The sequence below is a fragment of the Typopeltis vanoorti genome, chromosome 10 (assembly GCF_054136105.1).
Source record: "Typopeltis vanoorti isolate ZY-2024b chromosome 10, IOZ_Tvanoo_1.0, whole genome shotgun sequence".
Classification (NCBI taxonomy): domain Eukaryota; kingdom Metazoa; phylum Arthropoda; class Arachnida; order Uropygi; family Thelyphonidae; genus Typopeltis; species Typopeltis vanoorti.
Genome location: NC_143558.1, coordinates 1,339,823 through 1,628,180, shown reverse-complemented (window position 1 = coordinate 1,628,180; position 288,358 = coordinate 1,339,823). Strand labels below are relative to the sequence as shown.

At 35.9% G+C, this 288,358-nt stretch overlaps 1 protein-coding gene across 1 annotated transcript; it reads right to left on the bottom strand.

Moving 5' to 3' along the window:
• Positions 1-55,057: 55,057 nt before the first annotated feature.
• On the bottom strand, positions 55,058-278,943 carry eEF1gamma (elongation factor 1-gamma). Its single transcript, XM_090399438.1, has 10 exons — positions 278,848-278,943; positions 278,567-278,713; positions 230,420-230,483; positions 190,863-191,005; positions 168,543-168,686; positions 137,861-137,990; positions 125,908-126,118; positions 99,804-99,973; positions 78,304-78,428; positions 55,058-55,353 (listed from the first exon to the last, which is right to left on the bottom strand). Exons 1-10 carry the CDS (start codon positions 278,857-278,859, stop codon positions 55,201-55,203), a joined length of 1,299 nt encoding a protein of 432 aa, XP_090255564.1. The 5' UTR covers positions 278,860-278,943; the 3' UTR covers positions 55,058-55,200.
• Between the last annotated feature and the right edge of the window lie 9,415 nt (positions 278,944-288,358).

The following is a 288,358-nucleotide window of genomic DNA, read 5'->3' as shown; positions in this document are numbered from 1 at the left end:
TCTCAATTGAGAACCATTCCATTGATTGGGACAACAGCTCCATGCCATACATTGAAGAAGATTTCAGATGTAGAAACTTTAAAGAAACTGCAGTGGCACTCCAGACAACCTCAAGAGAAATCAAGGCATGATATTAAAAGACATTTGGAAAACCTTAATAAATTCATTATGCTTAGCAGAACTCAATTACGCGAAAAACTATAAAATGTGATCATATATTGGTCTATAGACACTTTATGCTCTTAATGTCACGTGTCCTTTTCAATTTGTTTGACTGATTTAAGGTCGTTACTGCATTCTTCTGTTTTATCATTTAATGTTAGTATAACCTTTCTCGTCCTGAAGAAGCCAGACAGACCCTAGCTGGCGAAACATGTCGACGATTATTATGTATATATGTTTATCAAAATCATGGCCCAATAAAAATTCAAATATAATGCATCATATTTAGTAAAAAAAAAGGACCAAATCTTAACAGTCAAAATGAGTATAGTTTAGTCAGTAGTATGTCATGTTCAATTGTATCAAATGCTTTGGTTAAGTCAAGCAGTATAAAGGACAGCGTACTTGTTTTATCGTGGGCTTTGTTTATGGCGTTGGCAATGTCTTCTAGTTAGGTGAAGATGCTTTTCGTTTTCTGAGAGCCGTATTGGTTCTGTGAGATAATGTTGCACTGCTGTAAACAGATCTGTAGTCTGGTGTGTGTGTGTGTGTGTGTGTGTGTGTGTGTGTGTGTGTGTGTGTGTGTGTGTGTGTGTGTGTGTGTGTGTGTGTGTGTGTGTGTGTGTGTGTGTGTGTGTGTGTGTGTGTGTGTTATCTTTTGAAGAATTTTGGAGATGACCGGCAGGTTAGTTATTGGTCTGTAGTTCTGTGTATAATTTCTTTTGCCGTGTTTGTAAATTGGCGTGATTATCGCAGTTTTTAGTTGTAGAATAATACCAGTGTCGAATATAATGTTCACGAGTCTCAAAAGTATTGGATTTATTTAAATTAAGGGGGATATTAAATCCCACATTATTTTAAAACCGAATAAGAAACTCAAAGATTAGAATCAGAGCGTTTCATGCCGAATATAGTATAAAAAACTATAAAAGTATCGGCGATTACCAGCGTGAGCTAAATGCAAGTAGTCCTAGACGTAGTACAAACACGTAGTACTTACCCTGGACTTCACCACCTTTGCTGCGAGTTGTCCGAGATTGTACTACGTACTTGAACTACGTGCTTTAGCTTACTAGTAGTCGCCGATACTTTTATTTATAGTTTACTATATTCGGCATGAAACTCTCTGATTCCAATCTTTGAGTTTCTTATTCGGTTTTAAAACAATGTGGGATTTAATATCCCCTTAATTTGAATGATGTTTATAACGCCGAAATGAAACCTATTGGCTCTTTATATTTAAGTATTGGATTTATTTGTTCAAAGTGTGTTAAAATGTTTGAGTCCTATTTTGTCTATTCCTGGAGTCGTCTTTGATTTTACTTGCAAGAGTGCTTCCTTCAGTTCCTATTTTGTTACGGGTGGAAAATTGGTTTACTGTTGACTTTGCAATGGCAATTTTTTGTTCATCGTTGGTAGATGATATTTTTGAGTTGTGTGATATTGTTTGTGAAAGAGGGTCGAACGGGTCTGCTAGTTCCTCTTATTTCATATCCTGACCGAAACTTTGTGCTGAAATTTTCTTTTTTCGAGTTAGTAATTCGTTAAGTACAGCCCATGTTTGCTTCATATTGTTCAGTATATTCCTAAATTTTTTAAGTAGCGTCTTTTTGCCCCATGTATTTTTGTTGTTAGTTGATTTTCTGTGTTTTTGTGTGTTTGTAGATGAGGATTACTGGGTGACGTTTTTAGTCTTTTCCATAGATTTTCCTTTACAATAATACTATTTTGAATGTCGTCATCCATATATTACTGTGGGTTTGTTGCAGATGAGGTATATGTCTGGATGGAAGCCCGTATGTTGATATGGTCAATGCATGATTGCGTTAGTAAATTGTAAGTATTTCTCTTGTTGTGGGTTTATGTTGTACTGGCTGGGTATATCAAGGTATGTGTTAGTCACGTGGTCAAGAGTATTTATGTGAATGTCTCCTATTAGGATGAGCCTATGTGTTGTACCGGGTTCGATGCCGCTTAGCCATGTTTCTAACTCGTGAAGAAAACTGAGTGGATGATTATCTGGGGGTCTGTATATTGTGTTTATTGTGTATTTGATACTATTGCGGTTATTTGTGAGTTCCAAAATTAGTGCTTCCGCATGTTCGAAGTGAGTTTATTTTTCTGTCACATTGTATTTTTCTTTGATAAATGCCACGATGCCACCTCCTCTTTTGTTTGATCTACATAAATTGTAGCTTTGATAATCATTTTTGTTGTATGCTTAAATTTCTGTGTTATGTATTGCAACTCCGGTCAGTATTAGCACATCTATGTTTATCATGGTATAATTGAGCTGTGTTATCAATGTAAGCCAGTGTTTTTTTATACTTCTTATGTTTGTGTGTATGATAGTGAAGTCGGTATTGGTGGAAATGTTGTCTGGACATTTCTTCAAAGAGTTAAAGAAAGACCTTGAAGTTTATATTGTCTGAATGGATATTGTTCGTCCAGATTTAAGATCTCCATGATATAGTTTTTATAATAATTTTAAGCTTGTTCTTAAGGATGGGAGAGTTAATGTATTAAATTGGTAGACTGCTTAGAAAGGATTGTCTTGCAATTATATAAACTGGAGTGTTTTCATTCTTTCTCATAAATATCTGTGAATCCTTAGTCCACAGGAACTTGTAGTTTTTCTCTGTTTTTGTTTTCCTTGCCTGGTATAAAAGATTTTTAAAGTATGGAGTGCAATGTTCATATTTTCTGCTAGTAAATAATAATAATAATTATTATTTTTTTAAACATTTTATTATTTCTCAGATAAATTACATACATTATAGGAACACAATTACGCATAGCAAATACTTTCTCGTACATAAAGTTTTTTCTTAAAATAATAATAATAACAATAACTGTTTACAACGTACATTATTATAATATTCATAATGATGATTATTACAGATATTTCTTGCAATTTTACACTCTATATATACAATATCAATGGATATAATCACTCTATATTGCATACTTTTGTTTCAGTTATTACATACCTTACTTACATTTGTTTACATATGATACATTACTTAATTTTGTTTACTTATGATACATACATTACATACTTTGTTTTACATGCAATACATCTTGGATGAGAACTAATTTCTCTGCTTTCATCCTCGAAGCTTCTATGTAAGCTTATCTGAGGATGACACCAGTTGGTTATTATTTATTGGTTTTTTTTTGCTTTTTCAGGCTATTGTAATTTTTAAGGTTTCTGTATTCAAAAGGTAATTTGTATATCATGTCTGGGATGTAGAAGTTTCGCGTGGCCTTTCCGTAGTGATTATTGTATTTATATGTGATATAATTAGTAGTCAGAGGTCTTGTTATACTGTATGTATTTCTAACTGTCCTGTAGTTGGCATCGAAATAATGTTTTAGCAAAGCTGCATAGTGACATAAATGTTTTGCTGTCAGTATTTTGTGTTCTGACATTGCAATGTATATAAGGTCGTTATTTTCTCTTTGTTCCAAAAAAAAAAGATCAGTTTTATCATTTTGTACTGTAGCGACATTAATCTATTTAATTTGTAGGGTGCACAGAAAGTATACGTTGTTATAGCGTATCTTAGTATATTTTGGCATAGTGCTTTGTACATTAGTGTTTTTAGGCGTATGGGAACTATGTCTTTTAACCTGTAGAGTTTGCCACTCATTGTTCGGAGTTTGTTGTGTAGATGGTTTATGTGGCTATTCCAATTCATATCTGCATCGAAGTAAATTCCAAGGTATCGTATCGTTTCAACCTGAGTGATTGTAGTGGTTTTGCTGTTCTGTGTGTTTTTTATGTTGGAGAGTGGATGTTGGATGATTATATATTTGTTATCAACTGGTCGAGTCAGCGCATTTCTGAATATCATTAATTTTGTCTTTCCTGAGTTTAGGTGTATGGAGTTTTTCGTGAGCCAGTCTATGATCAGATTTATGTCATGTTGCATATTTGTTTGGGCTATGCTTGCGTTATTATGGATGGATATTGTTGCTGTATCGTCTGCGAATTGAAATATCTTACCTTTGAGTGGTAGCTGATTAATATCGTGCGTGTAAATGTTGAATAGAGTTGGGGAGAGTACAGCTCCCTGTGGTACTCCACAACTGTGGAGTACCACAGGGAGCTGGTTGCTCTCTGCTTCGGTTTGATCCGATCCGTGTGATATGCTTTCTATTTTGAAGGTAGTTTGTAAACCACCTGTGAAGAGGCCGTCTATTCCAACATACCTCAGCTTTTCTAGCAAAGTTTGATGTGTAAGTGTATCGAATGCTTTAGTTATATCAATAAAGACTACCATGGCAATTTTGTTTTTGTCTAAGGCGGTATTAATTACGTCTGTAAAGTCTTCCAAGAGAGATGCTGTTTCCTTATTTTTCTGAAAATCATATTGTGTTTTAGGGTTAATATGAAAAATCTCAGTGTGAGTATGCTGTGAGTTTCTTCAGTATGATCCGCTCCATAATTTGATTGATAATTGGTAATGTTGCTATTGGTCTGTAATTGCTAATTAAATTTCTTTTTCCATGTTTGTATATCGGTGTGATTATGGCGGTCTTTAGCATACTTGATATCTGTCCTGTTTTAAATATTTTATTTATTAATTTTAATAGGTAATTTTAGTTTAGTAAATTGATTGACTTTGTAGTTTATAATAACCTAAAAATAATGAATTCCTTCTATAAACATAAAGACATACATAAATATACTTGGGCAGCAAGAAGATGGAAATCAATATTAGATTACTTCATATTAAATGAAAAGACATCAAAATTTTCACTAGATGTTAGAGTTCACAGAGGATATGAAATAAGCAGTGACCACTTCCTTGTTAAAATAAAATTAAGATTACCACCTAAATGGCTACAAGTAACAAGAACAGAAAGAAAAATTGAAACATTTGTTTATAAAACTAGACTTTTGAATGACATAAATGTACAATGGCTATATGAACAAAGAATTAACCAGTATCTAGATAAAATAAAACAAAATGAAGAAATAGAAATAGAATGGCTTAATATAAAAACGATACTAAATGCAGCAGCAAATGGGAAAGACCAAAAAATTCAATAAAAGAAAAAAACTGAAGATCTGGGATGATACAATCAAAGAAATAATCAAAAAGAAAAAAGAAGCCTATCACAAATGGTTAAGCAGTAAAAGATTAGAAGACGAAATAGAATATAAAAGAATAAGAGCTATAGCTAAAAGAGAAGTCAGAAAAAGACATAGAGAATCATGGAATAAATTTGTTTCTAATTTAGAACATGATTTATATAAAATAAGACCCAATGTATATAAGATTTTGAAACACCTAAATGCAGATACCAAAGAAAACATAAAATTAAACACTGAATTGAAACTAGAAGAATTTCTAAATTACTACACAGAACTGTGGAAAGACAAATATTTTAAAAAAGACAACTGGCAAACAATTAACGAAAATGAAAAGGAAATAATTATTTTTAAATAAAATTTACTCAACTGGTATCCCCCCAATAGAATGGAAAAAAGCAATCGTGATTCCTATCTTTAAGAAACGTAATAGAGATGACCCTAAAAACTATAGAGGTATCAGTATACTAAATTCCTGTTACAAAATATATAGCAGAATCTTAAATAACAAACTAATGAAATATTCCGAAAACTTTATTCTAGAGGTACAAAATGGATTTAGAAAAGGACGATCATGTATAGACCCAGCCTTCTGCCTAAAATTAATAATAGAGAAAAGAAGAGAATATAATTTACAAACACATATTGCATTTATTGACTTTGAAAAACCATTTGACAAAGTTAAAAGAAACATATTATTTAACATATTAAAAAAAAGGCAAATACCAAATAATATCCTAAAAGCTGTTACAAGTATATATGAAAATAATCAAATACAAATAAGATTAAATCATGAGCTATCATATACAAGAGAGATAAACCAAGGGGTCCGACAGGGATGTCCCCTCTCAGCAACTCTTTTTAATATCTACTTAAATGAAATAATAATAAAATGGAGTAAAAATTTACATCAAGGAATTAAACTGTCACCTACAGTTAACTTAAACACTCTCCTCTTTGCCGACGACCAAATAATAATTACAAATTCTGAATATAACTTACAGAAAGCTATTTTAGATCTAAATGAGATATCCAAAGATTATGGTATGATAATATCAACGGAAAAATCAAAAACTATGGCCTTTAAAGGACAAGATCCAGAAAGAACTAAAATAGTATTAGATAACAAGATCTTAGAACAGGTGAATTCATTTAACTACCTAGGATGTATGATCACTTATGAAAATGAAAAAGATATAAACATAAAAATTGCAAAATATTTAAAAATAACAGGAGTAATTAATTCTATATTTAAACCAAACCTAGTTCAAAAACAAACCAGGTTAAAAGTATACAATACATTAGCCCTACCGGTCTTAATGTATGGAAGCGAAATCTGGACAATAAAACAAAAAGACAAACAAAGATTAACAACAGCAAAAATGAAGTTTATGAGAAAACCTGCAAAGTATACCCTATTTGATCACAAAAGAAACGAAGATATTATGAAAGAATTAAACCAAGAACCAGTAATTGAAAAAATTAAAAAATATAAAGATAGATGGATGGAACACTTTCAAAGAATGAAAACAGAAAGATTACCAAAACAAGCCTTAAAGTACAAGCCATCAGGAAAAAGAAAACCAGGACGCCCTCTTAAACGATTCAACGATGACTTCTAAGGCCGGAACAGGCCATACTAGGCCTAAATCCTTGATACCTATGATGATGATGATGAATTTTAGTAGGATAGGACTTAAACTAGTTGCATGTTGCTTTATATCTTTAGTTCTGATACCATCAATTCCTGGGCCTTTGTTTGGTTTGATTTGATGTATTACAGAGAGAAGTTCTGCTTCTTTTATGGTTGGGAACCATAATGTCTGTTTTGATTGTGGTCCAAGTGGAGGGTCTCGTTTTGTGATTAGAGGAATATTTTTGTGCAGTTCTTGGATGGAGTCTGCAATGTATTGGTTAAAGCCATTTGCTAATTTTTGGATAGGTTTTGAGTCTTTCATGAAGCCGTGTTTTATGGTTTCGGAGGCGGTGGTGTTGGGAACAAAATCTAGCATCTCATTGATCAGATGCCAGGTTTGTTTCATGTTGTGTTGTGCAGAGATTAGTTTGTCTCTGTAGTAACTTCTTTTTACATTTCTGATTTGTGTTGTAAGGCGATTCCTTGTTATCTTATATTGTTTTTAAAGCTGTGTTATTTGGATATCGCTTTAATTCTTTCCATAAAGCGTCCTTTCTGTATATTTCTAGGATTAAGTTTTGTGTTATCCAAGGATTTTGTGTTGTTTTTGAACGAATTCTGACTTTCTTTGTAGCTTTCTTATATATGTATTTCCTCCAGTGTGAGTTTAATGTTGTTGTATAAGATATCTGCCAGGTGTTCCCAATCTGTTTTTCTTATTTCGTGGTTGACTATTTCTTCGTCTATTATTGTTTTCTGTCGCTTTTCTTCTGTCGCTTTTCTTCTGTGGGACATTGCATGGATATTGTCTTGGTGTGCAGGTTTAGAACGGTGAAGTAATGGTCTGCTGCTTTGCACTTTATGACTGATGCAGTGTAACTGTTTGGTGGTGCTCGGACGTTTATATGATCTAGACAGGAGGCAGTGATAGTATTTCCGAATATTTCTTCTCTAGTACATGATGTTATTGTTGGTATTAGATTATACATGGATAGCGTGTCTAGGGTATTGTACAGTGTTGTTCTGGTTTTCGCTTGCAGTATTTATGTTTATGTCGCCAATTATCATTAGGTATTCGGTTGAGCATATTTCTTGGCCTGAAAGCCAACAATTGAGTTCGTGCAAGAATTTTATCATGTTTAGGTTTGGTGGCCTGTAAATAGCATTTAGTATTATGGGATGCTGTCTATTGGTGGTATTAGTGATTTCGAGGCAAAGGGTTTCAGCATGCTCAAACTGATAGGCCGTTTCTTTTGCTATTAATTTTTGTTTGATAAATATTAATATTCCACCCCCCTCTTTTTGTTTGGCGGCATGGTCTATGTTGTTGGAAGCCTGGAATTTGGAAATCAGTCGCTTCGTCATTAGTTATGGATACTTCTGTAAGAATCATTATATCAATAATATCAGTGTAATTCCTCAGATAAGCCTGTAGCAATAACCGATGTTTTCGGATGCTTCTGATGTTAATATGCAAGATTGAGAGACCTCTCGCTTGTACTGTGTGTTGTTTCCATGCATCAAGCGATTCGAAAGTACAATTACTGATGTATTCTGGTGTAATTACATCTATCTGATGGTTCACATTTATTTTTGTTGTGTTGAGATCTTCTTATTGAACTAATTTGGAGTCTTTTGTTTCACTCTGGCAACCTGTCTCTATCTTCCGAGCTTTTTATTTGTATACACTTTGAAGTCTATGACTTTCTCAAGAATATTTTGCCGTCTTTGATCCATAAAAATTAATACTTTTTTTTGTTTTTTCTTTTCTTGCTTGGTTCAAAAGATTCTGATTGAAAGGTGTTAAATACTCAGATAGAAAGATTGGCATATTGTCTTGCGATGCATTTAAATCCTTGACTACTGGTTTTTTAAGTCTGCTGGCTTTTATGAGACTGTCTCTCGTAGCCTTGCTTGTCAGACGAACTATGACTGGTGCGGTTCGTGGCTAGCCTTGTTTTTTGTTCTTCCTGGGAAACCGATTTATGGTCTGAATATCATTTTGCTGTGGGGGGATGTCAATTGCGTGGCCTAACTTTAAAACTACGTCTCTGAGATTTTCTGTGGATTCAGTTTCTGGAAGACCGTTTATGACAAGGTCTTTGTTATGTTGTTGTTGGTTTAAAACTTCGTATTGTAGTTTCAGGGAATTAAATTCTTGACGGAGTTCCGATGTGTTTTTTATCAATTTGTGCTACCTGTCAGTTAATGCGTTAATGCTGGTTTTAGTGTCTTTTACCGTTTGTAAGACTTCTTCGACCTTTTGAATTATTAAATTTAACAAACTCTTCATATGCGCTAATTTTTTTTGTTATTTCTTTATTCTGTTTATGAAATAGTTCTTGGACAAGATCTACCAAGCTGGCTTTTATATTTTCTAAACCTTTTTCTAGTAATAAATTTATGGAAGTCAAATTATAAGACTCACGGGTGTTTTGTTGTCTTTTCAGTTCATCGTCCGATTCTGCCTCCGGCGTAATCAGTTGCGTCGTGGGTGGTGGCGTTTCTTTGTTCTCTCTACAGTTTAGGCACTTCCATTCTTCTCGGTTGGCATTGGATTTGCGTTGCCATGTTATTTCTGAAAGTCCAAAATATGTAAAGAGAAGATTCTTATGGCATTTCCTGCAGGTTATATGACATCCGTCGGACGGTAATTCCTTCAGGCACTTGTTGCACTTCACCTTTCTTCCTTTGGACAGCTGCAAAGATGGCGACGTCCTTTGTTCTATACTCGTTAGCAACCGCGGTGTATGCTTCAATTTTTAGCACACTCAGATTTTGGATTCCATTTGGCCGATTTCGATGAATTATATGTCACTGTCTTCAGCGTGACAAGTAGAGTTACCTTATGACATTTTTAAATTAGAAACAGGAGTAGAACCACATTAAAACTATAAAAAAACGGGACCAGCGATACAACCATGCAACCGTTCGTATGCCTACCAATAATAATAATAATAAAAATTTTTGATTAAAATTTATGATTACATATTTAAATTACATGTGATACATACATTGCGTACATACATACATTTGATTACATATGATACATACATTACGTGCGTTTGATTTCATATGATTCGTACATTACTTTACATTACATGCATTTAATTACATATGATACATACAGTGATTACATTTTTATCCCTAAATTCAATCCTTTTTTATTATTAAAATTCTAATTACATATTGCCTGTGTAGCTCAGTGGATGTGGCGTTTGCATACCACGGCGCTTGGCCGCACGAAGGAAGACTTGGTTTCGAGTCTAGTCGGCGACTTAGGGGAAATTTTTCTAAGCTTTTTTCGATCGGTTCCCGAATTAGTCGATCTCTGGCACGGGAAAGCGGGTTTTTCTCATGGAAACTCGGGTTTTTCGTCCCGTAAACTCAAGAAAATCGACCGTAGAACCCACATTATTTCAGACATTAAATATATTGTGTTAGGGTTAGGGACCACGAGATGGCGGCAGATTTGAGCCGTCTCTCTTCACTGCATGCCGCTTAATTAGTGATAGCCTTGGGCCAGCTTTCTCTGATTGGGTACCAGTGGAGATTGAACTGCCCACTCAGTCTCCAAAAGTTAGATAGGGCTAAATGGCCTCGCCTACTCCCTATATAAGGGAATAAAAAGGCGTTAGCTGATTTTTTTTTGATTACATATTTACAACAGGTTTAATTCTTTTTTTTTTTTTTTTTGTAACAACGAAATTCGTACAGATTTTCTTTCTTTTCTTTTTTTTCTGTATAATGTATTAATTTCTTTCTTTGGGAGGCAATTCTAATTTCTTCCTCGAAGCTTATGAGAGCTTATCTGAGGAAGATTATAGATGACAGATGATGGTAGTTTCATGGTTATGTTTCTATACTGGTCGCAAGCCAGGTGTTGATTTTACTATTTGTAGGTACGTGCTTGGAAGGCTTCAACTTCTATTACAGTTTAACTTTTTTTGCAAATAGGGTTGGATTTGGACATGGGTTTTTGTTTCTTTGTGTTCTTGTAGTGATGGTTTTTGAGAGGGGTTCGTCATAGTGTTTGTGTGTGGGGGGGCTGTATTATTATTATTATTATTATTATTATGAATAATAATAATAATAATTAATTATTTTTTAAAAATAATAATAATATTTTTATCATCTTACAGAGCTTTTACATATTTACATATAATTACATATTACATATATATATTTTTACAGTGAATTTCATGCAAATTTTTCCGTTTTTTGTATTCTAATAATATTTTTTTTATTGCTAAAATATTTATACATACAATAAACATCTTGTGTGACATTGCAACTTATAATTTTACAGAATTCAGCAATTACAGTGTTGCAATTCCTACATTGGATTTCAATTAAAATTTTTAATAATACCTTTTTGCCTTTATATTATGTATTTACAACACATGTTCTTCTAATATTAACAATGAAGATTAAACAGAATATTTTGTATAATTTATTATTATTATTATTATTTTTAAGTTTGAGAAAGAGTAATAAAACATACAAATTTCTGCATTTGCTTATAAGGATTACTTGTAGATGAGTGAGGCAAGTTAATCCCACCTACGTCGAAGCTTGGGTTAGCTTTCATGAAGAGAGTGGGACTTAGCTTTCACTATTTGTGTGATCTGTGATGTGTATATTAGTGTTAATGATTTCTTAACTTTCTTGGTATATTTTGCACAGTTCGCTTTTTTGTGTTCTGTAGTTATCTACGTGTTTTAACTTTCTTGGTAGGTTGTTGAGTTGCGTGGGTATCTGATGTGATCTCACAAAAGAACCGTATGAGTTGTTGAAGGGTGTGGGGATGTAGAGAGTTGTTGTTGGGCGTGTTATACGATACGTGTCTCTGTTGTTTCGATAGATGATGTTGAAGTAATTCCTTGTTAATGTCATGTAGTGTTTCAGGTTTTTAATGCTCAGAATTCTGTGTATCGCTATGTACTTGTCGGATATTGGTTGTTGCGTGTAAGGTGTCCAGATTACTGTTGACACGATTTTCTTGTGTAATGTTTCTAATTTTGTTAGGTGGCTGTTTGATGTATTTGCATAGACTGTTATTCCGTATCTGAGTAGGGATTCGCAGATACCGTGATATAGGAGTTTTTTTATGTTGGGTGGAATAATGTCTCTAACTTGGAAGAGTTTTATCGCGATGATCCGGAGTTTGGTGTTTAGGTATTCTATATGGTGTTTAGGTAATCTATATAGAGACCGAGGTATTTTGCGTGTGATACAGGTTTGATTTCGGAACATTGGCAGGTATTTTTGTTGTTAATGCAGCGGTATGTGTGACAATGTATCGATAGTGATGCAGGGCGTATGATTCTTGGGTTGTGCATTATCAACATCTGTGTTTTGGTGCCGTTGATTAGAATTGCGTTTTGATGAAAGTATGTTGTGATTTCGTTTTGGTCTTCTTGTTGTGCTTTGCAGAGAGCCGTGTTGATGTCTGTGTGGATTGCTAGTAGTGCAGTGTCATCTGCGTATTGAAATATTTGACTTCTTATGGATATGTTATGAACATCGTTAATGTATATGTTGAATAGAGTGAGTGATAATATGCCACCTTGAGGTACACCGTATTTTACTTGTATACTCCGACTGTGACATGTACCTATTTTTGTTACTTGTGTCCTGTTTGAGAGGTAGTTCTTGAACCATGTATGCAGTGTTCCTCTTATACCTATTGAGTATAGTTTGGTGAGTAGTATGTCATGTTCAAGTGTGTCAAATGCTTTGGTTAGGTCCAGCAGTATAAGGACGGCGTACTTGTTTTTGTCGAGAGCTTTGTTTATTGTGTCGGCGATGTCTTCTAATAAAGTAATGGTGCTTTTTGTTTTCTGAAAGCCGTATTGGTTTTGTGAGATGATGTTGTACTTCTGTAAATAGTTCTGTAGTCTGGTGTGTGTTATTTTTTCTAGAATTTTTGAGATGACTAGTAGTGTAGCTATTGGTCTGTAGTTTTGAGTATCGTTTCTTTTGCCGTGTTTGTATAATGGCGTAATTACTGCTGTTTTTAGTTGTTGGGGAATAATGCCTGGGTCGAATATTATGTTCACGAGTTTCAAAGGTATTGGATTTATTTGTTCAAAGTGTGTTATAAGGTGTGTGAGTCTTATTTTGTCTATTCTTGGAGTGGTCTTTGGTTTTAGTTGTAGGGGTTGCTTCTTTCAGTTCCTGTTTTGTTACGGGTGGAAAATACATCGTTTGTTGTTGACTTTGTGTCGGTAATTTTTTGTTGATCGTTGGTGGTTTGTCTTTTTTGAGTTGTGTGATGTTGTTTGTGAAAGCATGGTTCAATGAGTCTGCTAGTTCCTCTTGGTTTATGTCCTGACCGAAGCTGTTTGCAATAAAATCTTGTGCTGAAGTTTTCTTTTTTCGAGTTACTAGTTCGTGGAGTGTAGCCCATGTTTGCTTAATGTTGTCGTTATATTCCATGAATTCTTGGAAGTAGTAGCGTCTTTTTGCCCTACGTATTTCTGTTGTTAGTTGATTTCTTGTGTTTTTGTATAAGGTTTGTAAATGTGTGTTACTGGGCGACTTTTTAAGTTTTTCCCATAGATTTTCTTTTACAGTAATAGTATTTAGTATGTCGTCATTTATCTATGGGTTGTTGTCTGCTTGTCGCATCGTTTGTGTAGATTTTGTTGCTTTTTTGTATATTTCTGTGAAGTTAAGTTGAAAATTCTCGTATCATGTTACAGGATGGTTTATTTTAAGTAGGGAATTCCAGTCTGTATTTTTTACTTGGTTATCGACAATGCCCTTAATTATGATAGAGTTTTGTCCACTTTTGTGATGGTGGGTGGGGGGGTAGGAAACGTAATAGAACAAAGTTGAGACAAAGTAGTGATCGGCAATTTTTACGTTAATTATTGATGATGTATATGTATGGATGGGAGCCCGTATGTTGATATGATCAATGCATGATTGTGTTAGTGAGTAATTGAGTATTTCTTCTCTTGTTGGGGAGTTAATGGTAGGGTTTATGTGTACTGACTTAGTATATCAAGATATGTGTTAGTGGTTGAAGAAGCGTGGTCAAGAGTATTTATGTTAATATCTCCTATTAGGATGAGCCTGTGTGTTGTATGCGGTTCGATGCCGCTTAGCCATGTTTCTAACTCGTGAAGAAAACTGAGTGGATTATTATCTGGGGGTCTGTATATTGTGTTTATTGTATATTTGATACTATTGTAGCTATTTATGAGTTCCAAAATTAATGTTTCCGCATGTTCGAAGTGAGTTTGTTTTTCTGTCACGTTGTATTTTTCTTTGATAAATGCCACCTCCTCTTTTGTTTGGTCTACATAAGTTGTGGGTTTGATAATTATTTATGTTGTATGCGTAAATTTCTGTGTCGTTTATTGCAACTTCGGTCAGTATTAGAGCATCTATGTTTAGCATGGTATAATTGAGCTGTGTTATCAATGCAAGCCAGTGTTTTTTTATACTTCTTATGTTTGTGTGTATGATAGTGAAGTTGGTGTTGGTAGATATGTTGTCTGACCATTTCTTCAAAGAGTCAAAGACCTTGAAGTTTATGTTGTCTGACTGGATATGTTCGCCTATGTTTGAGATCTCCATTATATAGTTTTTAAATGAGTTCTAATCTTATTCTTAAGAATGTGAAAAGTCAGTGTTTTATATTGGTAGGATGTGTAAGTCGGATTCACTTGTAATTATGTATACTCGAGTGTTCATTCTTTCTCAAAAATATCTGGGAATTCTTTTTCCACAGGAACTTGTAGTTTTTCTCTGTTTTTGTCTTCGTTGCTTGGTATAGAAGATTTGTGAAGTATGGAGTCCAGTGTTCCGTTATTTAGATTGGTGTTGGGAGTTTCTTATCAGTTAGGATCGTTGTTGTCGGCCTTGTTTTCTTGCTTGCTGTAAGAATGGAGTCTCTCAGATTTCTGTTGGTAAAACGAGCGATGACTGGTGGCGGTCTCTCTTTATTTTTTTGTGGGCCTCGGTTGACATAGGTGATATCTGTGGTTGCGATTTGAATTCCAATTTTGCTGTCGATCAGTTGCATTATGTTTCTTAAGTCTTCTGTATTTTCTTTCGTTATTCCCTCAATTTGAAGTTCTTTTTTCCTTTCTTTTTGTAGCATATGGTCCATTTGACACTTGAGTGTGTTTACTTCTTTCCGCAATTCTTGATTTTCGCGCTGGAGTGTTTCTATCGCTACCGTTAATTTCGTTTTTATTTCTCGCACGGTTCCTAACATTTTTTCAGAGGTCTCGTTATTGAACTGTATGTAATGTTCATACTCCTCGAATTTTTTGTTAATTTGTCCCATGTATGCATTTAATAAGTCTTTCACCATGAGTTTAAATGAATCAAAGTTATCTGTAATTTTAGGATCCATAAGCGGCTTACTTTGATGTGCGTCGTTACTTTTCTTTGGTGTTTGGTCTTTGTTCTTCGTTTTCTCACGGCACTGTTGACAACGTCATTCTGTCCGTTTCACGGCTCCTTTTGCTTTCCACGTACTTTCTGAGATCCCTAAACAGTGGAAGTGTTGTTTTTTGTTACATCCGGAACAATGCGACCCGTCCCCTTCATCGCTTAATGGCTTATTGCATTTGTTACAGCTCATTTTGCTTGAACTTCGCTGTCTCGGTGAGAATTAGCCTTTCTTCCCGTTAGCGACTATAGTGCGACTTTTAAAATGGCGACATCCTTTGTTCTTCGTTGGCTGGTGACTGCAGTACACTCTATGAACTTCCAACACTGAAAATTTGCATCTTACTTATACGATTTTGGTAATTTGAACGTCTCTGTCTTCAGTGTGACTAGTAGAATGAAATAGTAGCACTTTCAAGTTAGAAACATGAGTTAATTAACACTTTAAACCTATAAAACCAGGAGAAGCGATACAACGAACGTGTATCCGTCTGCCTACACAGCGCCCTCTGTATATATAATAATAATAATAATAATAATAATAATAAAAATCAGCTAACGCCTTTTTATTCCCTTATATAGGGAGTAGGCGAGGCCATTTAGCCGTATCTAACTTTTGGAGACTGAGTGGGCAGTTCAATCTCCACTGGTACCAATCAGAGATAGATGGCCCAAGGCAATCACTAATTAAGCAGTAAACAGTGAAGAGAGACGGCTCAAAATGCCACCATTTCGTGGTCCCTAACCCTAACACAGTATATTTAATGTCTGAAATAATGTGGGTCCTACGGTCGATTTTCTTGAGTTTACGGGACGAAAAACCCGCTTGCCTGTGCCAGAGATCGACTAACTCGGGAACCGGTCGAAAAAAGGATTAGAAAAATTTCCTCTAGTCGCCGACTAGACTCGAAACCAAGTCTTCCTTCTTGCGGCCAAGCGCCGTGGTGTGTAAACTTTGTTAGTTTGTCCGAAATAAGGGATATTGCAATCGTACCAAAATACCATATTTCGGACAAACTAACAAATCTGTTGAGCAACATATAGAAGAGCCTAAAAGAGACATCTCTTACAAAAGATCTCATGCAACTGCGTTATCCAGCCATGTTCTTTTTTCAAATAATCCTAATGATGATCAACAAAGCCACTCCGTTTGCTGGGATAGATCAGAAAATATTTTTCGCTCTGATGATGAATTTGAGAGAAAAATTATAGAATCAAGGGAAATCCTTCTGAATCCTGTCCACTTAAACAACAATTTGAGTTATAACATCCCAGATAGCCATGCTGCAGTTACTCAATATTAGCGTTCACGTGAGTCTGCACGCATACTTGCAATAAATAATGGCACGCCTGTTAGAACAACTTGAAAAAATACAACGTTTTTTATGTATCAATTATGTGTGGCGATATTTTACCTGTATTTTCAAGTTTTTAGATATTTCAATGTTTATTACTATTCTCTTCCTTTAAGAATACCTGATGAAGGCTATTCTTCATCAGGTATGCCGAAACTAGTTGTATTAATCTTGTTAAATCTTTATAAGTAATCTCGGTTTTTAAGTCATTAAATCTATTTAAAAAAAAATATATATATATATATATATTATGCTTTTTTCTGGTTAACGTGTAGAGGTGAGTTCTGCTGAGACCTTCCATGGATTTTATTTGGATTGGCTCTGCATCTTGCGTCATTTTAAGGAATATCTTGCTGTCTCTTATCCATATAAACTGGTAGGTTTTCTGTTTTTACTTTCCTTGTATGGTAGAATACTTTCTTATAATGGTGTTAAGTATTCGGACAGGTAGATTGGGGAATTGTCGTGAGTTCCATTCAGATCCTTGGCTACTAGTTTTTTTAATCCTGCTAGCTTTTATGAGGTTATCTTTGTCCGGCTGTTAGTGAGTCTCAACACGACAGGGGAAGGTCAGGGAAAAGCTTCTCTTTTCCTTTTTTGAAGTAATCGATGAACCGACTGGATATCTTTTGGTTCTATGCGAGCGCCAATTTTCTGGCTTAGTTGAATTACTGTCTTTTAAAGGTTGCAATTTCGGAGTAGTAGTAGTAGTAGTAGAGTAATTACTGAGTAGTTGACGCAGTAGCAATTTCTGAGAGACTGTCTATGAGATCATTTTATGCTGTTTAGGAGTTCACAATGTTGTTTTAAAGAATTTAGTTCTTGTCGTTGTTCCGTCTTCTCTTTAAGTTATGCTGTCTCTCTCTTCGTTAACACTTTAATTTCTCTAACGGTCTGCAATACGTCTACAGAACTGTTACTAAATTTAATAAATTCTTCATATTGGGTGAATTTTTCAGTAATTTTTGCAGTATGTTGCATATTTCAATGGCAGTTGCCGCATGTTTTGTGGTTTTCTTTTAAGTCTTCCTGGTATTTATAGCACTTCATCTTTCTGGGTTTGGCGATCCTGGTATGACTGCTAAAATGGCGGCTTCCTTTGTTTTTCTGTAGCGTGGTTGATCACCGTGTGCTTCAATCTTTGAAAACTTATAACTCACTTATTTCTGAACAGATACAGCAGAGGCGTAGCTAGAGGGGGGGGGTGGAAGAGGAGGTCAGCCCCGGACGGCACTTTGAACATTTTTGAACTTTTGCAGTTAATTCTAAAATACAGTCTCGAGCACTCAGTTCCAAATCTTGTAATATCCTCACAATTGCTGTAAGTGTTACTACTTGTCAGAGGAGTTTTCTAAATAAAATTGATTAAGAATTACCTACATTACTATGAAATAGACTTCGACGATTTTGCTAACAGGAAAGCAAGAAAAATAACAGTTTAGAATGTTGAAATTAAAGTTTTACTTCAAAAATAAACATAGTGTTTTAATTTATTTCCCTTTATGTCGTTTTGACTTTTTGTAGTATTTTTGGGTGTATTGAGAGGGGCGGCAAACTCAGAGATACACCACTGACTTACAGTCTTTACATCAATATGTTTGGCTTGATGAATGGAATTCATTGAAAAACTTTGAATTATAATCCAAAAGTAAAAAACCAATTTATGACTTAAAATATAGGAGCATCAAAATAATATCATGCTTGGTATTACTTGCTGCTAAAGCGTGGTCTAATAATAATAATAATAATTTTTTTATATATATATATTTTTTTTATTGTTCTCTCAAATATTTACATATGTACAATTATCATCTATTCAGTACATTATTTTACAAGGTTCAGCACTTTGTGCTACATATAATGAGATTTAAATAGTAATGATGATAACAGTTTTTTTTTATATAACAATCATAATAATAATTTACAATTATATTGTTCAGAGTTACATAAGTTGTATAATATTACATGTTGTAGTTTACTATTTTTTTTTTCAAAGTTTGAAAAGGTGTGATTATACAACAGATTTACACATGCATAAATACATACATACATCTTCAAGGCCCACTCTTCCTAATTGGGCTGTGGGGGCAACAGCTGCAAGAGGAACTTCCAATGGTCACGATTCTCTGCCACCAAGCTCAGGTGTTCTGTAGGATTCCCAAACGTGTCTAACCAAGGTTTTGGATATAATCAATCCAGCGAGTCCTTGGCCTTCCGTGTCCTCCCACCCTCTGGCTTGGCAAAGAGGGCCTGCTGAGGAAGCCTCTCTTGTGGCATTCTGACCAGGTGCCCGTACCAACGTAACTGTGATCTCTCAACACGGAGAAGCAGCGGTTAAGTATTGAGGGTTTCCCGAATTGCAGAGCTTCTGACTCTGTCGAGTCTTGTCAGCCCCGCAACCCCTCGAAGGAACCTCATTTCAGCCGCTTGGATTGGTGTCCGCATTCTTTCGGTCATTACTTAACTCTCGCGACCATAGGTGAGGATGGAGACATAGACTGTATTGAAGACAGGCAGCTTTGCCTTCTGGCTTAACTCCCGCTTCGATTCTACCGAACGGCCAAGCTCCCGCAATATTGAGCTTGCTAAGCCAATTCGAGTATCTAGCTCTACGTCCCATTTTCCATCATTCGTGAATATGGACCAAAGGTATTTAAACTTCTCCACCTGCTTCATTGGGACTTCACTTGCATTTAGAGTGCACAGGCATGGTTGTCTTGAGACCACAAATGTTTTGGTTTTCGTCACACTGATCTCCATTCCGGCGCCTGCACAAACAGCTACAAACCTATCCAGGGTCCGCTGGAGGTCATCTGTGGATGAGCTAAGCGGAACTAGGTCATCTGCAAAAAGCAGACATCCAATGCTACAGCTTCCAATTCTGACACACTCACTGCCTCGGCTGTGCTTATCGATCCAGTCCATAAATATTATGAAAAGGAGGGGTGACAGAACACACCCTTGGCGGAGGCCAACGGAGACTGTGAAAGGTTCGGACTTTGTGCTGTTTACCCTGACACAAAACTCTGGGCATTCATACAGGGACTTGATGGCAGCTAATAGTTGACAATCCACTCCATACTGTTGTACTACTTGCCAAAGCTTATCCCGAGGAACCCGGTCATATTCCTTCTCCAAGTCCACAAAACATGTGTAGACATTCTTGGCATATTCCCAAGATTTCTCAAAGACTTGCCTTAAAGTGAAGATTTGGTTAGTCGTGCTTCTACCAGAACGAAAGACACATTGTTCTTCCTGGAACTTTGACTCAACTATGCTGCTGCACCGTCTTTCCAAGCACTTAGCATACACTTTCCCAGGCAGGCTGAGCAGAGAGAGAGATGCCACGATAGTTACTGCAATCCTTCTGGTCTCCCTTCTTAAAGACTGGTATTATTATGCCTGTCTGCCATTGCTTTGGTGCTCGCCCAGATATCCAAGCAGCCTGACACACTCGTGTCAGCCAGAGAACACCGTCTAGATTTAAGGCTTTTAGCATTTCGGGCTGAATTTCATCATCGCCAACAGCCTTGCCCGATTTTAGCGATTTTATTGCTAAATGGACCTCTTCTGCTGTGAGACTAGTCATTGCCCCGATCTGCACCTCTTGGATGTCCACAACTGCTGGGCCACCCGGATTAAGAAGGCTCTCAAAGTATTCCATCCATCTGTGGAGGATATCCTTCTCGGTTGTTAAAAGTGCACCATCAGAGGCCTTAATTGCCCTTGCTATGCACGATTTCCTCCCTCAAAGGCGGCGGATGGTCTGCCAGAATATTTTGTTTGCATTTGCATAGGATGAGTCTAATCTTTCTCCAAAGGATTCCCAACCCTTCTGCTTTGCTGTCTTTACTGCCTTAGCAGCAGCTTTTCGTGCCTCAGCATACCGCAAACGCATCTCAGGTGACCTGATTCTAAGCCATGTTAGGTAGGACTCCTTTTTTGCCCGGACAGTTTTTCGGACTTCTTGGTTCCACCAAGGTGTCCTTTTCTCACTTCCCATTGCCACGCCGAGCCGCTTTCTGCCACACCATGAGAGTGCAGAGTCAGTGACAGCTGTCCTGAACGGCTTCCATTCCTACTCAACATCTGCAGTATGCTTGGGAATCTCTTTGAACCTGGAGGAAATGTCATCTGCAAAATTCTTCCTCACAGTCTCATTTTCCAATATCTCCCATTTCACGCGGTATAGCTGCTTAAGCCTACCAGCGTTGATGGTAGCATCTGGTTTCTGAAGCAGTAGAGTGCACACAACAAGGTGGTGGTCAGTTGACAGTTCTGCCCCTCTTCTCACACGAACGTCCAATACTGAGGAAAATAGGTCTGCTGAGACTATAAAGAAGTCAATCAGAGACCTTTGTTCTAGTGTATCCCTGTACCAGGTATACTTATGGACTTCTCGGTGCTGGAAGAAGGTATTCATTATGGACAAGCTGTTAGTACAGCAGAAGTCCAATAATTTCAACCCATTCGCGTTAAGGTCAGGGACACTGTTCCTCCCAACCACACCCCTCCATGTCTGGTCATCTGTTCCAACATGTGCATTGAAGTCACCCATTAGCAGGACTGATTCCATGTATGCCACACTGTCAAAAGCAGCATCCACTTCCTCTAGGAAGGCAGAGTATTCTGACTCCAGATTACGTGCATAGGGTTGCACCACAGCCAAATCATGGTTTTTCATCTGAAGCCTTAGCACTCATACCCATCCTCCTAATGGGATCCACTCAGCAACACAGACTAATAGCTGGGGACTTGTAAGTATCCCCACACCCGCCTGAGCAGATTTTGTCGGGCTCACACCAGAGTGTAGAGCTTCCACCGCTTATCCAGGTCGAGAGTTCCAGAGCCTCTCCTCTTGGTTGAAGAAAGCCCGACTAAGTCTGGCCGGTAGCGCTTGGCTTCCTCAACCAGTTCCAACTCCTTCCCTGTCAGAGAGAAGATGTTCCAGTTGCCTAAAGCCATAGTCTGGTGCCGTTGTCGTTGCCATTTCCGTCCTTTTGCAGAACCATTTCTTTGCGCTGCCCCTAAACACCTCCCCAAAGTTTCTTCTAGCAGAGTGCGAGGAGTGGTGTCTAAGGGAGACTGTAACATATTTTTCGAACGGGTCCCTCTACCTAAAACCTGAACGCGTCCCTTGGTAACCCGCTCGACGGACGATGCCGTATGAACATTTTTCGATGGCCTTATCATGTTACAGTGTTTGATAATGTCCTGTTAGCACAAGATGAAAGGACACAGCAAAATAGGAAAGATTCCCCTCGAATACCCTAATAGCATTCGGGGGAAGGAGCAAGAAGAGAAGAAAGAAAGAAGGAAGGGAGGAAGAGGAGGGAGAAGTCTACAGATAATATAACAGATGTATATTACATGAAGTAAGGCATGGTCCAGCGTCAGGTAACTCGGATTTGCCACACCCGTACTCACTAAAGTGAGTCCCTGAAGATTTACACATATGCAATCAAAATATTATATTTCCTAATTCTCACAAACATACAGTGTAAACTCATCATTTACAATTTTTTATTACATTACATACATTTGTTAAAATTACTCCATACTTGATATACATTTGATTACATATGATACAATATTATTTACATTTGTTTACATATGATACTGATATTGTATCATATGTAATCAAATGTATATCTAGCAGAGTGCGAGGAGTGGTGTCTAAGGGAGACTGTAACATATTTTTCGAACTGGTCCCTCTGCCTAAAACCTGAACGCGTCCCTTGGTAACCCGCGCGACGGGTTACCAAGGGACGCGTTCAGGTAATGTATGTATTATATGTAATGTATGTATTATATGTAATGTATGTATTATATATAATACATATATTTATTACATAATATATATGTATTATATATAATACATACATTACATGCATATGATACATGATGACATATGATACATACTTTTTAAATTTTTATTTTATTTTATTTTTATTATATGTAAGCTTATCTGAAGATGAGACCAGTTGGTTATTATTTATTGGTTTGTATTGGGATGCTATGAAATCTATGATTGAGAAATTCGCGTCCCCCCCCCCACACACAATCACTTGGAATGTATTGATGCGTCGCTGAACTGGAAGCCTGAAGGAATATATTGTGTTTCATTAAGTTTGTATGGTATTTTGGGTGCCTGTTTCTTGTTCATAGTATGAACTCTTGTTCGTAGTATGTCCTTAGAGCTCTTTTCAGGCTATTGTAGTTTGTAAGGTTTCTGTATTCAAAAGGTAATTTGTTTATCATGTCTGGGATGTAGAAGTTTCGCGTGGCCTTTCCGTAGTGATTATATGTGATATAATTAGTAGTCTGAGGTCTTGTTATACGGTATGTATTTCTAACTGTCCTGTAGTTGGCATCGAAATAATGTTTTAGCAAAGCTGCATAGTGACATAAATATTTTGCTGTCAGTATTTTGTGTTCTGACATTGCAATGTATACAAGGTCGTGATTTTCTCTTTGTTCCCAAAAGTTCAGTTTTGTCATTTTGTACTGTAGCGACATTAATCTATTTAATTTGTAGGGTGCACAGAAAGCATACGTTGTTATAGCGTATCATAGTATATATTAGCATAGTGCTTTGTATATTATTGTTTTTAGGCGTATGGGAACTATGTCTTTTAATCTTTGTAGATTTTGTCACTTATTCGGAGTTTGTTGTGTAGATGGTTTATATGGCTATTCCAGTTCATATCTGCATCGAGGTAAATTCCAAGGTATCGTTTTGTTTCAACCTGAGTGATTGTAGTGGTTTTGCTGTTCTGTGTGTTTTTTATGTTGGAAAGTGGATTTGGACGGTTATATATTTGTTATCAACTGGTCGAGTCAGTGGATTTCTGAATAGCATTAATTTTGTCTTTTCTGAGTTTAGGTGTATGGAGTTTTCGTGAGCCAGTCTATGATCAGATTTATGTCATGTTGCACATTTGTTTGGGCTATGCTAGCGTTATTATGGATGGATATTATCGCTGTGTCGTCTACGTATTGGAATATCTTACCTCTGAATGGTAGCTGATTAATATCCTGTGTGTGTAAATGTTGAATAGAGTTGGGGAGAGTACAGCTCCCTGTGGTACTCCACAGGTTACTGTTAGCTCTCTGCTTCGGTTTGACACGTCTTTTCAACATGCCTCAGCTTTTCTAACACGGTTTGATGTGTGTGTGTGTGTGTATCGAATGCTTTAGTTAGATCAATAAAAACTACCATGATAATTTTGTTTTTGTCTATGGCGGTATTAATTACATCTGTAAAGTCTTCCAAGAGAGATGTTGTTCCCTTTTTTTTCTGAAAAATTTTTCTGAAAATATGTTGTTCCCATATTGTGTTTTGGGAATAATATGAAAGATCTCAGTGTATGCTGTGAGTTTCTTCAGTATGATCCGCTCCATAATTTCATTGATAATTGGTAATGTTGCTATGGGTCTGTAATTGCTGATTAATTTCTTTTTCCATGTTTGTATGGGTGTGATTATGGCGGTCTTTAGCACACTTGGTATCCGTCCTGTTTTAAATATTTTATTTATTAATTTTAGTAGGATAGGACTTAAGCTAGTTGCATGTTGCTTTATATCCTTAGGTCTTATACCATCAATTCCTGGGCCTTTGTTTGGTTTGACTTGATGTATTACAGTAATATTACACATAATAATAATAATAATAATAATAATAATAATAATAATAATTTTTTTTTAAACATTTTATTATGTCTCAGTATAAATTACATACAATTTTAATATTTACAATAAGGTTTATACAGAATTTTTGAATTTAGAATATAATAATAATAATAATAATAATAATAATTTTTTTTTTTTTTTTTATAAACGATTTATTTGTTTTTGTTTTTACAATGAAAATGATAAGGTTTACTATCACACAGAGTATCTGCAAACACACAATGAAAAACATATTATCTTTTCTGTACAGTACGAAAATTCGATATACAAAATGCAGAGTACATTTTATAAATATGAATATACATTTTTTTAAACTAGCTAAATATGGATTGGCACCAATGTGCACACAATTCACGATACAATGCAGTAATGCAGCATACTCACACAATTCAATAATAATAATAATATTTTTTTTTTTTTTTTTACATTTTATTATGTCTCAGTATAAGTTACATACAATAATAATATTTACAGTATTTACAATAGGATATACACATATGCAATCTGAATATTATGTGTTCTTATTTTCACAAACATATGGTGTAAACTCATGATTTACTTTTAAAATATTTTTTTTTTTACATTGCATATTTACAATAAGGATATACAGAATTTTTTTTTTTTTTTTATGACTCGGATGAATTGCATACATAGTTGCTGTAGTAATTATTATATGTATATAATATTTATAACGCATTACAAGTGTGTATAACAGATACTTGCAAGTTAGTAATTTTCTTCCTCGAAGCTCAGCAGAGCTTATCTGAGGAAGATAATAGATGACAGAGGGTGGTGGTTTCATGGTTGTGTTCCTATAGTGGTCACAAGCCAGGTGTTGATTTTACTGTTTGTTGGTACGTGCTTGAAAGACTTCGACTGCTATTACAGTTTAACTTTTTTTTTTTGTGTGAAAATAGGGTTGGATTTAGACATGGTGTGTTTGTTTCTTTGTGTTCTTGTTGTGGTAGTTTTTTGAGAGGGGGGGGTTGTCTTAGGTGTGTGTGTGTGTGTATGTGTGGTGGGGGAGAGAGAAACAGGAATTGCTCTAATTTTCATAGGAGGATGAATGTTTGATATTGAGATATTTAATAATAATAATAATAATAATAATAATATTTTTTATTGTTCTTTCAAATATTTACATATGTACAATGATCATCTATTCAGTATATTATTTTACAATGTTCAGGACTTTGTGCTACATATAATGAGATTTAAATAGTAATGATGATAACAGTTTTTTTTATATAACAATCATAATAATAATTTACAATTATATTGTTCAGAGTTACATAAATTGTATAATATGACATGTTGTGGTTTACTATTTTTTTTCCAAGTTTGAAAAGGTGTGATTATATAACAGTGTGATTATATAACATTTACACATATGCAATCTGAATATTATGTGTTCTTATTTTCACAAACATATGGTGTAAACTCATGATTTACTTTTAAAATATTTTTTTTTTTACATTGCATACATTTGTTACAATTGTTATATACATTACATTCATTTGTTTACATATGATACATTAATTACATTTGTTTACATGTGATATTTACAATACGTACATTGGTTTACATATAATACATACATTGGTTTTCTTATGATACGTACATTACATGCATTTGGTTACATATGATACATCTTGGATGAGAACTATATTTTTTTTCCTTTCATCCTCGAAGCTTAAATGTAAGCTTATCTGAGGATGACACCAGTTGGTTATTATGTAGTTTTTTTTTTTTGCTGTGTTAGGATGCTACGGAATCTATGATTGAGAAATTTGCGCGCGCGCACTCACACGCACACGCACGCACACTCACACACATGCGCGCCCACATCCCCCCACACAATAAATTGGAATGTTCTGATGCGTCGCTGAACTGGAAGCCTGAGCGAATATATTGTGTTTCATAATAATAATAATAATAATAATAATAATAATAATATTTTTTTATATATATAACACTCATAATAATAATTTACAATTATATTGTTCAGAGTTACATAAGTTGTATAATATGACATTTTGTGGTTTACTATTTTTTTTTTCTTCACGTTTGAAAAGGTGTGATTATACAACAGTATTTACACATGTGCAATCTAAATATTATGTTTCCTTATTCTCAAAAACATACAGTGTAAACTCATGATTTACTTTTAAAAGAATTTTTTCTTTTTTTTTACATTGTATACATTTGTTACAGTTATTATATACATTACATACATTTGTTTACATAAGATATTTACATTACGTGCATTGGTTTACATATAATACATACATTACATACATTTGTTTTTCATGTGATATGTACATTACATGCATTTGGTTACATATGATACATCTTGGATGAGAACTAATTTCTTTGCTTTCATCCTCGAAGCTTATAGGTAAGCTTATCTGAGGATGACACCAGTTGGTTATTAGGTATTTGTTTTTTTTTTGCTGTGTTGAGAAGCTACGAAATCTATGAGTGAGAAATTCGCGCGCGCGCATGCACGCACGCACACACAATAACTTGAAATGTATTGATGCGTCGCTGAACTGGAAGCATGAGCGAATATATTGTGTTTTCATTATGGTATTTTGGGTGCGTGTTTCTTGTTCATAGTATGTCCTTACAACTCTTTTCAGGCTATTGTAGTTTGTAAGGTTTCTGTATTTAAAAGGTAATTTGTTTATCATGTCTGGGATGTAGAAGTTTCGCGTGGCCTTTCCGTAGTGATTATTGTATTTATATGTGATATAATTAGTAGTCTGAGATCTTGTTATACGGTATGTATTTCTAACTGTCCTGTAGTTGACATCGAAATAATGTTTTAGCAAAGCTGCATAGTGACATAAATATTTTGCTGTCAGTATTTTGTGTTCTGCCATTGCAATGTTTATAAAGTCGTTATTTTCTCTTTGTTCCCAAAAGATCAGTTTTGTCATTTTGTACTGTAGCGACATTAATCTATTTAATTTGTAGGGTCCACAGAAAGCATACGTTGTTATAGCGTATCTTAGTATGTTTTGACATAGTGCTTTGTATATTAGTGTTTTTAGGCGTGTGGGAACTATGTCTTTTAACCTGTAGAGTTTGCCACTTATTGTTCGGAGTTTGTTGTGTAGATGGTTTATGTGGCTATTCCAGTTCATATCTGCAAATGTATATATATACTATAAATAATAATAATAATAATAATAATAATAATAATAATAATAATGGCATCAGGAGTCTTGAAAAATTATTAATTGATATGAGACCTAAAACAGATAGGGAAAAAACTGAATTATGATGGGAGGAATTGTTGGAATTTGTGTGTAAGAGCGATAATGTTAGGTAACTGTGTTAATGATTGGAATGGTTGTTATAGAGATACCACCCCCTGTAATCGCACGCCTCACCAGTAAAAGTTTGAGAGCTCGCATTCTAGCTGCAAGCAAGAAGGTAAAGCCATCAACGTCAGTTCTCAATAACAGGCAACCCTCAACTCCAATCTACATAACAGAACGCTGGACCGCATATAACAAATACCTATTGTAACAAGCAAGGAGAACGAAAATAGAAAAAACTGTAAGTTCCTATGGACTAAGAATTCCCAGGTCTTTATGGGAAAGGACGGAAATATTCGCATTCAGGTAATCTCATGTGACTCCGATCTGACCAGTCTCCCAATGTAGTAATTAACCTCCCACCCATCTGGTTACAGCAAATCTGGTTACAATAACTCCTGCCAAACATATTCAACATTAAAATGTTAACTGTGCTGTATTTGACAATATCGACGTTCTAATCTTGACTGAAGTTTCAGTGGGTGATACAGAATCACCTGCGTATAACATTAAGAATTACCAACGTTACACATTATGTAAACCACCAAAAAGAGACGGCGGCATAATCGCATTTGTAAAAGAAAATCAGAGTGTAACCCAACCTATAACTACTTTCGAACAAAAACATTACATTTAGAAATCATGACTAACTACACGATGAACGCCATATACAGCCCCCCAGATAAAAACTCTCTCAGCGTCCTACAAGAATTACAAAAAAGGCTAAATGACATCAATACTTACACAACAGATAAACTTAATCTAATAAGAGGGTCATTCATAGACCCTATAAGCATACGGGCTCCTATTAACTAAATTATGTCACCAGTAATCATTCTGACCAGTACTTCATCGCACCCCCTTCTGCAAGACCACTGTTACATTCCCTATATCAGGCATGTCAAGCACGAGGACCGCACGAGGCCCACCTACAAGTAACATGCGGCGCGCCAAACTTTGTAACCAATATGGTTATTTAACTATTGACAACACCGAATTAAATAAACATATTTAAAAAATTAACATTTCCACTTAAGATTATTTATACGCCAAACTACTTCAATTTCTAAAGGAAATATGATGTTCTATTTTTCATTTCAAAAATCTTGTTCGGGAATGTGTTATTAAAGCAGTTGAAGTGTTGTGTCCTGATCAATTAAAGAAATTTAAAAATATAAGCTTATCTCGAAATACCACAGCTAGCAGAATTGATGATGATATAGCCGAGAATTTAAGGAATCGACTAAAATCAATAATTCCAACATTTCACACCTATTCCTTTGCAATTGACGAAAGTACAGATGTACAGGATATCGCTGAGCTGACTGTTTTTATTCGTGGATGTGATGTGAACTTAAAAGTAAGTGAAGAACTTCTAGAAATTATTCCTATGCACGAACAACCACTGGAGTTGATATTTTTGACGCCCTTGTGGAAGTTTTGAAAGAATACGATTTACCCTTAAAAAAGCTAGTTTGTCTTGCAACTGATGGTGCTCCTGTCATGACTGGTGTTGTTGTTAAAGGAGTTGTTACAAATTTAAAAGAAAAATGCAAAGATCAAGGTAATAATAATTTTCAACATTTTCATTGCATGCATTTCATTGCAAAACTCTCGGAGAAATACTTGTATATTGGTAAAGGTGAAGTTGATTGTAAAATACCGATAAAATCCATGATTTGAAAAAATTTCCTTATTTATTATAATATTAAGTATCTTTGGGAATACAACACAGGTTGAAAACAGGTGAAAAAAAGTTAGTATGCCAAAGTTTAGATCAAAGTTACAGACGAGATAAGCGGATTAAGAACATGTCCGGAGGCAGTCACAAAAGTCTAAAAGGCGCGCGGGAGTTTCCATGGACACGCAAGGAGGAGCGACGGCATGGAGTGCAGAAGAATTAGGTGCGGGGTAAAAACAATGACGTAGTGGGGAGAATATCACAGCAGTGAATATATAGAGCTTGGCAACGCCAACTCGGGGCCTTTTTCCATCTTGTTCCTGTCGATCCCGGAGGTGCGTTCGAGAAGGACGATGTCCATAGGCAGCTATGCGGTCAGACAGAGATCCAGTGCTAGCGTAGGCCTCGGCATAGCGGTATAATCAGTATAGACCGAGGTGATATGCGGAACCACGTGGACCGATCCGCCCAGACCAGCTTCGCCTACATCGAAGGAAGTGAATCGTGAACGTGTTCGCTAGTCAGTCCTTTCAGAAAGCAGAAAAACCGGAGGAAGAAACATCGAGCCGTAAAAATATAACAGATGATCGAAAGAGAAAGCCAGAGTGATCCTAATGCCTCGGTAATGTAAGAACTTTTTAAATCTTTTGTATATACAGGAATGTTAGATTGTAACGAAGATAGGAAGTGATAAGGTATTGGATTTTCGAAGTGTAATAGGACTTTAGCATCTGATCCACATATAGAATTATAGCTCTGTGTATGAGGACTTCCAAAGTGTTGTGATTGAATATATAGTTCTGTTATAGTCAGCTAGTTCCCGAGACCAAGATTTGGTAAATGATTACCTCTGAATGTTCAGTATTTAGAAGGAATTCATAATGTGTTTAGTATTAGATATTGCTTCATGGTGAGACAGATTAAGAATGACCAGGTAATTATCAGTAATTGTACCGTATTTTGTAATGAATAAATCCTTTCTTGTCAACCTAACAACTTGCCTGATCTGTGTTCTCAATGGACCACTCATAAAGTAGAACCTGTGCGAATCAGAATTTGGGGGATAGCCACGACTGCAGTGAAATTAAGACACACAAGTTTTTGGTGAACTTGGAATAGTAATTGTGTGAATATTGAATATTGTGCCATTCTGAGTGTTTCTCCCAGACGACGAAGCTTCTCTAGTCTAATAATTTTGGATGGCACAGTATTAACAAATAGATTTATCCAAAATTAGAAACGGTTTTAATACCAGAATTATAACAAAGGGATTCGCTCTAGCCTGAAGCAGTGTCTTTGTTAACAGTGCGGTGCACCATCATTCAATGCGTTTATAGCGGCCAGCAGATAGAGAAATAATAAGACTTGTATGAGTAACTAATTAATGAGGCTTAAAAGAGAATTAAGAGAGACGAATGAGTAAATAAGGGAGATAGGTAAGGGTATATATCAACATAACGTCATTTTACAAAAGGCACAGGCAGTAGGATAATTGAAGATTTAATTGGAAATTTAGTAAGATCTGATACTGATAAATACAAATATAAGAAAAAAGCTAAAAGTACGAAAATAACATATTTTAACACAATTTAGTAACTTTCTAGAAGATATAGAAAGTGAATATAGAGATCTACCTTATTATACAGAAATTATATGTTTTAACCACGCTATCGGCCAAGATGTCAAAGTTATCATGGATGCGAAGTGCATATTAAAATTATAATACCATTGATATTACATTGAAATATATGATGGACACGAAGCATATGAGGATGCGTATTTGATCCATAACGGCCAGTGAGGTCGAGCGATTCTTCGAATTGCTGGACGAAATTACCATTTTTTTAGAATCGAAAAATTATGAATGTGAAATATTTAAAAAAATGATCAATGGATAAAGGACCTGGCTTTTTCAGTTGATATTACAAGTCACCTTAGACAACTTAATCTTTAGCTACAAGGCAAACATCAAGTAGTTACTATGTTATTAAACAATTTTCAAACAGAAATTATTACTTTGGCAAAAACAAATTCAAAAAGAAATTTATCCCATTTTGAATGTTGTCAATCATTATTACAAAAATCACCGAAACTGAAATGTTTAGAATAAGCCAATCAAATTAAGTTATAAGAAAACGAATACGAACGAAGATTTTTAGATCTCAAGAAATATGAAAATCTTTTTACTTCTCCGCTATCAATTGATGTTGAAACTGTCGATGAATTTACAGTTGGAATTAATCGAAATTCAGTGCGATTCCCTATTTAAACAAAAATATATGGATGTTGGAATTCCAAAGTTATGGAATTATTTATCAGTCGATCGATATCCAAATAAGTTATGTGCACTTCGGCGTATTTTATCTATGTTCGGTAGCACATATTTATGCGAACAACTATTTTCAACTTTAGAAAATAATAAAACTGAGGAAAGATCAAGATTAACAGACCAGCATGTGCAAGCAATATTGAAAATAACTACAGCTCAGCAAATTCAACTAAATTTTGAAGATTTCGCTAATGAAAAACGTCAAGATTCTTCAAAAAAATGACATGTATAATTTTATTTAAATACGTAAACTTTATATTTTATGTATGAAAGTTTATATATACAAACAAGAGTATGCAAAAGAACATGCAAGTAGATTCGTTCAAGGTACCAAGTAATTTTTTATTAACTTGGTTTTTAATCCTATTACCCAAGTAAGCAAACAGTCAAGTATGTGTCAAGTTTGCGCCTGCACGTAATGCAAGACTGAGGCAACTCCTGCAAATGGCGCAGGACCGAGGCAACTCGTGGTAAAGGTGGATTAAGTTCCGATCACTTTCCTTAGTATTTCTTACCTAATGCAAAGCACGTCCCCTTGCGGAGATCTATGATGCTATGCGTTAAAGGCAATGGTGACTACCCAGACCGGTTTCGACCTTTGTATAGGTGAAGTGGGCTCTAAAAATAAGACGATTCAGAAAGATCGCCCAACTCAGCGTTATTCCATTCAGTGGCAGGCTCACCCCCATCACCGAGAAGAACTTCTCAGCATTGGCTCCACCCAGTGGCAGGCTCACCCCACCACCACCACCAAGAAGAGCCATAATATCAGTGGTGGCCCCACTCAGAGACAGGCAAACACCTACCCCCAAGCAGAGCCTCTCAAATCAGAGCCAGAGCCGCACCGGTTTCGACTTTTTTTTGAGGTCTCGTCAGTAGAAGCCAGACCTGAAATACGAAGGTTGAAGTAATGCAGAGCTTATATGAATTTTACCTGAACAATTTGCCACTAGGTGATTTGACCTTATTAAATAAAATCTCAAGATGAGAGAGAGAGAGAGAGAGAGAGAGATGTAGAAAGTAGTGACCATTGCCTTTAATACAAAGCATCATACATCTCTGCAAGGGGATGTGCTTTGCATTAGGGGAAAATACTAAGGAAAGTGATCGGATCTTAATCCACCTTTACCACGAGTTGCCTCGGTCCTGCACTATTTGCAGGAGTTGCCTCAGTCTTGCACTACGTGCAGGTGCAAACTTGACACATACTTGTCTGTTTGCTTACATGGGAAATAGGATTAAAAACTAAGTTTATATAAAATTACTTGGTATCTTGAATGCATAATAAACCCAAGTTAAAAACCTTACTACATTTATCTCTCATCCTGAGATTTTATTTAAGGTCAAAGCACTTGGCGGCAACTTGTTCAGGTAAAATTCATATAGTTTTACTGCATTACTTCAACCTTCGTATGAGTGGAGCGCGAAGAAAAATGGCACCTATCATGAAGAGAGTTTACGTGTACTTGTTACTAAAGTTACTAATCTTGCGTTTTGATTAATGTGATATTTTTTGGGGGATTCCGAATGATTTTTAGAGGTTAGCGTCTTCATTTTGTGACTATTTTTGCACTTATATTGTCTTGCTGGTAGACTATTGCGTTAGCCAAAACATGACATTGCTGGCAGTTCTCTACGGCTGCGGGTTTCTCTACAGAAATTTTGCTGCAAAAAAAAAGATAAATTAGCTTCTATTTCACCCGGTGATCAAACCGTTTGGAAACTGTTAAGAAATATCAAAAATAAAACTCTTCCTCCTCTCAAATCGGATTTAGGCATAGTTCACTCAGGTACTGAAAAAGCCGAAACTATAGTCAAAAACTTAGAAAAGCAGTGCAGCCCTTCATATGATAACCTGAACTTCAATCATATTCATAAAATCCACCGCCACGTCAGATACGTACTAAAACAGTGTGTTACCTGTACCAGCCAACTCACACCTACTTCTCCAGCCGAAATCTACGACATCACACAAAATTTAAAAAATAAAAAAGCTCCTGGACCTGACGGCATCCTTAATAAAGTTATGAAACTGCTACGCCAAAAGGCCATCGTATATCTCACAACAATAATAATGCCATGCTTAGATTCAAATACTTTCCCTATGCTTGGAAGTTGGCAGATGTGGTCCCTATTTATAAGCCTGGTAAGGATCCACAACTGCCACAAAGTTATCGCCCCATCAATCTGATTTCCAATTTGGGCAAAATCGCTGAAAAAGTCATCCTCTCCAAAATTCAAGTTTCTGTAAACAAGCTAAATATCCTACCTTTAGAGCAGTTTGGTTTTCGCAAACTCCACAGCACTACTCAACAGATCCATAGACTAGTTGAATACATTACCACTAGCTTCAACTGGCATCAATAACTGGAGCAGTCATTCTTGACTTAGAAAAGGCCTTTTACAAATTATGGCACTTTGGACTCCTATACAATCTGATTTTAGCGGGCATTCCATTGGATCTGATCCACCTCATTAAGTCCTTTCTTTCTGGAAGACACATGCAAGTTAAACTAAATGGGCGGTATCTACCCAGCGGTGGAACTTGGCTGGAGTGCCATAAGGATCCCGCTTGGCGACGATACTTTTCTCGATTTACATGGCAGACATCCCACATAACCCGATGTTATCTATCATTGCTCTCTATTCCGACGATACAGCAATACTGGTCAGATCTCTTAAACTGCATCTTGTTACAAAGAAACTACAAGATAACCTCCTGAAACTGGAACACTGGTTCTCCATTTGGAGACTGCAAGTAAACCCTCAAAAAAGAAGTGCTCTTCTGTTCACAAAAAATTCAACATCTCCCAAGGTGATGTTGAATTTTTTGTGAACATCATTCTATTTAACATCAGGATGATTCCCTGGAAAACAGAAGCCAAATATCTCGGCGTACTGCTAGACAGAAAACTTACCTTCAGCCCACATACAAAATCCTTATGTACAAAGGCATCAAAAGTTATTGCTCAGCTGTATCCGCTTATCAATAGGAACAGCAAACTTGATAGTAAAATCAAATTGCTCCTCTACCAGTTGATGATTCGTCCCATTATCACTTATGCGTCCCCCGCCTGGAACCATACCTCAAGATCAAATATCCTTAAACTGCAAAGACTGCAAAACAAATGCTTACGCATGATCTTAAATGCTCCATGGTACATCAGAAATGTTCAACTTCATCGAGACACAAATGTCCCTTATATCTACTCTTTGCTGTAATCCCTCGCAGTAAAGTACTTCTCAAAGGCGTCCTCACATCCAAATGAATTAGTCTAACAAGCAGCAAATTATGATGAATCGGAATTATGCAAATATAGACGACCTAAGACCATTTTAGTTCCCTTTCAAGATTTATAACTTGCCCAATTCGGGCTGAGCACGTAGCTCAAATTTTTCCCTGCACAGTAACCTTATCAGATAGTAGGGATTAAAAGCATTATGCTTCACCCTTATAGACAGTAACGTTCTGAGTTCTACAACCTTCGTATTTCAGGCCTGGCTACCAATGCAAGTATATTATTATGTCTGTACACGAATGCTAGGAGTGTCAGAAACAAAGGGGTAGAGTTTGTTGCCTTGGTCAATATGTTGCGACCTCACATTGTAGGAATTAGTAAGACCTGACTATCAGAATCAGGCCTGCTAACTGGTATCGAGTGTCATGAGTACAGTATTTTTAGGAAGGATAGAGTGGACAGGAGAGGAGGGGGCGTGCTGCTAATGATATTGGATGACTTAAATCCAGTTAGATTTGAGACCTACGAATGTAGTAATACTACTAACAATATTTCATGTAGCAGTGAGTTTGAAGCCATCTGGTGTAAGGTGGAATCTAACATGACAAATTACATAGTTGGGTGTTGTTACAGACCTGGTGGATGGGTTGCTGGTGATGAAGAAATGCATCACCAAATAGAAAAGATAAGCTCGAAAAGAGTAATCATAATGGGAAACTTTAATTATCCAAATTTTGATTGAATAGCAGTAGAATCTCATGAGAGGTGAAAATGTTTTTATTGAGCTGTTGCGGGACAATTTCCTTACAGGTGACAGAAGGAACTCGAGGTCAAAGAGTGTTAGATTTGATTCTAGTGTCAGAGTTTCAGTTAAAGACGTAACTATTCTTCCTCCTGTTGATGACATGCGGTACTCACTTGGTAAGTGACTAAGTTTATGAATGTTCCATTCAGAAAAGGTTACATGCTAAACTATAAAGCAGGAAATTATGACCAACTGAGGAGTACACTGAGTTCAGTGGAATGGGATCGGTTGCTAGATGGAAAGAATACTGACAGTGCATGGGAAGCATTTAAACAATACTTAAATGATGCGATATCAGAATGTGTTGCGGAGTACGAATAATAAATAGAGTAGGAGTCAAATGGATGTCTAATCTTATTAGGCAAGAGATTCGTAAGAAAAGGCGATGTGATAGGAATACCGTTTGCATAAGGATGACGTCCGTTATGAACGTTATGAGCAGCAGGCTAGTCACAAGTGTTGTACGGAAAGCAAAGGAATGAAAAGAAACTGGCTCTGCGTCCTAAAGACAATCCACAAGAATTCTATCGATATGCTGCAAGTAAAAAAGAATGAATATGAAAGAATAACACGAGTAATTCTGTAAAGGAGTGCTGTATGGGGATTCGCTATTAAGAGGTGTGATAGTTGAGATTTTGATGAAATCGTACCAGCCCGGTGCGAACATAAAAGACGTCAGCGAATCTGACGTCCAAATTGAAAGAACACAAAATAGAAATGATAGATGATGTGAGGGAATTACTTGAGGTAGCAAAAGAGAAGAGTGAGAGAGTTAAGATGGTGAGTATTTTACCACGGTATGACAGCGAAGTGTTTAGAATGAGGGCCATAATTGCCAATGACTTTATGCGTGGGTTATGCATGGAGAGTGGTGTGGAATTTGTGGATGTGTGGAGCGAGTTCGATGGGCGAAAGGATTTATATAAGATGGATGGGTTGCATCTGAAAGGAGTTGGTGTACGGAGGCTTGAAAAAGTGTTGATGAATGATGTGGAAGTGGATGTACAGACTCAGGGAAACTAGATTTATTAAGGGGGGGAGTAGATATGCAGACTTTAGGGAGGCAGTTGAGTGTATGAATGAGTATAATATGCCCGCGCGAGTACGAAGAACAACAAATCAGAATGGCATAGTTAGTATAAGGCATCAAAGTAGGGATGGGACTAATGGGCTTCTGCAATTCATGCACACTAATGCCAGGAGTATTAGGAACAGGAAGGAAGAGTTTTTGGCCTTGGTTGGCACTTCCAGGCCACAGGTTGTTGGTATTAGTGAAACATGGCTGACAGAAGATGATAAAGCTAGTGGGATTGAATGCGACGGGTATAGCGTGTTCAGGAGTGACAGGGAGAATAAAAATGGGGGGGGGGTGTTATTGATGATAGCTGATGAGGTGCAGGATAGAGAAAAGAGCACATTTGAGGCTGTTTGGTGTGAGATAGAATCTAGCAGAACAAAATATACAATTAGGTGCTGCTATAAACCAGGTGGTGGAATAAATGGTGGGGATAGTATGCATAGATACATAGAAGAAATGAGTGGAAGGAGGGTAATTATTATGGGTAATTATTATCGGCACATGGGAGGAAGGAATTGGATTTTATGCGATTATTAAGGGACAACTATCTGCGACAGCATGTAGTGGAAAATACCAGGGGGAAGAGAGTGCTTGACTTAGTAATTGCAACTGAGAATGTGGCTGTAACGAACATGACCATGTTACCACCAATTGGTGAGAGTGACCATAAGGTCATGACTTGGGAGGTGGCTAAAGGAGTGGAATTTACAATTAAGACAGAGTACATGTGGAATTACTGGGCTGGTAAATATGACAAGCTTAGGAGTGTGCTTGGCTCAGTGCCATGGCATGTAAAACTGCAAGGGCTGGATGTTGATAGTGCATGTGAGGTGGTTAAGAAGTGTTTGCAGGAGGCAATGGCTGACTGTTTATCAAGAGTCCGAATAATAAATCAAGTAGGGGTTAAATGGATGAATAAGACTATTAAGCTTGTGCTGCAAAAAAAGAAACAATTGTGGAGGGAATTTAAAGAGAAAGGTGACCAGCAGGTGCAGGAACAGTATAAAGTTCAGGCCAGGATGGTAATAAGGGTGGTAAGAAAAGCAAAAGCGGGTTACGAAAGAAAATTGGCCATGCAGGCTAAAGAGAATCCCAAACAGTTCTTTCATTATGTTGCAAGTAAAAGGAAAAATGTTCATGGCAGAATGATCTTAAAAAATGCTGAGGGTAGGAAGGTAACCGAATCAGTCGATATAGTGGAATTACTGAGCGAGCACTTTGCAAGAGTATATCATCCAGGTGGTGACATTGCAGGAATGGAAGAACCAACAGCTTATACTGGAATTGTGATGAATGAAGTAGAGGTAATTAGTCTATTACAGAACCTCAATGTCAATACATCTGTGGGATTGGATGGTATACCAGCTCGTGTCGTGCGTGAAGCGGCTAAAGAATCGTCAGTGCCCTTGACTATTTTGTTTAATTTGAGCTTCGGGTCTCGGTCAGTCCCAATGGGGTGGAAAGAGGGGAAAATAGTTCTGCTGCATAAAGGTGGTTCCAAGGATGCTGTTGAAAATTACTGGCCAATTAGCATGACAGGAATCATTATCAAGGTCTTCTTGAAGAAAATAGTCAAGAGGAAAATACAAGATTGGATAGATGAAAATGGGACACTGTATAGGGCACAGCATGGTTTTGTGAAGGGTAGGTCATGCCTCAGTAACTTGCCACATATTATAACACGGTGACGGCTGAACTGGATAAGGGTAATGGGTTTACAGTGATTCTACTGGATCTTGCTAAGGCTTTTGACAGGATACCACATGGAATTCTAATCTGTAAACTGCAGCATATGAGAATGGACATAGGGTTGGTGAGATGGATAGGAGGGTGGTTGACGGAGAGATATCAGAGAGTGGTTTACTCGGGAGTAGAGTCGACAAGACGGCCTGTGACTAGTGGTGTGCAACAAGGATCTGTTCATGGACCACTGCTGTTTAATTTGTTCATTAATGATATAGGAAAGGATCTGAGAGGAACAGTTCATTTGTTTGTGGATGATGCACAGTTGGGTAGGGCAATAGCGAGTGCAGAAGATGTCAAAATCTTGCAGGATGATTTGGATAGATTGGAGGTTTGGGCTAAGGAGAATGGATGTCAATTGAATGTGGCAAAATGTAAGGTTATACATTTTGGGGTGAAAAGATTAGCAGCAGTTTACTACATTGGTGGAACTGTACTCCAGGAAATTGATGAGGAACGAGATTTAGGAGTGTTGGTGGATAAGGAGTTGAAATTTAGGGGTAACATTGCAAAAGTGGCCAAATGAACTCATCAAATCACTTGGTTGCTGAAGAATACATTGACAAGCAGGTTATTGTTCCTCTGTATCGAGCCTTGATAAGACCCCATCTCGACTACTGTGCCCAGATTTGGTCATCTAGGTTTCTTCTTGATGGGGAGGAGGTTGAGAGGATCCAGAGGCGAGTGACCAAGATGATAGCAGGTCTGTGGAATAAACCTTATGAGAACAGGTTGAGGATTTGTGGGTTGCAAAAATTTGTTGATAGGCGGAGGAGGGGAGATATGATTGAGACATTCAGATTACTGAAGGGCTTCTATAAAATTAAATCAGAAGATATTTTTGAGAACAGAGCTGGTTGTGGGAGGACTATGGGACATCCATGGAAACCGGGTCAAAGTGTGGTTAGTAAAAGTGTTAGAGCTGGGTTCTTTACTTTTAGAGTGGTGAATGAGTGGAATGGGCTGCCAGAGTCTGTGGTGAATGCTGTGACAGTGAATGAGTTTAAGGCAAGGTATGATAGATACTCTATGAATGTCGAATAGTTGTGATGAATATGATTTTGGGCCTCCCTCGATGAGTCTGATGACGCCCTGGAGTTGCCCGTAATAATAATAATAATAATAATAATAATAATAATAATAATAATAATAATAATAATAATAATAATAATAACTTTTCTAAATCCAGATGGCATGAGCGTTACAGATACAGAAGAGGGTGTTTGGTTAATGAATGCCTATTTTGTTAAAAGCTATCAGCCTGGTGTGCGTGATATTGAGCTTACTGTTTTACCTCTTCACTAGATGAAGAAACGCATGTGTATGAGGCCGAGGTATTAAAGCTGTTGCACAAACTGATTAAGAATTCAGCAATAGGGGCTGATGGAATATCAGCACGTGTGCTAAAAGAGTATTCAGCGGAACTGCCCATTCCTTTGACCAGGCCGTTTAATATAAGTCTCAGAACAGGGAATATTCCGCAGGAATAGAAGGAATGTATGGTAATTCCATTGCACAAGGGTGGTGCAAAGACCGATGTATCCAACTATCAAGCAATTAGTATCTCAGGAGTGGTGGCGAAGATTTTGAAAAAATTGGTTAAGGCCCTCATTCAGAAATGGGTTGACAGTGAATCTCTACTTTGCAATGACCAACATGGGTTTATTAAGGGAAGGTCACGTTTTAGCAACTTACTCACATTCTATTACAATGTTACCATTGAACTAGACAAGAGGAATGGATACACCGTGATACTTTTGGATTTTACTAAGCTTTTGACAGAATACAGCATGGTAGATTGTTGCATAAATTGGAGAAAATGGGTTTGGGTTATACAACATTAGCAAGGATAAGAGGATGGCTGACTGACAGATATCAAAAAATGGTCTACCGTGGATGTGAATCTGCAAGATTTAAAGTAACGAGTGGTGTACCAGAAGGATCAGTGCTTGGTCCACTGTTATGCAATCTGTACACTAATGATATTGGGAAGGATTTGACAATCGACATACAGTTATTTGCTGATGATGCAAAGATAAGTAGGGTAATCAGGAATGTTGCTGATATGCAGTCTTTGAAGAATGATTTGAATAGGCTGGAATTGTGGGCATGGGAAAATGGGTGTCAGTTCAATGTCAGTAAATGTAAAGTCATTCACTTCGGCATGATTAGATATCCAATGTCGTATTATATTATTATTATTATTATTATTCCTGATACCTCCAAGGATTCCGAAGACTTATCGCGGGAGGACACCTACAACTGCCTCTACACCTAACCTCTACTACGAATCATCTCCATCAACGCCATCTACCGCTCACCTCCAACACCACCACAACTAGTAATTTTTGTCTGTAAATTGCGTGTGTTCTGAAGGTAGTTTGTTATATTGGTAGGATTAGGCTAGAAGTAACTGATGAGGCTATGGATCTCGAATTGTTAACAGATAGGAAGTTGAAGTTTAATGGCCATGTGGCAAAGATTGCAATTACAACTCAAAAGATAATTGCAATTCGAAACAAACGTTCACGTGTAAATATTAGGATATTATTTTGCCTCTTTACAGTTGATAAGACTTCACTTGGACTATTTTGCGCAGGTCTTATTTCCGTTGTGATTCTGATATATTGCAGAGAGTACAAAGGAGAATGTTAGAAATGATATCAGGATCGTAGAATGGTGATTATGAAGACATATTGAGAATTTGTAAACTGCAGACACTAGCAAACATGAGAAAGAGGGGTGATATGATTGAGACTTACAAACTTCTGAAAGAGTCCTAAAGGATTTCGATTGATGGAAATTTTTCAATTTATGGAGGGTGGGGAAAGGACGAGAGGGAATCCTTGGAAGCTGAGAATGAAGGCCTCCAAGAAGGGTGTTAAGGCTAGTTTTTTCACTCAGAGGGTGGTGCGTGATTGGAATGGATTCCCATTGGATCTTGTGAGTGCAAGCAGTGTGAATGAATTCAAGAATAAGTATGATGATAGCTGGTGTGTGTGTGTGTGTGTGTGTGTGTGTGTGTGTGTGTGTGTGTGTGTGTGTGTGTGTGTGTGTGTGTGTGTGTGTGTGTGTGTGTGTGTGTGTGTGTGTGTGTGTGTGTGTGTGTGGTATTTTGCCTCCCTCGATGAGTCTCTGACTCCCTGGAGATCTCTCTTAATAATATTTAATAATTAATACTAATATTAAAATTACTAAAAGTAATGTAATAGCATTATTAGGTAAAAATATGACTATTACTATATATAGTGTAATAATGTGGTAGTATTACATGATATATCAATATAATAATATTGATACGGTCCATGGAATATGCCGTTGAGAATAGATTGGTTTGTGGGCATCAGGAACTAGTTGGTAGGCGAAACAGACAAGACGCGATAAGAGTTTAAAGTTATTAAAGGGGTTTTATATGATTGAAGTGGAAGACTTTTTTTTCACTATGCGGCTGGAAAGGTGAGAACAAAGAATGAACCATGGCAATTCTGACTGGGTTAGCAGGATAGTAGTTTTGATTTTCTGATCGTTTCTATTCCCATATAGGAACATTTCATAGATCGTCCACAACCTTTGTTACTCGCCTCTGGATCCTGTCTACCACTTCTTCATTCCACGGAATCCAGGTTTTCAGATCTGCATGCAGTAGTCCAGATGTGGCCTGATTAAAGAGTGAAAAGTTACCTTTCTTAAGGGAAAAGATAACTTCTCCATCCCTGCTTGTTATATAATGTGCTGTTTCAGCTATCTTCGCAATATGCTCCTGCCTGTATCAGTTTCTTGCAGCTCATTTCCATCAATACTTTGTGATCTCTCCTTGATTGGGCGTTCCTTTCCATACAAGTTATCCCCTTTACCTGTACCTTGTAGTGCTTGTGGACATGCTGATCACCTTTTTCTTTATATTCCTTCCTTAACTCTCTACATATATCCTTTCTTAACAGAAAACTCTGCATATCTGACTATGCCAGGTGAAGACTGCATGAACATTTTTTTGCAAGTGGGGGCAACAACGTAATTAGTTGGTTAGCGGTATTCAGATTCAGCACTTTTGAACCTCATATCTCCTCCATTGCATGTTATCTGAAGTAATTATCTCTGAGTAGCTGTATAAATTCCAATTCCTTCCTTCCTTCTCTGTGGTTATTCCTCTTCCAAATCTGTCTCCATAGACATAAACCACCATAATAATTACTTGAAATACATTGCCAATGCATACCATCTACATTCTTCCTTGTATCCCCTGGATTACAGCAGCAACCAATTATACATTTAATCGTGTATAATTGGCCTCTATCTCCCGTCAAATAGCCTCAATCGAACTTCCTGCTGCCTTCCTTTTCACCTGACGTGCGGTTCTTCTTGTTGGCTTCAATTCCTTTGTTGTTATTAGCAAAATCATGTTCCTTCTGAAGATACAATATCCTTTGTATTCTGTTTCCTATGCATATATCAGTCTTGGTCGATCGAGTCTCACTAATGCCTATGACGTTGAAAGTTTCTTTTTCACTTGGTCAGATTATAATAGATTTTGTTTTTATTATAGTTCAGCTCCCACTGAAGAAACCTCAATAAAGGTCGAAACTAGTCTGGGTAGTGGCCCTTCCCTTAATGCATAACATTATACATATCCGCAAGGAGATGTGTTTTGCATTATAGGAGATACTGAGATAGGAGTGTTGGTAGCTTGCTCCACCTTTGCAAGGAGTGACCTGGTGTTGTACCACCTTACCCCAGTCCTGAAGATACTTTCAGGCGCAAACTTTGTTTGCTCACACTTGGATAAAGGATTAAACTAAATTTATTATTAATGCCTATGACGTTTGGCCAAATTGTGGTAGCCAATGCCATAATCTCCTCTCTTATTCCAAATACTTCTGTCATTAATATACATAAACTGCAATACCCATTCATTCCACAACCTCCCTTCTAACTTGTGCTGCTTAGCCCACTAAAGTTAAGACCCAGCAGAGTTGCTACGTTCAGCATCATGTGATCATTCTCCCACTAACTCACCTCAGGGTTGCCTGGATCTGTACACTCCTCTCTTCCGAACATTCTAATTCCCCTGACCCTGTACTTACAAACCCTCATAAAACAACACTTTCTCACACTTCTGATCCCAAATCCATTCATACGCAACCTCATATAAATCCCTTCATCCATGAAAATCACTCTCTGCAACCACATCTACACTCTGCTGAGATGGAGATCAGAGCTCTTCGTCTCACTTCGCCTGTCTGTCATGCCATTGAAAGAAACTCATGACTCGTACTTTCTCACTCTTTTTCGCATATTCTAGAAACTCTCATAGATTCTGGCATACCACGCTTTTCACCTTCACTCTTTGCACCCTTGGAGCATCACTGACGTCTATAATCTTGGAACCAGGAAAACACGATTTCGTCACTCTCTCATCCAGCACTCCACCTCTCAATAAATCACCGTACAAAACCCAATCTTTACTACCATGCTTTTGCTATATCATAATCTGCTTTCTTTCGCTTCAAAACTCGCCCTAAGTACCGATGTTTTTTGAGTGTCTTCAAGTGACATAGCTTTTCCTGTGGTCGATGGGATAAAACTACCTAGTTTACTAGGCCTGAAAACATTGCTTTTTTTTCTACAGCAGGATTTCTGGATAATGTAGCCTGTGGCTCAACTACACCCATGAAAAATCATTCGTGAAAGGTCATCTGCCTATATTTAATACTTCTCTGCTGTATCATCATCAGTATTGAAAACAGATGGCCCTAAAGCTTTAACTTTCTATCCACTAAAACTAAGATAAGCATGATCAACTTCTAGCATAACCCTGCCAATATAATATAAGACGCCGTTGAATATCTGATCACGCTAAAGTGCATATCTTTACATTCATTAACACTGAACTGATTTTCACCTGTCCACAATTCTGGCCTATTCAAATCATTCTACAAGTATTGCATATCAGCTGCATTCCTGATTACGTACCTTCTTTGTATCATCAGCAAAGAGCTGTATGTCACATGTCAAATCCGCCCCATTAATGTACAGATTAAATAACATTGGACCAAGGACTGATTCTTGTGGTACACCACTGGTTACTTTAAATCTTGCAAACTACATCTCCTGTATACCACTTCTGATATTTGTCATCCACCCATACTCTTATCCACATGATTTTATAATACAATTCATATTCACCAATTTATGCAAGTGTTCCATGCTGTATTCTGTCAAAAGCCTTAGCAAAATCGTAAAATATCATGGTGTATCAATTCCCCTTGTTTAACTCAATGGCAACATAGAATGTGAGTCTAAAACATGGGTTTACTAAGACCTTCTCTTAGTATAGCCATGCTGTTTTGCAAAAGGGAGATTCTCTATTGACCCATTTTTCAATGTGAAACCTGACCAACCTTTCCAAAATCTTCACAACTTTAGATATACTGATAGTTGGATGCATCAGTCTTTGTACCACCCTAGAGCAATGGGTTTATTATACATTCTTTCCACTCCGGTGGAATCTTTCCTCATTTTAGCATGTTTCTCTTGCTTATCTAAGAAATAATTCAGTTTCCGCTACAATTAACCTTACTACAATAAAGTCACTCACTACAGGAACCTAATGAAATTAAACATCAGACATCTCAGAGGCAATTCAATTATTTCCCATTAACATATTCACTATCTACCAATAATTGTCTAGACACTTTAGCAATTTAGAATTGATACCCGCAGGCGAACCCTAATATCGAGTATGTCCACCATTGGTTTTGATCTCCTCTTGCACCCTTTGATTCAGGCTTTCCACCAACGTGTGGCAGACATCAGGTGGAATTTGTCTCCATTCCTCCATCAAAGTAGCACTGCATTCAGCAACAGATCAAGGATGTACTGCTCTAGACCTGAATCGCTGTTCCAATTCGTCCCACAGGTGTTCGATGGGGTTGAGATCAGGACGCAGGCCAGGGCTGTCATTTAACACCAATCTCTTCATTCCATTTCATAACAGCTGCAGTACTTTGTGGCATGGGGCATTGTCCTCTTGACATGGATCTGTTCCATAAACACTCAACAGTGTAGGCAGCACTCGATTACCCAGAATATCAATGTATTCAGCTGTCTTCTTGGAACCATGGGCAACAAGTGGTCCTACTCCAAACCAGCTGAATGCATACCACACCATCATTACTCCACCACCAAACTTTACTGTGGGTACAACACACACTGTGATAACAAGCGTTCACTAGGATGCCTCCAATCAAGATACACCTGTTCTGTAAACAGGTGTATCTTGATTCATTGCTCCAGAGTACCGTTTTCTACAGTCCACTGTTCAATTAATACTATCTTTGCATCATGCCAGACGAGCTGCCTTGCCGTTGTTGTGATGTTTGGCTTTTGTACAGATAAACCCACTAAGTCGAGTTCTTTTCGTACAGTATTATGTTACGATCATCACGAATGGTCTATATATCGAATGTAGTTGGTTTTTGTGTGCCACCAGTTTTAACAGCCTTCTGTCACTGTCATTCATTTTCGGCGGCCGTCCTGGGTGTTTTGCTGGACTAATTTGTTGATGCTGGATGCTCCAGTTGAGTGGCCGCCCACGCTGACATCCATCTCGAAGTAAATGTGTTCTAAACACTTGAATACCACCTGTATTCAAGTGTTATGATCAAATACTATCTCCTATCTGTACACCGGTTTTTATGTCAACTTGGAATGTTCCATAACTTCAAATAACAGGGATGTCCAGACAATTATTGTTAGTGTATAACAAACCATTCCTTTTTACCTGTTATAAGGAAAACCCACTAGAATTTTTTTTTCATTATTTTCTTATGCATAACCTCAAGAAATGTGCCACATGTTATAGCACTCCAACATCGTCTACCCCTGACCAGAGTCAGATCAACTTTCTTCCAAATTTTCCGTCATCAGGTTTCTGATTTAGCCATCTATATTGATATATACTTAGAATTAAATCAGGTTGGTGATTTAACTCTATCTGTCAATGTTATAAAGTATTTGCACTGCATATTAGGCTACTGATGATATCTGTTCAGCCGACCGTATATCTAATCATAACTTTCATATTTAGAATCTCCAATTTCTAATTAATCATTTCATTTCTAACTATAACTCATCCATATGTTAAAATCAGTTGACTAGATTTCTGTACTGCGTTCTTGATCTTAATGGCTATTATCCATTAAGATCAAGTTGCCTCTAAATTCATTCAGCTAGCTTTCACAATATTACTATCACTTACTAGTAATATTCATAATTCAGAATCTTCACTAAAAGTTGTGCCTAAATAGTTAAACTACAAACCTCCTTTATAGGTTCACTGGCAAGAATGTATTTGATAATCTTTTTAATTTTTAACAATTTAAGGAAACTGCTTTAAAGCCCAAATATGGAAGTTTTTTTCCAAGTTACTTTAGGCCTCCAATAATTAGGAATGTCGTCACACACACACAAGGCAATGAAATCTCCCACTTAGACTTCATAAACATCCATGCTCAGGTAGGATTTAAACCTGTTGGTTCGAGAATGGATATGGTAACCACTCAGCTAATCATGCATACCAATTTGTCAAAAAGTACTGGTGTATCCCTCCCTCTTCACGACTGCAAACAGTCATTGCTTTTTCCCTCTCTTGTAAATGCAATTAATGATTTAATAACACCTTAAGCAGTTATAAATTGTACATAATTGATAAATAAAACATTGATGTCAGTTATGCAATGAAAAATTTAGAATATTTTTCACAACTGAAATTACTCTAAATGCATGGTAAGTTTAGCCTGCACCCTATTTTGTGTGCAATACTCGTCACTAAATTTAATTTTAACTGATTTTTTCTACCATTATCATCAGCTAACGCCTTTTTGTTCCCGTATAGGGAGTAGGCAAGGCCGTTTTAGCCCTATCTAACTTTTGGAGACTGAGTGGGCAGTTCAATCTCCACTGGTAGTCAATCAGAGATAGCTTGCCCAAGGCTATCACTAATTAATCGGTACGCAGTGAAGGCGGCTAACAAGTATCGCCATCTCGTGGTCCCCAACCTTAACACAATATTTTTAGTGTCTGAAAATAGTGTGGGTTCGACAGTCGATTTTCTCGCGTTTACGGGACGAAAATCCCAAGTTTCCAGGAGAAAAAACCTGCTAGCCCATGCCAGAGATCGACTAATTCGGGAACCGGCCGAAAAATGGCTTAGAAAATGTTCCTCCAGTTGGCGACTAGACTAGAACCTATAAGTAGTGGCATAGCTGGGGTCCGCACTTTTCATGTGAGGCAATTTTATTTTTCAATGATTCTTATAATTTTTACTTAATTAATTTTTAACACCTATACTTACAACTAAAATAAACAGCGTTTTAATTTATTTCCCTATACGTCGTTTTGACTTTTTGTAATATTTTTGGTGTATTGAGATGGGCAACAAAAGCTCTAGCAACGCCACTGCTTATAAGACTTTCTTTGTGCGGTCAAGTGTCGTAGAGTGCAAACGCCACTTCTACTGAGCAACACAGCCTCTTCTACTACTATTAACAACCATTATATTATAGTTATAGAGTTTATAATTCACAAAAAACACACTGAAAAGGTTATAACGAACAATGCTGTCGTAAATAAACTGATTCCATAAAAACTAACATCGGTTGATTGTTGTGTTGATAAAACCTTGGTTAAGAGTAAATGGACACTGGTCATAAATGAAAACTATTGTTATATGAGCGGACCATCGTAAAGCAAAATGTCATTACGCAATGTATTACTGTAATCTGTTTGTCTGCAGACTCAGTGGCAAATTTAATTACAAGGATGTGTTCTATTGAATGATGAAATGACAACATCGGTGACTTGAATATCAGGTTTGCTATCACTTTTCATTATCATGTGCTCCATGTACATTATAAGATTATAAAAACTTGGAGGGGAAGAAGACAACTTGCCCTACGCCTCATTAAATATATAACTTTCTCTACATCCTTTAATTCTAAATACCGATTTAACTTATGTATCACCATGTATAAAAGACATGCAGTTGAATGACCTTTACAACAGCGAGGCACTTGTAGGGTAGGGGTGTTCTATTTCCTTACAGTGCGGGAATTTGCTATAATGGTATTTGTTGCAGTGAGATGACTATCAGTATGGCAGCTCTGCTCCTAATCATCCAGGATTTCACTGTGACCAACTCTTTTGGATTATGTAGCACAGCAAATGACAAACTTTGATATTATACCATCGTACCTTAGCATTTCAGAGCTTTTCCCATCTCAAGTACTGATATATAGTCCCAATAGTATTTTATTATAACTCCAAGGCCTCATTGTGGAAGGGCACTCTACTCCACTATAAACACTCACCATCTTCCTTACTACATAATTCTCTAAATACACACGACACTAAACCAATGCCATCTACCACCAACAGTATTTTTGTCTGTAAATTGTGTTCTTATGGCTGATTTGCAGGATGAAAAACAACCCTGCTACCCCCCCCCCTGTGCGAGATTGGTTAACTCATCAATTGAAGAAAGAAAAAAAAAAAACATATAAAGATCCTCTCATCACAACGAAAATTGAGCACAGGTCTTTCAATCGAAGAGCGAGATGTTATTCGAATTGCACTACAGAGGTGATTCTACTTGGCTATTTTCTACTACTCATCTGTGGTTTATCTCATTAATCATTTTTCAAAATTAATGACTCTGGACACCTAGATTACTACAGTATTATTTTCAGTTTTTACATCCTGTAATGATCTTTGTGTTATTTGTTCCCCTCTCCGCCCATTATAAATCTATCGTAGTAGCCTTCAAAACATTTTGCCACCTTTACAAGTTTTAACATTCCAGTCTTACCAAAATCTTATTTCTGTTTAGCTTTTTTTGTACATAACTTACCTTTGTACATATTTCTCTATATTATATTACACATGCTTGTTAACTAGCTATTACTTGTTAACATGCCTGTTAACTAAAATTTTTCTATGATTTCTTCTTCACGTATTGGCTGTGTCCACGGTAAGGTTTTTATTTAGCCTTGCATGTGACTTCACTTGTTTCTCTGGCTGGGTTAGAGTTTTTGTTCAGTCTGATTTTGATTCTCGTTTTCAAATTGCGCCTTTTCGTCACAATAATGTTTACACATTTCCGTTCCTACCCTAGTACTATTTATCTTTGAACCTTTCAGAAATATATATTTTTAAATGGGATACTTCTCATGCTCATCAGATACTGACCCCTTCCTATTTCAAGACATTTCTAATCTTGTATTTGGACCAATCTAAAGGCATCACCATTAACACAAACATGATTGATAAGGACCAACTTGTTTCTTTATATCAGCTACTCACTATAGTCTTGAAAAATTTCTTCTCCAAACTGCTGACGTAACTTAAACTCTCATTTTAAGATTTTCACATTTAGTACTGAATGCAATAGCTGCTTTGTCATTTACTTAATCCAGTTTTCTTGGCATGAATAACACGGATTATGCAGAGATGGCCTTTTTCTACTTTATTTTTTAAGATTAATCCCACACAAGTGGTTACAAAACCTTTAACAAATGAATACTATGTGTATTGAGCAAGTGAATCAGGGGGAAGAAGGAATCTGTTGGTTTCCTTGAACAGCTGGAGGTCCTTGGAGAAAATGTTGCTCCAAAGAAGAGATAGATGAACGAAAGAGAAGGATGAGAAGTTAATTTGATAAGTTTGAAGCTGAACTATTTATGGATGTTTTGACCAACAGTTATGTTTAGGAAAGTGCAGGAATGGTGATAGCCAGTTCAGTGAAATAGCACTTATAAAATACCTATAGATAAGACAATACATAAATAGTCTTTATGAGATGATATACACAATGAGGTATGAGGGTCATCTGTTAAGCACTTACTTCTTGTTGCATCATACCCCAAATGTGAGGCAGATTTCAAATTTATATATAGGAGCTGTACAGGAAAATCTTAAAAGGAAGATGAAACAAGATTTTTGGAGGCTACAGAGCTAGACCAGCAACACTTGCAGGTGCAAACTTGACTTGTTTTTTTGTTTGCTTACTTGGGAAATGGAGTAAAACCAGGTTTAAAATAGCTTGGTTTCTTAAACATTTATTATACCCAAGGTAAAATAATTTCTATATATATATATATATGTGTGTGTGTGTGTGTTTACACCAAGAGACCAGATGCATGTCCAAAAAGAGAAATTTATCTTGGCTGAACATCTAAATGTTATTAAAGTATGAGAAATAAGGCAAGATTGAGTTCTGGTGGCAAGTTCACTATATTAAAGCATGAATCATTTGGGCACTGTAAATTTCTGATAAACACTGTCATCAGTGAAAGGATTTGAAGTCATTAAAAGATGGCACAGAGGCAGACCACAAAACATGTTAGAGAAACTCCAAAGTCAGAGCCAATCAAATGCCTTGAAAATGTCAAAGCTGGATAGGATATCTGCTTTGGAACAAAGTGAGAGAATCTAACTGGTGATTACTTGGTGGACCCTCCAAGATTCTGCTCAAATTTTGAGCATAATCGAGGGAAGAATTTGGGAAATAGAATGATCCCCCCCCCCCCCCATCATCCTGGCAAAGGAGATATGTGGTGAACTGTTTGTGATATAGCAGGTGATTTTCCTTGGTCATCTATAAAAGCTGAATGATAAGGCTGATACCAAGAAGTTAGCTTTAAATGATGGCATGTTGACAAATCAGGATAGATACATGACATGGAAGGATAGGATTTCTGCTCAAATAGCTTAGTAAGGGACCAGAAGGCTCAACGGTTTTATTTACAATTTACAAATGTTGCAAGCTGTAGAGTAGGCTGAGTGCAAAGCTAAAGTTTTAGACTTCAGCTATTTCATATATGCTGAATATACATATAAAAAAGTATGCCAAAGCAGTCTAAGGTAAATATATATATTTATCTTAGTTTATTGCTAGACTGCTTTGGCATACTTTTTTTTTTTTTTTTTTTTTTTGAGAACAAAGACATGGACATTGGATGAGGGCTCTAATTTGTTTAGGTCAGGTGTTAGAATCAGAGAACTGGGGGAACAGTAATCAGACCACAGAGGTATTCCCAAATAATACTATTGTAATGCCCAAGGCATAAGCAAGGAATGGCCGAGTGGTGATCTGTAGAAACTAAATATGGCCAAGGTCATATTTAGTCAGAGTATGAAGAAGAGCTGACACTTACTAAAAGTGTAAAAGCTGGTTAAAAAAAAAAAAACGTCTGTAGCAAATACTGTAACATCTTTTCCAGCTTGATCTGCGAAATCAGAAAATGGAAACTCTTTCTGCTGGTTATTAGTATCACGAGAGTGATAAATTCAGTAAACGAAACCAACAAAAGAGAGTGACAAGGAAAGTTTCACCCTGAGCAGATCAGGAAGAGGGCATTTAAAAAAAAAGCAATCTATAGCATGGAATGGAATGCAAGATCAAGCAAATACATGGTTTTCTAACACCCTATGGAAGGAAGCAGGCAGACCATAGTCTGGATAGTTGAGATTGAGAGTACTCATTGAGGATACCAGTTAAGGTTCTGTATTCTGAAGATGAAGTGGTGCATGTTATTAATGTTTATGTTGGGGCCACAAATGTTGGTAAAGCAGCATTTTTTTGATGAAGTTGGAAACTTAAATAGTAGGAGAATATATATAATGGGGGTGAGAAATTAATATGATTCCCACATGGGAGTGCAAGTGCGCCTATTTGTGTCCTCAACAATGCAGTCTTTTTTCCTCTTGATACTTTACTATTAGGGCAGTCAGCCTATTTATTCATTCGTATGGAGTTTTCCTCCCCATCCCTACTGGGGGCAAGATGAGTCCTCTCATGAGGGATTAAGTATTTATTACTGTAGATCTGCATGTGTTCATGGGGACGAAAAACATGAGTTCCTGGGTGGAAAAAACCTACCTCTGTATGAGACAGACTAATTCACCTTTAGTCAAATGATACCAAATAAAAGTTCATCGCATCATGGATGGGAATCACACCCAGGTCTTTCTGACTAAAGGGCTTCATCTATACTGAGTCAGCTACAGGGTCTCAGTCAGCTTATGGAAGTGTTTTATTGAATGAAGTGCTAACTTCCTAATTAATAACAGGATGCTGAGCATAGCCACGAGGAGTATGCATGTGTAAAGGGAACACCGACAAAACTGATGAAAGCAGCAGCAACACGATTGTACAGCATGTGGGAAATATCCATGTCAATATTATGACTCCTCTAGCAGAGCCTGAGGACTCAATGCAAAAGACTACGTTACAGAATCTGTAACCTGTACAGCACTATCTACCTGCAATACATAGTATTTTCGTTTATTAATTGCATATGTTCTCTGGCTGACATGCCTGTTTTTCAGCATGAAAAACTGAAGTTTCTGGAAGGAAAAAATACTACTACTGCCGTAAGTAAGGCTGGCTACTCACCTTCAATAAAAAAAAAAAAACACACAAAAAGATGACTCATATTATAATGAGAATCAACCTCAGGCCTTTTTCAGTTGAAGGGACACTGTTCTCCCACTTATACTACGGAGACAGTACCTCCACAATGCATGTGATATGTATCATTTCATACCATCATCAAGTAATATCAGCCAATATAAAAACAATTCAGGTGACTAAGTTCCAAATTGCAAGTCTAACACATCTGTTCAGCATCCAAATGGATACTCAATAAAACAGCACCATATGGGGAAGGTAAGAAATAGGCACTGGTTAGACTGTCCAATAATTTATCTGCTTTCCTGTAACATGATTCCTTAATTTTATCTTTCTTTGTGAAAAACACTTAAAGCTATTAAGCTTCTAGCGGTATAAAATTCTCTTCAAAATTGTTAAAACCTCTAAGGCTGCATACAGCAATATTTCTGATAAAGGTAAATAAATCTTAAGAATTTTTAAATATGCTCATACAGATTTAAAAAAGTCAACTGATGTATATTATATTTAGATCTTGACTAGTTTCATGTATCTTTATAGCTAGTTTAAAGAATGCTTCATTAGGAAAAAAAGGAAGCGACTTATATGACTGGATTTGAAGATGAGCAAATTACATTAGCACATAATATGTGGAAAAGACCAATAATCTTTATGTACTGTTACGAGGATGGTTCCATAAATTTCCAGCCTGACTAACTTTTAGAGGTGATAGAAAGAAAATAACTGTCAATCTTCCTTTACTTCAACACACTTTTCACATTTCTATGCCCTTGCAAAAATAGTCTGTATTTTCCTGCAAAATGGCCTAAAACTGCATCTTTCACCTCACTGTCATCTGCAAATTTTCTTCCTTGAAGATCTTTCTTCAGTTTTCAGAAGAGATTGTAGTCATTGGGTGCTAGATCTGGGCTGTAGGGGTGGATGTGCAGTCTCCTGGAAGCCACAGTCCTTCACTGCAGCCTTTACAACAATAGCTTTATGGACTGGAGCATTATCGTGAAGCAGGTGCACACCATGATTCAGAATTCCTCATCTCTTCTCTTTTATGGCATCGTGCAAGAGCGAAGCATAATATTCTGCATTCACGGTGGTATTCCTTTCCTTGAAGAGAATTCCCCAGCAATCCCAAAATACTGCTGCCATGATCTTCTTGGTGCACCGAGTGACCTTGGCTTTTCTCGGCGGCGTTTCGAATTGGTTTGCACTACTCCATGGATTCTTTTGGAAAGAGGATCATAATAAAAGACCATGGTTTCATTCCCAGTGACAATGGATTCCAGCACTTCTCTCTGATTCCCTTGCCAAAGCTCTAAAAAAATTGGAACAGATCACACAATGCTCCTGAATTGAAGAGAGAAGTCAGGGCACCCACCTTGCACTGACCTTCATTATGTGAAACTTCTTGTGAATGATGCAAAAACGTTGCTATAGAAAATCTCAACCATGCTGAGATTTTATTGAGCTTCAAGCCATCTATCATTGAGGAGTTCCTCCTCAACAAAAGATACATTTTCACCAGTCATCACGAGGATAATCTTCAATGATCTCTCATCCTAGGTGAAACTGTTGCTCATTCCTGCACAGTGGAATATGAAGAAGCTTCTCTGTAAACACCATCTAACTGCTGTTTGATAGCACTTGGACAAAGCCCTTCTATGATGAAAAACTTTATCACAGTGCAGTACTCAACTTTTAACATTACAACCCCTTAGCATGTCACATGTTAGTCAAACAAGTGGCTCCAACTGAATGATGCAGGTTGAGAGTTAAAACTAGTACACTAACCTTCCCATAAATGGTGATATTTGTCACACAGCATTTTTAAATTGGCATGAATTTTGTATGTCAGGCTGGAAACTCTTGGAACCTTTGTTATTACAAAGGTTCCAAGAGTTTCCAGCCTGACATACAAAATTGTATTGATCAACTTGTCACCAAACTCAGTCATATAATTCACTTTTTTCCCCTTTATTACTACAATATAATCTCCTTTAAAAACATTTTTCAAAAAATAAAAAAGCAAGCAATAGAGACATTTTGAAGAATTTTATTTTATGTTAGGAAGTTCAATGAATGCAGAAACAGGTGATCCTACAACAGTTCAAGATGGCAGGTCCTGCAATTTTTTTATTTTATTTTTTTATTTTTATCCCCTCAACATTCAGCTGCATCTATTATTTGAAAATTTTCCCTTGATTGAAAGCTTTCCCACCAAAATCTCCAGACCATTTCAAATACTCTGTAACTAACTTCTTGGTATCTTCTGAACCTGGATCCAGCTTTTTCCAGTCGTAAGATTCATAATCTATTTGCCAGTCTTCACAAAGCTGAAATTTAACAGTAATACTTTTATTAATGTTTCTAAGATAGATAATGAAATATAGCATAATACAAAAAAATATTTTATGCTCCCATTCATTCATGAGCAGGAGTTCAGAAGCAATGTTTTATACTCAGCAATATTCGAATCTTATAATCATTAATGAAGAATAATTATAGGGATGCTTAATGGTGAAAACTGGATAACAGAGAGGAGACCTCCATGTAAGCCTTCAAGGAAAATGAAGAACTGACCAATGTACATTCCTCACCCTGTTAGATATCTACCTAGATACTGAACGAATGAGGATGAGTTGGCAACAGGGGATTTAGCTGACCAAATTGTATTTTTATTGTTTTAAAAAATATAATGCAAAATGATGGTACAACTTGAGAGAATTAATTGCTAGCTGGGGCATCGACTTGTACAAGTTATTATATTGATAGTATCAATATAATAAGCATCAATGGAAAAGAAATGTAACTAGTAGGAGAATAATTGGATAAATACCAGATTACCATAATAGGTGTTACCAAAACAAAAATCAGGTGAGATCTTTTTAAGCACCAAATACACGATATATTCTGACAATAACAATCAGGGAAAACAGAGTAGCTGCAGTATTCACCATTAAATATGAGGATAATCTTGAATGGCAGGCAATATCAAGTAGATGACATGAGCAAATATCAGAATGGAGAACTCAACAATTAGACATATGTGCCTATGGAAACAGAGGATTCCAAGAAAAAAGTACAGGAATTATTTTAAGCACTAGAGAAGGCGACTTACACAACAACAAAAAAGAAAATGAGAAGTTGGTCCTCATTGTAGACCTAAACAGCATAGTAGGAAATGATTACCAGACATATAAAATTGGGAAAATTTGGAGAAAAGAGCAAAGCTAATAATAATGGCAAGTACCTGTGGGATTTCTGTTCATGACATGGACAAGTTATTATTAGCCATGTTTAAACATAAAAATGTGCACAGATTAATATGGATAGAAGATACAAGAAATAAGAAAAGTCTCATGACTATGTTATTGTCGATATTGATGTATTCACATTCATTTTAGAAATTATGGACTTTACAACCATGTTTATAAATAATTCTTTTAATATCCCAACGTTTCGATCTTCATATTAAGATCATCATCTGCAGCATACAGGACAAGCTAAGTTACATTATATACAGTAAGCTACAGAAACAATGAATTGATCACAAGTTATTCTACTGGCATGACCTCTAGTGAAAAAATCATTCCGAATTGCATCAAGCTTAAGAGAAAATTCTCCCCAACAAAGGCGCAATGAATATACCACCTCATGAAGAAAGCGCTACTAAGAGAACAAATACAAGCTACCAGAAAGAACTTAGCCGTTACTCAAAACCAGCTATAAAAAAAAACTTTCAAGTTACTTAAACACAGATCTGGATGATCCTGGAAAAGATTATGGACAACACGGTGAACCATATTCAGCAAACAAAGAAGGGAGGCCTAATTTCCAAATTTCAAAGATCGACAAAACCAGCCACCATATTCAAATTTCTCCACAGGGAACGATAACAACCAATTGTCCACAGGTAACAGAAACATAGTTAACCTATCCAACCACGCTTTAAACAAAGGCGAACTATCGGTATTAAATAAAGGGCTAAATTTTGCCATAGCATCAAAGTCGATAAACAAACTTGAATTTATTTGTAACATAGAAAAAGGCTTAAGTTCATCGCAAATAACATAGTAAACAAAATACGTTTAGAAACCTCCAACCTTTTAAATCATAACAAAACAATAACAAGCAACTTAACAAAACACGAACTAACAGCAGTAAAATCATTAAAGTGAAATCTGAACATCATAATAACTAGAGCTGATAAAGGAAGTGCCACCGTTATTTTAAACCGAACAACACTTATGTAGAAAAATGAATCAGCTAGTCTCTGACAATAACACATACCAACTCATTAACTACAACCCAACCAATAGAATAAAAAAGGAAAACAGAGAAACTACTTAAGTCAATTACCACATGGCCCGAAGATACAGTCAAAAAATAATTTCCGCACTATGCTCATTCCCCAAGAATTTACGGGCTATCGAAAATTCATAAAGAAAACACACCACCCCAGCTTATAGTAGATGGGCTCGATAGCCCAAATTATCACCTAGCCAAAAAATTAGCGGCAACACTCAAGGAGTTGGTAGGTTATTCCTCCTCCTATATCAAAAACACACAACACTTCATAAACATCATTACATTAGAAAAAGATAATTTATTAGTCAGTTTTGACATCTCTTTGCCCTCTTTAAGAATGTCCCAATCAATGACACAATCATTCTTTTATAGAACAAATTTCCTCTTGATATCACAGCACTCTTTGCACATGTATTATACATTCTGGTTATTTTGTATGCCAAAACGCTTTCTACCTACAAAAAGAAGGCACAGCCATGACCTCACCTTTATCCCCCCCTTATTGCTAACTTTTATATGGAACATTTTGAGAACTTGCTTTAGGTTCCTCTCCTTTAAAACCCAAAGGCTGGCTTAGATATGTTGACGATGTTTTCGCGATTTGGTCCCATGGCCGCCAGACACTAGACACATTCCTTAGCCACCTAAACAAACAACACAAACAGTTCACAATTGAGATTGAAAAATAAAACACACTTCCGTTTCTAGATACACTTGTCACACGTCTTCCTTCTGGCGATCTTTCCTTCACTGCTTACCGGAAACCGACACACTGGCCAATATATACACATAAACTCCTACCAACACAAAAACTAAGTGTCATTAATACTTTAAAAAACAGGGCTCTGAAGATTTGCTCCAGTGAACAGGCACTGAAAGACGAATTTAAAGTTATCAGCAATACTTTTCAAAAAAATGGGTACAGCCAAAACACTATTAACAAAATTCTCTACAAGACCTCATTAAAACAAAGACAATCCAGACTACAATAAAACTATAACCATTCCTTACATTAAAGGGACATCAGACAAAATATACAGAATACTAAAAAAATACAACCTCAAACCACCTTTAAACCTCCTGCAAAATTAAAACGCTTGCTCAACTCACACAAAGACCCACTTCCCTCTGCTGGCCTACCCTGGAATATATTTACTGCACTTGTAACATAACATATATAGGAGAAACAGGACACATAATTCCTATCAGACAAAAAGAACATAAAACGACACATCAAATATAATAATTATGGTGAAGCTGGTCTTTCGGATCATGCCGGAACACCTTACATAGAATTGACTGGAAAAGCACTAGTTGTCTACAACACACACCAAAACATGGTATGAACACAAATTTAAGGAAGCCTGCATGATTATTACCAACCACCCCAATCTGAACAATAATGATGGTATAAAAATCCCAAACATATGGAAGGCATATATTCGATCCACGGAACCTTCCTCTCTAAGAGTAACTATAAACAGGACTGTAGAAAATCCAGGATCCTAAATCAAAAATAACAATTGTAATGCTAAGAGCAGGACATAGTTGTTACTGAAAGAAAACTATCTGTCAGAAAGAATACGCGTGGATAGGCTTACGTGTTCGTCAGACATGTTGTAATAGATTTCACAGTATGATATGAACACAGATGGATAAGAAAATAACTATTTATTAACTTAAAAGCTAATATTTCACTGGTATTATATCCAGCATCTTCAGAGCACACAACACAAAGTTTGTTACAAATGCAAGACAACCACAATCCGGTGTAACAATGGGGCTAGTAAAAGTAATTGCAGCGTGCAACACAAGACTAAAGTCATAATATGGTGCCATCTAGGTTAAAAAAAAGTTCAAAGTTTTGAAATAGTAGTCCAAATGAAAGTTTGAAAAAATAAAATAAAATAAAATAAAATAAAAGTAATAAATATTAATTTGGTCTTAGGATGACTGTCTCCCAAATCTGGTAGATTTATACATCCATACTTGTTAAGGTTTGGAGTATGTTTTAAGGCTTCTGTTGATTCCAGGAACAACCTTTCTGACTTGTAGAAGCTTCTGTGCATTACTTTTGTTTCTTTCCAATTGATCCTGTGTACAGGGGTATCCAAAGCATGGTTTGTCAGACCCGACTTGCCATAGCGAAAGTGTCGGATATATTTTTTGTGTTCAGTGAGGCGGATGTCCACAGTTCTTCCTGTCTGTCCATAGTAGGTTTGATGGCAAGAACAGGATACTTCATAGACTCCTGGACGTAATAAAGGAGTGCATTTGTCCTTAGGTGAATGGATGACAGTTGCTAATTTTACATAAGGTTTAAATACTGTGCGTAGTTGGTGTTTGTTAAGCACCCCAGATATCTTTTCAGATGTGAATTTAATGTACGGGATGGTGATAGTTTTGTTGTAGTCTTCTGTGGTAGATCGAGGGGATTTCTAGGTAGCATTTAGTATTTTATCTAACTTATGGGAATTATAACCATTGGTTAAGAAGGTGTGACGTAGGTGAGAAAGTTCAGCAGTGAGAGTAATGTCATTGGAACAGATTGCTCTAGCTCTATGGGTTAGTGTTTTTAAGATACCATATTTCTGAGAAAGGTGATGCTGTGATTGTTTATATAAATATCTCCTTGTATGTGTGGGTTTTCTATAAACCGAGAATGATAAGGAACCTTCTGGAAGATATGTGATCAGTGTGTTCAGGAAGGGCAGACAGTCATTGGCTTCTAGTTCCATTGTAAAGTGGATTTTAGGGTGCTGGCTATTTAAATGCACTAAAAATGTGTTCAATGTGGCCAAATAGCAAACACATCATCAACATAGCATAGCCAGAGACTAGGTTTGAGAGTGGCTGTGTTGATAGCTAGCTTTTTCAGATGTTCTATGTAGAAGTTGGATGGGGGGGAGGGGAGAAAGGGGCGAACCCATAGCTGTTCTATCTAATTGTTTGTAAATTTTCTCTTTCCATATAAAATAACCTGCCTGCACTGTGAATTTAAATAGCTGAAATATACCTGGGGGAAAATGTGAATTTAGTAAGCTAAGTGTTTCAATCAGTGCTACATTAGTGAATAATGAGGGGATATCAAAACTCACCATTAGGTCTGAACTATTTAAGGTGTGGTTTTCTAAAATACTTTTTAGGTGGGTAGAATTTTTAACAAAAGAGGAAGAATTGTTTGTGTAAGTGGTTAGTAATTTGGCTAAATGTTTAGCTAGTTTATATGTAGGACTGTTTATACTATCTACAATAGGATGCAGAGGTGCACCTTGTTTGTGTATTTTAGGAGCACCATATATTCTGGGTGTTTTAACGTGCAAGGGTTTGAGTTTTTTGACAATTTCTTTTGGCCAGGAAGTGACTTTGTTCAATAACTTGCACACTTTATTCTTTTGCGAGTTGGTGGGATCTCAATCCATGATTTGATATGTAGACCAGTCTTGGAGCAGTGTATGCATTTTGCTTTCATATTCTGTTGTATCCATTACTACAGTGGCGTTTCCTTTGCATGATTTTGTTATTGTAATGTGGTTATTATTGCGTAGTTCTTTTAGAGCTATTATTTCTTTATGTGTGATATTATTTTTGGGAGGCTTAGAATGGATAAGGATATTGGCCACGTCTAACCTAATATTATTGACTATATGGTTTTAGGCACATCTTTAGGAGTAACGGCAAAATTGTGTCCAAGACTTAATGCACTCGTGGCCTCTTTGGATAAGGTTGTCGATGATAGGTTCACAACACGCCATCTTGATGAAATTGTGGCCGCTGCGTAGCATTGCGTTGTTGGAGGATTTCAAATTTTTTCTGGTGTCGGTTTTTAACTTTAGCAAATTCTTTATTGGCTGTTGAGTCGGAGATTCTATCCAAGATATCCCATAGCTCCAGGTTCAAAATATCAGATAATATATCATGTAGTACACTGATGAAGAAATTTATTTTTGAAAGTTCTCGGCGAGTAGCGTATACCTGTTCTCGTAACAGTGCTAAACTCGCTCTTTTATAAATACGTTGGGCATCTTGGCACCTTTTTAAGAAGGCTAACCTGTTCAGTTGCCGCGCCATATGTACGATGCTATCTCCGTGAAGAATATTTATACGCATGGATAGGCTTACGTGTTCGTCAGACATGTTGTAATAGATTTCACAGTATGATATGAACACAGATGGATAAGAAAATAACTATTTCTTAACTTAAAAGCTAATATTTTGCTGGTATTATATCCAGCATCTTCAGAGCACACAACACAAAGTTTGTTACAAATGCAAGACAACCACAATCCGGTGTAACAATGGGGCTAGTAAAAGTAATTGCAGCGTGCAACACAAGACTCAAGTCCTAATATGACACCATCTAGATTTAAAAAAAAAAAAAAAAAAAAAGTTCAAAGTTTTGAAAGCTGCAATTACTTTTACTAGCCCCATTGTTACACTGGATTGTGGTTGTGTTGCATTTGTAACAAACTATGTGTGGTGTGCTCTGAAGATGCTGGATATAATACCAGCAAAATATTAGCTTTTAAATTAATAAATAGTTATTTTCTTATCCATCTGTGTTCATATCATACTGTGAAATCTATTATAACATGTTAGAAAGAATGTTCATTCATGTTATTAGAAATAGAATTTAGCTTGATGCAGTTTATAAATAATTAATACACATATTTTTTTTTTTCACTGGAGGTCATGCCAGTAGAATAACTTGTGATCAATTCATTGTTTCTCTAGCTTACTGTATGTAATGTAACTTAGCTTGTCCTGTATATCTGTATAGGCTCCAGATGATGATCTTAATATGAAGATCGAAACGTTGGGATATTAAGAGAGTTATTTATAACACGGTTGTAAAGTCCATAATTTCTAAAATGAATGCTGATCACCGTGTAACAAAAAGGAAAATGTATTCACATTGGTTCAGGTCACAAGAGTAGACAGGATTTAAAATTGGAAGTGATTATCTGAAATGTGGAAAAGGAGCTGGAGTAGATGATATTTGACTAGAAATGATCAAACATTGAGGTATAAACATTTTAGAGTGGCTATATTGTATAATTCAAAAGGCTAAGTCAGAAGATCGAATCTCATATGATTGGGGAAGAGCTATCAACAGTACCTATCTATAAAAAGTGAAATAAAACAATGTGAGATATAAAGAGGAATTTATCTACTGAGTGTTCCTGGTAAGATTTATGCAAGCGAACTTGAGAAAAGGATAAGGCAAATAGAGGAATAATGGGAATATAACAAGGACCTGTATTCAAGTTTTGTAGATATGAAAGACATGCGACAAGGTTTGAAGAGAAAATCAGTTTAAAATGCTGCAGTTATGTGGTTAAAATGGGACATTACATCAATTAATATGTAGTGTTTGTATTTTAGTTGTAAATCAGCAGTTAAAATTGAAGGAGGTACATTATTTCTACTGTTATTCATCATCTAAATGGATTGTATTACGAAGAAAAGTAATATTCAATCTGATATCAAAATTGGAGATGTTCTAAATAAATCCAGTACAAAATCTGCAGGATTCCCTAACTAAACTTCTGATGAATTTGGTATGGAAATCAGCAATAAAAAGAAAACAAATTAGCAAAGCTGCAAATTATCTTTTAAAAATATTAGGAAAGAACTTGACATTCTCAGCATTCAGGAATGTGTTAGCAGAACTAATCTCAGGTGGTATGGTCCCTTAACCACCCAACCAGCCATGATGTATATATATGTCCAGGTTAACATAGACTGTGCATATTAAAATTGTAATACCATTGTTATTACAATGAAATATATGATGGATATGAAGTGTAGAGGAGTGATGTATTTTATCCATACTGACGGCGATGTGGTTAAAGAGAATTCAAGGGAGGTGAATTAACACAGTAAAGCCTTTGAAGACAGAAATATAAGATTTGATATTATTAAAGCTTGACAGATAACTAGGAAGAAAATGGTTCATAGGAAGTTAATGTAATAAATTTAGTTTAATCCTTTATCCAAGTGTGAGCAAACAAAGTTTGTGACTGAAAGTATCTTCAGGACTGGGGTAAGGTGGTACAACATTGGGCAACTCCTTGCAAAGGTGGAGCAGGCTCACAACACTCCTATCTCAGTATCTCCCATAATGCAAAACACATCTCCTTGCAGATATGTATAATGTTATGCATTAAGGGGAGGGCCACTACCCAGATCTGAATGGAGATACCAGGCAGAAGCATTAGCAAGGTCATCTCTACCTATAGGAGTTGCCAAACGGTGTGCCACCTTTTTTTAATTAAATTACTCTGGATTTAGAGAAAGATGTTGAAAGTTTATTTTTCACTTAGACTATATAAATTTAGTTTAATCCTTTATCCAAGTGTGAGCAAACAAAGTTTGCACCTGAAGGTATCTTCAGGACTGGGGTAAGGTGGTACAACACCGGGCATATCCGCAAGGAGATGTGTTTTGCATTATGGGAGATACTGAGATATGAGTGTTGTGAGCCTGCTCCACCTTTGCAACGAGTTGCCCAGTGTTGTACCACCTTACCCCAGTCCTGAAGATACTTTCAGGTGCAAACTTTGTTTGCTCACACTTGGATAAAGGATTAAACTAAATTTATTATAGTCTAACCAAGTGAAAAATAAACTTTCAACATCTTTCTCTAAATCCAGAGTAATTTAATTAAAATAAAGGTGGCACACCTTTATTTTAATTAAATGACCTTGCTAATGCTTCTACCTGGTATCTCCATTCAGGCCTGGCTTCCACTGAAGAGACCTCAATAAAGGTCGAAACTAATCTGGGTAGTGGCCCTCCCCTTATACATATCCGCAAGGAGATGTGTTTTGCATTATGGGAGATACTGAGATAGGAGTGATGTTAGCTTGCTCCACCTTTGCAACGAGTTGCCCGGTGTTGTACCACATTACCCCAGTCCCGAAGATACTTTCAGGCGCAACCTTTTTTGCTCACACTTGGATAAAGGATTAAACTAAATTTATTATAGTCTAACCAAGTGAAAAATAAACTTTTAGTGTATACTATCATCATATCCTGTATACCAGCATTTCTCAACCTTTCTAAGCACAAGGACCAGTAAAATGCTTATAACAATTCTACGGACCACTAAGTTATTTAATTTTTTTTTAAATGTATGTGAGGATTTCCAACATATAACATTTACAAATACATATGGAAACATAATCAAGTTGGATGTAAACGATTAAAAGTGTATCATCACTGAACAAAGTTTTAATTTTCATTAAACAAATAAATGTAACAGATTCCTATTTGCTGTGGACAAATGAATGGGTATGTTAGCGCTGTCCTGCTGAAATCCCCATTCATCTGCCCAGAGCAACTTTTATATTTTATATGTTAGCCCAATTCATTTGCCCACATTAAACTCACTCCATAACAACATTTTTAGCGCCATTGGTAGCATGGACAAATGAATGGGGAATGTCAAGGACGTCTCACTGACACCTTCATTCATCTGCTCTTAACGACTTTTATTTTTAATCCCCATTCACCTACCCACAGCAACTTTTATATTTTATATGTTATCCCCATTCATCTGCTCAGACTAATGGTAACTGCAGAACAATTTTTATCTTCATGCACGCTCTGATTCGACTTGTGAAATGTAAACTGTTCCATTCACTAAGTGTGTTGTGAGACGAGGGAAAAATGTTATTCTTATCTTACTCCATTCATCATAATACTGAATACGAACTTGACATCCATGGATTCCATCATGGATGACATCCCTTGTCCTGTCCAAACCATCCTTAGCATATACCCAAAAATTTCACTCAGAACATCCCAAAGCCATTAACCCTCTGACATATAAATTATTTTTAAACTCTAAATTCGTTTGAAATTGACGCGAACATCCTTAGCATATACCCAAAAATTTCACTCAGAACATCCCAAAGCCATTAACCCTCTGACATATAAATTATTTTTAAACCCTAAATTCGTTTGAAATTGACGCGAACTTCGTAACATCTGCGATATGTCAAAATCAATTTTGGTGCAATACACAAAAGACGTGTCACAGACATCTTTGTATGTTAATGGGTTAATTACCACCCATCTACACACACACTTCCAGACGATATGAATCGCCTTATTTCCCTGAGGAGTTTTCCATGATTAGCAAAAAAAATTTAAGACACCCTTTAATGCGAGATCTCAGTCGCATTTTCCTGCCAGCGACCGTATGCCGTATATACTGTACTAATCGTGTTATGATGGTGGTTTTAATTATATCTGCCCTGTTTTATACAGAGGCACAACAGTGGTCATCATAAATCTGGCAGCTTCATCAATCATGTGGTGGTTTTATTTATATCTGTCCTATGTGCTACTTGTATTCGCTACGTTGTGATGTGTGTTTCTGTAATCCATGACCATACGGATGTTGTCTGCGACAGATTTGGTGTGCTCAGTCGCATATTCTCGCAAGCGACCATACGAGATACGGAACTTCACTAAATGGGATACAGACAGCTATCATCCTTGCAGCAGCAGAACTGAGCCTCACTGTGACATCACTTTGCATAACTGTCGTTTCATCCCCAATTTTGGAAAAGGATTAATTCCAAAACCAGTAACGAGAATAATCAGAAACTGTAGTACAAATAAATAATATGATATAATTATGTTACTACTCACTTTTAATGAGATGTTTCAAATTCTCAGCATTTGCAGAGTTACTGGATATCTGCCTGAATATTGGTCAATTTCAGCTGAAGATCGGCACACGCACACTAAGACGATTTTGTTATTTTTTTTTATTTGAAGGAGCGATGAAAATCCTTTCTCACAAAGATAGGTTGTAGAAAACTACATGACGATTTTCACTGCTTCTTCAGATAATTCGATTAATTCACTTTTTCTCACTGAAGGCGAGATCCAGAATCAAGCCATATCAAGATCACAGAATTGCATTTTAAGCCCACTGTCACTTGAAAGCTCAATTAACTGTTTTTTTCGATAACGAAAGATCATTCTCATGACTAAGCCTGAAATAGATCTGAAACCCATAGAAATTTCTTATAAAAGTTATTCAGAAAATATGTTTCAAAATTCTGTTTCAGAGTTTCGAGGTGGGGACAAACCATTTCCAGAAATTCAGAATCAACAAAAAGATCATTCTCCACTAAAAAGGATCCCAATGTCAAATTATCTGTCTTTTACATAACTAATGCACAACACCAGTTTTTTTTCCGAATGCCTTTATTTTGTCGTAGGCATCAAGAACAGTTAAAGAATTTCCCTGAAGGGGGAGATTTAGTTCATTTAATTTCGAAAAAAATGTCTGAAAGATAGGATCATGTTGATAACCATGCTTAGTCAACAAGGAGCAATACAAAATTAGAATCATGTTCATTTACAAACAATAAAACTTGGTGCCTTAATTGAAATAAGCTTGTTAGTACTTTGCCCCTGGAAATCTAGCGAATTTCAGAATGAAGCAAAAGTTGTATACTCGTATATTCACTGTCCATTTCTTCACAGAATACTGAAAATAACTTGTTATTTAGCAGTTCAGCCTTAATAAAATTAACTAGCTTTACAGCATTGTATAGCACAGTTTTAAATTCTGGTGGCATTCCTTAGGTGGCCAACCTTTCACTATGTATGAAACAATATACAAGATTCATATCAGGAGCCACTTCCTTGACCATAGAAACAACTCCCAACTATGCCTGCCTGTAAGGGCACGAGCTCCATCCAAACAAAAGCCCATGCATTTTCCCCCACTGGATCCCCCTGTGTATTATGTAATTACTGAGAGTGTGAAATATTTCTTCTTCAGTTGTTCGGGATGACAAAGTTCTACAAAACAGAATATCGTCATGAATGATATCATGTGCATCGTCTATTTGTAATGCATAATAAAGCTCCTCTTAACTCTTTCGATTAACCGAGATTCTATGTCACTTCCCATATCATTAATTCTGCAGCCTACAGTGTCATTGAAAGAGGAGTCAAATCAACATCTTTTAGTAACTTGTTGCCAAACATAGCTTTTACCACATCTTTTATTGCTGGAAGTAATAAATTTTTCCTGATAGAATGAGGTTTCCCTGTTTTCACTATGCGCAAACTTAAGAGATAGATGCTTCCACTGCCTTGCTATTTATTGAACTCATATCTGAAACTACACCTTTCCCATGATTTAATGTCACTGAAATTGGCTTTTTTCCCCCTCAATTTGCTTATTTTTCACATCACAATGTATGTTTAATTTCTAAATGTCGGAGTTTTTCAGGTTTCATGCACTCGTTCGGCAACACTTCATAACACAAAACACATCAAGGTTTCTGTTCACTTTCATCTCCACACCAAGTAAACCCGAATTCCAAATATGAACTGTTATATTTCCTACTGTATTTTTTCTTTGAACTGCTTGTTTCTTCTACTTTAATAATATCAGATTTACTCACCGTTACAACACATGTATCACAATTAGAGTTAGCATCACCTGTTTCATTTGCCCTTCTTTTCAAAGTCTTGGTTCTAAACCACTTCTCCATTATTAAAAAACATGTCCGAAAAATATATAAATACTGGGGTTAACTCATGACACTTTGTTCAAGTATCATTTAGCACTTCTGAAGGTATACTGGGCCTTGACTGAAGGTGGAAAACCTTCAATAATAAAAATCAATAAACAACAAGCAATTGGATAACACATGTCCACTTCAAATCTAACAAAACAGAAAGGGAGGGCGGAAGGAATAAAACTATACTGTTGTTCACGTCACCCCTCTTATTATTCGTCATTCTGCTGCTACAAATTATTGCCAGAATGAGGAGTAATAAAAGACGTGTGAAGTGAACAATATAGTTTTATTACTTTTGCCTTTGAACAGTCTGACACTATTTGTAGTGTTTTTTAAGTCTCCATTTGATATCAAAACTTTTTACTTACTTATTCAATTTTAATTTGTTCGGATAATTAAAAAATATATATTTAATTAATTTAAGTCCTGCCATTAAGTTCTATCTGCATGAACCAAACCTTGGAGATTCAGTGGCAAGGCTTGAAGAAAACCCTGATTGATTCTGCCACAGGCATGTGATGAGGTTGTCTGCAAGGATAGAAAAATCAGAACCCCATGGTGGACACAGGAAGTTAAAGAGGCAGTGAAGGAAAAGAAGAAAGCATATCAAAAGTTCCTGGCAAATAAGTCACCTTTTACTCTTAGAGAATACAGAGACAAATGTAAGAAAGCTAAACTCTGTGTAAAACTAGCTAAACAAAAGTCATGGGAGGACTTTGGCAAGAACATAGAAAATAAATATCAAGAAGGTGGTAAGATATTCTGGAGGTTGTTGAAGAAGCTTAGGAATGGAGGAAAGAGTGCAGTAAATGAGATGATAAAGAGGTGACATGAAAACAGGAGAAAAAGATATCCTTGAAGTATGGAGTAATTACTTCGAAAAGTTGCTAAATGAATCAGACAGTGATAGAAGTGGTAAAAAACACTCAACAGGCATACAGTCGGGAATGCATATCAATACTTGAGGTAGAAAAAGCCATCAAAGGCGTGAAATGTGGAAGGGCAGCAGGAGTAGATGATATTCGACCAGAAATGCTGAAGTATGGTGATGCAATACAGTGCTGCACTGCATAGTTCAGAAAGTCTGGACAGAGGGACGAATTCCTGATGATCGGAGTAGAGCTCTAATAGTACCCATATATAAAAAGGAAAATAAAACTGAATGTGAGAATTACAGAGGTATTTCCCTACTTAATGTTCCTGGCAAGATCTATGCCAGTATACTTGAGAAACGGTTGAGAAGAATTGTGGAAGAAAAGCTTGGTGAAGAACAAGCTGGATTCAGGCCAAATAGAGGCTGTCAGGATCAGATCTTCACTTTACGACAAATGGTCGAGAAAGCATGAGAATATAACAGAGATCTGTATTTAAGTTTTGTCGATTTAGAAAAGGCATATGACATGGTGCCAAGAGAGAAGCTATTCAATACGCTACAGTTATATGGTGACAATGGGGCATTATATCAAGCAATACTTAGTCTTTATTTGAGTTGTAAGTAGGCAGTTAGAATTGAAGGAAGTACAGGAAGGTGGTTTAATGTTAAATCTGGTGTGAGACAAGGATGTACATTATCCCCTCTGTTATTCATTATCTATATGGATCACATTATGAAGGAAGGTGGTATTAAACATGATATCAGAATTGGAGATATTAATGTTAGCTCTTTGCTTTATGCGGACGATGTTATACTTCTAAATAAATCCACTACAAGTTTGCAGGATTCCCTGACTAAATTGAATAACTGTTGTAATAGATATGGTAAGGTCAGCATTAAAAAGACAAAAACAATGAAAATAGGTAGAATTGTTGAAAATGTCAACTGTGTTGTGAACAGGGAACCTATGGAACTAGTAAAACATTTCAGCTACTCAGGCATGATTTTTACTGAGGATGGTAAATTAAATATGGAAATAGACAACAGAATTAACAAAGCCGGTATGGAAGTCAATTGAATAAATTCATATGGAATAAGAGAGAAATTAGTCAGAACTAAATTAGCTGTATATAAGACAGTGTTCAAACCAGTTTTAACTTATGGATCTGAGAGCTGGGCCAGAAGTAAAACACTTGACCAAGGACTAGAGACTGCAGATATGAGTCCTGAGAAAGATTAGAGGCATGAATATATGGCATCAATAGATATATTGTATTAAAAACGAGGATATCAGGAAAGAACTTAACATTGTCGGCATCCAGGAATGGATTAGCAGAGCTAATCTCAGGTGGTATGGTCACTTAAACAGAATGGGCAAGGAAAGATTAGCAAAACAAGTGTTCTCTGCCGATTGGCAGGAAAACGACCCAGAGGAAGACCAAGATATAGGTGGATTGATATGGTATAAGGCGCCTTAGACAACAGAAATATAAGATCTGATAATGATAATATTGGATTCTTGATAAGTAACAGACTGATTTCGAGGAAAATTGTAGATAGAAAGTTAGTAATGACGTAAATTTTTCATGTAGTACTATCATATCCTGTACACCCCTTTGTGGGTACATGTCAGGAATATGATAATGATGTTGATGATGAAGTCTGTCTGTGGACCACAGGTTGAGAAAACACTGTTGTATACATATCACTTATTGGATAATGATAGTGAAAAATTATATCTGGAAACTGAAGATTTTTAAATATCTTCAGTTTATAGAAGAAACAGTTTTTTTCCAGGAAAAACCAGCTGCTTCCATTTTGGAACAGAATTTATCAAGAACAATACACAACAAATGATAAAAAATAAAGCAGCTTTTTTAATTGCATCATCATCATCACAGAGGTACCATAAAACAGCATTTGATCATCACAATCAAATTCCTGCCATGTACCCTCAAGGGTATGAGAGTACTACATGAAAAATTCACATCATTACTAACTTCCTATGTACAATTTTCCTCCAAATCAGTCTGTTACCTGTCAAGACTCTGACATTATCAGATTTTATATTTCTATCTTCTAAGGCACTTTTTACTCTATCAATTACCTATATCTGGGTCTTTTTCACGCCTACCTGGCAGAGAACACTAGTTTTGCTAATCTTTCCTATCCCATTCTGTTTAAGTGACCATACCACCTGAGATTAGCTCTGCTAACAATGTTAAGTTCTTTCCTAATATCCTCATTTTTAATATGATATTCCCATTGATACCATCTGTTCATGCCTCTAATCATTCTCAGGACTCACATATCTGCAGTCATTAGTCTAGAGTATTACTTCTGACCCAGCTCTCAGATCCATAAGTTAAAATTGGCTTGAATATTGTCTTGTAAACAGCTAATTCTCTCTTATTCCAAATAAATTTATTCAGTTGACGTCCTACTATACCAGCTTTGTTGATTCTGTTTTATATTTCCTTATTTAATTTACCATCTTTGCTAAAAATCGTGCCTAATTAGCTGAAATGTTTTACTTGTTCCACAGGTTCTCTGTTCACAATGCACTTGGTATTTTCAGTGATTCTGCCCAATTTCATTGTCTTATTCTTTTTATTGCTGACCTTCATACCATATCTATTACAACAGTTATTCAATTTAGTCAGAGAATCTTGCAGACTTGTAGCGAATTTATTTAGAAGTATAACATCGTTCGCATAAAGCAAAGAGCTGACATTAACATCTCCAATTTTGATATCATGTTTAATACCACTTTCCTTCATAATGTGATTCATATGGATAATTAGTAACAGAGAGGATAATGTACATCCTTGTCTCACACAAGATTTAACATTAAACCATCTTCATGTACTTCATTGAATTCTAACTGCTGACTTACAACTCAAATAAAGACTAAGTATTGCTTGATATAATCCCCATTGACACCATATAACTGCATCCTATTGAATAGCTTCTCTCTTGGCATCTTATCATATGCCTTTTCCAAATCGACAAAACTTAAATACAGATCTGTGTTATATTCCCATGATTTCTCCACTATTTGTCGTAAAGTGAAGATCTGATTCTGACATCCTCTATTTGACCTGAATCCAGCTTGTTCTTCCACAATTCTTCTCAACCATTTCTCAAGTATACTTGCATAAATCTTACCAGGAGCATTCAGTAGGGAAATATCCCTAATTCTCACATTCAGTATTAAGTTTTATTTCCCTTTTTATATATGGGTACTATGAGAGCTCTTCTCCAATCATCAGGAATTCTTCCTTCTGTCCAGGCCTTCTGAGCTATGCACAGCAGCCACTGAAAGACTTTTATACCAACATACTTCAGCATTTCTGGCCAAATATCATTACTCCTTCTGCCTTTCCACATTTCAAGCCTTTGATGGCTTTTTCTACTTTAAGTATGGATATATATTCCTGACTGCTTAAGGGTCAGGAATATATATCCATAAGGGGGTGCTTAAGGGTCAAAGCTGTATAACTGAGAGGAGACCTCCACATAGCCTTTAAAGGAATGCGGAGAACCGACCAGGGCTTCTGACCTAATGTCCAATCCTCACCTTCTCGTGGTGCACCCTGTTGGGTATCTACTTTGATACGGAACGAACGAGGATGGGCTGGCAATTTGGGATTTAGCTGACCAAATTGTATTCTTATTGGTTAAACCAAAATAAAAAATTATGGTACAACATGACAAAATTTCATGCCGGCTGGGGCGTCGCCCGGTTAAACAAGGCCCCCGTTGTTTTCGCCAGGGAACCAGGGCAAACAGCGAAAAGTCAGCTACTGGAACAAATCTGAAAACAAACCCCAACTCTACATCACCAGAGTTAAAGATCGGTACTATCAACGTAAGAAGCCTGAATGGCAAAGAAATGGAGCTAGCTGAGGAATTAGATAAGTACCAGATCGACATAATAGGGGTGACTGAAACAAAATAGACCAAAACTGGTGAGATCTTTCTAAGCAATAAATACAAAATGTTATATTCAGGCAATGACAATCAAGGAAAGAAGGAGTAGCCATAGTATTCAACACAAAATATGAGGCTAATCTTCTTTAATGGCAGTCAGTCTCAAGTAGAGTAATGTGGGCAAATATGAGAATGGGGAACTGGACAATGAGACTTATTTGTGCCTATGGTCCCACAGAAGGCTCTACTAAGGTAGAAGTGGAGGAATTTTTTGATGCTCTAGAAAAAGCAACTGACACAATGAAAAAGGAAAAGTTGGTCCTTGTTGGGGATCTAAATAGCAGAGTAGGAAATGATTGTGAAACATACAAAAATATTTTGGGAAAATTTGGAGAAAAGAGCAAAGCTAATAATAATGGCAAATATCTGTTGGATTTCTGCTCAGGACATGGACTGGTTATTACTAACACCATGTTCCAACATAAAAATGTGCACAAATTCACATGGAGAGAAGAGGCTAGGAATAAGAAAAGTCTCATTGACTATGTTATTGTTGATAGTGATGTTTTCACCCTGGTGCAGGACACCAGAGTGTATAGAGGATTTGAAATTGGAAGTGATCACTATTTAGTCTTGAGCAGGATAAAATTGAATTTCATATTGAAAAGAATAACATGTAAGAAAGTTTTAAAGCGAATAAAAGTTGAGCAGCTCTCAGATGGGAACTGTAGACTAAAATACAGAAAGATTATTGAAAAGAAAATGAAAGAGTTTGAGAACAGGAATCAAACCTTGGAGATTCAGTGGCAAACTCTGAAGAAAACATTGATTGATTCTGCCAGAGCGGCATGTGGTGAGGTTGTGTGCAAGGAAAAAAAATCAGAACTCCCTGGTGGACACAGGAAGTTAAAGAGGCAGTGAAGGAAAAGAAGAAAGCATATCAAAAGTTCCTGGCAAATAAGTCAGCTTTTACTCTTACAGAATACAGAGACAAATGTAAGAAAGCTAAACAGTGTGTAAAACTAGCTAAACAAAAGTCATGGGAGGACTTTGGCAAGAATATAGAAAATAAATATCAAGAAGGTGGCAAAATATTCTGGAGGCTGTTGAAGAAGCTTAGGAATGGAGGAAAGAGTGCTGTAAAAGGAGTTAGAGATGATAAAGGTGACATGAAAACAGGAGAAAAAGATATCCTTGAAGTATGGAGTAATTACTTTGAAAAACTGCTAAATGAAACAAGCAGTGATGACAGCACAGTGATAAAAAACACTGACCAGGCATGCAGTCAGGAGTACATATCCATACTTGAAGTAGAGAAAGCCATCAAAGGCTTGAAATGTGGAAAGGCAGCAGGAGTAGATGATATTCGACCAGAAATGCTGAAGTATGGTGGTATAAAAGTCTTACAGTGGCTGCACTGCATAGTTCAGAAAGCCTGGACAGAGGGACGAATTCCCGATGATTGGAGTAGAGCTCTCATAGTACCCATATATAAAAAGGGAAATAAAACTGAATGTGAGAATTACAGAGGTATTTCCCTACTGAGTGTTCCTGGCAAGATCTATGCCAGTATACTTGAGAAACGGTTGAGAAGAATTGTGGAAGAAAAGCTTGGTGAAGAACAAGCTGGATTCAGGCCAAATAGAGGCTGTCAGGATCAGATCTTCACTTTATGACAAATAGTCGAGAAAGCATGGGAATATAACAAAGATCTATATTTAAGTTTTGTCGATTTGGAAAAGGCATATGACAAGGTGCCAAGAGAGAAGCTACTCAATATGCAGCAGTTATATGGTGTCAATGGGGCATTATATCAAGCAATACTTAGTCTTTATTTGAGTTGTAAGTCAGCAGTTAGAATTGAAGGAAGTACAGGAAGATGGTTTAATGTTAAATCTGGTGTGAGACAAGGATGTACATTATCCCCTCTGTTATTCATTATCTATATGGATCACATTATGAAGGAAAGTGGTATTAAACCTGATATCAAAATTGGAGATGTTAATGTCAGCTCTTTGCTTTATGCGGATGATGTTATACTTCTAAATAAATCCGCTACAAGTCTGCAAGATTCTCTGACTAAATTGAATAGCTGTTGTAATAGATATGGTATGAAGGTCAGGAATAAAAAGACAAAGACAATGAAAGTAGGCAGAATCATTGAAAATGTCAACTGTGTTGTGAATGGAGAACCTGTGGAACAAGTAAAACATTTCAGCTACTTAGGCACAATTTTTACTGAAGATGGTAAATTAAATATAGAAATAGACAACAGAATCAGCAAAGCTGGTATGGTGGGAAGTCAATTGAATAAATTCGTATGGAATAAGAGAGAAATTAGTCGGAACACTAAATTAGCTGTATACAAGACGGTGTTCAAACCAGTTTTAACTTATGGATCTGAGAGCTGGGTCAGAAGTAAAACACTTGACCAAAGACTAGAGACCGCAGATATGACAGTCCTGAGAAAGATTAGAGGCGTGAACAGATGGCATCAATGGCAATATCATATCAAAAATGAGGATATTAGGAAAGAACTTGACATTGTCAGCATCCAGGAATGCGTTAGCAGAGCTAATCTCAGGTGTTATGGTCACTTAAACAGAATGGGCGAGGAAAGATTAGCAAAACAAGTGTTCTCTGCCAGTTTGGCAGCAAGACGACCCAGAGGAAGACCAAGATATAGGTGGATTGATACGGTACAAAGTGCCTTAGACGATAGAAATATAAGATCTGATAATGTTGGAGTCTTGACAAGTAACAGACTGATTTGGAGGAAAATTGTAGATAGGAAGTTAGTAATGATGTAATTTTTTCATATAGTACTGTCATATCCTGTAAACCCCTTGAAGGTACATAGCAGGAATTTGATGATGATGATGATGATGATTCCTGACTGCATGCCTGTTGAGTGTTACCGTGTTATCACTGCTTGATTCATTTAGCAACTTTTCGAAGTAATTACTCCATACTTCAAGGATATCTTTTTCTCCCATTTTCATGTCACCTTTATCATCTCTAACACCTTTTACACCACTCATTCCTCCATTTCTAAACTTCTTCAGCAACCTCCATAATATTTTGCCACCTTCTTGATATTTATTTTCTATTTTTGGTATTTACCCATAATGTGAACTTAGCTCCTAGGAGTTGTATTACTATTCTACATTATGAGAGAAGGCCACTACCCAGACCGGTTTCAACCTTTATTGAGGTCTCATCAGTGAGTAGGTAGACCTAGTTAATATAAAGTTTGTAGCGAACAGAACTTACATACCCTACTATAAGAATTGCCAAGGTGTCCTAATAAATTACTAATTATATGAAGAGCCAACGGCTTCAATTCGGCGACATGAACTTATTTAAGTTAAGGGATATTAGCTGAATAAGAAACTCAAAGAGTTTCATGCCGAATATAGAAACTATATAAAGTTCAGAGATTCCAAGCATAAGCAAATACATGGATAGTGCAACACTGAGGCAACTCATAGTGTGTGGAGCAAGCTCCGATCACTATTCTTGGTATTTGAAAATATAAATTCTATATTTTCTACATTCTACTATGGGCACATTCTACATTTTCTACATTATGAGAAAGGTCACTACTCAGACCGGTTTCAACCTTTATTGAGGTCTCATCAGTGAGTAGGTAGACCTAGTTAAATACAAGTTTGTAGCGAACAGAACTTACATACCTTACTATGAGAATTGCCAAGAAGGTGTCCTAATAAATTACTAATTATATGAAGAGCCAAAGGCTTCAATTCGTCGACATGAACTTATTTAAGTTAAGGGATATTACATCCCATACTGTGTCTTATGTAAGTTCTGTTCGCCACAAAGTTGGTATTAACTAAGTCTACCTACCCACTGATGAGACCTCAATAAAGGTTGAAACCGGTCTGGGTAGTGACCTTCTCTCATAATGTAGAACAGTAATACAGCTCCTAGGAGCTAAGTTCACATTACGGGTAAATATCAAGAATAGTGATCGGAACTCACTCCACCTTTACTATGAGTTGCCTCAGTGTTGCACTATCCAGGTATTTGCTTATGCTTGGAATCTCCTAACTTTATATAGTTTCTATATTCGGCATGAAACTCTTTGAGTTTCTTATTCGGCTAAGAAACAATATAGGATATAATATCCCTTAACTGAAATAAGTTCATGTCACCAAATTGAAGCCTTTGGCACTTCATATAATTAGTAATTTATTTTCTATGTTCTTGCCAAAGTCCTCCCATGACTTTTCTTTAGCTTTTTTTACACAGTGTTTACCTTTCTTACATTTGTCTCTGTATTCTCTAAGAGCACAAGCTGACTTACTTGCCAGGAACCTTTGATATGCTTTCTTCTTTTCCTTCACTGCCTCTTTAAGTTTCTGTGTCCACCATGCAGTTCTGAATTTTCTATCCTTGCGGACAATCTGACCACATGCCTCTCATCTCTGGCTGAATCAATCAGGGTTTTCTTCAAGGCTTGCCACTGCATCTCCAAGGTTTGGTTCCTGTTACCAAACTCTTCGATTTTTTCTTCAATAATCTTTGTGTATTTTAGTCTACAGTTCACATCTGAGAGCTGCTCAACTTTTATTCACTTTAAAACTTTCTTACATGTTATTCTTTTCAATATGAAATTCAGTTTTATCCTGCTCAAGACTAAATAGTGATCACTGCCAATTTCAAATCCTCTGTACATCTCTGGTGTCCTGCACCAGAGAGAAAACATCACTATAAACAATAACATAGTCAATAAGAGTTTTCTTATTCCTTGCCTCTTCTCTCTGTGTGAATTTGTGCACATTTTTATGTTGGAACATGGTGTTAGTAATAACCACTCCATGTCCTGAGCAGCAATCCAACAGGTATTTACCATTATTATTAGCTTTGCTCTTTTCTCCAAAATTTTACAAAATATTTTTGTATGTCTGACAATCATATCCTATTCTACTATTTAGATCTCGAACAAGGACCAACTGTTTCTTTTTTATTCTTATTCTTTTCTTATTATGTCGATCTGGTACTTATCTAATTCCTCAGCTAGGTCCATTTCTTTGCCATTCTGGCTTCACATGTTGATAGTACCGATCTTTAACTCTGGTGATGTTGAGTTGGGGTGTGTTTTCAGATTTGTTTCAGTAGCTGACTTTTTGCTGTTTGCTCTGGTTCTCTGGTGAAAACAAGGGGGCCTTTAACCAAGCGATGCCCCAGCCGCCATGAAATTTTGTCATGTACCATCATTTAATATTGTTTTTAATAGTGGTTTAAGCCAATAAAAATACAATTTGGTCGGCTAAATCCCAATTTGTCAGCTCATCCTCGTTTGTTCAGTATCTAGGTACCTAACTAGGGGACACCATGAGAAAGTGAGGAGTGGACATTAGCTAAGAAGCCCTTGTCGGTTCTCTGCATTCCCTTAAAGGCTATGTAGAGGTCTCCTCTCAGTTATATAGCTTTGACCTTAAGCACACCCTTAAACAGCATTTCATTGGTTTTTTTTTTTTATATTAATTCTCAGCAAGAATTTAAAGACAATTCTGAAAACAATAAACAGCAAGTAGAAAAATTTATGTAAGCTTGCAGAATTATAAACTGTAAATACATACTGTAAAAGCAAGTTCATGGCCCCTCCAGATCCATATTCCAGAAATAGTACTGTTATTATCTTCTCCAAAAAGAATCATGCTAGCAAATGCATTCTTCCTCATTTTATCCAACCTTTGGAACATTCCTACAGTTGTTACATATAAAACAAAATATGTTAGAAAAATAAAAAGTAACGTGTTTCTTGCTTTTTATTTACAATAAAAAAAACTTTTTAAAAAATGCATACAAAAGTGAAATATAATAGGCATTAATTCTGAGCACATACTGGATGGAGAGCTGATAAGACCAAGATTAGAAGAATTATGAGTATCCGAAGTTTGTATTTAGGATTCCTCTCATTTCTTTATAACTAAATATAAGGAGAAATGAAGTGAGATGTACTTTTATATAGTGAGTGGTAAAGTGCTATAGTCATCGGTGGAAGAGTTACAGGACAAAAACAATGCCAAGAAGGCTGGCTGTCTTATCTTTGAATAATGTTAAAATGGTATTATCTGGATGGAAGCATGGAGAAGCAGAATACAGTTCGATGGCCTTGGCAAGGAACCAAAAAGACAATGCCAATTTCAAAAGGATGAAAGTCTTTTTTCTGCATCTGATTCCTTCAGTCAGATGTTGATATTTTTGTGTACTTGTGATGAGCTACAGCATAGAACGAGAGTAAAGTTTCACTCTCTGAATGCTTGTCATATCGATTTTTTTTCTCTCTTGAACTGCCTTAGTATACTTGTTGGAGAACTACGGTTTTGACTGTGCTTGAGAATTTTAACAGGAATAGGGCATGATAGCCTTCATTACTGATACAGCAGATGATCACTTTAGCAAATTCCTAGGGACCAGAAATGTAGTTCCGTATAATGCAAGATTTGCTATAGTGAATTTAATATAAAAATGCTAGACCTTGCATACGTTCCCACGAAACAAAAGAAGTCACAAGAAATAAAGCAATATATATCATGGGAAACTGAACAAAGAAAATCACAAAAAATATTTAAAAAATTCTGAAAAATAATAAAGAGATCATGAGAAATTACATAAAAGAAATCACTAACAGAGGAAATCAACAGAAATAAAACAAAAGAAATCACAATTAAAAACAGAAGGCATAAAAAAGAAATTATGAGAAATGACACAAAAGGTAAAAAGGTTATTTGTTCCAGTGAGTCCTCTCTTACAGCAAAACTAAACCATACACATCACACTTTATTATCAAATAGCAGCAGTTCCCAATGCATAAAATAAACTCACCCTAGCAACCTACTCCTCGTAACTATTTTAGTAATGCTGCTATCATGGCGTGTGTCTGATGCACTTCAAAAAAATAGCCAGAATCTTAAAGAAATACGATCACTCTGCACAACTTTCAAATCCCACTGAAAGCTTGCTACCTCATAAATTCTACTATAGATCACATAACTCCTCTCTCTCTCTCTCGTCTCTCGGCCTGTAGTATATGAAGTTCCAAGTTTCCAGTCTGACATACAAAATTCATGCCAATTTTAAAATGCTGTGTGTGACAGACAGCATCATCTATGGGAAAGTTAGTTTCAACTCTCTACGTGCATCATTCAGTTGGAGCCACTCGTTTGACTAACATGTGACATGCTAAGTGGCTATAATTTCAAAAATAGAGTACTGTGTTGTGATAAAGATTTTCACCACAGAAGGGCTTTCTCCAGGTGTTATCAAACTGTGATTGGATGGTGTTTATGAGGAAGCTTCTCCTTCATATTCCACTATGAAGGAATGGGCTAAACAGTTTTGCCTAGGAAGAGAGAGCATTGAAGATGATCCTTGTGATGGCCAGCTTGTGGATGTGATGACTGAGGAAAATGTATCTCTTGTTGAGGAGGAACTCCTCAATGACAGATGGCTTGAAGCTAAAAGAAATCTCAGCATGGTTGAGGTTTTCTATAGTAACCGTCTTTTGCATCATTCACGAGAAGTTGCACATAACGAAGATCAGTGCAAGGTGGGTGCCTTGACTTCTCTCTTCAATTCAGGAGCATTGGGTGACCTGTTCCCACAAGTTTTTTTTAGAGCTTTGCCAAAGAAATCAGAGAGATGTGCTGAAACCCATTGTCTCCAGGGATGAAACCATAGTCCTTTATTATGATCCTCTTTCCAAAAGGTCATCCATGGAGGTGTGCAAACCAGGCAAAGCACCACCGAGAAAAGCCAAGGTCACTCAATCAACCAAGAAAATCAAGGCAACAATCTTGTGGGATTGTCGAGGAATTCTCTTGATTGACCTCAAGGAAAGGAATACCACTGCAAATGCAGAATATTATGCTTCACTCCTGCACAACGCAATAAAGAAGAGATGAGGAATGCTGATTCATGGTGTTTGGCTGCTTTATGACAATGTTCTAGTCCATACAACTATTGTTGCAAAGGCTACAGTGAAGGACGGTGGCTTCCAGAAGATTGAACACCCACGGTACAGCCCATTTTGACTATGTCTTATCAAAACTAAAGAAAAACCTTCGAGGAAAAAAAAATGCAGACGACAATGAAGTAAAAGATTCAGTTTTACGCCATTTTGCAGAAAAAAGTACAGGCTATTTGTTCAAGGGCATAGAAATGTTAATTCAAAGATGTGAAACTGTTGAAGTAAAGGGAGTTTATGTTGAAAAATAATACAGTTGTTTTCTTTCTCACTGCTACAAGTTAGTGAGAATGGAAACTTATGGATCCAACCTCGTATAAAGCACCCTGTTACTGCAAGTTGGCTTACTATGGACAGACAGGAAGATCAGTCAACATCCACTTGAAAGAACACAAAAAATACATCTGCAGTCATGACCATGGTCTGGCAGACCATGCTTTAGATACAGTTCATAGAATCAATTGGAAAAAGATTAACATGCTCCAGCACGGTAAATTTAAAAGAGAAAGACTATTTTTTGAATCAGCAGCTGCTCTCAAAAATTAACCTAAGGGAAAATCTCAATAAATATGGTAGCATAAAATTCCCCAAAATATGGGAAACACTAATGCTTCAAGATCCCAGTTTACACCCTAGGCTACCAACAAGTGCCCACAGAGGATGCCGCACCTAGTTCGGACTTGACACTTTCGCCCACGTTTCACTTAGTTTTGTGTTATTTATGTGTGCGTGTTACAAGTCTCATATTGTAATCCCTGACAATGTCTCAGTAACTCAGAAGAAATAGTGAAAGTTTTCACTTTCATATAAACTCCCTTTATATGAAACTGAAAATGATTAGCAGCCTAAAGCAGGATAAAAATTAATATCATGAAGAGAAACACATGTAAGAAAGTTTAGTAGCTTTTACTGGAGAATTGAGGAGTCAACTATAAAAATATTATTTGAGAAAAACCAAGAAAGTTGAAAACCAAGAAGCAAACCTTGCGAAAAAAACATTTAAGGATAGAAAAATCTGAACTCCATGGTAGATGCATGAAGTTATAGAATCAGTCCCAGAAAAAAGTATACTTGAGAAGAGAATCATACTTCCCAAGAAATGATACTCTCTTGTTTAATTCTTTATCCAAGTGTAAGCAAATAGTCTGCATATCAATCAGGGGAAGAGGACAAGAAAAACTGCAGAAGAGAAGCATGGCACATTAATACACTGAATGGAACTTAAGTAGAGCAATACATAGCTTATATTTAAGTTGTAAGTCAGCAGTTATAACTGAAGGAAATACAGGAAGGTAGTTGAAGTAAAACCTTTATCAATCACATTATGAAAGAAAGTGGCATTAACTTGAAATCAGAATTGAAGATATCAAACTTGGCACTTTGCATTATGCAGATGGTGTTGTAACTCCTCAATAAATCCAGTACATGCCTCCAGGATTCCTTAACAAAATTCAACATAAAAATTAGCAATAAAAAGGCCAAATGATGAAAATAAGCAGGAACATGATAAACTTCTACTGCAGTCTCAATGGGCAACAGAACAAGTAAAATATTTCAGCTATTTAGACACAATCATTAGTGAAGATGGCAAATGAAATATGGAAACAGGCAAACAAAATCAGATAAACTGGTGATATATGGACTCCGTCGATAAGTCCATGATTCACCGAGGGGGAGGGGAGCTATACAACACACGCACAAGCTGTCGTATCTTCTCTTAGTATCATTCACTACTTCAATAGGCAAACTGTTCAACTCATTCACAGTTCACTAAAAAAAAGAAATCAGCTCTCACAACTTTCTTATCCATACACAACCTTAACTCCATGGATGTCCCCTTGTCCCATTTACAACTTCCATATAATCAGAAATTTTATCAACCAATATTCCATAACACCCTCTCAAAAGTTTAGAGACCTCTATCATATCAAGCCTCTTTCTTCTGTCCACCAGTGTTTGAAGTCCAATACTCTCAATCTATTCATGTAATCTACATTCTATAATCCCAATATCATTTTTGTAACCCTTATTTGCAACCTTTCCACAGCATCTGTATCCCTTTGGAACTCATCATCATCAAATTCCTGATATGCACCCTCAAGGGGTGTACAGGATATGATAGTACTACATGAAAAATTTACATCATCACTAAATTCCTATCTACAATTTTCTTCCAAATCAGTCTGTTACTTGTCAAGACTCCAACATTATCAGATCTTCATCTAAAGCACTTTGTACTGTATCAATCCACCTATATCTTGGTCGTCCTCTGGATCATTTTCCTGCCAACCTGGCAGAGAACACTTGTTTTGCTAATCTTTCTTCACCCATTCTGTTCAAGTGACCATACCACCTGAGATTAGCTCTGCTAACGCATTCCTGGATGCTGGCAATTTCATGTTCTTTCCTAATATTCTCATTTTTAATATGATATTGCCGTTGATTCCATCTGTCCCTGCCTCTAATCTTACTCAGGACTCTGATCCATAAGTTAAAACTGGTTTGAACACTGTCTTGTATACAGCTAATTTCTCTCTTATTCCATATGAAATTATTCAATTCACTTCCTACCATACCAGCTTTGTTGATTCTGTTGTCTATTTCCATATTTAATTTACCATCTTCACTAAAAATCGTGTCTAAATAGCTGAAATGTTTTACTTGTTCCACAGGTTCCCCATTCAAAACACAGTTGACATTTTCAACGATTCTACCTATTTTCATAGTCTTTGTCTTTTTATTGCTGACCTTCATACCATATCTATTACAACAGTTATTCAATTTAGTCCGGGAATCTTCTAAACTTGTAGCAGATTTATTTATTATTATTATTGTTCCGGGTAACTCCAAGGAGTCGACAGACTCATCGAGGGAGGCCCTAACATCACGTCAAGAACAACTATTCGACATTGACACAGTATCTATCATACCTTGCCTTGAACTCATTCACGGTCGTAGCACCCACAACAGACTCTGGAAGCTTATTCCACTCATTCACTACTCTCCAAGTAAAAAACCTAGCTCTAACTCCCTTGTCAACCACGCTCTTGCCCAGCTTCCATGCATGGCCCCTAGTCCTCCCATCACCAGTCATATTTTCAAAAATATCTTCTGGATCAATCTTATAGAAACCCTTCAGTAATTTGAATGTCTCAATCACATCACCCCTCCTTCGCCTATTGTCTAATCTCTGCAATCCACAAATCTTCAACCTATTCTCATAAGGTTCATTCCACAGACCTTCAATCATCTTGGTCACTCGTCTCTGGATCCTCTCCACTTCCTCCCCATCACGAAGAAACCCTGGTGCCCATAACTGGGCAGGGTAGTCCAGATGGGGTCTTATCAAGGCTCGATACAGAGGAACAACAACTTGTTTGTCTCTGCATGTTAAAGTATTTTTCAGAAGCCAAGTGATTTGATGAGCTGATTTAGTCACTTTTGCAATGTGCCCCCAAAACTTCAATCCCTATCCACCAACACTCCCAAATCTCTGGCCTCAACAATCTCCTGGAGTACGGTTCCACCAATGCGATATACTGCTGCTATTTTTTTCACCCCAAAGTGTATAACCTTACACTTTGCCACATTAAATTGACATCCATTTTTCCTAGCCCAGTCCTCCAAACTATCCAAATCATCCTGTAAAATTTTGACATCTTGTGCACTCATAATTGCTCCACCCAACTTTGCATCATCAGCAAACAAGTGAACACTTCCTCTCAAATCCTTTCCTATATCATTGATGAACAAATTGAAAAGCAGTGGTCCAAGAACAGAGTCCTGCGGCACACCACTAGTCACAAGCCGTCTTTTAGACTGCACTCCTGAATAAACCACTCTCTGGTATCTCTCCTTCAACCACCCTCCTATCCATCTCACCAACCCTATATCTATCCTAATCTGCTCCAGTTTACTGATTAGGGTTCCATGTGGTATCCTGTCAAAGGCTTGGCAAGGTCCAGTAGTATCACTGTAAACCCATTACCCCTATCCAGTTCAGCCGTCACTGTGCTATAAAACGTCAGCAAGTTACTGAGGCATGATCTACCCTTCACAAAACCATGTTGTCCCATATACAATACCCATTTTCATCTATCCAATCCTGTATTCTTTTCTTGACTAATTTCTCTAAAACCTTGACAATGATTCCTGATATGCTATTCGGTCGGTAATTTACAACAGCAGTCTTGGAACCACCTTTATGCAGTGGAACTATTTCCCCCTCTTTCCACCCCCTCGAGACTAACCCAGACCAGAGACTCAAATTAAACAAAATGGTCAAGGGTACTGACAATTCTTTAGCTGCTTCTCTTATGACACGAGCTGGTATACCATCCAATCCCACGGATATATTGACATTGAGGTTATGAAATAGACTACTCACCTCCACTTCATTTACCACAATTCCCGTATAATCTACTAGTTTATTCGTTTCTGCAATGTCACCACCTGGATGATATATACTTGCAAAGTGCTCACTCAGTAACTCAACTATATCAACTGATTCAGTTACCTCCCTACCATCGGCATTCTTTAAAATCATTCTGCCATGTACATTTTTCCTTTTACTTGCTACATATCTAAAAAATTGTTTAAGATTCTCTTTAGCCTGCATGGCCAATGTTCTTTTGTAATCCTTTTTTGCTTTTCGTTACCCTTCTAGCCTGCGCTTTATACCGTTCATGTGCCTGCCGGTCACCTTTCTCCTTAAATTCTCTCCATAGTTGTTTCTTTTTTTGCAGCTCCAGCTTAATGGTGTTATTCATCCATTTAACCCCTACTTGATTTATTATTCGGACTCTAGGTATACAGTCAGCCATTGCTTCATGCAAGCACTTCTTAACTGCCTCCCATGCACTATCAACTTCTAGTCCTTGCAGTTGTACATGCCATGGCACTGAACCAATCAAACTCCTAGGCTTGTCATACTTTCCAGCCGGATAATTCCACATGTACCCTGTCTTAATTGCAACTTCCATACCTTTAGTCACCTGCCAAGTCAAGACCCTATGATCACTCTCACCAATTGGTGGCAATGTGGTCATATTTGTTACAGACAAATCCTCAGATGTAATTACTAGGTCAAGCACTCTCTGACCCCTAGTATTTTCCATTACATGCTGTCGCAGATAGTTATCCCTTAATAACCACATAAAATCCAATTCCTTCTTCCTGTGTGTCCTCTCCTCACTCCAATCAATGCGACCATAGTTGAAATCTCTCATAATAATTACCCTCCTTCCACTCATTTCTTCTATTTGCTTGTGCATACTGTCACCACCATCTTTTCCATCATCTGGTCTATAGCAGCACCCAATTGTATATTTAGTTCTGCTAGCCACAATCTCACACCAAATGGCCTCAAATGTGCTCTTTTCTCTATCCTGTAATTCAACTTCTATTCTCCTTGGCTGTAGCTCATCAGCTATTATCAACAATACTCCTCCCCCCATTTTATTCTCCCTGTCATTCCTGAACACACTATACCCATCACATTCAATCCCACTAGCTATATCATCTACAGTCAGCCATGATTCACGAATACCAATAACCTGTGGTCTGGAAGTGCCAACCATTGCCAAAAACTCTTCCTTCTTGTTCCTAATACTCCTAGCATTAGTTTCCATGAATTTAAGCCCCCATTAGCCCCAACCCTACCTTGATGCCTTATATTAACTATCCCACTCTGATTTGTTGTCCTTATTCGCTCGGACATATTATATTCATTCATACATTCAACTGCCTCCCTAAGGACTGTATATCTAGCCCCCCCCTTAATAAATCAAGTTTCCCTGAATTTGCACATCCATTACATTCAGTGACACTTTCTCAAGTCTCCTTACACCATAACCATTCAAATGCAAGCCATCCATCTTATACAGATCCTTTCACCCATCGAACTCACTCCACACATCCACAAATTCCACACCACTCGTCATACATAACCCACGCATAAAGTCATTCGCAATTATGGTCCTCCTTTTAAACATTTCACTGTCATATCGTGGCAAAAGACTAATCATTCTAACTCTCTCACTCTTTTCTTTTGCTACCTCAAACAATTCATTCAGGTCTTCTATCATCTCCTTTCAAATCATTCGTACCCGCCACAACAATCATTTCTTTCACCCTTTCCTTTTGCTCTCTAATAGACTCAGTTACATCCTTTATGGTCGCACCAGGTTGGTACGATTTTGTTAAATCCTCTACTAACGAGTCTCCATACAGCACTCTATCCTTCATTTTGATCATGTTCACACTCACATGCCTATTTTTCCTGTCATACTTTTTATTATTGGTTGGTTCATTCAGTCGACTTTTTGCTCATACACTGTAGCTGCTGTTTTGCCCTTTGTATCGTACCATTCAACAACGCGATCTCACTCATTGCATCTATCTCATCTTTTTTATTCTCTGTAAAACCATTAATACTATCATTCACACTCTCACAATTCTCTGGTACAACCTCGCCGTTTCTTGTCATATCCCTATTTCCTTCATTCTGAAGTTTGACTAAAATATCACACTCACGATCTGAAATACACTTCAATTCCTCATTCTCCCTACATTTTCTTCACACATTCACTCCTTTATTATCATCTAACCATACTCTGACCGCACTCCACAAATCGTACATTTCACAGCTAGTACACTGACTCATTTCTTTTATACTACCGTTCTTTGATAAAGATGGCGAACCATCATTACTGGCTGCCATTTTCCTTCGTACAGGTGCCAGACTTATTTGCAACGTGTTTTATCAAATTATAGGTTATAACACACCAAAAACACACAAACAGACGCACCAAGATACGCAAGGCAAAGAAAACTATGCAATATTAAAGTAAATTTATCAACGATAACTGAAAATAACGCTTATCTTATCTGGAGCTTTCACGAATACTACACACTACGAATCCCTCTAGCGGCGACTTCCCGACATAGATTATGTTATAAAACACTTTAGTACACTAACTACACTAATAAAACTACAATAATATACTAAAATTACACAATTAAATCTAACAAAATATTAATAAATCAACAAAAATCACAAATCTTTCAGGAGCTCTCCGACAGTACGTCCTTTCACCAGATCTATTTAGAAGTATAACATCGTTCGCATAAAGCAAAGAGCTGACATTAACATCTCCAATTTTGAAATCATGTTTAATACCACTTTCCTTCATAATGATCCATATAGATAATGAATAACAGAGGGAATAATGTACATCCTTGTCTCACACCAGATTCAACATTAAACCATCTTCCTGTACTTCCTTCAATTCTAACTGCTGACTTGCAACTCAAATAAAGATAAGTATTGCTTGATATAATGCTCCATTCACACCATATAACTGTAGTGTATTAAACAGCTTCTCTCTTGGTACCTTGTCGCATGCCTTTTCCAGATCGACAAAACTTAAATACAGATCTTTGTTATATTCCCATGCGTTGTTCTTCACATGAACAACTGTTCATGTGAAGAACAACTGTTCTTCACAAGAAAAGCTTGGTGAAGAACAGTTGTCGTAAAGTGAAGATCTGATCCTGACAGCCTCTATTTGGCCTGACTCCAACTTGTTCTTCACCAAGCTTTTCTTCCACAATTCTTCTCAACCGTTTCTCAAGTATACTTGCATAGATCTTTCCAGGAACACTCAGTAGGGAAATACCTCTGTAATTTTCACATTCAGTTTTATTTCCCTTTTTATTTATGGGTACTATTAGAGCTCTACTCCAATCATCAGGAATTCGTCCCTCTGTCCAGGTCTTCTGAGCTATGCAGTGCAGCCACTGTAAGACTTTTAACCAACATACTTCAACATTTCTGGTCGAATATCATCTACTCCTGCTGCCTTTCCACATTTCTAGCCTTTGATGGTTTTTTCTACTTCAAGTATGGATATGTATTCCTGACTGTATGCCTGTTGAGTATTTATTACCGCTGTGCTATCACTGCTTATTTCATTTAGCAATTTTTCGAAGCAATTACTCCATACTTCAAGGATATCTTTTTCTCCCGTTTTCGTGTCACCTCTTTATCATCTCTAACTCCTTTTACATCACTCTTTCCTCCATTTCTAAGCGTCTTCAACAACCTCCAGAATATCTTACCACCTTCTTTGATATGTAATATATGCACAGTTGTCTAGGTTGGTTACATCAAGGCCTTCTAAAGATGCAACTTGAGTTCCATGTCCTTATATGTTAATGCTTATTTCAAACTCACAATTATCCTCTCAGTTGTATTTGCAACTTTTGCTGTAGCCTTTGAACTTACCAACACTTCAGCCTATTCGAATCACCCTGATTGTTTACTGATCATGGCTGAAGTGAATCTGCCACGATCAGTAAACAAGTGAAGCTCTCCTGTTAATTCCATTTCACTATCATTAACATGTATAGATTAAACAACAACGATCCAAGGACTGATCACTGTGGCGCACCTTAAAGCTGGCATTCACCCAACACACACACACCTACACATATATTAAGGAGGAAATACAAAATGACCACGGATACTTAGTGTGGTTAACATTAATACAAAGTGTTAACACGTTCGTTGCCATGCTACTTGGGCAGTTTGTTCCCACACGCCAAGCACTTTCGCATCCTTCAAGGTCACTACGAGTAATCTCGTAGCCTGCTTATCCGACAGAATTTTGTTTCATACACCAACTACAAGTAATCTTGTATCACTCCACCCATATATTACATGCGCTGAAGAATGTGTTTATTGCTTCTAGTCTCTAAAAACCTTCAGTTTCGCCATGACCAGTAAAAGAAAACTTACTGATAAAGAAGCTTATGCTAATATGAGCGATGATGAATTTAATGAATTCATCTTCATAAATGGAAGGATAAGAAGGAAGTTCTTTCCATTTCAAATATGCACAAATTTGAAATGGTTGAAGCAAAAAATCGGAATGGTAAAATTCAATTAAAACCAAATATCGTTAGGGACTATAATTTGGGTATGTCAGGCATCGATCTTTCTGATCACATGCTTTCTTACTATTCCACCTTACAAAAGACAATTAGATGGCCAAAAAAATTGGCAATACGCATTTTTGATATATACATTCAAAATGCACATAAATTTTATAATATAATTACTGGAAACACAATGACTGCGTTAAAATTTAGAGATCAATTTATCTCAGTTTTTGTTGGAATGGATGAGCTTACAGCATCACAGAATATCAGCAGGATTCGGGATCTTCATTATTTGGAAATTTTACCACCAACAGAAAAAAATATTCGCTGACAAAGCCATGTCGAGTATGTACACAAAACAAACAACGATGCAAAACACGTAATTATTGTCCTGTTTGCCGGGAAAAACCATCATTGCGCGTGGAAAATTGTTTTAAAGTGTATCATTTGAAATTTGAATAAATTGGTTTTTATTTTATTGATTTTATCAGTTTTAAATTGATTTACAAATTACTTGTTATACTGCGGATTAGCTCGTGCTTGGCATAGGAGGTTGGTAATCGACATACAAGAACATTCATGGTTGGCTTCTGAGGCACATATATAATATACTATATTTTAGTTGAAATTATTTCGTTTCTATGAAGCCCCCCAGACGTGCTCTCTGCTTTATTCAGAATCCAAGGGCCCAAATTAACATAATTATACTAAGGTTAACTCGTGTTTGGCATAGGAGGTGGGTAAATCGACATACGAGTATACTCGTAGTTGGCAGCGAAGGTATTAATCACCTACAACGTAAGCTTTCAAGCTGTTGAGGACTGATATTTGGGTGTTCTTAGAGCACTTATCAGCTGAAAATGAACTTAGAATATTTAAAGAAAACAAGAAGAGTTTATAAGGAAGTTCAACAAACTTTCAAGTAAAAAAAAAAAAAAATCTTCAGCAACTTCTAGAAAACAAGGTGATCCATTCCATAACTTGAGAGATTATAGACTTTCAGACAATGAAATCAAAATTCTAAGCAAATTATTTAATTTTGCTATTGCTTCAGTAAAAATGCTGTATGCATAGATAATGGCAATCATCAAATTTGCCATCAAAAAACTTCCAACAGTTGAAGCAGGCGTCATTAGAAGACGCCTGCTGTACTAAAAAATGCAAGCACTCCAAGAAGCAACATCTCCAAAGGAGAAAAAGTAGCTTAGCTCTGAAAAATTTAAAACTAAATCAAAACAAAGTAATAGTGAAAGCAGATAAAGGCAATACTAAAGTGATCGTGAACATAGATGATCGCAAAAAGAAACTGAAAGAATTGTTATCTGATACATCAACTTACTTGCCTATAGTAAAAAATCCTACAGTATCAATTAAAAATGAAACTATAAGTCTGCTTTAAAGCATTACAAGTTGGCCTACTAAAACTGGTGTCTCTATTCTTGCCAGTCCTCCCATGACTTTCCTTTAGCTGGTTTTACACAGTGTTTACCTTTCTTGCATTTGTCTCTGTATTATCTAAGGGCACAAACTGACTTATTTGCCAGGAACTTTTGATATGCTTTCTTTTTTTCCTTCACTGCCTCTTAAACTTCCTGTGTCCACCATGCAGTTCTAATTTTTTTATCCTTGCAGACAACTTCACCACATGCCTCTCTAGATGAATCAATCAGGGCTTTCTTCAAGGCTTGCCAATGAATCTCCAAGATTTGATTCCTGTTCTCAAACTCTTTCATTTTTTCTTCAATAATCTTTGTGTATTTTAGTCTACGGTTCACATTTGAGAGCTGCTCAACTTTTATTCACTTTAAAATTTTCTTACATGTTATTCTTTTCAACATGAAATTCAAGTTTATGCTGCTCAAGACTACTTAGTGATCACTTCCAACTTCAAATCCTCTGTACACTCTGGTGTCCTGCACAAGGGAGAAAACATCACTATTAATAATAACATAGTCAATGAGACTTTTCTTATTTCTTTCCTCTTCTCTCCATGTGAATTTGTGCACATTTTTATGTTGGAACATGGTGTTAGTAATAACCAGTCCATGTCCTGAGCGGAAATCCAACATATATTTGCCATTATTATTAGCTTTGCTCTTTTCTCCAAATTTTCCAAAAATATTTTTGTATGTCTCACAATCATTTCCTACTCTGCTATTTAGATCCCCAACAAGGACCAACTTTTCCTTTTTCATTGTGTCAGTTGCTTTTTCTAAAGCATCAAAAAATTCCTCCACTTCTACCTTAGTAGAACCTTCTGTGGGACCACACAAATAAGTCTCATTGTCCAGATCCCCATTCTCATATTTGCCCACATTACTCTACTTGAGACTAACTGCCATTCACGAAGATTAGCCTCGCATTTTGTGTTGAATACTATGGCTACTCCTTCTTTTCCTTGATTGTCATTGCCTGAATATAACATTTTGTATTTATTGCTCAGAAAGATCTCACCAGATTTTGTCTTTTTTGCTTCAGTCATGGGTCAAAGCTGTATAACTGAGAGGTGACCTCCACATAGCCTTTAAAGGAATGCGGAGAACCGACCAGGGCTTCTGACCTAATGTCCAATCCTCACCTTCTCGTGGTGCACCCTGTTTGGTATCTACGTTGATACTGAACGAACGAGGATGGGCTGGCAATTTGGAATTTAGCCGAACAAATTGTATTCTTATTGGTTAAACCAAAATAAAAAATGATGGTACAACATGACAAAATTTCATGCCGGCTGGGGCGTCGCCCGGGTAAACAAGGCCTCCGTTGTTTTCGCCAGGGAACCAGGGCAAATAGCGTAAAGTCAGCTACTGGAACAAATCTGAAAACAAACCCCAACTCAACATCACCAGAGTTAAAGATCGGTACTATCAACATAAGAAGCCTGAATGGCAAAGAAATGGAGCTAGCTGAGGAATTAGATAAGTACCAGATCGAAATATAGGGATGACTGAAACAAAAAAGACCAAAACTGGTGAGATCTTTCTGAGCAATAAATACAAAATGTTATATTCAGGCAATGACAATCAAGGAAAAGAAGGAGTAGCCATAGTATTCAACACAAAATACGAGGCTAATCTTCTTGAATGGCAGTCAGTCTCAAGTAGAGTAATGTGGGCAAATATGAGAATGGGGAATTGGACAATGAGACTTTTTGTGCCTATGGTCCCACAGAAGGTTCTACTAAGGTAGAAGTGGAGGAATTTTTTGAGGCCTTAGCAACTATGCACAATGAAAAAGGAAAAGTTGGTCCTTATTGGGGATCTAAATAGCAGAGTAGGAAATGATTGTGAGACATACAAAAATATTTTCGGAAAATTTGGAGAAAAGAGCAAAGCTAATAATAATGGCAAATATCTCTTGGATATCTGCTCAGGACATGGACTGGTTATTACTAACACCATGTTCCAACATAAAAATGTGCACAAATTCACATGGAGAGAAGAGAGTAGGAATAAGAAAAGTCTCATTGACTATGTTATTGTTGATAGTGATGTTTTCTCCCTGGTGCAGGACACCAGAGTGTACAGAGGATTTGAAATTGTAAGTGATCACTATTTAGACTTGAGGAGGATAAAATTGAATTTCATATTGAAAAGAATAACATGTAAGAAAGTTTTAAAGCGGATAAAAGTTGAGCAGCTCTCAGATGTGAACTGTAGACTAAAATACAGAAAGATTATTGAAAAGAAAATGAAAGAGTTTGAGAACAGGAATCAACCCTTGGAGATTGTGTCAAACTCTGAAGAAAACATTGATTCTGCCAGTGAGGCATGTAGTGAGGTTGTGTGCAAGGATAAAAAAAATCAGAACTCCCTGGTGGACACAGGAAGTTAAAGAGGCAGTGAAGGAAAAGAAGAAAGCATATCAAAAGTTCCTGGCAAATAAGTCAGCGTTTACTCTTACAGAATACAGAGACAAATGTAAGAAAGCTAAACACTGTGTAAAACTAGCTAAACTAAAGTCATGGGAGGACTTTGGCAAGAATATAGAAAATAAATATCAAGAAAGTGGCAAAATATTCTGGAGGTTGTTGAAGAAGCTTAGGAATGGAGGAAAGAGTGCTGTGAAAGGAGTTAGAGATGATAAGGTGATATGAAAACAGGAGAAAAAGATATCCTTGAATTATGGAGTAATTACTTTGAAAAACTGGTAAATGAAACAAGCAGTGATGACAGCATAGTGGTAAAAAACACTGACCAGGCATGCAGTCAGGGATATAATCATAATTAACATTCTGAATATTTTAATTATGATATAAATACTTGAAGTAGAAAAAGCCATCAAAGGCTTGAAATGTGGAAAGGCAGCAGGAGTAGATGATATTCGACCAGAAATGTTGAAGTATGGTAGTATAAAAGTCTTACAGTGGCTGCACTGCATAGTTCAGAAAGCCTGCACAGAGGGACGAATTCCCGATGATTGGAGTAGAGCTCTCATAGTACCAATATATAAAAAGGGAAATAAAACTGAACGTGAGAATTACAGAGGTATTTCCCTACTGAGTGTTCCTGGCAAGACCTATGCAAGTATACTTGAGAAACGGTTCAGAAGAATTGTGGAAGAAAAGCTTGGTGAAGAACAAGCTGGATTCAGGCCAAATAGAAGCTGTTAGGATCAGATCTTCACTTTACGACAAATAGTCGAGAAAGCATGGGAATATAACAAAGATTTGTATTTAAGTTTTGTAGATTTGGAAAAGGCATATGACAATGTGCCAAGAGAGAAGCTATTCAATACGGTGCAGTTATATGGTGTCAATGGGGCATTATATCAAGCAATACTTAGTCTTTATTTGAGTTGTAAGTTAGTTAGAATTGAAGGAAGTACAGGAAGATGGTTTAATGTTAAAGCTGGTGTGAGACACACGGATGTACATTATTCCCTCTGTTATTCATTATCAATATGGATCACATTATGAAGGAAAGTGGTATTAAACCTGATATCAAAATTGGAGATGTTAATGTCAGCTCTTTGCTTTATGCGGATGATGTTATACTTCTAAATAAATCCAGTACAAGTCTGCAAAATTCTATGAGTAATTGAATAGCTGTTGTAATAGATATGGTATGAAGGTCAGCAATAAAAAGACAATAAAAATAGGCAGAATCATTGAAAATGTGAACTGTGTTGTGAACGAAGAACCTGTGGAACAAGTAAAACATTTCAGCTACTGAGGCACAATTTTTACTGAAGATGGTAAATTAAATATAGAAATAGACAACAGAAATAGCAAAGCTGGTATGGTGGGAAATCAATTGAATAAATTCATATGTAATAAGAGAGAAATTAGTCGGAACACTAAATTAGCTGTATACAAGACAGTGTTCAAACCAGTTTTAACTTATGGATCTGAGAGCTGGGTCAGAAGTAAAACACTTGACCAAAGTCTAGAGAGGATATTAGGAAAGAACTTGACATTGTCAGCATCCAGGAATGCTTTAGCAGAGCTAATCTCAGGTGGTATGGTCACTTAAACAGAATGGGTGAGGAAAGATTAGCAAAGCAAGTGTTCTCTGCCAGGTTGGCAGCAAAACGACCCAGAGGAAGACCAAGATATAGGTGGATTGATGCGGTACAAAGTGCCTTAGATGATAGAAATATAAGATCTGATAATGTTGGAGAGTCTTGACAAGTAACAGACTGATTTGGAGGAAAATTGTAGATGGGAAGTTAATAATAATGTAATTTTTTCATGTAGTACTGTCATATCATGTACACCCCTTGAGAGTACATGGCAGGAAATTGATGATGATGATGCTTCAGTCACCCCTATTATGTTGGTCTGGTACTTATCTAATTCCTCAGCTAGCTCCATTTCTTTGCCATTCAGGGTTCTTATGTTGACAGTACTGATCTTTAACTCTGGTGATGTTGAGTTGGGGTTTGTTTTTAGATTTGTTCCAGTAGCTGACTTTTTGCTGTTCGCCCTGGTTCCATGGGGAAAACAACGGGGGTCTTGTTTAACCGGGCGACGCCCCAGCCGGCATGAAATTTTGTCATGTTGTACCATCATTTTTTTATTTTGGATTAACCAATAAGAATACAATTTGGTCGGCTAAATCCCATACCCAACAGGGTGCACTATGAGAAGGCGAGGATTGGACATTAGGTCAGAAGCCCTGGTCGGTTCTCCGCATTCCTTTAAAGGCTATGTGGAGGTCTCCTCTCAGTTATACAGCTTTGACCTTTAAGCACCTCATATATAACAGATATTAACTTCTTTATTCACTTCCAGATTTCTTTCACTTATTATTCTTAAAAGTCCAATCGCATCTCTTGTTCTCCTACCCTTCCTGAAAACAAACCAAACTTCTCCAAGAAATTCTTCCACCTTAGACGCATTTTTCCGTGCTAGGATTCTTATAAGTATTTGATATATGGGAAATGAAGCTTATTGTTCTAAAATCCTTGCAATTCACTGCATTATTTTTCTTTGATACAGCTATAAATATTAAGGTCATAAAAACTTTTGGTAATTCTCCTTTGTTATAAATTAAATTTATTATTTTGGTTATTTCTTCAGTTCCTTTTTTGTGAAGTTGTTTCAGGAATTCTGCAGGTATTTCCCATCTATAAAATAACAAAACACATGGCATCCAAACTCAACAAACGCATCATCAAGACATCTTACATAAAAAAAACTCCACATACTTTAAAATCCCTATATAAAACCTTCATTTACTAAATAATACCCATCCTTGTATTAGTTTCACTGTGAAAAAAAAAAAAAACTTGCGCCTTCTTGGATACTTTAGTTACAAGGCAAGCACATTGGTCCCTCATATGTTATGTTTACAGTAAACCCAAACATACTATAGGTTGACCAACCAACCTCTCGTGTATGGGCAAAACATGAAAAAGCTCACATCCACACAGGAAGATACTTACATGACACTTTACACCACCATCCTGTCAAAAACTTGGAATTTTCAAAACCTTAGCCTCCAGGGCAAAGCAAATTACATTGTCAGGGAAAGCAATGCACCTGGAACAACAGGATTTACTCATCATCTTTCCAACAAAATGGTTAAAATAAAAATAAAAAAAAAATCATGGCCAAATTCCTTAAAAAGAATAGCAAATTCTCATCCCCCCCCAAAAAAAACAAACAAACCACACATACCCTAAATCTTTACCCTACATCAAAGGCACATCAGATAAACTGGGTTCCATCCTGAAACGACAAACCATCAGAACTGTATACAAACCTCTCAACAAAATTTCTACCTACCTAAGACAAATCAAGGATTGCCCAGACCTGTGATGGCAAACCTATGACATGCATGAGGGTTTCAGGTGACAACACCATGGATGTTGAAAGATATTGGTATTCTGCTGAAAAAACTGTGATAAATTGTACCGTGTAAGATCGAGAACCAAAAAAAGATTATCTGAATATGCCATACAGAAATACTACTTCATAAAATGGGAGAAAATCAGGTTACGTTACAAATCCTGGTTCAAACCTAAGAGACTGTTCCTGGAAGCAGCACAGTTCTACCAAACCTGGTTAACTACAACAGATAGAGGGTGCCACTGTTGCTCTGCACACATATCATTAGCAGCACACACATACACACCCCTCTTCTCCTGCGATGTTTCTTAAAATACTGCACTCTTTACACCAATTAATATATGGGCCTCTGATAGCCAAGTCTCACTAATACCTACAATCTTGCCCAAGCATATTCACCATGACAACAAATGTCTTCCCATTTGTTTCTAATACTCCTGGCATCTGTGTACAGGCAAATATCTTACCCTGCATGCTTTTTTTTGGACACTCACTTCTATAGTCTGCATGATGCAGTTGGATAATTTATGATGAGACAGCTAATTCCATTCATAGCATGATAGTCTTCTCTTGATGAGCACAATTTAAATGTAAAAAATGTTACTTCATATTGTGCAGATAATGCACACATGAATTACGGGTAACATAATTCTGTAATGAAGCTGCTCGCAGAAGACAATGAAAACATGGTTAAAGCAAACTGCTGCAATCATATTTCGCATAATGCAACCAAACATGCTTCTGATGGATTGGATATTGAAATGACAGTTTTAAAAATTTATGGAGACTTTGCAGTATCTGCAAAAAGAAGAGAAGAATTAAAATCATTCTTTGATCTTCTTGAAGCAGAATGGTCTAAAATTTTTCATCATGTTCCTACTCGGTGGCTTTCTTTGACATCAGCTGTAGATAGGTTAATAAAGAACTGGTTACCCATTAAGAGTTATTTTAAAGTGTCAACGAATGTCCAAAAATCTTGAAAAAACAATTCAGTGATGAGGATCCAGAAAAATGAGTGTGTTGTTGAAGTATACCTTAATTTTTTTTCCAACACTGGTGTCATAACTGCCAAATCCCTTGAAACTGCAGATCTTTCATTGAATGCTACAGTATAATGCAATGTTTAGGTAGTAAAATTCAACAGAGGATAAAGGACAGTTTTTTTAGTAATGCCACCGAAAAGATTTTAAACTGTATGACCCCAGCCCTACAAAAAAAAAAAAAAAAAAAAAAAAAAAAAAAAAAAAAAAAAAAAAAAAAGATGATTTTGTTAGTTTTTACTGTTCATTGTACAAGTACATTTCCAAGAATTTTGATTTATCTGATGCAAATCCCATCCATTGTTATGTGCCTCTAAATTTGGACTGTACTTTCTTTCAGGCATTTGCAAGCCATTGTTCACAATTTCATATTGATATTGTAAATGAAGACAATCCGTATGAAGAGTTTTCTAGTGCAGTGAGTGTTGTGACTATGGTGAAATGAAATCAGGAAGTAGTGAACAAAAGTGGGTGAATATATTTACTGAATTAAATAACAAGAAAATCAATGGTCCAAATCTTGGTAAAATTTTAGGCTTTGTGTTAAGTATTTCAGACTGAAATACCCACACTGAGAGAATGTTCTCAATGATGAACAATAAATGGACAGATCAGAGAAATCAAAATAGCTTAGAATTAATTAAATTAGAACTAATGGCAGTGATTGATTTTGATTATGAATGTAAAGAGTTTTTGCAGTTTGCACAAGGAGACAAGAAAATCAAAGTTGCTGCAGCATCTGTTGATAAATATAAATAAGTTTAATCTAAGTAGTATGGATATTTTAATTGTATATAAGTATAAATGTTTAAAATTATATTAAGTATAAATGTTTAAAATTATATTAAGTATTTTGATGTGCTATAATTTAAATTGTTATTTGTATATTTTAAATATAAACCATCCTATCAATTAATGTAGGATTCACGTCCCAAAAATTTTGCTAAAATTTGTTGTGACCCAATCTCCCTTATTTTAACGTTCAAAAGTTGGTCATAGTCACCCTAGCTAGGCCTCATACCAATTAAAAATTTCTCCAGATACCTGATACAAAACGCATTCAAGTGTAGGCTATCCCTCATTCAAACTCATAACCACATCCAAATACTTGCTATCATTCTTTCTACACAGCATGCACGTTGAATCCCCATCACAACCTTCTTATTAATTCTGTGTTATCATGTCTAGGTAACATACTAGTTTCATTTTCTCACTCTTACTTCTTCCAACAGTCCTACTAGTAAAGACAATGCCAGATGAGGGAAGGAAAACATCATCAGAAGTAGAATTGTTGGTATCTAAATTATTTGAGATTATTCCGTCTTTTTGATGAAAGAATGAGGGAGTCATGCAATTTATCTATTGTTGGTCAAGTGGTAGGTACTCTGCTAGAGTTTCAATTCAAGAAATGGATATGAATGACGCCAGAAGTCAGTCTTGTCTTTGTGTAATGTTATAATCGTATAACTGCACCATCTAGGGGGGGGGGAGGGACAAAGAAAAGCGACACTTTCTCAGAACCTCACTAAATTCATTCACAGTATTGATATTATTTTATTAAATATTTTTTTATGGGTCAAGTGGATCAGTGTTTTTCAAGCAACATTTAATTCAATTAGGAATTTCATGTGAAAATCAAATCACCAGAAAATGCTGACTACACTAAAGCAATGTAGTTATTAATCTAAATATATTACTTTACTGGTAATTCAGTTTCGACAATTGATGATTCCATTCTTTTAATTCAAAATTATTTCAACTAACTATATTAAAGCTGTGCAATTTTAACTGACATAACTGCAAGTTTACATACACACAAATATAACTCTATTTTACCTGAGATAAGGTTGCAACTCATGAAAACTAGTGTTAGTTCTTCAGGATATTTGTATTCACAAAACCAAACAGAATAATTTTCCTTATCAAACTTGTTCCAAAAATAATCTACAGAAACATCCTCGGGTTCATTAGAATAGACTCTTTTAAAATCATCCATTATAAAATTCCTAAAGAAAAATAATTTAAATAAGTAACATTCTTGTTTGTGATAAAGAACAAATTTCTATTATAATAACATAAACTTAAGATTTACTAAGTTTATCACAATCAGAATACTAATGATAAATGAAAATGAGATTCTGCCCATTCAATACCATGGCTGAGTATACGGATTACAGTACTGAATGGATGTCCAACCACTATAGTACAATTAGGCTGAATTTCTCAGACTACCATAAGCAATTCAACAAACAACTACAGTTGACCCTTGAAGAATGCGGGGTTGAACTGCACAGATCCACTTACATGCGGTTGTTTGAATATCATTATACTGTAAAGAAACGTTTTTACAGATTTTGACAATTTGAAACAACTAACAGATGAACCTCATAGCTTAGAAATATCGAAACAATCAATAAAAAGTTAGGTATGTCATGAATGCATAAAATGTGTAGATACTAATCTATTTTATCATTTACTAACATAAAGTATACACAAATTTATTATAAAAAGTTAAAATTTATCAAAACTTATGCATACAAACACTACAGGCTATACATGGCACCATTCACAGTCGAGAGAAATGTAAACAAACTTAAAAATGCAGTATTAAATCATAACTACATAAAATAACTGTTATTGATTAGTTAAATTAATTAATTAGCATAAAATAAATATCTTATTTTTTAATGTCTAGTGTTGGTAATACATACAACATGTACAGTGTTTTATATCATATAAGACAATATTGATGTAGGTACTGACAGACAGATGAATAATCTTGTAAACAGATGACGTAAACTTGTGGTATCGATAAATACAGTAAAGTACTGTAAATGTATTTTCACTTCTTTATGATTTTCTTTAATAATATTTTCTTTTCTCTAGCTTACTTTATTGTAAGAATGTAGTATATAATACATACATACCATACAAAATGTGTTAACTAACTGTTTACGTTATTGATTAGGTTTCTGGTCAACAGTAGGCTAAGAGTAATTAAGTTTTTGGGGAGTCAAAAGTAATACCCGGATTTTCGAACAATGCATGGGGGGATGCCCCTAACCCCCCCGAGATAAGGTTGGAACTCATGAAAACAAAGACAAACACTAGTTTTCATGAGTTGCAACCTTATCTCAGATAAAATATACAGTTAATCCTTGAACATCAAATGAACAATGTGACCTGTTGAGGAGTATATGGCAGTAAACCTTTTACTTTGGCTCCAATGTTTACAGGTTCCAGAAATATTGCTGCTTTGGTATTTAATGGAATGCTAAGTGAACAGCTGCTGTAAGCCAGATATGGATCATATTATTAATGAAAATTACATCAAACCTAAACAATGTAATTAAAAGCACAATTTCATCCCACAGAAGGAACAATTTAACACTATCTAGATAATATTGTGCTTTTCAATAAATCACTCCCTAAGTATCCCCCCCAAAAAGCAGAAGGGTTGTTTACTGTTGCCCTATCTTTTTAATATTTATAGTGAATAATAACCCAATACAACAGGGTATCCGCCTTTAAATATCTTGGAAGTCTTATCACGGAAGATGGAAGAAACCAATAAGATATTAAAGCATGAATAATCTTGGCCAAAAGGTATTCTACAATAGAAGAAACATTTTCACCAGTAAAGGACTTAGCATCCTTCTCAAAAAAAAAAAAAAAAAAAAAAAAGGCTAGTGAAAACATACATATGGAGCATTGCATTATGTGATTGTGAGGGCTAGATGTTAACAAAATAAGACATCAAAAAGTTGGAGGCATTTGAACTTTGGTAATGGAGAAAGATGATGATGATAATTAGTTGGATAGAAAGAAAAATATGAAGCTCTAAATATAGTTCACGAAGAACAATCACTAATGAACCACATCAATAAAAGAAGAAAAAGCCTAATTGGACACCAGTTGAGGCATGGGGGAACTGATTACAGAAATAATGGATAGGACTGTAGAAGGAAAGAGACCACAGGGCAAACCAAGAATTTCATATATAAATAACATAATGATGCTAACCACCACTAAGAGTTATGGAGAGATAAAAAGGAGGTCACAAGACAGGATGTTATGATGTGCTGCTATAACGAACCAATCTTTGGATTGATGCACCAGAGAAGAGAGTGAATATGTTATGAGAATGGCATTTAGACAAAGATCCAGCTGGAATTAAGATTGGGGGCAAGAAAATAAATAATTTAAGATCCAGATGATACAACCTTCATAGCAGAAACTAAGGAAGAACTGGAGTGGTTGAGTCTATTGGTTAAGATGGAAAGTAACAAAGATGGGCTTAATTTAAACATCAGCAAAACAAAAGTGATGGCTTCTGGCAATTTAAAGGAATTTATAAAAGAGGGAGATGAAATAGAAATTGTTGAAAGTTATGATTTACTACGGACCAGAATGAGAAATGATGGTAAATGTGAGGACCAAATTAAAAGAAGGATAGTCATGGGAAAGAAAGCAATGTTAAACCTGACAGAAATGATAAAAGAGAGAGGTGTGAGAAAGGCCAGTAGTGATGAAAATAGATGTGAAAGCTGGGTTATTAAGAAGATAGAAAACAAATTGATTCATTTGAATTATGGTTGTGGGGGAAGACTATTAAGAATACCATGGACTGCAAGAATGATCGATAAGAAGGTTTTAGAGAATATAAAGTCAGAATACTCCTTGGAAGAGATGATCGCTAAACAGAAGTTGATGTATTTTGGACATATTATACGAGCTGATGAATCCTTGGAAAAAGTGGTTATGTTGGGATAAGATTGAGGGAATGAGAAAAAGAGGAAGACAAAGAGTTGGATGGACAACACAAAAGAACTTACCAACTTGAACTTACAATTACTAAAAGAAAGATAAGAGGCCGAGTAGGATGGAAAGCCTTTGTTCCCAAGATCACCAAGAGTCGAAAATGACTGGATGGTACATAACAACAAAGTGTCTAATCCCTAAATCATGCAACTGAATGTATGAAAATCTGAATAGAAAGATAAATATTGTCATCTGTTTTTTCATTTATTTATTTTCATTATAGTCTCAAGTGATGCACAAGATATAAGACAATTAAGTAAGACAGACTTAATTATGTTAGATAGGCTAACATAAGTCTATTATGAGTTATTTTCAATTGACCATTTTCTTACAAACTGGTCTACTAGTTGTTGATTTGATTAGCTCTCACATTTCAATCTTCTAAAGCACTCCTAGTGCATCAATCTATCTACATCTTGTACTTCCTTCGATGTCCTGTCAAGAACTATCACATATCACTAATATAGTAAATCCACAGCAAAAATGGAACATTGCAATAGATCAAATGTGCCAGAATTCCTTTAAAACGATGGGCGAGCTCCTCAGACGTCATACAATAATGTATATCAACTACTCGTGAGATATGGTCACATGTGTTGAGCTTACCGACTTCCAATGAGGTGTTACTATAGGGTGCCACATCAACAACCTGTCTGTGTATGCGATTGCAAAAAAACTGCAATACTCAATCAACTGTTCAAGCATCATTTGTAAATGGAAATGTGGGGGACTAACGACTACCAAGAAACATTCAAGAAGATGATGGAAAAGGACAAGAGAGCTCTGAAATGTGTCATCCGTGTGTGTGTGTGTGTGTGTGTGTGTGTGTGTGTGTGTCATCATTCCTCTTCACAAATCATCACCAAGGAATTTGTAGTATTCAACAGGGTGAGTGTATTCACAAAGACCATTCATAAGGAACTGCACAAGTTAAATTTCCATTGCTAAGCTACTGCATACAAGCTGTTAATAACTTGTACGAATGCAAATAAGCGACTTGCTTGCTTGGTGCAAAGAACATCATTAATGGATAAGACCAGTGGACACAAGTAGCATGGAGTGACGAATCATGCTACACTGTTTTTATATCCGACGGCTGTTGCTGCGTGTGGCATATGCCAAGTGAGGGACATCTGCCAGCATGTGTCATCCCAACTGTTAAATTTGGTGGTGGCAGTTCCCATGGTCTGGGAATGTTTCTCGTGGTGGACTCAGCGTTGGTGGTTGTGGATGGAAACATGAATGCCACAAAGTGCTGGGACATTCTAAACAATGTTGCGCCGCCTACACTTTACCAGTTTTACAGAGACAGGCCATTCTTGCTTTAGCACGACAACATGCCATGCCATAAAGCACGCTCTATTTCGATATGGTTTGAGGATATGGGTGTACAGAATTTGACTCCTGCTGGCTCAAAGCCCTCATCCTAATCCTATTGAGGCCCTTTGGAATGAACTTGAACATTGGATTTGGTTAGAATGACAAATTCTGTGTCTGAACTGACTACAGCTTTGCAGGAGGAATTATTTTTATATACTTGTGACTAGTTACCAGCATCTCATTATTTGTTCAATCTCCAGTATTTGATCAACTGTTTTATTTCTATCTCAGTACTCCTTTAAATTTCTATCTCAGTATCTTTAAAGAACTTAATGTGCTAATTCACATTAAGTTCTTTAAAGTACTGACACATAATGCGAAAGAATAAAATTAATATCATAACTGCTGAACCCCTGATATTTTGTTGGATTTTTCACATAACACAAATCAAGTAATTGTGGAAACAATTAAAAAAAAATAATGCGGATATACTTGTGGAGATTTGGAGATGCTTCATTATCGTGATGCCTGAAAAATAATCCCTCATAATTGTAACAGCTTCTACATAGTACCATAGTTACCTTCTATCTAATCCTACATCCAACAATGGTCTGCTAGTCATGTCTCACCATAATGATAGCATATGGCTTTCTTATGTTATTCATGACCGATGTTAGCAGTTCTTCCTACTGCCACATAGTAGGCAAACTTCTAGAACAAGAAGGGCATGTTTGCAGGGAAATGGAAAGAACTGGTAGTCTAATGTGCAATTTTAAAAGTGGTGCAAAAATTATTTTTATTTAACACTTTGGCTATCTTTTCAGAGGTATCTCAGATAGGAATAACTTTACTGTAATCTTGTATGTGGTATAGAGAAACCCAAGACATACTCATGATTTGAAAAACACATAACCACAGCAGAAATATAATCATTTAATGAAATCTAACATACATGCAACTGCATTTAAAGGAATTACCTGCTGTAACATGTAAGATTAAATGTTCTATTCCCCCCCCCTTACACACCCATAATATTTTGTGACCAAAAAAAAAAAAAAAAAAAAGCTAACGTTTAACTAATTTTATGATTTTATTTTTAGTGTGGTTATACCTTTTTCAAATAATATCATTTTATTTGGCCAAAAACAAGAGTAGAGCTTAGGTAAGATAAAGAAGAAGTGAAGTTGGAGTGAACCGAGATAAAATTGAAATGTGCTAGATTATCTTTGTTCTATTTGCGAAATGATCAGCATTTAAGGCACTGGTATTGAAGTTTGAATCACTTAAGTACTACAAGATTTTTTCCTCAAATGAAAAAAAGGAATGGAGAGCACTGTTATTAGGAAAGCTATGGAGGGGGTTGAGGTTAGAGACCAAGAGATTGATGAAAGACATAGCACGAGGAAGAGCATGAGTGAAAATACAGAACCCTGGAGCAGCATTTATAAAGAAATCTTCCTGTAATCTGTATTCAGATTACAGGAAGCTGCCAATTTGATCACAAAAGGCAGGAGGAAGACGACAAGATTGTAGTTTAGTGAGACCTTAATGCCAGACATATCCAATGCCTTGATCATGTTGCTCAAGCATGACCTTCCCTTAGTAAACCCATTTCTGTATACGAGCCCTAACCAAAGTTTCCAAAATTTTCACCACCACTTTGGAGGTACTAATAGGTCAACAGCTGGATACACCAGCCTTTGTACCATCCTTGTGCAATGAAATTACCATATGTTCTTTCCATTCCTGCAGAATCTTCCCTGTTCTGAGACTCATATTAAAGAGCTGGTCAAAGGAATAGCTAGTTCAGCTGAACACTCTTTTAGCACACATGCTGATATCCCATCAATCCCTAATTGTTGAATTCTTATTCAGTTTGTGCAACAATTCTAGTACTACCTCCTCATACATCTGAGTTTCTTCATCCAGTGAAGAAATATCAGTGAGCTCAATGTCGTGTACACCAGGTTCATAGCTTTTAACAAAATGGCAGCCCATTAGTTGAACAAATCTCTTCTGCATCTGTCACCCACATAACACCTCCATGCAGTAGAGTTATTCTTTCTTTTACTTCCAATATAATGATAGAATTCTTTTGAGTTGTCTTTGGCTTGCAGAGCTGGTTTCTTTTCATACTTAAAACTTTGCATTCTGTACAACAGTTGTGACTCTTCTGGCCTGCTGCTTATAATTTTCATGACTAACATCCATATGCACACAGTATTCTTTCCACGTCATCTCTTTTTTATCACTCTGCCTTGTTTAATTAGATTACACATCCATTTCACTCCTCAACCTCTGGGGAGACATTCTGATATTGCGTTATTTAAATATGTTTTTTAAGCATTCCATGCATTGTTAATATCCTTCCCGTCCAGCAACTGATACCATGGTGCTGAACCCAGCATAATTCTCAGGTGATCACAATGTCTTGCTTTGTAGTTCAGCATATAACCTTTTCTGAATGGAACATTCTTAAACACCCTATAAGCAGAATAAAAGCATTAGCAGATTTTTTTTTTTTTTTTTTTTCCAAATACGCTTCGTTCTTACTATACCAAACCTCCTCATCCTATAACAGAGTACTGAAAAGTCCCAAGCAAATCTCCATTGCTACAACGATACTAAAAAAAAAAAAAATATTATCATGGCAAACCATGGTAAATGCTCATTAATTTCTTGTATTTTTCCCAATATGATAAACAAATTCCATGGCAAAGTATTCCACCTCAGCCCTAAGAAACATGCCAAACCTCAGCAAATTTGGGAGACGTACATCCATTTGGCAGACGTCCAACGGCCAAGAATACTCGGCCTACATAGTCTGCTAGGGGGAACCATCAGGACTTTTAGGAGAAACAATAGCTTCCTCACTTTGTCCTCATTTACTGTGTGCATTGCCTGCATGCATGTGTCTTTATTTTAAGTTCCTTTGAAGATGCCAACGTGACACTGCCGAAATATTGGAAATATATATTAAAATTTAATTTAATTTATATTCTAGTGTACGTTGTGAATTCCTTAAGTAATAATCATGTATAACGAATGTATAAGCCTTTCTACGAGAAAGTATCCACCATAACAAACTATTTGTGTAGTCTCCATGGTTTGCAGTGAGAACCACTAAAGTTGAGAAATCATGGGAATATAACGATGATCTGTATTCAAAACCTATTTATTATAAAGTAAAAATTGGGTCTTGCAAACCTTTTTTGACTCACATTCAGTTTGTGCTTAACCTATTCTTAACATTTTCTCAAATCTGGTATGGATGCTTGGGTGTTGATTATTATTGCTCATGTCATTCGTTGCAAAAGACTTCTAAAGCAAATATTTCACCATCAGTCACCAAAGCATCTTCCTGGGCAAAAAGAAATATACTGAACACATGCATACAGGTACACTATTTAGAAGATAAACATGGACTGATTGTAAAAGCTGGACTCCTACAAACAGGCACACCTACTATGGATGCAGTGATGGACACTTGAAGGTCTCAAAATGACAGTCTCCCAGAATTTTTGGCAATGCAATGATGCCAAACAGATCCTGAAATAGTCTCTGATTTAAATCAGACTATTTCAGGATTTCTAAAATCTGCCACACTACTAAAAATAAATATGTTTACACATCAAGCCAAAACGTTGGCTTAAGAAAGTTCAGTGTTTCGTCTCTAGAGCAGGGTTTCCAGACTGAGTCAAAAATAGATTAAAAAATACAAATATATATATATATATATAAATTAATAAAAAATTGAAGCAAAAATCCTTAGTTTAGACATCTGTTTTTCCACTAAGCCACATGAGTGGCAGCATACCTACTCTCTGACCAATATGCTGTGGGTTCAAATTCCATGGGCATGTATGCTTATGTTCTTCAGGTGGGTGACAATTGCATTGCCTGATGTAGCTTGAAAAAATTCCAAGAGCAGGGTTTCCTGATTGTGTGAATTTTGACTTCCCAAAACCATAATTACCAAGAGTCTACTGTTGATAAGAAACCTTACTCTTATTGATAACATAAACAGTCGATTATCACAAATTTTGTATGGTATGTATATCCTTACAATAAAGTAGGAAGCTGGAGAAAAGAAAATGTTATTAAAAAAATTGTAAGGAAGTGAAAATAAATTTACAGTTCTGTACTGTATTTATCGATACCGTAAGTTTATGTCTGTTTACAAGATGATTCGTCTGTCTGTCAGTACCTACATTATTGTCTTATATGATACAAAACATTGTACAAGTTGTACGTATTACTAACACTAGACATAAAAAATGAAAAGATAATGTGAAAAATAAATTATTCATATTTATTTACAGATGTAACAATTAATGTATTGATAACGAAGAAGCAGCAATATGATTACTTTATGGTAGCCTAGTGCAATCCTTGTGATACCCTAGAATATGCATTAATGGATGAATCATTACCGCATTTTTCTGTGTATAAGACAATACTTTTCTGTAAAATTTTTAGACCAAAAATTGGGGGTCATCTTATACAGTGGGAAGGGGGATGACCAACCCCGCAGTTGCTGTGGTGAAACTGCCGGCACTTTGTCTCCGCGAACAGGCCCAATCACCAGCCTTTTTCAACTTTGTCGATTGACGTCATTAATGGCTGATTCTGAATAAACCAATCAGAACTCTGAAAGCATTCATATGTCTGCAACTTGCTGGAGGGGTTAAGTTAATGCATTAACAATATTTTGAGCACTAGCCCATAAAAATCTCCGAAAATAAAAACGATTGTCATATTCTTCAAAATTCAAGTTAACAGTCATGAATTATGCAAATGAATATGGAAATAAAGCTACAGAGAGACAGTTTGGATATAGACAGTGACTCAGAAGACAGGAGTCATGCAGTAGAGGTTGAAGAAAGTGATATGCGTGAAACTGAGTGATGCATAATTTCTTAGTATATATCTTAAAAATATTACCTAATTATTAAATATACTTTGAATATTCAAAAAAAAAAAAAAAAAAAAAAAAAAAAAAAAAAGTGTTCTGTTTTATGTTTAAAATATTGATTTCTTAATTTTGGGTTTGAAAAAGTAGGGTTCATCTAACACATGGGGGGGGGGGGGGGGGGTCTTATACAAGGAAAATTATAGTATTTATTTTATGCTAATTAATTAATTCAACTAAGTTATTTTATGCAGTTATGATTTAATACTGCATCTTTAAGTTTGTTTACATTTCACTCGACTGCAAATGGCCATGTATGGCCTGTAAGTATTTGTGTACGTAAGTTTTAATAAATTTTAACTTTTTTATAATAGATTTGTGTAAATTTTATGGTAGTAAATGTTAAAATAGACTAGTATCTACATATGCTTTATGCATTCACATGACATACCTAGCTTTTTCTTAATTTTTTCAATACGTCTAAGTTACATGATTCGCCAGCAAGTTTTTTCAAACTATCGAAATCTCTAAAAAAATTTCCAATATATTTATTCAAAAAAACTGTGTATAAGTGGACCTGTGCAGTTCAAAGTCACATTATTCAAGGGTCACCTGTATATATAAAAATAGAAAAAAAAAAAAATATTTAGGCCATGGTACAAATGTACTCTAAGCTTACTGCCTTTTCTGGGTGGAAACAAAATAATAATAATAATAAAAAAAGTAAATATTCCTCTGTACATCTTGCATTGAATTTTATTTCCCTCATATCATCATCATCAAATTCCTGCCATGTACCCTCAAGGGGTGTACAGGATATGATAGTACTACATGAAAAAAATTACACCATTACTAACTTCCTATCTACAATTTTCCTCCAAATCAGTCTGTTACTTGTCAAGACTCCAACATTATTAGATCTTATATTTCTATCATCTAAGACACTTTGTACCGCATCAATCCACCTATATCTTGGTCTTCCTCTGGGTTGTTTTGCTGCCAACCTGGCAGAGAACACTTGCTTTGCTAATCTTTCCTCACCCATTCTGTTTAAGTGACCATACCACCTGAGATTACCTCTGCTAACGCATTCTGGATGCTGACAATGTCAAGTGCTTTCCTAATATCCTCATTTTTAATATGATATTGCCATTGATGCCATCTGTTCAGACCTCTAATCTTTCTAAGGATTCTCATATCTGCAGTCTCTAGTCTTTGGTCAAGTGTTTTACTTCTGACCCAGCTTTCAGATCCATAAGTTAAAACTATTTTGAACACTGTCTTGTATACAGCTAATTTAGTGTTCTGACTAATTTCTCTCTTATTCCATATGAATTTATTCAATTGACTTCCTACCATACCAGCTCTGCTGATTCTGTTGTCCATTTCTAAATTTAATTTACCTTCTTCAGTAAAAATTGTGCCTAAGTAGCTGAAATGTTTTACTTGTTCCACAGGTTCTCCATTCACAACACAGTTGACATTTTCAATGATTCTGCCTATTTTCATTGTCTTTGTCTTTTTATTGCTGACCTTCATACCATATCTATTACAACAACTATTCATTTTAGTCAGAGAATCTTGTAGACTTGCAGCAGATTTATTTAGAAGTATAACATCATCCGCATAAAGCAAAGAGCTGACATTAACATCTCCAATTTTGATATCATGTTTAATACCACTTTCCTTCATAATGTGATCCATATTGATAATGAATAACAGAGGGAATAATGTACATCCTTGTCTCACACCAGATTTAACATTAAACCATCTTCCTGTACTTCCTTCAATTCTAACTGCTGACTTACAACTCAAATAAAGACTAAGTATTGCTTGATATAATGCCCCATTGACACCATATAACTGCAGCGTATTGAATAGCTTCTCTCTCTCTTGGCACTTTGTCATATGCCTTTTCCAAATCGACAAAACTTAAATACAGATCTTTGTTATATTCCCATGCTTTCTCGACTATTTGTCGTAAAGTGAAGATCTGATCCTGACAGCCTCTATTTGGCCTGAATCCAGCTTGTTCTTCACCAAGCTTTTCTTCCACAATTCTTCTCAACCGTTTCTCAAGTATACTTGCATAGATCTTGCCAGGAACACTCAGTAGGGAAATACCTCTGTAATTCTCACATTCAGTTTTATTTCCCTTTTTATATATTGGTACTATGAGAGCTCTACTCCAATCATCGGGAATTCGTCCCTCTGTTCAGGCTTTCTGAACTATACAGTGCAGCCACTGTAAGACTCTTATACCACCATACTTCAGCATTTCTGGTCGAATATCATCTACTCCTGCTGCCTTTCCACATCTCAAGCCTTTGATGGCTTTTTCTACTTCAAGTATGGATATGTATTTGTTAATAATTGGTGGATTTTTATATAGATACAGTATTCATAGATATTATATCTTAATATAATTCCTACCATAGAGAATGATCTCTGTTTCTAACAATTATTTTTTTAATTCCGAGTGCACCTATATGTTATTATATGCACAAGGGTTCACTCCAATTGGTGCAATGATCTTAACTCTTTCTTTCAGATTCCAATTAATCACTGACTCAAGACCAAATACAAAATAAACACATTTAATAAAACTAAAACAATATATATATATACACTTTAAACAATATTACATAACTATAACTACAAATTAATTGGATCCAAGGCCTTTTTAAAATAAACTTACACTTAAGACTAAACAATTTGTTTTCACAATGACAAAATGTTCATAGCCAGTTTCTCTCTCTGTTAAGGCTCTTTTCAGAAGATATATGGCTCTATTCTTCATTTTACAGGATCCTTTCTCATCACTTATGTAGCACACAATTCTTCTGAGCTTAATTCTGTCTCCTTTTAGTAGAAATAATAGTCAGATCAGGCGTCCTTAATACTGATGAAACTTCTTAATCAACATTTTCTCAAACATTCACTTTAGAACGTAAATAGCAAATTTTTCCTTTATTCACTATACTTAATGATAGGCTTCACTTTTCCACTTAAAAAAAAAAACTTACAATTCTACGATTTCCTTTTGAAATCTACTAATAAATCTTCCAATTAGCGTTTCCTCCAATAATCCTTTTAAAACGATCTATAGCAATATTTCCCTTTTATTTATCCAAATTAAAACTTCATAGTTCCACGATTCCTTTTTCGGAATATACTATTAATTTTCTTCTGACTGTCACAATAAAACTTAAGTTCCTCTGAACCTAAAAAATCCGCCAGCCTATGTTCTAAATTCCTTCCGAACACTCTCTTGTTTTCAGCCGTTACTCAGATACCGGACGCTTTCTTGTCAGCTGTCAATCACTCATCAAAACTTCTCTGCGAGCATGCGCACTCCACGAAAGTCAGAAACTAAGTACTGTAAAATGGCTGACATGTTGTATCCGTTAGCGACAAGAGAATGTCTTCATAAAACACAAAACTTAATATTTCAAACCACAATCAAATTCTTTTAAGCAATACAAAGATCAAATCTAGTAAGTACATCAATTTTTTAACTTCTTTACATATCACCATGGACAAAACAATTCCATAACGGGCACATCGCAAGTGCCGACAATGCGTGTTATGAAAACAAAACTAATAAATATTTTAACATAAACAATACGTAAAAATATTCAGAATTTTAATTATGATTATATCCCTGACTGCATGCCTGGTCAGTGTTTTTTACCACTGTGCTGTCATCTCTGCTTGTTTCATTTAGCAGTTTTTCAAAGTAATTACTCCATACTTCAAGGATATCTTTTTCTTGCGTTTTCATGTCACCTTTATCATCTCTAACTCCTTTTACAGCACTCTTTCCTCCATTCCTAAGCTTCTTCAACACCCGCCAGAATATTTTGCCACCTTCTTGATATTTATTTTCTATATTCTTGCCAAAGTCCGAACTCCCATGACTTTTGTTTAGCTAGTTTTACACAGTGCTTAGCATTCTTGCATTTGTCTCTATATTCTCTAAGAACACCAGCTGACTTATTTGACAGGAACTTTTGATATGCTTTCTTCTTTTCCTTCACTGCCTCTTTAACTTCCTGCATCCACCAGGGAGTTCTGATTTCTTTATCCTTGCAGACCTCACCAGATGCCTCTCTGGCAGAATCAATCAATGTTTTCTTCAGTTTGCCACTGAATCTCCAAGATTTGATTCCTGTTCTCAAACTCTTTCATTTTTTCTTCAATAATCTTTCTGTATTTTAGTCTACAGTTTACATCTGAGAGCTGCTCAACTTTTATTCGCTTTAAAACTTTCTTACATGTTATTCTTTTCAATATGAAATTCAATTTTATCCTGCTCAAGACTAAATAGTGATCATTTCCAATTTCAAATCCTCTGTACACTCTGGTGTCCTGCACCAGGGAGAAAACATCACTATCAACAATAACATAGTCAATGAGACTTTTCTTAATCCTTGCCTCTTCTCTCCATGTGAATTTGTGCACATTTTTATGTTGGAATATGGTGTTAGTAATAACCAGTCCATGTCCTGAGCAGAAATCCAACAGATATTTGCCATTATTATTAGCTTTGCTCTTTTCTCCAAATTTTCCAAAAATATTTTTGTATGTCTCACAATCATTTCCTACTCTGCTATTTAGATCCCCAACAAGAACCAACTTTTCCTTTTTCATTGTGTCAATTGCTTTTTCTAAAGCCTCAAAAAATTCCTCCACTTCTACCTTAGTAGAACCTTCTGTGGGACCATAAGCACAAATAAGTCTCATTGTCCAGTTCCCCATTCTCATATTTGCCCACATTACTCTACTTGAGACTGACTGCCATTCAAGAAGATTAGCCTCGTATTTTGTGTTGAATACTATGGCTACTCCTTCTTTTCCTTGATTGTCATTGCCTGAATATAACATTTTGTATTTATTGCTCAGAAAGATTTCACCAGTTTTGGTTTTTTGTTTCAGTCACCCCTATTATGTCGATTTGGTACTTATCTAATTTCTCAGCTTGCTCCATTTCTTTGCCATTCAGGCTTCTTACATTGATAGTACCGAACTTTAATTCTGGTGATGTTGAGTTGGGGTTTGTTTTCAGATTTGTTCCAGTAGCTGACTTTTCGCTGTTCACCCTGGTTCCCTGGCGAAAACAATGGGGGCCTTGTTTACCCGGGCGATGCGCCAGCCGGCATGCAATTTTGTCATGTTGTACCATCATTTTTTATTTTGGTTTAACCAATAACAATACAATTTGGTCAGCTAAATCCCAAATTGCCAGCCCATCCTCGTTCGTTCAGTATCCAAGTAGATACCCAACAGGGTGCACCACGAGAAGGTGAGGATTGGACATTAGTATAATAAATTTAGTTTAATCCTTTATCCAAGTGTGAGCAAACAAAGTTTGCACCTGAAAGTATCTTCAGGACTAGGGCAAGGTGATACAACACCAGGGCAACTCGTTGCAAAGGTGTAGCAAAAGGTGTAGATTGGACATTAGGTCAAAAGCCCTGGTCGGTTCTCCGCATTCCTTTAAAGGCTATGTGGAGGTCTCCTCTCAGTTATACAGCTTTGACCCTTAAGCACCCCATATATACATATATATTAAGGGAAATAAAACAAAGTATAATACAGGCTCTATTGTAATTATCTTGATTATGAAGTGTATTCAAAACTTATATAGCCCACATTTTAGTATTTCGGTTCAAATGTCATGTATTCCACTGTTTTTCACCATTCAAGTTTCAGATGGCTTTGTCTACCTTGTTACTGATATGTTATCCTGAATAAATTAAAAGATTTAACTAATGAAAATAACAAAATCAAAAGTTGATTTTTGAAATAAAACAGTTAATGATATTATGAGAAGTTTGAAGAAAAATATGGAACCATTCATTTTAATACATTTATGGAGATAACTAATGTGTTGTATAGTAATATAGCATTACTATATAACTGCGTTATATAATAATAACTTGTTTAATATTTTGGTTTATATTAAATTGAAGTTATTACTATAACACATTAGTTTCCTCCATAATTTAATAAAATGAATGAATGCTGATCACCGAGTAACTATGAAAGAAAGGATATGGAAAACACAGAATAACTTTTTGGGAGAAATTAAGAAGAATTTAACATAGAGATAACTTGGTGTATGTCTATTTAAACAGAACATCTTCTTCTTCTTCCTATCATGGAATATAGGCCATGTGGCCTGTTCCGGTCTCATGCCATCTCTTTCTTGGTCTTCCGATTCTTCTTTTTCCACTTATTTTGTATCTGTATAATATTTTTGGTAGTCTGCTGTTGTCCATTCGATTTATATGTTCTAGCCATTTTTGTTTATGCTGTCTTATGTAGTAATTAATTGGTTTGATTTTTAGGGATTGTAAGATTTCTTCATTTGTTTTGTGGTCCCACTTGGTATATCCAGCTGTTTTTCTGAGGAACTTCATTTCTGCTGTTTGAATTCGTTTTTCTTCTTTCCTTTTCATGGTCCATGTTTCGCTTCTGTATAGCAGAGTTGGTTTTGACAAGACATTATATAGTCTGATTCTAGTGTGTTTTTGTACCAGGGATGGCTTAAATATACTATTTATTATGCCATTTACTTTGACAAAGTTTGATATTTTAGTCTTTTTCTTCTTCGTATGATAGATCACATCCCAAGTATCTGAAAGTGTTTATTTGTTCTAGTATTTTATTATCTATCACTATTTTACTTCTTATTGGGTTTTCTCCTTTGAATGCCATTATTTTTGTTTTTTCTTTGGATATTGTCATATTATATTGCTTTCAGATATCATTTAATGATCTTTGTAAGTCATCTTCTGATGTAGCTAATACTATTTGATCATCTGCAAATAGTAGTGTATCTATCTTCATTTGCGGGGTCATTTGTATACCAAATGGGTTATGCTGTTTCCAGATTGTTAATATTTCATTTATATATATATTGAAAAGCAGCGGCGAGAGGGTACATCCTTGTCGTACTCCTCTTGATATATCTTTCCATTCTGAGGTGTGTTCTAATTTAACTGCTATTTTATTTCCTGTATATATTTCTTGAATAGATTGTAAAAGTTGGTTTGGTATGTTTAAATTGGTTAATGTTTTAAACAATTTTTGTCGACTGATTTTGTCAAAAGCTTTTTCATAATCAATAAATGCCACATGTGTTTCTTTTTGAAATTCTCTTCTCTTTTCTATTAATAATTTTAAAGTAAAAATTGGATCTATGCAGGATCGGCCTTTTCGGAAGCCATTTTGTTCTTCTAGTAATTTGTTTTCTACAATGCTGCTTAGTTTCTCTTTTAATATTCCTGCATATATTTTATATCCTGTATTCAGCAGGCTAATTCCCCTATAATTATTGCAATTGTCTTTATTTCCTTTTTTATAGATTGGGATGACCAGTGCTTTTTTCCAAGAGTTAGGGGTTTTTCCGGACATCCAAACCATATTAAAAAATTTCAAAAGTCTTTCATTAAATTTTTCACCTGCATTTTTGTATAGTTCTATATTTATATTGTCTTCTCCTGGCGTTTTCCTATTTTTCATCTTCTTTATTATATTTTTCAGTTCCAACATTGTGATATTTTCTATTAGGTCATTCTTTGTCTTATAAAATTTTAATTCATTGTTCTCATCTGTCCAGAGATTTTGGAAATAGGTCACCCATTTTTATAAATCTATTGTTTGTATTTTTATCTTTTCTTTTATTTCTTTATTCATGTATTTTATTACTTTATAGGTTTTGGGTTGTGGCTTAAATAAATCCTTTTCTAGTTCTGTTACGAAATTGTTCCATCTTTCTCTATGTTTTTTCCTTACTTCTCGTTTTGCAATTGCACTATTTCTTTTATACTCTATTTCTGCTTCTATTGTTTTGGAATTTAACCATTTCTGGTAACTGTCCTTTTTGGTTTTATTATATTTTCTATTTCTTTGTTCCAGTCTCGTAGTCCTCTTTTTCTAATCCATTTGTGCTTTATTCCTAAGGTTTCTGTTGCTGCTTTGGTGAGAATTTGTTTCAAATTTTCCCATTCATCTTCTATGTCACTCGATTCATGTGTGGTTTCTGTTTTTAAGTTTGTGCATTTTTGATATTGTAGTCTAATTTGAGGATTCTGTAATGAAGAAATTTTGTAGCTTGGCTGGTAAGAATTTTCAATTCTATGTGTTTTTAGCCACTTTGGTTTAAAACCAATTTTTGCTGATACCATATAATGATCAGAGTTTGATTCAAAGCCTCGATATGCTCTTACGTCTAAAATTAACTCCGCTAATTTAAAATTTGTGATAACGTAGTCAATTACTGATTTGTATCCTCTGGCTGACCAAGTATATTTATGTATTTCCTTGTGTTTAAACATTGAATTCATTATTCTCATATTATTATAAATGACAAAATCGCGCAATCTGCGACCATTTTGATTACATGTACCTTCGCCAAATTTACCTATGTTTGTTTTGTATTTTTTGTTTCCTATTCTGGCATTTAAATCTCCTGCTAGCAGTAAATAGTCAGTTTTGTTTGTTTTATCTATGGCATTCTGTAATTCTTTATAAAATATATTACTGTCTTCTTCTTTTCCCTCTTCTGGTGCATATGCACCAATTATTGTTATGTGGCCTCTTAATGTCTTGAGTCTAATTTCTATTAGTCTTTCATTCAAATAGTTGTAATATACAATATTGTTCTTTAGGGATTTATGTACCATAATCATTATACATGCTTTTGCTCTTTCTTCTTTTTTTACCCCACTGTAGATTTGTATATAGTTGTTTGTTTCTTTTGTACCTTTGTTTTTTCTTTGTTTCTGTTACTATACATATCTTTATGTTAGCTTGGTTTAGTTGTTTATCAAGTTCTTCTTCTTTGTGTGCAATGCTTCTCACATTCCATGTTGCAATCTTCATTATGTGTTCCTTTTTCCAATTTCGTTTACTGTTTCCTGGGTTGTGGTCTTTTCCCTGACAGTCCGTCCGGCTTTTCTTTGCATGAAACTTGAAAGTATTTTGAATTTCCCCAGGGCAGGTTACTAACCTGTCGCTGGGTAAGTCCAGTGGTAGGGCTGCTACCTAACGCCTCTGGACAGGCAGATCTAAGTAACTAGAACATTAAACAAAACATTTAATTAGCAAAATAAGTATCTGAAGCAACAGTAAAAATAGAAAAATAATGGTAGATCAAATTAGATTTAGCAAAATTGCAGACACTCTTTTTTTCACTCCAAAGTCAATAGCTGAATTAAAAGAAACAATTTGATTCAAAAGATTCAGATTGCAATTGTTTTGTAGAAATATGGCAGATTTTAATAGTCTTTTTTTAGAGATAGGGATTGTATGTCCAGTTTCTCCAATATATGGTAACTTAAAGGTGCAGAAGATGCAATAAACTCCAGGTTGTGCCAATGGGGAGAGGATCTCATGTTGGAGGCTTAATGGATTTTTTACAACAATCAAAAAGAATTAAAATAGAATTTAATACTTCCTATATTTCGTCCTAGTCACTAGGACATCTACGGGGATTACAAAAACAATTAATGTAACATATACACAAATAACAAACAATACTAAGCCCAACCACGTGGGTGACACTAAAGTCCTATCTAGGTAGAGCGCCCTCTAAGGGCAGTAGTAGGTGGCCTGGAATGTAAGGTGGGAACTCTGGTGATGAGTGTTTCCCAAATCTTCAGAAGCTTAATGCAACCATATTTACTGAGATTTGGTTGGTTTTTGAGAGCTGCTGCTGCTTCTAAGAAAAGTCTCTCTTTCTTGAATTTGCTGTGGTGGAGCATGGTGGTTTTCTTCCATGATACCCTGTGGGTGGTGTCCAAAACATGGTCAGCCAAGCCTGAATGGCCATAGTTGTGTTTGAAGATGTAAGACTTGTGTTCCTCTAGACGGATGGATGCTGATCTGCCTGTCTGTCCAAAGTACGCCAGCTTACAGGAACAGGGTACTTTGTAAACTTCAGGCAGAGAGAGAGGAGGGAGCTGATCTTTCGTAGAACGGATAAGGGTAGCCAGTTTGCGGTGGGGCTTATATGCTGTGTGTAGATTGTACTGTTTTAGTATCTTGGCTATTTTTTCGGATGTGCCACGGATGTAGGGTATGGTGATGGCATTTTTAAATTCTTGTTGACGAGAAGGATGGGGAATGGGGGAGGAGTTGATTATTTTTTTGATACTGTGATCGCTGTAGCCATTGGAGAGGAAAGTACTGTGTATGTGGTTAAGCTCAGTAGTGAGGGCGGTTCCACTGGAACAAAGATTGTGGGCTCTCTTGGTAAGAGTTTTAATAATGCCATATTGTTGAGAGGGGTGGTGGTGGGAGAGTTTGTGAATGTATCTGCCTGTGTGTGTGGGTTTTCTGTATACGGTGAAGGTAAGTGTATCATTAGGCAGGCATGTGACTAAGGTGTCTAGGAAGGGTAAACAATTGTTCTTTTCCTTTTCCATAGTGAACTGGATTCTTGGATGTAGACTATTGAGATGACTGAGGAAGGAGTCTAACGTGTCTGGGCCATGAGGCCAAATAGAGAACACATCATCTACATATCTTAGCCAGATAGAAGGTTTGAGTGAGACTGAGTCTATGGCTCGTTTTTCGAAATCTTCCATATAGAAATTGGCAAGGGGGGTGAGAGGGGGGAACCCATGGCAGTTCCCTCTATCTGCTTGTAGATTTTGTTGTTCCAAGAGAAATACCCAGAGTTAATGGCAAAGGAAAAGAGATCTAAGATGTCAGAGGGAAAAACGTTTTCTAAGAGAGATAAAGTGTCAATTAAGGGAATATTGGTAAACAAAGAGGAGATATCAAAGCTTACCAATATGTCTGTCTTCTTCAAGGTTAAATTTTCTGTGAGGGCTTTAAAGTGGGTCGAGTTTTTTATATAGGAAGGGGACCTTCCGGTGAGGGGGATCAGAGAGTTGGCCAGCTGTTTAGATAGTCTATAGCAAGGTGCATTGGTAGCATCTACTATAGGCCTGAGTGGGGAATTGGGTTTGTGGATTTTTGGTAACCCGTATATTCGGGGGGGGGGGGGAGGGGGGGGGGAGCGGAAAGGTTTAAGTTTTTTCGTGACATCAGGGGACCAGGAAGATACTTTTTTGAGTAAAATTTTTAGTTTCTTAACTTGTGTTTTTGTGGGGTCGTGTTCTAGCGGGATGTAGGTAGCGCGATCGCGGAGGATAATGTTCATTTTACAATTATATTCACTGGTATTAAGAACGACTGTAGCATTACCCTTATCCGCGATACTTTTTTCTTTACGTAGTTTCAGGAGAGCCGTGCGTTGGGCATTTGATAAATTACTTTTTGGCGGCGAAGAATGCGCGAGGATGTTGGCTACATCAAGTCTGATGTTGTTAGCTATCTCCGACGGTAAGCGACCGATTCCTCGTTCGATGTTCACCATTACGTCAAGCACCGGCACTTCCTTCGGCAAAGGGCGCTGACGGCATCGTCGTTGAGCCTTTTGGAAGAGAGGTTTATTACTGTCTGGAGCGGTTGAATTTGTGGTTGTGGTTTGTTTTTCACAAGGTTGCTATATTTCTTGATGTGTTTATTTTTTATTTTTTGGAATTCTCTCTGTGCGGAAGTTTCCGAAATGCCAGAGAGAGAATCGACCAAAGTTCAGGGTTAAGAACGGTGGAGAGCATGTAAGGAGCCAATGGCGGCGTTCGTCACTGCGAGGGTAGCATGTGTAGAGGCGATTTGCTCGCGGAGTAATGCCTGGCTGGCATGGTTATATACACGAAGTGCTTTTTTGGAATGGAAATTGATCTTCATTTTAACGCAGTTTGGTATCACTCTTGAATCCCGACATCGTTTTAAAAAGGGGAGAGGATCCTTAGAGGAGTTGAATATGTTTTTTAATTTTAGAGGTGGTTTAAAAGTGGCATTAAGATTATAATGGTGTAGAATTCTATAAAATTCGTTTAGAAACCAGCAATGATTTGAATACAAAGAAAACCACATATAGCAATCTTACAAAAATAGAAACTAGCAGCAATCAAGTCATTAAAAGCTAATCGGGATATAATTATAACAAAATCAGAGGAAGGTAATGCCATCGTCATCCTTGACTGATCAACTTACGTTCATCAGATGAATCAACTAGTCTCTGATAACAACACCTATCAATTTGTGAACTATAATCCCACAAACAGGATAAAGAAAAAACTGTGAAATTACTTAAGTCTGTCACTCCTTGGCCATCAGACACTGTTTAAAAAACTAATACCCCATTCTCCCAGAATATATGGTGTTCCCAAGGGACACAAACAACATTCCACTTTAGCTGATAGTTGAGGGAATACAGTCCTAATTATCACCTACCCAAGAAACTAGCAGCAACACTCAAAAGAGTTTGTAGGTCATTCCCCCTCCCATAACAGAACACAACACTTCATAAACAAAATTAAAAACATAGCACTCGGCAAAGATGATTTATTAGTCAGTTTTGATGTTTCTGCCCTTTACACAAATTTCCCAATCAATGATATGATTCTTCTCGTACAGAAGAAATTTTCACCCAACATTACAGCTGTCTTTGTCCACGTACTACATTCCAGTTACTTCATTCATGTGGCAAAATAATTTTTACCTACAAAAAGAAGGTACAGCGACAGGCTCACCACTATCCCCCCCCCCGCCCCCCATGCACTTGCTAACTTTTATATGGAAGCTTTTGAGCAACGTGCTCTAGATTCCTTTACTTTAAAACCTAAAGTTTGGCTTAGATACTTTGACGATGTTTTCGTTATCTGGCCACATGGCTGCCAAACGTTAAACACATTCCTTAGCCACCTGAACAAACAACATGAGCGCATACAATTTACTAATGAAATTGAAAATCAGAACTTGCTTCTATTCCTGGATACACCGGTCACACAACTTCCCTCAGGTAGTCTATCCTTCACTGTTTATGCAAGCCTACACATACCAGTCAATATATACATGCTAATTCTTATCACCACCCTTCACAAAAACTTGGAGTCATTAATATAATCAAAAACAGAGCTATAACAATTGCTCTAATGAACAAGTTCTTAAACAAGAACTAAAAATTATTAGCAATACATTTATAAATAATGGCTATAGCAAAAAATACTATTCATAAAGTTCTTCATAAAACTTCATCAAAAAAATAATATGAAGTAAAACCATTGCTATCCCATACATTAAAGGGTAATCAGAAAAAATTAATAGAATTCTACACCATTATAACTTTAATCCACTTTTAAACCACCTTTAAAATTAAAAAACATATTCAACTCTTCCAAGAACCCCCCCCCCCCCCCATTGGCACACCCCTAGAGTTTATTGCATCTACTACACCTGTAACTTACTGTATATTGAGGAAACTGGATGTCCAATCCCTATTCATAAAAAAGAACACAATCGACACATTAAATTTAACAGTTTTGGAGAAGCAGGCCTCTCAGATCATGCTCTTAACACCGTACACCAAGTTGATTAGAAAAGTACTTGTTTACATCACACAAAAACCTGGTATGAATGGAAATTTAAAGAAACATGCAAAATTTTCACCTTAGCTCAGTCAGTATAGATGAAGCCCTTTGGTCGGAAAGACCTAGGTTTGATTCCCGTCAGTGATGTGACGAACCTTTATCTGGTCTCTTTCAATGAAAGGTGAGTTATCTGGTCTTATACGGAGATAAGGTTTTTTTTTCACCCAGAAACTCGGATTTTTCATCTCCCAGAACAGGCAAACTCGGCCCCATGAGCACATGGATCATGCATCTACAGACATAGGACACACTGAGAGGCATAGGGCTAACCACCTTATCCTCAGGATGGGTACAGTTTGGAAGGGCTAAGGACAGCTCCGTAACTGGCCACTAGGCCTAATACATAAAAAATGAAGATGATTTGAAATTTTGATTAACCACCCTAATCTTACCAATCATGGTGGCATAAAAATCCGAAAAATTTGGATGGCACACATTCAGCCAACTTAGTTTTCCAACTTTAAGACTAAGCAATTTTCAGCTTTTATCAACTTCTTCCATATTGGTTTGTTGTAATCTATATGCATACTTTTAGCAACTTGAGCACAATGTGTAGATTGTACTGCAGTTTGTTTCTTTGTATATATGTGTATACTCCAGATGATGCCCTTAATGTGAAGGCCGAAATGTCGAGCATTTATTTTGGTTTATATTAAACTAAAGTTTTACTCTAATGCAGTAGTTGTTTCCATAATTTTCATGATGTAGACTGCATATCTAAGTAAAGAAAAGGCCAAGTGGTAATTTTAAATATATACACAAATGCCACAAGCATCAAGAACAAAGAATTTGAGGTCTGGTTAATAGGATGAAATATATGATGGTGGTGCACGGTTGATAACTTTAGTTGGGTACAATAAAATGCATTGCCAAATTATCATGATGGATACTAAATGAGTGATCATTATGGATGACTAATTATCCAAACATGGATGGTGACCATGGATGGATAAAAGAGAAATCTATGATAAGAATGAAGCAGAAAATACTGAATTCTTACATCTTTCTCAATCAACATTTAGGAAGGGTAACATGTTAAACTACAAAGCTGGAAATTATGACCAATCAGGAGAATACTATCTGATACAACACGGTATCAGTTACTGAATGGGAAAGATATCAGCAATGCATGGGAATTTGAAAATGCGCTGAAATGAAGGAGAATCTGAATATATCCCTAGGGTTCAAAGATCAAATAGGGTGGGAGTGAAATGGATGGATGGAGTATTGTGACAATAAGAGTGAGAGTGTTTACAAAATATATGAAGCAGAGGTCAGAAAACATGAGTATCATACTAAATCGGAGCATGAAAAGAAACTGCCCAATGCAGGTGGGCTAAAGGCAATCCAAAAGAAGTTTATTGTTATTCTGCAAGTAAAAGAAAGATGAATGTGGAAGAATAACTTTACTGAATGCAGGTGGAACTCTTAAGAAGCTGAGGAGACTGTTCAATTAATGAGTGCTCACTTTACAAAGCCATATTATCCAGGTGCGTGTAACATGGTGCACAGTGCTACTATTACTACATTGGGTGTATAGAGAAGAATGAGGATGAAGAGCTGTTGCATAACCTGGGTAAGAATTTGGTAATAAGAACAGATGAAATATCAGCACATGATGCTAAAGGCATGTTCAGCTAAACCGGCTAGGCTGCTGATATGTTTATATAACATGAGTCTCAGCTCAGGAAAGATACCACAGGAATAGAAAGAATGTATGATAACCCCATTGTAGAAAAGTGGTGCAAAAATCTATGTCAACTCCTGATCTATCAGTGTCTCTGGTGTGTGGTGGTGAAGAAGTTGGTCAGAATTTATATATAAAAATGAGCTGACAGATAAGTTATACTATGCAAAGAACAATACAGGTTTATAAAAGAAGGTACATTTTTTTTAGCAACTTGCTCACATTTTATAATAATATTACCACTAAGACAAGAGGAATGGATACACACCATGATACTTTTGGAATTTGTTAAGGCTTTTGAGGGTACAGCAGAAAAGGGTTGTATCAATTGGAGAACATGGGGTTTGAAACATAAACCCTTGACTTCGCTAATGGTTGATAAGTATGAATGTGGTACGTGGTGGGTGTGAAGCCTTCAGATTTAAGGTGACCAATAGTGTAGTCCAGGGATCAGTCCTTGGACTATTGTTGTTCAAGCTATACATTAATGACATTAGGAAAGATCTAATAAGAGGTTTCAACTTTGCTGATTATGCAAAAATAGTTACTGATAATAATTTGAATAGGCTGCAAATTTGGGCAGTTAATGCCAGCCTCACCTCATCAGTTTCTTGTAGCATAACTCTGGATAATATAATATACCATTGGAAATCTCAGTGGACAGCAATTTGAAATTTGCAAATACAACTCAGAGGATATATGCAATGTTGAAATGAACCTTGGTATGTAAGGATAACGAATTGCCTCTCATGCAGATTTGGTCTCCTAGCTTTCAAGGGGATAAAGAAGGTAAGGGTGTAAGGAAGAGTTACAAAGATTAAATTGGGATTATGGAACATAGATTATGAGGACAGATTGAGAGCATGATGGACTGCAGATTCTGGGTAACAGGAGAAAGAGGGATGACATAATAGAAATCTATAAACTTCTGCATGGGAAATTTTTCATTATATACAACGGGGGGGGGGGGGGGGGGCCTCTGGAAAGTTCTGATAAACACATAGAAGAAAAATTATATTAAAGTAGCTGATAGAACCACAAGAAAGAACATATCTTAAAACCCTTTAACCCCCATGTTTCAAATTGTAATAATTTGTTATTTTTCTTTTAGGGTGTATAAGACATAAAATTAATTAATTTGTTTTGGGTGTTTATCAAAACTTTCCAGACCCCAGACTCCCTTCAGAAGATAGGAAAAGGATACAGTATGTGTGTTGGGTGGGGAGCATCCATGGAAGTTAAGTTTGTTCGTGGTTAAGAAAGGGGTAGAGCTACATTTTGAGTAATAGTTTGCCTCTTGAAACAGAGTAGATCTAGTGTGAATGAGCTTAAGAGAAGGTGTGACAGTTTTCTTTGGGTGATGTATAGCCTCTCTCAATGAGTCCTTGACTCACTGGAGATCTCGAATAATGATATAAACCTATCACATTTCATTAAATGTATGGGTAAGTTAAAGGTTAGATCAAACAGAAATTCTGTTCTAGAACCAAACAAAGAACCATTTCAAGTTGCTTCAGCCCTCCAACAGTGATATCTCACTAGGCAGCCTACAGCCTAATGGTTGGAGAATAGGTATGCTATTCAGTTGGAGAGCCAGATTGGCAATATTGTCCAAAACTTACAATCATTAGCAAATTAAAAAAATTTAGACAGTGAACATCTCCCATTAACAACAGACAGGCTTACCCTTTGGGGAACTTTGCAAATGGATCCTTAGATTTTGGTTCCTGTGCTAAAATTAGTTCAGTTTCATCTGGTTCTTCAACTTCCTTGACTTGGTTTTCTTTTTCTTTCTCTTCCTGTTTCTTTTCTTCCTTTTGTTTCTGCTTTTCATCTTTGTTCTTAACCTTTTCTTTTCCTCCTTTCATCAGACTTTGAAGCTCTGCATATTTCTTAGCTGTAAAGACAATGCTGTTATAAACAAAATACGGCAGGTAATACTTGCTGAACATATTGTAAGCTATATCAAAAACAAAATTCCTAGGTGACCAAAAATTTTCCATCAATCAGTGATGTAGAAGTCAATATTAAACAATCATGAAAAGTATAATTGCAATTATTTTCTTAATTTTTAAGTTAAAGGATACGATTTTACTGTTCTTTCATACACTATGAATTAACATAATTATAACACAGCCTTGACCTGAAATTTGTTTTTAAGTAAATCTTGACAAATATAATCTAACATTACTTAAATTATCATAAAATATTATTACCAAAACCACTTGCATTTAATATTTTTATTTGTAAAATTTTTTGACTAAGTTTCAAAGCCAGTGTCAATAGTTACAGGAAAACTCTAAAAAGAACAACAATTTAATTGAAAGCACATGTTATTACTGTAATTTGTACATTGCCCTCCCCAGTGGCTGGGTTATTCTCCAGCCACTGGGGAGGACAAATTAGTCTTCTCAGTGCCGGTCCCAAGCCCGGATAAATGGGGAGGGTTGGTGTCAGGAAGGGCATCCGGCCATAAAAAAACAATGTTAAAAACCAATGATAAAATGTTGGATAATAGAGAAAGAACCACGGCTAGGGCGTCCCTCCTAAGCGATGCGCAGTTCTGTCGCCTGAGGACTGTGAGAAGTGGGCTAGGGCTACTGAACCAAGGACGGGTTAGGCTAAAGAAGCAAGTCCAACAAAAAGAGTGTGTGTAAAGTAAGAATCGGGTCACTAAATGTGGGTACGATGAATGAGAAGAGTAGGGAGATAGTGGACATGATGAGAAGAAGGAAGCTGAAGATCTTGTGTGTATGCAGGAGACAAGGTGGAAGGGCAATAAAGCAAAGGAGCTGGCGGAGGGATATAAACTGTTTTATAGCGGTGTGAATGAGAAGGGAAGAAATGGAGTTGGAATTATCATCGATAAGGAGCTGAAGAGTGGAGTCTGCGAGGTGTGCCGGAAGAATGATCGGATTATGAGCGTTAAGCTTGAGATGGGAGGAAGTGTGGCTACTATAGTGTGTGGCTACACCCCATAAGTAGGTTGTGATGAGGAGGAGAAAGAGACATTCTGGAGAGAACTTGACCAAGTAGTAATGGGAATCCCTGATGGTGAGAGAGTGATCGTTGGAGCAGATCTGAATGGGCATGTAGGAAGGTGACGAAGCGGTGAAGAAAGGGTACATGTGGGTTGGAGTAGTGGTGAAAGAAATGAAGAAGGTAAAAGAATCATAGAATATGCTGTGGCCTTCGATCTGGCTATAGCTAACATGTGGTTCAAGAAGAGAGTTGGGCATCTGATAACCTATAAGAGCGGGGATAGAATGAGTCAGATTGACTATATTATGTGCCGTAGGAAACATCTGAAGGAGGTGAAAAACTGTAAACTGATTAATGGAGAAAGTGTAGTGGCACGGCACACGTTGATTGTTGATTGTGGTAGACTGTGATATAAAAGGGGAAAAGAAGAATAGACTGAAGTGGCGGATACAGAGGAGAATAAAGTGGTGGAAATTGGAAGAGGAAGGCCCAAGGAATAAGTTTAAAGAAAAGGTATTGAAAGAAATGAGGTTACCAGAGGATGTGGAAGAATGGTGGGACGTTAATAGTCGGAATACTAGAAAAACTGGAGAAGAGGTGCTTGGTATAACATCAGGAAAGGGACCGCCTGAGGATAAGGAGGCATGGTGGTGGAATGAGGAGGTGCAGTTGGAGATCAAGGAAAAGAAAGAGGCAAAGAAAAAATGGGACATGACTGGAACTAGAGCCGACAAGGAGGCATATAGAGTAGCAAAAAAAAAATTCAAAGAGAGCTGTGGCAAGGGCGAAAGTGAGGGCAGTTGATGAGGTTTATGAAGAACGGGAGAGAAACGGTGGTGAAGCTCAGTTGTTGAGAATAGCGAAAGCCAGAGATAAGGCCTCAAAAGACATAACATCAGTCAAGCAGATAAAGGATGCATCAGGAGTAGTATTACAAGAGGAGGACAAAAATCAGGAGAATCCGAGAGAGAGGTGTGAGGATGGAGAGGCAAACTAGAGACCGGTGCAAGACATAAGTAGAGAGGAAGTGGATTGGGTACTAAGAAAAATGAAGAATGGAAAGGCTGTGGGGGCAGACCTGATACCTGGAGAAGTGTGGAAAAGTTTGGGCAGTGAGGGCATGGATATGTTATGGGATCTGATGAGGAAAATAGCCCAACAGGAAAAGATACCAGAGGAATGGAGGAAAAGTATTCTCGTCCCAATCTACAAAGGAAGAGATGTTCAAGACTATGGCAACTATAGAGGGATCAAGTTGATCTCACACATTGAAGATATGGGAAAGAGTAATTGAAGGAAGGATACGGCAGGAAACGAAAATTGGTGAGGAGCAGTTTGGATTTATGCCAGGAAGAGGGACAACAGATGTGATATTTGCGCTAAGGAGATTGATGGAGAAATATAGAGATGCAAGTGGATCTGCACATAGTGTTTATAGACTGGAAAAGGCATACGACAGAGTGGCCAGGCAGGAGGTATGGAGGTGTATGAGGAAGAAGGGAGTGTCGGAGAAGTACGTGAGGTTGGTGATGGAGATGTATGAGGGAACAGAAACTCAGGTCAGGTCTAGTGTCGGCATGACAGAAGGGTTCCCCCCATTGTCGTAGAGCTACAAGGGTCAGCTCTGAGCTCCTACCGCTTTGACCTGGTCATGGATGTACTAGTGGAGGATGTCAAGGAGGCACCATGGAGCATGCTGTTTGCTGACGATATTGTTCTATGCGAATCATCCCGAGAGAAGCTTGAAAATACCCTGGAAGAGTGGAGAAAGGCATTGGAGGAGAGAGGCATGAGAATTAACCGGTTGAAGACTGAATATATGTCAACGGGGAATGATGAGGATATGGCCATACGACTCCAGGGTGAAAGGCTAATTTCAGGGAAGAAATTCAAGTACCTCAGGTCGGTTGTGTCCTGTGCGACAAGGGAGTGAGTTGTAAGAGGAAAGGAAAGCTGTATAAAATGGTGGTGAGGCTGGTGATGCTCCATGGTGCAGAGACATGGCCTATAACCAAGGCACAGGAAAAGAAGATGGAGGTAGCGGGATGTGGATGTTGAGATGGATGAGTGGTGTGACAAAGAAGGACAGTTAAGGTGGGACCAACTGGCAAGAAGATACAAGAAAGTAGGCTGAGGTGGTTTGGACACGTAGATAGGAAGGGTGAGGAGTATGTTATTCAACGAGTGGAGTATATGGAGATGGAGGGAAGGAGGCAGGCCCAAGCTCAGGTGGAGGGATAAGGTGACAGATCTTAGGGAGAAAGGATGGAGTCCGAAGGATGCCCTGGACCGGAGAACTTGGAAGAGGAAGGTTAAAGATCGGTGCGCCAACCCCGTTTAACATGGGATAAGGCATAGTGAAAGAAGAAGATTGGCTGTAGGAGAATAGCTCCATCTGCATATAATAGATATTCAAAATAATTACAATAAATTAATTTAGTTAATTATTTTTAAATATACACAAAATTTACTTACAATTAAGAACACATGAATGGTATTAGTTAATATAACTTCCCAAAATTGAGAAGTTTTAGGCAATTGCTTTTGTTCAGGTTTGGGTTATGAATGTGTGTGCTTCAAAGCTTTCTTTTAGACCCTTTCCAGAAGAAATATAATTTATTTCTTCCTGAAATAAATTATACTTGGCCTGATTGATTGAGTGGTCAGCATACCCACTCTCCAAACAACAGGCTGCAGGCTCGAATTCTGCTGTGGGCATGGATGTTTGTAATTGTCTTTAGGCACAAGATGAATTTCATTGCCCAGTGTGAGACCATTGTCCCACTTATTGGAAGCCTGAAGTGGCTTGAAAAAGTTAAGTGTTTGGTCTCTGAAGCAGGGGACTATGTAAAAAATAAGATTAAAAATGTGAAAATAAAATAAAAATAAATAACAATAATAATAATGATTAAAAATAAAAAAATTCATAGCCCACCCACGGTACCAATGTATTATAGGTTTGAATAACCTTCCATGGATAGGAACAACATAAAAAAAATAAATAAGCAATAAGAGAAGAATCACCTTCTGTAAGTGCACAATTAGCATAAACATAATTTTAATTATTTCACAATGGCCCAATATAAGCGGATCATGTGCTCTTTAGATGGATGGAAAGGAAAGAAAGAAAAGAAGAAACTGAGAAAAATCTTGCCATCTCAACATCACATTGCTAATTTACCCACAGCTAAAAAGTCATTATAAATGCTCTCCCAATCCTAGACAGGATACGAACAAGGTTCTCAACAAAAGGGTACATGTTGCTTCTCTAAGCACACTAAAAAGTGTGAGCAACAGTACAAGCGAGAAATATCTGATGTCAAGCCACTAAAGAAAATCAATGGTCTAACTCACAAATCTGACTTTTTTTTTTTTTATAATGAAAGATCTCTTTATAGCTGTATACCATATGAAATTAAGTCTGGGACCTAGTTTTACAAAAATATAGAGATTCAAACTTCAGGTATTCGAAAGAATAAAGAACATGGAAACATTGAAGAACAGGGATCATTAAAGGGTCAAAGCCAAATAACTGGGAAGAGACTTCTACATCACCTTTCAGGAATGCAGAGAACCAACTGGGGCTTCTGACCTAATGTCCAATCCTCACCAACATGTGGTGCATCCCATTAATAGATATCTACTGGGTACTGAATGAATGAGGATGGATATGGGTTGGCAATTTGGGACTTAGCTGACTAAATTGTACTTATTATTGGCTTAAATCACAAAGGCATATGATTACAACATGATGAGATTTCATGCCTGCTGGGGCGTCACCTGGTTAAATAAGGTACCCCGCTGTCTTCTTCAGGGAACCAGGAGGAAGTGAAAATTCAGCTATTGGAACAAGCTCCAACTCAACATCTAGAAGAATAAAACCAACATCAGAAGAACTGAGGATAGGAACCATCAATATAAGGAGTATTAATAGAAAGGAAATCAAACTTGCAGAAGAATTGGAAAAGTACTACGTGGAAATAATTGGACTGAGACAAAGAAAACAACAGGTGAGATATTACTAAATAAGTATAGGATGCTATTTTCAGGCAATAATGATCAAGGAAAGGAAGAAGTAGTGATAGCATTCAACACCAAAAACATGAAGATAAACTTTTGATTGGAAAGTAGTTTCAAGTAAAGTATGAGGGCAAACTTCAAAATGGGGAACTGGACAATGAAACTTATTTGTGCCTATGGTGCCACAAAAGGTTCTTCAAAGGAAGAAGTGGGGAGGAGTTTTTTTGTGGTGAAGATGTCTGCAAAGATAGAAAAATAAGAACACCATGGTGGACACAAGCTGACAAAAAAAAGTAGTCCTTGTTGGAGACCTGAACAGCAGAGAAGGAAATGAATATCACCAGGCATGTAGGAAAATTTTGGGAAAATTCTGAGAAAAAGGTAAAGCTAATAATAATGGAAGGTATTTGCTAGACTTCTGCCCAGGACACGGACTAATCATTACTAACACCATGTTTCAATATAAAGATGTGTGCCAGTTTGCATGGAGAGAAGAAACAAGAAAAGCATCATTGACTAAAATTGACAAACAAGAAATACATCATCATTGATAGTGATGTCAGAAAGCTGGTTCAGGACACAACAGCGTACAGAGGATTCGAATTTGGAAGTGACCACTACTTAGTACTAAGCAAGATAAAAATGGATATCACATTGAAAACAACAGTATGCAAGAAAGTTTTAAAAAGAATTAAAGTTTAGCAGCTTTTACACTAAACTAAACTCAACTATGCAAGCATTATTGAAGAAAATATATCCATTGATTGATTCAGAAAAGGAGGTATGTGGTAAAGATGTCTGCAAAGATAGAAAAATAAGAACACCATGGTGGACACAAGAAGTTAAAGAAGCAGTTCTGGAAAAGAAGAAATCACACCAAAAGTTCCTAGCAAATAAGTTGGATATCCTAAAAGAATACAGAGAAAAATGTAAGAAAACAAAGCGGTGTGTAAAAGTAGCTTAACAAAAGTCATGGGAAGACTTTGGTAAGAATATAGAAAATAAATATCAGGAAGGTGGCAAAATGTTCTAGAGGCTATTCAAGAAGCTTAGAAATGGAGGAAAGAAACAAAGGAATCAACGATCATACGAAAACTGAAGATAAGGATATCCTAGATGTTGGGAGTAATTACTTTGAAAGACTGTTAAATGAACTAAGCAGTGACAGAACGTTACTAGAAAGTTTTCAAGAGGGATGCAAAGAGGAGTCATCATCATCATCAAAAAATTCCTACCATGTACCTTCAAGAGGTGTAAAGGATATGATAGTACTACATGAAAAATTTACATCATCACTAACTTCCTATCTACAATTTTCCTCCAAATCAGTCTGTTACTTGTCAAGACCCCAACATTATCAGATCTTATATTTCTATCGTCTAAGGCACTTTGTACTATATCAATCTACCTATATCTTGGTATTCCTCTGGGTCATTTTCCTGCCAACCTGGCAGAGAACACTTGTTTTGCTAATCTTTCCTCACCCATTCTGTTTAAGTTCCCATACCACCTGAGAATAGTTCTGCTAACACATTCCTGGATGCTGACAATGTCAAATTCTTTCATAATATCCTCTTTTTTTAATATGATATTGCCATTGATGCCATCTGTTCACACCACTAATCTTTCTCAGGACTCTCATATCTGTGATCTCTAGTCTTTGGTCAAGTGTTTTATTTCTGACCGAGGTCTCAGATCCATAAGTTAAAATTGGTTTCAACACCGTCTTATATACAACGAATTTAGTTTTCCGACTAATTTCTCTTTTATTCCATATGAATTTATTCAATTGACTTCCTACTATACAGGTTTATTGATTCTGCTGTCTATTTCCATATTTAATTTACCATCTTAACTAAAAATTGTGACTCAGTAACTGAAATGTTTATTTCCACAGGTTCTCCGTTCACAGCACAGTTGACATTTTCAATGATTCCGCCTATTTCCATTGTCTTTGTCTTTTTATTGCTAACCTTCAGACCATATTTATTACAACAGTTATTCAATTTAGTCAGGGAATCTGCAGACTTGTAGCGATTTATTTAGAAGTATAACATCGTCCGCATAAAGCAAAGTGCTGACATTAACTTGTCCACTTTTGATATGTTTAATACCATTTTCCTTCATAATGTCATGCATATAGATAATGAATAACAGAGGGAATAACGTACATCCTTGTCTGACACTAGATTTAACATTAAACCATCTTCATGTACTTCCTTCAATTCTAACTACTGACTTACAATATTACAGTATTGCTCGATATAATGCCCATTGACACCATATAAATTCATCTCCAGAGAAAAATAAAGAGACACTTGAAATCTCTTTAAATCAGAATTTGAGTCCTCATACCACAAATTGTCCTCTGTACCATCCAGTGCATTACTAATGCCACACTTCTTAAATGATTTAACCACTGTATTAGTTTTCACAGTATCCCATGAAGTTTTGACCCACTCACAAACTTGGAGGCTGTGAAGGATGGGGGGGGGCAGTAAGCATTATAATACTATAATATAACAAAAGCAAAAAATTCCATATTTAATCTAGCATCCCTATTTATATTGTATGTTTGGCAACACTATTCAAATTTATTCACTACTTATTTCTTAAAATTTACATTGAAAGTTAAGTAATTGGGATACTTTTTGGTCTGAATTTTCTACATTGAAAATAATTAATTTAGGCTATTTTTAGCAGGATCAGCAACTTTTCCTAACGCTATCTGACAACTCTGGTTTGCAGTTTACATGTAGCCCTTGGTATTGTGTGGCTCACTTTGTTGATATTGTGTAGCACTGTAGCCAATTAAAATGAATGAAAAAAGAAAGTGTCATCAATATTAAAGTGAATATTTAAAATATGGAGTTATTCCGTTTATAAATAATGAGCAGTTACCAACGTGCTTAATATGTGAAAAAACTTTCTCAAATAAAGGAATGAAGCCTTCAAGAATGATTGAGCATTTATGAACAAGCATCCAAATAAAGAAAAAAAAAGGATGTGGAGTACTTTCGTGAATTAAAGAATAAATTTAAAAATGGTCTTGGACTTAAAAGGTTGGTTTAGTAACCAACAAGAGAAGGGATTTGCCATGTCTTACAAACTATCAAAATTAATTGCCAAACACGGAAAGAAACATACTATCAGGGAAACTCTCATCTTACCGGCTATAAATGAAGTTTTAGATGCGATGATTGGCCCAAATAATATGACATCATTTCCTCTCAGCAGTAGTTCAGTATCAACTAGAATTGACGAAATGGCAAAAGACATTGAAAAAACTTTGTGATGATTTAAAAACCATAGAATTTTCTTTGCAACTCGATGAGATAACGTTATGTGACAACGAAGCTTTGTTAATCAATGGCCTACATAAATACCAATGAAGAAATTATTGAAGGGTTTCTATTTGCCAAACAACTGAAAATTGACACAAGCAGTTCTACAATTTTTAAGATTCAAGACTTTTTAATGATAAAAACATTCCTCTCACAAATATTATTGCATGTGCAAGTGATGGAGCAACAGCTATGACTGGTTGTCACTTAAAAGAAGCAGTTCCAAATATCTTTACAATTCACTGAATTCTTCAGACAGCACTTAGATGCAAAACATCTTAGCAGTATACTACATAAGACTTTGGATGGTGTTATTAAAACAGTGAATAAAATTAATAAAACCAATTAATTACTACATAAGACAGTATATACAAAAATGGCTAGAACATTTAAATCGAATGGACAACAGCAGACTACCAAAAATATTATACAGAAGAATTGGAAGACCAAGAAAGAGATGGCATGAGACCGGAACAGGCCACTTAGCCTAAATTCCATGTTAGGAAGAAGAAAATCAATTGCCAAATGTGGAAAGCCACATACTATTGGCAAAATTCTCGTCTTACTGGCTATAAATGAAGTTTTAGATATGATGACTGCCCCAGGTAAAAGTAATATGATGTTGTCAATTCCTCTCAGCAATTGTTCAGTATCAAAAAGAATACCCAGTCATTGAATACCCTTGGGAAATTTGCCAAGGGTATTCACACTGAAGTTAGATGGCTCTCAAACAGAAACTGTCTGCGATGCTTTAATGATCTCTACGATACTGTATTTTGGAAATTCTTACTTCATGTGATGAGAAAATGTGTAATGTTCTAAAAAAGGAAAAGAATGACCGCATATCTTCCTGATGTTTTCACCAACTTAAATGAGCTTAACATCAAACTGCAGGGAAGCAACATGAATCTTATTAAAGCAAAGGAAATTATAAATGCTTTTTTAATGCTTAATTTTTAAAGCAAATTATAAATGCTTTAAAAATTAAAGCATTTATAATTTGCTTTATCTTTTATCTTGTTCCCAAGTCTACAAATAATAGATGATGATTCAATATTAGATACAGATTTGCAGGGGTGAATGCTGGTCTTGAAATTCACGTTTGCTCTTGTTATCATTCAGGGAGTGAGAGGTGCGACTGAACTCTGATTAGCGGAATAATGAATTACTGACCATTTAAAACTATATATTTAGAAATTTATGTACATTTAATCATACAAATACAACATTTATTTTACAAATGATATTCTATCTTTTTTCAATTTGCAGAGATGTCAAACCTGACAAATAATCCCCAATGAGCTCAAGAATTTACGGGCTACCGAAAATTCACAAAGAAAACACACTGCTAAGACCTATAGTTGAAGGAATTGATAGCCTGAAGTATCACTTAGCCAAAAAATTAGCGGCAACCTCAAGGAGTTGGTAGGGCATTCCCCCTCCTATACCAAAAACACACAACACTTCATAAACATCAAAGACATTACATTAGAAAATGATGATTTATTAGTCAGTTTTGACGTCTCTGCCCTATTTACGAATGTCCCAATCAATGACACAATCCTACTCCTACAGACAAATTCCCTCCAGATATCATCTCTTTGCGCATGTATTATGTTCTGGTTATTTTGTATGGCAAAACGCCTTCTCCCTACAAAAAGAAGGCACAGCCATGGGCTCGCCATTATCTCCCCCCCCCCCCGATTGCTATCTTTTACACGGAACATTTTGAGCAACTTGCTTTAGGTTCCTCCCCTCTAAAACCCAAAGTCTGGCTTAGATATGTTGACGATGTTTTCACGATCTGGTCCCATGGCCGCTAGACATTAGACATATTCTTTAGCCACCTAAACAAACAACACAAATGCATACAGTTCACAATTGAGATTGAAAAACATAACACACTTTCATTTCTAGATACACTTGTCACACGTCCTTCCTCTGGCAATCTTTCCTTCACTGTTTACCGGAAACCGACACATACAGGATAATATATACACATAAACTCCTACTACCACCACCACCACTCGACACAAAAACTAGGTGTCATCAACACTCTAAAAAACAGGGCTCAGACGATCTGTTCCAGTGAACAGGCACTGAAAGACAAATTTAAAATTATCAGCAATACTTTCCAATAAAACAGATATAGCCAAAACACTATTAACAAAATTCTCAACAAAACCTCAATATAAAACAAAGACAAACCAGACTACAGTAAAACTATAACAATTCCCTACATTAAAAGAACATCAGAGTACTACAAAAATACAACCTTAAAGCCACCTTTAAACCTCCCGCAAAATTAAAAAGCTTACTCAACTCATCAAAAGATCCACTCTGGAGTATATCATATTTATTGTACTTGCAACATACCATATATAGGAGAAACAGGATGCACAATTCCTATCAGACAAAAAGAACATAAACAACACATTAAATATAATAATTATGGTGAAGCTGGCCTTTCGGATCATGCCCTGAATACCTTAACAGAATTGTCTGGAAAAGCACTAGCTGTCTACATCGCACTAAAACATGGTATGAACGGAAATTTAAGGAAGCCTGTGAGATCATTATCAACCACCCCAATCTGAACAATAATGATGATCTTAAAATCCCAAACATATGGAAGGTATATATATATACCCACAGAATCTTCCTCACTAAGAACAACTATAAACAGGACTGTAGAAAATCCAGTATCTTAAATAACAATTGTCATACTAAAAATAGGACATCATTTCTGAAAGGAAACCATCTATAAGAAAGAATGCTTAATTCTGTCATCATAAATAGAATTTAGCTTGATGTAATTCATAATTTTTTTTTCACTAGAGGTCCTGCCAGTAGGATAACATGTGATGAAATCATTGTTTCTTTAGCTTACAGTTAATAATGTAACTCAGCTTGTCTTATATTTATGTATGCTCCAGATGATCTTGATATGAAGATCGAAACGTCGGGATAATAAAAAGTTTTTTTTTAACACAGTTGTAAATTCTGTTAAATGAATTAAACATAATGATATGCTCATGATTTGCAGTGAGTAATGGACATTATTTTCACTCCCTATACTTTTTTCCTAGGAAGATATATCAGTATTCTCAAATAAATTTACAGCAAAAAACTAGCATAAGGCATGCTATTCTAACAAAATTCATCCAGTAGTGCCATTTGCTCACTTACACAGTTCCCAATGAATACCATTTAAAAAATCTACATTTTTTTTTATTTAAATGACATACTTTAAATATAATTTTTATAATAATAATAATAATAATAAAACATACCATCAAATGTTCCCATCTTTTCACACATTTCAATGTCTCCTAGGACAGACTTAAACTGTGGCTGGTTGATAAGAGTTCTGAACCATCGATTAACATTAACAAAGGAATTTCGGAAGGAAGGTTCTAGTACCTATAAAGAAAAAAAAAAAATTAATCAATTTGTTTGTCTCACTGTATTTATAGTCAAGTCACAACTACAGCAAACACCATTTGAAATCATTCACTGCAACAAACTCCTAAAAAATATCAGTCAAAGTATCGATGCTAAGGGAAATTTACTACAGCAAACCTGTCATCATAATTTTTTTTTGGTACTCAGAAGTCTGCTTTTATAAAACATACTAAAAATTTCTAAGAAGGAAGAATTAGGTTTGAATCCTTTGAAAATCCATTCTTGTGTTCAAACCAATAAAGAACCTGTTTATCAATTTAATAATAAATTGACACATCTATTATATAGTTTCAGGACTAATGAATTTCTGAATATATTAAAAGAGTACTTTTCTTTCTGGTTCAAGAATGGTTTGAAATTTGATACTGAAAAGAGCAGGTTATAATTCTGGTGTTACTACTGAAAAAGCTTTGCAAGCTCTCAGATGGAAGAATCATTAATTCAGAATCTGAATTCTCATTCATCAGTCTATTCAAGTCATAGATGACATGAGTTCAACCAATAAAAGAATACTGTTTAAATCAGAAAGAATTTCTCAGACTAACTTTGATAAGATTTCACGGAAAAGGAATTTTAACGAAGAAATTGAAGAGCTTAGAATTACTTAAGAAAAAAAAGAGTAATGATAATTTTAGCTGTTACTAAAACATAATCTCAGAAACAACACTTAAGGTGAAAGAAAGAAATTGAATCACTGCCATTTAATAATAAGCCATAGTTTTCTAAAAACACAGGATCCATAAATACTATTTTAAGCTGTATCAGATGTTGGTAAAAATCTTTTTTCCCCCCAGATTTGCTGTAAGACTAAGTACCATAGATGAAAGTGATAGGGAATAGTTAAATTTGATTAAAGCAGAGATTCCTAGAATTCCACATGTAAGATACTTTTAGTTTGAACACTGCCACGTAAGATACTTTTTAGTTAGGTTTGAACACTGTCTTGGCACCTTGTCATATGCCTTTTCCAAATCGACAAAACTTAAATACAGATCTGTGTTATATTCCCATGATTTCTCCACTATTTGTCGTAAAGTGAAGATCTGATTCTGACACCCTCTATTTGACCTGAATCCAGCTTGTTCTTCACCAAGCTTTTCTTCCACAATTCTTCTGAACCGTTTCTCAAGAATACTTGCATAGATCTTGCCAGAACACTAAGTAGGGAAATACCTCTGTAATTCTCACATTCAGTTTTATTTCCCTTTTTATATATGGGTACTATGAGAGCTCCGCTCCAATCATCGGTAATTCATCCCTCTCTCCAGGCTTTCTGAACTATGCAGTGCAGCCACTGTAAGACTCTTATACCACCACCATACTTCAGCATTTCTGGTCGAATATCATCTACTACTACTGCTGCCTTTCCACATTTCAAGCCTTTGATGGCTTTTTCTACTTCAAGTATGGATATGTATTCCTGACTGCATGCCTGCTCAGTGTTTTTTTACCAGCGTGCTGTCATCACTGCTTGTTTCATTTAGCAGTTTTTCAAAGTATTTACTCCATACTTCAAGGATCTTTTTCTCCCATTTTCATGTCACCTTTATCATCTCTAACTCCTTTTACAGCACTCTTTTCTCCATTCCTAAGCTTCTTCAACAACCTCCAGAATATTTTGCCACCTTCTTGATATTTATTTTCTATATTCTTGCCAAAGTCCTCCCATGACTTTTGTTTAGCTAGTTTTAAACAGTGTTTAGCATTCTTGCATTTGTCTCTGTATTCTCTAAGAGCACAAACTGACTTATTTGACAGGAACTTTTGATATGCTTTCTTCTTTTCCTTCACTGCCTCTTTAACTTCCTGTGTCTACCAGAGAGTTCTGATTTTTTTATCCTTGCAGACAACCTCACCACATGCCTCTCTGGCAGAATCAATCAGGGTTTTCTTCAAGGCTTGCCACTGAATCTCCAAGGTTTGATTCCTGTTCTCAAACTCTTTCATTTTTTCTTCAATAATCTTTGTGTATTTTAGTCTATAGTTCACATCTGAGAGCTGCTCAACTTTTATTCACTTTAAAACTTTCTTACATGTTATTCTTTTCAATATGAAATTCAATTTTATCCTGCTCAAGACTAAATAGTGATCACTTCCAATTTTAAATCCTCTGTACACTCTGGTGTCCTGCACAGGGGGAGAAAACATCACTATCAACAATAACATAGTCAATGAGACTTTTCTTATTCCTTGCCTCTTCTCTCCATGTGAATTTGTGCACATTTTTATGTTGGAACATGGTGTTAGTAATAACCAGTTCATGTCTTGAGCAGAAATTCAACAGATATTTGCCATTATTATTAGCTTTGCTCTTTTCTCCAAATTTTCCAAAAATTTTGTATGTCTCACAATCATTTCCTACTCTGCTATTTAGATCCCCAACAAGGACCAACTTTTCCTTTTTCATTGTGTCAGTTGCTTTTTCTAAAGCCTTAAAAAATTCCTCCACTTCTACCATAGTAGAACCTTCTGTAGAACCATAGGCACAAATAAGTCTCATTGTCCAGTTCCCCATTCTCATATTTGCCCACATTACTCTACTTGAGACTGACTGCCGTTCAAGAAGATTAGCCTCGTATTTTGTTTTAAATACTATGGCTACACCTTCTTTTCCTTCATTGTCATTGCCTGAATATAACATTTTGTATTTATTGCTCAGAAAGATCTCACCAGTTTTTGTCTTTTTTGCTTCAGTCACCTCTATTATGTCGGTCTGGTACTTATCTAATTCCTCAGCTAGCTCCATTTCTTTGCCATTCAGGCTTCTTATGTTGATAGCAGTGATCTTTAACTCTGGTGATGTTGAGTTATAGTTTGTTTTCAGATTTGTTCCAGTAGCTGACTTTTCGCTGTTTGCCCTGGCAAAAACAACAGGCGGGAGTCTTGTTTAACTGGAGACGCCCCAGCCTGCATGAAATTTTGTCATGTTGTACCATCATTTTTTTATTTTGGTTTAACCAATAAGAACACAATTTGGTTGGCTAAATCCCAAATTGCCAGCCCATCCTCGTTCGTTCAGTATCCAAGTAGATACCCAACAGGGTGCAACACAAGAAGGTGAGGATTGAACATTAAGTCAGAAGCCCTGGTCAGTTCTCCGCATTCCTTTAAAGGCTATGTGGAGGTCTCCTCTCAGTTATACAGCTTTGACCCTTAAGCACGCCTTTAAGGCATTATCCACAAGCAATTCCTCTACATTGTTCTGGCTAAATGTATCAAAAACTTCGCCACCAATTTCATGTGCCAAAGTAATGATTTCAGTTGATAATGTAGATGTTTGCATGGTCGCACTGTTTGCAACACATCCACGCCAAGCTGCTTTCCAGCAGACATTTAAAGTTTGTGGTCTTATTTCAGTGATATCAGATGCAACATGATTTAAGCAGTCCAAAATGGAAAATTTTTTCCTAATATCAGCTACTGTTAATGATTCATTTTCTAGTTTATCCAACATAAATTGAAAAGTGTGCTTAACGTAATATTTTTTAAAAGTAGCAATTATGCCTTGATCTAATGGCTGAATAATGTTTGTTGTATTGGGTGGAAAAACACTACCTGCACATTTGGATATTCTAAATGCAGATGGCTTAGTGCATTATCAACAATTAATAAAACTTTAAAATTGAGAGCTTTTTGCTTCATATATGTTTCCACTTCTAGTACAAAGCAATTATTGAACCATTCAGTAAATACAGCAGTTGTTACCCAGGCCTCTGTATTAGCTATCCAATGTACTGGGCAAATTTAGATCTTTGCCTTTTAGAGCCCTGGTCTTAGAAATCGATTTACTAGGAGGGGTTTCAACATTCGATCTCCTGATGCAGTACTACAAAATAACGTTACTCGATTTTTGCTTGCTTTTTTTCTCAGACTTTGCGATGTAAGTTCGACTAGGCATTTTCTTCCAAAACAATCCTGTTTCGTCAGCGTTAAACACTTGATCGGGATAATATCCACCATCTTCAATAATTTTGGCTAACTTCTCTTGAAAATTTTTGGCTGCTTCTTCATTTGCTGCTGCAACTTCACCTGTAATCTTCACGTTATGAAGTGCATTCCTTTTAAAAAACCCGGTTAACCATTCTTGCTAGCCGAAAATTCTTTATCAGCCTGGGAAGTGGAAAGTGAACTTTTTGTTTAAATAAATAACCACTTATAGGAATTCTTCTTTGAGTTAATTCTTCAATCCAAATTACTAGCACTCGTTCCGTGTTTTCTAATAAAGCATCTCTTGAGTACGATGATAATTTAGCACTTAGTTTTGTGCCAGAAATGACAGATTTTGTTATTGCGACTTCATTCTTTTTAATTGCTCGTAATAGTAGATTCGCCTAAATTAAAATGTTTACTAATCGCCGTAGATCCCTCTCCTTTTGCTAAGTGATATAAAATTGCAATTTTAATTTCCAAAGAAATTGCTTTTCTTTGGTGCTTTTTTTCTCCATTGGGCAAAATTAAACCTTTAAAATAACAATTCACAAAATTGTTATTTTAAAAAGTCTTTCGATAATAAAAAGACAAACACTTACTCACATGCAAAATTAAACTTCACGAACACTCACTGCTTACACGTTAAGCCAGAATGTGCTGCAACACGCTGCTCATTATGTACAACGATGATGAACGAATTGTTCAACAACATGCAAAATCACGTACTTTATAGGTAAAATTTTTAAACTGTTATACAGGCAAAATAGTTACCATTTTAAACACTAGAATGTTCATAAAAGAAAAGTTAATTTTTCGCAGTCTAATAATAAACAACTCATCCCACAATACAGATTGATTACCCCAGGGTTTCCCAAACTGTGTTCTGCGAGAATTCTCCTGGAATTTGTCATTTTAGTTTTCTAAGCATTTTTCATGAATAAATATGTTATAGTGGAAATATTCTGAGGAGAATAACATTCGTGAATATGTTGAAAAGTTCAGACCCAGAATGTCTAAATAACATCTGTGTAGCAAATATTAGTGACCAAGCCATGTATTTTTTTAAATGTGGAAGTATTCATGAATTATCGTTAATTTTCACACATCGAAACCTTTCGACATTCGGGAAAAGGAATACCGCTGTTTATGACTGGTCATAAAAATTGCCTGCAAGCCGATTACAACAATGTGCAGCATATCCTCTGTTCTCAAAACTGAACGAAATAACATCTGTGTTGCAAATGTTGGTGACCAATCAGCAAGGAAGTATAAAGAAAATTTTTCCACTGAAATTGAAGATGAAGGTAGTCTGTATCCAGTTCTCAGATCTAGTAATACTGAATACTTTCTTCACAAGTTCATATTGTAGGATGAAAGTGCTTGTTTCGAACCCATAGTGCCATGATTTTTTAAAAGTAATTGATTTAAATTTTAATATGAATAAGAGACAAGGGACTCTGTTTATTTTTGGTGTTATGAAAATCAGCACAAAATAATTTAATGATGTTTATGTTTAATTGATGTTTAATTAATTATTAGTAAAAATCACCTAAATTAACAATTAATTATCAATTAATACATTACAAAATAACCAAGGTGTTCCATGAAAATTTCTGGATTTGTGTAGGAAAAGTTTGGGAAACGCTGGATTACCCTATTATCGGAAAGCATTTCTCTTCTGTTCACAATAGCAGGAGTGTCGAAAGGTCTCATATCTGTGTGTGTACTATACCGCATAACTTCAAATCCGCATAAAATGAGACCCGAGTGTATATAAGATCCGATGTTAGAGTACAGATAACAGATTAATTTGGAGGAAAATTGTTGACTGGAAATAGTAATGACTTTTCATATAGTCCTATCATAATATCCTGTACACCTGACGTTACACATCAAGATTTTGACGATATGTAAAATGACCAGGAAAGGAGTGGTACCCGATGGCTTTGTATATTTTGATGCAGCATGGTTATTTGTTCACAAGGAATAATCTGCATAAAAGATAAGAATGTAGGATATAATCTTAAGATGTAAAATTTATCTAGTTTAGCAGGTCATGCATAGGATTTGATACAACCTTACAGTGAGGTCTTTAACTCACTGTAAAGTTTTAACTTGCTACAAAACTTTACAGCGAGTTAAAATCCTTTTAAAGGTAAAGTTCCTTTGAAAACAGTGCAGAGGCCTATTAGACCTTTTCAGCATATTTCAGCTAATACATTAGGACCTCCATCTCAAGAGGAAACGAACATCTATATTTAATGGTTGATATACCTTCCAGATACCCCAAAGCCTTTCCTGAAGTGGATCAGAAGGCATAAACTTTGGCAAGATATCTGATTCAGTGGATTAAATGCTGGTATGCATGTGCTGGGACACTGTTGTCAGATGACCAAACTTCATTCGTGAATTATTATTGCAAGTCTATAAGATGTTGTATAAAAAGAAACTATTCACAAAATCATATAGACCTCAACGTAATGGTCTTTGTAAGAGAATAAATAGGACACTAAAAGTAGTACTTTCAACTCTGGCTTATGACATGATTAAAGACTTGGGTTTTATTTTTAATGCTCTACATTCCAGTATTAAAGAAACACTATTTTTTATACTATTTGATTTTGATTTGATCTTACCTAGTGATTTACATTTGGATTTCGTAAATTCTGATTTTGTTGATATAAATTAATATTTGTCTAGTATAATACAAAAATTTTAAACACACCACGCAGTCTTTTGGTTAAAAGTGATAGTGTACCTTACTCAGAAAATAATCAAGTAGGATAAATAAATTTAGAAGAAAAGAAAGTTACAAATTGGTAACATTGTTTAACTCATTTAACTCAAAAATAAAGGCTGGATGTGGTAGCTTCCAGATCATATAGGAAACTGAATAAAACTTCTCTCATGACATACAAAACAGATATTAAATACCCTAGTAGATTCATAATAGCAAGGTGATACATTAAAAAATTACTACTTCGATAAGAATACTATGATAGCCAGGAAATGGTTTGTGAAAACTTTCTGATGAAAATTAAAATAAAAGACCTGCCCCACACTCACTCTTTTGGAGACATTCTTGATAGCCTATCTAGTTCAGATATATCTCTGTCTAATTCTTGTGTAGATATAGACCAAATTTTGAATTAATAAAAAAATAATAATTTAATCTTGTTGACAAAAATGAGAATTTAGTTGGTTTACTGGTGCAAAGACAGAAAAGGTCATATTGCACCCACAGTGAAGGCTACAGCAGTACACAAAGTATTAATAAATTTAGTCAGAAATGAATTAGTAAATAATATGTATGTACAAAAATTAAGCGATGCAACATCTATATATAAATAAAATTTATATGCCAGATGTGTTTGCATAAATTAATTTTGTAATTCTTTGTAAAAAAATTAAAAATGTCATGCAATTTGCCTAAGTCTGATAACATCTCCCTTCATTATGATTCTGAAATCCATTACAATGTCGCTTACTTTCTCCATTTAATAAAAACAAAAGTAATTGACACATTATTTAGGCTATGTGTATTAGTATATGAGGTTTGTTTGTAAAGTTTGGTAAAAAAAATTAGTTAAACACATTTTATGGAAAATATCACCTTTATTTCTCAACATAGTCTTCATCAAGGTCTACACATTTGGTCAAGCAAGTTTCCAATTTTTTCATCCCATCTAAAAAGTAGGATTTGTCAAATTGTGCAAAATAGTCATTTTGCACAATTGATGACATCCTCGTTCGAAGAAAATATTTTCCCACCAAGCAAAATGTTTAACCCCTTAACGTACCAATTAAAAATCAGAAAGTGGTCATTTTTCTGCCAATTTTTTGGGCGAGATGATTTGCTGGATCAAATTCGTCATTATTTGCAAAATAATGATGAATTTGTGCAAACACAAACAAAATAGCCGATACACGCCGTTGCCAACTTTTCTCGGCTGAAAGGAAATAGGCACAAGATTGTCTAGCTTCTATATTCAGTTGTATTTATATGTGAAACCAAAATTCAAAATCAATTTTGGTGCAATAAACAAAAGACATGTCACAGACATCTTTGTATGTTAAGGAGTTAAGCTTGGGAACAAGAAGAAGTCACACAGGGAAAGTCTGGAGAATACACTGGATGTGGAACCAACTCGAACCTCAATTAGTGCAAATTTGCCATTGTGACAGCCGTGTGGGACAGTGCATTGTTTTGATGAAAGAGCACTTTTTCATCAATGATGCACAATAGACTCCTGTTATTGTCTTATCCTTTTCCAAACAGTGTATCATGATAATTCCTTGGGAATCCCAAAAACTGGTGGACATCATCTTCCCAGCTGATAAAATGATCTTCCCTTTTTTTGGTGCTCTTTCACCAGGCACTGTCCACTGTTTTGACTGCTGCTTGGACTCAGGTGTGTAGTGGTGGATTCAACTTTCATCTATAGTTACAAATCGACACAAAAAGTCATGCGAATTGCAATTAAACATTGCCAACATGGCGTTGAAATGTCTTTTCGCATGCATTTTTGATCAACAGGCAACAATCGTGGCACCGATTGCACACATAGCTTTTTCATGTGCAATTTTTCATGCAGGATATTATACACCCATTCAGTTGAGATGCGTACAATCTCACACACTTTCAATGGACAGTCTTCCATAACGATACCATGGATTTTATCAACCATTTCCTTCAAAGTGACCTCAGTGTGGCATCAAGAGCACGCTTCTTCTTCGATGGACTTACGATCACGTTTGAACTCATTTATCCAAAAATAAATTGTTTTTAATGCTGGTGCAGAGTCTCGATGAACTGCATCTAACTCAGCATTGATCTGAGTGGCCGTCCACTTTTTCAAATAAAAGTGTTTTATCACTGCACGAAACTAGTTTTTCTCAATTTTTATGAAAAATTAGAACACAGTCATTTTAAATGTTTGCGAAACGAGAACTACACATTGTAGGTGGCTAAAATTTTGCCAGGGATCATGAAAAAGATGATACGTGCTGACACTGATATGGATGAACGAATTGTGTGACCATCTATTGGAAATTTACAAACTTTTCTGACAACTCTCGTATATCATAATGCAAGAGATTTCAAAATATGCATCATCATCATCAAATTCCTGCCATATACCCTCAATGGGTGTACAGGATATGATAGTACTGCATGACAAAAATTACATCATTACTAACTTCCTATCTACAATTTTCCTCCAAATCAGTCTGTTACTTGTCAAGACTCCAACATTATCAGATCCTATATTTCAATCGTCTAAGGCACTTTGTACCACATCAATCCGCCTATATCTTGGTCTTCCTCTGGGTCGTCTTGCTGCCAAACTGGCAGAGAACACTTGTTTTGCTAATCTTTCCTCGCCCATTCTGTTTAAGTGACCATAACACCTGAGATTAGCTCTGCTAACGCATTCCTGGATGCTGACAATGTCAAGTTCTTTCCGAATATCATCGTTTTTAATATGATATTGACACTGATGACATCTGTTATGCCTATAATCTTTCTCGTGACTCTCATATCTGTGGTCTCTAGTCTTTGGTCAAGTGTTTTACATCTTACCAGCTCTCAGATCCATAAATTAAAACTGGTTTGAACACTGTCTTGTATACATCTAATTTAGTGTTCCGACTAATTTCTCTCTTATTCCATATGAATTTATTCAATTGACTTCCCACTATACCAGCTTTGCTGATTCTGTTGTCTATTTCTATATTTAATTTACCATCTTCACAAAAATCGTGCCTCAGTAGCTGAAATGTTTTACTTGTTCCACAGGTTCTCCATTCACAACACAGTTGACATTTTCAATGATTCTGCCTATTTTCATTGTCTTTGTCTTTTTATTGCTGACCTTCATACCATATCTATTACAACAGCTATTCAATTTAGTCAGAGAATCTTGCAGACTTGTAGCGAATTTATTTAGAAGTATAACATCGTTCGCATAAAGCAAAGAGCTGACATTAACATCTCCAATTTTGATATCATGTTTAATACCACTTTCCTTCATAATGTGATTCATATGGATAATCAGTAACAGAGAGGATAATGTACATCCTTGTCTCACACCAGATTTAACATTAAACCATCTTCCTGTACTTCCTTCAATTCTAACTGCTGACTTACAACTCAAATAAAGACTAAGTATTGCTTGATACAATGCCCCATTGACACCATATAACTGTATCCTATTGAATAGCTTCTCTCTTGGCATCTTGTCATATGCCTTTTCATAATCGACAAAACTTAAATACAGATCTGTGTTATATTCCCATGATTTCTCCACTATTTGTCCTAAAGTGAAGATCTGATTCTGACAGCCTCTATTTGACCTGAATCCAGCTTGTTCTTCACCAAGCTTTTCTTCCACAATTCTTCTGAACCGTTTCTCAAGTATACTTGCATATATCTTACCAGAAACACTCAGTAAGGAAATACCTCTGTAATTCTCACATTCAGTTTTATTTCCCTTTTTATATATTGGTACTATGAGAGCTCTACTCCAATTATCGGGAATTCGTCCCTCTGTCCAGGCTTCCTGAACTATACAGTGCAGCCACTGTAAGACTCTTATACCACCACACTTCAGCATTTCTGTTTGAATATCATCTACTCCTGCTGCCTTTCCACATTTTAAGCCTTTGATGGCTTTCTCTACTTCATGTATGGATATGTATTCCTGACTGCTTAACAGGTCAGTGCTTTTTACCACTGTGCTGTCAGCACTGCTTGTTTCATTTAGCAGTTTTTCAAAGTAATTACTCCATACTTCAAGGATATCTTTTTCTCACGTTTTCATGTCACCTTCATCAACTCCTTTTACAGCACTCTTTCCTCCATTCCTAAGCTTCTTCAACAACCTCCAGAATATTTTGCCACCTTCTTGATATTTATTTTCTATATTCTTGCCAAAGTTTTCAGTGTTCAGCATTCTTGCATTTGTCTCTATATTCTCTAAGAGCACAAGCTGACTTATTTGACAGAAACTTTTGATATGCTTTCTTCTTTTTTCTTCACTGCCTCTTTAACTTCCTGTGTCCACCAGGGAGTTCTGATTTTTTTTATCATTGCAGACAACCTCACCACATGCCTCTCTGACTGAATCGATCAATGTTTTCTTCAGAGTTTGCCAGTGAATCTCCAAGGTTTGATTCCTGTTCTCAAACTCTTTCATTTTTTCTTCAATAATCTTTGTGTATTTTAGTCTATAGTTCACATCTGAGAGCTGCTCAACTTTTATTCGCTTTAAAACTTTCTTACACGTGATTCTTTTCAATATGAAATTCAATTTTATCCTGCTCAAGACTAAATAGTGATCACTTCCAATTTCAAATCTTCTGTACACTCTGGTGTCCTGCACCAGGGAGAAAACATCACTATCAACAATAACATAGTCAATGAGACTTTTCTTATTCCTTGCCTCTTCTCACCATGTGAATTTGTGCACATTTTTATGTTGGAACATGGTGTTAGTAATAACCAGTCCATGTCCTGAGCAGAAATTTAACATATATTTGCCATTATTATTAGCTTTGCTCTTTTCTCCGAATTTTCCCAAAATATTTTTGTATGTCTCACAATCATTTCCTATTCTTCTATTTAGATCCCCAACAAGGACCAACTTTTCCTTTTTCATTGTGCATAGTTGCTAAAGCCTCAAAAAATTCCTCCACTTCTACCTTAGTAGAACCTTCTGTGGGACCATAGGCACAAATAAGTTTCATTGTCCAGTTCCCCATTCTTATATTTGCCCACATTACTCTACTTGAGACTGACTGCCATTCAAGAAGATTAGCCTCGTATTTTGTGTTGAATACTATGGCTACTCCTTCTTTTCCTTGATTGTGATTGTCTGAATATAACATTTTGTATTTATTGCTCAGAAAGATCTCACCAGTTATGGTCTTTTTTTGTTTCAGTCACCCCTATTATGTCGATCTGGTACTTATCTAATTCCTCATCTAGCTCCATTTCTTTGCCATTCAGGCTTCTTACATTTATAGTATCGATCTTTAACTCTGGTGATGTTGAGTTGGGGTTTGTTTTTAGATTTGTTCCAGTAGCTGACTTTTCGCTGTTTGCCCTGGTTTCCTGGTGAAAACAACGGGGGCCTTGTTTAACCAGGCGACCGCCCAGCCGGCATGAAATTTTGTCATGTTGTACCATCATTTTTTATTTTGGTTTAACCAATAAGAATACAATTTGGTCGGCTAAATCCCAAATTGCCAGCCCATCCTCGTTCATTCAGTATCCAGGTAGATACCCAACAGGGTGCACCACGAGAAGGTGAGGATTGGACATTAGGTCAGAAGCCCTGGTCAGTTCTCTGCATTCCTTTAAAGGCTATGTGGAGGTTTCCTCTCAGTTATACAGCTTTGACCCTTAAGCACCTTCAAATATTCAAAATATGCTTTGATGTCAAAACTTGTGCTTGGTTAATTTTCCATGGTATACAAAAATGATATATATATATATATATATGGTTTTATTATGTTTTTAACTTTTCTGTACTTCTGAAGCATAGTCAAAACAAAAAACCATGTGTCCTTAGGTGAAAGAAAAACTTTTTTGATTTTATTTATTTATTTGAATTCTCATTTTGGGGAAAAATTTATAAATGAAAAAACAATTCCAGAAATCTAATATTCCACTACACATTCTACAGTTGATGCCATAAACAGTCCTACTTGTAAACTTGCTCAACAGTTAGCCAAGTCACTTTCCCCCTTTACACATAACTGCTCTACTTTTATAGGAAAAAAAAAAAAATTATCTATTTAAAATCACTAGACAAAATTGTTACATTTAAAGTTACATTTTTATTTACTAATGCACCACTAATACATCAATTTATCCAACTATCGACCAATTGGTATCTCAGGAGTGGTGGTGAATATTTTGGAATAATTGGTTAGGGCTCGCATTCAGAAATGGGTTGACAGTGAATTGCTACTTTGCAATGAGCAACATCTGTTTACTAAGGGAAGGTCATGTTTTACCAACTTGCTCACATTCTAAAACAATATTCCCAATGAACTAGACAAGGGGAATAAATACACCATGATACTTTTGGAATTTGCTAAGGCTTTTGACAGAATACAGCATGGTAGACTGTTGCATAAATTGCAAAATATGAGTCTGGATTACAGAATATTAGCATGGATAAGAGGATGGCTGATTGAGAGATATAAAAAGTGCTATATGAGAAATGTATTTTCAAGGTTTAAGGTAACCAGTTGTGTACTACCACAAAGATCAGTGCTTGTCCACTCTTATTCAATTTATACATTAAGGATATTGGAAAGGATTTGACAAGCGACAAACAGCTATTTGCTGACGATGCAAAGATAGGTAGAGTAATCAGGAATGCTGCTGATATGCAGAATAATTTTAATAGGCTGGAATTGTGGGCTTAGGAAAATGGATGTCACTTCATTGTCAGTAAATGTAAAGTCATTCACTTCAGCATGATTAGATATCCAGCGTTGTATTATATTGGTGGGATTATGCTTGAAGAAACTGATGAGGCTAGGGATCTTGGAGTGTTAGTAGATAGGAAGGGGTGAGTCAAAGCTGCATAACAGAGAGCAGATCACAACACAGTCTTTAAAGGAATGCGAAGAACCGTATCTAACCTAATATCCAATCCCCGCCATCTTGTGGTGCACCGTGTTAGTATCTACCTGGATATTGAATAAACAAGGATCGGCTGATAATTTGGGATGTAGCCAAACAAATTGTATTCTTATTGGCTTAAACCACATTATAAAATGATAGCATACAATGACAGAATCCCATTCTAGTTGGGACGTCCTTGGTTAAAGAAGGGTTCTCGTCGTTTTCACCAAGGAACCACGGTGAACAGTAAAAAGTCAGCTACTGGGACAAATCCTGAAACACACCCCAACTCAACAGAGTTAAAGATCAGTACTATCAACATAAGAAGCCCGAATGGCAAAGAAATGGAGCTAGCTGAGTAATTCGATAAGTACCAGATCGACATAATAGGAGTGATTGAAACAAAAAAGACAAAAACTGGTGAGATCTTTCTGAGCAATAAATACAAAGTGTTATATTCAGGCAATGGCAATCAAGGAAAAAGAGTAGCTATAGTATTCAACACTAAATACAAGGTTAATCTTCTTGAATGGAAGGCAATATCAAGTAGACTGATGTCGGCAAGTATCAGGATGGAGAACTGGACAATGAGACATGCCTATGGTCCCACATAAAGTTCTACTAAGGTAAAAGTGGAGGAAGTTTTTGACACTTTAGAGAAAGCAACTGACACAATGAAAAAGGAAAAGTTGGTCCTTGTTAAGGATCTAAACAGCAGAGTAGGAAATGATTGTCAGACATACAAAAATATTTTAGGAAAAGAGGAAAGCTAATAATAATGGCAAATGCTGTAAATTTACTGCTCAGGACATGGACTGATTATTACTAACATTTTCAAACCCTGCTGTACACTCTAGTGCAACACACTAGAGTGTACAGCAGGGTTTGAAACTGGAAGTGATCACCATTTAATATTGAGCAGGATAAAATTGAATTTCATATTGAAAAGAAGAACATGTAACAAACTTTTAAAGTAAATAAAAGTTGAGCAGCTCTCAGATGTGAACTGTAGACTAAAATACACAAATATGATTGATGTAAAAATGAAAGAGTTTAAGAACAGGAACCAAACCTTGTAGATCCAGTGGCAGGCCCTAAAGAAAACATTGACTGATTCAGCCAGAGAAGCATGTGGTGAGGTTGTCTGTAAGAAGAGAAAAATCAGAACTCCACGGTGGACACAGAAAGTTAAAGAGGCAGTGAAAGAAACGAAGAAAGCATATAAAAGTTCCTGGCAAATAAATCAGCTTCGCTTTTAAAGAATACAGAGACAAATGGAAGAAACCTAAACACTGTGTAAAACTAGCTAAACAAGTCATGGGAGGACTTTGATAACAACATAGACAATAAATATGAAGAAGGTGGCAAGATATTCTGGAGGTCGTTGAAGAAGCTTAGGAATGGAGGAAAGACTGGTGTAAAAGGAGTTAGAGATGATAAAGGTGACATGAAAATGGGAGAAAAATATATCCTTGAAGTATGGAGCAATTACTTTGAAAAACTGCTAAATGAAAAGCAGTGATGACAGCACAGTGGTATAAAACACTCACCAGACATGCAGTCAGGAATACACATCCATACTTCAAGTAGAAAAAGCCATCGAAAGCTTGAAATGTGGAAAGGCAGCAGGAGTAGATGATATTCGAACAGAAATGATGAAGTATGGTGGTATAAAATTCTTACAGTGGCTACACTGCATAGTTCAGAAAGCCTGGACAGAGGGACGAATTCCCGATGATTGGAGTAGAGCGCCTCATAGTACCCATGTATAAAAACGGAAATAAAACTGAATGTGAGAATTGCAGAGGTATTTCCCTACTGAGTGTTCCTGGTAAGATATATGCAAGTATACTTGAGAAACGGTTCAGAAGAATTGTGGAAGAAAAGCTTGGTGAAGAACAAGCTGGTTTCAGGTCAAATAGAGGCTGTCAGAATCAGATCTTCACTTTACGACAAATAGTGGAGAAATCATGGGAATATAACACAGATCTATATTTAAGTTTTGTCGATTTGGAAAAGGCATATGATAAGATGCCAAGAGAGAAGCTATTCAATAGGATGCAGTTATATGGTGTCAATGGGGCATTATATCAAGCAATACTTAGTCTTTATTTGAGTTGTAAGTCAGCAGTTAGAATTGAAGGAAGTACAGGAAGATGGTTTAATGTTAAATCTGGTGTGAGACAAGGATGTACATTATCCTCTCTGTTACTAATTATCCATATGAATCACATTATGAAGGAAAGTGGTATTAAACATGATATCAAAATTGGAGATGTTAATGTCAGCTCTTTGCTTTATGCGAACGATGTTATACTTCTAAATAAATTCGCTACAAGTCTGCAAGATTCTCTGACTAAATTGAATAACTGTTGTAATAGATATGGTATGAAGGTCAGCAATAAAAAGACAATGAAAATAGGCAGAATCATTGAAAATGTGAACTGTGTTGTGAATGGAGAACCTGTGGAACAAGTAAAACATTTCAGCTACTTAGGCACGATTTTTAGTGAAGATGGTAAATTAAATATAGAAATAGATAACAGAATCAACAAAGCTGGTATGGTAGGAAGTCAATTGAATAAATTCATATGGAATAAGAGCGAAATTAGTCACAACACTAAATTAGCTGTATACAAGACATGGTTGAAACCAGTTTTAACTTATGGACTTGAGAGCTGGGTCAGAAGTAAAACACTTGATCAAACACTAGAGACCGGAAATATGACAGTCCTGAGAAAGATTAGAGGCATGAACAGATGGCAATATTGTATTAAAAACAGGGATATTAGGCGAGAACTTGACATTGTCTGCAGCTAAGAATGCATTAGCAGAGCTAATCTCAGGTGGTATGGTCAGTTAAATAAAATGGGCAAGGAAAGATTAGCAAAACAAGTGTTCTCTTCCAGGTTGGCAGGAAAATGACCCAGAGGAAGACCAAGATATAGGTGGATTGATACGGTACAAAGTGCCTTAGATGATAGAAATATAAGATCTGATAATGTTGCAGTCTTGACAAGTAACAGACTGAATTGAAGGAAAATTGTAGATAGGAAGTTAGTATCGATGTAAATTTTTCGTGTAGTACACTATCGTATCCTGTACACCCATGAGGGTACATGGCAGGAATTTGATGATGATGAAAACAGAAGAAAAAGATATCCTTGATGTATAGAGTAATTCTTTCAAAAAATTGCTAAATGAAACAATCAATGGCAGCACAGTGGTAAAGAACGCTCAACAGGCATGCAGTCCAGAATACATAACCATACTTGAAGTAGAGAAAACCATCAAAAACCTGAAATGGGGAAAGACAGCTAGAGTATTTTATATTCGACCAGAAATGCTCACGTATGGAGGCATAAATGTCTTGAGTGGCTGCACTGTATAGTTCAGAAGGCCTAGACAGAGGGATGAATTTCAGATGATTGGAGTAGAGCTTTCTTAGAAGCCATCTATAAAAAAGAAAAATAAAACTGAATGTGAGAATTACAGATGTATTTCCCTACTGAGTGTTCCTGGTAAGATTTATGCAAGTATACTTGAGAAACAGTTGAGAAGGATTGTGGAAGGAATGCTTGGTGAAGAACAAGCTGGATTCAGGCTATCGATAAGATTTTCTCTTTACGACAAATAGTTGAGAAATCATGAGAATATAACAAAGATCTATTAAGGGGATAAAAATCCATTATTGTTTTTCAGCCAGTATGCGAAACTCTAAGATCAAAAAACTATGATCTAAGCGTTTCATGCCGACGGACTATCCGCGAATCCAAGCATAAGTGACAACTTGGTAGTACCACACCAAGGCAACTCAATGCAAAGGTGGAGCAAGCTCCCTCACTATTCTTGATATTTTCTCATTAAAAAAAAAATAAATAAATAAATAAATAAAAATAAAAATAAAAATAGCCGTTTGGCTTTTCTTCTTAATTATAATATGTTATAATACAATATAGTGACACACCATTCTGGCATTCGTATAGCAAAGTATGTAAGTTCTTTTCACTTAAAACTTTGATATCATCTAGGTCTAGCTACTCACTGATGAGACCTCAAAAAAGGTTGAAACCGGTCTGGGTAGTGACCTCTTCTCATAATGTAAAGCAGTATTACATCGCCTATGAGAAAATATCAAGAATAGTGAGGGAGCTTGCTCCACCTTTGCATCAAGTTGCCTTGGTGTGGTACTACCAAGTGGTCACTTTAAGGTTGGATTCGCCAATAGTTCGTCGGCATGAAACGCTTAGATCGTAGTTTTTCGATCTTAGAGTTTCGCATAATGGCCGAAAAACAATAATGAATTTTTATCCCCTTAATTTATCAACTTCGTCAGAAAAAAAATAGCTGTTTGGCTTTTCTTCTTATAATAAAAATCTGTATTTATGTTTTGTAGATCTGGAAAAAGCATACAACAAGGTACCAAGCATAAAGCTATTCAAAACACTACAGTTGTATGGTGTAAATGGGGCAATATATCAAGCAATACTTGGTCTGTCAGCAGTTAGAATTGAAGGAAATGCAGGTGTCAGACAAGGATAGTGTACACTATCTATATGGATCACATCATGAAGAAAAGTGGTATTAAACCTCAAAATTAGAGATGTTAATCTCAGCTCTTTGCTTTATATGGATGATGTTATACTTCTTAATACATCCACTGCAATCTGTAAAATTTACTGAGTAAATTGAATAACTGTTGTAATAAATATGGTATGAACGTCAGCAATAACAAGATAAAAACAATGAACGTAAGCAGAGGCCTCGAAAATGTCAACTGCATTGTGAATGGAGAACTTATAGAACAAGTAAACATTTCTGCTACTCAGGCATGATTTTTAGTGAAGATGGTAATTTAAATATAGAAATAGACAACAGGATCAACAAAGCCGGTATGGTAGGAAGTAAACTGAATAAATTTATAATGAATAAGGGAGAAATTCGTCAAAATAGTATATTAGCTGTATATAAAATGGTATTGAGACCAATTTTACCTTATGGATCTGAGAACTGGGTTAGAAATTTGACACTTGAGCAAAGACTAGAGACCACAGGTATGAGAATCCTGAGAAAGATTAGGGGTGTGAACTGATGGCATCAATGGCAATATCATATTAACAACAAGGATATTAGGAAAGAACTTGACATTGTCTGCATCCAGGAATGCATTAGCAGATCTAGTCTCCGGTGGTATGGTTACTTAAACACACAATGGGAGAGGAAAGATTAGCAAAACAAGTGTTCTCTGCAAGGTTGGCAGGAAAAAGACTCAGAGGAAGACCAAGGTATAGGTGGATTAATACAGTAAAAAGTGCCTTAGAAGGATCTGATAATGTTGGAGTCCTGACAGGTAACAGATTGATTGAGGAAAATTGTAGATAGGAAGTTAGTAATGATGAAATTTTTCATGTAGTATATGTACACCCCTAGAGGGTACCTATCAGGAATTTGATGATGACGATGCAGATAGGAAGTTGAAGTTCAGGGGCTATGTAGCAAAGATTGCAAATGCAACTCAAAAGTAATTGCAATGCTGAAATGAACATTCACATGTAAAAATAAAGATGTCATTTTGCTTCTTTACAAGATCTTGATAAGACCTCACCTGGACTATTGTGTGTAGGTCTGGTTTCCATTGTGATTCTGATATACTGGAGAGTGCAAAGGTGAGTGTTAAAAATGATGTCAGGATTATCGAATACTGATTATGAAGACAGTTTGAGATGTGTAGACCGCAGACCCTAGCAAACAGGAGAAAGAGGGATGATATGATCGAGACTTACAAACTTCTGGAAGGGTCATATGGGATTTCAATTTATGGAGGATGTGAAAGGACAGGAAGGCATCCTTGGAAACTTAGAATGAATGCCACTAGAAGCGGCATGATTTTACTCTCATATCATGGTGCATGACTGATAAGGATTGCCATTGAATGTTGCGAGTGCAAGAAATGTGAATGAATTCAAGAATAAGCATGATAGCTGGTGCGTGTAGTATGTGGCCTCCCTGGGGGTCTCTCTCTCTCTCTTAATAATTATAATATATTCTTGAATTAATAGTCTAATTTCCCTCTAATGCTTTCAAATTATTCAAATTTACCATTTGTGCAGGTTACTGTACATAGCAAGAAAAACTACAAATATATTAATGGTACCTCTCCCCCTCCCTCCCAGCTAACTTTGACATGGAACACTTTGAAAACAAAATACTTACTACAGCTTCATTCACATTCTTAGAATGATTACACTTTGTTGATGAGGTGTTTGCCATTTGGCCCCCCCATGGACAAGACACCCTAGATTCTTTTGAAACAGCCGACACTCCAGAATACATTTGACATTAGGAAAAGGATGCTAATAACTGTTTGCATTTTCTTGACACAGTCACCTGGCTTTCAGAACACACACACACACAAACACAGAAAGATATCTGCATAAACAATCACATCAGCCACTAACAGCATAGTATTTTAAAAACACTACACACGGGGCTAGGGCTATTTGTTCTAATGATGCAGCTCTTTCCATCAAACTTAAATATCTTCACCACACTTTCCTGGCCAGTGACTTCAGCTCCTACTACATGGTTTTAACTTTTCCCCTCCTCAAATACACAAGAACAAAACAATACTATTCCTATTCCCTATGTCTGAAGTACATCTGAAAAGATAGCCAAAGTACTAATAAAATATACCTTTGCACTACATTCAAACCCCTGTTAAATTATCAACTCTGATCTGCTCTCCTAAAGATAAATGCCATCTCCTGGAATATCCTGGAGTGTATGATATTCCATGTGACTGTCGTTTTGCCTACTACTGACAAACAGGAAGATCCATTAACATCTGCCTTGAAAAACATAAAAATACATTCAGTACCATTATTATGGCAAGTCTGGACTGGCACACCAAATTTTCTACACCCCTTTACACAGAATTAGACAAAAAAATAAAGTAAAAAAAAATAGTGCTAGAAGTAATTACAGGGGGGGGGGGGGATTTAGGCCTTCAGATCTTTTATCCATTACAATTTGAACTGTTTCACTAACTCACTGTTACATATAACGTGACGTGCAATGTGTTGGGAAGATACTAGTTTGAAATCCAGCAAAATAAGCCACTTATTAAACATTTTTTTTTTTATGATTTGGTTGCTTTGGAATTGTAACACAGTTAAAAATAAGTTATGAATAACGTTCAACACCTAAGCTTGTCTATTAGATTGAATGAAAGTAATGTTTGTTTGTATATTCTCTCAACCACTGGAAGACGGGACATATTTCTTTGCTTAAATTCTGAACTTAAAAATTTAATGCTGAAAGTGAAATAATATTTAATTTTAATTTTTATTTTGGATATACTTGGATAATCACTGACTGCAGTTATAATACTCAATGATTATAACTCTTTGAATTGAGTTAACTTGAACGTGAGATCAATAATAGGGTTCCAGGGGGGACAAACTTGGGTAGTGTGTTTTGCAATTAAAATACAACCAAAACATAAATCTTTCATCACAATAAACAAAATGTGTGTTTATTTTCTGTGAATGCAGAGGAGACAGTCTTTCCCCCATTCTAATTCACTATAAAAAACTATTTCTCTGATCCCTAGAGGTTTGCTATCGTGATCATGTACTATATCAGTGGTGGCGAACCTTTTTATGTGCACGTGCCAAAAGTTTACAAATTGAGTTGCTGATGTGCCAGGCAGTTTTAAATAGGGGAAAAATTAATAGAAAATTAATTTATAATATATATATATATATATATATTATATATATATATAGAATTTTGAATACAGGCATGCAAAATTCGAGTCATGAAAAGTTGTATGGAAACTATTAACTGTTTCTGATTTATTTACGACCAGTAATTTCAAATACCTCTTTTATTTTTCTCTATCACATAAGGATTTTTCACAAAATGCATCTCAATATTACAGTAAAATAGTTTTAAAACGCATTATATTAAGTAAAATAACAGTACTGAAAATTTTCCATAAATATTTTTAGAATGAAAGTATTATGAAAAAAAAATTTAATTAAAATAATTAGATTCATCTTTAGTACATACTTTATATTTCGTTGTGGTGTCTTTTTCTTTCTTTTTCCTTCAAAGCTTCTTTTTGTACTTTTCTGTGAAATTCTTTTCCTGGGTCACCTCTGTGCAACATCCAGCAATAGTCTGCCATCGTGTAGACATTCCACCTGCCCTGATACCTTCTTTCCATCTCCTTGATGTCTTGGTGGAATCGCTCTCCTTGTTCATCGCTGACAGTTAATAGATTCTCAGGAAATTAATCTAAATGAGAGTTGAGAAAGTGCACTTTTAAGCTCATGGAGCATTCCAAATCCTTGAATTTCTATAGCATGTCTTCTGCAATCATTTTATAGTTGGAGTCCTTGTGATTTCCTAAAAATCTGGTCACCACCTCTTTCAAAGCTTTCCACATTTCTTTTTCAACAGTTGCCATTTTTAATTCAAACAGTTTATCCTTCATAAGTTTCCTGATGTCCAGACTGATAAAACCGTCAATTTTGCTGTAGATAATCCCGGAAATTTTGCACGGATGTATTTAAAACATTCTCCTTCTTTCGACGAAGCCTTGACAAATTGCTTTATCAATCCCAGATTTATGTGAAGCAGGAGTAAAAGGATTTTTTCCCAAGTAACAAAAGTTTCGTGTAACACATTTTTACTTCCAAGTTCGAATGTGACTCTTTCTGGCCGTTCCCCTTCTTGATTCAATGTTGCTCTCGATCTCGGCTGTCCCACTCGCACAAAAAGCACAGGTATTTGGTGTATCCTCTTTGTTGTCCCAAAATCATAGATGACTAAGATCACTGCAAACTGTCCATCCATGATCATTGTACTTAAGTTTGCTGAGAATGAAGGATACATTTTCGTATCGTTCTTTCAAATGCATGGAATGTGCTATTCAAATGTTAGGTGAATTTTTGCAACCTCTTGAAGCCATTACAAACACCACTTAACACAAAATTAAATGAATTTTAAAGAATGACATCAACACTGATACTGAAGCATACTTATTGTAATTATAGAGAAGCAAAGCTTTGAGGCTTCTTTTTGAGGAATCGATAAACAACCTCCAATCGATGACTTCATATTTTACATTGAATTTGCTTATCAGTCCAGGAATTTTGCTAGAGTAAACTAAATCACCTTCCTCTGAAAAGTAAGGAAGAAAATCTCTTTCTCTAAGAAGTGCCAGGGGCTAACAAATTCTTTTCTTTTAGTCTCGAGCACAGCAGATTCTTTAGGAAGACCCAAATCTCTGACCAAGTCGTTTAAATCAGATGGTATATTAGGATAGGAAATATCTTTTTTTTATTTTTCACATTAAAACCTCGAACATTCAAAGAACTGAAGTAACAGTCATCGGTATGGTTGCGGGGTCACCGCCATACCATGGGAATTCTAAAACATAAAGATTTTTGTTCTCCCTTCGACCACCTTCTAAGTATTACACAAATGGAATATACTATATGCGGCTCCCATGGCTTATCTAAGTCACAAAGTTTCATCCCAAAATACACAGAGTACACTTTTTTCACAAAATCTGAAATGTTTCTTCATTGTTTTTTTACCACTAACTCCCCACATATGTAGCAGAAAATGTTAGTGAATTTTTGAAACCTCTTGAAACCATTACAAACACCACTTAAAACAGTTAAAAACGAATTTTAAAAAATGACATCAATACTATTACACGACACTATGTAAAAACATTAAAAAAATCACAAACACATTAAATCTTCACACTAACTTAGAAAATATGCCACCTTTCAGAAATATGATAACCTTAGTAGTCAACGACTCAAGTTCAATTAAAGTTCAAAATAAAGTTCGTGTGTAGTGTTTGCAAGCTCCTGATAAGATAAGTATTATTTTCAGTTATCGTTGATAAAATTACTTAATATTGCGTAGTTTTGTTTGCCTTGAGTATTTTAGTGCATCTGTTTGTGTGTTTTTGGTGTGTTATAACTTATTATTTGATAAAACATGTTGCAATAATTATGGCACCTGTATGAAGGAAAATGGCGGCCAGTAATGATGGTTCGCCATCTTTATCAAAGAACGGTAGTATAAAAGAAATGAGTCAGTGTACTAGCTGTGAAATGTACGCTTTGCGAAGTGTGCATAGATGATAATAAAGGATTGAATGTGTGTAGAAAATGTAGGGAGAATGAGGAATTGAAGTGTATTTCGGATCGTGAATGTGATATTTTTGTCAAATTTCAGAATGAAGAAAATAGAGATATGACAAGAAACGGCAAGGTTGTACATGGGAATTATGAGAGTGTGAATGATAGTATTAATGGTTTATCAGAGAATATAAAAGATGAGATAGATGCATTGAGTGAGATCGTGTTGTTGAATGGTGCAATAGAAAGGGCAAAACAGCAGCTAGAGTGCATGAACAAAAGTCGACTGAATGAACCAACCAATAATAAAAGGTATGACAGGAAAAATAGGCGTATGAATGTGAACATGAACAAAATGAAGGATATAGTGCTGTATGGAGACTCGTTAGTACGAGGTGTGTTAGTAGAGGATTTGACAAAATCGTACCAACCTGGTGCGACCATAAAGGATGTAAGTGGGTCTATTAGAGAGCAAAAGGAAAGGGTGAAAGAAATGATTGTTGTGGCAGGTACGAATGATTTGAAAGGAGATAAAATGGAAATGATAGAAGACCTGAATGAATTGTTTGAGGTAGCAAAAGAAAAGAGTGAGAGAGTTCGAATGATTAGTCTTTTGCCACGGTATGACAGTGAAATGCTTAAAAGGAGGGCCATAATTGCGAATGACTTTATGCGTGGGTTACGTATGACGAGTGGTGTGGAATTTGTGGATGTGTGGAGTGAGTTTGATGGGCGAAAGGATCTATATAAGATGGATGGCTTGCATTTGAATGGTTATGGTGTAAGGAGACTTGAGAAAGTGTTACTGAATGTAGTGGATGTGCGAATTCAGGGAAACTATATTTGTTAAGGAGGGGGGGTAGATATACAGTCCTTAGGGAGGCAGTTGAATGTAAGAATGAATATAATATGCTAGAGCAAATAAGGACAATAAACCAGAGTGGGATAGTTAATATAAGGCATCAAGGTAGGGTTGGGGCTAATGGGGGTCTTAAATTCATGTACACTAATACTAGGAGTATTAGGAACAAGAAGGAAGAGTTTTTGGCCATGTTTGGCACTTCCAGACCACAGGTTATTGGCATTAGTGAAACATGGCTGACTGTAGATGATATAGCTAGTCGGATTGAATGTGATGGGTATAGTGTGTTCAGGAATGACAGGGAGAATAAAATGGGGGGGAGGAGTATTGTTGATAATAGCTGATGAGCTACAGCCAAGGAGAATAGAAGTTGAATTGCAGGATAGAGAAAAGAGCACATTTGAGGCCATTTGGTGTGAGATTGTGGCTAGCAGAACTAAATATACAATTGGGTGCTGCTATAGACCAATTGATGGAAAAGATGGTGGTGACAGTATGCACAAGCAAATAGAAGAAAGGAGTGGAAGGAGGGTGATTATTATGGGAGATTTCAACTATGGTCGCATTGATTGGAGTGAGGAGAGGACACACAGGAAGAAGGAATTGGATTTTATGCGGTTATTAAGGGATAACTATCTGCGACAGCATGTAATGGAAAATATTAGAGGTCAGAGAGTGCTTGACCTAGTAATTACATCTGAGGATTTGGCTGCAACAAATATGACCATATTGCCACCAATAGGTGAGAGTGATCATAGGGTCTTGACTTGGCAGGTGGCTAAAGGTGTAGAATTTTCAATTAAGACAGGGTACATGTGGAATTATCGGGCTGGAAAGTATGACAAGCTTAGGAGTTTGATTGGCTCAGTGCCATGGCATGTACAACTGCAAGGACTAGAAGTTGATAGTGCATGGGAGGTAGTTAAGAAGTGCTTGCATGAAGCAATGGCTGACTGTATATCTAGAGTCCAAATAATAAATCAAGTAGGGGTTAAATGGATGAATAACACCATTAAGCTTGAGCTGCAAAAAAAGAAACAACTATGGAGGGAATTTAAGGAGAAAGGTGACCAGCAGGCACATGAACGGTATAAAACACAGGCCAGAAAGGTGACGAGTGTGGTAAGAAAAGCAAAAAAGGATTACGAAAGAACATTGGCCATGCAGGCTAAAGAGAATCCTAAACAGTTTTTTCGATATATAGCAAGTAAAAGGAAAAATGTACATGGCAGAATGATTTTAAAGAATGCCGATGGTAGGGAGGTAACTGAATCAGTTGAGATAGCTGAGTTACTGAGTGAGCACTTTGCAAGAATATATCATCCAGGTGGTGACATTGCAGAAACGAATAAACCAGTAGATTATACGGGAATTGTGGTGAATGAAGTGGAGGTGAGTAGTCTATTGCATAACTCAACGTCAATACATCTGTGGAATTGGATGGTATACCAGCTCGTGTAGTACGAGAAGCAGCTAAAGAATTGTCAGTACCCTTGACCATTTTGTTTAATTTGAGTCTCTGGTCTAGGTTAGTCCCGAGCGGGTGGAATGAGGGGAAAATAGTTCCACTGCATAAAGGTGGGTCCAAGACTACTGTTGTAAATTACCGACCGATTAGCATATCAGGAATCATTGTCAAGGTCTTAGAGAAATTAGTCAAGAAAAGAATACAGGTTTGGATAGATGAAAATGGGATATTGTATGGGGGACAACATGGTTTTGTGAAGGATAGATCATGCCTCAGTAATTTGCTCACGTTTTATAACACAGTGACGGCTGAACTGGATAGGGGAAATGGGTTTACAGTGATACTACTCGACTTTGCCAAGGCCTTTGACAGTATACCACATGGAACCCTAATCAGTAAACTGGAGCAGATGGGGATAGATAAAGGGTTGGTAAGATGGATAGGAGGGTGGTTGAAGGAGAGATACCAGAGTGGTTTATTCAGGAGTGGAGTCAAAAAGGCGTCTTGTGACTAGTGCAGTGCCGCAGGGCTCTGTTCTTGGACCACTGCTTTTCAATTTGTTCATCAATGATATTGGAAAGGATTTGAGAGGAAGTGTTCACTTGTTTGCTGATGATGCAAAGTTGGGTAGAGCAATTGTGAGTGCACAGGATGTCAAAATTTTACAGGATGATTTGGATAGTTTGGAGGACTGGGCTAGGAAAAATGGATGTCAGTTTAATGTGGCAAAGTGTAAGGTTATGCACTTTGGGGTGAAAAGAATAGCAGCAGTATATCGCATTGGTGGAACCGTACTCCAGGAGATTGATGAGGCCAAGGATTTGGGAGTGCTGGTGGATAGGGAGTTGAAGTTTAGGGGGCACATTGCAAAAGTGACTAAAACAGCTCATCAAATCACTTGGCTTCTGAAAAATACTTTAACATGCAGAGACAAACAAGTTGTTGTTCCTGTGTATCGAGCCTTGATAAGACCCCATCTGGACTTCTGTGCCCAGTTATGGGCACCAGGGTTTCTTCGTGATGGGGAGAAAGTGGAGAGGGTCCAGAGGCGAGTGACCAAGATGATAGTAGGTCTGTGGAATGAACCTTATGAGAATAGGTTGAGGATTTGTGGGTTGCAGAAATTGGACGATAGGTGAAGGAGGGGTGATATGATTGAGACATTCAAATTACTGAAGAGTTTTTATAAGATTGATCCAGAAGATATTTTTGAAAATATGACTGGTGGTGGGAGGACTAGGGGCCATGCATGGAAGATGGGCAAGAGCGCGGTTGACAAGGGTGTTAGAGCTAGGTTTTTTACTTGGAGAGTGGTGAATGAGTGGAATAAGCTTCCAGAGTCTGTTGTGGGTGCTACGACCGTGAATGAGTTCAAGGCAAGATATGATAGATACTGTGTGAATGTTGAATAGTTGTTACAGACATGATGTTAGGGCCTCCCTCGATGAGTCTGTCGACTCCTTGGAGTTTCCCGGAACAATAATAATAATAATAAAAAATCACACAAGAAAATGTGTCTGTGACAACAGGAAAGTCATTCGTTATCTCGTAGAATCAGATTCATAGTAGTCACCTGCACTTTTATCTGCATTCCTCCCTCCCTCTCCTATCTTGAGAATGAGAAGTTTCATGGAAATTTCTTTATTTACTACAAAAAAGGCACTCATACAACTAATTAGCTGTAAATAAAGGAGAATGAAAATAAATACCAATGTGCCGAATTTAAATCCAAATACTAATAAAAACGATAAATTAGAAATTGGGTAAAACTGGTGGATGGAATTTTTTTACTATTTTTTCTGAACTCAGCACCTAAAAATCTATAAGATCAATTATTTTTTTCTTCTCAGACAACTTTTCCATTGCAGGCCTGTTTTTTTTTTTATATTTTATTAATATATAAATTTATAATGGTTCGAGGGGGAGGAAAAAAAAAAAAAAAAACCGGTAGCGTGAACAATATTTATGCATTGTAACTCACAATACAAGTCAGCTGTGCATGGGGAGCAACAGAAGGATGTCAACTTGTCGGCGAAATGCTTACCGTATTTACTCGAATATAACTTGCTCTCGCATATAATTCACACCCCTGATTTTACTTTACGAAAAAAGACCTTAAAAAGTTTTGCATATATCTTGCACACAAAAAATGTTTAAATATGTTCACGTCAGGGCGATAGTAACTCGCGCTCCCCAACAGCCATTATACTGCAGATGCAAGAAAAACGAGTAGTTTTATTGTATACCTGATGGTGCAATTAGAGACAGATGGAATAAAAACTGCGCTAACTAATGAATCACATGTCTCCTTTCACAGAAACTATGCTGTATAGACTCAAGCAAAACCATATGTTGCACAGTGAAACATAGTATCTAACTAAAAACTATTGTCCAATTTTTCAATTACATGAAATAAGTGTTTGTTCGATTGCATTTGAAATTCTAGATGTCATTATGACAGATCACAAAGGCTAACTTCAAATAAAATTCTACCACAGGCTTATACGTTGGTTATGCATTATTAAAACACTTAAGGAATTGAACAACGTAATTAAGGGTATAAATTAAATTATACTTTAATAAATATTTTCCGATATTTCGGCAACGTCACATTGCCATCTTCTAAAGGAACTTACAAAAAAAGCACGTGCACGTAGGCACTACAAATACAGTAACTGGGAATGAAGAGATGAAGCTATTGTTCTCCTAAAAGTCCTAATGGTGCCCTCTAGTGGGCTAAGTAGGTGTTCTTGGCCATTGGGCTGAAGGTCTGCTGATGTAAGCCTCCCAAATTTGGGGCAGTCGCATACAACCAAATTTGTTGAGGTTTGGAGAATTTCTTAGGGCTGAGGCTGATTCCATAAAGTCTTTCGAATTTGTATTTGCTACGGTGTATTACTGTAGCTTTCTTCCACCGTATTCTGTGGCATATATCCAGAGCATGGTCCGCAAGACCAAAATGGCTGTACTTGTGAAACCGGATGTAGTCCTTGTGTTCAGAAATTCTGATATTCGCTGTCCTGCCTGTTTGGCCAAAGTAAGACAGATTACAACTGCAAGGGACCCGGTATACACCAGATAGGTCTAGGGGAAGTGGTTGGTCTTTAGTGGAGTGGATAAGGGATGCCAATTTTCTGTAAGGTTTGTAACAGGAGGTCAGGTTATGCTTTTTTAAGATTTTGGTAATCTTTTCCGAGGTGCTTCGGATGTAGGGAATGGTGATGGATTTAGAGTAATCCTTGTTGTGGAGGGGGGGGGGGATCTGTGATTTGTAGGTTCTAATATTTTTTGGACTTTTTTTTTGGGGGGGGGGGGGGGTAGCCATTGGCTGAGAAAGTGTTGAGGATGTGATTTAGTTCAGTGTTTAGGGCCAAGTCGTTTGAACAGATTAGTTTAGCCCTGTTGTATAGTGTTTTCACTACTCCATATTGTTGTGAGGGGGGGGGGGGAATTGTTGGTGAATGTATCTGCCTGTATGGGTGGGTTTTCTGTAAACTGAGAAAACCAAGGTTCCATTAGGCTGGCGGCTGACTAGTGTGTCTAGGAAAGGGAGGCTGTTTTTTTCCTCTTTTTCCAGGGTGAATTTAATTCTGGGGGTGTTGGTTGTTTAAGTGTGTTAAGAAGGAGAGAAGTGTTTCAGAGCCATGTGGCCAAATAGCGAACACATCATCAACATAGCAAAGCCATATGGTTGGTTTTTGTGGGGCAGAGGATTTAAGGATTTAATTTATATCCACTACGTTGTTCAATTCCTTAAGTGTTTTAATAAAAAATTCTACCACGAATTGAAACATGCCATATAATGCTTGTGTGAGTTCCACTGCCAGCTCAAACACAAAAAAATCAACCAAGGGTTGAAACTTTGTGTGAGTTGAGCCCTCCGATAACGAGAAGTTCTGTCAGAACGATAAATGACACCCCGTCATGAATGTGTTAAAACTAAGAAATATATACATAGTGAATGTTATTATGACAGTTGCAGATGTTATGGGATTTGGTTGAAGAGAATTAACATTTCAATTCAAAATTTGTTGGCTTGCTTTTATCTTTAAGTCGTGTAATCTTTTGTTAATACAGCACCAATCATACGCACATCTTCATAGCTGCTCTCTCGTGTAAAAGAATATTTAACTTGTACGTATTGTAACAATTTAAAAAAAAAAGGTTGAATAATTTATAAGCGTACAAAAGGATATCACCTGTAAATCGTTGACGTGCCACCTCTGGCATGCATGCCATAGTTTCGCTATCTATGTACTATATCATCATCATCATCAATATAAAGGTCACATTACCTGTTGAGTTTGACACATTTGCTTTATCTTATAATTCATTCTATATGTATATTCTTCACCAAATTTGTTCCATCACATTTTCATGAAGAAATGTTACAATTAGAATAGGATTTAGTTATTAACAATAATTTGATATGTAACATACTTACATGCTGATAAAGCATAACAATATTGCAGCAAACAGAAATATCAGCTAAAGTGACCCTCTCACCAACAAGATAAGTTCTAGTGAGTAGATGCTCATTTAAAACTCCAAGAACCTTTTTGATATCTTCTTTGGAACGCTCAATATTCTGCAAAAGAATATATTTGAATGAAATTCCTAAATAATAAACTATAATAAAACTTAAAAACTATACAATGAAAATAAGAATTACACCAAAATCTGCTATCTCTACAGGAAATTCAAAAATTACTTAAGGGCATATTAAAAATGAAGGAAAAGATAAGGAATGTCTTGGCATTATCCAATTTTCATTCAAAAAATATATGAATAAAATAAAAAATAAATTTCAGATGATCTCCACATTTTTGGCTATTCATGAGATGAATGTCCTTTAATATTTAGATTATGCTACTTCAGATTTTCTTTATCAATCATTTCCTTCACAGTGACATCAGTGTGGCATCAGGAGCACGCTTCATCTTCAATGGACTTACGATCATTTGAACTCATTTATCCAAAAATAAATTGTCTTTAATGCTAGTGCAGAGTCTCGATGAACTGCATCTAACTCAGCTTTGATCTGAGTGGCCATCCACTTCTTCAAATAAGTGTTTTATCACTGCACGAAACTCGTTTCTCAACTACACATTGTACGTGGCTAAAATTTTGCCAGGGGTCATGAAAAAGATGAACACTTGTAACGAGTGTTCTGTAGTTTTGAGATGAATGGTAAGCTGATGTATTATGATTGTAGCATCCTGTAAAAACAGTTTTTGGCAGACAGAAGTAGAAAGTGATCCAGATGTGATTCACAATCGTCTGGTTGCCTCAAGATGGAAGAAATGGCAGTAGGCTCGCCATTATCACCAAACCTAGCTAACTTTGATCTAGAAGAAAGAATCTTTGCTCTTCAACAAAACCCATCCATTTGGCTATGATATATAGATGATGAAGAAAGTATTTTTAACTTGGGTATAGTTATGTTAAAGATACCAAGCAATTTTAAACCTGGTTTTGCTTCATTTTTTCCAAGTAAGCAAACAGACAAAATGTCAAGTTTGCGCCTGCAATTTATGCAAGACTAGCTGATCCCACAGGTAGTGCAAGACCAAGGCAACTCGTGGTAGACGTAGAGCAAGCTCTGATCACTAATCTTAATATTTACCCTTAATGCCAACACACATCTCCAAGAAGGGGATGTATGATGTTTTGTAGTGGCCCCTTGCCTTTAATACAAAACATCATACATCCCCTTCTTGGAGATGTGTTTTGGAATTAAGGGTAAATATTAAGATTAGTGATCAGAGCTTGCTCCACGTCTACCACGAGTTGCCTTGGTCTTGCACTACCTGTGGGATCAGCTAGTCTTGCATAAATTGCAGGCGCAAACTTGACATTTTGTCTGTTTGCTTACTTGGAAAAAATGGAGTAAAACCAGGTTTAAAATTGCTTGGTATCTTTAACATATATAGATGATGTTTGCAATCTGGAATGACATGAAGTCAGAACTTGATTCACTTCTACAAAAATTCAACAATTTACATATCCCAAAGAAATTAACAGTAGAAAAATAATCAGCAAGTAGAATTTCCTTTCTAGATGTACATAACAAACAGGAACTGATTGGATCACTTTCCACTTCTATCTACTGAAAACAAACTTTTACAGGATGCTATACTCGCAATACATCACCTCACCATCCATCTCAAAAGTATGGCACCATGAAATCCTTAAATGTTTACAGCACACAAAACTTGTTCCTCTAAAGGATCACTTAAGAACTGGAAACTATCAAACAAACAACTATGCTAAATGGACAAGACTCAACAACAGCACAAAAACTAACTAAGCCCTCCCAGACAGCATCCAAGAGAAGAACTCCACAGGACTCCTATACCTTACATCAAGGTCATCTCTGAACATGTGGTAAAGATTATGAAAAAATACAAACTGATCACAATCTTTAAAATCATTAACTTTCACAATCTGTTATCTTCTCCAGAGGATTAATGATTTTATCCAGTGTATACAAAGTACCATATTCAGGCAACCTGTCTTATTACAGACAAACAAGAAGATTAGTAAAAATGTATTCCTAAACATCAAGATCACATCCAGCTTATCAAACCTCACCAATTTGGTCTGTGTCAAAATGGAGTTGAAAACCCTAGCCACAGAATCCAGAGAAAACACCAAACTATTACACGGATCTATGTTTAAACATGAAATTTATTCAAAGTGCTGAAGCTCTACTTCATTAACTGATCCTCAATCATAATGAGTGCCTTACCAGCCCTTAAGTTTGGGATATTATTTAAAATGATTAACCTCAACTGCATTAAATTGGTTGTATTTATTTATTGTAGTTAATATTTTAATTAGTTAAATTAATGCATTAAATTAGTTAATAATAATATAACAAAATGAACATGCAACTCTATGTATAAAAGGATTTTATGTAACAACATGTGCTGTACTGCTGTTGCTCAAACTTCTTGCTATTCTTCACTTTCATTGATGTGCTGCAATATGTAAGATGAAATATTTGTACAATAAATGATTTTTTTTTTATTGCTGTAGTACACATGATTTTATAAATCTGGGAATGTCCAGGTTAAAAAACAGAAGATTTAAGTATCAAAATTGTTTAGTATTCTTCTGATGTCGTTGTGCTGAAAAAGCACATGAGGCATATAGTGCTTAGTTATTAGTATGGTTGGAGGCAATTTGCCTTAGTATCTAATGCAGGAGTCCAAGAAAAAAAATAGTGATGCCAAAAAGATCTGCTTTATTTTCAGGTGCTGTAACAATGATAACTTAATGAGAGAGAGAACAGTGTTGTGCCCTGGTGGCTTTTACAATGAACCAGAAGGCACTGCTTCCATTTAGACATGAGGTAAGTTCTCTGCTATTAGCCTTTATGAAGTCACATTTGGATTTGCTGATGGCTGTTTCACATTTATTGCATGTTTTAACATAGATTGAATATGAAGCTGGAATTCTTGTTGCATGCCACATGCAGTAAGTTGAGTGTTTCTCTTCAATTACTCTGGTACATCTGCTGAACCAGGGACTGGAAAGTGGATGAGAATTCTGGGTAGAATAGAGGATGAAAGCCTTCATGCTACTACAGATAGTTTCAGTGACTTACAGCAGGTGTTTGGGTCAAAAAAAGTGGAAGCAATAATTAGATCATGGATGTCTCTCACTTGGTGGCTCTGTAGTGCCAAAGGAGTGTTTGAGATTGACTGGAGGGTTGGTGAAAAGAAACTCTCACAAGATCGGGATCTCAGTAACTGAGAAGAAAGTGACGTCTACAGTATCTGGAAAGACAACTGGTTAAAGATCTATAGTATTTAGGAGAGCAGAGAGGTTCCAGAGATATCAGGAATTCAGGTAGGTAGATGCATGATTTCAATCAGGGTATTTTTTATATAGTAAAAACTTCTGCATCACATCTATTGTCAGTGGTGATCAAAAAGGGAAACTAGCTGGAGTAATGGACATTAAAAAGGAAGATAACTTCACTATTTGGATAGTTGGACATGGCAGAGACTGTCAAATCCCGGAATGATTTTGGAATTTGGCAGCCTCTGGCATGCAATGTCCTTTTTTTTTTTGCAAACAGGCCACACCATGAGAAAGCAAGGTTCACCTGACATGCCTCACTACCTTCTAACATACAAATAACTAAACTAGAAGCATGCTGTGTTTAGACAAATATTTTAAAATCTTATCCACATATACCTTTTATTCTAATTTTAATAATGAAACTAACAAATAAAATTTGCCCAGACAAATTTTCTCTGATGTTCAGGATGTTTAAATTTGCACTTGGCTCTGTACGCTGCTGCTCAACTTGTACATCAATGATACTGAGAATGATATTAGAGGTATATGCAAAGCACAATTTTATAGGATTAAAAGAAATTATATTCATTTTAATTCTATATTAACACAACTGATGTAAAGTCAACAGTCTCACGTACAAGTAGTCTAATCATGAACATGCACTTGTCCTTGAGTGACAATTTTTAGTTCATGACTAGAGAAATCAGAAGATGGGTTCCATTTTAATTGAGTTTTATTTACATAACGGCAATTCTGTGGCAAAATTTATATTAAATAGTTTTGTATTTTTACCTTACTTATTTTTTTTTTATTTTTTTCTACCATTTCTGATCAGATATGATGTATGGAAAAACAAAGAAACTAAAATAACTTTCTGCATTTCATTCTATAAAGGAACTGTATGACTTCTCATACAACAACGTAGAAACTACGTTGTTTCACAGTTCAAAGTCATAGTATTGTACCTCCTATTGGTTACATACATAGAGAGATTAACATACTAAGTATGCCGAAAACAGAGGGTTCAAATACATTTTATGGGTTAGAAAAGATATCTACATTTAAAATTAGAATCAAAATACAGAATGTACCAACAGAATACAGATGTTAAAAACAAAATTTTGTTTAACTCTTCCAAATTATTAGAAGAGCTAAACAGACAATGTAGAAAGCAAGATACCTAATCTACATGTAAAAGTAGCTAAAAAGTAATGAAAAGACATTTCAGGAAAAAAAAAAAAGCTTCACCATTAGGTAGTTCTATAAGGCAGAAAAGCCAAAAGAGACCTAAAAAAATGTACAAAAGCAACTGGAGTAGATATATGAATTGAAATGATGAAACATGGAAATATAAAAATTATGTAGTGGCTATATTTCATGATGTGCCAATTTATAGAAATTGGAAATAAACGTGTAAATTATACGATGTCTCTAGCGAACGTTCAGGAAAGATTTATACAAGCATAGTTGGGGGGGGGGGGAAAGAACTGTTAAAAGAAAGAATAAGCTGAATTTAGGCCAAACAGGAAAATGCCAAGTTGAGGAATAATGGAAAAATAACATGGGGAAAAATGGGAATACATGGATCTCTAAGCTTTAATATATATATATAAAAACATGACAATGCACCATGGGGAGGACTTGTTTTAATCTTTTAATTACCAATTTGCATTGATAATTAAAGAGTGGAAAGATAAGATGTAGATACTTTTATGTCGAATAAAATGTAGATACTTTTATGTCAAGTCTTCAAGAATCATTAGTTAAATGATTAATCTGAAAAATTTGGTATATGAAAATAAGCATATCCAAGATTATGAAAGGAGGAACAGAAAATATTAACTGCACTCTCATTATTGATTGCTGAACCTAAGAATTGGTTACAATTTCAGCTATTGAAACACAACTTTTCACAAAGATGATAAGCATGAAAATGGAAAATTTATATAGAACAATCAGCCAAAAGAACATACTGGTAGTATATAAAAGTTCTCGAACCAACTTCAGCAGATCACAGATAGACCACAGATATCATCAGTGGCAGATGCTGAACATTATTATTATTATTTTTTTTTTTTTTTTAAAAAGAGAATAAAATATGTATAACTTAATGCAAGCAGGAAAATTATTTAATATAAAATTTTTGCCAGAATAAATTGGAATGCAAGCAAAGGCAAACATGGTGGAAAATTCGACAGTGCTAATCATAAGTTAACAATGGGGGGGGGGGGAGAGTCTCTTGCTAAGAGGCTAAATGCAACCCACACGAGAACCCCAAGAAACACACTGTTGATGGCATTACTGTCAATAAGAGAAAATGGATGAGAGCTCCTATTATACCAGATTTTTGACAAGAAGGATGATGAAACAGCATGAATGTGATGTGATGACCAGGTTGTGTGGATTTCTTTTCAAACAAAGAACCGAAGCCTTCAATTCTCTGGCTTTTAAAGAATGGAGAAATTCAGAGTATTTCCATTTTTGTATTTCTTCATTCTTCAAAAGCTAGATTTCCTTTCAAAAAAAGAACTGAAGCTATTCTCTTCAGATCTTTTTTTGAAAGGAAATCCACACAACTTGGCCATCACATCATATTCATGATCAGTTTCATCATCCACCTTCTCAAAAATCTGATATCATAATACTAGTAATACATTGTGTGTAGGAGAAGTGGAAAGCTAGGCCTGATAGAGTGCAAGTAGAGGTAAGCAATTAAAGTGAGACTAAAAATGACATTTTGGACAAATAATCAGCATTAATGATAACAGTTGAATTGCCTTCATCAAGTATCATAATTTCTTTGTTCTTTAATTAAGAGGGTTCAGAGAAGAGTGACCAAGTTGGTGAGTGATATAAAAAATGCTCCCTACATTGATAGATTGAGAGCTTGTGGATTGCAGAGATTGGCTGATAGGCGAAGAAGAGGGGATATGATAGAAACATTCAAATTACTAAAAGGTTTTTATAGGATTGATGCAGGGGAAATGTTTCAGCTGTGTGATAGTGATGGAAGAACAAGAGGTCATCTCTGGAAATTAAAGAAGAGTGTGGTTAACAAAGGTGTCAGAACAAGGTTTTTTGCCTGGAGGGTGGTGAATGAGTGGAATTCATTGCCTGACTTTGTTGTGAGCTCTTCATCTGTAAATGAATTCAAGAAGAGATATGACAGATATTGTTTTGCTAGTTTGGGTCTCCCGCGATGAGTCTACTGACTCCATGGAGATACCCGTAATAATAATAATAATAATAATAATAATTTGAAAGAGCTCTTTATTTTGAAAGAACTTATGTTTTTTTTGTTTTTTTTTTTTAGGAGAACAAGGAGAGAGAGAAGGATCTCAATCTTCAATCTAATGTTATTGCAATAGGTTTAGGTGGAAAGTAAAGAGCCTTTTCTATGCTACAAATAATATACATTCAACTGTACTCATGAATACAACTGATCATATATCCAAAATTTCATTTTTACTCTCAGAAACCTCTACTTACACTCCATTAGATTATGACCCTACTTGGACAAACCATGAAGAAACCAACCTATTATCCGACGTGACCACATTCCCTTAACTCCATGATTATATGGACACCCAAGGTACACAAGACTAATATTTCTCTTCAGCTTATTATGAATGGTATTAACTCATCTACTTATCTGTTATCAAACAATCTGGCTAATATTTTAAAGGATCACATCAGACATACAGACTCCATCAAAAACTCGCAACACTTTGTAGAAAAACTAAAGAAATTTTAATCTTATCAACAGCCATTCTAGCTAGTCTAGATATTGTATTTTTGTTCACAAACTAAGTTATGCAACTTGTAGATGATCTGTTCCCTCCTGACACCTCTCAACTATGTAGACATTGTCTGAACTCAAATTACTTCTGATAGAATGGAAAATGTACAAAAAACTATCTGGTGTTGCAATGGGAAGCACTATCTCCTCCATGTGCTGACTTATTCATGGAGAACATGAAGATTTCCTGCTATCTACAAATCCAAAACAATCACTTTCGTGGATGACATTTATAATCCGGAAACATAGTGACTGAGTTACACGATTTTCTTTCATCTATTAACTCCTTCATCGTTAAATTGAATTCACTTTAGAACCTGAAAGTGAAGGAAAATTACCTTTCCTAGATGTTTTAATTTCAAAAACAGCAGAAAGAGGCCTCTCTCTCTCTCTCTCTTAGCATATACCGTAAGACTCATACTGGTCATTATTGCAAAAATTAGGTAAAAAATTAGCTAACACATGCTGAAAAAAAAAAAAGGGGGGGGGGACAATCTCTATTACAAAATATGAAGAAACACTTCATCTTTTGTAATAGACGAATAACATTCTCTTCTCTAACTATTGGAGCAATGGATACTCTAAACAAACAAACAACAACAAAAAAAAAAAGTACAAAGAATACTATTCTCTACTCCTGCTCCACAACAAATTCCTAACATTCGCTACTGAGCCTTGGTTTCCATCACTTATATTGATACAATTTATCTCAAAATCACCAATCTCCTGATATAAGAGTGGCTTTCAAGCCCATTGTGAGTATAACAGCTTTGTTCCATTTGCCTAAAGACTTCTCCTGCACTCACCATAATACTGAATGGGACAAGAGCGGCATGTCTTACAAGACAACTTCAGTGTTCACAACAAAGTCTACGATGGTTATCCATTCACAAGGCACACTCAACAGAAACCAGGGAATGATTATGTGATATTTGGAACTCACTTATTAGATCATTCCACACATCAGACTAACTTTTCTGCCAACTATCATACATACCTGGACTGTGGTATGCCAGCTTCCACACATTTCTATTTTTCAATTTTGTGTAACAGTTCCTGCATGTTTAGTTTTAGTTATATAATGGTTTATGTTTGCTGCTTATTATAGCAAACATTTTTTTAAGCCACTAGCATATGTGGTGAAACCCATCAGTTTAACTATTTATATTATCATGACCAAAAAACTATTCATTTTTTTTGGTCAAAAATATCTACATACTCAAAAAATAAAAAAAATAATAAAAAATTATTGATGTGTGATTAGAATAAGACTTTCGATTAACAACAATGATCACAAGAAACTTGGTAGATGCCAAGAAGAGCTAGAGGTAGAACATTTATCTTTTGAAGATGGAAACCATGCTGATAATTTGTTGACAGGAAGAAAACTAGCCGCTAAATTGCATTTCTCAAGAATTCTGGAAATGGGTTTGAGGTGTATGGGATTGGAACTCAAACATACAGTTTCCTTATTATCAGAGCTAGGATTATAGAAATTAAAAAGGTGTTACATGGTCTTTTCTGAGAAGCCAGTGAGTTTCGTACATCATTTGATGTTTAAAGTTTCTGCTGTAATAGTTGAGATGTAAAACAAATAATAAAAGCACGTCACAATAATATTTTTGATAATTCCAGTCTTCTGTGATGGATGGTGAGCCAAATAATGATGTTTAATGTAGAATCGATAAATAGAAATAATTCACCTGATGGCGAGTGGTAGAGTAGAATATCTAAAAAAAAAAATTTTTTTAAAAGACATTTTGTCGTCTTTTCATTATCATAGTAAATTTTATTCGTGGATGTAACCATTATATCAATGGCTGTAAGGAAACATTTCTCACTTTATCTAGAAAATCACACACTTTTTTATGAATCTGAGCTTTCAACAGGTGTGCAAAAATATATGCTCAACCATCAGGTGAATTAAATACTTTCATTTATTGAAAGCCTACTTTCACTGGGTACTACATTCAACAGCAATCAGCTTGCCATCCATCACAGAAGGCTGGAATTATAAAACTTCACTGCAACATGTTCAAACTCAATGGTTTCTGAGAAAGGACCACATAACAGCTTTTCAATTCCTATAATCTTAGCACAAATAACAAGGAAGCAGTATGTTGAGTTCCAATCCCATACATTTCTGGAATCTCAGAACCCATTTCCAAATTTCTCGAGACCACTTGTTTTCTTATCAACAAATTATCAGCATGTTTCATATCTTCAAAAGATAAACAGTCTTCTATAGCTCTCCCTGGTTTCCACCAAGTTCCTTGTGGCTTTCATCATTCTTATTTTATACAAACTGGATGCTTTGTAGAAATTAGAATAGAAGAAACCAATCTTATATTAGCAACAGTAAATATGAGAAGTCTGGCTTGGCACATCACGGAATAGATACAAGACCATAACATCCTATAGTCTGAAACGCACTTCATCGATATGGTATAAATTTAACCATTTGTTTAAAGAAAGCACTGGGGCCTTACATCACCATCTCCAAACTTAAATTAGAGCAAATGCCTCTTTCTATCTAAGATATGGGAAAGTTTTATTCTTATCACAAATTAATTTTTTATGTCATCATTATCATCAAATTCCTGCAGTGTACAAGGAGTGTGCAGGATATGATAGTACTACATGAAAAATTTACATAATCACTAATTTTCTATCTAAAATTTTTCTCCAAATCAGTCTGTTACTTATCAAGACTACAACATTATCAGATCTTATATTCCTATCATCTAAGGCACTTTATTATCGTATAAATCCACCTATATCTTGGTCTTCCTCTGGGTTGTTTTCCTGCCAACCTGACAGAGACAACCTGTTCTGCTAATTTTCCTAGCCATTCTGTTTAAGTGACCATACCACCTGAGATTAGCTCCGCTAACCCATTCCTGGATGCTGACAATGTCAAGTTCTTTCCTAATATCCTCGTTTTTAATATGACATTGCCATTGATGCCATCTGTTCACCTCTAATCTTTCTCACGACTCTCATATCCGAGTCTCTAGTCTTTGGTTAAGTGTTTTACTCCTGACCCAGCTCTCAGATACATAAGTTAAAACTGGTTTGAACAGTGTCTTGTATACAGCTAATTTAGTGTTCTGAGTAATTTCTCTCTTATTCCACATGAATTTATTCAATTGATTTCCTACCATACCAACTTGTGTTGATTCTGTTGTCCATTTCCATATTTAATTTACAATTTCCGCTAAAAATCGTGCCTAAGTAGTTGAAATATTTAACTTGTTCCACAGTTTCTCCATTCTCAATGCAATTGACATTTTCAACGATTCTGCCTATTTTCATTGTCTTTGTCTTTTTAATGCTAACCTTCATACCATATATATTACAACAGTTATTCAATTTAGACGGGGAATCTTGCAGACTTGTAATTGATTTCTTTAGAAGTATAACATCATCCGCATAAAGCAAAGAGCTAACATTAACATCTTCAATTTTGATATCAGGTTTAATACCACTTTCCTTCATAATGTCATCCATACAGATAATAAATAACAGAGGGGATAATGTACATCCTTGTCTCACACCAGATTTAACATTAAACTATCTTCCTGTACTTCTTTCAATTCTAACTGCTGACTTACAACTCAAATAAAGACTAAGTATTGCTTGATATAATGCCCCATTGTCACCATATAACTGTAGCCTTTGAATAGCTTCTCTCTTGGCACCTTGTCATATGCCTTTTCCAGATCGACAAAACTTACACAGATCTTTGTTATATTCCCATGATTTCTCAACTATTTGTTGTAAAGTGAAGATCTGATCCTGAAAGCCTCTATTTTGCCTGAATCCAGCTTGTATTTCTCCAAGCTTTTCTTCCACAATTCTTCTCAACCGTTTCTCAAGTATACTGGAATAAAACTTGCAAGGAATACTCAGTAGGGAAATGCCTCTATAATTCTCACATTCAGTTTTATTTCCTTTTTATATGTGGGTACTATGAGAGCTCTACTCCAATCATCGGGAATTTGTCCCTCTGTCCAGACTTTCTGAACTATGCAGTGCAGCACTGTAATGCTTTTATATCACCATACTTCAGCATTTCTGGTCAAATATCATCTACTCCTGCTGCCTTTCCACATTTCAAGCCTTTGATGGCTTTTTATACATCAAGTATGGACATGTATTGCTGGCAGCATGCCTGGTCAGTGTTTATTACCACTGTGATACCACTGCTTCTTTCCTTTAGCAGTTTTTCGAAGTAATTACCCCATACTAGAAGGATATCTTTTTCTCTCGTTTCTATGTAGCCTTTATCATTTCTAATTCCTTTTACAGCACTCTTTCCTCCATTTCTAAACTTCTTCAACAACCTCCAGAATATCTTGCCACCTTCTTGATAATTATTTTATATGTTCTTACTAAAGTCTTCCCATGACTTTTGTTTAGTTAGTTTTACACAGTGTTTAGCTTTCTTACATTTGTCTCTGTATTCTCTAAGAGGCACAAGCTGACTTATTTGCCAGGAACTTGTGATATGCTTTCTTCTTTTCCTTCGATGCTTCTTTAACTTCCTGTGTTCCATGGAGTTCTGATTTTTCTATCACTGCAGACAACCTCACCACATGCCTCTCTGGCTGAATCATTCAAGGTTTTCTTCAAGGCTTGCCACTGAATCTCTAAAGTTTGGTTCCTGTTCTCAAACTCTTTCTTTTTTTTCTACAATAATCTTTGATTATTTTGGCCTACAGTTCACATCTGAGAGCTGCTCAACTTTTGTTCACTTTAAAAACTTTCTTCCATGTTTTTCTTTTCAAAATGACATTGAATTTTATCCTGCTCAAGACTAAATAGTCTTGATCCCACTGTGGCCATGGATGTTAGTGACTGTCTTTACCACTGCCCTGCTTATCGGAGGCCTGAAGTGGCTTGAAAAAATTCCATATTTGGTCTCGAGAGTAAAAAAATAAAAAAAATGAAAAATACAGTGGTATCTCACTAATCCAAACTAATAAAAACCATGTTCATTCGGATTAGTCAATTTTCTCCCAAGAGACAACAATAACTAGCGTTTAAGACAAAAATAATCAGATTCTAATGGTACATCAATTTAATTCTATAAATAAATGAAGTAACTGATAGAAAAAAAGCTACTGTATTGTAATGTAAAACTTAAAAAATAATACGTTTGTTTTAGTAAAACATTTAGTTTGTATATACCTGTATTGTTGAGGATTCTGATTTAATAAAATTGCATAGTTCAGTACATAACTTAAATTGCGTAGGAAATATCACTTTCTTGTACACAACACAAAAAAAGTTTCACAAAATAACACAAAAAAAAGTTTTATTTCTTTGTAAAAAAAAAACGTCATTGATTTTGTTATGCTTCTTGGAAGCTAAACTGTTTTCGAATGCTTCTTCTCAGAGCTGCATTAGCTCTGAGAAGAAGCATTCGAATAGCAATAAAATTTTGTGGAATAGCATATCATTCTGCTTAGCACATTCTATACACAAATTAAAACTGTCAACTTCCTCTTCATGTTTTACTTTTTTTTTTCTTCGAGTTCTTTATCGTCAGCAGCTTCTTCTAATTCATTCTCTAGTGTCATATTTATATTTATAATTTCAGCGTCTGATTTGATTTCGACACTTTTGGTTCTACCTGTAATCCATTCTATAAGATCTGTTTGTGAAATTTCAACATCTGGATTTATATTTTTAACCAAATTATGTACATTTTGAATTTCCTCTTTTTGTGTATCACCATAGTTATCTTGGCAAATTCTAGAAGGCCACAGTTTTTTCCATGACGCTTGAATTGCCTCAGGTTCGACGGCTTCCCAAACAGTAGCAACTCAGAGTGCTACATCCTTAATTATTAATAGTACACAAAATAGTAATACATAATAAATAAAACTTTCCTTTCAAACTGCAGTTCGGATAACTGGACTAAAGAGGTTCGGATTAGCGAGATACCACTGTACAATACACACACACAAATTGATAAAAATAGGGAAAAAATATCCTTGGCCTGCTCACAGTACAAAATGTACTGTAGGTTTACAAGTAACCTTTTGCAGGTTGGAGCAACATAAAAAAAGTACTTTTCTCCTCGTTATTTTTTATTTTTTCATTAGTTTCTACTCATACATTCAGTCTGTCTTTTTCTAAAATTCCTTAGAATACAATAAAAGCTAAAGATCTCAGTTAATTACTGTACCTGCATATATCTTCTAGCAAGCAAGTCATCAAAAACATCTTTAAATTTTTTGCTGAATTAAGCATGAAAAATATCACTAACAACAGGAATACATTTGACTGAGAGGCTCCAAAGCCAATTCTTTAGAACTTTGGTTCACTTCATGAAGCATATGCCACTTACTTTCCAAATGAGCACATAACATTCTCACTGATATATGAAAGCTTGATACAGTCTATTTAATTTCAATAATAATTAACTTCGTTGTTCCTCCTAGGAAACAAACGAAGCAGCAGCTGTTCAAAAAAAAAACGCATAAGTAACACACTTCACCAAGATTCCAAGCAAAACGTGAAAAAATTGCTCCCATTAATTGGCCTTGACAAGAGTGTATTGCATAGGAATACTGCTACAAATAAACAAAAAATAATATATGTATATCATTTCTTTATAATTCTCAATGGTTTACATTATTATGTCTTAAGCATATTTGTCTTGACAAATCTGAAAATCTTGTCTTAACAAATCTGAAAACACACCCCAACTCACACCAGAGTTATAGATCGGTACTATCAACAAAAGAAGCCTGAATGACCAAGAAATGGAGTTAGCTAAGAAAGCACTGAGGAATTAGATAAGCACCAGATCGACATAATAGGGGTGACTGAAACATAAAAGACAAAAACTGACGAGATCTTTCTGAGCAATTAATACAAAATGTTATACTCAGGCAATGACAATCAAGGAAAAGGAGTAACTATAGTATTCAACACTAAATACAAGGCTAATATTCTTGAATGGAAGGCAGGTCTTAAGTAGCAATGTGGGAAAATACCAGAATGGGGAAATGGACTTTCTACGTATGGTTCCACCAGCAGCGCACCAAGGGAAGACATGGGGGCCTGGACCCCCTCCAAAAGAAAAACGAAGAAAACACTAGAAAAATTTCCAAAAATCTTTTCATAATTAAAATTAATTTTTTTATTTATGTTGTGCCATGTCTTCGATTTCTATACTATTTATGAATTAGCGGTCACCATAAGGTGGGAATACCCTATAGCTCCCGGGAATCACGGCCGCTGTGAATGCGCAAGGCAAACAAAATAGTGCTCCGGGCGGAACCGAGCACTACTTCGTTTGCCTGAGAAGGACTAGAGGAGATCACATGTATCATGTATTGGTAATCACAGCAGATAATCAGTCAGGTCGTATGCAATGTGTAGCGTTTATTCTCAAATCATCTACTCAATTTGCTCCCCCCCACAAAGATTAAATCTTGAGTGCTCGGTTCCCTCCAAGATTAAATTCTGAGTGTGCCACTGGGTCCCACAGATGGTTCTAAGGCAGAAGTGGAGGAATTTTTTGAGGCTTTAGAGAAAGCAACTGACACAATGAAAAAGGAAAAGTTGGTCCTTGTTGGGGTTCTAAATAGCAGAGTAGGAAATGATTGTCAGACATAAAAATATTTTGGGAAAATTTGGGGAAAAGAGCAAAGCTAACAATAATGGCAAATACCTATTGGATTTCTGCTCAAGACATGGCCTGGTTATTATTAACATCATGTTCCAAAATAGGGGTGCTTAAGGGTCAAAGCTGTATAACTGAGAGGAGACCTCCACATAGCCTTTAAAGGAATGCAGAGAACCGACCAGGGCTTCTGACCTAATGTCCAATCCTCACCTTCTCGTGGTGCACCCTGTTGGGTATCTACTTTGATACTGAACGAATGAGGATGGGCTGGCAATTTGGGATTTAGCCGACCAAATTGTATTCTTATTGGTTAAACCAAAATAAAAAATGATGGTACAACATGACAAAATTTCATGCCGGCTGGGGCGTCGCCCGGTTAAACAAGGCCCCCGTTGTTTTCGCCAGGGAACCAGGGCGAACAGCGAAAAGTCAGCTACTGGAACAAATCTGAAAACAAACCCCAACTCAACATCACCAGAGTTAAAGATCGGTACTATCAACGTAAGAAGCCTGAATGGCAAAGAAATGGAGCTAGCTGAGGAATTAGATAAGTACCAGATCGACATAATACGGGTGACTGAAACAAAAAAGACCAAAACTGGTGAGATCTTTCTGAGCAATAAATACAAAATGTTATATTCAGGCAATGACAATCAAGGAAAAGAAGGAGTAGCCATAGTATTCAACACAAAATACGAGGCTAATCTTCTTGAATGGCAGTCAGTCTCAAGTAGAGTAATGTGGGCAAATATGAGAATGGGGAACTGGACAATGAGACTTATTTGTGCCTATGGTCCCACAGAAGGTTCTACTAAGGTAGAAGTGGAGGAATTTTTTGAGGCTTTAGAAAAAGCAACTGACACAATGAAAAAGGAAAAGTTGGTCCTTGTTGGGGATCTAAATAGTAGAGTAGGAAATGATTGTGAGACATACAAAAATATTTTGGGAAAATTTGGAGAAAAGAGCAAAGCTAATAATAATGGCAAATATCTGTTGGATTTCTGCTCAGGACATGGACTGGTTATTACTAACACCATGTTCCAACATAAAAATGTGCACAAATTCACATGGAGAGAAGAGACTAGGAATAAGAAAAGTCTCATTGACTATGTTATTGTTGATAGTGATGTTTTTTCCCTGGTGCAGGACACCAGAGTGTACAGAGGATTTGAAATTGGAAGTGATCACTATTTAGTCTTGAGCAGGATAAAATTGAATTTCATATTGAAAAGAATAACATGTAAGAAAGTTTTAAAGCGAATAAAAGTTGAGCAGCTCTCAGATGTAAACTGTAGACTAAAATACAGAAATATTATTGAAAAGAAAATGAAACAGTTTGAGAACAGGAATCAAACCTTGGAGATTCAGTGGCAAACTCTGAAGGAAACATTGATTGATTCTGCCAGAGAGGCATGTGGTGAGGTTGTGTGCAAAGATAAAAAAATCAGAACTCCCTGGTGGACACAGGAAGTTAAAGAGGCAGTGAAGGAAAAGAAGAAAGCATATCAAAAGTTCCTGGCAAATAAGTCAGCTTTTACTCTTACAGAATACAGAGACAAATGTAAGAAAGCTAAACAGTGTGTAAAACTAGTTAAACAAAAGTCATGGGAGGACTTTGGCAAGAATATAGAAAATAAATATCAAGAAGGTGGCAAAATATTCTGGAGGTTGTTGAAGAAGCTTAGGAATGGAGGAAAGAGTGCTGTAAAAGGAATTAGAGATGATAAAGGTGAAATGAAAACAGGAGAAAAAGATATCCTTGAAATATGGAGTAATTACTTTGAAAAACTGCTAAATGAAACAAGCAGTGATGACAGCAGAGTGATAAAAAACACTGACCAGGCATGCAGTCAGGAATACATATCCATACTTGAAGTAGAAAAAGCCATCAAAGGCTTGAAATGTGGAAAGGCAGCAGGAGTAGATGATATTCGACCAGAAATGCTGAAGTATGGTGGTATAAGAGTCTTACAGTGGCTGCACTGCATAGTTCAGAAACCTGGACAGAGGGACGAATTCCCGATGATTGGAGTAGAGCTCTCATAGTACCCATATATAAAAAGGGAAATAAAACTGAATGTGAGAATTACAGAGGTATTTCCCTACTGAGTGTTCCTGGCAAGATCTATGCAAGTATACTTGAGAAACGGTTGAGAAGAATTGTGGAAGAAAAGCTTGGTGAAGAACAAGCTGGATTCAGGCCAAATAGAGGCTGTCAGGATCAGATCTTCACTTTACGACAAATAGTCGAGAAAGCATGGGAATATAACAAAGATCTGTATTTAAGTTTTGTCGATTTGGAAAAGGCATATGACAAGGTGCCAAGAGAGAAGCTATTCAATACGCTGCAGTTATATGGTGTCAATGGGGCATTATATCAAGCAATACTTACTCTTTATTTGAGTTGTGAGTCAGCAGTTAGAATTGAAGGAAGTACAGGAAGATGGTTTAATGTTAAATCTGGTGTGAGACAAGGATGTACATTATCCCCTCTGTTATTCATTATCTATATGGATCACATTATGAAGGAATGTGGTATTAAACCTGATATCAAAATTGGAGATGTTAATGTCAGCTCTTTGCTTTATGCGGATGATGTTATACTTCTAAATAAATCCGCTACAAGTCTGCAAGATTCTCTGACTAAATTGAATAGCTGTTGTAATAGATATGGTATGAAGGTCAGCAATAAAAAGACAAAGACAATGAAAATAGGCAGAATCATTGAAAATGTCAACTGTGTTGTGAATGGAGAACCTGTGGAACAAGTAAAACATTTCAGCTACTTAGGCACAATTTTTACTGAAGATGGTAAACTAAATATAGAAATAGACAACAGAATCAGCAAAGCTGGTATCGTGGGAAGTCAATTGAATAAATTCATATGGAATAAGAAAGAAATTAGTCGGAACACTAATTAGCTGTATACAAGACTGTGTTCAAACCAATTTTAACTTATGGATCTGAGAGCTGGGTCAGAAGTAAAACACTTGACCAGACTAGAGACCGCAGATATGAGAGTCCTGAGAAAGATTAAAGGAGTGAACAGATGGCATCAATGGCAATATCATATTAAAAATGAGGATATTAGGAAAGAACTTGACATTGTCAGCATCCAGGAATGCATTAGCAGAGCTAATCTCAGGTGTTATAGTCACTGAAACAGAATGGGAGAGGAAAGATTAGCAAAACAAGTGTTCTCCACTAGGTTGGCAGGAAAATGCCCCAGAGGAAGACCAAGATATAGATGGATTGATACAGTAAAAATTGCCTTAGAAGACAGAAACATAAGATATGATAATATTAAAGTTGTGACAAGTAACAGACTGATTTGGAGGAATATTGTTGAAATTGTACACCCCTTGAGGGTACATGGCAGGAATTTGATGATGATGATTAAGCATATTTTCACAAAACCACTGAGGTTGTTAGATATGGACTTGACAACTGCTACCGTCTCAAGGATAAGGTGGTTGGCTCTATGTCCCCCAGTGTCCTATGTCTGTAGATGCGTGTATTCACGGGGCCAATTTGTTTGTTCTGAGGGACAAAATATTCAAATTTCCAGGTGAAACCCCCCCCCCACTTCAATATGAGACTGGCTAACTCACCTTTAGTCGAAAGAGACCAGATAAAGGTTCCTCGTATCTTGGGTAGGAATCGAACCCAGATCTTTCTGACCATAGTGCTTCGTCTATACCGACTGAGCTATGGAGGCTCTTGCATTATTATTGTAAGTATAATTAAATACACGTCGGTCCTTTACTATACCACTGTTTACCCACATGGCAGCTCCAATAAGACTAACGTGTACAGTTGCATTAATAAATGCAAACACATATTTTTAGATAATTTTATCATGTAATAACAGTTAAAAACTCTATATGAAATTCATGCTTTGTATATATAATACTGTAAAAATGAATATAATAAGTAAATCACAATATGTGAGATTTTTGCAGACTATCATCACACTTCCTCCAGCAACATATTTCTTTATAATACACACGGACAAAGAAATTAGCGCACCTGGAAGAAAACATGGTACAACGGCAAAACTAAGCAAATAGCTAGAGTGCGGGGTGGTATGCAAATGATCCAAGTCTGATGTGATTGTGCATGCCCACACACCCTCTGGTTGCACTGCAAGCACGAACCGGCAGCCTTATAAAGCCAGCGTGTAGTTGATAGCCGATTAAAGCAAAAAGTACCGGCCGACGCAAGCTAGAGTACAGAGTGACAACAATGCCAGGTAGATGCCAGAGATGTCGATTTAAGCAACTTACGGACTTTGACAGAGGTATGATCATCGGCATGAAAACCGGAGGGTGGTCGGCACGCCGTACAGACATGCACATGAACTGTTCTGACCATACTGTCTGCTAGTGTTGGGAGATGTGGACACGTTCCGGCACTGCCACAAGGCAGAGCGGCACTGGTCGGATCAGGAGGGCCAACGCTAGAGAGGATCGACAGATCATGCGGCAAGCACGGAGGGATCCCACGGTGACCTGGTCCACTATACAGGCAGATGTAGGGGCTCCTGTGTGCCCATGAACCATTTCCCGACGCCTCTGCGAGGTGTCAGGAAAGGCGTCGGTAAGGGGCAATGGGATCGTAGATGCTCCCATTAACACTGCTGACTCCGTTTGCAGTGGTGTGACGTGGAATGCCATTTGCGATGTGTGGTCTTCAGCGACGAGTGCCGCTTCGTCTTGGGGACAGATGATCATCGTGTCTGGGTGTGGAGGACCCCTGGTCAAGGACACAATCCCGACCTCGCTATCAAGTGCCACACCTCCCGCACAGCAGGCATTATGGTCTGGAGAGCCATAGCTTATGATAGCCGATCACTCCTAGTAGTGGTACATGATGCATTGACGGGGAAGCAGTATGTGGACAACATCCTACGTTCTCCCATTCCTGGCCGGAATACCAGGAGGATAATGCCCATCTGCACACGGCTCGGGTTGCCCAGGCCTGCCTACGTCGTGTACAGACACTTTCATGGCCTGCCCGTTCCCTGGACTTGTCCCCTATCGAGCATGTTTGGGAACATCTGAAACGGCAGCTCCCACCGTGACACAATATCCGGGATTTGGAGCACGGCATCCAACGTGTGGGCCAGTCTGCCGCAGGACAACATCAGGCATCTGTTCGCCACCATGCAGAACCATATTGCAGCATGTAATGCTGCACGAGGCAGTGAAACGCACTACTGATGACCCAATTGCATACCACAGATCCCTTTCTAATTGTCCTTCAGCTCTGTTTTTGCCATCATGTGCATCGCTCACCTGTATCATTACACCAATAAAATTTCAGTTGAATCCTATGCTTCCTTCTTGGTGTGCTAATTTCTTTGTCCATGTGTGTACATAATTCCAAATTGAATGAGAATGTATGTTAAGCAAATTGTAAAATTGTTTTTGGAGTTTTGTTTCAAAAAAGTTAAATGCAAAAGATTAAGCAACTCAAAATTTCTGACCTAATCTATGAATTTTTAAGTGAGTGTGGTGTTAATGTGCAGTGATGGTGATGTGCTACAGATTTAGGGAACTTTCTTCAAACTATTAATTGTAATCCCAAACTCAATCAAGTCTACTGCATACTTTCCCAAACGACATTTTAGCAAGACCTTAACCATTGCTCTCATGCTTTTGCTAGCCTACTATACTGAATAATTTTACACAAGAGAAAGATAACCCTTATAGTCTCATTTTTTGGTCAACTCCTCTATAATTTAATCAATGAAGCAATAATGCTTGGCATTGTGAAGGCTTCTGACAAGATGCTGCATTAAAATCTATTACAAAAACCGAAGTAAATGAGAATGGATGGATGAAGATAATTCTGAGATAAAAGTGGCTGGGTGATAGACCAGATAGCACAATAATAAATATTTCTGCAATCTGCTTAATTCTTCCATAATGCAGTGTTAAGAACAATATGACAACTGCCTGTGGTTGGAAAAAACCTAAGTTTGAATCCTATTTAGGATTTCAGGAACATTTATCAGTGGAATTTTCATCATTTTCAACTGAAGGTGAGCTAATATATGTAGGAGACAGGACTTCCTTCTACAACCTTAAGTTTTTAATTCTACAAGACAGGCAAACTAGCCAGAGATTACACACAACTGATGAACTTATTGACCTCATAATCTTAGTTGCTTCAACTATAATTCCAGTGAAATTAAATCATACATTACTGTTTTTCAGATTCCAAGCAAAATAAGTGCTGGCACTAAAATGAAGAAACAGTACTGTCAATTCTGGAGAAATTGGATGTATTATTTTGAGCATGATCATAACATGCTCAATCGTCCTAAGTGTTTCTTTTTTTTTTTTAATATTTTTTTTTTAGTATAGTCTTCTGATGTTTTAAAAATTAAGCCATATAATTACTGAATATGGCATTATAAGCATTAACACTTGGAATCTCTCATATAATCAAACCAAATCAATAGATCTATCAAATGCTGAAAGAAACAGTGTGGGATTATTCTTCATATTAATTTCAAACTGTCTAATTTTTCCTCTGCCAATTTTGCGAGCATTTCATTTTTTCCTTTATATATTTATTTTTTATTGATCTGATTTTATATTTTGTACTGATTTCATTATTATGGTTATTATTATAGGTTTCCATGATTTATTTCCTTCTGATGAACTGTTTCTGCTTCTCTTATTCCACCCAACATTTTTTTAATATTCTATGATTTGTGCCACTTTTTAAATCTGTAATTCATCTACCTTCCATCAGCAGCTGGTCCACTACAAAGGACCAGATGCTAGGTGTCAACAAGGAGAGAATAAGAATTCCTGTTCTTCACTACATTCTACTAACATTGAACATTTGTACCCAGAGATTAAAATAATGGAATTTGCAAAGGAAAAAACTCTCCTGTGAAGGGCATTTACTAATCTGTGGTTATAAACATATAAAAACAGAAATTCAACAATTTACCTATTTTGTTTTATTTATTTTATTTTAGTTTAAAAGTCAGCAACAGACTTAGGAAGACAGTTTAAAATAGTAATTTATTTTTAGCCATCAAAAATAAATAAATAAATAAATAATAATGAAGGACTGATTTAAAATTTAATTTTTTACAATTTTTAAAACTCCTTCTTACCCAGAGCACACTTCTCAAAATTTACTCTTTGGATACTATGCTAAAAGAAATTCACTATAGGACACCTATTATAATTTCTTTATTCCTTGAGAGTTTTTCATTGTGAAAATAGATCATATTCAGGCAAAAAAATTATCACGGTGCAAAGTATGAAAAGAATAAAAACTTTAATTGTTTAATAATAATTAAATTTTAAGGGTTTCTTTTGTTTTCAGTTTAGGAGACCTCTTACTCTCCAAGACACACAAAAACCACTGGTTTTGTTGAAACAGAAAACATTTTATAAATTCTTGCTGGCTCTGGGCAAGAAACTAACCAGATAATGCAATATTTAATATCAGAGACATTCGTGAATAAAGGAATATAATACCTGTTTATTGCACTGCATAATTCCAAGACATGGAAATACCCAAGTGCATGCAGCTGGAATTATCTCATTATCTGCAAAACTTATCCACTGAAGAATATGAGCTTGATCAATAAGAGTTTCCCCTCGAAGTTGTTCATTACTAACTGAAAAAGAAAACACGAAATTGTGGAAATGTTTATTTATGTAATTATTAAAATATGTTACAGGAATTTATATTTCAAAAGTTTAATATAATGTTGACACAAACCCTTGGCATATGAGATATTTGTTGGCACACTATAAAAATAGGCTAAGATCCTAAAATCCGGTCTCCAGATGAGGAAACTATCCTACTGGAGTCTTATAAATCTCTTTATAAACATAACAGATAGTAAATCCAAGATTTAGCATATTTGTGGGAACAAGATTTTGCATAATGCAGCAAGAAGAGAACAGCAAATCCAAAAATAAACATCTTGTTGCTTAGTTCATCGCCTATAATTTAGTAACTAGCTAAGCGAAGGTTTCTGTGGGTAAGCAATTCTGGAGATAGTTTTCGGTATTGAGACTACACATTTATTAAACAATAAAAAATAAAAGAATAAAAAACCTGACAAGTTTCATTCGTCGTAAGACATATCATCAGGAGTAACGGTGATAAAAGTTTAACACAACAACCAAAAGAAGAGAACAGCAAATCCAAAAATAAACATCTTGTTGCTTAGTTCATCACCTATAATTTAGTAACTAGCTAAGCGAAGGTTTCTGTGGGTAAGCAATTCTGGAGATAGTTTTCGGTATTGAGACTACACATTTATTAAACAATAAAAAATAAAAGAATAAAAAACCTGACAAGTTTCATTCATCGTAAGACATATCATCAGGAGTAACGGTGTATAAAAGTTTAACACAACAACCAAAAATTATTGATAACTGATAGTCAATTAATGTTTTTTTTTGACTTCACAACTGTTCATTAATTCAGAACCCGAATACAAAATGATACGTTTTTTACTATATGGTTGTTGGAACAATGCTAGTTGTTGCCACGTGCTGTGGCTCACGTGTGTTATATCTGAGGTCTGAGACAATTTAAGAACTATTTCACAAGAAAATTTAAAGAAGCTGCGAAAATGCTTAGAATTCCTACACAATGCTATAAAAATCAAGGCTTGATTTTACATCAAGTGTGGTCTGCTTTTATCAAAAATTCAACTGCCTCGGACTTCAGATATAACACGCGTGAGCCACAGAACATGGCAACAACTAGCATTGTTCCAACAGCTATACAGTAACAAACGTATCATTTTATATTCAGGTTCTCAATAAATGAACAGTTGTGAAGTCAAAAAAAAAAAAAAAAAAAAAAACATCTAATTGACTATCAATTATCAATAATCTTTAGTTGTTAAACTTTTATACACCATTACCTCTGATGATGTAAGTCTTACGATGAATGAAACTTGTCGGGGTTTTTTATTCTTTAATAAACGTGATCTCAATACCGAAAACTCTCTCTCTAGTAACTAGCTTCTCAAAGATGATGTAGATGTAGTTCACTTATATATTTTTATGTGCTTCCAGTCACAAAAGGTTTGTTTGTAAACACACACACACACACACACACATTTATAGTACATTCATACTGGGAGTGGGCTAAGCATTTTTTTTTCTATTTCATTGATTTTATTTTTTTGTTTATTATATTTTTTACATAGTCCAGAAACCCTACTTTAGAGGCAAAACACAAAACTTTTTCAAGCCACTTCAGGCTTCCAATAATTGGGATAGTGGTCTCACACCAGGCAATGAAATTCATCTCCAACCTAAAGACATTCACAAATATCTATGTCCACAGTGGGATTCGAACCTGCAGCCTGTTTACTGGAGAGCAGATAAGCTAATCACTTGCCAACCAGACCAGCAAATGCATTATGAAATTTAAATGCACTATAAAATGCAACATATATAATAACAATACTATATTATCTATTATTACAAGAACCACAAGAAGTCCAAAGATTCATCGAGGGAGGGCACCTACTCCATAACTCTCCATCTCCACCACTACATCTACCAATACTATTATCTTAATCTACACTGTTGTTTCTCAAACTTCAGATATCTGAGTATCTCTTCTTAAATTTTCAATATTACCAAGTACCCCCTTATCAAATAATAAATAAATAAAGTATATTTAATTATAAATGTCTATTTTATTTGAATTTATGTTTATGTAATCAAAAAATATGATTTATTTTTAATAGAAAAAAATTTGGAATAGGTTCCTCTTCATTTCCTATCCATGAAAATCCACATTTCAAGTAATATCATATCATACTTACGAAGATTTTTAATCCTCTTCCTAGTTGGTTCTCTAGAGATGTAAGACGACACACCCTTATCAATTTCATTTCATCCAGATGCAATATCAACGTTTTCTTGTTGCTTACAGCTACTTCTATTTGCTATATTGCTCTCTTTTGTGGTTTTTATAAATCCAATCTTTAACCAATGATCCATACTTAAGAATTTGAAAGCTAAAAAAATTACCGTAGTTACTCGAATATAACTTGCACTTTTTTCTCAAAATTAAAGCTAAAAATTCGGGTGCGAAACATATGCAGGGAGTTTCGGAAACTAAAGTTTTCAGAAAAAAAAATGCAAATGGTGTGACTTACCAAGAAGCTCCAACTCACTATCGCTACTTTAAGCATCGAGAACAGTTTCCTTGTGTGCATCGTCAAAATCCTCTATCCAAAAAATTACCAGTAATTTAGAAGACTTGAGATATGTAGAGCAGCTATGAAGAGGTGCATATGATTGGTGCAGTATTAACAAAAGATAGCGTGAAGCAAAGACAAATTAGCATTCCAACAGTTGAGTTGAAATGCTAATTCTCTTCAACCGAATTCCACAATATCTGATGAAACACGTTTACTATATATTTCACAGTTTTAACATGTTCACGACGGGGTGGTGTCAAGCAAAACCATATGTTGCACCGACAACATATGGTTTGCATGAGTCTATACAGCAATTTCTGTTGGAGGGGAGAAGTGATAAGTGATTCATTAGTTAGTGCCTTTTTATCCCAGTTGGCTCTAATTGCACTATTTGTTGAGAAATATAATGATTGCATGCATTAATGACGCATAGCCGAAAATTGTCACTTACTCCCTGAAGACCTTTTGCGTACCCTGGGGGGTACGCGGTACCACACTTGGAGAAACACTAATCTACACCAATGCCATCTACTGCCCACCACCACCATTAGTATTTTGTCTGTAAATTGCATGTTCTGAAGGCCAATTCTGTATGCAAGATGAAAAACCAGAGTTTCTGAGAAGAAAAAACCCTGCTACAGCTACGAGATTGGCTAACTCACTTTCAATTAAAAAAAAAAAAAAAAAACATATAGTTTCTCCCCATCATGACTAGAATCAAACTTAGGCCTTTTCCAATCGAAGGGTGCAACATACCATTGTTCTTCCAATTGAAACACAGAGGCTTGCACAAGCACACATGCACGTACAGTACAGTACTAACATTTTAATAGCATTTTTGAAAAAAGTGCCGGTTTAAAACATTACAGATTATTCAAATGGTCAAGACATTGGATGTAAGTAGAATCAAATAGGCAATGATCAGTACTGCTCAAATATAATCTCTTACAGTTTATTATTTAACAGTATATTTCACCTATTTTAATCTTTATCTCGGTCACACCAAACATGTCGTGGTACTTTTCTAATTCTTCTGTGACTTGCACTTGTTTTTTCAGCTGCTACTCATACAATGTTTCGCATCACTTCTGCTGACATTCAGTTTGTGTTCCAGTAACTGAATTTTGCTATATTTGACTGTTTGCTCTGGTTCCACCATGAAATGGTGTGGGATCTTACTGAACTGGCCAAGGTCCCATCTAGCACAATATTTCACCATATTATATCATCGTTTTGGTTTTAGTCAATAAAATAATATTCTTGTCATATGACATGTTAGGTTCCAAAGCCATTGGATAGCAAATCATTACCTTTTTTCCCCCTCTCACTTATAGATGTAATAGCTAAATAACATTTTTAAGTAGTAATTATATGAGTAACTGAATAACATTTATTTACATAAGCTAATGCATAGGAAAAAGGTCTAAAATATGCCTCATCACTAAATTCAATAATTTTAATGTAATAGGTTTATGAATTTTCCTTCTTTTCACTGGATAATAATCTAGTGAAATATTGTTGTTAATAATAATCTACCATTATTAACAACAATAAAATAAAAAACCTTATAATTTATAACTAAAAACTGAGAGAGAGAGAGATGCAGTGAGCAATGACATAAACAGTTCCACAAAAACTGTGCATGTTGATTCACGGGAGTGCCATGTCACTAAAACCATCATATGAGCAAGTGCAGTGTCATACTGGTCATAACTGAAAATAGTCATATAAGTGGATTGTCGTATAGCATGGCCTTACTGAAAAGAATGCAATTTGGCTGGCTAAGTCCCGAATTGCAGTCAATCCTTGTTCATTTAGTATCCAGGTGGATACATGTCAAACCTTGCGAAGGTGAGGAGTGATGGACATTAAGAAATGCATTTTTTTTTTAATGACTCCCACCAACGTTAAAACATTTTTCATTTTTTTATTTATATTTATTTCTTTATATAGTTCAGAAACCCTGCTGAGTATATAGAAAACCAACTCATAGTGGTAAATACACTGATTCTAACTCACATCATCACCCTTGTCAGAAATATGGTGTAATCAAATCTTTAGTGAACAGAGCTCATAAAATGTGTTCTACAGATTCTCTTCTAAACAAAGAACTGTTTATTATCAGAACTACCTTTATTGCTAATGGTTATAATGCAAAAACTATTGAAAAAATAATCAATCATGGCTGCCATCCTAACCTGCTGCAAGAAGAAATTACCAGAATTTGTATTCCATATGTTAAAGAACTTTCAAAAGAGATAGCAAGATTCCTTTGACAGATTAATGTGCAAGTCACTTTCTGTCCAGTTCGCAAACTTAAAATATCTTCCATATCTCACCTAAAGACAAATATCCTCCTCTTTCTTATCCTGGAGTTTACAGAATCCCCTGCTCTTGTGAATTATGGACAAACTGATTGAGCTGCACAAATTCGTCTTGAAGAACATCAGGGATGCAATTTTACTTAAAGAACCCAACAAATCCAGATTAGTAGGCCACTCTTTATTTACAAAACACAGGATTCAGTGGAACAAAATCAAAATGTTACACAAAAGTTACTTCTTCTGGAAAGTAACTTTTGTGTAACATTTTGGTGTTATGTTTAACTTTTTAAATACAAACATAATTTAATTTGTAATTAAATTGTTTATATTTACAATTTTTAACTAAATTAATTTATTGTGATTTATTTTGAATATCCATTAATGCAGATGGAGCTATTCTCCTGCAGCCGATAGTGAACATAATATGATGTGCTTTCAACTGAAATGTTCTTTTTTTGTGTTTTCCTATAACTATATTGATAATGGCTATGAAATTTCTTCTTCTCTTCCATCTGAGAAGGGTTGAGTCTTCCATTGAGCAGGATCTTCCAGTCTTCTCTATTCCTTGCTGTTCAAAAAAGTTCCTTATATGTTCTGCATCAAGAAACGTTCTTTATTGATTTCAGCCAGGTAATTCTTGGTCTTCCGGGTCTTCTTTTTTCAGTTTTGAAAAGTATTGATTAGGACGTTAGGAAGTCTGTCTGCATCCATGCGTACAGTGTGGCCAAACCATCTCAGTTATTGTTTTCTAATTTTTTCTATTATTCTCTTTTATACAATAATTCTTGTCTGACTGTGCTGTTTGTTTTCTTTTCTATCCAACTTGTTCCATTTATTTTTCTTAATCTTAAGCATTTCATTTCAAATGCCAGCAGTTTTTTCTCCTCTGTTTTCTTAATTGCCCATGCTTCTGCTCCATAGATGACTGTTGGTATAATTATTGATTCATATAATTCGATTTTGGCTTGCTTATATATCTTGTTTGTTTTCCAGATTTTCTGGAAAACAAACAAGATATATAATTTTCCCATGATGGTCCATCCTATAACTATTCTGTGTTTGTTTTGTTTCAAGTTCATCTATGTTTCTGTTAGTTTTGATCCAAGATATATGAAGTTGTCTACTTGTTCTCCATTTAGGATAGCTGAGATGGTAGTTCTGTTCCTCCCTATTTTCATCACTTTTGTCTTTTGTATATTTATTGTCATGTCATATGTTTTTACAGGTTTCATTTAGCTTGTTTATCAACCTTTGTAGTTCATCTGGGGTTCTTGTAATAAGGACGAGATCATCCGCATATTTGATATTATTTATGTTTAAACAATTGACATTGATTCCAGGCTCATTGTCTATTGCCTTCTTTACAATTTCATCTAGATATATGTTGAATAGGCATTGGGGATAATGGGCATCCTTGCATTACTTCTTTTTGGATCTCTATGGGTTCTGTTGTGAGTGTATCCTTTTTAATAATTGCATTTGTCTTAGAGTAATATTTGATCAAAAACTATTATATATTTATCTATTTGCTTTTTCTAGTAGAACTTTAAGAAGGACTTCTCTATTGATGCTATCGAAAGCTTGTTTAAAGACCACAAAACAACAATATAGTTCTTTATGGTCTTCCCAACTTAGCTCTGCTAATTGGTGCAATGTGAAAATCTGGTCTATTGTTGAATAGTTTCCTTGGAAACTAGCTTGTTCTATTCCTATCAGTTCTTCATAGGTGTTTTTTTAATCTATTTTGTATAATTCTTACGAATATTTTATAGGTGTTTGAGTAAACTGATTGGTCTGTAATTTCTGCAGTCTCTTTTCTTGTATATTGGGATCTCTCCTGTTTGTAGTATTTTATTGAATAGGATTGCTAAATATTCTATTGATGAGCTGTCTCCATATAACAGTTCAGTAGGGATAGTATCGATGCCTGGTGCCTTACTGTTTTTCATCTGTTTTATTATGTATCTAACTTCCTATAAAATTTTTGGGTGGTCGTTATTTTCTTCTATTGTTGGCATTGTAGTTTTGTTTCCTTGGTGAAAGACAGCCTTAAAATGATTTGACCATATTTTTCTTATATCTTCAATATTCCCAGTTTCAGTCATGTTGTTTATCATTGTTACTGCTTTTGCTGAGAATTCCTCTGTAATTTCTCTTATAGTGTCATGGAAGACTTAAGTTGTATTGTTGGTATGATTCTTGACATTTCTTAGCTTTTTTTCTTCTAACCATTTTTCTTTGGCTTTTTTGCAGAGGTTATTAACTTAATTTTTTAGTACTCTGTATTTTCTCTATTCTCTTCATTGTTTTGTTGGTTTACAAGTAGCTTGGCCTCTCTTTTTTCTTCTATTGTAGTTAAGATTTCTTGGGTTATCCACTGTTTGTTTATTTTGGGTTTGGTAACTAGAGTGTCTTTTGCAATTGATAATGCTGCTTCTTTTCCTTCTGTTCTGGAAGATGAAGGGTTTAAATTTTGAGCACATCTTCTAAAAATTAACTTTTGCTTGAGCTATCTTTTAGTTTTGATAGGTTGATGTTTTCTTCTTTTCTAATATCTTTTCTTGTTGAATTTTATCTTCACTTTGGCAGTTAATATTTCGTGGTCAGTGTTGAAATCAAAGCTTCTTAATGTTCATACATTATTTACTGATCTTTTCCATTGTTAGTTTATGATGATATAGTCTATGCAGTTCTTTATATTACCGTCTGGGGATGTCCACACGTATATTTATTATTAGGGCGAAGATAGAACAATGTTTTTGAAATCATTAGATTGTTTGCTTTACAGAAGTGGAATAACTGTTCTCCTCTGTCGTTAAGCTCTCTATATCCAATCCCCATCACACCTTTTTTGTCTGCTGTGAACTGTCCTAATTTAGCGTTAAAATCGCCCGTCACTATCATGAGTTCTCTATTTCCTGTTGTAGTTCTTCATAGAAATTTTCCATTTTTTCCTCTGAATGGTTACTGTCTGGTGCATATATTTGGATTATTTTAATTGTTTGACCTTTTTCTTTTGCTTGAAATTTGGCTGTGATTATTCTAGGAGACACAGGTTTTATTTCAATTACTGAGTGTGTAAGTTTCTTCTCCATTAATAATGCAACTCCTTCTCCGTGTATGTTATCTTTTCTTCCTGAGAAATATAGTCTTCTTTCTGGTAAATCAATGAATCCATCTCCGCACCATTGTGTCTCTGATAAGCCTAAAACACTCCATTTCAGTCTTTTTAAATTTTCCTGGACTAATTGCAATTTTCCAGGTCGGTATAATGATCTCATGTTGAGGGTGGCTACGTGTTTCACGTCCTTTGCTGACCACATTGCTGATTTCTCACCTACTCTATGTGGTCTTCGAGTAGGTGCGTCAGCTGTCCTGTATGCAGTAGCACTATCTTGGTTTGTAGACTTTTTCCTGTTCATGGAAGTTACTGGCATAATAATGTAGCCAGCTCGCCATGCCTCTGCTACATCCTTTAGTCCATGGCTCTTTATTAAGAAAGTTTTAAAGCGAATAAAAGTTGGGCTTTTATTCACTTTAAAACTTTCTTAGATGTTCTTCTTTACCATCTTCACTAAAAATCATGCCTAAGTAGCTGAAATGTTTTACTTGTTCCACAGGTTCCCCATTCACAATGCAGCTGACATTTTCAATGCTTCTGCCTATTTTCATTGTCTTTGTCTTCTTCATATCATATCTATTACAACATTTATTCAATTTAGTCAGTGAATCTTGCAGACTTGTGGCGATTTATTTAGAAGTATAACAAGATCCGCATAAAGCAAAGAGCTGACATTAGCATCTCCATTGATATCAGGTTTAATACCACTTTCCTTCATAATGTGATCCACATAGATAATGAATAACAGAGGGGATAATCATCTTTCTTTAGAGTCAATATTAAACACTTGATCATTATCATCAGTGTGGTTAAAAACTTCAGGAAATTGCTCTAATTTTCCTTTTTCACCTAATGTGTCGTCCAAACAGCATTCTAATCTACACAAGGACACAGTACCATCAACAAAATTACATGCAAAAGCATGACGTTTCAGAAAATGAATTCCAAATATTACTTGTACATTTGGATTAGTGGAAGAACTACTAATGGATGACAAACTTTCAAAGGAAAACAAGGAATTGAAATAAAAAACTTTATTTGCTTATCAGCTGAAATTTCTGATTCAAATATACCCTTCAGCTTAATTGGATAACTTAAACTGAAATGTCATTTGGAATTAAAGTTTTAATTTTATTAAACAAACTATAAGAAATGAGTGAAATATGTGCACCAGTGTCAAGTAAGATTTCACAAGGCAAATTTTCAATAAATCCTTGTAGAACTGTTAAAGGATTATCTCCATTAGCATGAGAAACTAATGCTACATCAAACTCTCTTTTAGGGTATGAGCTGCCTTTAGCTTTACCCATGTCTAACGAGTAGTTTGAGATTTCTGTCCTTGCCAGTATGATATTGGAATAATAATTATTTCCAAATTTTTTCTTTATTCTCGGATTTCTTATGTTGAAAACAGAATTTATCCCTAACATAAGAGCAAAAAACCTGGTCTTTAGCAAAATAACCAGGTTTATTGCATCTTAAACATTTTGAACATATCTCCTTTGAGATCTTTTATTCCTGGCAATACCATTTGATTTACAAGAAGAAGATTGATTATCTGTAGGATTCTTGGATTTTGTTAAATAAAATATCATCTTAAACAGAAGTTCCTGTCCTTTCAGTATTGGTCTCTGTTGTCTTTCTATCTCTCCACTAAGAAATGTTTTCAATTCCTCTATTTTTCCCAAATCCTGTGATTGTACCTTGGAGTCAGATTCTGGAACATCTTTAGTTCAATTCACAAAAATTTCCTTAGATTGTTTCTTTTTCTTAGCACCTTTTAATTTTTGAAACTTCCCTTCTCTCACTTTATCTGCAGCCACTGTATTAGGAGAATAAGCTTCATTATACTGAAAAGAGTTTGCCTGTTTATTATTTGTGGAATGAAATATATCTTAAGTCACTCTTCCTTCCCCTTGCAAGCTGAAAACATTATTCAAGATTTTTAACCTTTTTAATCTTGTATGCTGTTTCTTTCAAATTATCTTTAAGGCCATACCTAAACTGATAAAACAGTAACCATTCTAAAGAGAATCTTCTCTTCTATGTTTCAGTAAGGAAATACCACGAGTAGACATAATAATTAAAATTATAATAACAGAATCACTCACGTAAAAATATTATTTATTAGTAGAATTTTCGCAAGAGTATCACAGGCATCTTCAGTACACGTATAAGGCTAATTAAGCAATAACTGACAATTCCAAAAGCTGCCACCTAAGTAGCTAATGTAAGAAAGACAACTAAAAAAAGATCCCCACACTTGAAAATTCTGATATTAGCAAAGTTTTAAATGTTGCATAACTGTCAGTGTCTCTCAGTAAAGCGGATGTGTTTAAGAACAATTTGGCTTTGCCCAATAATTTTTTATTACGAAGTATAACTAACAAATGGAAATCTCACCATTTTCCCAAATCTCTAATTTTTTCTGCATATCTAAAAATGTTTCTATGCTTTCATTACCAAAACTTGAGAATTAAGGTATACAAAGTTTGGATGAACTAACTTAAAAAATTCTTCATCTATAATTGAAGAAACTTCACTAGAATTACTATGTCCTCTAGCCATTTGAACTTGAGTCAAGATTTATTTTCTGGAGTCTAAAATAGTCAAGTCACAACCATTCCTGTCAGTCAACTGCACCATTTGTTTAGAGAAGACATTTATTAATTGCCATTTGTTATGAGATTATCTCTATTAAGATATTTTTATTTCGAGTGTTTATTATTATTTACAAAAGAGTTCAATTCCGATTGGCACAATAACTTAACTGTTTCTTTTAGAATCTGGAAAATCAATATACACGTTTAATAAAACTATCATATCATCATCACATTCCTGCCATGTACCCTCAAGGGATGTACAGGATATGATAGTACTACATGAAAAATTTACATCATTACTAACTTCCTATCTACAATTTTTTTCCAGATCAGTCTGTTACTTGTCAAGACTCCAGTATTATCAGATCTTATATTTCTATCATTTACGGAACTTTGTATACCCTATCAAACCACCTATATTTTGTTCTTCCTCTGGACCGTTTTCCTGCCAACCTGGCAGAGAACACTTGTCTTACCAATCTTTCCTCGCCCATTCTGTTTAAATGACCATACCACTTGAGATTAGCTCTGCGAACGCATTCCTGGATGCTGACAATGTCAAGTTCTTTCCTATTATCCTCATTTTTAATATGATATTGCCGTTGATGCCATCTGTTCATGCCTTTAATCTTTCTCAGGACTCTCATATCTGCAGTCTCTAGTCTTTGGTCAAGTGTTTTACTTCTGACCCAACTCTCAGATACATAAGTTAAAACTGGTTTGAACGCTCTCTTGTATACAGCTAATTTAGTGTTCCGATTAATTTCTCTCTTATTCCATATGAATTTATTCAACTGACTTCCTACTATACCAGCTTCATTGATTCTGTTGTCTATTTCCATATTTAATTTACCATCTTCACTAAAAATCGTGCCTAAGTAGGTGAAATGTTTTACTTGTTCCACAGGTTCATCGTTCACAATGCAGTTGACATTTTCAATGATTCTGCCTATTTTCGTTGTCTTTGCCTTTTTATTGCTGACCTTCAAACCATATCAATTACAATAGTTATTCAATTTAGTCAAGGAATCTTGCAGACTTGTAGTGGATTTCTTGAAAAGCATAACATCGTCCGCATAAAGCAAAGAGCTGACATTAACATCGCCAATTTTGATATCATGTTTAATACCACTTTCCTTCATAATGTGATCCATATAGATAATGAATAACAGAGTGGATAATGTACATCCTTGTCTCACACCAAATTTAACATTAAACCATCTTCCTGTACTTCCTTCAATTCTAACTGCTGACTTAGAACTCAAATAAAGACTAAGTAGTGCTTCATATAATGCTCCATTGACACCATATAACACAGTTATATGGTGTCAATGGAGCAAGAATAGCTTCTCTCTTGGCACCTTATCATATGCTTTTTCCAGATCTACTAAACTTAGATAAAGTTCTTTGTTACATTCCCATGCTTCCTCAACTATTTGTCGTCAAGTGAAGATCTGATCCTGACAGCCTCTATTTGGCCAGAATCCAGCTTTTCTTCAACCAAGCTTTTCATCTACAATTCTTCTCAATCGTTTCTCAAGTATACTTGCCAGGAACACTCAGTAAGGAAATAACTCTAGAATTCTCACATTCAGTTTTATTTCCCTTTTTTGTATATGGGTACTATGAGAGCTTCACTCCAATCATCAGGAATTCATCCCTCTCTCCAGGCTTTCTGAACTATGCAGTGCAGCCACTGTAAGACTCTTATACCAAAACCATATTTCAGCATTTCTGGTCGAATATAATCTACTCCTGCTGCCATTCCACATTTTAAGCCTTTGATCGCTTTTTCTACTTCATGTATGGATATGTATTCCTGACTGCATGCCTGGTCAGTGTTTTTTTTATCACTGTGCTATCACTGCTTGTTTCATTTAGCAATTTCTCGAAGTAATTATTCCATACTTCAAGGATATCTTTTTCTCCCTTTTTTTATGTCACCTTTATCATCTCTAACTCCTTTTACAGCACTCTTTCCTCCATTTCTAAGCTTCTTCAATAACCTCCAAAATATTTTGCAACCTTCTTGATATTTATTTTCCATGTTCTTGTCAAAGTTCTCCCATGACGTGTTTAGCTTTCTTACATTTGTCTCTGTATTCTCTAAGAGCACAAGCTGACTTATTTTCCAGGAACTATTGATATGCTTTCTTCTTTTCCTTCACTGCCTCTTTAACTTCCTGTGTCCACAATGGAGTTCTGATTTTTCTATCCTTGCAGACAACCTCATCACATCCTCTCTGGCTGAATCAATCAAGGTTTTCTTCAAGGCTTGCCACTGAATCTCTGAAGTTTGGTTCCTGTTCTCAAATTCTTTCATTTTTTCTTCAATAATCTTTGTGTATTTTAGTCTACATTTCACATCTGAGAGCTGCTCAACTTTTATTCACTTTAAAACTTTCTTACATGTTATTCTTTTCAATATGAAATTCAATTTTATCCTGCTCAAGACTAAATAGTGATCACTTCCAATTTCAAATCCTCTGTACACTCTGGTGTCCTGCATAAGGGAGAAAACATCACTATCAACAATAACATAGTCAATGAGACTTTTATTTCTTGCCTCTTCTCTCCATGTGAATTTGTGCACATTTTTATGTTGGAACATGGTGTTAGTAATAACCAATCCATGTCCTGAGCAGAAATCCAACAAATGTTTGAAATTATTATTAGCTTTGCTCTTCTCTCCAAATTTTCACAATATATCTGATCAACTGTGAGATGCTTTCTCTAAAGGATTAAAAAATTTGTCCACTTCTACCTTAGCAGAACCTTCTGTGGGACCACAGGCACAAATAAGTCTCACTGTCCAATTCCCCATTCTGATATTTGCCCACATCACTCTACTTGAGACTGCCTGCCATTCAAGAAGATTCGCCTCATATTTTGTGTTGAATACTATGGCTACTCATTCTTTTCCATGATTGTCATTGCCTGAATATAACATTTTGAATTTATTGCTCAGAAAGATCTCACCAGTTTTTGTCTTTTTTGTTTTAGTCACTCCTAGTATGCCGATCTGGTACTTATCTAATTCCTCTCAGGTAGCTCCATTTGTTTGCCATTCAGGCTTCTTATGTTGATAGTACCAATCTTTAACTCTGGTGATGTTGAGTTTGGGTGTTTTTTTAGATTTGTTTCAGTAGCTGACTTTTCGCTGTTCACCCTGGTTCCCTGGTGAAAACAACGGGGGCCTTGTTTAACCGGGCGAGGCCCAAGCGGCATGAAATTTTGTCATGTTCTACCATCATTTTATAATTTGATTTAAGCCAATAAGAATTACAATTTGGTCGGCTATATCCCAAATTGCCAGTCCATCCTCGTTCATTCAGTATCCAGGTAGATACCCAACAGGGTGCACCACGAGAAGGTGAGGATTGGACATTAGGTCAGAAGCCCTGGTCGGTTCTCCGCATTCCTTTAAAGGCGATGTGGAGGTCTCCTCTCAGTTATACAGCTTTGACCCTTAAGTACCCCTTAATAAAACTAAAACAATATATACATATATACTTTAGATAAAATTACATAACTACAAAATAATGGATCCAAGGCCTTTTAAAATAAATCTACACTTTAGAGATTTTCTTATCCAAAAATATTAAAATCACTCATTCTCTGACTAGAGTGTTTACCATATACTTAATCACGTTAACCAGAATAAAAACCTTGTTTTCACAACAACAAAAATGTTCATAGTCAGTTTCCAGGGCCTATTCCGAAAATATAAAACTCTCTTCTTCTTTTACATAGGATCTTTTCTTATCACCCTTATATAGCACACAATACTATTCCTGACTTTAGTATAAATACTCTTACCTCTTGAAGTTTAATTTGACGTACAATTTACTAATTTTTGTACTGGAGAAAAAAAGTTTCTTCTACTACTTTATAAACAACATATTTAAGTTGAGGTAATTCTGTCGTCTTTTCCAATAGAAATAACAAATAGATCAGGCGTACTTAAGACAGATGAAACTTTCCAATCAGCATTTCCTCTAATATCCAATTACAACATTGACTGCAATATCTTCTTTTATTTACTAATTACTTGTTGATAGTCTGAACTCCTTCAGTTTAAAGTCTCACACAATTTTACTATTCCTTTTTCGGAATCTACTATTAATATTCTTCCAACTGTCACATAAAACTAAATAAACTTCATAAGATCAAAATTTCTCTGGTCTGTGTTCTTAAACTTCCATTAGTTCTTTTTTTTTCCCTCATTACTTTGATACCGAATGCTCTCTCTGTCAGCTGTCAATCACCCTCCTCGGCGAGCATGCGCACTCAATGAAAGTGGCAAGCAAGAAGTTAAGCATAATGGCTGAAGTGTTGTCTCCATTAGCGTAATGAGAATGTCTTTATAAAACAGAACACTTAATTTTAAACTACAATAAAAATTTCTGAAAGTAAAACAACTATCCAAATCCACTAAGTACATAAAAATTTTTAAATGCTTTACATTTTATTTTGACAAAATAACATCAATAATGGGCACATTGTAAGTGCCGACATGCCCGTTTTTGTTAGTACAAATAATGTACTAACAAACAATTTGTAAAAATATTCATAATTTTAAATTATGATTATTTTTACACATCCTCGTCATGGTCATTACTCTCCTAGCCTGCTCTACAGTACAGCTACATCTTGCCACAATATTAGATTCAAAACATCCTTAAATAAAATGCAGCCTTCAAGTGTTATTTATATACAGGTAACTCTCGTATAATGCGGATGTTAGGTTCCGCAGAAATGCCGCATCATATAAATCGTGTTATGCAAGACTCAGATCACATAGAAAAAGTAGGGTTATGTTCCGAAATCTTTTTTTTTTAATTATATAAACAACGATGACATATATATCCAACAAAAAATATTTTTGTTTAATTCAGGTAATTCATTTAAGTTAAGAAAGCATATAAACCATGAAACGAAACACATAGTATAAATACATTTTGAAAAATTATGGAGACAACTACAGTGTTACAGAGTAAAACTTTAGTTTAATATAAAACTAAATCAACACTGACGTTTCAACCTTCATATCAAGGTCAACCTCTGGAGCACACGCAATATATACAGAGAAACAAGCTGCACTACTGGTGTTGCACTACCTTACCTCAGTCCTGAAGGTATTTTCAGGTGCAAACTTTGTTTGCTTACACTTAGATAAAGAATTAAACTAAATTTATTGCACTAATCAAGGTCAACCTCTGGAGCATACACAATATATACAGAGAAATAAGCTGCACCACTGGTGTTGCACTACCTTACCTCAGTCCTGAAGATATTTTCAGGTGCAAACTTTGTTTGCTTACACTTAGATAAAGAATTAAACTAAATTTATTGCACTAATTTAATAAGCGTAAAGGCTATTTTACCGGCAAATATGTTAATAAAAAGGGGGATGGTACATCCCTTTATGTTTTTATATAAAAATGTAAATCAATTTATAAAAATATAAAGGGATTTACCCCCCCCCCTTTCTATTAACATATTCGCCGGTAAAATAGCCTTTCGGCTTATTAAATTAGTAATTAACAATAAATATAGGAGTACACCACTTTGGCAATTCGATAGTAGAGGTATGCAAGTTTGTGTTCACTTAAAACCTTGATATTCCAGGTCTACCTACTCACTGATGAGACCTCAAAAAAGATTGAAACCAGTCTGGGTAGTGACCTCTTCTCATAACGTAAAACAATATATATACATCTCTTAGGAGCTGGGTTTTACATTATGAGAGAATATTTAAGTTAGTGACGGAGCTTGCTCCACCTTGGCATGGAGTTGCCCTGGTGTTGTACTACCGAAGTGATTATTTACACTTGGGCTTGCCGATAGTTTTTCGGCATGAAACTCTATGGATTTCGATCTGAGTTTCGTACCCGACTATAAAAACATAAAGGGATTTACCATCCCCCTTTCTATTAAATTTATTATAGTCTAACCAAGTGAAAAATAAACTTCCAACATCTTTCTCTAAATCCAGAGTAATTCAATAATAAGGTGGTACACCTGTTGGCAACTCCTATAGGTAAATATGACCTCTCATACTGCTTCTGCCTTAGTATCTCCATGTTTGGGTCTGCCCTCCCACTGACGAGACCTCAATAAAGATTGAGACCAGTCTGGGTAGTGGCCCTTCCCTTAATGCATAGCAGTATACATGACTGCAAGGAGATGTGGTTTGCATTATGGGAGATACTGAAACAAGGAGTGATGAGAGCTTGGTCCATCTTTGCTCGGAGTTGCACTACCTTACCTCAGTCCTCAAGATATTTTCAGGTGCAAACTTTGTTTGCTTACACTTGGATAAAGGATTAAACTAAATTTATTAAAAGCTGCACTACAATCTACATGGTTTGCTAAAGTTACTGACCAACCGTTACTACAATTATTGACCTAACCTCTGGTGAAGAAAAAAAAAAACCTTATTACATCAAAGCTAGTCTTATTATTAGGTTACAAAGCTAAGAGTTGGGCTGGAGACCAACAAGTTTGTTTATATATATATAAAGGGTGTCCCAAAATTCACGCAAGATTTAAATTTAGCGCCATTTGTGCAGTAAAGTGTTTCCAACGAGAACAAAAAGACAGCGTGACAGCTGACAGTTCAGGGTTATTAAAAATGGAGCACTACACGAAAGAACAACGCATTTTCATTGTTGAGCAATATTTTAAAAATAATGCAGGTTTGGCAGCTACAGTTCGCAATTTTTGTATACAAAATATGGTCGGAATAGTGATTTAACTTCATCAACTGTGAAAAGATTAATTAAAAAATTCAAGGAAACTGGATCAATTAGTGATCTTATACACGCTGGGCGTCCTTCAACAAAAAACATCAAAGCAGTTCGTGAGTGCTGCTGAGAGTCCAGGAACATCAATTCGGCACCGTGGTCTTGAATCGTGCATTTCGAGAAGCTCTTTACAGCGTATTCTCAAAAAAGATTTGCATCTTTATGCTTACAAAGTTCAACTGACTCAAGAACTGAAGCCTACTGACCACACACAGCTGAGAGTTCGTTGAATGGATTATGGAACAACAAGTGGATGCTTATTTTTCGAACAAAATCATCTTCAGCGATGAGGCTCATTTTCATCTTGATGGCTTCGTTAATAGACAAAATTGTCGCATTTGGGGTTCAGAAAATCCATGAGTGATTGTTGAGAAACAAATGCATCACTGTTTGGTGCGGATTTTGGGCTGGAGGCATCATCGGTCCGTTCTTCGAAAATGCAGCTGGTAAGGCAATAACAGTTAATGGTGCTCGCTATCGCGACATGATAACCAGTTTTCTGTGCTTAAATTGCAAGATATGGATGTGGACGACATGGTTTCAACAAGATGGTGCCACATGCCATACAGCCCGAGAAACAATTCAATTACTGCATGAGTCGGTCGTGTAACTTCCCGTTTTGGTGATCAGAATTGGCTGCCCAGATCATGTGACTTAATGCCGTTGGACTTTTTTCTTTGGGTTTTTTGAAGTCTAAGTTTATGCCAACAAGCCCACGACCACCCACACCTTGAAGGAGGAAATTGAGCGCTGTATCAACGAATTCAGCCACATTTATGCAAAATGGTCATGGAAAATTTCGACAAAAGAGTGCATATGTGCCAGCAAAGCTGTGGAGGCCATTTACCCGATATGCTATTCCATGCATAACCCTATTACTTCTTGTGTGAATTTTGGGACACCCTGTGTATGTATTATATATATATATATATATATATACACACACACACACACACACACACACATACATATTAAAAAAGTGATGATACATATAAATTTCAACCAATTGGTATGGAATAGTTTCCTAAAGTCCTTAAGTGGGCTGAATATGTGCCATCCAAATTCTGAGAATTTTTATGCCACCATTATTATTCAGATTAGGGTGGTTAATCAGAATTTCACAGGCTTCTTTAAATTTTCTTTCATACCAGGTTTTTGTATGATGTAAAGAGCAGACAAAGGACAAAGTTAATGCCACTGTTGTCCTTGACAGGTCTTACATCCATCAGATGAATCAACTAGTCTCCGATAACAGCACCTACCAGCTTGTAAACTATAATCCAACTAAGAGAATAAAGAAAAAAAAATTGAGAAATTACTCAAGTCCATCACTTCTTGGCTGTCAGACACTGTTAAAAAACTTATACCCCATTACGCCTGTTCTTCCAGAATATACGGTGTTCCTAAAGTATACAAACAAAACGTTCCGCTTTGGCCGATAGTTGAAGGAATAGACAGCCATAATTACTACCTAGCCAAGAAATCAGCGTCAGCAATCAAGGAGTTGGTAGGTCATTCTGCCTCTTATATAAAGAAGACAAATATAAACAAAATTAAAAACATAACAGTTGGCAAAGATGATTTATTAGTTAGTTTTGAAGTTTCTACCCTTTTCACAAATGTCCCAATCAGTGACACAATTCTTCTCCTATGGAACAAATTTCTGCTCGACATTACGGCCCTCTTTGTCCACGTACTATGTTCCGGTTACTTCGTGTGGCAAAATAAATTTTACCTACAAAAAGAAGGTAAGGCCATGGGCTCACCACTATCCTCACCAAATGCTAACTTTCATATGGAAGCTTTTGAGAAAAGTGCTCTTGATTCCTTTACTCTAAAACCTACAGTGTGGCTTAGACATGTTGACGATGTTTTCATTATCTGGCCACATGGTACACAAACATTAAACACATTCCTTAGCCATCTGAACAAACAACATGAACACAAACAATTTACTATTGAAATTGAAAATCAGAACTCACTCCTGTTCCTGGATACACGTCTTCTGTCAGGCAGTCTATCCTTCATGGTTTACCGCAAACCGACAGGTAAGGGCCAGTATATACATGCTAACTGATATCACCACCCGTCCCAAAAATTTGGAATCATTAGCACCCTTAAAAATAGAGCTATAACAATTTGCTCTAATCAACAAGCTCTTAAACAAGAATTAAAAATTATTAGCAACACATTTATAAATAATGGATATAACAAAAATACTATTAATAAAGTTCTTCATAAAACTTCATCAAAAAAGAATATAGATTACAGTAAAACGATAGCCATCCCATACATTAAATGGTTATCAGAATAAAAATCAATAGAATCCTACACCATTATAATCTCAATGCCACTTTTAAACCACCTATAAAATTAAAAAACATATTCAACTCCTCTAGGGATCCTCTCCTCCCATTGGCACATCCTGGAGTTATTGCATCTACTGCACCTGTAACTTACCTTATATTGGTGAAACTGAACGTACCATCCCTATACGTAAAAAATAACACAAAAGACACATTAAATATAACAATTTTGGTGAAGCAGGCCTCTCAGATCACACTCTCAACACCCTACACCAAATTGACTGCAAAAGTACCTGCTCTTTACATCATACAAAAACCTGGTATGAAGAAAATTTAAAGAAGCCTGTGAAATTCTGATTAACCACCCTAATCTCAATAATGGTGGCATAAAAATTCCAAGAATTTGGATGGCACATATTCAGCCCACTTAGTATCTAGCATACTTTAGGACACTATTCCATATCAATTGATTGAAATTTATATGTATAATCACATTTTTAAAAAAATACTTGTTGCTCTCCAGCCCAACTCTTAGTTTTGTAACCTAATAGATAATAATGACTCTAGCTTTGATGTACAAAAGTTTTTTTTTTCCACCAGAGGTCACACCACCAATTGTAGTAACGGGTTGGTCAGTAACTTTAGCAAACCATGTAGATTGTAGTGCAGCTTGTTTCTCTGTATATATTGTATATGCTCCAGAGCAGGGATAGACAGTCAAACTGGCAGCCCCCAACACCTTAAGGAAAGATTTAAAAAAAAAGGACGATTGCTTTTTATAATAAAACAGAAATACCGTATTTACTCAAGTATAACTTGCCCTCACATACGACTCACACCCCTGTACACTGGTTTTACTTTATGAAAAAAGAAATTAAAAAGTTTTGCATGAACTGTACATCGCACACGAAAATAAAAGTTTAACCACTTTCACTTCAGAACAATAACTCGCTCCCCACAGTAAACAACCTGCCTTCTCCAACTGCAATTAGAGACAACTGGCATAAAAACGGCATTAACTAATGAATCACATGTCCCCCTCCCACATTAACCATGCTGTTTAAGCAAAACCATATGTTTCACCGGCAAACATGGTTGAAGAAAGTTAGCATCTCATCTCAAAAAATGTCGCTTGACTTTGTGTTTTGGTAACGCGATCTTTTGTTAATACCGCACCAATCATATCCACATCTTCATAGCTGTTCTATCTCTATTGGCCTACCATTGCTGCCTATTTCACGTTTTGCTTTCACTTCTCAGACATTCGTGAAGGATGTTCATTACGTATCTAAAATCTTATAATTTTTATTTGGAATAATGGTAAAGAAGATGATGCAATTTGGATAGATAACTTTGACAATGCACATAAGGAAACTGCTCTGGAGGCCGGAAGTAGCTATAACGAAGAGGAGATTCTTGGTAAGTCATCCCCATTTTCAGTTTTTTTTCTGAAAACTTTAGTTTCTAAAAAGCATCGCATATATCTCACACCATGCTTTTTTAGCTTTAATTTTGGGGAGAAAAAAGTGCGAGTTATATTCGAGTAAATACGGTATCGATTTATTCGTTTTCATACGACATTTATAGTTACGATATGGATGCAACCTGCTATAATATAATTGCAGTAATAAAAATTATATCGCAATTTCAATGTTAGATCCAATTCTCATCAATCGTAAACTATATTTATGCTTTCATTGGAGTTTTCAGTACGCTACAAGCAGAACGCTGCTTGTAGCGTACTGAAAAAGTTGAATTGTATTGGCTACCAGCTGTTCACATGACGCGCAGCATACGTGAACAGCTGGTAGCAGGCAATTATATGTATAATTGCCTACTACAGTCAATCTGTGATCTTTGAAGTCAGTGCGGCGAACACGATTCAACGACAATCTAGCAGTGAGAAAATCTCTTTTATTATTTTTTATTTGCAATAGTATCGTGCACCGGTCTACAGTTTTGTGCAGTTTTATTCAAACATTTTTATAAAAATTGTTAATAATATTAATACTATATTTATTCACCGAGGCAATGTCGCTTTCCAAGCCAACAAGAAAAAGAAAAATTGCTGATGAGAGGAGAAAATTTCAAGAAAAATGGGAATTAAATTACTTCTGTCCTGAAACAAAGGACAAAATTGCGTGCATTATTTGTAATGAAACAATTAGTGTCGCCAAAGAATATAATATAAAAAGGCACTACGATAAAATTCACAAAGAACAATATTCACACTTTGAGGGTAAACTGAGAGAAGAAAAATTAAGACGTATGAAGAATCCACTTCAAAGTCAACAACAAGTATTTTCAAAAATTATGAAAGATAATAAATCAGCAGTGAGAGCCAGTTATGAAATCAGCTATTTATTGGCGAAATATTCCAAACCTTTTAGTGACGGTTCCTTGGTTAAGGAATGTATGAATGATAAAAGCAGCCGAAAACGTATGTCCCAAAAATGTGCAAGTATTTCATGATATTTCTTTGTCTGAAAATGCTGTAATCGAAAGAATAACCCAAATGGCAGATAATCTGCGTGACCAGCTGCAAGAAATATCCACAAATGTACAGTGCTTTTCAATTTCACTTGACGAAAGTTTCAATATTCATGACGTGGCTCAAGTTGCTTTGTTTCGTCGGGCTTGCGACGATAATATGAATATTACTGAAGAGTTCTTAGAATTCCCATTCATGGAACCACTACAAGGGGAGACATTTTTGAAAAATATCAACTTCCTCTGAACAGGCTTGTAGCAGTGACAACTGATAGTGCTCCAGCAATGACAGGCAAAAATAAAGGTTTTGTGTCAAGACTTGCAGCAAAGTTGAAGGAAATGTAACCAGACATTCCAAAACTGCAATCTTTCCACTGCATTATTCTTCAGCAGGTCCTGTGCTCCAAAATGTTGGAAATGAGCAGCATACTTAAGTCTGTGAAAAATACCGTGAACTTCATCCGATCCAGAGGCCTCAATCAGCCACTTTGCACAATTTCTAAAAGACTTGGATTTCATAGGTGATTTAAAGATTTCAAGGAGCAAGTAGAAGTTTTTTCGCTTTTTACGGATCCTTTTTCCTGTAATTTCGAAAAACCTCCGATTTGCATTCAAATAGAACTTACTGATTTCCAAAATGATTCCATTCTAAAAGCGAAATACCAAGAAGTTGGTGTACCAGAAATATACAGTTATTTAGGTCAAAAATATCCATCCATCATCAAATTCCTGACATGTACCTCAAGGGGGTGGACAGGATATGATAGTACTACATGAAAAATTTACATCATTACTAACTTCCTATCTACAATATTCCTCCAAATTAGTCTGTTACTTGTCAAGATTCCAATATTATCATTTTCACATCTTATATTTCTATCGTCTAAGGCACATTGTACCGTATCAATCCACCTATATCTTGGTATTCCTCTGGGTCATTTTCGTGCCAACCTGGCAGAGAACACTTGTTTTGCTAATCTTTCCTCGCCCATTCTGTTTAAGTGAATATACCACCTGAGATTAGCTCTGCTAATGCATTCCTGGATGCCGACAATGTCAAGTTCTTTCCTAATATCCTCGTTTTTAATATGATATTGCCATTGATGCCATCTGTTCACGCCTCTAATCTTTCTCAGGACTCTCATATCTGCAGTCTATAGTCTTTGGTCAAGTGTTTTACTTCTGATCCAGCTCTCAGATTCATAAGTTAAAACTGATTTGAAACTGTCTTGTATACAGCTAATTTAGTGTTCCGACTAACTTCTCTCTTATTCCATATGAATTTATTCAATTGACTTCCTACAATACCACCTTTGTTGATTCTGTTATCTATTTCCATATTTAATTTACCATCTTCAGTAAAAATTGTGCCTAAATATCTGAAATGTTTTACTTGTTCCACAGGTTCCCCGTTCACAACACAATTGACATATTCGACAATGCTACCGATTTTCATTGTCTTTGTCATGCTGACCTTCATATCATATCTATTACAACAGTTATTCAATTTGGTCAGGGAATCTTGCAATCTTGTAGTGGATTTATTTAGAAGTATAACTACATCCACATCAAGCAAAGAGTTAACATCAACATCTCCAATTCTGATATCATGTTTAATACCACTTTCCTTCATAATGTCATCCATATAGTTAACGAATAACAGAGGGGATAATGTACATCCTTGTCTCACACCAGATTTAACATTAAACCATCTTCCTGCACTTCCTTCAATTCTAACTGTTGACTTACAACTCAAATACAGACTAAGTATTGTTTGATATAATGCCCCATTGACACCATATAACTGTAGCATATTGAATAGCTTCTCTCCTGGCACCTTGTCATATGCCTTTTCCAGATCGACAAAACTTAGATAAAGTTCTTTGTTACATTCCCATGCTTCCTCAACTATTTGTTGTAAAGTGAAGATCTGATCCTGACAGCTTCTATTTAGCCTGAATCCAGCTTGTTCTTCACCAAGCTTTTCTTCCCCAATTCTTCTCAACCGTTTCTCAAGTATGCTTGCATAGATCTTGCCAGGAACACTCAGTAGAAATACCTCTGTAATTCTCACATTCAGTTTTATTTCCCTTTTTATATATGGGTACTATGAGAGCTCCGCTCCAATCATCGGTAATTCATCCCTCTCTCCAGGCTTTCTGAACTATGCAGTGCAGCCACTGTAAGACTCTTATACCACCACCATACTTCAGCATTTCTGGTCGAATATCATCTACTACTACTGCTGCCTTTCCACATTTCAAGCCTTTGATGGCTTTTTCTACTTCAAGTATGGATATGTTTTCCTGACTGCATGCCTGGTCAGTGTTTTTTATCACTGTGCTGTCATCACTGCTTGTTTCATTTAGCAATTTTTCGAAGTAATTACTCCATACTTCAAGGATATATTTGTCTCCTGTTTTTCATATAACTTTTATCATCTCTAACTCCTTTTATAGCACTCTTTCCTCCATTTCTAAGCTTCAACAACCTCCAGAATATCCTACCACCTTCTTGTTATTTATTTTCTATATTCTTGCCAAAGTCCTCCCATGACTTTTGTTTAGCTAGTTTTACACAGTATTTAGCTTTCTTACATTTGTCTCTGTATTCTTTAAGAGCAAAAGCTGACTAAGAACTTTTGATATGCTTTCTTCTTTTCCTTCACTGCCTCTTTAACTTCTTGTGTCCACCAAGGAGTTGTGATTTTTCTATCCTTGCAGACAACCTCACCACATACCTCTCTGGCTGAATCAATCAGCGTTTACTTCAAGGCTTGCCACTGAATCTCCAAGGTTTGGTTTCTGTTTTCAAACTCTTTCATTTTTTCTTCAATAATCTTTGTGTATTTTAGTCTACAGTTCACATCTGAGAGCTGCTCAACTTTTATTCGCTTTAAAACTTTCTTACATGTTATTCTTTTCAATTCGAAATTCAATTTTATCCTGCTCAAAACTAAACAGTGATCGCTTCCAATTTCAAATCCTCTGTACACTCTGGCGCCCTGCACCAAGGAGAAAACATCACTATCAACAATAACATAGTCAATGAGACTTTTCTTATTATTTGCGCCTCTTCTCTCCATGTGAATTTGTGCACATTTTTATGTTATAGCGTGGTGTTAGTAATAACCAGTCCATGTCCTGAGCAGAAATCCAACAGGTATTTGCCATTATTATTGGCTTTGCTCTTGTTGGGTATCTACCTGGATACTGAATGAAAGAGGATGGGCTGGCAATTTATGATTTAGGTGACCAAACTGTATTCTTATTGGCTTAAACCAATATAGAAAATGATGATGGTCAAAAATATCCGGAAATAAAAAAGTTTGCAGCAAATATTCTATGTTATTTTGGAAGCAATTATTTATGTGAACAATTATTCTCATGTATGAAAGGGAACAAAACAGCTCTCAGATCAAGATTAACTGAAGTCAACCTTTCTGCCATAATGAAAGTCGTCACAATCTTGGAGTCCAAATTTTGACAGTCTGGTTAATAATAAACGTTGTCAAGTGTCAGGAAAAAAATAAAATACTGAAATTAAATTATTATAATTATATTATGCAAGTATATATATATTTTTTTTTACCCCAAAAATATCATAATTTTCTCCCAAAATATTTTCAGTAACATTTGAAAATTTCTTTAAAAATTCAAAATATAGTAGCCCCCCACAACGCAAAAAAAAAAAAAAAAAAAAAAAAAAAAAAATTATATATATATATATATATATATATATATGTGGCGATTAGTTTTTACTCGGTTGTTATACATTTCAAAAAATAGATTTAATGACTCCAAGACCGAGATAACATATAAAGATTTTAATGATAAATACTACTAGTTTCGGCATATAGCAGCCTTCTTCAGGTATTTATAAAGGAAAGGAATACTAATAAACATTGAATTATTTAAATAAACAAACTGGAAATTACAGGTACAAATTGCCTCACATAATCGATACATAAAAACGTTGTATTTTTCAAGTTGTTCCAACTGGCGTGCCATTGTTTATAAGAAAGCCATATCTTCCTTCTCATTTAAACCAAAAGTTTGGAAAAGATATGTTGATGATATATTCATTATTTGGAATCACGGGCACACAGCTCTCACAGATTTTCTTCGTCATCTAAACATCCAACATCCTAATATAAAATTTACTGCTGATATAGAAAATAATAACTCTTTACCTTTTTTGGATGTTATGCTTACACGATACTCTGAAAGATTAAAAATCTCTATGTACAGAAAACCTACGCATACCAATAGATATCTGCATAATCTTTCTCATCATTTTCCACCACAAAAACTTGGAATTATATCTACCTTAGGACACAGAGCACGTTCTCTCTTAAATGAACAAGATGAACTACAAAAAGAAATGAATCACCTCACTCTTATTTTTAAACAAAATGGATACTCTGAAAAAACAATTAAGAAACTTCTTCTGAACCCTCCTAAGCAGTGCACAACAGAGACTATTAATTTTAAAGGTAGCATCTCTATTCCATACATTAGCACAGTCTCTAAGAAAATAGCTAAAGTCCTTAGAAAATATAATATCAGGACCTTCTTCACCACACTTCCAAAAATCCGCTCTCTAATCAGCCATCCAAAACCTACTCATCACAACCTTAAGTACCCTGGAGTATATAAATTGTGGTGTGATTGCAATATCCCATACTTTGGTCAAACTAACAAATCTATTGAACAACGCATAGAAGAGCATAAGAGAGACATCTCATACAAAAGATCTCATGCAACTGCTTTATCCAGTCATGTTCTTTTTTCAAATAATCCTAATGATGACCAACAAAGCCACTCTGTATGCTGGAATAGATCAGAAAATATTTTTCGCTGTGAAGATGAGTTTGAAAGAAAAATCGTAGAATCACGGGAAATCCTACTGAACCCGGTCCACTTAAATAATAATTTAAGTTATAACATCCCAGATAGCCATGCTGCAGTTATTCAATATTGGCGTTCACGTGAACTTGCACGCACAATTGCAACAAACAATGGCACGCCAGTTGGAACAACTTGAAAAATACAACGTTTTTATGTATCGATTATGTGAGGCAATTTGTACCTGTAATTTCCAGTTTGTTTATTTAAATAATTCAATGTTTATTAGTATTCCTTTCCTTTATAAATACCTGAAGAAGGCTGCTATATGCCGAAACTAGTAGTATTTATCATTAAAATCTTTATATGTTATCTCGGTCTTGGAGTCATTAAATCTATTTTTTGAAATATATATATATATATATATATATATATATATATAAATACAGTCATACCCCGACTTATGCGAATCCGGAGTTACGTGGTTTCATATATGTACGTATTCCTGTCCCGCTTCACTAGTCACATCTTTCAGGCACCAGCCACATTCGCCAGTGTCGCACATGCTGTGAACAAGCACTGACGTGTTTCGCGCGGTCTCAATTCATACACGATTTTTATAGTCTACAAACCTTGCGATTGTTTAATGTTATGTTATTGATAAAAATTTTATCACATAAAAAATAATGTCTTTGGAAACAAAACTCAACATTATTAAGGATTTTGAAGGCGGAATGAAAATTTGTGAGCTAGCAAAGAAGTTCGATCTAAAGGAATCAACAGTAAGAACAATCATAAAAGAAAGGTTTACAGATTTTGGAGGACATAGATTCTAACGAGGAGCGAATTGTAGTCACAAGACAAGGAATAAAAAAATCATTGGCTTGCTATGAAGAAATTTTGCGTGACAAGAAAAAGCCATTATGTCATCAGACGAATCTATTAGATTTTATAAAACCATCCACATCGAAAGAACTTTCTTTTTTTTATGTACAAAAAACTACAATTATGATTATATTTCTTAAAAAATATGGTGTTTATGTAAACCTTTGGTCCTAATTGTATGTTTGTATATATAAATTACATGCAAAATTATACCCAGAGTTAAGCGAATTCGACTTGCGTGTTTTTTGTTGGTCCTACCTACCGCATAACTTCAGGGTTTTACTGTATTTTATTTCAACGCAAACACAAAAAATTTCAAACTAGCAGGACGCTTTGTAAATTTTTGTGATGGTTATTAATGAAGAGTTTATACTTTTTTTTAGAATGTATAAATATATAAATACTTGATTTATTTAAAAAAAAAAAAAAAAAATCCGCTAACGCCTTTTTATTCCGGTATGCGGGAGTAGGCGAGGCCATTTAGCCCTATCTAACTTTTGGAGACTGAGTGGGCAGTTCAATCTCCACTGGTACCCAATCAGAGACAGATGGCCCAAGGCTATCACTAATTAAGCGGTATGCAGTGAAGAGAGACGGCTCAAATGTGCCGCCATCTCGTGGTCCCTAACCCTAACACAATATATTTAATGTCTGAAATAATGTGGGTTCTACGGTCGATTTTCTTGAGTTTACAGGACGAAAAACCCGAGTTTCAGGGAGGAAAAACCTGCTTGCCCGTGCCAGAGATCGATTAACTAGGGAACTGGTCGAAAAAAGGCTTAGAAAAATTTCTTCTAGTCGCCGACTAGACTCGAAACAAAGTCTTCCTTCGTGCGGCCAAGCGCGACGGTGTGCAAACGCCACATCCACTGAGCTACACAGGCTCCTTGATTTATTTAAATAAAATTTAATTTCGTTTTAATTTGGATTAAATGCTATCTATTGTAAATATAACAAAAAATCAGCTAACGCCTATGTTGTTCCCGTATAGGGAGTAGGCGGGGTCGTTTACCCTATCTAACTTTTGGAGATTGAGTGGGCAGTTCAATCTCCACTGGTAGCCAATCAGAGCTGGCCCAGGGCTATCACTGATTCATCGGTATGCAGTAAAGGCGGCGGCAAGCTAGTGCCGCCATCTCGTGGTCTCTAACCCAAACACAATATTTTTAATGTCTGAAAATAGTGTGGGTTTTACGGTAGATTTTCTTGAGTTTACGTGACGAAAAACCCGAGTTTCCAGGAGAAAAAAACCTGCTAGCTCGTGCAAGATTGACTAACTCGGGAAAGGCTTAGAAAAATTTCCTCTAGTCAGCGACTAGATTTGAACCACCAAATCCTTTCTTCGTGCGGTCAAGCGCTGTAGAGTGCAAATGCCACTTCTATTGAGCTACACAGGCTCCTTTGCTAATAAAAATATTCTTTACTTTTTTTTTTTTTTTGAGTTGTCATAATCAATTTTTTTAATATTGTCATAATAATATTTTTATTATTTTAATATTATTTATAATACTATCTTTGGGTTACGGCACATGATGGAAAAGTATCGAGAGAAACAAAGGGAGCTACATCTGGCATTTATTGATCTGGAGAAAGCATACGACAGAGTGCCAAGGCAAGAAATCTGGAGGTGTCTGAGGGAGAAGAAGGTGCCAAAGAAATATGTCAGGTTGTTGTGGGAAATGTACAGAAATGTGAAGACAAGTGTTCGGACCTGTCTGGGATAGACAGAAAGTTTTGAAGTAACAGTTGGCTTGCATCAAGGGTCAGCATTAAGTCCATTTCTGTTTAATATTGTGATGGAGGTGGTAACAGAGGAGGTGAGAGAAGATGCTCCTTGGACAATGTTGTATGCAGATGACATCTTGCTGTGTGCAGATTCAAGAGAAGAAGCAGGAACTAAACTGGAAAGATAGAGAAAAGTACTGGAAGAGAGAGGCATGAGACTGAGCAGCAGTAAGACAGAGTATATGTGTTGCACAGTGGGCGGAGGACAGGAGACAGATCTGGAGCTGGAAGGAAATGTCATCTGGAAGGTGAGAGACTTTAGATACTTAGGTTCAACAGTGGAAGAAGATGGAGGAGCTGAGAAGGAAGTGGGATGCAGGATACAAGCAGGTTGGAGAAACTGGAGGGAGATGGCTGGAGTGTTATGCGATAAGAGGGTGCCGATCAATCTGAAAGGCAAAATCTATAGGACAGTAGTGAGGCCAGCTATGACATATGCTATAGAAACTGTGGCCCTGAGGAAAAATAACATCAGCAGGATGGAAGTAGCAGAGATGAGAATGCCTAGGTGGATGTGCTGTGTGACCAGAAAGGATCGTCTGAGAAATGACTATGTCAGGGGAACAGTGAAAGTTACGAACTTAGGAGCAAAAATACAGGAGGCAAGGTTGAGATGGTTTGGTCATGTGATGAGGAGGGAGGATGAATATGTGGGAAGAAGGGTCATGCAGATGGATGTGCAAGGAAGGCGGAAGTGTGGGCAGCCAAAGAAGAGATGGAGGGAGCTGGTAGAAGAGGACTTGAGGATGAAGAACTTGGATGTGGTGACAGCTCAAGACAGGAAGGTGTGGAGGAGGCTCATTATAAACAGTGACCCCACTTAAGTGGGAGAAGCTGCAGAAGAAGAAGTTGTCATAATCATTATAATATTATTTTATGTCTTGTAATGCTTAGAATAAATAAAATTTTTGTTATTAATTTTCCAATTTATTTATACTCATTTTTTCACTTCCCTTCAATTCTAATTAGTGCAGGGTTTGTTAGTCTAAAAGTTTTTGCGGCCCACTTGAGATAGTTTTATAGCAAATGGCCCGTAGTCCAATTTGAGTCTGACACTCCTGCTCCAGAGGATGACCTTGATATGAAGGTCAAAATGTTGAGTGTTGAATTTGGTTTATATTAAACTAAAGTTTTACTCTATAACATGGTAGTTCTCTCCATAATTTTTCAAAATATATTCTGTCACTGTGTAAGCATGAAAAAAAGGATACACATAGTATAAACTTATTAAAATACAAATTGTATGTAAGCTTCATTGCACATCATGCATAAATGTTTTAGGCAAAATAAAATAAAGTGCATAATTTAATCATCGTCACTCTCTTCAAAACAAACATTTTGTAGATGTTCATTATTTACGAGTGTACAGACGACGTCACCACTTGAACATCATTTGCATAATTCTCATTGCATAGTTCAGCTGGTTTAGTTATCAAGTCAGTAATAAGACCTTGCTTAGCACTTTCCTGCAATTTTTTATTAAGTTCATAATACTGAACTAAACAAATATCCAATTGTCTCGTGAATTTTCCGGAGCACTCCAATGAGTAATCATCACCTGTAAAATAACTTCCTAACTTTCTTGCCAAGTCCAATCCTGCTAATTTCTTTGAACCGAATTCTTTAATGGATAATCAGAATCTTCGGCAGAACTTTTCCCCGCTTTTTGGTTCGACGTCATCTATTAATTGCACCAGTTCCTCCTAATTTAAATCTATTTCCCCATCAATTAATTCACTAATTTCATTTTCAACCATATCACAAAAGCCTCTAAGTGGCCATTACTATAAAAATAAAATTTTTACATAAAAAAACATTGCATTATGTATGTAACCCACCAGAAAATAAAGTGCTGAGCTTGGGAACACTTTTATGATTTTTAATGCTCTTTCCTGGCAGAAAATGAAGACAACTTTCAACAATAAACACTTTATACAGTAAACAATTGACGTACATGCGTGATATGGGCAGAAACAAATTCAACGAAGATAAAATTTGATTTTTAAGTTGCATGATAAAAAACATATGAAAAAATAAAGGGTTACAAAATAAAGATTTATTGTTACATAGACCATATATTTACAACGTACTTAAGCTCTTACAAATTGCCTACCGGTTTTGCTAGTAACTGACCAGCTTTCTCAAGGTTTGCATAGTAAAAAAAAAAAAGAGGTAAATGCAAAAAAGGTTTCAAAATACTCGTATTTTGAAACCTTTTTAACAATAAATCTTTATTTTGTAATACTTTATGACCAAAACATGTACAATTTAAAATAAAGGGTTACTACAATTTGTAGACCGTGTTTTTATTGAAACCGCATTGTATAAGTACCGTGTTGAACAAGGTTACTACAATTTGTAGACTGCGTTATATCGAAACTGCATTGTATAAGTACGCGTTATATGAGGGTTATCTGTATTTAACTTCCATGCAAATAATTCTTTTAACTATGGGAATGCAGTCAAATACAGCTTCCGTCAGTGAAGCTTTAACCAATTCCCATGCACTGTTAATTTTAATTCCTTTACCATGTAGTTCCTCATGCCAAAGCTGTCTTCTCAGCTTATAAGTCAAATGGCCAATCTCTTTCACCAACTAGAGGCATAATGGTCAACTCATTCACAGATACATTTCTCAGATGCAATGTCCTTGTACTATAAATCCATTCCAATGCTGCTTAAGCCAATTATCCCTCAAGTAATTTTATAAATTCATATTTCCTTGTCTTGCAGCCTTTCATAAATAATTAAACACACATTAATTAGTAATTAACAAACACTCTCTTCCCATTTTCATATAACAAAAAAAAATTTCAGTCAATAACCTTAACATCCCTTCAGAAGTTGATAGACCACTTTCTTGTGTTCACAATTGTCTACAATTCACATACTCTCAAATTTGGCTTCATAATCTACAGTCCATAATCCTGATATCTTTGCAACTCTCCTACTGACCAAGATGATAGCAGGTCTATGGAATGAACCTTATGAGAACAGGCTGAAGATTTGTGGGTTGCAGAGATTGGTTGATAGACAAGAGGGAGTGATATGATTGAGACATTCAAATTACTGAAGGGCTTCTATAAGATTAATTCAGAGAATATTTTTCAGAACAGGTCTAGTGGCGGGAGGACTAAGGGCCATCCATGGAAACTGGGCAAGAGTGTGGTTAGCAAAGGTGTCAGAACTAGGTTTTTTGCATGGAGAGTAGTGAATGAGTGGAATAAGTTGTCAGAGTCTGTTGTGGGTGCCATGATGCTGAGTGGGTTCAAGGCAAGGTATGATAGATACTGTGTGGAAGCTGAATAGTTGTTGACATGATGTTTAGAGCGTCCCTCGATGAGTCTAAGGACTCCTTGGAGTTGCCCATAATAAAAAAAAAATAATAAAATAATAATAATAATACTCGCAAAATGATAAATATTAAAAAATATAAGTTATCTGAAGTTATCCCAATGAGTGTGGTACTAATTATATAGTGGATTTTATCCTTTATCCAAGTGTAAGCAAAAAACGTTTGTGCCTGAAGTACTTTCAGGAGTGGGGCAACTCCTGAAAGTACTTCAGGCGCAAACTGTCGTGGGTCATGTAGTAGTATAGTCAAGTGAAAAAAACTTCCATAAACAATGAATATGGTATTTGGTTCCATAGCACTTGGCTTCTTGAAGAACGTGCCAATTCTAGGAACTTTTCTTTCCTTTTCTTTAACCAGGCTCTGAGTTAGTCCATCTCTGACACAGGAAAGGAACCTACACAACAATATATTGTTAGGGTTAAGGGCAGAGAAATAGTGATACTTGTCTGTTGTCTCTTCAAATGAATGTCTTGTGCCAGTTATCTCTAATTGGCTAATGATGGAAATTGACTGCTCAGGATCCAAAAGTTACAGCTAAAACATCTCTTATTCACTAGGATAACCAACATTAACAGATTCCCCCCCCCCTTAAGAGCAGAAAAAATGAACTATTTTGCTGATGATGCAAATAACACATTACTGCATTTTAATGCAACACTCTAAAAATTTGCTAAATACATAAATTTAAACTAAACTAAACACAATTTGCAATGCATTATCACTATTTTTTAATAAAAATAAATAACTTTTAGCACTCTTAATGACGTCTTTCTCCATTTATCAACTGGCAGCTAAATTCCAAACTGAAAGTAAAGAAGTATTAATATTGTCTTTCATGGTACAGTTGACTCTCTCACTATAGCAAACTTAGGGACCACAGAAAATGAATGTTTGTCATAGAATTTCCTCAAAATGCACCTAAATTCAGGCCTTTGTTAGTTATTATTATATTATAATCATTAATGGGGGCTCCACCCCCTGACACCTACGGCACCCCCCCCTTGAGGATCAAGAGCTGTTATGCAACCGCTCTTGATCCTCATTCTCATGCACAATTTGTGCTTATTACAAACTCTGAAGAAGCCACCATTTCTTTATTCAATGTAGTGGTAGCACTGTGCACCATATGACATGTACCTAGGGTGATAGATCTTAGCAAAATGAGAAGTCATTCAATCTCATCAGCTTCTAACACAAGAATATTGTTTATTGCAGGTAAAAAAAAAAAAAAAAAAAAGGAATGCGAAAGAATTTAGCACAATGATAACATTGTTTTGGGTTGCCTTCAAATGACTGCACTGCCAATTTCTTTTCATACTCTGATTTAGCTTTCTATACAATACTCTTAAGTTTTCCATCCTTGGATTTTGTAATTCCTCTCACTTTCACATTTATGACTAAAAAATATTAGAGCTTAAGCAAGGATTTTTTATTAATTGTTAATTTGAAAGTAATAACTAACTAGTTTCACTCACAGAAAACTGTGAGTCACTTCTTCAGTTTATAATAAGCACAAAAAACAAATGGATAACATCAAAATTATCAAAATCAAAATCATGGAAAATCTTTACAAAAGAAAATAAATTCATCCTAAACACAAATGTGAAGTTGCATACCACTAGCTTGCTATGTTCAAGCATCTCTTAAGTTTTCTTGTAAATACTTTTACTCCAGGCTTCTAAGAGAATCCGTTGCAGTTATCCATTCACACAGATCATTGAACAGAAATCAAGGACTTCTATTAATGATCATCTGGAAATCTTTCAATACCTGAAATTTTAATTTTGCCAACAATCATCTCCAGTCTTTACCGAAAAAGAACTAATGCATAGCACGCAACTTCACATTCTTGTTTAGGATTTTCATTTGGACAATTTGTGCTTATTACAAACTGAAGAAACCATCAAATTTGTGCGAGTGAAACTAGTATTGTTTCAAATAATAACTTATTAAAAATCCTTGTTTAATTTTCCATTGCTCTTATTCTTGCAATATTCCTTTTACATCTCTCTAATCCATAATAATAAAAATATTATTATGATCTCTTGCTGAATAAGACTGCACATCCATTTCAATCTCCCCCCCTATTAATTCTTCAACCTCTAGGAACACATTCAGATGCTATCATAATTTCTAGCTTTGTGAATTAATATAGTGAATGAACTTTGAACTTGTTATAACAGTGTTTGCCAAGTGAGGGTCAACTGTATATGGATGTTAGGATGGCAGCAATTACCAAAATAGCCCTGACCAAAGCCAAATAGACACAATGCTGATCTACAGAAATTGTTTATAGTAAAGCATCCACTATAACAAACTATTAATACTGTATTCCTGGTACATCCAAGTATTCTATAGTGGGAATCAACTGTATTATTTAGAAATGACACTTATGAAAACGGAAAATGTGTGGATCTTTAGTATTACCAGCAAATAAATAAACCAATTTCAAATACTTCAAGATTTACATTCTGAAATAGAAAAAAGGCATAGGTTAAGGGTGTACTAAAATTAGAGAGAGCAATAAATACAAAAGAAATCTTGAAGAAAAATAAGTATGGTAAAATAATCTACAAGTATGGTTAATTGGGTGACAACAGGAATAGCACAATATGACCCAAATAAGTGGAATATGACCAAATTACATGTAAAGGGTTTGAAAGATGCATGCGTGTGTGTGTGTACATAAATGAATATACAAGATTTTCATTTATTGCAGAACAAAATAGTGAAAATTAAAAACTAGCTTTAAGTAAAATATTTGGTATAAAAATAATTATTTTATATATGTATTAAACATGCATGCAGTTCTCAGCAATTAATGACATCACAGGAATTTATCCAGTATACCTTGACAGTTTTTTTTTTTTTTTACTGCAATTAAACAAAATCAGGGCAGACATCTTATGCAGATACAGCATTTCCTTTATTGTCTTCCTCCATAACAGAGTCGTAATCCAGAAATAAAATTTCTAGCATTCTGGGTAGTCACTCAAGCATGGGAGCATGATTCTCATCACTTTCTTGTTCTTCTAATTTTTTTCTGCAATGTTCTCCACAATTGCTTCCTTACAATCTTCATTATAGTATTGAAGATTATCATCAATGGATGCAAACTCTTCATTATCTGCCATATTTATCATATCCAGTGCTCCTGAAATTCAGCATAAACTTACTAACCACAAAAAATATTATACTCGCCCAAGGTCTACTTTATATAAATATTGTTATAGGTGATGTTTTAAAAAATGAAACATTATGAACAGAAATAATAAAATTCATGAAACAAGAAAGTAGGCAGCACTTGCTGTGGAGCCACTCTTTTGACTGTTCTTTGTAAGATAACATAATTTTTAAGTAACAGTATTAAAGAGCCTTTTAATTATGCAGTGTTCAATTATTTAATTACACTAAGCTAATTCTTGTTATGAGATGTGAAAATAAGCTCAGGAAACCTGCCTTATGATTCTTTGCTTTATAAAGATTTAATCATAAGATGCTTTTCAATCATTACCAATGCCCAAGTACCCAATGCTGCATCCATTCCATTCATACATTTTAGTAGCATAATGCTCCCGTGAATAAAGCAATGCACTTTTTTTTTTAACTGTTTATTTACATCATTGCTTGTTGCATCTCTCTCTCTCTCTGTTTTGGTGTTTGACTGTGAATTATAAACTGTTTATAACTATCATCAGGAGAATTAGTGCAGCCAAGTGGAAAAAGGAATGCTTGGATATGTTTTTTGAACCATACTTACACAACACAAGGCTTGTAAAATGAGTTTGGCAATGAAATAATCCCAAGTAAGAATTAAAGATCAAGATGTGATCAGTGGTGATGAGAAGAACCAGACCACTGGGCATGTAACTGGCCAAACAATGTTTTGGCTGTATAAGAACTCTTATTCATCATATTGCATAGAAGTAGCAAGTGCTTCTGTCGAAGAATATTCTCACTACTGCTGGAAGGTGAAGCAATTTTATTTAAATAATCTCTCTTGTTGAAGGAGAAATGGATGATTTGAACTGACTGAGATTTCAATAGAGATTAGCATCTTACCCCTACTCTGCTTAATTCATCCACTGAGTACTAATAAATAATTGTTTGAAAATCTATAATCAATCAATATGATAATATTCTTGGCTTATGTTTTTTTTCTCCATATTATGAGTTCATTATTGAAATTATTATATTATTAGAACAAGACACTGCCAGGGAATAAGGGACTCACTGAGGGAAGCCACATATCACTCAAAATACTTAATCATATCTTCTCTTGAATTCATTCACACTATCTGAATCTGTAACCACCAAAGGCAAGCCATTCTAGTCTTGCACCACTCTATAAAAGAAAAATCTAACTATCATCTTTCTTGACTACATTCATTCTCAAATTCCATACACATCCTCTTCCCACCCACAATAAAATGAAAAACTCCATCTACTGGTATCCTGTATGACCCTTTCTAGAAGTTTGAAAGTCTATCATATCATCCCTCTTTCTCCTATTTGCTAGTATCTGCAGTACACAAATTCTCTCTCTCCTCATAAATCCACATTCCACAGTCCCAATATAATATCTTTAATACTCTCCTTTGTATCCTCTCCAATGTATCTGTCTCAAGAGACCAATCTGCACATTCAGTCAAAATGAGATCATATCAAAGTCTGATATGATTTCCTTATCCTATCCTAACATGTCAATGTTCGTTTCAGCATTGAAATTATCCTGAGTTGTATTTGCAATCTTTGCTATATGGCCCTTGAGCTTCAACTTCTTGTGTATTAAACTCCAAGATCCCTTAACCTGATCAGTTTCTTCTAGCATAATCCCACCAATATAATACAACACTGGATATCTGATCACACAAAAGTCCATGACTTTACATTTACTAACATTGAACTGAGTCATTTTTGCATGCCCACAATTCCAGCTTATTCATCATTCTGCAAGTATTGCACAGTATTCACATTCCTAATTTCCCTGCCTATCTTTGCTTCACCAATAAATAACTGTATATCTCCTATCAAATCCTTCCCAATGTTATTAATGTAAACGCTGAATAACAATGGACCAAGAACTGATCAGGGATACATCACTGGTCACCTTCAATCTTGCAGATAACCTAATCCCATATCCTCCAACTTTTCCAACAACTTTCCATGCTTTATCTTGTCAAAAGCTTTAGCAAAGTCCAAAAGTTACATGGTATATCCATCTTCTAACCCATAACATTATAAAATGTGAGCTAGTTACTCAAACATGACCTTCCCTTTGTAAACTTGTTCATTGCAAAGCACAGATTCACTGTAAACTCAATTCTGTATATGTAATCTCTTACAATCCTTTTCAAAATCGTCATCGCCACTCCAGAGATGCTGATAGGTCGATAGACACATCAGTCTTTGCAATACCCTTGTGCAATGGGATTATCATACCTTTCCATTACTGTGGGATATTTACTGTACTGAGATCCAAATTATACAGCCTGGTCAAAGCCAGCTCAGCTAAACACTATTTTAGCATTTACGCTGAGATCCCATCAACTTGCTACAATGTAGAGGAGCAATGGGCTCAATGTATACAAAATAATGATAGCTTTTAGAAAAATGGGCACTCATTAGTTGAGCAATTTCTTCAGCATCTACCACCTGCAACTCGATACATTGTTTTTACACATTAATTTCAGAGGAAATGTAATTATTTTTGATTCATAATTTTAATGAATTGCACAGATAATGATATTGTATATAATAAATAGAATTTGATTAGATTATTTTTTTAAGGATATAATTGGAGTAATTTCTAACTCCAGCTAGAATAATTTAAGATGATGTTTTTTTTGTACTGCATTGATCACTTGTGTCTGAGATATGTAACAGCATTTCCTAAAGATGAATATGGTTATTGTTTTAGCATTTAATAAAGATAATACACAAAATAAAGTCACCACAAAACTTATGTATTATGAATACCATTTTACTTTCTTTTTTTCTTTTTTTTTTTTTTTTATCAAGATGGAAGTAATGGGGACCCCCTTGTGAAACAGATGAAACTATTCATGAAGTTTCATCTATCACTTCTTTCTCCTGGATGGGAAAAATAAGAATCCTGAATTCTTGCTAAATACCAAATACTTAAAGTTACACCAATCAGATCTACAAATCATGCAATGCAATTATGACTGATATAAATCATGTTGCAATTATGTGCGCAAGCTCTTTAAAAAACAGATGCCACTCTTCCTCAATTCCAGTATAAAATTCACATCTTTAAAAGAAAACCTAAATGTATAAAAGATATCAATGGAACATGTGACTTACCATAATAAGCTATTGCATTGCTTTCAAAAATAGTATGGCCATCTTTTGTTTCCAAAGCAGGGACCTTATGAGGGGAAAAAAAAAAAAAAAAAAACTTTACAACAAGCATTTTCAATTTTCTTAAAACAATTCAAACATACAGCAAAATCATCTTCTGAATATTCAAATCATTATCTAGTTCCTTGATACATTTTATGTGTTAAAAAAAAAAAGTAATAACATTAAGAGAAAAATATGCAATAGAAATAAAAGGTGAATATCCTGGAGATAAACCCAGCCATGCTTAGTGAAAACTTGACATGTCGGTCCCAAGCCCGGATAAATGGGAAGGGACTAATAAAGAAACTGTTATGGGAAAGTATGCAGAAGGAAAAATAAATGAAAAGTTACTTATAGACTTTTGTATGTTCAATCAGCTTGTAATACGAGGGCATCTCTTCCAATATAAAAAAATACACAAGTGGACATGGATAGCACCACATAGAAAGACAAAGAACCAAATAGACCATGTACTTATATCAAGGAACTTGAGGAAATCACTCCTGGATGTCAGAGTAAAAGAGGAGCCGAGGCATATTCAGATCACTTTCTAATAACAGCTACCATGAAAGTAAAAATATTTAAAAATAAACAAACAGTGCACAACAGGAAGAGATTTAAAATTGAAAAACTAAAAAAAAAAAAAAAAAAAAGAGATTAGAAATAAATTTATAACAACTCTACAGGATAAATATGATAAAAAAGATTGGGATTTCGAACTAATACAGACAAGGAATGGAACATCAGAAAACACCAAATTAAAAATAGAGGAGAGAGATAGAACAAAAGAGAAACTGTTACAGATTGGTGAAAATGTTGAACAAGAACAAGCAGAAAGATATAGAGCAATTAACAAAAAGAAGTGCAAGAAATGATAAAAGAAAATACATAGATAATCTAGCACAAGAGGCAGAGGATGCTGCATATATAAATGATACTAGAAAGTTGTATGATATTATAAGGAAATTAAGTGGAAAAAGAAACAAATGGATAGTTTCTATATACAATAAAGAAGGAAAACTATTATTAAATGAAAAAGAACAGATAAATAGAGGGGCGTCTTCTCAGAGAAATTTCAGGAAATGACTGATGGTGACCAGAGCCTAGAATTAAATGATCAAAATGCATCATAAGATATAAATTTGAACAAAATAACAAAAATAGAAATTACAAAAGCAATAACTCAGATCCAAATAGGTAAAGCACTGGGAGCAGACAACATACCAGGTACTAAAAGCAAATCGAAAACTTATAGCAGAGATATTATATCCTGTACTAAATCAAAATGGCAGAAAGAAAAGTGGCCTAAGGAATGGAATACTGGATTACGGGTTAAATTACCCAAAAAAGGGAACCTATCTGAATGCAAAAATTGGAGAGGTATAACATTGCTGAGTGTTATAAGTAAAATACCAGCAAGGATAATACCAGGAAGAATCAAAATAGAAATAGAAAAGCAACTAAGACCAGAATAGGCAGGATTTAGAGCCAATAGATCATACACCAACCACATTGCTACTTTATGAATTATCATAGAACAATCATTGAAATGGCAGGCAAACTTATATTTAAATTTTATCGATTTTGAACAAGCTTTTGACAGTATAAACAGATCTTCCCCATGGAAATTACTTAGAAATGATGGACTCCTAGAAAAAATAATAAGAATAATTTAAAAAATGCATGAAGATTTTGAAATTAAAGTAATACATGGAAATACCCTCTGAGAACCATTTAAAACAAAGACAGTAAGGCAAGGTTGTATACTCTCTGCTACTATGTTTTTAATTGTCATAGACTGGGTGATGAGAAAAGTATCTCATGGGAATACAGAATTACAATGGTTACTTCAAAAACCAACTCCATGATCTAGATTTTGCAGATGATATCTGCTTACTTTCACAGAAGCACCAACATATAGAACAAAAAACAACAACACTTGTAGGAACAGTCAAAAAAGTTGGTCTTAGGATAAATAAAAAAAAACAAAACAATGTTGATGAAAATAAATGCAAAGCAAAAAAACAAATTACAATAGAAGAAATACCGCTTAAAGAAGCAGAACAATTTATATATTGTTCTGCTTCTTATGTAGGATTATGTAGAATTCATAATTTCAAAAATGAAATTATGAATTTCAAGATACTAGATGCCTATGTAAAAGTGGTTGTGTATTGTGTAGAGTATTTTTAGGGAGCTCACTGTTTGAGGGTAAAGTAATACCTTGAACAAGAGAGGAATCCTAATTTTTTGAAAGACGCAAGGCAATGGTTGTAATGTGTTTATACCAAGAGAGTCTTGATGTCAAGGAAATCTTTTCTTTTCTCTGTATATTATTATTATTATCTGAGACCTCCAGGGAGTCAAGGACTCATTGAGGGAGGCTGTAAATTACCCCACCCTGCTATCATACCTTCGCTTAAATTCATTTACACTAGATGCACTCACTACCCATAAGGGCAAATTATTCAAACCCACTCACTGCTCTTTGGGAGAAAAACCTAGCTCTTAACTCTTTCTTACTGTGAACAACCGTAACTTCCATGGATGCCCCCCGTATTCTCTCCCCGACTTCCATATAACGAAAAATTTCATCATTTGAAATGCTATAACACCCATTCAAAAGTTTATAGCCCTCTATCATATCACCTCTCTTTCTCATGTTAACCAGAGTCTGTAATCCACATACTCTCAATCTGTCTTCATAATTTAAATCCCATAATCTGGATATAATCTTTGTAACTCTTCTTTGCACCCTTTCCACAGCTTCTTTATCCCCTTGGAACACAGGAGACCAAATCTGTGCACAGTAATCCAAGTGTGATATTATCAAAGGATTGTAAAGAGGCAAAATTACTTCCTTATCCTTACATGTCAAGGTTTGCTTCAATATAGCAATTATCCTCTGAGTTGTATTTGCAACTTTTGCTATGTGACCTTTGAACTTTAAATTCTTATCCACCAATACACCAAGATTTCTTGCCTCTTCAGTTTCTTGTAGCACAACCCCTGCTAATACAATATGCCGATGGAACTCTAATCATGCCAAAGTGCATAACTTTACACTTATTAACATTCTACTGACAGCCATTTTCTAGCGTTTTCCCAGATTTCTAGTCTAATGCCAATATTTTCCCCTATAATATGGTAAAAAAATACCAGAATTTACTTTGGAGCTTCTTTCAAAATTGGGATCCACTTTTTCAACTTCTGACAATTTCTAACTGCCTGAAAGCCTCTGAAAGTTCATTGCAAGTTATTTCTTTGGAATGGGACTCCTCTTCCTTCTTCTCTTCAAAGTTAGAGACTGGGAATGAGATTTAAGACATATCAGTAACACCTTCATGCTCCACTTCTAGTTCTAACTGTCTCTCCATGTCTATAATGTTTGCATTCTTTCTCAAAGGGATTTTGAAATCCTTCAAAATCATCAATAAATTGAGGACTACATTCCAAGCACATCTGATAGTCTTAATGCCATCTAAAATTGTGAAGCCTTTCCAGAATTCTTTAATTCTATTTGACCTGCTGTCATGTTCACTATCTAATGCTATAGCCTTAGCAAATGTTATCCTGATGTCATCATCAAATTCCTGACAGATATTATCAGGGGGGGGGGGGGGGGTGTACAGGATCTTATGATAATACTACATAAAAAAGTAGTATCATTACTAACTTTTATTATTATTACATAACATCTTCAGGGAGTCCAAAGCCTCATCGAGAGAGGGTGACTGCTCTACAACTCTCCATCAACTGCAACTACCTTCATCATCTACACCAGGCACGGGCAACCTTTCCTAGTTTGGGAGCCAAATTATTCTGTCTCCGAGTCAAGGGGCGGACCAAATTATTAAATAAAATAAATTAATATTAAATTAAAACAAGTTGTTACTTCATATTTCATTTATTTATAATATAATGCTTTGGTATAAAGCTCTACAAATTTTATAATATAATGAATGACATAACAATTTAATGTGAAGATTGGCCTTGTACTTTCACTACGAGACTATCAATATTGACCTTAATATTACTTAAGGATAATCGCATAGAATTTTCAAGGTTTTCGTCCGTTGTTCTTGTCCAAATTTTTGATTTATTGTATTTCATCCTCGAAAAAAACTGTTCACACATATATGCGCGCTGCCAAAAAGACAAATGATTTTTCTTGAAAAGGTGCATAAATTTGTATATTTTTCTTCCACCAAATAAAATTTATAAAAATCCATCAAAGCAATGTTGTTAAATTGTGATTTTTAGCACTAAATCTGCCTGAAGCTCAATAAGTTCCATCTGTAAGTTTTCTGGCACATTATTTACATCAGCATCCATCGGACGAGCAAATATAGCGAATGTGGAGTCTTTGTTTTTGAAGTTGGCAAGCCTTGTATCAAATTGCTCTATTAATGCCTTCAGTTCATCTCCATAACAATTAAAAGGGATATTTTTATGAGGGGCTAGAGTAGGAAAATGATAACAAATTTTAGCTCTTATCTGACTTTCCAACAATCTTAGTTTATTACAAAAAGCTTTGATATGTCCATGCAGTTCATGAACCAATTGTCCTTGTTTTTGCAATTTAAGATTCAGTTCGTTTAGGTATCCGGTGACATCTACAAGGAATGCTAAATCACACACCCACTCATCATCTTTTACTTAGTTAATTGTGTTTCCTTTTATGTCCATAAAATCTGCAATGTCTTGTCTCAGACCATAAAATCGTTTTAACATTTTACCTTTACTCAACCACCTCACTTCACAATAATAAGACACATCTTCATAATCCGAAAATAGATCTGCCAAATACTCCTTAAATTGGCAGTGATTAAGTGCAATTGATTTAATAAAGTTAATACTGGCTACTACAACTTCCATAACATTTGTGAATTTAATCGAATTTGCACAGATTTTGTTGGTGGATAATGCAGTGAAAATTTGTTAAATTTTCCGGATGGATCTGTAGTTCTATTGCTTCAATTGATAAGTCGGGCTATCAATTCCGCTAAGACCTATCGTTGAAGGAATTGATAGCCCGACGTATCACCTAGCCAAAAAATTAGTGGCAACACTCAAGAAGTTGGTAGGTCATTCCCCTTCCTATATCAAAAACACACAACACTTCATAAACATCATCAAAGACATCACATTAGAAAACGATGATTTATTAGTCAGTTTTGACGTCTCTGCCCTCTTTACGAATGTCCCAATCAATGACACAATCCTACTCCTACAGAACAAATTCCCTCCAGATATCACGGCGCTTTTTGTGCATGTATTACGGTCGGGTTATTTTGTATGGCAAAACGCCTTCTACTTACAAAAAGAAGGCACAGCCATGGGCTCACAATTACCCCCCCCCCCATTGCTAACTTTTACATGGAACATTTTGAGCAACTTGCGCTAGATTCCTCCCCTCTAAAACCCAAGGTCTGGCTTAGATATGTTAACGATGTTTTCGCGATCTGGTCCCATGGCCGCCAGACATTAGACACATTCCTTAGCCAGCTAAACAAACAACACAAACACATACAGTTCACAATTGAAATTGAAAAACACAATACACTTCCATTGCTAGATACACTTGTCACACGTCTTCCCTCGGGCAATCTTTCCTTCACTGTTTACCGAAAACCGACAAATACAGGACAATATATACACATAAACTCCTACCACCACCCAACACAAAAACTAGATGTCATCAACACGCTAAAAAACAGAGCTCAGATGATTTGTTCCAATGAACAGGCACCGAAATAAGAATTTAAAATTATCAGTAATAACTTACAAAAAAACGGATACAGCCAAAACACTATAAACAAAATTCTTTACAAAACCACAATAAAAAACAAAGACAAACCAGACTACAGTAAAACTATAACCATTCCCTACATTAAAGGAATATCAGACAAAATAAACAGAGTACTACAAAAGTAAAACCTCAAAGCCACCTTTAAACCTCCTGCCAAATTAAAAAGCTTACTCACCTCATCCAAAGACCCACTCCCTCCACTGGCTCACCCTGGAGTATACCATATTTACTGCACCTGCAACATACGATACATAAGAGAAACAGGATGCACAATTCTGATCAGACAAAAAGAACATAAACGACACCTTAAATATAATAATTATGGTGAAGCTGGCCTTTCTGATCATGAATACCTTACACAGAATTGACTGGAAAACCACCAGCTGTCTACATCACACTAGAACATGGTATGAATGGAAAGTCAAGGAAGCCTGTGAGATTATCAGCAACCACCCCAATCTGAACAACAATGATGGTTTAAAAATCCCAAACATACGGAAGGTATATATTCGACCTTCCTCACCAAGAACAACTATAAACAGGACTGTAGAAAATCCAGTATTGTAAATCAAAAATAAGAATTGTAATACTAAAAATAGGACACCAATTGTTTCTGAAAGAAAACCATCTAAAAGAATGTTTATTCCTGCCATTGTAAAAATAGAATTTAGCTCGATGTAAAAATTTATTTTTTATTTTATTTTATTTATTTATATATATATATTTTTTTTCCACCAGGTCACGCCAGTAGAATAACATGTAATCAAATCATTGTTTCTCTAGCTTACAGGTAATGATGTAACTCAGCTTGTCCTGTTATTTATGTACGCTCCAGATGATGATCTTGATGTGAAGATCGAAACGTCGGGATAATAAAAAAAAGTTTTTTTTTAACACGGTTATAAATTCCATAAAATTTTTTTAAAATGAATTATCAGATCTTATATTATATTTCTGTCTTCTAAGGTACTTTTTACTGTATCAATCCACCTATACCTTGGTCTTCCTCCTGCCATCCTGGCGAAGAACACTTGTTTAGCTATTAGCTAATCTTTCCTCTCCCGTTCTGTTTAAGTGGCTATACCACCTAAAATTAGCTCTGCTAAAACATTTTTATCTGTGCTTTTTCCTGCTTTTTTTTAGTTAGAATAATTAGTTTTTTATAGCACATTACCATTGACTTTTTTTATTCTATTGAGTATATTTCCTAATATATAGGCTAAAAAATAGCCTATCTTTTACTGATGTAAATCTAGACAGGGAGTTCTCTCCTAATAGCCTCATTCTCAATACGATATTGTCATTGGTGCCATCTGTTCACTCTCCTAATCTTTCTCAGCACTTTCATCTCTGGGATCTCCAGTCTTTGATCAAGAATGTTATTTCTAACCTATAATTCAAAATAATGGAATTTCTCCTATGTAGTATGATTTAAATGCAGTAATGACAACTTGGTCTATTGGTTGAAGCAACAAAATAGTATTAGGAGAGGGAAAACTACTTGAATGTTAGGGTTAAGATCATCCAGCAATCTAGGGGGCCAGGTGCATTATCCAAAACAAGTCAAGTTTTGAAGGGGATTTTCTTTTCTGCACATAACCTTTAACTACAGGTACAAAGTAATTTGAAAACCACTCTTCAAAAAGGGATGCAGTTAACCAATGCTTTTTAATCTGTTTTCCAATAAACTGGAAGACTATTCGGCATAATTCTGGAGAGAGAGAGCTCTTAGGTTTTCTGAATGAGATATGAACACAAACTTCAATTTAAAATTGTCACAGAATTAGAATCCAATAAAAGGAATAGCCTATATTTGGCTGCTGTAAACCTAGGCAGGCACTTCTCTTCTTTAACAATGAATATTATTGATGTCTCCCCCCCCCTCCAGAAGAGTCTGGTTTAATTGACATTAAAAACACACATTTTAGAATAGCCATCCACTTCAATAATCTTGGCTAATTCATTAGGAAAACTCAGTTGTAGCTATAGCATCTGCACCAGCTACTTCACCTTGAACTTCAAAGATATGCAGATTGCTCCAATTTCAGCACCATTAGCTGACTCAACTTACCTGTCTTTGGTTTGAAAATATTGGCAAAGAGACTGAGGACTTTATTCTTGGCACAAAGGAGTTTGGTCATCTATCCACACCATCAAAAATAATCATAATTTAAAATTCTGAATATTTTTACGTATTGTTCACGTTAGTATGTTTACTAGTTTTAGTTTCATAACATGCATTGTCGGCACTTGAGATGTGTCCATTATTGAAATTGTATTGTCAAAATGAATTGTAAAGAAGTTAAAAAAAAAAAAAAAAAAAACTGATGTACTTACCAGATTTGAATAGTTGTGTTACTTTAAAGGAATTTTATTATAGTTTAGAATTATTAAGTATTTGTGTTTTTTGAAGACATTCTCTTGTTGCTAACGTAATCTGCATGCCAGCCATTATACCTAACTTCTTGCTTGCCAGTTTCATGGAGTGTGCATGCTCATCGAGAAGGTTGATGTGTGATCGACTGCTGACAGAAAACTTTCGGTATCAAAGTAACGGCTGTAAACAACGGAGCATTCAGACAGAAAATTAGAACATAGGCCGGCAGATATTTAGATTTGGAGGAATTTGAGTTTTTTTATGTGACAGTCGGAGGAAAATTAATAGTATATTCTGAAAAAGGAATCGTGGAACTATGAAGTTTTAAAGCAGAATAAGTATTGGTAGATAAAAGGAAAATATTGCTATAGATCGTTTTAAAAGGAATATTCAAGGAAACGCTAATTGGAAGATTTATAGTAGATTCTGAAAAGGAAATCGTAGAACTATGATTTTTTAAAGTGGGAGAGTTAAGACTGTCAATAAGCATTAGTGAATAAAAGAAGTTGCTATTTACATTCTAAAGGAATGTTCGAGAAAACTCTGATTAGGAAGTTTCATCTGTATTAAGGATGTCGGATCTAACTATTATTTCTACTAAAAATAGACAGAATTGAGTTCAGGAAGAATTGATGTGTGCTACATAAGAGATGAGAAAGGATCCTGTGAAAATGAAGAATAAAGTCATATATCTTCGGAAAAGGGCCTTAACAGACAGAGAAACTAGCTATGAACATTTTGTCATTGTGCAAGCAAAGTGTTTAGTCTAGTCTTAAGTGTAAGTTTAATTTTAAAAGGCCTTGGATCCAATTAAATTTGAAGTTAGTTATGTAATATTGTTTGAAGTGTATATATATATTAAGTGTTTGTGTTTTATTAAATGCTTTTATTTTGTATTTTGGTCTTGAATCAGTGATTTATTTGGATTCTGAAAGAAATAGTAAAAAAAGAGGTCATTGCACCAATTGCAGTGAACTCTTGTGCAATAAATAAATATAATATATAGGTACACTCGGAAATAAAAAAAAAAAAATAACTGTTAGAAGAAGAGATTAAATAAAATAAATAAAATTCCTATATTTAAACAATGGCACAGCCGGTAGGATTAATATTAATATTATGATAATATCCTCTATATAAAAATCTCTAATATTAATGATGCCGCAGTTGACAGGATTGATATTATGATAATATCCCCTATATAAACATATCTCTTTCTATTAACAGTGACTAGTTTGGTCATCTAGTCACACCAATAAGTTTTTCCATTTTATCAATAAGATTAACATTTAGGATAACTGCATCATTAACTGGTGTAACACTTTTCTTCACAAAGTTCTTTGTTTTTAACAACTGTAGTGTGAGTCAGTTTAGCCTGACCTATTTCAGGGATCAATACACCAATGTCACTTAATTTTGCTCCTATATTTGCTCGATATGTCATGAGCGGATTTCTGAGAGAAAGAAGTGAAATATAACTAAATTATATTTAGTTTTCTCTTGCATGTGTTAAGCCATTATTTAAAAAATATAGTATATCTAATGTGCATATCTATTAAACAACTAAATGTTCTTTTCAATGTAAGCAATGGTACCCTTTGTTATCTACCATTATTAACAACAATAAAATAAAAGAAGTGCTAAACAATTTATAATTCAAGGAAAACACATCAATATACAAAGTGATGCAGTGAGCAAAGATGTAAACAAACGGAGTCAGTGATACGGTAACATCATGTCACTAAAACCATCATATGAGCAATTGTGACATATAAGGCACTGATAAGTGAAAAATTGTCATGAGCAGATCATCATAAAGCAAGACATCCTAAGGTGGGGCTTTACTATACTTCATTTGCTCAAATTTTAAATCACTTGCCTGTTTTAACTCTTATAATCCTTTTAAAATTACTCCAAAAATTTAATTCATCTCAACAATGAGACTTCTGTCCAGCTTCATATCAACAGCAAACGAATCTATACTCTTGATATTTGAATAAATTCAAATCAATTCAAACAAAACATGAACAGACTCCTCCTTTCTTCTATCCCTCTAGCCCACATGGCAATAGTGTGCTATAGGTCTTGTGGCCTTTTGCACGTGGATCAGATATATATTTAAAAAAAAAAAAAAGTTTTCTCCAATGATTACAATCCTCGAGTCTGCAAGGAAAACATCAACAAGTTCCTTTCTTCTTTTAACGAAAAGACATGACCAGAACACACACTGTTCTGGTCATGTCATTTTAATCAGTCTCGTGTGGGACTGGTTAAAAAAAAAAAAGCCTCAAATCTAATGTAGCAAAGTAGACACCAAATAACAATAAGGATATTCTTTCACAACCCCAGAATGTTTAGCATTTCCAGCCATCAAAAATAACAGTACTCTAGGTGATTAAACTTAATGACCTGCAAACCAATCTGATCAGCTTTCTCAATTGAAGATGAGTTAGCCGATCTCATAGAGACATACCAGGGTTTTCTTTTCTTCCAGAAACTTGTTTTTCATCATGCATACAGACAAATTAGCCATGAAAAAACGTGCAAAAAATACTATTGGTAGTGGGCAAAATCTACATTCTATGTAGAGGGTGATTAAGTAGTGGAGACAGAGAGTTATGTGGAGTTGAGTGCCCTTGCATAATGAGTTCTTGGAAGTGACAAATAATAATAGAATCAAATGGAACTATATCCTTTCTTAGTGTTATTTAAAAAGGAGAAACAGATGGTTCTTTATCCATGTCACTCTACTGCAAACAGTCTTTCTCTAGTCAATATATTCATCACACATCAACTCTCTCTGAAATATGGTAATATTAAATGCCTTATATCGAGTGTTCTTCATCCAAATGACTACAGCAAGAAATTTCAACCATTAAACAAAACTGCCTCTCTCTCTCTCTCTCTCTCAATGCCTTCAACCCAAAAATTATTGCAAAATATCAGCCATTTTCTCCCTCCTTCCACAAGAAGTGACAACTTTCATAGAATCTTCATCCCTTATATCAGTTCCTTTTGAACATGCTTCTCATATCTTTAGGAAATTTCATCTTTCAACCATATTTAAACCAGCTAATCAAATCAGCTTTTTGTTGCTATTCAGAGTTCAACCTTTTGTGAAGGTTCTTCAATATCATGTAAATGGAAGTTAATTTACTTCAAACAGGCTGATTCATCATTAAATCCATTTCTGAACACGAATCCCATATTAAATCCAAAAATGGTTATAAATCTGACATTTCTGAAGATGTAATTATTAATGCTAACAATAGGATTCTCTGGAATGATGCTAAATTATTGCACAGTCGTTCCCACAAATTTGAATGTGTTTTTAAAGAATGTGCTGACCTTCACCATCCAAACCTCAATGACAAACTGTCCATGCTTAAGCTTTAGAAAATTGTTATCAGTAATTCCCTTTCTTAGTAGTTTTCTTTTTCTTTTTTTTTAATAGTTACATACACACACACACACACACACATACCTATTTCAGATCAGAAGAGCACCTGGCGATCTTATGACTATACGTGAAAAAAGATACCATACTCCCGTGAGCCTACACTATTGTTCTACGAGGTAGGTTCCAAAAGTTTTCGGCCTTACATACAAAATGTGTGAAAATTTTAAAATGTTGTGCACGACACATAGCACCATGTATGGGGAGGTTAGTGTACCAGTTTCAACTCTCCACCTGCATCATTGAGTTGAAGAAACTTGTCCAACATGTAGCATGCTAAGTGGTTGTAATGTTAAAAATTGAGTACCGTGTTGTGATAAAGTTTTTTTACTGCAGAAGGGCTATCTTCAAGTGCTATCAAACTGCGAATGGATGGTGTTTATGAGGAAACTTCTTTATATTCCACTGTGAAGGAATGGATTAAGCAGTTTCACCTAGGAAGAGAGGGCATTGAAGATGATCTTCGTGATGGTTGGCCTGTGGAAGTGATGACTGAGAAAAATGTCTCTCTCTTGTTGAGGATGAACTGCTCAACGACAGATGGCTGAAGTTCAAAGAAATCTCAAGAAGGTTGGGGCTTACCATAACAACATCTTTCGCATCATTCATGACAAGCTTCACATAACAAAGGTACGTCCAACGTCCAAGGTGGGTGTCCCGACTTCTCTCTTCAATTCAGAAAGAGCATTGTGTGACCTGTTCCTCTAAGTTTTTAGCGCTTTGCCAAGTGTATCTGAGAGAAGAGCTGGAATCCATTGTTGCCAGGGATGAAACCATGATCCTATGTTATGATCCTCTTTCCAAAAAGGAATCCATGGAGTGCTGAAAACCAGATGAAGCACTGCCAAGAAAAGCCAAGGTCAATCACAGTCCACCATGAAGATCATGACAACAATCTTTTGGGATTGCCAGGGAATTCTCTTGATTTACTTCAAGAAAAGGAATGCCACTGTGAATACAGAATATTATGCTTCACTCCTGCACAAAATGCATGATGTCATAAAGGAGAAGAGAAAAGGAATGCTACTCATAGTGTCTACCTGCCTGCCTCACAACAATGCTCCAGTCCACATGGCTATTGTTGCAAAGGCTGCAATAAAGGACTATGGCATCCAGAAGATTGAACACCCACCCTATAGCCCAGATCTAGTAGTTACCCGTGACAATCTCTTCTCAAAACTGAAAATTTGCAAATGACAAAAGTACAGATTATTTTTTCAAGGGCATAGAAATGTTAATTCAAAGATGTGAAAAGGGTTTAAATAAAGGGGGATTATGTTGAAAAGTGACAGTTGTTTAATAAATTTAGTTTAATCCTTTATCCAAGTGTGAGCAAACAAACTTTGCACCTGAAAGTATCTTCAGGACTGGTGCAGGTAGTACAACACTGGGAAACTCGTAGCAAAGGTGGACCAAGCTAACATCACTCCAATCTCAGTATCTCCCATAATGCAAAACATCTCCTTGCAGATATGTATAATGTTATGTATTAAGGGAAGGGCACTACCCAAACTAGTTTCGACCTTTATTGAGGTCTCTTCAGTGGGAGCTAGGCCCAGATGTGGAGATACCAGGCAAAAGCAATAGAGTCATCTTTACCTACGGGAGTTGCCAAAAGGTGTGCCACCTTTTTATTAAATTACTCTGGATTAAGTTGAAAATTTATTTTTCACTTGGTTAGAATATAATAAATTTAGTTTAATCCTTTATCCAAGTGTGAGCAAACAAAGTTTGCGCCTGAAAGTATCTTCAGGACTGGGGCAGGTAGTACAACGCAGGGCAACTCGTAGCAAAGGTGGACCAAGCTAACACCACTCCTATCTCAGTATCGCCCATAATGCAAAACACATCTCCTTGCAGATATGTATAATGTTATGCATTAAGGGAAGGGCGAATACCCAGACTAGTTTCGACCTTTATTGAGGTCTCTTCAGTGGGAGCCAGGCCCAGACATGGAGATACAAGGCAGAAGCAATAGCAAAGGTCATCACAATGGCTCCCACTGAAGAGACCTCAAAAAAGGTCGAAACTATTCTGGGTAGTGGCCCTTTCCTTAATGCATAACATTATACATATCCACAAGGAGATGTGTTTTGCATTATGGGAGATACTGAGATAGGAGTGATGTTAGCTTGGTCCAATTTTGCTGCGAGTTGCCTGGTGTTGTACTACCTGACCCCAGTCCTGAAGATACTTTCAGGCGCAAACTTTGTTTGCTCACACACAGATAAAGGATTAAAATAAATTTTTTATAGTCTAACCAAGTGAAAAATAAACTTTCAATGACAGTTGTTTTCTTTCTATCACATCTGAAAGTTAGTCAGGCCAGAAACTTATGAAACCACCCTTGTAATTTCCCAATTCTATTTTGTTACACTGATGATTTAAAAAACTTAAACCAGAATACTTGGATAATTAATTACATTTAATTAAATTTATCCACTGTGTTCACATGTATTTTATGTTCCTTCTGTATCAGAAAAAAACTTAAGTGATCATCAATAGGAGGTGGGCAGAGTATTCAGCTGTTTGGATGACCTACGTTCTTTTAAAGGATAATCTTAAAATATCAGAAGAGTAAATAGAGAAGTGGGGATTTAAAAGTTAATGTTAAAAAATGCAACTTTATCCGATTCTGTACAAAATTTTACATTAGATGGATATAAGCTAAAAGGACAAGCTTTTAAAAAAAAGTTAATGAATATATAAAGATCATGGTGTTCTGGCTGATAAGGAAGTTTTAGAATCAGTAGTAAAGTCCAGCAAATTGTAAGATTGTAAGATTAATTAAAAGAAGCTTCGCTTGTAAGAGAAAGGAGAGTAATTACACAAGTTTATAGGCATGCCAGCCTCACTGGGTGAATGATTAGTGTATCTTTAGTTGAAACTTTTTAAACTTGGTAATACTATAAATTAAAGATACCAAGAAATTATATACTTGGTTTAATCTTCATCATCATCATCATCATCAAATTCTTGCCATGTACCCTCAAGGGGTGTACAGGATATGACAGTACTACATGAAAAAATTACATCATTACTAACTTCCTATCTACAATTTTCCTCCAAATCAGTCTGTTACTTGTCAAGACTCCAACATTATCAGAGCTTATATTTCTATCGTCTAAGGCACTTTGTACCGTATCAATCCACCTATATCTTGTTCTTCCTCTGGGTCGTTTTCCTGCCAACCTGGCAGAGAACACTTGTTTTGCTAATCTTTCCTCTCCCATTCTATTTAAGTGACCATACCATCTGAGATTAGCTCTGCTAACGCATTCCTGGATGCTGACATGTCAAGTTCTTTTCTAATATCCTCATTTTTAATATGATATTGCCATTGATGCCATCTGTTCACGCCTCTAATCTTTCTCAGGACTCTCATATCTGCGGTCTCTAGTCTTTGGTCAAGTGTTTTACTTCTGACCCAGCTCTCAGATCCATAAGTTAAAATTGGTTTGAACACAGTCTTGTATACAGCTAATTTAGTGTTCCGACTAATTTCTTTCTTATTCCATATGAATTTATTCAATTGACTTCCCACGATACCAGCTTTGCTGATTCTGTTGTCTATTTCTATATTTAGTTTACCATCTTCAGTAAAAATTGTGCCTAAGTAGCTGAAATGTTTTACTTGTTCCACAGGTTCTCCATTCACAACACAGTTGACATTTTCAATGATTCTGCCTATTTTCATTGTCTTTGTCTTTTTATTGCTGACCTTCATACCATATCTATTACAACAGCTATTCAATTTAGTCAGAGAATCTTGCAGACTTGTAGCGGATTTATTTAGAAGTATAACATCATCCGCATAAAGCAAAGAGCTGACATTAACATCTCCAATTTTGATATCAGGTTTAATACCACATTCCTTCATAATGTGATCCATATAGATAATGAATAACAGAGGGGATAATGTACATCCTTGTCTCACACCAGATTTAACATTAAACCATCTTCCTGTACTTCCTTCAATTCTAACTGCTGACTCACAACTCAAATAAAGACTAAGTATTGCTTGATATAATGCCCCATTGACACCATATAACTGCAGCGTATTGAATAGCTTCTCTCTTGGCACCTTGTCATATGCCTTTTCCAAATCGACAAAACTTAAATACAGATCTTTGTTATATTCCCATGCTTTCTCGACTATTTGTCGTAAAGTGAAGATCTGATCCTGACAGCCTCTATTTGGCCTGAATCCAGCTTGTTCTTCACCAAGCTTTTCTTCCACAATTCTTCTCAACCGTTTCTCAAGTATACTTGCATAGATCTTGCCAGGAACACTCAGTAGGGAAATACCTCTGTAATTCTCACATTCAGTTTTATTTCCCTTTTTATATATGGGTACTATGAGAGCTCTACTCCAATCATCGGGAATTCGTCCCTCTGTCCGGGTTTTCTGAACTATGCAGTGCAGCCACTGTAAGACTCTTATACCACCATACTTCAGCATTTCTGGTCGAATATCATCTACTCCTGCTGCCTTTCCACATTTCAAGCCTTTGATGGCTTTTTCTTACATATATAAGAAATACATATCCATACTTTTTCAAGTATGGATATGTATTCCTGACTGCATGCCTGGTCAGTGTTTTTTATCACTGTGCTGTCATCACTGCTTGTTTCATTTAGCAGTTTTTCAAAGTAATTACTCCATACTTCAAGGATATCTTTTTCTCCTGTTTTCATTTCACCTTTATCATCTCTAATTCCTTTTACAGCACTCTTTCCTCCATTCCTAAGCTTCTTCAACAACCTCCAGAATATTTTGCCACCTTCTTGATATTTATTTTCTATATTCTTGCCAAAGTCCTCCCATGACTTTTGTTTAGCTAGTTTTACACACTGTGTAGCTTTCTTACATTTGTCTCTGTATTCTGTAAGAGTAAAAGCTGACTTATTTGCCAGGAACTTTTGATATGCTTTCTTCTTTTCCTTCACTGCCTCTTTAACTTCCTGTGTCCACCAGGGAGTTCTGATTTTTTTATCTTTGCACACAACCTCACCATATGCCTCTCTGGCAGAATCAATCAATGTTTCCTTCAGAGTTTGCCACTGAATCTCCAAGGTTTGATTCCTGTTCTCAAACTCTCTCATTTTCTTTTCAATAATATTTCTGTATTTTAGTCTACAGTTTACATCTGAGAGCTGCTCAACTTTTATTTGCTTTAGAACTTTCTTACATGTTATTCTTTTCAATATGAAATTCAATTTTATCCTGCTCAAGACTAAATAGTGATCACTTCCAATTTCAAATCCTCTGTACACTCTGGTGTCCTGCACCAGGGAGAAAACATCACTATCAACAATAACATAGTCAATGAGACTTTTCTTATTCCTAGCCTCTTCTCTCCATGTGAATTTGTGCACATTTTTATGTTGGAACATGGTGTTAGTAATAACCAGTCCATGTCCTGAGCAGAAATCCAACAGATATTTGCCATTATTATTAGCTTTGCTCTTTTCTCCAAATTTTCCCAAAATGTTTTTGTATGCCTCACAATCATTTCCTACTCTACTATTTAGATCCCCAACAAGGACCAACTTTTCCTTTTTCATTGTGTCAGTTGCTTTTTCTAAAGCCTCAAAAAATTCCTCCACTTCTACCTTAGTAGAACTTTCTGTGGGACCATAGGCACAAATAAGTCTCATTGTCCAGTTCCCCATTCTCATATTTGCCCACATTACTCTACTTGAGACTGACTGCCATTCAAGAAGATTAGCCTTGTATTTTGAGTTGAATACTATGGCTACTCCTTCTTTTCCTTGATTGTTATTGCCTGAATATAACATTTTGTATTTATTGCTCAGAAAGATCTCACCAGTTTTGGTCTTTTTTGTTTCAGTCACCCCTATTATGTCGATCTGGTACTTGTGATGGCTTAATCTTGTGAATGGAAAATCATACCACCTTTACCACGAGTTGCCCCAGTCCTGAAAATACTTCAGACACAAACTTTGTTTGCTTACACTTTGATAAAGGATTAAACCAAGTACACCCACGAAATTACACGGCATGTGGGACCAACAAAAAATGCGTACGTCGAATTCACGTAACTCCGGGTATAATTTTGCATGTAATTTATATATACAAACATACAAAATATTAATTAATTGGGACCAAAGGTTTAGAAAAATACCTATATTTTTTAAGAAATATAATCATAATTGTAGTTTTTCGTACATAAAAAAAAAGAAAGTTATTTTGATGTCGATGGTTTCATAAAATCTAATAGATTTTCTGATGGTATAATGTCTTTTTCTTGTCATGCAAAATTTCTTCATAGCAAGCCAATGATTTTTTTATTCCTTGTCTTGTGGCTACAATTCGTTCCTCGTTAGAATCCATGTCCTCCAAAATATGAAAACCTTTCTTAATTAAGAAAGTGCGTAAAATTACCTGTTAATTTTGCAATTGTCATGTGCTTTTCTGATAGAACTAGATCTGAGGTTTCGGTCTCTTCAGTAGCGCTTTGCTCACGCATCTCTATGAGCTCGTTGACTGTAAGCTCCTTGTGCGAGTCTAACAGCTCGCTGACATCTTCACTGTCGACTTCTAAATCTAATTGCCTGGCAAGGTTGACTGCTGTAGAAGAATCGGACTTGCTTCTTTTGGACAACATTATTATTTTTTATGTGATAAAATTTTTATCAAGAACATAACATTAAACAATCGCAATTGTTAAATAAACAATTAAACAGACTATAAAAATCGTGTATGAATGGAGACCGCACGAAACACGGTGTCAAGCAGGATGGGAATACATACATAAGTAACCGCATAACTTCAGATTCACGTAAGTGAGGGTATTACTGTCTATGAGTAGTATATCTGCTCTCAAACAACGTTCTGTAGGTTTGAATTCTGTTGTAGGCATAGATTTTTTTTACAATTGTCTTCAGGAGGGAGATGAATTTCATTTCCCAGGTGAGACCAGTGCTGTACTTACTGAAGGTCTGAAGTGGCATGAAAAAGTTTCATGTTTGGCTCTAGATCAGATTTTCCATAATATGAAAAATCTTAGCCTACCCATGATACTAACATACTATAGGTTTACAACCTTTTATGAGTAGGAGGCACACACAAAAGGGGGGGGGGGACATCAGCCAACACTGAAGTAATTACAACTCTCACCTAATGAATAAAGAAAATGGAAGGCAGCCAGAGAAGGACTAATTACATGGGGAATTAGATTATTAATATAATCCTAACTGTAAAACTATATTACAGTTAGGAAATTAGTCTTAATTTGATATGGAGGAGGAAATTAATTGAAATGTATAACTTAGTTCAGAGCATAAATAAGAACAGATAGCAGGAGTAAGCAATAGGTTATACATGTGACTTTAAGAAAGAATCATTATCAATGCTTTTCCAAGAACTCATCAAGACAGGCATACTTAAATTCATACTTAAATACCTACCATATCTCTCCTTGAACACATTCACTGAAGATGCACTCATAATGTCAAACAATAGTTCATTTCATGCTCTCCTCCATCTATTCCTCAACCTTTTATACATCACAATCCCTCAATCTGTCCTCGTAAGCACAAATCCATAAGCCAGCCATTTTGGTTGTTTCCCAGTGAATCTTTTCAACTGTATCCCTATCTTCTTGGAATCCAGATAAATATCTAGGACAGAAATCTAGATGTGGTCTTATCAAAGTCATAAGCAGGAGAACAATTTACTTATTTCTTCAAGTTAGTGTTCTCTTCAACAGTGTTGCTAAATGCCTTAGCAAAATTTGGAAGTATCATGTCATATCCTTTTTCCCTTATCAGGCTCTGCTGTCACTATTATGGAACATGAGCAACTGCTAAAGCAAGACCTACCTTTAACAAAACTAACCTGTCCTCTATGGAGGCTCCTAGCATTGCATACAGAGGAAGGAGAGAAGATGAAAGAGAATCATGAAAGTCAAGAATGAATGCAGCCAAATCAAGAAAGGATGAGAGTTTGGTTTTTCTCTCAGAGCAGCACATGATTAGAATGGTGTATCTTTAGAGGTGGTGAGTGCAGGTAGTATGAATAAATTCAAGAAAAGATATGATAGCAGGTGTGAGTGTTATGTGACCTTCCTAAATGAGTTCCTGACTTCCTAGATGTCTCAGGTGGTGGTAATAATAAGAATATCCCATCCAGTTCCATTGCTGTATTTGAGTTAAAGCTCTTTTTAAGTTTTAACACTTCTAGCTAAACTACCTATATTCTTTCATCCAGTTCCTCCCCAGCATCTGATACCTAATGGGTCTGCAGAGAATATATACTCTACTGAAGTGATCACTTAACTACTCGGCTATTTCTTGTTTATCTGATAATTTTATGCCATTTGCATTCGCCAAGGCTATTATTCTTCAATGGTCATTCTTCCTTTCACTTGCTACACTACATGGTGATAAAATTTTATCATAATATTTGGGCCTGTTCAGCTAACTATTTTAATAATTTTAATGTGCCTCCTAATGGCCACCACTCTTTTTTGCCAATTCTCTACAACGCTCAAGTTTCATTATCACTTCTCATAATAGTGAATCCATAATATTTTTTATGCGAATCTTACTTTAAAATGTTATTTTTCTTGTTGAGAGGCTTATACGCTGGTTAAACATAACTAATATTTAAGGAATTGACAGCGAATGTCCCCCTTAAAGAAACCTTAGAGCTAATCCAAGCTAAATTTCCTCCCGATATCTCAGCCCTATTTCAGCTTACAATGAACTCAGGCTATTTCGTTTGGCAGGAAAAATTCTACAAACAGATAGAGGGGACAGCCATGGGTTCACCACTTTCCCCACCCTTGGCCAACTTCTTCATGGAGACGTTTGAAGAGAAAGCCTTAAACTCAGCCCCACAAAAACTTACCATATGGCTTCGCTACGTTGATGATGTTTTCGCTATTTGGCCACATGGCCCGGATTCACTCCTCTCCTTCCCAACACACTTGAACAACCAACACCCTAGAATCAAATTCACCCTGGAAAAAGAGGAAAACAATAACCTCCCCTTCCTAGACACACTAGTCACCCGCCAACCTGATGGAACCTTGGTTTTCTCAGTTTATAGAAAACCCACCCATACAGGCAGATACATTCACCAACAATCCCACCCCACCCCCTCACAACAATATGGAGTTATTAAAACATTATTCAACAGGGCAAAAATAATCTGTTCTAATGATCAAGCCCTAATCACTGAACTAAATCACATCCGTGACACTTTCTCAGCCAACGGCTATCCCCTCCAAAAAATACTTAACCCAGTTATCCACAACCCACCACCCCCTCCCCTTCACAAAAAAGATTACTCTAAATCCATCACTATTCCCTACATCCGAGGCACCTCGGAAAAAATCAATAAAATCCTAAAAAAACATGACTTGACCACTTGTTATAGACCACATAGAAAACTGGCATCCCTTATCCGCTCCACCAAAGACCAACCACTTCCCCTAGACCTACCTGGTGTATACCAGGTCCCTTGCAGCTGTAAACTGTCCTACTTTGGCCAAACAGGCAGAACAGCAAATATCAGAATCTCAGAACACAAGGATTACATCCGATTCTACCAGTACAGCCACTCTGGGCTTGCAGACCACGCTCTGGATACTCACCACAGAATAAGATGGAAGAAAGCCACAGTAATACACCGCAGCAAGTTCAAGTATGAAAGACTATTCATGGAATCAGCCTCGGCCCTTAGGAACATGCCAAACCTCAACAAATTTGGATGCATGAAACTGCCTCAAATTTAGGAAACTTGTATCAGAAGAACTTCAGCCCAAAGGCCAAGAACTACCAATATAGCCCGCCAGGGGGCACCATCAGGACTTTAGGAAAATGCTAGCTTCCTAGCTTCAGTCTCATTTGCTGTTATTAGTACTTGTGTGCACGTGTCTTTGTAGTAAGTTCCCAAGAAGATGGCAACATGACGTTAGCCGAAATATCGGAAAGTATATATTAAAGTTTATTTAATCTATATTTCTAGTATACGCTGTCAATTCCTTAAATATTAGTTATAAAATGTTATTTATCCACCTCACTTCCATGCAATTAATCCTACAACTCTAGAGAGTCAGTCATATACAGCTTTCTTTACACTCTTTGACTAATTGCACTATTTTGAGTCCTCTATCATGCAGTTTCTCATGCCACAGCACAGTCTCAAGCTGCCTTCTCAGTTTCTTAATAACCACATGCTTTATAATTCTTTATAGTTATACTTTGACATTTCATAGTCAAAGCCCTTACACATTGTCACTAATTAGACCATAATGGTAAACTCAGATTTGGTCTCCTGGGTTTCAAATAGATAGAGAAGATGTGGAAAGGAAGCAAAGAAAAGTTACAAAGATGCTATTGGGATTATGGAGTATAGATTAACAAAATGTGGACTGCAAACACTGGGAATTAGAAGAAAGATATGATAGGTCTATAAACTTTTGAGAGAGCAACATAGGATAGCGGTTGATAAAATTTTTTATTATATAGGTGGGAAGAGGACAAGAGGGGGGTATCCATGGAAGTTAAGTTTCTGTGCAGTTTTAAAAAAAAAAAATGTTAGAGCTAGATTTTTCTCTCATATAAAGGTGAGTGTAATTTAGAAGTATGTAGTAATTTAGAAGAATTTCTAAATTACTACACAGAACTGTGGACAGACAAATATTTTAAAAAAGACAACTGGCAAACAATTAAAAAAAATGAAAAGGAAATAACTGAAGAAGAATTAGAAATCAGCCTGAAAGAAACAAGAAATGGAAAATCACCTGGAGAAGATAAGCTAGGTTCAGAACTATATAAATAAGCAGGAACAAGATTCAAAGAGAAGACTCTTATTATTTTTAAATAAAATTTACTCAACTGGCATCCCCCCAATAGAATGGAAAAAAGCAATTGTGATTCCTATCTTTAAGAAAGGTAATAGAGATGACCCTAAAAACTATAGAGGTATCAGTATACTAAATTCATGTTACAAAATATACAGCAGAATCTTAAATAACAAACTAATGAAATATTCCGAAAACTTTATTCTAGAGGTACAAAATGGATTTAGAAAAGGACGATGATGTATAGACCCAGCCTTCTGCCTAAAATTAATAATAGAGAAAAGAAGAGAATATAATTTAGAAACACATATTGCATTTATTGACTTTGAAAAAGCATTTGACAAAGTTAAAAAAAAACATATTAAAAGAAAGACAAATACCAAATAATATCCTAAAAGCTGTCACAAGTATATATGAAAATAATCAAATACAAATAAGATTAAATCATGAGCTATCATATACAAGAGAGATAAACCAAGGGGTCTGACAGGGATGTCCCCTCTCAGCAACTCTTTTTAATATCTACTTAAATGAAATAATAATAAAATGGAGTAAAAACTTACATCAAGGAATTAAACTGTCACCTACAGTTAACTTAAACACTCTCCTCTTTGCAGATGACCAAATAATAATTACAAATTCTGAAGATAACTTACAAAAAGCTATTTTAAATCTAAATGAGATATCCAAAGATTATGGTATGATAATATCAACGGAAAAATCAAAAACTATGGCCTTTAAAGGACAAGATCCAGCAAGAACTAAAATAGTATTAGATAACAAGATCTTAGAACAGGTGAATTCATTTAACTATCTAGGATGTATGATCACCAATGAAAATGAAAAAGATATAAACATAAAAATTGCAAAATATTTAAAAATAACAGGAGTGATTAACTCTATATTTAAACCAAACCTAGTTCAAAAACAAACCAGGCTAAAAGTATACAATACATTAGCCCTACCGGTCTTAATGTATGGAAGCGAAATCTGGACAATAAAACAAAAAGACAAACAAAGATTAACAACAGCAGAAATGAAGTTTATGAGAAAAACTGCAAAGTATACCCTATTTGATCACAAAGGAAACGAAGATATTATGAAAGAATTAAACCAAGAACCAGTAATTGAAAAAATTAAAAAATATAAACATAGATGGATGGAACACGTTCAAAGAATGAAAACAGAAAGATTACCAAAACAAGCCTTAAAGTACAAGCCATTAGGAAAAAGAAAACCAGGACGTCCTCTTAAACTATTCAACGATGACTTCTAAGGCCAGAACAGGCCATACTAGGCCTAAATTCTTGATACGTATGATGATAAAGGTGAGTGAGTAGAATATAGAATACTTTGCCTGTTGAAGTAGAGAGTGGGAAATGTATTGCCTCCCTTGCTGAGTCCTTGATTCCCTGGAGGTCTAATAATAAAACTTATCTACTGACTCAAAAATTACAGACAAGTTTAATAGAACAATTGATTCTAGTAAACTGCAAGAAAACATATGGTACATGTTGATTACTTGACCATATGTAAACAAGTTAAAAAATAATATTTCTAAATTTATTTGATAAAACTGACATTAATTGAATTTGTTGGTCTGCTTTTAAACTGTAGTTCAGATAAAGCACAGTAACAAAAACAGAACATTTCATATTCCTCCCATTGTTGCATTCACAGCTACTCAAGAACACAGGAATGCCTTTGATAGGAGAAAAAAAATTTCTTTAAGATCTTCACAATTAGGCTATTTGTATATAAAGTCTTTGGATAAAGGATTAAACAAGATATAATTTCTTGGTAAGTTTAATTTATAACAAAGTGAAAAAAATTTCTACATTTATTACTATTCCACCTTTTCACCTTTTTACTACTTGTATATAGGAAATTAATAGCACCTCAGTAGCACAATTGGAAGAATGATAGCACGTTGCACCCCTCAATTGGAAAAGGCCTAAGTTCGATTTGTCATCATGGGAGGAATCTTTATGTGGGCTTTTTCGATTGAAGGCAAGTTAGTTGATCTCATATGGAGGTAGCAGGATTTTTTTTCCCCTGGAAACTCAGATTTTTCATCCCCATACAGACAAATCGGCCTTCAGGACAGACACACAATTTACAAACAAAAAATACTACTAGTGGTGGTGATGAGCAGTAGAAGATGAAGAATTGTAGAATAAGTGTCTTCCCTCAATGAGTCTTTAAGACTTCCTTGAGGTGTCACAAAATAATAATAATAAATAATAAATATGTAACCTCCACATTAATTCAACCTTCATATCTCCTTTGGGTCTGGCTTCTGCTGATGAGATCTCAATAAAAGGAAAAAAATACAGCTTGGATGGTAACCCCCTTCCCATAATGAACAGCATTATTTTTTTTAATGTTGATGTTTATATTATGTTTTATCATGATGAGTAAAGATATCCAACAGAATGTGAATTGCATTATGGGATACTAAGTCATCAGCCTCCATAAAGTAGCCAAGTAATTATTATCATCATCTAGGAGGTCCTTTTGTCATACACATACACACAACTCATCATAGTGCACCTAAAACATGCAAAAATTCTCTGCAGATACCACACTCTCAGGTAAGGCATTCCAATCATTCACAACTCTGTATGCAAAAAATCTGCTTCTCACTCCACTGCTCACATCCTCCTTATACAGCTTCCAGGGATGTCCTCTGGTTCTCCCCTGATCTCCCACTGTATGCTGTAAAACTTCCCCAACATCGATCCTATAACAACCCCTTACTAACTTGTAAGGGGTTGTTATAACTCTATTATATCACCCCTCTTTCTCCTATCCGCTAGACTCTGTAAATTGCACCTTCTCAACCTTTCCTCATATTTGACATTCCAGAGATCAGAAACTATCTTAGTAAGTCATTCCTGGAGTGGTTCCAACATCTCTTCATCCTTTTGAAAACCAGGTGACCAAATCTGTGCACAGAAGTCCATGTGCGGCCTTATAAAATCGAACAAGAATCCCCTTATTTCTACAATGTCCTCCGCATCGTTCCCAGAATTCTGTGTTGTTCTCACAATTGTGAGAATGTGTCTCCTAAATTTCAGATCCTTATCCACCCAAGATTATCGCCTCTACCTCCAACAATATATCCCTACCAAGCATAAATTCTACATCCCATCTTTGTTTTCCAAATTTTAAAACCTTACAATTTGCAACATTGTAAGGTTGTAATTCAAGTCTTCTTGTAAGGCCACAACATCACTACTCTTCATAGTTCCTCCCAACTTTGCATCTTCTGCAAACGACTGAATATCCCTATCCAAATCGTCACCAATATCATTAACATATAGGTTAAACAGCAATGGCCCTAAAACAGACCCATGAGGCATTAATTCAACCTTGTTTGATATGACCTTCCTCTTCCTGGATATTGCTCCCCCATACACAACTTGCTGATACCTATCAGATAGCCTTAGCATGCAGTAACTTCTTATCAACAAATTTCCTCCAAATTAAACTGACAGATGAGAGACTAATTTAGAAGAAAACTGTTGATAGGAAGTTAGAAATGAGTAATATTACCAGAATATTCTATATCCCCCTCCCAACACAAGGATATATATCAGGAATTTGATGATGCATAAATTAAGGGTAGCTTTCTGCTTAATCATAATGATTCTCCCTGAGATGGGCCAGAAGCCTTTTAAACATTTTTCAAGTCTGTCTATTAATATTCGTGTTTTATTTTCTTTCTTACTTCTACTCGAGTATATTCAACTGAAGATACCTGTCCAACACCCCTTGATTTTATTGTGATTCATCCAAAGATGTTAATGTTTGTATCTGCCATCATCATCATCATCATCAAATTCCTGCCATGTACGCTCAAGGGGTGTACAGGATATGACAGTACTACATGAAAAAATTACATCATTACTAACTTCCTATCTACAATTTTCCTCCAAATCAGTCTGTTACTTGTCAAGACTCCAACATTATCAGATCTTTTACTTCTATCGTCTAATGCACTTTGTACCGTATCAATCCACCTATATCTTGATCTTCCTCTGGGTCGTTTTCCTGCCAACCTGGCAGAGAACACTTGTTTTGCTAATCTTTCCTCTCCCATTCTATTTAAGTGACCATACCATCTGAGATTAGCTCTGCTAACGCATTCCTGGATGCTGACAATGTCAAGTTCTTTCCTAATATCCTCATTTTTAATATGATATTGCCATTGATGCCATCTGTTCATGCCTCTAATCTTTCTCAGGGCTCTCATATCTGCGGTCTCTAGTCTTTGGTCAAGTGTTTTAGTTCTGACCCAGCTCTCAGATCCATAAGTTAAAATTGGTTTGAACACAGTCTTGTATACAGCTAATTTAGTGTTCCGACTAATTTCTTTCTTATTCCATATGAATTTATTCAATTGACTTCCCACGATACCAGCTTTGCTGATTCTGTTGTCTATTTCTATATTCAGTTTACCATCTTCAGTAAAAATTGTGCCTAAGTAGCTGAAATGTTTTACTTGTTCCACAGGTTCTCCATTCACAACACAGTTGACATTTTCAATGATTCTGCCTATTTTCATTGTCTTTGTCTTTTTATTGCTGACCTTCATACCATATCTATTACAACAGCTATTCAATTTGGTCAGAGAATCTTGCAGACTTGTAGCGGATTTATTTAGAAGTATAACATCATCCGCATAAAGCAAAGAGCTGACATTAACATCTCCAATTTTGATATCAGGTTTAATACCACATTCCTTCATAATGTGATCCATATAGATAATGAATAACAGAGGGGATAATGAACATCCTTGTCTCAGACCAGATTTAACATTAAACCATCTTCCTGTACTTCCTTCAATTCTAACTGCAGACTCACAACTCAAATAAAGACTAAGTATTGCTTGATATAATGCCCCATTGACACCATATAACTGCAGCGTATTGAATAGCTTCTCTCTTGGCACCTTGTCATATGCCTTTTCCAAATCGACAAAACTTAAATACAGATCTTTGTTATATTCCCATGCTTTCTCGACTATTTGTCGTAAAGTGAAGATCTGATCCTGACAGCCTCTATTTGGCCTGAATCCAGCTTGTTCTTCACCAAGCTTTTCTTCCACAATTCTTCTCAACCGTTTCTCAAGTATACTTGCATAGATCTTGCCAGGAACACTCAGTAGGGAAATACCTCTGTAATTCTCACATTCAGTTTTATTTCCCTTTTTATATATGGGTACTATGAGAGCTCTACTCCAATCATCGGGAATTCGTCCCTCTGTCCAGGTTTCTGAACTATGCAGTGCAGCCACTGTAAGACTCTTATACCACCATACTTCAGCATTTCTGGTCGAATATCATCTACTCCTGCTGCCTTTCCACATTTCAAGCCTTTGATGGCTTTTTCTACTTCAAGTATGGATATGTATTCCTGACTGCATGCCTGGTCAGTGTTTTTTATCACTCTGCTGTCATCACTGCTTGTTTCATTTAGCAGTTTTTCAAAGTAATTACTCCATACTTCAAGGATATCTTTTTCTCCTGTTTTCATTTCACCTTTATCATCTCTAATTCCTTTTACAGCACTCTTTCCTCCATTCCTAAGCTTCTTCAACAACCTCCAGAATATTTTGCCACCTTCTTGATATTTATTTTCTATATTCTTGCCAAAGTCCTCCCATGACTTTTGTTTAGCTAGTTTTACACAGTGTTTAGCTTTCTTACATTTGTCTCTGTATTCTGTAAGAGTAAAAGCTGACGTATTTGACAGGAACTTTTGATATGCTTTCTTCTTTTCCTTCACTGCCTCTTTAACTTCCTGTGTCCACCAGGGAGTTCGGATTTTTTTATCCTTGCACACAACCTCACCACATGCCTCTCTGGCAGAATCAATCAATGTTTCCTTCAGAGTTTGCCAGTGAATCTCCAAGGTTTGATTCCTGTTCTCATACTCTTTCATTTTCTTTTCAATAATATTTCTGTATTTTAGTCTACAGTTCACATCTGAGAGCTGCTCAACTTTTATTCGCTTTAAAACTTTCTTACATGTTATTCTTTTCAATATGAAATTCAATTTTATCCTGCTCAAGACTAAATAGTGATCACTTCCAATTTCAAATCCTCTGTACACTCTGGTGTCCTGCACCAAGGAGAAAACATCACTATCAACAATAACATAGTCAATGAGACTTTTCTTATTCCTAGCCTCTTCTCTCCATGTGAATTTGTGCACATTTTTATGTTGGAACATGGTGTTAGTAATAACCAGTCCATGTCCTGAGCAGAAATCCAACAGATATTTGCCATTATTATTAGCTTTGCTCTTTTCTCCAAATTTTCCCAAAATGTTTTTGTATGCCTCACAATCATTTCCTACTCTACTATTTAGATCCCCAACAAGGACCAACTTTTCCTTTTTCATTGTGTCAGTTGCTTTTTCTAAACCCTCAAAAAATTCCTCCACTTCTACCTTAGTAGAACCATCTGTGGGACCATAGGCACAAATAAGTCTCATTGTCCAGTTCCCCATTCTCATATTTGCCAACATTACTCTACTTGAGACTGACTGCCATTCAAAAAGATTAGCCTCCTATTTTGTGTTGAATACTATGGCTATTCCTTCTTTTCCTTGATTGTCATTGCCTGAATATAACATTTTGTATTTATTGCTCAGAAAGATCTCACCAGTTTTTGTCTTTTTTATTTCAGTCACCCCTATTATGTCGATCTGGTATACTTATCTAAATCCTCAGGTAGCATCATTTCTTTGCTGTTCAGGATTCTTATGTTGATAGTACCGATCTTTAACTCTGGTGATGTTGAGTTAGGGTTTGTTTTCAGATTTGTTCCAGTAGCTGACTTTTCGCTGTTCGCCCATGGCGAAAACAACGGGGGCCTTGTTTAACTGGGCAACGACCCAGCCTGCATGAAATTTTGTCATGTTGTACCATCATTTTTTATTTTGGTTTAACCAATAAGAATACAATTTGGTCGGCTAAATCCCAAATTGCCAGCCCATCCTCGTTCGTTCAGTATCAAAGTAGATACCCAACAGGGTGCACCACGAGAAGGTGAGGATTGGACATTAGGTCAGAAGCCCTGGTCGATTCTCCGCATTCCTTTAAAGGCTATGTGGAGGTCTCCTCTCAGTTATACAGCTTTGACCCTTAAGCACCCCTGTCTGCCATATCTTGTTTAAATGTTTTGAAGTTGCCTTTTTTTAACACATTCATGTCTGGAAGAGTTTCCCAGGTTTATCATAGCGATGAGACTTCTCATTGCCATTTGTGTGCACCTTCCACATCGTGCAGGCGAGCTGAACTGAGGCAAAGTTTATACAGCATGCTAGTTGCAACTCTTTCAGTAGAATTTTATTGCCGCTTGTTTGTGTGCCACTTCAGCATCGTGCTGGAGGGCAGACTCACTGACACAAAGTTTATTAGGCATGTTAATTGCAACTCTTTCAGTAGAATAAATTCAAGATGAAAAGAAATTATATTCTCAGTTTAATCCTTTATCCAAAGTCTGCACCTGAAGTATTTTCATGAGACTGGGAAACTCTTATATAGAAGCTAATGACTTCCCATCACTTGCCTTAGTATCCCATAATGCAAAGCACATATCCTTACAGATATGTATTATACTATGCATTATAAGAAGGGTCACTACCCAGAACGGTTTCGACCTTTCTTGGGGTCTCATCAGTGGGAACCAGACTAGAAGTGATAGCAAGGTTGAAGTACAGCAGACATCATTTCCCTATACGAGTAGACAAAAGGTATAACATCTTATTATTAAAATACTCTGGATTAGAGATAGTTGTTGAAAGTTTTTCCACTTGGTTATACTATAAAATAAACATGCCAAGAAATTATATTCTTGGTTTAATCCTTTATTATTATTATGGACAACTCCAGGGAGTCCTTAGACTCATCGAGGGAGGCCCTAAACATCATGTCCACACAACTATACGACATTCTCACAGTATCTATCATATCTTGAACTCACTCACCGTCATAGCACCCACAACAGACTCTAGCAGCTTTTTCCACTCATTTACCACTCTAAAAGTAAAGAACTCAGCTCTAATACCCTTGCTAACCACACTCTTGCCCAGCTTCCATAGGTGTTCCTTAGTTCTCCTACCACAAGTCCTGATCTCAAAAATATCCTCTGAATTAATCCTATAGAAACCCTTTAGCAATTTGAATGTCTCAATCATATCTCTCCTTTTCTGCCTATCAACTAATTTCTGCAACCCACAAATCTTCAACCTGTTCTCATAAGGTTCATTCCATAGACCTGCTATCATCTTGGTAATTCGCTTCTGGATCCTCTCCACCAAGGAGAAACCTAGGTGACCAAATCTGTGCACAGTAGTCGAGATGAGGTCTTATCAAGGCTCGGTACAGAGGTACAATAACTTGCTTGTGTCTGCTCGCCAAAGTATTTTGCAACAACCAAGTGAGTTGATGAGCTGATTTAGCCACTTTTGCAATGTGCCCCCCCCCCCCAAACTTCATCTCCCTATCCACCAACACTCCCAAGTCCCTGTCCTCATCAATCTCCTGGACTACAGTTCCACCAATGTGGTATACTGTTGCTAATCTTTTCACCCCAAAATGCATAACCTTACATTTTGTCACATTAAATTGACATCCATTCTCCTCAGCCCAGAAATCTATCCAAGTCTTCCTGCCAAGATTTTGACATCTTCTGCATTCACTATTGCCCTACCTAACTTTACATCATCAGGGAACAAATTAACGTTCCTCTTAGATCCTTCCCTATATCGTTAATGAACAAATTAAACAACAGTGGTCCAAGAACAGACCCCTGCGGCACACCATTGGTCACAGGCCGTCTTTTGGACTCTACTCCTGAATAAACTACTCTCTGATATCTCTCCATCAACCACCCACCTATCCATCTCACCAACCCTATGTCCATCCCCATATGCTGCAATTTACTGATTAGAATTAATGGCTAAGGCATTTGACAGGATACCATGTGGTATCCTGTCAAATGCCTTAGCCAGATCCAGCAGTATCACTGCAAACCCATTACCCTTATCCAATTCAGCCGTCACTGTGTTATAAAACTTGAGCAATTACTTAAATTAAGGGGATATTAAATCCCACATAGTTTTAAAACCGAATAAGAAACTCAAAGATTGGAATCAGAGAATTTCTTGCCGAATATAATAAACTATAAAGTTCGGTGAACACTTAGCGTGAGCTAATGCAAGTGACCCTAGTACGTAGTACAATACTGGACGACTCGTTGCAAAGGTGGGGAAAGTTGAGATCGCTATTCTTAGGTATTTTCCATAATGTAAAAACCCATTTCCTAGGAAATGTATGCTGTAAATACATTATGGAGGGAGGTCACTACCCAGATTGGTTTCAGCCTTTTTTGAGGCTTCATTAGTGAGTAGCTAGACCTAATACCAAAGTGTATAGCGAAAAGAACTTATATATTCTGCAATACGAGTTTCCAAACAGGTGCAACAATTAAGTTACTTAAGTATAGAGAGCCAATAAGCTTTATTTCGGCAATGAAAACATTACTTAAATTAAGGGGATATTAAATCCCACATAGTTTTAAAACCGAATAAGAAATTCAAAGATTGGAATCAGAGTTTCTTGCCGAATATAGTAAACTATAAAGTTCAGCGAACACTTAGCGTGAGCTAATGCAAGTGACCCTAGTACGTAGTAAAATACTGGACGACTCGTTGCAAAGGTGGAGAAAGTTCAGATCGCTATTCTTAGGTATTTTCCATAATGTAAAAACCCATTTCCTAGGAAATGTATGCACGCTAAGTGTTGGCCGAACTTTATAGTTTACTATATTTGGCAAGAAACGCTCTGATTCCAATCTTAGAGTTTCTTATTCGGTTTTCAAACTATGTGGGATTTAATATCCCCTTAATTTAAGTAATGTTTTCATTGCTGAAATGAAGCTTATTAGCTCTTTATACTTAAGTAACTTAATGGTTGCACCTGTTTGGAAACTCGTATCGCAGAGTATATAAGTTCTTTTCGCTATACACTTTGGTATTAGGTCTAGCTACTCACTGATGAAGCCTCAAAAAAGGCTGAAACCGGTCTGGGTAGTGACCTCCCTCCATAATGTAATAACAGCATGCATTTCCTAGGAAATGGGTTTATACATTATGGAAAATACCTAAGAATAGCAATCTGAACTTTCCCCACCTTTGCAACGAGTCGTCCAGTATTGTACTACATACTAGGGTCACTTGCATTAGCTCACGCTAAGTGTTCGCCGAACTTTATAGTTTACTATATTCAGCAAGAAACTCTCTGATTCCAATCTTTGAGTTTCTTATTCGGTTTTAAAACTACGTGGGATTTAGTAATGTTTTCATTGCCGAAATGAAACTTATTAGCTCTTTATACTTAAGAAACTTGAGCAAGTTACTGAATCATGATTTACCCTTCACAAATGTATCTCATTTTCATCAATCCATTCCTGTATTTTCCCCTTTACTACTTTCTCCAAGACCTTGACAACGACTCCTGATATGCTGATCGGTCAGTAATTTGCAACAGTAGTCTTGGATCCTCCTTTATGCAGTGGAACTATTTTCTCCTCTTTCCACACCTTCGGGACTAAACCAGACCCGAGACTCAGATTAAACAACATGGTCAAGGGCACTGATAATTCTTTATTGGATAGTATACCGGCACCACCTGTGCCGGTATACTATCCAATCCCACAGATGTATTCACATTAAGGTTCTGTAATAGTATATTCACCTCCACTAAATTCATCACAATTCCCGTATAAACTAATGGTTCCTTCATTTTTTCAATGTCACCACCACCTGGATGATATACTCTTGCAGAGTGCTCCCTCAGTAATTCCACTATATCAACTGATTCAGTGACCTCCTTACCATCGGCATTCCTTAAAATCATTCTGCCGTGTAGATTTTTTTTTTGCTTGCAGCTTCTTTCAATATGCTGTTTGGGATTCTTAGCTTGCATAGCTAGTTTCCTTTCATAATTTGCTTTTGTTTTTTTTACCACACTCGTTACCCTTCTGGCCTGTGCTTTATACCATTCATGTGCCTGCAGGTCACCTTTCTCTTTAAATTCCCTCCACAGTTGTTTCTTTTTTTGCAGCTCTAGCTTAATGGTGTTATTCATCCATTTAACCCCTACTTACTTTACTATTCGGATCCTAGGTATGCAATCAGCCATAACCTCCTGTAAATGCTCCTTGACCACTTCCCATGCTCTATCGACATCCAGCCCTTGCAGTTTTACATGCCATGGCACTGATCCAAGCAATCTCATAAGCTTGTCATACTTGCCAGCACGGTACTTCCACATATACCCTGTCTTAATTGAAATTCCACACCTTTACCCACCTCCCATGTCAAGACCTTATGATCACTCTCACCAATAGGTGGCAACACGGTCATATTCATTACAGTCAAATTCTCAGATGCTATTACCAGGTCAAGTACTCTCAAACCCCTAGTATTTTCAATTACATGCTGTCTCAGATAGTTATCCCTTAATAATTGGATAAAATCCATTTCCTTCCTCACATGTGTCCTCTCCTTCTTCCAATCAATGTTACCATAGTTGAAATCCCCCATAATAATTACCCTCCTTCTACTCATTTCATTAATTTGTTTATTATTATTATTATTCAGGCCTCCATGGAGTCAAAAGACTCATCGTGGGAAGTCCTTCCTAAGAACATAAAGTCTGTCAAGACTCATCGAGGGGAGGTTCCCCCTAAGAAACACAGTCTATCATACCACTCATTAAACTCATTGACCGTTCTTGCTCTCACCACTCTATCAGGCAATGCATTCCACGGCTCAACCACCCTCCATGCAAAGCAATCACTCCTCACCATCTTGCTCACAGTTTCTTTCCGTAACTTCCAGGAATGGCCTCTTGTCATCACTCCTCCTCGCTGTTCAACCAAGTGAAAGAACTCCCCAGTATCAACCCTGTAACCACCTCCCAACAGTTTAAAAGTCTTAATCATATCACCTCTCCTTCTTCTATCCGCCAAACTCTGCAGTCCACATTCCCTCTGCCAATTCTCATAACTATCCTAGTACAGTCCTGAGACCATCTTTGTCATCCATCTCACAGACTGGTCTATAATTAGACACTTCCAGTCTGTTACCACCCTTATGCAATGGCACTATCTTACCTTCCTTCCATTCTCTGGGCACCTTTGCCGAAGCCAGACTTTCATTGAAAAGCCAGGTTAAAGGCACTGTCAGTTCCCTAGCACATTCTCTCAAAACACGTGGTGAAATACCATCCAGTCCCAAAGCTTTATTGACATCCAGAGTTCTCAGTATCTGAAACACAGTCTCCTCCTGCACCTCTAAACCTTGAACCTGCCCTATCCCTCCAGCATTAAAACTGACTCCACCAGGATGAAATACTCCAATAAAGTGGTCATTGAACAATTCCACTATGTCCTCTGCACCAGTCACTCTATTCCCATTTTTATCCCACAATATTATTCTTCCACAGTCATTTCTCCTCCTACTGGCCACATAGCTAAAAAATCCCCTAGGATTTTCTTTGGATCTTAGGGCCAATCTCCTCTCATATTCCAGTTTCGCTTTCCTTACCACACTAGTCACTCTTCTGGCCTGTGTCTTATATTCTTCACCTGTCTCCTTATATCTCTTCCATAGCCTCTTTTTCACATGCAATTCCCGTTTAATATTGTTTGTCATCCACTTTACTCCAAATTGTGCCCTCTTCTTCACTCGTGGTATACAACTTACCATTGCTGCTAACAAATATTCTTTCACAATTTCCCACGCACTAACAATATCCCGGCCTTCCAATTCCTCCCTCCATGAAACTTCCCGAAGTTGACGTCTAAGACTATTATAATCACCTGCATTATAATTCCACATAAGTTCCCGTCTCTTTGATACTCCTGCATGTCTATTCATTTTCCAAGACAAAACCATATGGTCACTCTCTCCAACTGGTGGGAGAGATGTCATCTCAGTTATTATCAACTCTTCTGATGCTATAACCAAATCTAAAACTCTTGAACCTCTTGTTCCCTCTGTTACATGTTGCCTAAGACATTTGTCCCTCAAGAATTCTAGAAATTCCATTCCACTATTGCTACATGCATCTTCCTCTCTCCAATTTATACTACTGTAGTTAAAATCTCCCATAACAATCATTCTTCTTGCACTTGCAAACTTAGCTGTCTAAACATCTCCTGGTCCCCATCCTCCGTGCTCCTGGGTCTGTAGCAACACCCCACTAAATATCCTGTCTTGTCTACCTCTACCTCACACCATATGCTCTCAAAATCATTTGTCTCACTTCCTTCCAAAGCCTTCACTCTTAGAGGACATAGGTCATCACTTATCATAAGCAGTACCCCCCACCACGCTTTCCCCTCCTATCCTGACAAAAAATGCTATACCCAGCGACTTCTATTCAGTGTGTCCCAGAGAGGATGATAGCAGGGGTGGCCTATTGTTTCTATACCCAGCATCATCCCTTCTAGACTCCACTGGGCTCAGTGTTACCTGATATCGTCTCCCTTCTCCCAAGTATCCATTCCCACAAGAGGCCACCCCTGCTATCATCCTCCCTGGGACACACTGACTCGTTCAGAACAGCAATCTCTCCAGATGCCTACGTCCTTCCTCATTCAAATGTAAACGGTCTCTCGCATACAATTCCTCTCTTTCTTCAAACGCATTCCAAGCATCCACATATACCAGTCCTCTCTTGTCACACATTCTTGCTATTATGCCATTCAATATCACCGCTCTTCTGCTCAGCTCATCATTATCATACCTAGTTTATGCATACTATCTCCACCATCTATTCCATCACCTGGTCTATAGTAGCACCCAACTATATATTTTATTCTGCCAGTCTCAATCTCACACTAAATAGCCTCAAATGAGCTCTTTTCACCATCCTGCATTACAACTTCAATTCTGCTTGGCTGCAGTTCATCAGCTATCATCAATAACACCCCTCTCTGCATTTTATTCTCTGTCCCTCTTAAACACACTATAACCTACACATTTCATCCCACTAACTATATCATCTTCGTCAGCCATGTTTCACTAATGCCAATAACCTGTGGCCAGGAAGAGCCAATCAAGGCCAAAAATTCTTCCTTCTTGTTACTAATGCCAGTGAAAGAAAAAAGTGACACCCAGGAGGTGTCACTCTTTTCTTTCACTACCTTTAACAATACTTTAAAGTCCTCCTTTCAATTCATTTGAGTACGAATGAATTGAAAGGAGTGTTAAAATTACATTTTATCCAAGTGTAAACAAACAAAGTTTGCGCATGAAGTATTTTCAGAACTTGTATATAGAAGCTAATGACTTCACATCACTTGCCTCAGTATTTTTATTATTATTATTGCGTGACACCTCCTGGGAGTCCAAAGACTCATTGAGGGAGGACACCTACTCTACATCTCTCTGTCTCCACCACTCAATCACACCAACTACAAATAACTGCAACAACACCAACACTATCTACTGCCTGCCACCACCACTAGTATTTCCACAGACAATCACAAACATCCATGCCCATGGCAGGATTCAAACCCACAACCTTTTGGCTGGAGAGTGGATATGCTAACCGCTCAGCCAACCAGGCTGGTAATCTTATTTTAATAAGATTGTGACACCTTTTGGCTACTCATATATGACTTCTGCATTACTTCAATCTTGGTATCACCTCTGGGTCTGGTTCCCACTGACGAGACCTCAATAAAGGCCAAAACCAGTCTGGAGATCCGTCTCATAATGCATAGCATTACACATGTTCGTAAGTATATGTGCTTTGCATTATGAGATACTAAGGCAAGTCATGTGAAGTCATTAGCTTCTATATATGAGTTGCCCAGTGCTGAAAATACTTCAGGTGCAAACTTTGTTTGCTTACACTTGGATAAAAAATTGGTTAATCCTTTATCCAAGTGTAGGCAAACAAACCCTACCGGCCATTATGGATCAAAGACGCATCCTCATATACTTCGCATCCATCATATATTTCAATGTAATATCAATGGTATTACAATTTTAATATGCACTTCGCATCCATGGCAACTTGGACGTATATATACATCCTGGCCGGTAGCATGGTTAAACCAGGAACATAATTTCTTGGCATCTTTAATTTATAGTATAACCAAGTGGTATCGCTAATCCAGGGTAGTTGAATAATAAGGTGTGACACCTTTTGACTAAACCTTTTGGAAGTCATATGAAAATATGACTTCTGCATTAGTTCAAATCTTGGTATCATCTCTGGGTCTGTCTCCCACTGATGAGACCTCAAATAAAGGTCGAAACCGGTCTGAGTAATGACCCTTCTCATAATGCATAGTATTATACATGTCCATAAGGATATGTACTTTGCATTATGAGATGCTAAAGCAAGTGATGTGAAGTCATTAGCTTCTATATACGAGTTACTCAGTCCTGAAAATACTTCAGGTGCAGCTTTGTTTGCTTACACTTGGATAAAGGATTAAACCAAGAATATAATTTCCTGGCTTCTTTAATTTATAGTATAACCAAGTGGAAAATCTTTCAGTAAAATTTTATTTGAAGTTAGCATTTGTGATGTCTTAAGGACATCTAAAATTTCAATTGCAATCGAACAAACACTTATTTCATGTAAGAGAAAATTCAGCCTCCGTAGCTCAGTTGGTACAGATGAAGCACTTTGGTCGGAAAGTGCATGAGTTTGATTCTCGTCCATGATGTGAGAAACATTTATCTGATTTCTTTTGACTAAAGGTGAGTTAGTCGGTCTCATATGGAGGTAGAGGAATTTTTTTTCAACTAGAAACTTGGGTTTTTAGTTTCTCAGAACAGGCAAACTGGTCCCATGAACACGCATGGATTACAGTCATGAATACGATACATCCCAACCATATGTCGGTCCTGAACCTGTCAATGCTGTGGTAGTTCACCGATGCTTTCTGCAATGGTGAACCACCCTGTAAAAATCTCACCAGGAATACTTTGGAAGAATATTTCATATTTATATTTGCTATGGTCTGTACGGTAATATAAATATGAAAGATTGTTCTTGGAATCAGCCTCAGCTCTAAAAAAACTTTCCAAATCTCAACAAATTTGGGTGCATGAGACTGCCCCAAATTTGGGAAGCAAGCTTGCATCCTTGAACATCACCCAACAGCCAAGATAAAGAATTTAGCCCATTTGGGGGGAACCTTTAGGACTCTAAGACCTATGCCAGTTGCCTTCTTCAGCCTCATTTGCTCATTGTTAGTACCTGCACATATCATAGTTTTATGTTTACTTTTTTTTTTAGTAAATCAAGTAATATACCTAATAATCAAATATATTATTCTAATTGTTTTTTAATATATTCTGAAAAGAACATTCCTTTTCATCTATCCCCCCCCTCTTCAATGCAGGATTAGTTACAATCAAAGAAACCGTTATGAAAAGCGGAGCATTGCTCAATCCTGTTATGCAGCGGGAAGGAGCGTTGACAAGAGGCCAATACCTGGAAGTTACGAAAGAAACTTCTAGCAATGGAAGTTCCTAGAAGTTATGAGCAAGAGGGTGAGGAGTAGTTTCTTTGCTTTGAGGGTGGTGGAGCTGTGAAATGCATTACTTGATAGTGGTGAGAGCAAGAATGGCCACTGAGTTCAAGGAGTGGTATGATAGACTGTGTTTCCTAGGAAGGACCTCCCACAATGAGTCTCTTGACTCCATGGAGGTCTGAATAATAATAATAATAATCTGATAACACACAGGAACAAAACTGCCAGTGATTTTGCTCACTTAGCCAGATGGTTAGGTTTGTGGTAAGCTACTATTGCCACAATGAAAATGTTAGACTTCTTATATTCCATGTTGTTAAATAGTCTAGTTCACTTCCCCAATTTCAAAGTTGCATCAGATGCTGAATGCTCCCAAAAGGTTTAGTCCAGTCCTATAATTTTTGTGACTTACTTCCTGAAGTAATCCTAGACCCTTTCCTTTAATCTGAAACAGATAAGTCATTGACCTGATCTGTATCTTCAATTTCCTTTAAACATACTACCATTATAATCTTGTAATAATAAATGGTGGATTTCTGAATTATTAGATGGAGAATGCACATGACTAACATTTTTATCTCGTAAAGCCCTGAAAAAAAAAATCATCCCTTCAAACACTGCCATTATTGTTGTTTTTCCCTAGTCCCCCACCTTCCAGTTTAGATTTAGGGTTATTAAGGGTTCCTTATAGGTCTTCATTGGCTATCATAGAGAATCAGGCCCAGCTATATTTCGTCCCTTAGGTAATTCCATACTTGTGTTGTATGCAAATACATTTTAATATTTTATATCCTAAATATTCTGGGTATCTAAGAAAATTAGAATGAGATTTTATGTATTTTAATATTATTAATATTAAAATATGTGAAACCCCATCCAGTTTCTCCCTTCCCCAACTTATTCGCATCGACCATACTCAGTTACTCAGTACTTGAAGCACATCATCTTATTAACTTTTAACAACTACTTAATACTCTAGGAATAAATCCTGCTTTACCAGGTTGTAACACTTCGATAAAATGATCATTAACTAGCTCAACTAAAATCATTTGCATTAGTCTCTGATTCCCATCCCCATCTAGCAAGGTAATTTGTCCAAAATCCTTTTCCTCTTACTGACCACAATGGGAAAAAAAACTTTCCATGGGATTCTCCTTAGACTGCAGCAACAGTCTATCTAATTTTTCACTTCCTTACTATCCCGGTCACCTCTCTAGCTGGAACCATCATCATCAAATTCCTGATATGTACCCTCAAAGGGTATACAGGATATAATAGTACTACATGAAAAATTTTACATCATTACTAACTTCCTATCTACAATTTTCCACCAAATCAGTCTGTTACTTGTCAAGACTCAACATTACCAGATCTTATATTTCTGTCGTCTAAGGCACTTAGTACCGCACATCAATCCATCTATATCTTGGTCTTCCTCTCGGTCGTTTTCCTACAAACCTGGCAGAGAACACTTCTTTTGCTAATCTTTCCTCGCCCATTCTGTTTAAGTGATCATACCACCTGAGATTAGCTCTGCTGATGCATTCTTTAATGCTGACAATGTCAAGTTCTTTCCTAATATCGTCGTTTTAATATGATATTGCCATTGATGCCATCTGTTCACGCCTATAATCTTTCTCAGGACTCTCATGTCTGTGGTCTCTAGTCTTTGGTCAATTGTTTTACTTCTGACACAGCTCTCAGATCCATGAGTTAAAACTGGTTTGAACACTGTATTGTGTACAGCTAATTTAGTGTTGCGACTAACTACTCTCTTATGCCATATGATTTTATTCAATTGACTTCCTACTATACCAGCGTTGTTGATTCTGTTGTCTATTTCCATATTTAATTTACCATCTTCATTAAAAATCGTGCCTAAGCAGCTGAAATGTTTTACTTGTTCCACACGTTCACAACACAGTTGACCTTTTCAATAATTCTACTGATTTTCATTGTCTTTGTTATTCATCAACATCTCCAAATCTGATATCATGTTTAATACCACTTTCCTTCATAATGTGATCCATATAGTTAATGAATAACAGAGGGGATAATGTACATCCTTGTTTCACACCAGATTTAACATTAAACCATCTTCCTGTACTTACTTCAATTCTAACTGCCGACTTACAACTCAAATACAGACAAAGTATTGCTTGATATAATGCCCCATAGACACCATATAACCATAGCATATTCAATTGCTTCTCTCTTGGCACCTTGTCATATGCCTTTTCCAGATCAACAAAACTTAAATACGTATCTTTGTTATATTCCCATGCTTTCTCAGTTATTTGTCGTAAAGTGAAGATCTGATCCTGACAGCCTCTATTTGGCCTGAATCCAGCTTGTTCTTCACCAAGCGTTTCTTCCACAATTCTTCTCAACCGTTTCTCAAGTATACTTGCATAGATCTTGCCAGTAACATTCAGTAGGGAAATACCTCTGTAATTCTCACATTCAGTTTCATTTCCCTTTTTATATATGGGTACTATTAAAACTATACTCCAATCATCGGGAATTCGTCCCTCTGTCCAGGCTTTCTGAACTATGCAGTGCAGCCACTGTAAGACTGTTATACCACCATACTTTGGCATTTCTGGTCAAATATCATCTATTCTGGCTGCCTTTCCACATTTCAAGCCTTTGGTGGCTTTTTCTATTTCAAGTACGGATTTGTATTCCTGACTGTATGCCTGTTGAGTTTTTTTTTTTTTTTTTTTTTTTTTAATCACTGTGCTATCACTACTTGTTTCATTTAGCAATTTTTCGAAGTAATTAGTCTATACTTCAAGGATATTTTTTCTCCCGTTTTCATGTCATCTTTAATATCTCTAACTCCTTTTACAGCACTCTTTCCTCCATTTCTAATCTTCTTCAACAACTTCCAGAATATCTTAGCACCTTTTTGATATTTACTTTTTTTCTATGTTCTTGCCAAAGTCGTCCAACGACTTTTGTTTAGCTAGTTTTACACAGTGTTTCGCTTTCTTACATTTGTCTCTGTATTCTCTAAGAGCACATGCTGACTAATTCGCCAGGAACTTTTGATATGCTTTCTTCTTTTCCTTCACTGCCTCTTTAACTTCCTGTGTTCACCATGCAGTTCTGATTTTTCTATCCTTGCAAACAACCTCATCACATGCCTCTCTGGCTGAATCAATCAGGGTTTTCTTCAAGGCTTGCCACTGAATCTCCAAGGTTTGGTTCCTGTTCTCAAACTCTTCAATTTTTTCTTCAATAATCTTTGTATATTTTAGTCTACAGTTCACATCTGAGAGCTGCTCGATTTTTATTCGCTTTAAAACTTTCTTACGTTCTTCTTTTCGATATGAAATTCAATTTTATCCTGCTCAAGATTAAATAGTGATATCGCTTCCAATTTCAAATTCTCTGTACACTCTAGTGTCCTGCACCAGGGAGAAAACATCACTATCAACAATAACAGAGTCAATGAGACTTTTCTTATTCCTTGCTTTTTCATGTGAATTCGTGCACATTTTTATGTTGGAACATGGTGTTAGTAATAACCAATCCATGTCCTGCGCTGAAATCCAACAGGTATTTGCCATTATTATTAGCTTTGCTCTTTTCTCCAAATTTTTCCAAAATATTTTTGTATATCTGACAATCATTTCATTTGTTCCTTTTTCATTGTCTCAGTTGATTTCTCTAAAGTGTCAAAAAATTCCTCCACTTCTACCTTAATAGAACCTTCTGTGGGACCATAGGCACAAATAAGTCTCATTGTCCAATTCCCCATTTTGATATTAGCCCACATCGCTCTACTTGAGACTGCCTGCCATTCAAGAAGATTAGCCTCTTATTTTGTGCTGAATACTATGGCTATTATTTCTTTTCCTTGATTGTCATTTCCTGATATACAATAAATACAAAAACATTTTGTATTTATTGGTCAGAAAGATCTCACCAGTTTTTGTCTTTTTTGTTGCAGTCATCCCTATTATGTTAATCTGGTACTTATCTAATTCATCAGTTAGCTCCATTTCTTTGCCATTCAGGCTTCTTATGTTGATGGTACCGATCTTTAACTGTGGTGATGTTGAGTTGAGGGTGTGCTTTCAAATTTGTTCCAGTAGCTGACTTTTCGCTGTTCGCCCTGGTTCCCTGGAGAAAACAACGGGCCTTGTTTAACTGGGCGACGCCTCAGCCTGCATGAAATTTTGTCATGTTGTACCATCATTTTGTATATTGGTTTAAGCCAATAAGAATACAATTTGGTCAGCTAAATCCCAAATTGCTAGCCCGCCCTTGATCGTTCAGTATCCGGATAGATACCCAACACGGTGCACCACGAGAAGGTGAGGATTGGACATTAGGTCAGAAGCCCTGGTCGGTTCTTCACATTCCTTTAAAGGCTATGTGGAGGGCTCCTCTCAGTTATACAGCTTTGATCCTTACGCACTCCATATATATATATATATATATATATATATATATATTCATTTTGCTTTTCCTAAATTGAGTGCTTTCTGTATCCACTTGACATGTGTAAACAATTGTTACACATTTTCTACAACTGAAAATTTGAAAGTGGATGTTAGGACAAATGTGTTTTTTTAACTGCTATGTTTACTGCTACAATAAATCTGTTCTGTCTGCATGCATGCATGCAGCATAGTCTGTGGGAGCAGAGTGTTTTTCCATTAAATGTGTTGGTCGAGTTGTCTCTAATTCAACTAATTGTTCCTAAATATAGTACACAGATGTCAAATGTCTGTTTACTGTATTTAGTGATAAATAGAAAAGATGCTTGTTTTTCTTGCTTGTGCAGTATAGCATCTGTTGAGGTTGGAAAGTTTTTAAATGGTATAGGGACATTTTTATTCTAGTCTTCAGAAACAACAGATATAGTAAAAAATTACTATTCCTGAATAAAAATGAACTTCTGTGTATTATAAAAAGTTGATCTAAAACAAAATACTAGCATGTGTGAGATATCTATTATTGATAAGATAGAAGTCATTGACACTGAATATAAATAATAATAATAAAAAAAATAAATAAAGCTAACGAATATAGGATTCCCAAAAGTGAGGATAATTTCGATAATGATCGGATATTATGTATCCTATTATTGCGTAAAATGTAGTCTCAGTAAACATAAGGAAATTCTTAAAAAAAAAGAACAAAATATACATAAACCAGAGAAATATACATGACAAGTACAACAAAGTTTACAACATGATTTGCTGCTCCCAAATCATATGTATTCCTGCCACACTTAAATGATTCACCTCATCAACATTAGTTCACTGGATTAGCCTTTCCCTAGTTTCTAACTAAACTACTAAATGTACATAGCGGCTGTTTATTGTTGGTTAATTATTTATACTTGCAAACAAATCTCTTTCCCTCTTCTCTCTCTCTGTTTTTTTTATTATGCTATCACAAATTCACTTATTCATGTCTAGAATTTATAGGATTGCATGCAATTCACTCTATAAGCAACTTATATAGGAACACATGTCACAAATGTTAATTATTAATAATTTGTTGCCATTAATGAAAGTATTTCTACTGTCACTAATTATTTCCTTTACATTTCCCATGGCTTATAAATGATGGTTCACATATTTACACCTTTTAATAATTCAAATAAAGGATTAAACTAAATTTATTATAGTTTAACCAAGGGGAAAAAACTTCCAACATCTTTCTCTAAATACAGAGTAATTTAATAATAGGGTGAAACACCTTTTGGCAACTCATATAGGTAAAGATGACCACCATTGCTTCCACCTTAGTATCACCACCTCTGGGTCTGGCTCCCACTGACGAGACCTCAATAAACATCGAAACCAGTCTGAGTGGTGGCCCTTCCCTTAAGGAGATGTGCCTTGCATTATGGGAGATACTAAGGAGTGATGAGAGCTTGGTCCACCTTCACCACGAGTTGCCTCAATCCTGAAGATACTTCAGGCACAAACATTGTTTGCTTACACTTGGAAAAAGAATTAAACTAAATTTATTATTTTCCAGTATTTAATTTCATACAAGTCATATTTGAACATACATTATTTCCTTCTCATAGAAATATGTTTTAAATGAAATGCAAAAATAAAATAAGAAAAACAAAAAAAATTGTCATCATCATCATCATCATACGTATCAAGAATTTAGGCCTAGTATGGCCTGTTCCAGCCTTAGAAGTCATCGTTGAATCGTTTAAGAGGACGTCCTGGTTTTCTTTTTCCTAATGGCTTGTACTTTAAAGCTTGTTTTGGTAATCTTTCTGTTTTCATTCTTTGAACGTGTTGCATCCATCTATCTTTATATTTTTTAATTTTTTCAATTACTGGTTCTTGGTTTAATTCTTTCATAATATCTTCATTTCTTTTGTGATCAAATAGGGTATACTTTGCAGTTTTTCTCATAAACTTCATTTCTGCTGTTGTTAATCTCTGTTTGTCTTTTTGTTTTATTGTCCAGATTTCGCTTCCATACATTAAGACCGGTAGGGCTAATGTATTGTATACTTTTAGCCTGGTTTGTTTTTGAACTAGGTTTGGTTTAAATATAGAGTTAATTACTCCTGTTATTTTTAAATATTTTGCAATTTTTATGTTTATATCTTTTTCATTTTCATAAGTGATCATACATCCTAGGTAGTTAAATGAATTCACCTGTTGTAAGATCTTGTTATCTAATACTATTTTAGTTCTTGCTGGATCTTGTCCTTTAAAGGCCATAGTTTGTGATTTTTCCGTTGATATTATCATACCATAATCTTTGGATATCTCATTTAGATTTAAAATAGCTTTCTGTAAGTTATCTTCAGAATTTGTAATTATTATTTGGTTGTCTGCAAAGAGGAGAGTGTTTAAGTTAACTGTAGGTGACAGTTTAATTCCTTGATGTAAGTTTTTACTCCATTTTATTATTATTTCATTTAAGTAGATATTAAAGAGTTGCTGAGAGGGGACATCCCTGTCAGACCCCTTGGTTTATCTCTCTTGTATATGATAACTCATGATTTAATCTTATTTGTATTTGATTATTTTCATATATACTTGTGACAGCTTTTAGGATATTATTTGGTATTTGTCTTTCTTTTAATATGTTAAATAATATGTTTCTTTTAACTTTGTCAAATGCTTTTTCAAAGTCAATAAATGCAATATGTGTTTCTAAATTATATTCTCTTCTTTTCTCTATTATTAATTTTAGGCAGAAGGCTGGGTCTATACATGATCGTCCTTTTCTAAATCCATTTTGTACCTCTAGAATAAAGTTTTCGGAATATTTCATTAGTTTGTTATTTAAGATTCTGCTGTATATTTTGTAACATGAATTTAGTATACTGATACCTCTATAGTTTTTAGGGTCATCTCTATTACCTCTCTTAAAGATAGGAATCACAATTGCTTTTTTCCATTCTATTGGGAGGATGCCAGTTGAGTAAATTTTATTTAAAAATAATAAGAGTCTTCCTTTGAATCTTGTTCCTGCGTATTTATATAGTTCTGAACCTAGCTTATCTTCTCCAGGTGATTTTCCATTTCTTGTTTCTTTCAGGCTGATTTCTAATTCTTCTTCAGTTATTTCCTTTTCATTTTCGTTAATTGTTTGCCAGTTGTCTTTTTTAAAATATTTGTCTGTCCATAGTTCTGTGTAGTAATTTCGAAATTCTTCTAATTTCAATTCAGTGTTTAATTTTATGTTTTCTTTGGTATCTGCATTTTGGTGTTTCAAAATCTTATATACATTGGGTCTTATTTTATATAAATCATGTTCTACATTAGAAACAAATTTATTCCATGACTTCTCTTTTAGCTATGGCTCTTATTCTTTTATATTCTATAAAAAAAAATTGTAATAATATCAAAAGTTCCTTTTTACTGCTTGAATGACTGAGAAAAATCTTGAGTTCAATTCACTGGAAAGCTGATAGCATCCACCGCTTTTATAATAAAAAAATAAAATAAAAATAAATAAATTAAAAAAAGTAAGCAAATATTTAAATAACTATTAGGAATCGACTTATTATTTTAGACATTTGTTTTGATCTTCTGCATATGACTGTTCAGTGTACATGAACACAATGATCTTATGGCTTGGACTTCACATGAAGTTCTAAATAAGCCCCTTGGCTGTGAATTCAACCTTTCCAGTCACTAATGCTTCACATCAACAGAGAATCTCTCATGGACATGTATATTACCTACATAGTGAAAACTGTTACCATCTTTGATGTGCCTCACATCACAAACAAATACCCTTTTCTTGTAATGGTGTAATTTAACGTTTCAATTAAGCTTTCCTAAGATTCTCTTGTCAAGTCTTAAAAATCTTAACTTTCAGCATTTTTTATGTAACTATATCTATGTGTATATGATTGTTAGTTTTACATTTTCTTGTTTCTATACTTTTCATATGATAATTAAAATGGTTAATAGCTATTATTTATCTCTTGAATTGTAGCGGTTATTCAGTATAATTTAAAAGTTCCTTATTTAAGTAACAAAGTTTCTTTAGATTTGCTTTTCATGCGTTGTGCCTGAAGACTAATACTGTATACAGGGCCGCGCCAACCTAAGGGTACACCGCGCCCGGGGCGACAACACTGATAAATGCTACATGCAATTTCTTTTAATTACTTAAGTATAAAGAGCTAATAAGCTAATTTAAATAATCTTTTAATTATTTTTTTTAATGGGCAGCCGATAAAAGTTTGCACCCGGGGGGCAAATACCCTTGGCGCGCTATATATCAAAATTTCTATACAAATTTGGTAAAATAAACATCTGTTTATATTTTTGGTTTCATTTACTCATGATCTGTCACTCTATCAGCTCAGTGATTCTTTCTTTCTTTCTTGTAAGGTTAATTACCTGAAATTTCGTAAGAATAAAATACCATTGAAAGCATGTAGAGAGGGGTGGGAGATATTGAAATAATGCCGCGATTTTAATGTCAACAAAACAGCAAACATTCAAATCGCTGTCCACATTTCTCTAGCCGATAATCTCGAATTTACAAATTATTCATGGATTTAAAAATTATTGCAACTTTACCTTTCCTAAAGGAAACTTCTGTAAAAATTCATTGCTTTTATTTGTCTGTCCAAGAGTAAACTCAGGCACTTTAAGTTCAAAGCCACTGTACTTTGCAGCAATCTGAATCTTATGAGCTCTGAAGCTTCCTGAATACGTATAGAGGGTCTGAAATAAAAATCAAAACTTAACGATTTCACATTTTTAAATCCTAACATAAAGACATAAATAATACTACATTTCAGTTAGCAAAGATCAAATTAGATCGCAAACATGTGAGACAAATACACATTGCCACTTACGCCGGCTGCCATCGCTGCTGATAAGAGAAATTTACACGATGCCTAACTGAAACGAACTGACGATCATAAGTTGTTCAATTCAATTGATAACATCAAAGCCTGGTATATCGCCCAAATCTGAAAACTGCTATAGTGTTAAATGCAATGAATGAGGTGGAAAGCTAATACTCTTCCAGACAGCCTTCTTTATACCATGTTTCCAAAATTAATGCAGTATCCAGCTGTTTTCGGGGAGGGGCGGGGGAGACCCAATAAACTCTTACATATTTTATCTAAAGGATATGATATTAAGTGAAGGAGGAAGAAGTATGATAAAAGTAACAAATTACAACTACAGAAAAACAGAAGGAACAAAATCGCATCACGAACTTTCCGAAGTATTCTTGAAAGGAAGGACAATTGAAAAAAAATATGAGATCCGAAGTTGTGCAAGTGAATAAATAAGAGGATGGAATAGTATGTAAATATGAGACCCTGTGTAGCTCAGTGGATGTGGCGTTTGCACACCACGGCGCTTGGCCGCACGAAGGAAGACTTGGTTTCGAGTCTAGTCGGTGACTAGAGGAAATTTTTCTATGCCTTTTTTCGACCGGTTCTCGAGTTAGTCGATCTCTGGCACGGGCAAACGGGTTTTTCGTCCTGTAAACTCAAGAAAATCGACCGTAGAACCCACATTATTTCAGACATTAAATATATTGTGTTAGGGTTAGGGACCACGAGATGGTGGCACATTTGAGCGTCTCTCTTCACTGTGTACCGCTTAATTAGTGATAGCCTTGGGCCATCTATCTCTGATTGGGTACCAGTGGAGATTGAGCTACCCACTCAATCTCCAAAAGTTAGATAGGGCTAAATGGCCTCGCCTACTGCCGTATACGGGAATTAAAAGGCGTTAGCTGATATTTTTTTTTTTTTTTGATGGAATAGTATGATCCTCTGTGGTTCAGTTGATTTCGATTACTCCCTTTGGCTGTAAAGACCTGGATTGGAAACCGTTCAAGGATACAAACCTTTATCGGGGACTTCACCTCAAGAGGTGAGTTAGCCATTCACATACGGTAACAGGGAATATTTCCTCTCAGACACTGGGATTTTTCATCTCTAAAATCATCCAAAATAACTTTTGGATGATTTTAGAGATGAAAAATCATTTGAGATGAAAAATCATCAAAAAAAAAATAAATAATGATTTTTTTTTTTTTTGATGGAATAGTATTTCGATTCACCTCAAGAGGTGAGTTAGCCATTCACATACGGTAACAGGGAATATTTCCTCTCAGACACTGGGATTTTATATCTCTAAAATCATCCAAAATAACAACGCAGTACACATATATAGGAGAGTAAGGTAATAAAGATTCACCACATTCCGTCGGTTGTGATGACTACATCCGCATGATGTGGTATGGCTTAGCATAAGCGTCAAAAATAGGATGGGATGCTACTTTCGAAATCTGCAAATTGCAGGTATATGAAAGAGATCAGGGAGTTGGGGAAGTGATACAGATAGAGAGTAGGCAACATTTTATGTACTCTTTAGTAGTCATTGCGAAAAGAGAACTGCATCGCAAAAAATAGTTTCTTTGAAACAAACTTCGATATTTGGTTGTTGTGTTTTTCTTTTTAAAAAATATATGCCATAAAATTTTCTAATAACTTGAACTTAACACACTTATGTATGCTGATTGATGATGACCAATTAATAACTATTGATTCTGAAGACAAAATGAAAAAAAAATCTGCTAAACTACAAAAAAAAACGAAAGCCATTCGAAATATAAAATCAGCAAAAAATAAATTAATTAAAAATTAAAAAATCAGCTGACGCCTTTTTATTCCTGTATAGGGATTAGGCGATGCCATTTAGCCCTATCTAACTTTTGGAGACTGAGTGGGCAGTTCAATCTCCACTAGCAACCAATCAGAGATAGTGTCCCGAGGCTATCACTAAGTGGCACGACGGCTCAACAAGCGCCGCCATATCTTGGTCCCTAACCCTAACACTCGTATTTAATGTTTGAAAAAATGTGGGTTCTACGGTCGATTTTCTTGAGTTTACGGGATGAAAAACCCGAGTTTCCGGGAGGTAAAACCCTCTTGCCCGTGACCTAACTCGGTAACCGATCAAAAAAAGGCTTAGAAAAATTTCTTCTAGTCAATAAAAAAAATAATAAATAAATAAAAAAAAAGACAAAAGAAGTTCTAGCTCAGAGGAAGAGGTGTTTGCACTCTACAGCACTAGACCTCCTGAAGAAAAGTTCGATTCTAGTCGCTGACTGAAATCGCAAAGGTTTCTGAGTTAGTCGATATCTGGCACAGGCAAACGAGATATTTTTCTTCCGGAAACTCGCGTTTTTCGTCACGTGAACTCAAGAAAATCGACCGTGGAACCCACATTATTTCAGACATTAAGAATATTGGATTAGGGATCAGGCACCACGAGATGGCGACACTTGTTAGCCGTCTCTTCCCAGCGTACGGCTTAAATTAGTGATAACGCGGGGCCAGATAGCCCTGATTGGCTGCCAGTGGAGATTGAACTGTCCACTCATTCTTCAAAAGTTAGGGCTAAAACGGCTCACCGATTCCCTGTACGATATAAAATAAAAAGCGTTAGCCGTTTTTTTTTTTTTGATAAAAAGACAAAGGAAAAGATTAGATAGAATCCAGCCCAGGCATTATACAGCAACAGTCAATTAAAGTTTATTATTATTGTTATTTATTAATATAATTGATACACAGTCAAAACAAGATTTAATCAACATTATTTAAACAACAATTTGAATGGTGATACAGAACAATTCAGATTCTACCCAAGAATCTAAGAATAGTCTGTCAGGTAACATCGTAAAATATGGACTGTTCCAAGTAATTCTGTTTTTGTAGGTCATATGGGGTCACTTCGCTAATGTTTAATTGCTGTAAATGGTTGCATAGCTTCTTTGAAATTGCGCCAAGTTCACCGATATCTACTAGGATAACTTTAGTGTGTTTAAGCCACAGCCTGCCAACTTGGATTGCCAGATCTCGATATTTAGTAAATTTTTTCCCCAATTCTTTGTTGTTAACGTTGCTATCACTGGGTAATGCGATATCGATAATTCAAACATGTCGATGTTCGATAATTGTGATGTCAGGTCTATTGTGTTCCAAATGCTGATCAGTTTCTATTCTGAATTCCAGAGAATTTTTACTGTTTCGTTTTTCAATGCTGTATCTATTTTATGCTACCATCAGTTATCAGAAGTACAAAATCCATATTTTTTGCATACATACCAATGAATTATTTGGATACTTGATCATGGCGGTGTTTATAGTCAGTTTGAGCAATCTTGCTCCAGGCACTGATTAGATGTTCTACAGTTTCATCTTCTGAAACTGTAGAACATCTACAGTTTCATCTTCTGAAACTGTAGAACATCTACAGTTTCAGAAGTTACTTGCAGTCATTATTGATGTTCAAAATTTTTGCTTTGATTACATTCGTTTGTAATGTATGTTCTTGAGCTGCTAGAATAAAACGTTCTGTTCTTTTTTAATATATCTATATTGTAGCCATTGCCTCAGTATCTCTACGAAAGAAGTAAGTAAAGTAAAAAGATGATTTAATTATTATTTGACACCTCCTTGGCGTGCAAAGGGAGACTGTGCTAACAGCATCGAACAATTGGCTCCTTCCAACTACTAAATGCGCTCAAACTTGCTTAACTTTTTGCTGACCAATTAGTAGCAGAGGCTCTGAGATATTAATTATTGACAACATTTATTCATTTATTTAACATGATGGGGGTTGATGAGGGATCAAGGATTCCATGAAGGAGTCAAAGGTCTAAAACGTTTGTCGATCCCTGATCTAAACCAAATTTCATTTTGATGTCCTGACTGATAATACGAACTGTATCATATCCAAGTTTTGTTTTCTTCAAAATCATAGACAAAGGTATCAAATAAATGTAGAAGAGCAATGGTGACCAGGAATCATGTTGGAAAATTCCATGTTTAATGCTAATATCTCGAATCGTTCATTATTGACTAATAAAATTCTTTTCCATTATTTCGTATCAGCAGCTAGAAACAAATGTATGTTTTTGATAATTCCAAATATCTGTAGCGAATTTAGGATCCAAGATTGCAGGAGCGAATCGAATGCTTTCTTCTAGTCTACCCATGCTGGTCTTTTGCTCATGTAGATGTTTGCGAATTGCCATTTTGTTCAATCAGATAAATCTGATTATCTGATAAATAGCGTCTATGGAATCAGTGGTGTAGCTAGAGCTTTTGCCACCTGGGGCAGTCCTTCAATACACTCCAAAAATACTACAAAAAGTCAAAACGATGTAAAGGAAATAAATTAAAATACTATGTTTATTTTTTAAGCAAAAGTTTAATTCCAACATTCTAAAATGTCATTTTTCTTGCTTTTCTGTTAGCAAAATTGTCGATGACATTGGCAAGGTCTATTTCATATTAATGCTGGTAATTCCTAATCAATTTTATTTAGAAAAACTCCTCTCAGAACCAGCAACACTCACAGCAATTCTGAGAAAAATTCTCAGTACTATTACAATATTTGGAACTGAGTTCTCGAGACTGTATTTTAGAATTAACTGCAAAAGTTCAAAAAGATCCAAAGTGCCATTCGGGTAGACCATCCCCTTCCCTTCCCCTAGCTCTGCCTCTGAGTGGAATTTACTGATTGCCATGAACATCTTCAGCATAGTCCACAGGCATTCTATTGGATGATAGTCAATTGGGTCTGAACCCTTATACCTATCTTTCATAAAGAGAAAAGTACACCCAGATACCATCCAGTGTTCCATTGAGCTTGATATCAACAAATAATTGAATTGTTCTGCCATGCAATCATGTAGACTGGTTAGATGCTTTTACCAAAACCCACTGACCATTTCTTTAGTGACAATGACACTTTGCATTTGTTTTCGTGTAATGTCTGATTGTATTTCCTTAATCTATCAGGCATCTTTACTATGTTCAATTGGATTATCCCAGATTGACCTCCAAAACTTGAATGTTTCTTTTTTTCTGGTGAAGGATTGATTGCATTTTCTCTGGAGAGACTGAAAAAAGTGACAGCGGCTCAGTCAAATTGCATATTTTGCACATGTATTTTAATTATTTCTGCAGTCGCAATAATTCTTTGATTTAGTTGTTTGATAACTTCAGAAATCGTTTTGTTTGCCAAATTATTGTGCAATTTTTGAGTTTGTTTTTGATTCTATTATTTTCCAACTATCCTTCCTTAATGCTTTAAGTTGTTCAAATCCGCTCGAATTTGTTGACTTTTGTTCCAATCGGATTTTCCATGGTGCAGAATTCTTTATCCTCGTCTTTTGCTCTTGCGCTTTGCAACCGAGCTTTATTATTATTATTATTATTATTATTATTATTATTATTATTATTATTGATGAGGTGGTGAGATGAGGACGCTGTGTAGTCATACGAAAGACTGCTCCTGTGTTTTATAGTTTTAAAGTGGTTCTAACTCCTGTTTTTAATTTATTAGTATCAAAAAGTAATTCTACGTGTCATGCTGAAGACAGTGATATATATAATTCACCGAAAGTGGCCAAGTAGAAGCATAATTTTGAGTGCTGAAAATTGAACAGTATATACCGTGGTCACCAACGTGCAAAGAACAAAGGACGTCGCCATCTTTAAAGTTGCTCAAGGGAAGAAGGGTGAGTCATGATGTGCAACAAGTGCATGAAGGATTTATCGTCCGAGAGAAATCATATAACCTGCAGGAAATGCCTTAGGAATCTTTATTTTATATATTCCATAATTTTAAAAACAAATATGGCAACGCAATCCCATGCAAAACGAGAGGAATCGAAATGCATATACTGCAGAGAGAGAGAGAGAGAGAGAGAGAAACAGGCGAGTCTTATAATTTGAATTCCGTAAATTTATTACTAGAAAAAAGGTTCATATAATAAAACAGCCAGCTTAGTAGATCTTGTTCACGAACTCTTTGATGAACACAACGAACAAATAACAAAAAAAACTAGCGAATATGAGGATTTTGTTAAATATAATAATTTAACAGTCGAAGAAGTTTTGCAAACGGTAAAAGACATTAAAATCAGCATTAACGTACTAACTGACAGGCAACACAAATTGATGAAAGAGACATCCGGACTCCGTCAAGAACAAAAACTGCAATACGAACTTTTAAATCAGCAACAACATAAAGATCTTGTTATAAGCGATCTTCCTGAAATTGCATCCACAACAAATCTCAGAGTCGTAGATTTAAAGTTAGGCCATGCAATTAACATCCCCCTACAGCATAATGACATTCAGAATAAATTGGATAGTCAGGAAGAATAAGAAACAAGGCTTGCCACGATCCGCACCCATCATAGTTCTGGCAAGCAAGGCCGCAAGAGACAATCTCATAAAAGCCATCAGACAAAAAAAAAAACAGCTGCCAAGGACTTAAACGCATCTCAAGACAACACGCCAATCTTTCTATCTGAGTATTTAACACCATTCAATCAAAACCTGTTGTACCAAGCAAGAAAAGCAAAAACAGAAAAAGAGTATCAACTTTTGTGGATCAGAGACTGCAAGATATTGTTGAGAAAGTCACAAAGTCGATACAAATAAAAGTTCGGAAGACATAAATAGGCGACCAGAGTGAAACAAAATTCTCTTAAATAGTTCAAAAAGAAGATCTCAACACAACTAAAATGAATGTGAACCATCAGACAGATGTAATAACACCAGAATATGCCAACAATTGTACCTTTAACTCCCTCAATGCATGGAAACTATACACAGTACACACAAGTGGACTCTCCATCTTGCATATTAACATCAGAAGCATCCAAAAACATTGGTTATAGTTTCAGGCATATCTGAGGAATTACACCGGTGTTATTGATATATTGGTCCTAACAGAAGTATCAAACACACAGATTGATACTTCTGTTAGGACCACTACAATCACTCAGGTTGAAACAATACAACACCTTGGAATTTACTTGATGCAGATATGAACTGGAATAGCCACATAAACCCTCTACAAAACAAACTCTGAACAATAACTGGATAACGCTACAGGTTAAAAGACATTTTCGCATGCCTAAAAAACAGTAATATACAAACCACGATGCCAAAATATACTAAGATACTCTATAACAATGTATACTTTCTGTGCACCATACAAACTAAATAGATTAATGTTTACAGTACAAAATGATAAAACCGATCTCTTGGGAACAAAGAGAAAATATCGATTTTATATACATTACAATGTCAGAACACAAAATACTGACAGCAAAATATTTTTGTCACTATGCAGCTTTACTAAAACATTATTTCGATGCCAACTACGGCACAGTCAGAAATACATACCATACAACAAGACTCAGACAGCTAATTATATCACATATAAAGACAATAATCACTACGGAAAGGCCACACGAAGCTTCTACATGTGTGTACTGTGTAATTTATGCTAAATAAATTACCTTTTGAATAGGAATCTTAAAAACTTTAATAGCCTGAAAAGACCCTTATGGACATACTATGAACAAAAACCTACACACACTACACACCTTACAAACTTAATGAAACACAATACATTAGTTCAAGCTTTCCAGTTCAGCGATGCATCAAAATATTTCAAATTAATGTGTGTGTGTGTGTGTGTGTGTGTGTGTGTGTGTGTGTGTGTGTGTGTGTGTGTGTGTGTGTGTGTGTGTGTGTGTGTGTGTGTGTGTGTGTGTGTGTGTGTGTGTGTGTGTGTGTGTGTGTGTGTGTGTGTGTGTGTGTGTGTGTGTGTGTGTGTGTGTGTGTGTGTGTGTGTGTGTGTGTGTGTGTGTGTGTGTGTGTGTGTGTGTGTGTGTGTGTGTGTGTGTGTGTGTGTGTGTGTGTGTGTGTGTGTGTGTGTGTGTTTCTCAACTTATGACTGTAGTGAAAATGAGACCTATCAAACATCACCTTACTTCCAATAAATAACTAACTGGCTTCATCCTCAGATAAGTTTAATAAACAAGCTTCAAGTATGAAAGCTGAGAAATTACATCTCAACGAAAATCAACCAAAAAGAGAAAAAAAAAATATATATCCATATATTACATTTAAGTGCAGTAGTTGCAGCACTTAAATACATAAATCAAAATTGTAAATACAGCAAAAACCCAGTTTTTACGTTCCCATAATTTAAGTTTTACTGCCATTTCGGTCATTTTCCGTTGGTCCCGTCTTAAGTTCTATTCTTGTATCGTAAATATTGTTTTCACACCATTGTGCATTTCTCTTCCCAGATGGCGTTGCTTTCGGCTGTAGTTTCGTTTCTGCCATTAATGTGATTGTATGCTTACAGCAGTGATGTAGTGATGAGCGATGCCGTGATTTTTCAACCACAGTACGAATTGATACTGTGAAGTGTTCATATCCGTAATTTTAAACTGTGAGTAGCTCGTGGCACCCGTAACGTGTTGTGATGTGATTTCACACAGTGCTGTATTGAAATCGTGAACAAGGATCATACAGAAATTGTGAAATCGCATTCACACTTCTACCAAGTAACAGTTGTTACTCCTGAATATTACATCAGGGAATAATGCTGCGACGTTGGGGATTAATGGTTTTACTGCGTCAAATGGATGGATTGATCATTTCAAGACTGGCCACAATATTATGTATAATCAAGTGTGTGGAGAAAGGAATAATGTTGCAGGGGAAACTGTAAACCAGGGGAAACATCAACTAAAGACTATTATTCAGAACTATGAACCGAAAAATATTTTCAATGTTGATGAAACGGCGCTTTTTTATAACATTCTGTCAAGTAAAACATTCTGTTTTAAAGGAGAGGAGTGTCATGGTGAAAACTCAGCAAGCAGAGGGTAACAATTTTGCTCATGGTTTGGATCAGAATGCTGATTGATCAGAAAAATTACCTCCACTGGTAATTGGTAAATTTAAAAAGCCAAGGTGTTTTAAGAATGTGAAAAATCTGCCTACTAAGTATGATGCCAACAGCACAGCATGGATGACCAGCAGCATCTTCACATCCACCATGCATGCTTTGGATGCGCTAAAATGGGGGAAAATCACCGCAAAATACTACTACTGCTAGACAAATGCCCTGCATACCCTGAAGATCTGCAACTCAGAAACGTTAGATTAGTGTTCTTTCCCCCTAATTGTACAAGTGAGCTTCAACCATGAGATCTGGGCATCATCCATGCATTCAAATGGAAATATAGAAAAATGCTTGTTGAAAAAGTTGTGTTTATGCATGATAATGGAATGGATCCAAAACAAATCACCATATCAATCCTTGATGCATGCATTATGTGGCCAAAGCATGGTTGTAGTTTCGTAAGTTGTTCAACTGCAGGAGGAAGAAGATATGTCAGAGCCCAACTGCTGGTATGTGATAGATGGGGCTTCCTCATTTCAAGACTATATTGATGTTCATGCTGGTGTGATCACATCAATGGTACCAACTGTAGAAGACATCCTTTCCAGCCAC

Coding starts and splice junctions, on each gene's coding strand:
- eEF1gamma (XM_090399438.1), bottom strand. Junction 168,687..190,862: donor TTATGCAGTGCAATAAACAG/GTATTATATTCC, acceptor ATTCTTTTGCAG/AATATTGAGCGTTCCAAAGA. Junction 99,974..125,907: donor TTTGCAAAGTTCCCCAAAGG/GTAAGCCTGTCT, acceptor ATTTTTCTTTAG/GAATTTTATAATGGATGATT.